Here is a 288,358-nt window from a genome sequence, read left to right on the forward strand (position 1 = left end):
GGGGCTCTCGGGATCCGCGATCTCCTGTTCCATGGCCTCTGCGCCTTCTGCTGGTGGTGCTGTCGATGCGTCCTCCTGCTGCACTGGGGGGTCCACTCGTCCTTCAGAAGCTTTCTCTGGGCCTGCTTCTGTACCGGTGGTCTTTTCCTCTGAGGTGGCAGGGGCACTTGTCTTCTTCACTCCGCCTCCGGTGATCTGGGCATAAGTGACCTTCCGCTTGGGGCAGGCTCTGTAAATGTGGCCAGCCTCCCCACACAGGTTGCAACATTTGCTGTCTTTGCAGTCCTTTGTCACGTGCCCCTCCTTCAAGCAGTTTCTGCAGAAGGTGGTGCTGCAGCTTGCAGCAAAATGGCCGGTTTTGCTGCAGATGCGGCACACTCGTGGCTGTCCCGCGTAGTACAGGAAGCCTCGATTCCCCCCGATGGCAAAATTGGAGGGTGGGTGCAGGAAGCCTCCGTTGGGCTCAGTCTTGAGAGTCACTCCCACCTGTCTCTTACAGGTCCAGATCAGGTATTTGTCCATCACGTCCACGCTCTCACCCTTCACCTCCACGTACCTGGACAGGAACGTCAGCACATCAGCCGCAGAGACGTAGGGGTTATACATTTGGAAGGTGATAACCCGGTTCCACTGGGACGGCACGGTGAACAGGGGCTCCGCCGTCAGGATGGAGAGGGGCCCCTCTTTGCCTTTCTCCTTGAGGGCTGTCAGGAACTTGAGGCATCCTGACAAGCTCCTGAAACTGACGTCCACATAGGGCTGGTTGCTGTATTCAGCCACACCGTAGACGTCTGCTGCTTGGAACCCGCAGCACTCGAGCAGTACCGTCTTCACGACACAGTTGTGGCCCACAGGCTCCTCCCGAAGCCTTCACCCGGATGGTGTTGGGCAGCCCTTGGCCTGTAGCTCTCGATGCAGCTGCAGCCATAGCTCGAAAACACTGCATTCACATAGGTTGTCAAGTATGACTTGATAAGAGCTGTCTGATAAGAATACATCAACACAGTTTGCATCATTTTGCTGGAACGTTATCCGTTTTGATCTGTGTTACCAGTTTCCATATTCCGGACGTGCACTCGGAGGTGAAACTTTTAATTAAGGGTGACTTAAAAACATTTGCAGAAAACTTTTCAAAGGTCAACTTCAGGATAACAATGAAAATTTCACTTAACATGTCATGATAACATGTCTTTTGTTCGTCTCCAGTTGGCTCCTGCCTTCCAGTTCACACGCTGTTATATAAACATTTACCTTATTTGTATTTCTATTGCATTTTACCGATTCGGTGGAAAGCAGGGAACAACTGAAAGTGCCATGTCTGACCAACTGACAGAAGAATACTTTTGACGAAATGTTGAGGGAAATACAGAAACGTAAAGAAAGAAAAGGCGACCCACTCATGCGAGTGAAGAAATAGGAAGGAAGTGCTTGATTTAGTTCCCTGACGTCAGGGACCTGTGTTTTTAATTGTTTGTCGGGGAGGGGGTTACATGGTGTTTAATTTTCGGCCGGAATAATGTGGCGGGAAGGATGGGAGCGATCTGTACACAGGTGAGAAAACAGGAAAACCCCGAGAAGGAGTCTTTTTTTAGGAGGTAATATTTACATCGGGTTGGCACAACAGTGGCATTTATAGAGTCCAGACATACACTGCGTTTGACAGTGAGCACCAAGTGGATGTAGCATTGTTGGTTGCTGTAGAACGAGGTTATAATTACATATTTGTGACTTTAGACAATTGATAGCATTCCTTTGGAGAACTAACTTTGCCCATTTATTATCATTTATAGTGAAAATAGCTTCTAATGGCTGCCAAATTATTTCCACCGCTACTTCTGTTTCATCTGAGCTATTTCGAATGTGTTTCTTTCCCGTTTGCATTAAAATAAACAGTTAGATTTAGTAAATTTCGAAGGGTGGATTGTATATAGTACTTCATATCTCTGATACGTGTGTTGGTCTTGCTGTAAAATTATTTAAATGCCCTTAACGCTGGGTAATAAAGCGGCAGGACCAATTCATTCACCACTTATATTGAAGGAATTATCTACAGCGGAAGTCTGTTCGACTTTGCTGTAATGTTGTTCTACAAACATCGTTGTCGGGGAAGGTGGCGGAGGGGAGGAAATTACGTTTTGGAAATATGAGAGGCTATTCTTTTTACACGTAATTGTCTAGCTGTAGTGGGGGTGGGCTTTGTCAGAAAAAATATTAGAAATTGCTTTTGACGCATTCCCATCCTTTTGCGTGACTTTCTGCTTCATCCTCTGAATATGAAAATTCACAGCCTGCTTATGAGAGGCCAACATATGAATGCTCTTACGGCCATAACCAACCAACACCTGTCTGCCGAAATGGTGGTTAGATTTCTATGGAAAGAGAGTTTTATGGTTAATCAGACCCAAATGTCCTATGGAACGTGAAGCCAGAAATCAGATGTGGACTCAGTTTGGGGTTGGAGTTTCAAACCCTTCACTTTCTGACAGGAATTGTCTGGGCTGAATGCTCACTCCATTCTCTGGAATACCATCTACTGAATATCAAAGTACCTGACTGTCAAGAACATAAAAACATAAGAAATAGGAGCAGGAGTAGGCCATCTAGCCTTCAAGCGTGCCCTGCCCTTCAATAAGATCATGGCTGATCTGAAAGTCGTTCAGTTCCACTTACTCGCCTGCTCCCCATAACCCTTAATTCCCTTGTCAATCAGAAATCTATCTACCCGTGACTTAAACATATTCAATGAGGTAGCTTCAATGGGCAGATATTCACTACCCTCTGAGAGAAGAAGTGCCTCCTCAACTCTGTTCTAAACTGACCCCCTCCCTTATTTTGAGGCTGTGTCCTCTTGTTTACTTTCTAAGTGGAAAGAATCTCTCTACCTCTACCCTATCTAGCTCCTTCATTATCTTATATGTCTCTATAAGACCACTCTTCATCCTTCTAAACTCCAATGCGTACAGGCCCAATCTACTCAATCTCTCCTCATAAGCTGACACCCTCATTTTTAGTATCAACCTGGTGAACCTTCTTTGTACTCCCTCCAAGGCCAATATTTCCTTTTGCAAATAAGGGGACCAAAATTGCACACAGTACTCTAGTTGTGGACTCACCAGTACCTTGTACAATTGCAGCAAGACCTCCCTGCATTTATATTCAATCCCCCTCACAATAAAGCTCAACATTCTATTTGCCTTCTTGATCACCTGCTGCACCTGCAGACTGGGTTCTTTTACAATTCATGCAATTCATGTACTATCATTCCTTCCAAAGTGGATAACCTCTCACTTACCAATGTTGTAGTAAGAAGTCACATGACAATAAGAAGTCTCACAACACCAAGTTAAAGTCCAACAAGTTTATTTGTAACAAATGTCATTCGCTTTTGGAACTGGCAGTTCTTTTGTGGATGAGAGTTCTGATCACAAACAGGGCATATAAAAACACAAACTCAATTTACATGATTGGAATGTGAGTCTTTACAGGTAATCAAGTCTTAAAGGTATATGAGTGGAGAGAGCATTAAGCACAGGTTAAAAAGATGTGTATTGTTTCCAGACAGTCAAATTAGACAATGGTGGCAGCAACATATTCTGCCACTATTCCTTCTGAATGTTTCACCGTCCTTATGAGGTCTGTTTTGTAAATTGTGGGGCTTTGAATGACGTGACTTGTTGTGCTGTAAAGACAATATCTGGGAATTAACTTAAATTATTGAACTCAATTTTATCCTATTTTTTCCTCAGGATGCAACAACAACTTGCATTTTATATAGTGCCTTTAACTAAGTGAAACTTCTTCACAGGAGTGAAATTAAACCACGTTAAGTCATAATAAGAAGATACTGCATCTCTCACCGGCAGCAGCCCCACCCTCCGCGGCTCTTACAGCCGGGAGAAGGCGTGGCTAAATACGTCACGGGTCTTGTGGGCGGTCTGTGAACGGGAGATGGTAAATCTCGCGAGAGTCCCGCCGGAGCGGCCCGAGATCTGGGCGGGGTCACGGGGGTCAGAGTTCAATCCAGGCCGAGCTGGGTTCAAAATGTCCGCTAGGGCGGCAGCGATGTTACTGCCACGGTTGCCCATCTTTGCAGCGACTGCCTTTCACCGAGCACTGGTTACAACGGTGAGCCATGATGTGGAGATGCTGGTGTTGGACTGAGGTAAACACAGTAAGAAGTCTTACTACGCCAGCTTAAAGTTCAACAGGTTTATTTGTAGCAAACGCCACTAGCTTTCGGAGCTGGTGTTCGGAAGGAACGGCCAGTTCCGAAAGCTAGTGGCGTTTGCTACAAATAAACTGGTTGGAATTTAACCAGGTGTTGTGAGACTTTTTACTGTACAATGGCGAGTGACAGTGGATAAATCCACAGGGCTAAACACTCTTCAGGGGTGTTGTATTTGTGATCTGTTTGTCAAGGGGAAGCTTATTTTGTTAATGTTGCCTTTGACAGAAGTGAGGGCGGAGAAAGGTGAGTGAGGCTGCATTGTTTACCTGATGTAAAGAGTTCAGTAAAATATTAAAAAGGGCCTGAGAGTTCAGTAGGAGCGTCACATGGTCTCTAAACGTTAACTCTGTTTCCCTATCCACAGCTGCTATCAGACCTGCTGAGTTTGCCCAGCATGTCTAAAGTTTATATTTGTTTATATTGTCACAAGTAGGCTTAAATCAACACTACGTTGAAGTTACTGTGAAAATCGCCTTATTGCCACACTCTGGTGCCTGTTTAGGTTCACCGAGGGAGAATTTAGCATAACCAATGCATCTAACCAGCACATCTTTCAGAATGTGGATGGCAAGCAGAGCACCCAGAGGAAACTCTCACAGATATAGGGAGGATGTGCAAACTCCACATACATACAGTGGCACAGGCTGTGAATTGAACCCAGATTCCTGGTGTTATGAGGCAGCAGTGTTAACCACTGTGCTATTGTGTTTTTTTTCCTTATTTTACAAAGGGTTGTGTATTTTAAAGGTGCAGTGTTGCAGAATGTGTAAATTTATGTTGGATATCTTTGGTGGGGTGAGGGGGTCTATTTGCCCTATATTGACAAGATTTTTGGCTTTTTTTAAAGTTTGTTCTCTTCTCTTCACTACCTTCAATGATTGTGCTTTCTTTCACTCAAGATTTGGTCTTTAAGACATATATATATATATACACATAGCAGCTGCTTTAAATGAGATATTTAAGCTGAGGAGTGTAAAAGTCAGGTGCGGATGAATGAGCACCTGTTGACAATCACCAGGCAGGAGTATTATCTTCCAGTTGGGGAACACTTCAGCAGCCATGGGTTATTCAGCCTCTGATCTTCAGGTAAGCATTCTCCAAGGCAGCCTTCACAGCAACACACAATTGCTGAGCAGAAACTGATAGTCAAGTTCTGCCCACAAGGACAGCTTCAACCAGGATCTTGGGTTCATGCCACACTATTTGAAACCCCCACAACTTGCCTGGGCTTACAAAATCTCTCTAACTGTCCTGGCTGGAGACAGTACACATCTCTCTAAACTATGTTTAACCCTCTCGCCACTCAGATTGTCTACCTTTGAGACTTGCATTCCAACCATTATCTTGTAAATTGAGTTTGTGCCTGTATTTGCCCTCTTCGTGAGCACAAGTCCTCACTCGCCTGATGAAGGAGCAGTGCTCTGAAAGCTTGCGCTGCCAAATAAACCTGTTGAACTTTAACCTGGTGTTGTGAGACTTCTTACTGTGCCCACCCCAGTCCAATGCCAGCACCTCCACATCAGAAATTAAATATTCAGACCTGAGGGTTTATTTCAGTTAGAAGGGTTCTGTAGCTCAAAACACTAAACCTTAAACAAGATCAACCATGATCGTATTGACTTGATGGGCTGCCAAGATAATAGTCGGAATGCAAGTCTTAACAGGTAATTAAGTCTTAAAGGTACAGACGATCTGAGTGGCGAGAGGGTTAAACACAGTTTAAAGAGATGTGTACTGTCTCCAGCCAGGACACTTAGTGAGATTTTGCAAGCCCAGGCAAGTCGTGGGGGTTTCAAATAATGTGACAAGAACCCAAGATCCCGGGTGAAGCTGTCCTTGTGGGCAGAGCTGGACTATCAGTTTCTGCTCAGCGATTCTGTGTTGTCATGAAGGCCGCCTTGGAGAATGCTTACCTGAAGATCAGAGGCTGAATGCCCGTGACTGCTGAAGTGTTCCCCGACTGAAAGGTAACACTCCTGCCTGGTGATTGACTGGTGTTTATTCATCTGTTGTCGTAGCATCTGCATGGTCTCCTAATTTACCATGCCTCAGGATATCCCTTCCTGCAGTGTATCAGATAGACAACATTGACCAAGTCGCAAGAGTATGTCCAGTGTACCTGGTGGATGGTGTTCTGACGTGAGACGATGGCATCCGTGTCGATGATCCAGCACATTTTGCTGAGGTTGCTGTGGCAAGTTGGTGTGGTGTCGTGGTCACTGTTCTTCTGAAAGCTGGGTAGTGTGCTGCAAACAATGATCTGTTTGAGGTTGTTCGGTTGTTTTGAAGGCATGATGTTGGGGTATGGGGATGGCTTTGGCGAGATATTTATTTTCATCGATGATGTTAAAGGCTACAGAGAAGATGTAGCGTCTCCACTCCAGGGACGTACTGGATGATGAAGAGTACTCTGTCCGCTGTGACCCCCTGTTTGTCTTCTGAGGAGGTTGGTGCAGTTTTTCACTGTCATTTCGGAACTGTTGATCGATGAGTTGAGTACCATATCCTGCTCTTATGAGGACGTCTTTCAACATCTGTAGGTGTCTGTTGCAATCCTGTGTATATGGATGGCTTCTTTTGTTTAGGAACAGTGACCACGATACCACAGAACCTTGCCACAACAATCTCTGCAAAATTGCCTGATCATCAACATGGATGCCATCATCCCACGTGACAACACCATTCACCAGGTACATGGTACATACTCTTGCGACTTGGCCAACGTTGTCTACCTGGTACACTGCAGAAAAGAATGTCCCGAGGCATGATACGCTGGGGAGACCATGCAGATGCTACGACAGCAGATGAATGAACACTGCTCAACAATCACCAGGTAGGAGTGTTCCCTTCCAGCCGGGGAACACTTCAGCAGTCACGGGCATTCGGTCTCTGATCTTGAGGTAAACGTTCTCCAAGGTGGCCTTCACGACAATGCAGAAACTGATAGCCAAGTTCCGTGCATATGAGGACAGCCTCAGCTGGGATCTTGGGCTCGTGTCACACTATCTGTAACCCCCACAACTTGCCTGGTCTTGCAAAATCTCAGTAACTGTTCTGGCTGGAGACAATACAGACCTCTTTAAACTGTACTTAACCCTCTCTCCACTCGTTGTCTGTACCTTTTTAAGACTTCATTATCTGTAAAGACTCGCATTCCAACCATTATCTTATAAATTAAGTCTGTGTTTATGTATGCCCTGTTTGTGAGCAGAAGTCCTCACTCACTTGATAAAGGAGCAGCACTCCAAAAGTTTATGCTGCCAGATAAACCTGTTGGACTTTAACCTGGTGTTGACACTTTTTACTGTATTTAATTTCTAACAGAGTCCTCATTTTTGTGCTTGACATACAAGGTGTAAGTAACTAGTATGTATGAATCAATTGGAATTTATTGAGCAATATTTAATATATACCTAATAACAAGCAGCAAAGACAGCTTTTATCCCTCAGTCTTCCATTCCTCCCCTTTTTGGTCCAAATTCACTCCTGCTATTAGGTTTAGGACGTAATTCATCTCATATCATCCCACCTTTGCAATAACCCCCTGCTTTTATGAGTCATTAAAAACCAGAAACTTATATTAAACAGATGCACATTTCAATCCAGCTGCAACAAAGTCACAAATAAAGTCAATTCGCTTGTCAATGTAGTTTAACTCAAGCTTCACACTAAAACTATTAAAATCAAAAGTCACTTCCCTAACTGATCAAGATCCCCCTGTAATTCTTGATAACCTTCACTATCAATGTTACCTCCTAATCTAGCATCATCCAAAAACTTGATAACTGTGCCTTGCACATTCATACCCAAATAATTTATATGAATAACGAATAACAAGGGTCCCAACACTGACTCTGGGGCACACCACTAGTCACAGGGCTCCAGTCCAACAAACAACCTTCAATCACCACACTCTGCTTCCTATCATCAAGCCAATTTTGAATCTAACTTGCTAGCTCTCCCTGGATTCTATGTGACTCAACCTTCCAGACTAGCCTGCCATGCAGGACCTTGTCAAAGGCCCTGCTAAAGTCCAGACGAACAACATCTACTTTTGTACACTCTTCCATTCTCTTGGTTACCTCTTAAGAGTTTTTCAAAGAGTCATCAGATGTGACTTCACACGCACAAAGCTGTGCTGACTGTCCCTAATCAGATCTTGATTATCTAAATATTGGTTGACCCTGTCTCTCAGAATCCCCTCCAGTAAGTTACCCACTACTGATTCAGGCTCACTGACCTGTAATTCCCTGGCTTGTCTTTCCTACCGTTCTTGGACAAAGGAACAACATTAGCTACTCTCCAGTCTTCCAGAACTTCTGCCAGTTCCGGAAGACTGGAGGGTGGCTAACATTATTCTGTAGTATTGTGTGCCGTTCTGGTCACCACATTGCAGGAAGGATGTTATTGCTCTATTTTACTCATGTGTTGCCACAGCTGGGGAATTATAGTTATGAGGAGAGATTGGAGAACTTGGGGTTGCCTTCCTAGGAATAGAGAAGACTAAGGGGTGACATGATTAAGGATAGAGATGGAGTTGACAGGAAGTTCCTGTTTCCCAAGGCAGAGTTCAAAAAACCAGGGGCCATAGATTCAAGCTAATTGGCAGAAGAATTAGAGGGGTGTGAGAAAAAACCTTTTTTATGCAAAGAATGGTGGGTGTCTGGAATTCACTGCCTGAGGCAGAGACCCTAATTTTTTTTTAAAAGTACCTGGATTTGCACCTTAAGTGCTGTAAGCTGCAGGGCTACGGGTTGTGCACAGGAAGGTGGGATTAGAAAGAGGTTTGGGTGTCCTTTGCTGTGCATGGACAAGATGTGCTGAATGTCCCCTTTTGTGATGTATGTGGTTCAAAACCAAAAACAGGCTTGCTGCTGTTCTGAGCAGTAAGTAAAGAAATGTAGCAACTATGACTTTGGCCCTGTTGACAGATATGCCTCTGTTACAAAGTTGAATTAGTTGTGTCACTGTTTGTTTGTTTGTTCTTGTACAAAAGTGATTTTAAAAAAAAATTAGCTCATTGGCACAAAATACATGTTCAGGTGGGCAGGTACCAGTGCTGGATTATTTTAACATACAATGTAAAATTGTTATTCTACCCTGCTTTATGTCAAAATTAAAACTATTGCTAATTGCCTGAAGTTTCACTTTTTTGTTTGCCTTCACCACCACACACTTACAAACCCTTGAGTATATAACGCATATTTGTGTGTCAGCTAATCTCTTGTTTTCTTTGCGTAGCACGTAATGGCAGGTGGCTAACACATGGCATTGAACCAAGTGCATGTTGGAGTTCAAAGGGGAACAATTTTTTGTGTAATTTCAAACCTGAGTAAATGTTTGTTGGTGCTATTGGGCAGAGTTTAAACCTGGCAGGGGAATAAGAACCGTGAGGTAACTTTTAAAGAGGAAAAACAAAGAATTGAGCAAGACAGATAGCAGTAAGGTGTTGGGTAGGGTCAAAGTAAGAGGAAATGCAATAAGTCTAGATTAGGTTTGCTGTTACATCTAAGTAAGTACACAGTGTGGTAAATAAGGTTAGTGGGCTATGGACGCAGGAAGCAGACATGGGAAAATGATATGGTGATAATTGAAATCTGGATTGAAAAAGGGCAGGACCAGCTACTAAATATTGCTGGATACCAAGTATTCAGCAAAGATAGGAAGCAGGGTGGCTGCATTTATTAAGAAGAGCATTGCTGCTGTAGAGAGAGAGAGGATTTCCTAAAGGAGTAAAGGACAGAATGTATTTGATTAAAGCCAGGAACTAAAGAGGCACAGTGCAGTATACTTTATAGACTGCCAACTATTGGAAAGATACAGATGACAAAGATTAGCAGGTAAAACAGTAATAGAACAACAGACTGCCTTTAAAGAGGAGATTTGATATGTGTTCAAAATTAGGAAAAGTCTGGGCAAAGTAGATGGAAAGAAGTTGTTCCCATGGGCAGATGAGTCAAAGAACACTGATTTTTTTTTAAGGTGAATGTCTTTGGTTCTTTTGCTAATGTGAGGGGAAATCTCTAACGCAGTGATTGGTTGGGATATGAACTACACTGCTTGAGGGTGTGATCTGAAGAATGACGTTTGCAGGTTTATGGGGGAAAAGAGCAGAGGAACGGGACTATTGAGTTTCCTTGGCAGATGGGTCAGAGAACACTTGCGCAGGGCAAATGATCTTCTGTGGTGTAATCATTCTATGATTCTACTCTGTATGCTTAGAGGCTGTTTCGACAATTGGTTGTTTTTTTTTAGAGGGATATTTATGACAACATGATACAAGTGATGTTAAAATCTTCTAAGCAGTAAATAACACTGGAGATATTGACAGTTTTTTTTTCTTAATGTTATATAGACGAATGTGGCTGTGGTGCATTCTCTGCCTCAGGAAGTGAAAATTGTGGAAGTTGGAGCCAGAGATGGATTGCAGAATGAGAAGGTAAATTCACAATGTACCAAAACTTTATACAGATTTGAACCAATTTATTCTTCTTCGAAAAGTAGCTTTACTGCCTTCAAGGCTGAACTTAATTGTGTTGCCATTTTCTCAACAAAAGATGTACGATCAACAGTTAATGGCTTTTAAATGTTATTCCATTTCTTTGGTTGATTGCAATTTGGTTTCCAGCATGCAAATCTTATTTCTCAATTTAAGAGAATCTTAATCTCAACACATGCTATTTTTTTTTGGGAAAGCCATCAAAACAGCACTGGGGGAATCCAACTCACTTAGTGTGAAGAGCTTGCTTTACAAAGGTTGCCAAATTCAAACTTTCAATTGCAAATAATTTGTTTCTTTGAGCTCTGACAACAGGTTGTAAGCGTTTGGAAATTCACCTTTTCCATTTGATTAGGAGTTAATTGAGGAAATGGGGAAGATTGCAATACTGCACCAGTTTGAGGAAAGGTCATAGATAAAGGAATTTCTGTGCTTTCTAATAACTCTATCAACAGTGACGCTACAAATAAGGCCTGATCAGAGACCGTGTTCTAAAATGTCCATTTCAACGTTTTTGGCACTTTAGTAAGTAGATTGAGTAAGTTATCATTCTATTCCAACTAGAACAGGGTGCTGATGGCAGTATTGTTCCTTTTGGTATGAGAGGAGAGCCTTGTCCACAGTCTCTGCTCCTGATAATTAACAATGGGCCCTTTTTTGTGTGTGTGCCTCTTCCTGCTCTACTTAAGGGTGTGGAAATTAGATAAGGACAAAATTAAATTCAGCAGTAATGCTCATTAGAGATGAATGCCACTGATGAAATTGATTTCTCAAAGTTCATGCATGAGTAATCAACCCCACCTGGCATTTTCAGAATTTTTTGTTCTCTAGCTCTGGAAATGTTACAATTAGGTCAATAAAACTAAACTACTATAAGTAAATAGGTTATTTTTTATGGCTGAGATTGTTGACTAAACTTGAGGCAGTTGGCTGACCTGAAAGACAGTTACTTGAGACTTGAGCACCTTGGGGCATTTAATTTAAAGGCATTATGTAAGCTCAGGTTTTTGAGAGTCTTCTCATTCACAGTTGAGTTTGACATCTAACTCCAATGAAACCAAGCCTTTGGATGTAAGCTTTTTAATCTTATTGGGTTGAGGATAAGTGATAGTCCGGAAATTGGATCGAAAGCCTTAATTTAATATTTAAAAAGTGTTTTGTATCCATGCAAAAAGTGTAGATTATTTTTGGTTTAATTTAGTTTTGAAGCATTGAACCATTCTTATACTAACAAACACAAGCACAGATTGTATTGGTCCTACCGAGCGTGGAAACATGGTACAAAGAATACAAAGTCACGCTTCTGTTCAGTAAAAATCTGGAGACTGTTACTGAAATTAAATTGCCTTGATAACTGAGCATAATTCAACTTGCAAGCAAAGGAAAAGTCTCACTGTTGATGGATTTGTTGTTCAAAACCTCTACTGATATTTATTTCTGGATTTTATGTATCTCAGTTCAATACTGAATTTTTTTATCTTGCAAGTTGCCTACTTTAAATGCTTCTGTTTGCAGATTATTGTTCCAGCTGATGTGAAAATTAAGTTAATTAACCTTCTCTCAGAGGCTGGGTTGTCTGTTGTGGAAGCCACAAGCTTTGTCTCTCCAAAATGGGTCCCTCAGGTAAGCATGTTAGAAATTGGAACCAACTTTGAGTAATATGCAATTCTGTTTGTCAGGCTTGTGTTGAGCAGTTTGTGGACACAGACTCACAAGGGATACGATCATGATGTAGGATATATGCTACACTAACAGCTAATGAAGCACTCCCATTGATGCAGGACCTCAAAGTCTTCATGCACTCATCTGAAATCCTGTAGTGCCAGCTGGAACACACTCCACACAATACTACAAACAAATGACAACTCCATCTTTTGATGTTGCACCTTCCTGACTAACTGCAAATGTCATCAATCACAATCTGGTAACTGACCAAAATGGTGAAGTCCCGAGTTTCAACTTTCCACCAAAAATCTAGACAAACCTCAACTGCTTGAGGACAGGCCAGGAACGTTGTAGTCACTTGTTCCAAAGTGGGACATAAGAAACAGCTCAAGTAGTAATTATGGCCATCTGAATCAGACCATGACCGTATCCTGAATATCAGCCCTGAGAGATCTATTCCTGGTGGTATCACAGCCATTCACATTACCTCAGTTCAGACTTGCAAATATAAATACATTGCCACACTGTTTTAAAGGTAATGTTCATTTCAATGTAAATAAGGGTTAATATTGTCACTTCTTTTGTTCTGGGGGAAGGAGTTGGGGGGGTGGGGGGGGGCGGTGGCGAGAGGGGTGAGCGAGCAAACAAATTTGTTTACTACTGTCCTGTGTTTTGTTTACCACCTTTTTATGGTCCCACCATTGTCAACAGGATTTCCCACTGAAGGCATCCTTTGCCGCTGGGAAACTTGCAGTGGGGGGGGTGCACCATTGGTAGAACCGTAAGACCCCATTGATGTAAACAACAGCAAAAGACTTTTGCCCCTGTTTTTGTGTGGAGATCTTCAGTATTTAATTTATTTCCATATGTCTGAGATCATTGACTAAACTTGAGGCAATTCAAGATATGGGCATTGACCTGAAAGCCAGTTACTTGAGTTTTTAGCACCTTGGGACATTTTATTAATTTTAAGGCATTATGTAAACTCAGATTTTTGTTCAGTGTCACAGTATACTGCTGGAGGATACAGATTTTGGATACATTTTTGTCCTGTTGTTAATGTAAATGTGACAGTTGGTGCAAATATAAAATGGATTTAGCCATTTTATATATGCATTGAGTTCATTAGAACTTGGGAGAAAATATATCCGATGTTGATCACTTGTCGTCTTTTTTTAAAAGAAGACAAGTTCCCAGTGTCTTCAGCCAGTCAATTATATTCAAAGAAAAGTACAGCACAGGAACAGGCCCTTCAGCCCTCCAAGCCCATGCCAATCATGATGCCGTAACAAAACTTTAAAAAACTTTCTACCCTTACTCAATCTGTCCCTCTATTCCCTCCCTATTCATGTACCCATTCAGATGCCTCTTAAATGTTGTTAACATGTTTGCTTCCACCACCACCTTTTGGCAGTCACCACCTGATTGTCATTTCAGACAATCATCACTCTCTGCGTGAAAAATTTCCCCTGCACATCTCCCTTAAACTCCTCCTCCCCCCCTCCTTGAACCTGTGCCCCCTCATTCACAAAACCCTTCTAACTCTCTCTTCCTTTTTAAGATGCTCCTTTAAAACCTACCTTTTTAACCAAGCTTTTAATCACCTGAGCTTATGTGACTTGGTGTTAAATTCTGATTAATACTGTGAAATGTCTTGATGTTTTATTTGCTGCATTAAATGTGCAAGTCGTTTTATTGATTCCTTGTAGTTATTGTTGTGTTATTTTACTTTGGACATGGCACTTTGTGATGTTAGTCAGTTAGTATTGGACTGAAGCCCTGATGTCCTATCCAAGTGTTCTACATGTGCTGTGTAGATTATACTGTGTTGAAATGTACCTATTGTCTTTTTCTGCGTAGATGGCTGACCAGAAGGAAGTGATGCAAGGAATCCGGAAATATCCAAATGTGAGCTACCCGGTGCTGACTCCAAACCTGAAAGGGTTTGAGACTGCTGTGAGTGTCCATTCCTATAATTGCACTTTTCCATTGTTTACTTCATGGGCAAAGCTCCTTGTTAACATCTTTTTTTTAGGAGAATTCTAGACCACAAGCATAGCCTAAAATTATACATTACAGGATTTGTACAATAATCCTTTCTAGTGATAAACTTAACCTTGCAAATTAATTTAAGCTTTTTAGTAAAATACAAATGTTTGCATATTTGACATAGTAAACACGTAGATTATTTAGATATTTTGAATTCTGATCACAGACTGATCGTTCTGACAGGTGCAAACATTTTTAAATAAATGCTCGCTAAATTAAGTGGAATAATAAAATCTTGCAATGCTAGAATAACACAACAGTACCAGCAGAATGCATTAGGAGAAAGACAAGTTTACATTTCATGTGTAATCCTTCAAGGCTCCTTGTGAGAGCACTTATTATGGCCAGTGAGTAAATGCATCATCATAAGTCACTGATGATTCAGACAAAAAAAATTTGTTCCTTGTCTGAGTTAAATCTCATTGGTGGTGAATTTAGACTGTGTGCTAAAAGTCATTTCAGTCCTGATTGCTTCCTATCAAACCATCTGCAAACTTTGGAATTTGTTTTAAAACAATGCCTAAAATCTGTACCCTCCAGCAATTTGCTGCGATACTGGACTACACTTGGTTCAGTAGTGTAGTTTGCCAGATATGTATAAGATAGAAAATAACAACCTGCCTTGCATTGTTAAGCTTATATGCTCAAGCCTCCAGGTAAACCTTCTGTTCTTTAATCCAATATTTAAAACGTGGGGCAGCATGGTGGCACAGTGGTTAGTCCTGCTGCCTCTCTCAGCACCAGGGACCTGGGTTCAATTCCTAGCTTGGGTCACTGTCTGTGTGGAGATTGCACATTCTCCCCATGCCTTTGTGAGTTTCCTCCACAGTCCAAAAATGTGCAAGTTAGGTGGATTGACCATGCTAAATCACCCCTTAGTGTCAGGGAACTAGCTAGAGTAAATGCATAAGGTTGTGGGGATAGGGCCTGGGTAGGATTGTGATTGATGTAGACTAGATGGGCTGAATGGTCTCCTGTTGCACTGTATGATTTGACAAAAAGCATTGAGGGAAACATTGCTTTTAGTGGCAGGAAATTTTTAATATCAAATATAAACATGCAATGGGAATTTGTTTGCTTCTGTTGAGGTAGTGTTTCAGTGGTTTGCATATTCATCTCTACTTTTGTAAATGAGTTTGTTTTTCATTTTGATTTTCAATTTCTTCTTGATTTTAGATTGGTTTATTGATTTAATGAGCAGATAATTCTTTTGTTCCATAGATAATTATATGGACTTTGAGGTGTTACCTCAGTTTCTCTTGGCGTAAGTCTGCTGAGTTTTTCCAGCATTTCTGTGCTTTTCAGCATCCACAGCATTTTGTTTTTATTGTAATTTCTCTTCTTTTGCACTATTTGTTAAAGTTTTGTGTAGGTATACAAAGTCTTCGTACTCTTTATTGATGTCTTGCAAATTTCTTTTCGTGTATCTTCTCACCCGTGCTCATTCCCTTTGGGGAATAGTGGCTGAAGTGGTGGAAGGATTCTCGAGGTGATTATAGGAACATAAGAATTAGGAGTAGGGAAGTTCAAGCCTGCTGTGCCATTCAATCAGATCATGGCTGATCTCTCTCGTGGTCTTAAATCCACCTCCCTGCCTGTTCCTCATATCCTTCTTTCCCTTTTTTTAAACTAGAAATATGTTCATTTCCCTCTTGAAACCATTCAACAATTCAGACTCTGTCACACTGAGGCAGCAAGTTCCACAAATTCTTCACCCTCTCAGTAGTTCCTCCTCATCTCCATTTAAAATCTACCACTTTGCAACTCATACCCATGGCCTCTTGTTTCTAGATTGTCCCATAAGAGGAAACATTTAGCCTACATTTACTTTATCAATCCCTTTTTAAAATTTTAAATACTTCAATCAGATCCTCCCTCATCCTTCTAAACTCCAGCAACTACAAGTCCAAACTGTTTAAGGCTAATGAACAGCATTATGAATGCTTAATCCTGGAGTTAGATCTGAACCCAGACCTTCTGGTTCAGAGGTAGGATTGCTACCACTGTGCCACAAGAATTCTCTCCTGTAAATTAAAATGTGTACTTTTGTAGTCATCTCTATACTTGTTTGATACTTTCTTGAGGAAAAGTACTGGGAGTTCCCTGAGGTGGAATTTTTGATGTCTGTCTTAACTGGATTAAAAACCTACTTCATTGGATAAAACCTAATGTAAGCTGCATTTGTAGTATAGCAATGAATTGAAAGATACCTGAACAGTTCAGAAATTGTGTTTAGTAGGATTACTTGACCATTTTAATTGCATTCAATCACCTTGTCCTTTGGGAAATTTTCTTTCTTAATTTCTTGATTTGATTATAATTAAAGCTGTTTATTATTTTGGCCTGTAAAATTCTGGTCTATTTGATAATGGTCAGAAAATGTCATAACATCACACAAGACTGCACCACATTCAGTAATGGCATTACACTTAGCCCTTCAAGTATTTTAAGGGCAGATTATGCGGAAGATGTAGTTTTCAGATGAATAGAAGCTGCTGCAGAATTACCAAATGCAAACAGAGTTCAGCTATGACATTGCAAAATCTTATTCAAGATCATTCCTGGATTATAAATATCCGTAAAATGCAATTTACTCAGATGATTATGGCTTTTTAAACATTTGACAAATTCAAGGTCAGCTTTGATCTCAGAAAATGCTGGAAATGCATTATACATTCCTAAATTTTGAAATGTCAAGGGATGGGTTAGAAACCCATCTAACTTGTGGTTAGAAACTAGGTAGTCCCTTTTCAGATTTTGCAGGACTGAACAAAAAAAGGGACAAGCAAAAACTATTAGGCGTAGAGTTGACTATCGTGCCTCCTGTCACAGTCAGTTATTAGAATTTGGTATTGCTGTAACTGCCTCTTCCCAATTTTCATAATTAGATTATCATATGTGACTAATTTTCTTTATCAATGAACTCTGTGGATTCATATTTTACTGGGATCAGGAGTTTGTCTGCATTGTCCCGTTTTAGTGCATCTCTCATGAGTACCATAATGTACTGTTTCTCACAGCTCCAAGCAGGTGCAAAAGAAGTAGCTATCTTTGGAGCTGCCTCAGAAATGTTCAGCAAAAGAAACATTAACTGTTCTATTGATGAGAGCCTACAGCGATTTGAAGAGGTGATGAAAGCAGCAAAGGATTCAAGCATTCCAGTCCGAGGGTATGATTGCAAATCCTCATTCTGATGTCACAAAACATTTTTTTGTATTCTTCTGTTGATGAGTTTATGCACTGCATCACAGGGAAGCTGCAAATTACTTTATTTTCCCAAACATTTTAGCTATTAAATGAATCAGATGTACATCCTCAGCTGATATAAGTGAAGATTTGAAAATATACAAGGAAAGTTGTTGAGTTCTGGTAATCAGCCCTTTGTTACAAGTCGTTTTTTTTTATTTCCCTTGAATGAAGACAATTACAAAATAATGTGTATTGTGGAATATGTTTATAGTCCTTTGAATTCTGGTAGATCAGCCCAAAATGGTCCTGCTTTGCTTGAAACATTAAATTCAGATGAAGATTTACAGGGCAGCACAGTGGTTAGCGTGCAGCCTCACAGCACCAGGGCTCTGGATTCAATTCTGGCCTCGGGCAACTATCTGTGTGGAGTTTGCATGTTCTCCCCATGTCTGCGTGGGTTTCCTTCTGGTGCTCTGGTTTTGTCTTACAGCCCAAAGATGTGCGGGTTAGGTTGTTTGGCCATGCTAAATTGCCCCTTAGTGTCAGGGAGGTTAGCAGGGTAAATATGTGGGCTTATGGGGATAGGGCCTGGGTGCGAGTGTTTTTGTTGCAAGCTCAATAAACCAAATGGCCCCTCTCCACACTATAGGAGTTCTGTGAATTCTTCTCTTGGTGTGGTGAACTCAGTACTTCAGAATCATGAGAATTGTTACAGTGCAGAAGGTGGCAAATTGGCCTATTATGTCTGGTACTGATTCTCCAAATGAGCATTTATCTGTGTCCCATTCTCCTGTCTTCTCCATAACCTTGCAGAATAATCACCACACTCTCAGGCATTCCGGACCCCAGCCACTCGCTCTACGAAAAAAGATTTCTGCTATTCATTTGCCAATCACTTTAAATCTGTATCCTCTTATTCTTGATTCTTTTTACAAGTAGAATGGTATTTTCCCCCCTCTTATCTGCCCAGACTCCACATAATTTTGAATAACCTCCATCAAATTGCTCAACCTTCTTTCCTCCAAAGAAAAGATCCCAGCTTCTCCAATCTTAACCTCCGTAGCTAAAGTTCTTCATACCTGAAACTATTCTTCTAAACCTCTTCTGCATCTCCAGTGCCTTCGTATCATTCCTAAGATCATAGAATGCCTACAGTGCAGAAGGAGGCCATTTGGTCCATCAAACCTGCACCAACTATAATCCACCCAGGCCCTATTCCTGTAACCCCATATATTAGCTCTTCTAATTTCCCTGACACTAGGGTCAATTTAACTTGGCCAATCAACCTAACCCGCAGATCTTAGGAGTATGGGAGGAAACCAGAGCACCCTCAGGAAACTCATACACAGAGAATGTGCAAACTCCACACACACTGACCCAAGGCCAGAATTGAACCCAGATCCCTGGTGCTGTAGGGCAACAGAATCTGGCACACAGAATTGTACACAATAATCCAGCTGAAGTCTAAATAGTGTCTTCTACAAGTTCAACAGAACCTACTTCTTCTTGCATTCTTGTGCCTTATTAATAAAGCCTAGGATATTATATGCCTTATTAACTGCTCTCAACTTGTCCTGCCACTTTGATAATTTATGCATATGTAAACCCAGGTTCTTCTGTTCTTACAAGCCCTTTCGCGTAATCTCCTTTATTTTGTACTGCATCTCCTAGCTCTTTTTACCCAAATGTATCATCTCAATTTTTTGCTGCATTGAATTCCATCTGCTACCCATCTGTTCCTTCCACCAACTTGTCTCTGTCCTTTTGAAGTTCTACACTATCCTCCTCATGGTTTACCATGCTTCCAAGTTTTGGATTATCTGTAAGTTTTGAAATTGTTACCTTGCACCAAGGTATAGATTGTTAATATCAGGAAAAGCAAAGGTCCCAATATCGACCCCTGGGGAACTCCACTGCATATCATCTTCTAGCCCAAAAAAGATCAGTTATTTCTCTCTCTCTCTCTCTCTGTTAATTTTGTATCCATGTTGCTACTGTTTCTTTTATTCCTCTAAGCTAAATTTTTTCTCAGTCTGCTATGTGGTACTGTATCAAATGCCTTTTGGAAGTCATTATATGCCATATCAGCATAATTGCTTTCATCATTCCTCTCTGTTATCTCTTTGAAAAAAAATCCAAGTTGGTTAAACATTTTTTTTCCCCTGAATAAATCCATGCTGGCTCAATTAACTCACATTTGTCCATGTGACTGTTAATTCTGTCCTGAACTGTTATAGTTTCTAGAAGTTTGCCAGAAAACTTGTACTTATGAGATATCCCTTTAAATCCAAAGCACTCAGCAGTGTTACCATAGAGAAGCTGGGACAATAGAGAGTTCAAAGAAATGTTGGAGGGACTGGATAAGATTCTTTTCTGTATTGCTGTTTTCTGCCACAAAGAGACATGAGTAGCCTTCCAAATATTACACAATCGTGATCGCCCCATTAGGTAAAAGAACTAGCAGAGCTTCGGTCTAACTTGATATGTGCAGTGAGGAAAAACTGTTACCGATAACCAAGTTAGATCTAATGATTGGGCACACGTAGGTAAGGTGAAACAAATATTGCTCATAAATAAAGCAGAAAATAGATTTCAGTTAACATTGAAACATGCAACTATATTCTGACCAATTACAAATTGGACTTCAGTTTAGAGTTTCATTATTAGCTTATCAATACTGCCTAGTTCCAGTTAGAGGAAGCTTGTACAGAAATGATCATTTTTCTCCCTGGACTGAGAATCGATTACATTAACTTATCTTTTGTATTCTTTCAGGTATGTATCCTGTGTACTTGGCTGCCCTTATGAAGGGAATGTTTCCCCTGTTAAAGTTGCAGAGGCAAGTATGGTGGGACTGAGGGAAGAGGAACACCCATTGAAATTTGCAGAAACGTTTTCCTTGCACCCAAGATCAGTAGATATTTTAGTAATTGCTACATGTATAAAATGAATACTATGATATGGAAATTAATTGTATTTTAAATGTGAAAGCAGATGTTATGTTCTCCTAATTTTTAGATATTCTACACTAAAAGTTGCACATTGCTAAATATTAAGATGCATTGCAGGATTAATGGAATTGATAAAATTACTGTTAAAAAACCGCAATCAGTCTTTCAGATAAGTTGAGTGTTTTGTTTTGTGTTTTTTTTGGTGTTGCAGGTAGCCAAGAAGCTCTATTCAATGGGCTGTTATGAGATATCCCTGGGGGATACCATTGGTGTAGGAACACCAGGCAGCATGCAGGAAATGCTGACAGCTGTAATCAAGGAGGTTCCAGTCAGTGCACTAGCTGTACATTGTCATGATACATATGGCCAGGCTCTTGTCAATATCTTTGCAGCACTGCAGGTTGGTTTTTTCTTAAATTAAGGTTTTGTTTTGAATTGGAAAGTTTTAGTAAAATTACTTTTGGATTGAGTTTCAATAATTTACAAGTGACTGATTTCACAGTTGTAATACGGACTTGAATTTGTACAGTTTGAGCTGCACCCAGTTACATGTTCACAGGCATACTCTGACTCAATTAAATTTCTGGCTTGCAGTACCTTAATGATTTGAGATTTGCTGACATCTGGCTAAAGTCCAATTTGCAGCATGTTTAAAATTTAATGTCTGGTTCATATTAAGCAGTGCAAAACTGGTCAAATGCCATAAGATGACTTCTATGATCAGTATGTCTTTTTCTTCCCCGCCCCCCCCCCCCCCCCAATACTCCAGTTAATAATTTTCTTGGAATAAAAACCAACCACTTCAGATTGGTAGTGAGATGCTCAAGGTATTCTTGCTAACCATGACAGGACAATGATTGTGATGGACAAAATGTCTGAGCTGGTTGTGTTGGCAGCCACTCAAGAGGAGGCAGAATTTATAGCTGAGAAAAATGTTTTTTTAAAAATAAGAGAATTTTAATCTTTAAATTACATCCATAATGTATTTTAAGAACTGTTTTTGAATTGTACAGCTAGAAAATGCTGGGGTGTTGAACAGAAGAAAGTTGTGAAACACCTTTTTTAATCATTGTCAGCAGATCATTTCAGAATCTGTGCAAAAAAAGGAATAAATTAGCACTAAGTTCAAAAAATAAATAACGGTTATAAGATGTACTTTGCTATCTATTCATTCTCGTGTATAAGATTTACTTATATTCCAGGTTGTCAGGTAAATTTATTTTGGCAACAAAAAGGAGGACAAATCCAATTTGGCCAACTACCATCACATCAAACTATTTCTGATTGTCAGCAAATGGTTGGAAGGTGTTGTTGACAGTGGTACTTAGCTGTAGTTACACAGCAATAAACTGTTCACTGGCACTCAGTTTAGATTCTGCCAGAGCCACTCAGCACTTGGCCTTATTACAACCTTGGTCCAAATATAGACAACAGAATTGAATTCATGAAGTGAAAGAGACTGGCCTTGACTTGAAATCCACATTTGACTGAATATAATATTGAGGATCCCGAACAAAACTGAAGTCAACAGACGATCAGGCTGAGGGAAAACTCTCTCCTGGTTGGAGTCGTACCTAGCACAAAGGAAGATGATTGCCAACAACCACAATTATCTCAATCCCAGGACATTGCTGCAGGAGTTCCTCAGGGATGTGCCCCATGCCCAAGTATCTTCAGCTGCTTCATTGGTTACCTTTCATCTTAAGATCAAAAGTATGGATTGTTCACTGACTGCATAATGCTCCACACCATTCACAACTCAAGATACGAAAATAGTCCATGTTCATATGCAGCAAGGCCAAGACAACATTTAGACTTGGGCTTATAATGGCAAATAAAATTTTGTGCCAGACAAATATCAAGTAATGACCATCTCCAACAAGAGGGAATCCAGTCTCCTCCTCTTCACCACCACGCCACCCCCCCCCCCCCCCCCCCCCAATCCAGGGCCAAGCAGCCCATTTAATCCATTTGATTTGCACTTCATTCCCCACCTTAAACATTTACTCACTCCCTCCACTACTAATGCACAGTGATGGTCTGTGCTATCGACAATGCATTGCAGCAACTCACCAAGATTCTTTTGACAGCAAGTTCCAAAACCCACGACCTCTATCACCTAGAAAGACAAGGGCAGCAGATGCATGAGAATACTATCAGCCATGCAAATTCCCCACCAAGTCACTATCATCCTGACCTGGAACGATATCACCGATTTTTTTTTTTTTGTTTTCACTGTTGCAGGGTTGAAATTCCTCCCTAACATCAGTGTGTGTGTGTGTACCAACATCTCACAGATTGTAGCGGTTCAAAAAGACTGTTTTCCACCAAGACCTCAAGGCCAATTAGAGATTAGCAGCAAATGCTTGCCTTGCAAGCAAGAACAAACTTAAAATAAACTAGTGTCGAGGGAATGAAAACTTGTGCGTTCTGTTCACCATCATTTGGTGGCTTTTATCAGGCATCCTGGCAAGTTTAGTAGTTTGTGAGTTGAACTGTACCTTTGGTGACTACCACAAAAGCAGCAGGAAAAATGACAGGTAACTGGTTTTACTGATTTTTTTTTTTGCCCCATTTGAAATTAAATTGTTCCCCTAATCTTTGTTACCCTGGATATGGGGGGCTGGTTATACTCTCCACCACTAACGCAATTTTTAATGTTCAGGAAATGTGCTGCTATACTGGGATTTTCCACTTGTTTTTCAGATGGGAATCTGTACAGTGGACTCATCAGTGGCTGGCTTGGGTGGCTGTCCTTATGCTGAGGGCGCATCTGGAAATGTGGCAACTGAGGATGTAGTGTACATGATGAATGGGCTTGGAATTCACACGGTATGTATGGCCTTTAGGGAACTATTTCATTCTTGTTTTAACTTTTCAGGTTATGTAACATGTTGCCAAACAATACAAGGTTTGACATAGTGCAGTTCAATTCCTCAGTTCATGTAACTGTAAACTGGTGGAAAGATCTTTCTAATTTTACATAGCTTCCCTTGCAACTTTTTGCCACTAATTAGGCTCTCCTGCTGGTTACTTATCTGCAGTGTCATTCATTGCACATCTGAGATTATTCTGCATTATTGGATGTGATCTGTTATCCATTTTCCCTAATTCTTCCACCACCTACTGTGCCTGTCATTCTAGCATTCAGGTATTGATGTTTTTAAAATGAACTATTAGTCATTCTAGGAGATGTAACTGACAGTCAATGAGCCAAATCAGAGGAGATGGCTTGAAGCTTGAAAGGAACCATCGAATAAACACAATTGTAACAAAATTTCTGACACTGCGATATTCAGGAGTTAACTGAATTTTGAACAGAATTTATTCCTGCTGGTTTACACACGATACATAATGAATCATAGAATCCCTACAGTGCAGAAAGAGGCCATTCAGCCCATCAATTCTGCATTGACAACAATCCCACCCAGGCCCTATCCTGTAATCCCACATATTTGCCCTGCTAATCCCCATGTCACTAAGAGATAACTTAGCATGGCCAATCTACCTAACCTGCACATCTTTGGAGTGTGGAAGAAACCGGAACACCCAGAGGAAACCCACACAGTTATCCAAGGCCAGAATCAAACCCGGGTCCCTGGTGCTGTGAGGCAGCAGTGCTAGTCACTGTGCTACCCAATTGGCTAATAAAAGGAAGCAGTAATATTTTTAATAAAATATAAACGCATTAGGTGGGATTTAATCAGCTGGACGAGCAGCAGAAGGCAAAGACAAACCCAACCAAATTATTGTAAAATTGGACATCACTTACTGAGTAAGGACAATTAGTTTGACAAGCCAGCAGCTGCAAAAACATGGGTGCATTGATTAGTTGGGACAAGACTGAGGGTTAGTTTTCACTTCCCTCAACCTTATATAACTACATACAACCTGAGCTGTCTGTTTTTAACAAAAGTTTTATATTCTTATTTTCCACTTCAGTATTTTGTTCCAAATCCAACACAAAGATAGGCTGTTGATTGCCTGTTTTTTCCACAGCAATCCAACGTATCTTAGTTGAATTCAAATGGCCAGAATACCTTCTCAATTGGTTCTAATAAGTAAACTTTCACCTCTTGTGGTTCAGAGCATGAGTAATTTGGGATGTGACATGTGGTAAATGTAGTACATTTAAGAGAAGGATAACTTTAGCTTTAGATTCCCAAATCTCACTATCACTGGAGCTTCCTTTGTGTTATTTCTGAGAATGTCAGAGATTGATTTATTGTTCTGATTAATGAACAATTCCACTAGTATTGTGCAACCACCACAATGGTAGAAAGAGAACTAAATGGACATTGCTCTTTTTAATCAAATAATTACTATTATGAGTTAATAAAACTTTTTATTCTCTTATTTTTTTAGGGAGTGGACCTGCAGAAATTACTGGAGGCTGGTGCATATATCTGCAAAGCCCTAAAGAGGAGAACCAGCTCCAAGGTTGCTCAGGCATCTTGCAAATTATAATAATCAGTAAACTATTATAAAATAAATGAGTACTGTTTTTAAAAAAAATCTCCAGCCTAAATTTCCACCTTCCCCAGCCTTTTAAAAGGAATTATTGACAGTTTTTATTATTTTGCTCTTCTATTTTTAAGTTTGAATCTCATTCAGATGAGAAAGCATGATGCAAATGCAAAAGCAGATATTGATCATGCTGGAAATCTGAAATAAAAATCGAAAATGCTATAGAAATACTCAGGTTTGGCAGCATCTGTGGGGAGAGAAATAAAGTTGACCTTTTGGGTCAGATAATGCATAAACTGTTTTCCAGAAGTTATGAGTTAATTAGCAGGGCCATTTCAATGGCTGCCTGATCACCCTTGGTACAATCCCTGAGAGAGGGTTCTGTAAACTAATTGTAAATGGTATAAATTAACAAAAGAGAATTTTTTTTAAGATTGTCTTCCTATTCCACCCAAAGTGAAAAAACGAAGTTCAGAAGTTGATGTACAGTCCTCAGAAGATTATGCTTTTCCGTGAATACAGTCTGACCCTATTCCCTTGTTGTAATTTGGTGTATAATATTGGGCTTGAATTCTAGCTGCAGGTATTATCTATCTCACATAGGTGTTTTCTTTCAGAAATGCCCCTCATTTGTACTTGTGCTTTTCCTTCTTTATTGCAAGTCTCACTGTGTCAATTCATCTCCTGCAGAGCTTCCACAAAGGTGTTCCTGAATGAACAGTTTATATCAAGTCCGTAAGATTATACGAAAATTGTCACATTGTACGATGGATATAAGATTCTGAGGGTATAGACATGATTAGGAGGAGATGGTGGTGTAGTGGTAATGTCACTGGACTAGTAATCCAGAGACTTAGGTTAATTATCTGACAACATAGGTTAACTAAATTAACTAAATCTGGAGTTGAAACTATTCTCAGGAATGTTGACCATGCAACTATCGTCAATTGTTATAAAATCCCATCTAGCTCCCTAATGTCCATTAGGGAAGAAATCTGCCATCCTTGCCTGCTCTGACCTACATGTAACACCAGATATATAGTTGACTCTTATTAAGCCATTTCGTTCAAGGGCAGTTGCCCGTACCTATCAAAGAATATGGTCCAGAGTGCAGTTCCCATTAAATTTTACTTTGAGATTATTTGAATCAAAATAATGTAGTTTTTCTACATTTCTGAATGAAAGCTAAAGAATAAAAAATATGCAAATATATTTAATTTCTAATGAACATCAGTTAATTGGTCATGTGTAATTTGATATTTTTACAAAATATTTGTTAAAAAAATTACTAATTTAACTCTGATGCAAAGCTGTAGATATTCTGGTGTGATTTACACTATCTACTGTTCTGAGACTTGAAGTGGAAATTAAACTCAAAATTATAATTCACATTGTATGATTCAGTCACAGAAACCTGCTGTCTTATGATACCAACTGAGAATAGTTGGGGGCTATTCTCCCCAAAAAATTCTAAGTGTCAATCTGCGTAAAAACGAGAGTAAATCCTGCTGTTTTTTCCTGCTGGAGTTTCAAAATCGATCTCCCACACTGTGCACCAGTGTGATATACCTGAAAAGCCTGTGGGCGAGGCCTATTCCTGCTGGAGTGTCTGGCAGCATAGCACTTGAGCGGGCCCCTCAAACAGCTTGTTCTCAGGCCTCCAGATGCGTTTGGGTCAGCCTTGACACCACCCCCGCCGCCCCCACAACAATTTATTTCTCCTGGCTGGCCTCTCTCCCTCTGTCACCCAGACCAAAGTGCAGAGTGGCAGAAGGACGCACTGCCCAATTCCTGGAGGGGGAATTGTCACTTTGCCCCTTGGGCAGTGCCCAGGGGGCACCCCCTTACCCCTGATCTCCTGGGGAGAGTCTCGATGGACCTCCATTCACTTCAGCGGAGTCAGGCCACCAGTTTCCCCCAAGTGGGGGAAACATTCTGGTGGAGGGAGGGAAGAGATTCTAGTGGGTCCAGTGACTTCAGTCCTGGGCCCACTAATTACATGTAAAATATGTTCAAATGAGAGTTAACACAAATTCTACAGCTCCGTGCCAATTTCTGGCATGGAGCCAATGGCACCGGAAATCCAGCACCCAGAGACTTGGAGGCCATAGCCTCTGCTTGGCAGGCTGGGAGAATCACCCCAGTTATCATGTTTTGAAATTTCAATAGACTATTGTATAGTTTTAATAAGTGCCTCATACCAGCTGTAACATTTTCCTTGATCTATTACAAACTGTGGTAATGCTTACTTGTCCACCTTAAAATGGTTAATCACAGTTCTTCCAGTATCTGTTATGATATTCAGTTATCATTTGTTGTAAATAAAATGTTTGATTTTTGCACCTGTTAAATGTATGCATTCTAATTATTTTGAAGTGCAGATTATGTTAGTATGATGTTGTGTTACTGGGCTAATAAAAGAGACTAGTAATGCAGAGAATGTAAATTCAAATCTCATCATGCAGTATGTGAATTTTGAACTCGATAAAGATCACATTTCTCTAGAAATAGAGCTACTGTCAGTTATTTTAAATAAACATGAAGCCATTAGAGTTTTTTTTTTAAATAGCAACTTAATGTCTTGCAGAAATAATCTGCCACCTTGGCGTTTGTGCAACTGCAGTCCTACATCAACTCTTGCCAATCATCTGAAGTGGTTTGCAAGCCACTCGGCTGTATCATACTCTTACAAAGCGAAGAAAGTCTTCTGTTTATATGGTTCTCACGTGACCACAGGTTCCCCCAAAACGCTTTACAGCCAATCAAGTGCTTTTGAAGTGTGGTCAGTGTTTCAAGAAGATAGCACATACTACCTTCTCACAACAGCTCCATGATTCATAATTAATGGTTTTGCCAAGGGCACCCATAACCTGCAAATGAACTTGGGAGAGTGGTGGGGAATGGTCTTTTGGAGAAGAAAATGTTGTGAAAAATTAATCGTACTTTATGACTTCCAAAAAGATTAGTCTTGACCCAGCAATTTTAGGTCTTTTCCAAACACTTATTTTGAAGTTCTGCTATGTTTAATTATGAAATTTTAAAAGATTTATTTGGAATAAATTGGAGAAAACATTTAAATTTCTTATTTTGTGAAATATTTTAGATTCGAATACAGTAAACTGTTAACTTGCCTAAGCTGCACATGTTTTTAATTGCAATGCACAGAAAACACAGCAATTCTTTAAAGATTGCAGTGGTTTATGGCTGTGCAAACTAGTTAGAGAACAATTTTGAGAACTAATAAAGACATATACATTTACTTAATATTGTGATATGTATCATAGAACAGCTTAAGCATTGTTTATTTAGCAAAAGGTAGCAATTAAGTTCTAATTTCAGCTATTCTGCTTAAATAGCGAGAAGTCTGTTTTTGTTTTGTTCACTCCATAAGGACAGGAAAATGTCATTGAAGCCCAAGATCAGCCATGAGCATATTAAGTGATGGAGCAGGCTTGACTGGACACATGGTCTATTCCTGTTGCTATTTCTTGTGTTGTAGTATGACCTACCAAACTGGTGAAGTTACAGCACAAGCTTGAACACCAGCTATAGGCAAAGCTATGGGATACCACAGGAAATGGATCAGATCAAGGCCCTGAAATCCTGCCGCATCCATTTGTGAACTATGGCTAATTAAAGCAACTAACAAGGAGGAAGCTGCATGAACATCCCCAGCATGTGAATGCAAAGGACAAAGCTGAAGTGTTTGCAACTGTTTTCAGTCAGATGTGCCAAATAAATGATCCATTTCTGCCTTCCCCTGAGGTTTCCACCAGACAGAAGCAAGTCTTTACTTCACTCCGGGTGAAATTGTGAAATGGCTGAGTGCACTGGGTAAGGCAAAGGACCTGACCACATCCTGGCTGTCCTGCATAAGAATAGTCATAGAGTCATAAAGGTTTACAGCGTGGAAACAGGCCCTTTGGCCCAACTTGTCCTTCCCACCCCTTTTTATTTAAATCCCTAAGCTAGTTCCAATTGCCCACATTTGGCCCATATCCCTCTACACCCATGTAGCTGTCTAAATGCTTTTTAAAAGATAAAATTATACCGGCCTCTACTACTACCTCTGGCAGCTTGCTCCAGACACTCATCACCCTCTGTGTGAAAAAATTGCCCCTCTGGACACTTTTGTATCTCTCCCCTCTCACTTCAAATCTATGTCCTCTAGTTTTAGACTCCCCTTTTTGGGAAAAGATATTGACTATTTAGCTGATCTATGCCCCTCATTATTTTACAGACCTCCAAGCTCACCCCTCAGCCTTCTACGCTCCAGAGGAAAAAGTCCCAATCTATGCAGCCTCTTTATAACTCAAGCCATCAAGTCCCAGTACCATCCTAATAAATCTCTTCTGTACTCTTTTTAGTTTAATAATATCCTTTCAATAATAGGGTGACCAGAACTGTACACAGTATTCCAAGTGTGGCCTTACCAATGTCTTGTACAACTTCAACAAGACATCCCAGCTCCTGTATTCAATATTCTGACCAATAAAACCAAGCATGCTGAATGTCTTCTTCATCACTCTGTCCACCTGTGATTCCACTTTCAAGGAGCTATGAACATGTATCCCTAGATCACTTTGTTCTGTAACTTTCCCCAACGCCCTACAATTAACTGAGTAAGTATTGCCCTGGTTCAATCTAACAAAATGCATCACCTCGCATTTATCTAACTTAAACTCCATCTGCTATTCGTCAGCCTACTGGCCCAATTGATCAAGATCACATTGCAATCAGTGATAACTTTCTTCATTGTCCACTATGCCACCAATCTAGGTGTCATCTGCAAACTTATTAACCATGCCTCCTATTTTCTCATCCAAATCATGGTGTTCTTGAACTAGCCATACTTCTAGCTAAAAGATTGGCGTTTACTTGAGCTGTATCATGAAGATGTGTTTGATGTCCAAATAATGATTTTTAATCCATTAGCTGAAAATTTGGAGCTTTTGAAAAGACATTTAAAAAAGAAACAGACTTCAGCTCAGCCCAAGATAACTGACCCAAATTTGCATTACTATATGTTCCACATTCCAATTCATATAAGTGGTGTCAGTGGTGTCAAAGACATGACTTCAGGAGACTGGAAGGACTTGCATTTCCTATCTCATTAGCAAGACATCTTTGACCAACATTTGAAATATTCAATTGTTGAAGATGGACCATTAAAGTTAATTTAGCCAATGAGACACTAGCAAAGTTGAATTCCAAACATGAACTAATCAACTCACCTTTGGAATACATGGGCAATGTATTTTTTTTAAATTCCTCCTGCAGTTGGAAAACGATCATCTGAAAAAACAATCCTCTGTTTTAAGCAGGTTTTCTCAGCAGAACAGAGGACAGACAGCTTAGGGAGAGGACCTAAAAGGGGTCCCATCTGTCTTCCTTTATCTCCATTCCACCTGATAAGTTTCAAATCCTGTTTGGTGACTTTGATCTTCTAGGGATGTCCTGCTGTATACAGAGATTTCTTTAAAAATCCAACTCAGCACTACTGTCTCCAAAAAACAACCAACTTAGTCATTGACGTCTTTACATCAGAAGTATCAAGACCATCAAATTCAGCCTGAAGTCACCTAACTATATACTTTTTACAGAATCTAATTTGGCTAACTTGTCCTTTGTGTGTGTTACAAAAATTGGTGTATATTTAACTTGGGTCAGTTCAAGTATAATTAACATTTCTTTGATCTTTTAGTTCTTTGGCCTACTCCTGCTCCTATTTCTTAAGAGCAAATATAGATGAGTAATAAGTGCTGTCTTTGCTAGTGACCCTCATCCCACTAATTAATTAAAAATAATCTGGTAACTCCATGTTGACAATTTTTAAATTTCTTCTGAATGACAATATTCATGTTGGTCGTGTTTAATTCAGAATAATACTTCTAAATTGTGATGCAATGAGAATTGATACCAGACAGATAACACTTGTGGACTCTTAGTGTTTTGAAGGTGAAAATTCAGTTCATTAAGATAATTTGATGCAGCAAGGGATGGTTGCTATTACACATTGCTGAATGGATGAATTAGGATGTGTTGAATAAACTTCCTCCTTTGTTAACTATGTGGCTGGTAGGCCCCTTGTCATTTTCTTTGAGACACTGCCCATTTCATTGGGCTAAGTATGGAAAAATAATTTTATTATAACAAAATTGTAAGGGTCACCTAACCCATTCCAAGGCAGCTGCATTTTTTAATTCATTCATGGGACATGGATGTCGCTGGCTGGTCAGCATTTATTGCCCATCTCCAGTTGCCCTTGAGAAGGTGGTGGTGAGCTGCCTTCCTGAAGTCATCTAACTATATACTTTTTACAGAATCTAATTTGGCTAACCTGTCTTTTGTATGTGTGTTTGTTTGTGCTGTAGCACATGTGCTATGGTTGACAAGTACCAGTGTGGCACAGTGGGAGGAAGAGAGGCCACAAATACTGATTCCCATGACTATTACAGGGATACATATTGCTTAGTGCAAATTGCTGATTGCAATATAGAGCCAGAGTGAGGGGGCTGGAATCGAGTCCAGAGAGTCCAGTAAATCCTGTTATTCAGGATAAAATTAAACTAAACCTTGAATGTATTATGCAGAAGAATTATTGCCTAGAAGCAATAATGAGGATGCCATCTCATCATGATTACATTGTGCACCACCAGAGCAGAATTTAACTTAATAAAGTCGTTGGCGGGAAATTCCAGGATTTTGACCCAAAGACTGTGAAGGAACAGTGATAGATTTCCAAGTCAGGTGGCGAGGGCTTGGAGGGGAACTTGTGGGTGCTGGTGTTTCCATGTATTTGCTGCCCTTGTCCTTCTGGATAGAGGGGGTCCTGTGTTTGGAAGGTGCCGTCTAAGGATCTTTGGTGAATGTAATCTCCTGCAACTGATCAGACCCATTTCCCAGCGAAGCAATTCTTCCTCAACTCCAATGGACTGCCTAAGAAGAAGAAGAGTATGATTTCTATGCCTTTCAGCTTTCACGAAGGGTCATTTGGACATGTAACATCAGCTCTTTTGTCTCCTTACAGATGCTGCCAGTCCTGCTGAGATTTTCCAGCATTTTCTCTTTTGGTTCTATAAGAGTACGATTGTTCTCCCTCAGTCAGTGTACCCGTGCTAAATCTCGAGTGTAAATATATTTTTAAAGAAGTTGCTAATGAGAGAAGTCGGGCAATCATCACTCCGCCTACATATTCCGTGCCTGCGCGTCTCTTTCCGGTTCACCTGATGAAGGAGCAAAGCTTTGAAAGCTTGGTGATTTCAATTAAACGTGTTGGACTATAACCTGTGTCCTCTCATCTTAACGGGAGGAGAGTGTCGCCTGTTATTATTTCCAAAGGAAGACGCAGGCTGGGGTACCGCACTACCATTGCTGTGCTGGGTGAAGATGGCGGATGTGCAAGTGCTCTATCTGTCCCATTCTGCTCCCGGGGTCATGTGACCGGGGTCACTCCGGGGGCAGCTCGCCGCACGACAGTTGCGCGAATACATTTTGCGGCGGTAGCAACAGGCTGCAGCTAAGATGTCTGGACACAGCCATGGGCACGGACCGTGTGAGTGCGAGGCGCACCAGGAGCCTGCCGAGAGGGGCCTGGAGTATGGCCTGTTTCGGAAAATCGACCAGGAGAGGCTGGAGTGTCTGAACGAGGCGAGTGAGGGCTCCGGAAAACTGGTCTTCAAGCCGTGGGAGGAGAGACTGGACCGAAGCAAGGTGTGGCCAGCAGTGTCAGTCTTCAGACATGCAGGGTGGGTGGGAGAAGAGAGAGAGAGGCTTCAAATACTGAGTTACAGGGACACATATTACTCGGTGCAAATTGCTGACTGTAGAGCCAGAGGGAGGGGCCTGGGATCGAGTCCAGAGATTCACAGTAAGTCCTGTCATTCGGGATAAAATTAAGCTAAACCTCTAATGTATTTTGCAGAAGAATCATTGCCTAGAAGCGATCATGAGGATGCCACCTGATTGTGATCACATCATGAACCATCAGAGTAGAATTTAACTCGATAATTTTAAGACTGTTGTCAAAAGGAATCATTCCCTGAGTGAATGCTACTGTGTCCACAAGTTTGCTGGGTTTGTTCTGGATTGCTGTCTGTCATACAGCTGAAGAGAATTGGCTAATAATCATATTTTTAAAAATCATACCAATGTCAGACCATTGCATGGCTTGTCTGCAGGATAGCTCACTCAGCTTTGGCACCGTTCCCCAGATTAGTTTAGAGGGTTAGTTGGGTTGAGTATGCCAGTGTTGTGGTGCAATGTGATGCTTTGGTTGCAGCTAAATGGTCTATTTTCCTTTTTTAATTCCATAGTAGTTTGATTATAATTGAGTTACAGCAGTGGATAGAAATATGTAAAGCCTACAAGATAGTTACAGTTCTCCAATGATTAGTTCATGCAGACAGCACAGTATACATACTGTGGATTAACAGTACTGCAGCAATGACAGACTAGACAATAATGTTATTCATAGCACTAGCAGTGTTGGTGAATGCTAAGCAATTGTCTTCAGAGAGGAAAATTTTAAAAAAAAAAATTTCATGTGGGAAACAAAATATTCAGAAATTTTGTAGATCTCATTGAAATCTGTATTTGCATCTTAGCATCTCAACAGTTACATGGAGGCATGATAATGATTTTTAGTTGTTGCAAAAAATTCTTAAGTGAATAGTGAGTAACGCTATGTTAAATTTGCTGAGTACAATTTTATGTAAAGTCAAATGACAAACTTTGCACCTGATAATGTATTTTAAGCTGTTTCTGCAGGTCGGCTAGGCAAAAAAAAATGAGTAAAAATGCCTGTCTATTTAATTTCATGTGCAGATCAGGAATATATTTGGTGCAAGCTGGATAAAAAGTAAATGGATGATTAAAGATGCAAAACTTAAAGTGCCAAATTGACTATGTATATTGTGTTTGAAAAAATACAGGAATTGGTCAATTAGCAATGCAGGCGTATTGGATCCAGAAAATCTTGAATAAATGACAATGCCATTTCATGTAGCTGACCTTACCAGTGTCTGGTATGTTTCTCTATTGCAGTTTGTAGAAAGTGATGACGATGAGGAATTACTATTTAATATTCCGTAAGTATCATATTAAAAAGAACCCTCTAAATGTAATTGTGCCACCCCGTTGAAACATATGTATATGAAAGGCACATGTACACTCACAAGTATGTGAGATCCACAGGATAATAACAAATTAGTGCTAAGCTTTCTGTTTCTAATTTATAAAAAAAAGTTTGTTTTTGCTTTCTGGGTTTATGTCAAAAATTTGAAGATACGCTGAATCTCTGATTTCTCCAACTGCACAACAGCTGTAAGCAAGCTGAATGCAAGCTTTGTTAATGCTGTGACTGGATCTTTAGGATATTTGTAAAATAATTTTTCGTCATCCAATTTAACCTTGAATGTTGTCATGACTTATGCAATTCAGCAGGTGATCTGTCTTGTAACTCCATGATGAGACTTTTTCCTGTGCTGTATTCTAAATTTTAGCAATCACCTCATGCTCTTGAACCCTCATTACTTCATAAACATTTCTGTTAATTCATTGCAACTGCAATGTTCTAATGTAAAATGCCAAATTTTTCAAGCCTTTCTTTATGTTTGTATTTTTTCAAACCAGGCAACATCCTTATCTTGGTTATTCACTTTCTAAAACTGCTTTATTTTTCCTATGTGTAGAGCGCAAAATGGCACACTACACTCTTTAACTGAGGTCTTGGGAAGATTTAAGTTTTTTTTATGTTCTAGATTCAGTGCCTTTTGTGAAAAATTAAATTCCATAACTGTTCATTGAAATATAACGTGTTTGTCACTCGGTGTCACTATTAAATTTCATTGGAAATAAACCCTTGATCTGTAGTTAAATATCATTGGCTGCATCTTGCGGGGCCAATGGGGGCCTTGCCCACTGGTGGGAGGGAACTCTTATCTGTTTGTTGTGGAGGCCCAATACAATCAATAGCACTTGAGCCTCCTCTGCAATTGAGATCTCTTGTACCGGACATCCCGTCTGCTAAGGGCTGGCAGTTTTTTATTTCACACGATGTGAGCATCACTGGGAAATATACCACTTATGAGTCTGACTTGGAGGTTCAACAAAATAGTTTTATTTCGGACAAAGCTTTGAGAGAAAGCACTGGTACTCCGCAGTACTTGACAGCTACCTCTCAACTACGCAATGGTAGTTGAGCATCTTTATACCTTTTAGACAGATAGTTTGGACATTAGCTATTAACACATCGCTACAAGTTGAGTAGGCAGATACAGACATCGACGGTTAACACATCATTACAAGCAGACTGGTACGGACAGTTAATATATCATTGTACATAGAATGGATACATTTATGCAGTTATGCCCTCTATCAATGTCTGGTTTTGATATATACATTTATGTATTTATGTCCCCATCAGTGGCTGATCTTATTATCAAACTCATTGTTCTGCATCTGCTCTTATCTCAAGTCTTAAAGTGCCCCAGGTCTGACCAGCTTCCTGCAACAATTCAGATATTGCTGGTTTTAACTCTTTGTGAACTGTCTGTGCCCAAAGTCAGTGCCTTTTAATGTCCCTTCCCAGAGTCCATTTTGTGTCCATCACTTTAATTTCACCATAACTGGCTGGGCTAGCATTTATTTGCCTGTCCCTTACTGCCCTCCATTTCAGATGGCATTTTGAGAGTCAACCACATTGTTGTGGATCTGGAGTCACAAGTAGGCCAGATCAGGTAAGGATTGCAGATTTCCTTCCCTAAAGGACATTAGTGAACCAGTTGTGTTTTTAACCACAATCAACAATAGTTTTGTCATCACAAGGCATTTAATTACAGATTTGTTTTTATTGAATTCACACTTCGTCATCTGCTGTGGTCCCCAGATCTCACCCTGAATTACTAGTTGAGTGACAATTGGTATGCCACTGCCTCCCACCAGATGCCCAGAAACATCATGGGACCTGAGACCAAAAGTGAGCAAGCGTGAGATGAGGGATGGGGCAATAGGTCTTTGAGGCAAGAGCAGGGCATGCCTTTCAGTGGCTCTTCTCCTTCCTGATGTCAGATCCCTCAATTGGGCTCAGGGCTCTTGATAAAGAGGGAATGCCATCCCCAGAAGCCGCTGGTAAAGCCTGACAGGCTTTGCTGGATGGACTTTCAAAGGTGTAGGAAAGCTGTGTGCCTCCTGTTAAATCCCCAAGGCATCACTAAATTGTGGTGAGATAATGGGTGTCAATAGGCTCTTAAATGAGTCTAATTGACATCCCACCACCACTCGTCAAGGATTCCACATCTGTTTCATTTGTCCTGTGCCTAATAAAGGGAGATTCTCCTCCCAGTGGAAAGTTGATGAAGGGCCTCCAAGCAGGCTAGGATTTCTTAGTTCCCAACATAGTGAGCTGCATTAAATCCAACCCCATGAAAAGTCTGACCAGTTCATGAATTTGTACAGAATGAAAAAGCTGAATTGGAGCCTGAGTCTCACTTGCCAGCTTTTATTGTACAGAATACATACAATTGGCATTTCTTAAGTTGGAATTTACAATGCTTTGAACAGAAGAAAAAATATGGGACCAGCAAGGTTTGGACAAAGCTTCACTGAAAGCAGCAATAGAGTGAGTTCTAGAGGAGAGGACAGGGTGGAGCACTGAGGATAGGGAGCCAGTCACGAGATTCAAGGAGCGCAAGGCTGAACCGATCTGCCAAGTGATGGATCTAAGATTTGTTTCAGACTCAATTTGTTTGAAACATACTTGTTTGCTTAAAGTGAGTTATGGAGGAGGTCTGCTGCACATACCAGAATAAAGCCCTAGATCAGGGGAGGTGTGTAAGATGATAATTACTGTTCATCTTGTTTCAGTTTCACAGGCAATGTGAAGCTGAAAGGAATAATAATAATGGGGGAAGATGATGACAGCCATCCATCAGAAATGAGATTGTAAGTGAAAGAACGTTTTATTTTAAGCTATTTAACTTCATTAAAATATATCCATTTAAAAACTGGAATTGTATTTAACTATGGAATAGGTTCCTATGCCTTTGCTATGAAACTTTCAATCTTTAGATGGTTCTAGGTGAGAGTTATATGTGTACATGTCTTTGGACGTAATCATCTAATTGAAAGCTATATTTTTACTGATTAACTAAACTGTTGAATGCTCTAAAAGTGATTGTTAGCCTAACTAAAATTATCCCAGCCTTTACAAATATGCAACCCCAATGAACCAGTGGGAGATTTTTTGTATACTGTGACAAATTGCTAATGAATGCTGTATTTTGAAAGCATTTAACTTGAGCTGTTGTGGGGATTAAAAATGGTGGATCTGAATAATTTACCGACCTGCAACACTGAATCACAAAAATGTATTCAACATTGTGTCCCCACATAAACACTTCATGCTTAGTGAATGACTGACGTTATATGTACACAAGAAACCATTCAACCCATCAAGCCTAGCCTTTCCACTGATCATTTATTTTGCTGTAGACTCTGCACCTTATTTAATATTCTGTAGGAAGTGCTATATAAAAATACTTGCTTGTTCCCAAAGAAATGTTCTTGGGTTGTTGGCAACCCTGGAAGGGCCCCAATTATTTATCTTCACTAGTTGAATTATGATCTGCAATATATGGGGTGGAGATCCTTGGGTGCCACAGTGGCAAAGGAGAGCAGGTACAGTCAGGGATATAAGCAGTGAAATGTGCAAAGAGAGGGGAAAATAAAGGCTATTAAGTCTGTTTAGACCCAAAAGATTTAATAACAGTTTTTCAATACAGAGCAAGAGAAGTTTCCAAAGTGCATACTGAATGTATATTGTAAACTTGGCAATTGTGGCATAAGTGTAACATGTGTCTTAATGTGATTTCCTTCATTCAGTGAACACTTGAACTTGAAACCAGTTTACTAGGAATGCTTTTTCTTCAGACTAGGATGAAATTCCTTAGGTTGGTCTTCAAGTTTGAACTTTAACAATGACAGTAAAGATGCAGTAACCCTTGTGCAACATACAAGTATTTCTTGGTTATGACCAGAAACATGACTTTCCACAACATGGGACAAGCTGTCCAGCTGGAGAGTGTAGCAGAACACACTGTGTGGTTGTAGTGTTGGGGGCTGTGGAAGTACAAAGAGGGAAGCCTGTGCAGGGCAGCAGGTGATCCAGTGGAATGAGGTAAATTATAAATACATTGTGACAAGTTTGATTTTCTTGGATGTTAGTTCAGATGGAAAATATAGTAGTAGTTTCTTAGGAATTGTCTTCCCCAGAGGATTGTGATATTCCATTACTGAATAAATTTATGCTGAGATAGACAGATAATTGGTCTCACAGGGAATCAAAGAATATAGGAGTGGTGAGAAAGCCATAGATCAGCCAGGGTTGGCTGTATTGAGTGTCTGAGCAGGTTTGATGTGCTATATGGTCTACTGCTCCTGTTTTTTTTACACTAGCTGAGAACGTTTTTAGTCTGTCTGTGTTGTATTCAGAGAGGATTATAATAGAGCTACATGTAATTGTATCCTCATGACTTGCAGCAAACACATTGCCAACTGATTAAATCATAATTAATGTTGTACCACAATGTAGCTAGTTATAAGCACAAGATGAAGGAAGCTGGCTTTCTGTGAATATGAGGAGGGTTACAATTTGATTCCCTTCTGTTAACACCCTAAGTCTGACCAGAATGGAGTTTTCTTGAATTTAGAAGGATGGAAGAATTTTACCCAATGTCTTGTTTAACTATTTACGTACTGATTGCAAAGTAACAAATCTGACAGACATTTGAGGTTTAAAATAAAAATTTGTTTTTAGATTAAAAATCCACCCAAGTAGAGGTAGCAAAATACTTAAAAACGTAAAGCTATTCTTCTCGCACTTTTGCAACCCACCTTTGCACACAGACACGCTTGCAATGTTTACGAGTTATATACAGTAAGTAATTTCTTTGCCAAATTATTTAATGCTGAAAGGTCAGAAACTTGAGAGCTCACTGTTTGAATCATTGACTGGGCATTGTGACTGTGGCAAAGTTCCTTAAATATTCCAGGAGTTGAGTTGACGCCTCTATAATTAAAGTTGCTGGAAACAAGTTATTTTTAGTCTGTTCCAGAAGTAAATGAACTTTGCACTCCAGTTTCATTTTGGTGGAAAATCCACTAACTCTGTGCTGGATTTCTAAACTGCAAGAGATAGGATTTTATCTTGGGAGAGGAGAAAAGGGAGATCCTTAATGATTCATTGGCAGCTTTTCTAGACTATTTACATTGTTTGCAGCTTCCTTGCTGTATTAGAAATTTTCTCAGCTGTGTGTATTTAATAGTGACGGGGTTCTTTGGTCCTGTCACTGTCAATGGAATTTCCCATTGATGTCACCCATGCCACCATGAAACCAGCATGAGGGAGTGCACAGTAATGCGATCTGAAAATCCTGCCAGTGTGAATATCCCCCCCAGTTATCTCGATGCCAAAGGGTTCTAGCAGACTTTGTTTCATTGGAGCATAGTCTTTCAGAAATATTAAGTCTGGTACATTTTTCACTAAATCCTTTCAAAGTAGTTCTTGAACATCTGGTGTGAAATTTCATGAAGTTGTCTGGGCACGTCTGAATTGCAATTCACTGTGGAACTGGCCAACTTACAGTACCAGTTGTTAGGTGACTTGTGGCAGCCTTCTTTAGTCAGTATCTTAAGTCATTTTTCCTTTTTAAACAGTTCAGTATATGCTTAGCCAGTGAGATTACAGATTAATGTAATTCATTGTGACAGAAGGAAGAAAAATAAAGAAATGAATCTGGAAATGTTATCTTTCCTAATGTTTATACACTTGCAAATTTTCTGCAAGTGATATAGAATATACTAATCAATTCTTTTCTTTCCATCAGGTACAAGAACATCCCACATATGTCATTTGATGACACGGGTAGGGAACCTGATCAAGTGTTTCCGCTTAGCCGAGATCTCACAGGGGAGTTGGAATATACCACAAAGTATGTCCATTTTTGTTGTGCATTTTTAAAAAAAGTGAAAGTGCTCTTCACCAGTAATTTGAAACACGTTCGACGAATTGCTAGCCTGTTTTACACCAAATCCATTTTTCTAATTGAGAAAAATCAAGCATTGTAAAAGTTGGCTATCAGTTTATACAGTCCTGTTTTGCACCAGTGTTGAAGATCAGTTCTCACTCCACCTGTGAGAGGAGGAGCCACGAAAGACACCATGTAGTTAGAGTGAAAAGAAGGAGAAAAGATAGTCAGCAAGCACCAGCTACCCTTTCTGACATTACAGTACAAGTGTGAGATTAATAAACTCTTCTGAACATTTTTATTTCCTGCCCAGGTTGTCACTCAAACTGGAGGGTCCAATTGCCATATTGTATATTATTACGTTAGCTAGTAACACTCTACCTATCAGCAAGATTAGGAGTTCCTTAGTCCATTGCACCTGAAAGTTCTTTCCTTGTTACTAGGAAATCTAACTATATAAATCTGGTAGATGCAAGGATATTGCTATCACCTGCAAATTTTAATTGGTAAGCAGAGTCAAATTTATTGCTGATGTCTGGTCCCATTACCAACCTCTAACCATGAGCTAATGCATTCCCATTTATTCCAAAGCCTTGATTAACTTGCAGCTGCTTGACTCAAGGTGGAGGAGAATTGCTCTTGCTACTCCATTGTCTCAAAAGAATTTGGTCTGTCTATTACTGTCTATTTCCCATCAAGCTGAGCAGTTAGATCATCCATTAGTGAAGGTTTCCATAGCACATCAGGAATACAGTTTAATTTCATAATTGGTTAAATTTGTGGTTATACAGACAATACCTTTGCATATTGTATTAGGCAATAGTGAATCCTTCTAAGGCACCTTGTAATCTTTACCTTACCCTGTCTACTGTTATAGTAAATTTAAAATAAGGGGCTTTTATACTATTACCCTACTTCACCATCCCTACCCCAACCCCTGAAATGTCTTGAATTGGTAATCAAGGGCGGCATGGCGGCAATGGTTAGCACTGCTGCCTCACAATACTAGGGACTTGTGTTCAGTTCCGGCCTTGGGTGGTTATCCATGGAGTTTGCACTTTCTCCTGAGTCTGCGTGGGTTTCCTCTGGGTGCTCCGATTTCCTCCCACAGTCCAATGGTTAGATCAGTCGGCCATAGTAAATTGCTTCTTAGTTTCCCAAGATGAGTAGGTTAGATGGATTAGCCATTGGATAGAGCAGGGTGGTGTGATAGTAAGATACTCTGTTGGAGAGTCGGTGTAGACTCAATGGGCCGAATGACCACCTTCTGTACTATAGGAATTCTATAATGTGGAACTGAAATTAAATGCTTGTTATTGGAAGTTAATAAATAATGGTCCATAGGAGATTATTTATTAAATTCTGGTTTTGCTTGACAGATTGTAATAGAATAATCACAGTAATCTTCCAGAATTTGCTGGATGTTAATATATTTTGGAACTATGTTTAGCAGATCTGGTTATCTCAAAAACTGTTGCATAATTTTGCCAATATTGCTTTGGTAGGAGTGTGTGTGTGTGTATATATATATATAGTATGGGTTAGCACGCTGATCCTTTGGAACTTGGGTTCAGATCCAGACTGCTTGGATGAAAGTTCTCTCATATACTGAGGGTGTAATTAATTTAGTCACAACATGGTCACTACAGCAATAAAAAAAACCTGTTGAAAATTCAGTACAAGTTGAAGTTCAGTCCTTGCCCATTTGTTTATAGTTTGATACTGATGACCAGTCCAAAGTGACAAAAGGTAAATGTAAGTAGTGCAGTGTTCCTGCTTCCAGAAGCAACACACCGACAAAGTAGATGGTTTTAACCAGCACCTCCAAAAGCTGCATTGGTAACCAGCTGTTCGCCATCAAAGGCGGCCAAAGATGCATCACTTTCAGAAAGCTGTGCGTCCAAAACATTCCTATCTCCTACATTGTTCCTTGCAGGCCAGCCAAATTATTTTGCTGTCATACTCTGTACAGGCACTTAGCAAGTGTATTGAATAATGTAATCAAAATTGCTAAAATAGGCATAATTATTCTTTTACATTTGCAAAAGCCATCAACATATATCCTATTGGTATTTTAAAGTTGTACAATTCAATTGAGACGACTTTATAATTGTGCACTATTACATGTTGAAAATAGTATATTGCATTACTTATACCCTAATTAGTAACTACAGCAGGTTCAATACTTTTTAATATTTCCACTTGTATGTTTTGTTTCTTTTTAGGATAGCTCGTTTCTCCAATGTTCACCATCTTTCCATTCACATCACCAAGAATTTTGGTGCAGAGATTACAAAAATCTATTATGTAGGATTGCGAGGGGAATGGTCAGAGGTGAGACTGAAAAATATTAAAAATAGTTTTGAAAAGTTATAAAGCATTCACTGGCATGAGTTTACATCTTGTTTTTATCTTGCACCTTAGTGATATTGCATAGCAAATACTAATGTCACTTTGAGATTGACAGCCTTGGAAAAACACTTGATATTTTCAGTGAAATAATATGTAATTTCACTAGGGCTTGTTGTATATATTACCCTGCAGTATTTTGAAGTATGCAAGGCTTGTGATCAAATGAAATACACTGGATAATTTCCATGTGAATCAGTGAATAATCCTGCTTCAACTCCTGGAAATCTGGCAGTGAAAAGTTATTTCTCGTTCCTTTTACCCTTCTTCTCTTGAAGTGATTTATAGTTGGATTAATTTCCACAGGCTTCAGTATCCTTCTGGTACCCTCATGACATGGCCGTCTGTAAATGAGTTGAGGAGAGGCAATGTTGGTGAACTATTTACTTTTTAATCCTAAGGACATCAGAGTTGATCCAGTTCCTGTTGTCACCTTAAGGTCCATTCTGCAGATCCATGACTGAGTAATAATCAACAATGAGAACTTTTAAAACACCATGGTTTGTTCTATTCCTTAGCCAGAGGTACTAAGGCTAATTAGAACATCACTTGACATAAATTGAATGCAAAGCAGGCATCTGACTCAGGACATTGTTTGATGCATTTAGCCACCAAACTCACTTGCAGATTTATTTTTACTACTTTTTAACTAACTAGCAGTTTGGCATGTGTCTGTGTGTCAGCAGCTGGTGATTAATGCAGAACACATCACAGGGGGGCAAATGTAGCATCTTGCTGTTCAATTTCCATTTCCACTTGTATAACATCCCAGGACATGTCATGGGCACAAAACAACAAATGGACACTAAGTCAAATATAAAGATTTCAGGGGGTGTGGCCAAATGTTCAGTTGCAAAAGTGGTTTTTAAAGAAGATCAAAAGAAAGGGTTATAGAACATGGTTATGGGGGGTGGTAATTTTATTTTTAATTAAAACAACATTGCAGTCAGCACCATACCACCTCCAGCATTTGAAGAATTAAAATTGTTTTTTGAAGCAGAGGTGTAAATTGGGTAAAATGTTGGTTTAATTCTTTTGAGGCTTAAGCTTTGAATCTAAACCACTTCAACGAAGTTGAAAATTTTCTCAACTCAGTTCCTATTTTGTCTAGAACACAGAACAGTCCCATAGTGTGCCTCTAAATTGATAGTATTTATTTACACAGAGCATTAAGGTATTTGGGTGCAAAATGAAAATATTTCATGGATGTATTAGCCATTGTAAATGCATATTATTCAGCTAAATTAAATGGTTTCTCTGTGTAATACAATTTGTGTTTTACCTAAATACTTGAAAGCAATACTTTAAATAGTTTGTCTTCCATGTCACTGACATCAGTCCCTTGATGGACAGAAAGAAATTATATTTTTAAACAAAATAAATAAGAAAATAATCCTCTGCTAGAACTGAGTAACACAAAATGAAATTTTCCTTTTTGTGACAGGGCCACAGACATGAAGTGACGCTTTGTACATATGAAGCTTCTGCCAACCCTACAGATCACAAAATTGACCTCATCACTCCTCAGACACACTTCATTGCTTAAAATGTGACTTCTGATGCTATAGTGTGCATAAAATGTAAAAACTGCACCACCCTACCAAGAAAAATGCACTTCCAGAATACCTGGGCATCCTACAGTAAATGCCCAGTGGAATAGACTGGCACATTATCTAAGCTCCAAACAACTGCGACAAACGTGTGGTGAACAGATGATTAATAAGGAGGTAACATTTGCTGTTTAATTGGAGTCTGCAGTTGCTGCTTTGATTCATAAATGCTAATATCCTGATTTAGAATGGTATTTAATATTCTTGGCCTCAAAACAGGATATTTTCTATTAAAATTAAATGCCTAATTTTATTTTACATTAACAATAAGATTTGAAAAATGCTGAAAATCTACTCCTGTGCCTGCTTCTCAAAATCCACACATCAGAATAATCCATTGCTTGTGACATTGTTCTGCTCCTATTACCATAAGATTCTCGAGCAGTAATATTTTTCGTAAATCATAAAACCTTAAAGAGATGCTTTTCTGTTAACTGAATTTTTTTTAAAAAGTGCACCGTGATGTCTAATCAAGATTATGAAAATCTATGTACCTAAATTTGGAGACCTCATTGATTTTGTAATGGATGGGGACTAGTTTCTTCAGAGTCCAGTAAATCCATTACACTGCTTTTTGAGCACCACAAAAAGCGTCAATGCTCTTGAAATTATTATGAAGAGGGACTTCTGTAACACGAGCACAATCACAGATCAGGAGCAGAGCCAAAATGTATTGATTTTTAATGAATGAAATGATCCAATAACATCTATCAGTCATATGTAATCTATCCATTCTTTCCCATTTTTCCTGCAAGTTGCTGTCTTTCCATATACCTTTGTGCATTAGATTACATAACCATGAACACTTTTGTGCCATTTGAGTATCAATCCAGTGAATGGAGGTTTTTTCGCTGCTTGGAACTTGTGTTAACATGGATATAGTTGAAGTTGATTGGATGCTTTTGTTTTTGTTGATATCCACTTCACTTAAGCTTTTATGTTATAGTTTCCAGATTTAGAATTTTGCTTTCACAACTCCAGAGAATGCAACCATGGTTTTAAGAAGAAAATAAAAATGTGTTTGCTATTATTGGACTGATGGTGTGTAATCCCCTCTATTTTTGAAGGCTGCATTGCAGTTACTGTTAATGTTTGTTTTGAAGATTTTGAAATAAATGTATTTCATTCAAAATTGCTGTAATGCAATTAACTTTAAACACAAGCAACTGAATAGTGAATAGATTGTCTTGATTATATGTCTTGAGTTTCAATAATGTGATGGAAATAAAGTGTAAACTAAGGAAATTAATCTAAATCCCTACACCTGTTTATGTACATCTTATTAATGTGCCTCAGTTACAGCCAACCTGAGACTGTCCAAATGATTTATGTTTTCTATAGTGCTCACTTGTCTTTTGGCACAATGGGAACTATCCCTGCCTCTGAGCCAGAAGCTCTGGGTTCGTATCCCATTCCCAGGAATTGATGGCTGAGGAAGGTGCATTCATAATGTTGTCAACAGGTGTACAAACCTTCAAATCCTTCCAAACATGAGAGGGGGAATGGTTTTCATGCAGAGTGGTGAGTGCCTGGGACCACACTGCCAGAGGAGATGGTGGAAGCAGGCACATCAGCAAAGTTTAAAAGGCATCTGGATGGGTACGTGAATAAAGGGATATGGTCCAAGTAGGGACAAAAGGTTTTTCTTTTAGGGCATCATGATTGACACGGACCTGGAGGGCTGAATAGCCTGTTTCTTTGCTGTATTTAGTTTCCCAGTAGCTGGTGGAGAGAGTGGGAGAGACTCCTGGTCAGCCATACTGTGGTTTGACATCCTGAGCTTTCAGGCGCTGGCAACAGACAAGTGACCTGTTCTGGGAATTACCTGGAAACAGATGAAAGTATTCCATAAGTGCACCATTCAGTGTGGGAAGAGAATTGGAGTTGGAAATATTGCTCACTAAGCTTGATTGTGGCTTGTAATGGATTGCCACACAGCTGACAAAATTTCTGCCTCCCCTGATGAAGTCCAGATGCCTGCTACCTGATTAAATGCTGATCGACCACAAGGAAGGGCACAAGATTTCCCATAACTATTTGGTAAAAAGGCCCTTAAACCCATTGGGCCTATACCTGCTCTTTGGAGAGCGATGTAATTAATTCCACTATCTTGTTCTTTCCCTGTAATGATATGAACTTTAACTTTGCTAAGTGGTCCAATATATATGTGGTACTTCTGTTGAACAAAAAACCTGATCAAGTTAGTCTATTAACTGTTTGTCTTCGAGAAATCCATGCTGACTTTTTAGTGCATACTTTCCAAAATGCTAATTAAATTTGTCCTGGTTTAAGTTAGTCAAACAACAATTTGTCTTTAAGAAATCCATGCTGACTTTACTCATGCAGACATTCAAAAATAATTAATTTTTGTCCTAGTTTAGTAATTGTAAATGTTTGTGTCACCTTTTAGACTGACTTGTGTTGTAATGACTGAATTTATCCCTTTTTGTTTGAACGTTATAACATTTACAATCCTTTAGTTCTCAATCACTACCGCTACATGCAAGGAGGTTTGGAAAATTATGGCCAGAACCTCAACACAATCTTCCCTTCCCTTCCTTTCTGAACTGGATAACTTTTCAGTTTGAAAGAACAACAACTTTTTAAGCAAATCTTTATTGTTACATTGGCAGCATTCTCTTCTCATGACAATTACAAACTGCTTGTGTAAAAATGTGGATTTGTCAAAATCATGAACAGTAGCTTCTTGGTTTATACAATTCATTATTAAAAGCAGCTATACTTTGCTTAGAGGCAGCTCCCGTACTTTCTTAGCATAGGGCTAAAAAGTGAAAGCAATTGACCCTTAAACCTAAAGAGGTGGTAGAACCAATTCTATCTAAAGAAGGCTATGCTATAATTGCTCAGAATCCTAAGGAGGCATATAGGTTGGATTTATGATCACAACATCAGTGAAGGCTTGGAGGTTTGAGAAAGTACATCTGGCTGAGGCGCGATAACCTGAGCCCATGCTACACGCTAAATATTGTAACAGCAGCACACTTATTATGCAAATATTCTTTTTATCCCTTGTTAGCCTCAAACATTGGAACTGTAACAGATTTGTTGTATTAAGGACTATTGTAAAGTCAACAGTATGTCATAATGGCAGTTGGTGGTCTTAAAAGCACCCCGATTCTCTTGCATTTGAAGATGTAATTTACCTTGATTTGTGCGGCCCATGGCTTACAGGCTGAAGATCTGCTTAGCCTTGGAGCTTTGCTCAACAAGCATCTCTTTTTCAATCAACCTGGTTTCCCTAGGTTTCTGAGCCATTAAATGATCAGCTGACCTGGAACCTCCACCTCTAAGCAAATTATGTAAACATCTGGAACCACTTCAAGGAATCTCAACATTAAGACAGATGAATGCATATAAAATAGAACTGTGCATTACACTACATGTAAATGCATAATGATGCAATTGCAGATGTTATCATTCCAGTTTTGAGTTGTGATTTGGAGAGCATTTGAACCTTTATGCTAGAGTGAAGTTCTGATCATTTCGAGACAGTAACATGGTAGTTACAGAGGTGATTTGAAGTAAGTACACCATACGAGAAAATGAACACCAAATAATGTATTGCTTTGAATGTGACTCACTACGTAGATAACGGGAAAGAAGAATGAGCTTAAGGTATTGGGCTAAAATTAGAGATAATATATGCTTGCAAAAAATCAAACTCTCATGAGTACACACTTTCGGTAATGATTTAATTGGGTAATTTATCTAGATTGATTGTCCTGGATAGGAAAATAAATAATAAGTAGATTTGTTTTAGATTTTTTTAATTTCCAGATTTATATGAACTGAATTAGTCAAAGAAATTTGCTAACCAGGTTTCGTAAACTGAACTAGTCCCATTTGACCCCATATGCCTCTAAACCTTTCCCAACCATTTCACCTCTCTAAAGGTATTTTAAGTGTTGTAATTGTACATGCTGCTTCTACCTCCTCTGGCAGCGTATTCCATATATGCACCACCCTCTGTGGAAAAAGTTGCTCCTCAGGTCCCTTTTAAATCTTTCTCCTGTTCCCTTAAACATATGCCCTCTAGTTTTGGACTCCCTTGGCCATTCACCTTATCAATGCCCTTCATGATTAAGAAATCTCTTAAGGTCCCCCCTGCCCCAGGGGAAAAAAGTCCCAGCCTATCCAGCACCTCCTCATAATTCAAACATTGTAAATCTTTTTTGTACCCTTTCCAGTTTAATAACATCCATCCTATAGCAGGGTGACCAGAATTATATGCAGTACTCCAAATGTGGGCTCACTAAGGTCTTGTAAAGTTGTAACACAACATCCCAACTTCTGTATTCAGTGCTCTGACTGATGAAGGCAAGTGCACTAAGTGCCTTATTCACCACCCTGTCTACCTGTGACAACACTTTCAAGAAACTATGCACTTGCATCCCTAGGTCTCTCTGCTTGACAATTAATATTTTGAAATTTCCAAGATGGAATATGAGCTCACTTTTTTCAGCATTTATGGGCCAGTGCTACAGATTTGTATTCCAGTGATTTAACCACAACACCACCATACAGTCCAGTGACTAAAACATGTTTGTCATTGGCTAGTGCCCCCTCCTGAACTTTCTCTGAATAACAGAGGTTTACAGCATGCAAACAAGCTCTTTGGCCCAACTTGTCTACGGTGGCCCTTTCTGTTTAAAACCCCTAAAATTAATCCCAATTGCCTGCATTTGGCCCATATCCCTCTAAACCCATGTAACAATCTAAATGCTTTTTAAAAGACAAAATTGTACCCACCTCTACTACTACTTCTGACAGCTTGTTCCAGATACTCACCACCCTCTGTGTGAAAGAATTGCCCCTCTGGACACTTTTGTATCTCTCCCCTTAAATCTATGCCCTCTAGTTTTAGACTCTTCCATCTTTGGGAAAAGATACTGACTATCTCGCTGATCTGTGCTCCTCATTATTTTACAGACTTCTATGAGATCACCCCTCAGCCTCCTATGCTCCAGAGAAAAAACTCCTAGTCTATCCAGTCCCAGTAGCCTTCTAGTAAATCTTTTCTGCACTCTTTCTAGTTTAATAATATCCTTTCTATAATAGGGTGTCCAGAATTGCACATAGTATTCCAAGTATGGCCTTACCAATGTCTTGTACAACTTCAACAGGACATTCTAACTCCTGTATTCAGTGTTCTGACTGATGAAACCAAGCATACCGAATGCCTTCTTCACCACTCTGTCCACCTGTGACTCCACTTTCAAGGACCGATGAACATGCACCCCTAGATCTCTTTGTTCTGTAACTCTCCCCAACACCCTACCATTAAGTGCTACCCTGATTGAATCGACCAAAATGCATCACCTCACATTTGTCTAAATTAAACTCTATTTGCCATTCATCAGCCCCCTGGCCCAATTGATCAAGATCCCATTGCAATTGGAGATAATTTTCTTCACTGTCTGCTATGCCACCAATCTTAGTGTTGTCACTAAGTGTCATCATATGTTAATCTTGTGTTTCACTTGAATGGAATCCTACCAAATTGTAAAGAGTTTGTTTGGACACAGGAAGAAGGGTTGAGTGTGTGTGGTAGGCAGGGGAATAGCTGAGCTGTAACATTGCATTCATGTTGCCAAACAGCCCATTTAGAGTCTGGATGCAAAAAAAACTGGAGAAACTCGGGTCTGACAGCATCTAAGGAGAGAGAGAGAATAGAGCCAATGCTGAGAGTTGGGTTGACACTGCTGCTTCACAGTGCCAGGGACCTGGATTTGATTCTCAGCTTTGGTCACTGTCTGTGCAGCATCTGCACATTCTCCCTGTGTCTGTGTGGGTTTCCTCCAGGTGCTCCAGTTTCCCCCCAGTCTGAAAACATGCTGGTAAGGCCTCTTTTAGTGCATACCAATTAAACCTACTCAAATTAACTTGGGGATAAAATAAAAGGGGCAGCTCCCCAAAAAGAGAGGGAACAGCCAGAACAGAACAGAAGCACAAAGGAAACTTAAAACATCAAATCATAATGTGAGTATTGGGGTCTATGATGTAGCCCAGCCCCTGCAGTGCCCAGTGGGCATGGAAGGCATCAGCTGCGGTAGACAGTCAGGATGGATGACCCCATCGATTGCCTGATGCCTGGACCTGTTAATGGTGAGTTTCACCAGGACATGCTGGTTAGGTGCATCGCCATGCTAAATTCTCCCTCAGTGTACCCAAAAAAGTGCCAGAATGTGGCAACTGGGGGGATTTTCACAATAACTTCATTGCAGTGTTAATGTAAGCCTACTGGTGACACTAATAAATTTTTTATACACTGGAAATGTTGGCTGTATGCTCTCTCCACAGATGCTGACAGACTGCTGAGATTTTCCAACTTTTTTTGCTTTTTCAGATTCTAGCATCCGCAATGTTTTGCCTTTATCTTATAAGCTGGCTGCTGTGTTGAGGTGCTGGGCTGCCACACGGGTGTGTCATAGGCATTTGGACTCTGATATTCGGGTAAGTGTTCTCCAAGGCGGCCTTCACGACACACAACAGTCACTGAGCAGAGACTGATGGCCAAGTTCTGCACACATGAGAATGGCCTCAATCGGGATCTTGGGTTCATGTCACACTATTTGTAACCTCTATGACTTGCCTGGGCTTGCAACATCTCACTTACTGTCCTGTCTAGAGACAATATATATCTCTTTAACCTGGGCTTAATGCTACCTCCACTCACACTATCTGTATCTTTAAGAGTTTTGGGGTGGCACAGTGGTTAGCACTGCTGCTTCACAGCTCCATGGACCTGGGTTCGATTCCTGGCTTAGGTCACTGTCTTTGCACATTCTCCTCGTGTCCACGTGTGTTTCCTCTGGGTGCTCTGGTTTCCTCCCACAATCTAAAGATGTGTGGGTTAGGTTGATTGGCCATGCTAAAATTGACCTTAGTGTACTGAGATGCATAGGTTAGAGGGATTAGTGGGTAAAGATTTTGGGTTATGGGGATAGGGCCTGAGTAGAATTGTGGTCAGTGCAGACGCGATGGACTGAATGGTCTCTTTCTGTGCTGTACGGATCCTATTCTATTCCACTTGATTAGATGTAAAGACTCACATTCTAATCAATATTCTGTAAACTGAGTGTGTGCCTTTCTATGCCCTGTTGCGATCAGAACTCCCCACTCACCTGATGAAGGGGCAAAGCTCCGAAAGCTAGTGGTTTTTGCTACCACATAAACCTGTTGGACTTAAACCTGGTGTTGTAAGACTTCTGACTGCTGCATGGGAGCTGTGAGAGAGGACACTGCAGCTACAGGGTGACGTCACCTCACCGGCACCGGAAGTGCCGGCCGGTCACCTGACCCCCGCCGGAAGTGCCGCGCGCTGGGTGTGAGGGAGGACGCTGGCTGTCGGCGGCTCGGTGACCGAAGGTAAATGCTGGGGTTGGGAGGGGGTAGGGAGCTGCTGGCCAGCGGTCACCGCTGAGGGGGACCTGAATCCCAGGGGTGGCGGCTGTTTGTGATGAATCGGCAACGCAGCATCTCCTGTGGTTTCCGTCGCTCACAAGAGAAGCTGGGAGCAAATTAATTACAGGGAAGCCGGGCCTCTGGCTGCACCTTCCCAACCCGGAGGGCAAAAAGCCCACCCTACCCGCCCCAAAACATCACCCCTCTGCGGACAGTGTGGTCAGTGTGGGTTAGTGGTCACTCTCCGGACCCTGTAGCATCTTCGCATTGTAGGTCATTGTGGGGGAGGGGGGGAATTCATGTTACTGTACTTGTTTTAATTGTGTGTTTTTCTTAACGAGCCCGATGGAGCCTACAGGTTTAAAATCAACATCGAATGTTGATGCAGTGGGGCAAGGAAAGGAGGTGGGGTTTCTGCCTTCAAAGCAAGGTGATGAGTAGGAAAATTACAGATCAAAGTTGAGTGTGGACCAACAGCAAATTGACTGAAAATACAAAGCACCGTGTCTACCAAGTTTGTGCTCTCCACACTGTACTGCAGTGAGTCATGGGCAACTTAAAGCCAACAAAAGCAGCTGAGCAGCTTCCACCTCAGATGAACATTGGGCAACTCCTAGTAAGGCAGTCTGGAATATGGAAGTACATCAGCATGCAGGGATCCCAAAATGTTTTCCCTCTTGAGTCAGTGGCCACTGCATAGGCTGTGTCCTGTGAACCAAATGAATGATGACTACATCTCCAAAGACATGCTCTGTGGCAAGTTTGCTGTCAGCTCATGTCCATTGGATTGCTCACATCAGCAAGTGAGACTCAGCAAGTGAAACTTCACTTGCTGAGAAGGATGGAGTTGTTGCAGGGAATTTTTTGCTGCTGACCAGAGTGACTGGAGACACAAAGTCAGGAGGATCGTGGAAAAAGCAGAGGACAAAAGGAACAACCAGATGGTGGAAAAGAGAGCCAGCCAGAAGGGGGGAAAGCTCAGTAAACCTTGGACCTATATTATTCTTCAGTGTCAGCTGAGGAAGGGTCTTCAACTCTTGAATTGACATACATAGAGGCACAATTCATTATTTCCTGAGATGGACAGATGCCAATAAAACTTAGTCTGAGCTGTTCTCACTTCTTGATGAGTAGCAATTTGATATTGCAGTGGGAGTGCTGAACTGTCAGAGGTGCCATTTTTTGACTAGACATTAAACCAAGGGCCTTTCTAACCTCTGGAGTGGACGTAGAACGTCCAATGCAAGTTTCTGGTGAAGAGCAAGAGAATTCGTGGCAATAATTTATTTCCCAGTCAAATTAAACAGGATTTGGTCATTGTTATGCACAAACAGATGTTATGTGTCATTTTGCAATGCTGACCATAGTGTAAATGCATTTCGTTGGCTGCAAAGCATTTTGTAGGGTCCTGAATTTGCGAACACTGCTATGTAAATGCATGTCTTTATCTCGTGCTGTTTGGCTGATCAACCTGGTATAACTGAGTTTGTAGTGTTTACTGATGTGTAAATGTTAGCCACAGCTGCATCAACAAGCTAAGAGTTCACCTGTGGACCTTATACACACAACTTTGTGTGGAACAAAAAGAGGCAAAACTTACAAAAGAAACATCCTGGTTGTTCTGTTCTTCATGCTGTAAATGTGTATTGATATTTGTAATGAATTCAGTTTGCTCTGAATCCTCATGTTCATAATGCATTTCAAATTTAAATTATCTTCATGCAGCAGGATGAAAATAATTTCTAAATTCTTGAATTGGCTTATTGTTACTGATTTATTGACAAAAAATTTGAGTTAAACAATGGATAATGATGAATGGGAAATGACCAGCGGTTAACTGAGGGCGCAAACTATCTGGAAAATATTCAGTGATCTTTTCCAGTTTTTGTTCCACAGAAACCAATGCATAAGTTTTGACTGTCTTGTCAACTTTTGTGACCTGCAAGCACAGGGATTCCAAACCGAATAGAAATCTGTGATATGTTCCCAACAGTGTGAATGGAAATTCTGGATCATTTACTTGATCTGTAACAGTCAGTAGCTCCGTGTTCTTTGTTTTGCATTCAGAAAATAACGCAAAGGTTAGTTCTTCAAATACTTTATGGAGTAGTCAAATTATTTTGATGCTTCAGTTCTCTATGCAAGTTCCCACTTGTACTTGTTACAACAATGTGGAAAGCTTGACCTGTATTGGACATTATTTACAGAATTCATATTTCTGTAACAACTTCCGGCTAAACCTGCTTTGTTTTCACCCAGCAACCTGGTATGACTTGCTGTGTCAGTTGTAACATTTTTATCGTCTCAGCTGAAATCAGTGAAACCAGTGCAAACCCCAGATTTGAAACTGAATTTTCTGATCTGAGAGATTTTGTTTCATTCTGTGCTTTGGTTGCCAAGTTGGCAGTCAGAACCTGTACTTCTGTCAACCTTGATATTGTCTGCAGTAAAAATAGAAATGACCTGCACTCTGCAGAGCATCTGGCTTTCCAGTCTGCGCATTTAAATAAGGTGCAAAGTGGGGTATGCATATAATAAGTAAGGGACAGCTTGAAGATGTGGGGGTGCTGTATGAATGCTAATTTGTTTATTCTTTAATTGTGTTGGCAAGCTGTATATGCAAGCTTATACTAAATCTTTAATAGGTAATTACATGACTCACCATCATCTTGTCACTGTAAAGAAGTTGTTGTAAATTCATGTTCTGATGTGCAGTGGGCTTAATTCCCATTGGATACAATCTTCACAGTTCATTTGTGCCACTGTGGGTCTTTTTATATTTGTGAATTCCGAAAGATTATTGTTGATGCAATGCACTATATTTCTCCAATGACATCTTAACATACGGAATGCATTTGTCAATATTCATCATGCTTTTGATCTTTTTAAAAAAAACATTCTTAGCGTACCAGACCTCATGACTTAAAATTCTTGATTTTTTAACAAGAAATGTAATTAAGATCCTTCTCGAGTCACTTCTTTGCATACAAAACAACACCCATTCATTTCAGGGAGTCTGCCAAAGCCAGAGCCCTTTCCGCTTGAATTTCTATTTCTTTATGAGCAAGTCCAAATGTCGTGGATATTTGTAATGCCCCATTTGTGTATTGTAGAGCTATGTCTTGTTAGTTATACTGTTAGAGTGAAACACATTTATTTTATTCATTGGAATCAGGTTAATTATCTCTGCATAATATATGAACTATTTGACAGACTGGGTAACCACCATAAATGTGCATTTATAATTAATATCATCAACATAGTGGTTAGTTATCTGACAATCTGAAGTATAGTAGTCTTACATAACAGAAATAAAATGATTGAAGCTGGAAATCTGAAATAAAAACAGAAAATGCTATAAATACTGAGCAAATCTGTGGTGTGGGAAACATGTCAGACAAAGCCATGCATACGTCAGAATATTTATACTAGAGAGCTTTCACTAGAAGTTATTTGAATCCTACTTGCATCGTAGAAAAGCGGTGTTTTTTATCTTTTGACCATGACATGCATCGCCTTCCTTTTCCCGCATCCCAAACTGGACAACATGGCCATTTGACCACATCCTTGTGGGTGCCATTCTCACATTGCCATTAGCTATCCAAAGCTGTCCTGATATGTTTTGCTCTAACCAGAGACTAGTCACTGATTGGAGCAAATCAATTAAAGTGAGGGCTATATTGGTGCAGTGTTCTTCTGATCTTTGGGCATTAAGAACTTGGCAGCTGGAGTTACAATCTTACCTTACATTGGAACACTATATCTCAGCAACCTAACTGGGAGTTTCAATTGATTTAAAAGTGAAAGAAATACTATTTTTATTAGTTTGCTAATGGAATAATACTAGACACACAATGCACAGTAAAACAGATCTTATTTTGGTTCTTGCTGAAATAAAAATTAAACCTCTGCAATAATGAGTCTTCAAGTTATATATTGAGGCCTAATTATCAATTTATTAGTCAGCGCTAAGTTTTACTCTTTTGCTTATTATAAATAATTTGACAAAATGGATCGTGTTCCTAATGGTGATTTTGAATATCTCTGGATTATGAGAGAAATGCCTGTGCTGTTAATCTGGTGTTCTTGGTATTGTAGTTAGCAGGTGTGTCACTAGGTGTGATAACTATCCCTGTTTCTTACTCTGGCCTCATGTGTCTGCCTGCAGGTTTCACAGTTGGCACTTGTGTTGTTGTATGTGTGGTAACAACATGTCATTGCCGCTGCTCGATGAGGCTGCGACTGTGTCTGGGACAGAAAGGGAAACTGGAGTGGTAAGAAATCTGTTCCCTTGCGCTGTCCTGTATCTGTACTTGATGGCATCTGCTGGAATCTAATTTTTGGAAGACATTTCAGATTTATAATACAGTCTTGGTGTGATCTCTGAAGTGTTGCAGTTTTTAAGGGGATCACATTAGTTATTGTTCAATTTATGCACGCAAGATCTGGCTGTTGCTGCTTTTAACTCTAGTCTTGGACTTAAACCAGCAATCTCTGGCTTTTGTGAAACTCCAGTCTGCAAGCATCGCATCTAATGTATTGAGCTTTGCTTCATTGTTTAACTTTGTATGAATAATTTGTTGTTTTATCTGGAAGGAAAAACATTTTGAAGTGCTTGTTTTGCACATGGTGAGAGCAACTGTGGAAATTTTATTAGTACTTTATCACTCATGGCATATTCACACTACGCATTGCTGCCTGAAATTCGATTGACTCTAGTTTGTCTGTTTTAAGCTTTCATCATCTTTCTCCACCTTCCTTAAATCTCAGAATAAAGGCAGAACACCAGCATAATAGTGCTTCAATTTAATTTTTGCTAAAAATTTCTCCTATAATTTTAAAATTACTTTTGAAGTTAGTCTTTTGTAGTTTCCCTCTATATTTTGGGCAGCAATTGATTTCAGAGTTTACTGTTAATCCATTTTTGTTCCATTTTGGAATGTGTGTGGGTAGTTAAATCAAATAGAGGGAGCTGCAGTACCACTTATGAGATTAATGCCGTACCAGTGGAGTTACAGTTATTATCTTCTCATGACTGTAATCAATTTGAAATCCCACTCCAGACAACTTTAATCAAACATTCTGTATTTGGCATTTCTAAAATTGTCATGGTTCTGGTGTTATATTGTTCTGGTATGAAATCAGCGTGTTTGGGTTGTATTTTACAGGTTATTTTCCTGCATGGACTTGGAGACACTGGGTGAGTTTGTTTTCAATGAAAATTGGAGAGAAATTGATCAGTTTCATGATGCTAATTGCAAAAAAATGACTTAAATATAAATCCAATGCGTATCATGGTTTGACTATTTAACAGCGTTCTGTGCTTTGAGGGTTCTGTAACCTTTCCAATTATGTACACCTGGCTGCCAACAATTGTATAATGATGGACCATTTTCAAAAAGCTAAACATCTTTCTGCTCTAATTACTTTTCATTTCCCCTGATGCAGTCTGTCTCTTCCACAAAGATTCCTTCAGCTGATGCAGTGGAATGGCACTTTTTCAATATCACTGTAACCAGAAGGCATCCTTGAAGTTGGAAGAGAGACATTGGCCCTATCCTTTTCCCCCACTCCTCCAAAAACAAACTGCAAAGTATTCACTGGATGCTGGAGTTAGGATCTGATTCCTTTGTGTGGCTTAGCAACTATATCCAGCAAGCAGTTGATCAGATGGACCATAAAACCCAGATTCAATCTGTAGTTTGTGCTGAGTTATCTGATATCAACTAGATTGGCAATAGGAGTGCTGCACTTCACCTCCAATCTCTGGGTTCCTGATCACAATTGTGACACTTCTGAAAGTGGGCCTTGGGCAGGGACAGGACTCAGTCGCTGTGATGCCCCATGTAGTGAATACTTGCTATTAAGGCATACGCATAAATAGATACAGGCAAAGTAATGATGGAACTATATTCAGCATACTGACAATTCCTTTGTCTAAGCTACATAACACTTAGCTTGTCCTTTGTTAACTGTCTGCTGCCCATGAACTCATAACTTTTAATTTTTAAAAACTGTTTTACTGTCAATGAAAAATGATGAGCTGAAGCCAGATGCAGGGGAGGTAAACTGGAGGACATCTAACCAGACCAGGTTTTCACACAACATTGCTGAATGATGACTGCAATCTCAATTTCATCTATGCCTATTTTTAATCACCCTGCTCATATTCACTTTGTTCCTTTCTAAACTTTTCCCAATTCAATTTCTCTTTTGCTCCTATAGTCTGATGCTAATCCAAGAAATATGTGTGTTAATATTGTCTGTTAGCCCTGCTGCTCCTCCTTGGTTCTTTTGAATGACAACCTCTGCCTTCTATTAGTAAACAAATCTCCCTTTATTCAATTCAATATTTCTCATCTCCATTTTAAATCATCTTAATTCTTCATTTTTTTTTCCTCAAGCAACATCAAACCTTAACGTCCTCTTGAAATCATTATTCTTGGCTGCTGATTGTTCATCACCAGCAGTGGCTTGACAGCTACAATGAGTCAGACTCTCAAAAGTTCTTTGCTTTCCTAAATAAGACTACCAGCAAATGTGGTCATCCCATTATTCCGTTTAAATCAAATTTAACTCTTAATGTGTCATCGCCTTACATGATTTAAAATGGAGATGAGCAATATTGAATTGAATTACATTCTTATTACTGTGTATTATTTGCCATTTTAAAAATCCTCTTTGACAAATCATATTCTAATACCCTAACTCGGGTAGTTGCAATAGTCTTTGAGATTGTTTTGGCTTAGAAATTTGGTGACATAGTACCTCCTTCACGTGCTAAATGAATACCTAAGCCTCTAATATGCAGGCACAAAATTAATGCTAATTGTGAGCTGAAAGTGAGTCATCTATAATATTGATGCAGATAAAATAATTGGCATCAAGGGCCCAATTGTGAAATGGGCTCAGCCCTTTGTGCGTGTGTTTGTAATTAAGGAGCCTAATGCCTGTTTGAAGCTCCCGTTCCCAGTGGTAGTGGCACCAACAAAGTTCATGAAAACCAGATTTATGTATGGCCTAACTATCCTTAAGTTGACTGTTGCACCCAACACCAAACGGTGAATTTGTAGCCAGACTGTGAAGTTGAAAGAGGCAGAGATACCCCTCCCATGTGCATATACAAACCATAGGCAGCTGCTGACTACCACCCAAATCACTGAAGTCACAGCACCTGATTATTCCATCTCATCATCCGCTTTATGGATTTACTCAAGGGCAACTACAAGTGACACAGCAGCCCAATCTTTAACGTTTTCTGGTGTGTTGCTTGAAGATACCTGTTAGGTGTTCGCAGATCCCTAATAAAGCCCAGTATTGTGTCCTTCACGTCTATGCATTCATTTGCCAGGATTGTATCTTGCATCCTTTACATGCCCAGAAACATGTTTCTAAATTCAACTACGTACATTCTTCCATCAGTTCCATTTTAATATTTTATCCTATCAATGTTGTATTGGTTCTTCAAACTGATGTGGACGTTCTCGTGTCTTCCTCTCACGCACTTTCATCTGTTGATTCAGGGGTTATGTCTTGGCTCGGGTTTGTCTGTTATTTGTGTTTCATAACAGTTCTAGCTCCTACTGAAAAGGTCTTAATCAGTCATTAAGGCAAGCATATAAAACAAAGACAGGAAAATTCCAAGCGGTTGCATCATGGTACAACTTGCACCAACCATCAACTCCCCAACTAGGTGAAAACTGGAAGCCAATTTAACAACCTCCAGGAGACTGCGGTGACAGGTATCATTGATCTAGTTAGTGCACCTACCTTCGACTCACAGACACTTGACCAGCCCCTTTTTTGAAGGACAACAGCAAATCTACAGTCTACACGGATTGATATCCCATTCCAGAGTTATGTAATGTTTCCTTGGCACCCAACAACTGTGTTTGAGTAACTTTTTAAAAATTCTTCCGTGGTGTGTCATTGTTGCTGTTAAGGTCAGCATTCATTGCCCATTCCTAAAATGTATTCATCGCTACTTGTCCTTGCCTGGATCAACTATATATTTGCATGTAATTTGTTATTTCAGTAACAGGGCTCCTTAATAACACCCAGTGCTGTTTTTCTGTCCTGGCAGAAGTTGCTCCTTCTGGTCCCTTGCTAAGGTTACATAAGAACATAAGAAGTAGGAGCAGGAGTAGGCCATCTAGCCCTTCAAGCCTGCCCCGCCATTCAATAAGATCATGGCTGATCTGAAGTGGCTCAGTTCCACTTTCCCGCTTTCTCTCTCTCTCTCTACCTCTACCCTATCCATCCCATTCATTATACATCTCTATAAGATCCCCCCTCATCCTTCTAAACTCCAACGAGTACAAACCCAGTCTATTCAGCCTCTCTTCATAGTCCAACCCCCTCATCTCCGGTATCAGCCTAGTAAACCTCCTCTGCACTCCCTCCAAGGCCAAAATATCCTTGTGCAAGTGCAGCGACCAAAACTGCACACAGTACTCCAGCTGCGGCCTCACCACTGCCCTGTACAGTTGCAACAAGACCTCCCTGCTTTTATATTCTATCCCCCTCGCTATAAAGGTAGTATCCCATTTGCCATCCTGATCACCTGCTGCACCTGCAGGCTGGGTTTTTGCGACTCATGCACAAGGACCCCCAGGTCCCTCTGCACCGTAGCATGCTGCAGCTTTTTGCCCTTTAAATAGTAATCCTTCCTACTATTATTCCTGCCAAAGTGGATAACCTCACACTTGCTAACATTGTACTCCATCTGCCAGGTCCTCACCCACTCGCTTAGCCTATCTAGATCCCTCTGCAGACTTTCCACACCCTCCACACAATTTGCTTTTCCACTTATCTTCATGACATCAGCAAATTTCGACACTCTACACTCAGCCCCCTCCTCCAGATCATCTACATAAATGGTTAATAGCTGAGGCCCCAGCACCAATCCCTGGGGCACTCCACTAGTCATCAAACGCCAATCAGAATAGCACCCATTGATACCAACTCTCTGCCTCCTATTAAACAACCTATCCACGCTAATACCTTACCACCAACTCCATGCCCCCTAACCTTCTGAAGCAACCTTTTGTGCGGCACCTTATCAAACGCCTTCTGAAAATTGAGAAACACCACATCCACCGGTTCTGTCTCATTATCTTATGAATCCCTTTTCCACACCATTTTTATTGTGAAGGTACAATTAACAGCTCTTAAGAGAAAGTTAACAGAGGAACATAGGAATTTGGAGCAGAAGTAGGCAAGCTCAGTCCTTTAAGCCTGCTCTGCCATTCAATCAGATCATGGCTGATATCTCCCTGGTCTCAAATTCAGCTCCCCACCTGTTCCCCATATCCCTTTATCCCGTTTTTTGTTAGAAATATATCTATCTCTTATCCCCTTTTTTAATTAAAAATATATCTCTATCTTAACCTCATCTGATCACTTATCTCTTCCAAAAACTATGTTAGTGTTGCTTTCAAGAAATTTAGTCACTCTTTGTGCCAAACATTTTTCTCTCGAAAGTTTAGTTCTATCTTGTTTATAGATACTATTATGATCAGTGTTCCTCTGAACTTTCCCTTCTTACTTTTTGAGTTGCAAGTAAATACATGACCCTAATCACTTTTTAAAAGTGATTGTCCAGTGATTGTGGACAAGTCCCCAGGACCGGATGGAATGCATCCATGGGTTCTGAAAGAAATGGCGGAGGTGATAGTGGATGCCTTGATGATTATTTTCCAAACGTCGCTGGATTCCAGGGAAGTGCCGGAAGATTGGAAAACGGCTAATGTTACGCCGTTGTTTAAGAAGGGTGGCAGGCAAAAGGCAGGGAATTATAGGCCGGTTAGTTTAACGTCTGTTGTTGGTAAAATGTTAGAATCCGTGATCAAGGAGAAAATAGCGAGGCATCTTGAGAATTGTTTGATAGAGCAGACACAGCACAGTTTCGTTAAGGGGAAGTCGTGTCTGACGAATTTATTGGAGTTCTATGAGGATGTGTCTAGGGCGGTGGATGTGGTCTTCCTTGATTTTCAGAAGGCATTTGATAAGGTGCCGCACAAGAGGTTATTACAGAAGGTTAGGGGGCATGGAGTTGGGGGTAGGGTGTTAGCGTGGATAGGGGATTGGCTATCAAATAGGAGGCAGAGAGTGGGGGTCAATGGGTGCTATTCGGATTGGCGGTTGGTGACTAGTGGAGTGCCCCAGGGGTCGGTGCTGGGGCCTCAGCTATTTACCATTTATATAGATGATCTGGAGGAGGGAACCGAGTGTATGGTGTCGAAATTTGCTGATGACACCAAGATTGGTGGAACGGCAAATTGTGCGGAGGGTGTGGAAAGTCTGCAGAAGGATCTAGATAGGCTGGGCGAATGGGCCAGGTACTGGCAAATGGAATTTAATGTTGGCAAGTGTGAAGTTGTCCACTTTGGTAGGAATAATGGTAGGAAGGACTGTTACTTATATGGCGAAAAACTGCAGCATGCAACGGTGCAGAGGATCCTCGGGGTCCTTGTCCATGAGTCACAAAAACCCAGCCTGCAGGTGCAGCAGGTGGTCAGGAAGGCGAATGGGATGCTGGCCTTCATAGCGAGGGGGATTGAATATAAAAGTAGGGAGGTCTTGCTGCAACTGTACAGAGCACTGGTGAGGCCGCAGCTGGAGTACTGTGTGCAGTTTTGGTCGCCGCCCTTACGCAAGGGTATTTTGGCCTTGGAGGGAGTGCAGAGGAGGTTTACTAGGCTGATACCGGAGTTGAGGGGGTTGAGCTATGAGGAGAGGCTGAATAAACTGGCCTTGTACCCGTTAGAGTTTAGAAGAATGAGAGGAGATCTCATTGAGACATATAAGATGATGAATGGGATGGATAGGATTGAGGTGGAGAGGCTCTTCCCGCTCAGGAAGGACAGTAGGACTAGAGGGCACAGCCTCAAGATAAAGGGGGGGCGGTTTAGAACGGAGTTGAGGAACTTCTTCACTCAAAGGGTGGTGAATCTCTGGAATTCTCTGCCCGTTGAAGTGGTGGAGGCTGCCTCGCTAAATATTTTTAAGACACGGGTTGATAGGTTTTTGATAGGCAAGGGGATTAAGGGTTATGGGGAGAGGGCGGGAAAGTGGAACTGAGCCACGAGAGATCAGCCATGATCTTATTGAATGGCTCGAAGGGCTAGATGGCCTACTCCTGCTCTTATTTCTTATGTTCTTAAAAGTCAGCCTTGGCTCAGTGATAGGACTTATGCCTGGAGTCTTGCATAGGTTGTGGGTTCAAGTTGCACTCCAGAGATTTGGGCACAAAATCTAGGCTGACACTCCTGTGACAATTGTATGTGCAAATTGGCTACAGCTCCTACATTACAACAATGACCACATTTCAATAGTACTTTCTAATTCTCACAGTGCTCAAATGAAGGTTCATTGTAACATCTTCTGTTCTAATGCATTTTTCTTCAAAACACTTAAGTTGTTTACTTGCCTCTCCATTTCTTTCCCCCAGACTCCTTCAACAACCTGCATTTATATAGTGCCTATAATGTAATAAAAATACCAAAGCACTTTCACATTGAGCTACATAAAAATATATTTGGAAAGATGAGATGAGTTACAAAGAGTATCTTGAAAGAGAGCTGAACAGGATTGGGGTGGAAATTCCATAGCCCTTTGGTGCCCAGACAGCTAAAAGCACTGCTGCTAGGGTTGGAGTAATAAACAATGGGGATGCATAAGAAGGCAGAATTGGAGGACAGCGGAGATCTTGACAGGCTCAAAAAGGTTAGTGTGATAGGGAGAGGTGTGGCCATGAAGGGATTTGAAAAAATGGATGTGAATTGTAAAATCAAGGTGTTGCCAGAACACAAACCAATGTAGCTCAGTGAGAATAGGAGTGATTGGTAAATAGGACTTGGTGTGAAACGGTTATAGGCATTAGAGCTTGTTAGGTGGAAATGCATTCAGGAGAGCATTGGAGTAGTTAATAGCATGTAGATGAAAAAGGAAATGTTTTTAAAGTCCAAGTAACTAATCATCACTCTGAATTTATACTTTTTAATTTTCAAACTTTGGACTTTTCTTATTTATTTTTAATTTTCTTTTAATAAGCAGTTAGTGATGGGGGAAGTAGGAGCCAAGGAAGACCTAGCAAATGGACAATGGAATAACAAGTGGATTTTAATGTGGCTAAATGCAATTGAACACATATTGGAGCAGGAAATATGTTGTGTTGAAAAAGCATATCTGTAGGAAAGGTGGAAAAGGAATTGTGATAGTAATCAATTATTGTAAAAATATTTCCAGTCAATAGCTTTGTTGACTAAAGCTTCATGATTGAATACTGGCATATGTTTTACTATCAGTTGAAGGCATTTTTTTATTAATCCTTTGTAGATCACTCCTGAGCCCAGATTTGGGATACTACATTTTTTAAAATTATGCTTTTCATGGGACATAGGCTGGTCCAGCCAGTATTTTTATTGCCCCAAGTAATTGTTCTTGAGCAGGTAGTGGTCAATCACATTCTTGAAATAATGCAGTTCATGTAGTATAGGTACATCCACAGGGCTGTTGGAAAGGAGTTCCAGGATTTTGACCCAGTGACAGTGAAACAACAATATTATACAGTTCTAATGTCAGGATGGTGTGTGACATGGAGGGGAGTTCCTAAGCATCTGCTGCCCTTGTCCTTCTAGGTGATAGAAGTTGTGTGTTTGGAAGGTATTTTGGACAGCCTGCTCATAAAAGGATATCAGTTTTACATTTTTGGGGATTTTACTCTAGATATACTCCTTGATCTCAGTATCATGGCCACTCTTGTTAAGAAACCTCAAACTGAGTATGTCTGTGTAAGTAAATATAACAAGACCCAGGGGTCAGAGAGCCTAAGGCTCTATCATTTATGTGATCTCAACTTTAGAAGAATATGTGCTACCATACAGCTCTCTTTAAAAACACAATTTATTTAACATTATACAAGTAAATGAGCAATAGTATAAACAATGTATTTACAGTAATTATAGCCCATTCTCAATGTGAAAACAGCTTGTGTATGTTTTGTGCTAACTCTCAATATAAAATTAATTCTTAAACTGCAGTTGTTCACTTCCTATTGACAGAATGGTACCACATAGCCTCTGAATGACCATTGCATATTCATGACTGCCTCCAATTGTTCAATGATCTGAATGCAGCTGGCCAAATATAAGCCCACAATTTGAAGCAAGTGGCCACAGACCTTTCTGTTAAAAGGAACCACAAAATTTAAAGGTGCCTCTCAAATCTGACTCTCATCTTCACCTAAGAAAGACAAAATAACACAAAAGACAAACATGGTTATAATGTTGCAAAAAAAACAGATTGAACTTCCTTTTCTCAGAGAAATATTGGGTGGGTAGGAACTCTGCTATCTTTCCATCTTTGTCCCAATTATGTTTGCCCTGCTACCTCATAATGCCTCCTTAAGGGGGCCTCACCCTGCTGCCAGTGGTTTTCATCTAGTAGCGGGTGACAGACTTGTCATACGACAAGCTTGAAAAGCAAATCATGTTGGGGTAACTTGTGGGCTTCCAGGGGCTGTCCCTCATTCAAAGGCGCAAAGCTACCATTTATGGGAGCATCACTGAGCACCTCTAAGTCAGAAAACTGCCTGATGAGGCACCTGAAATTGGGAGAAGGTGGCCTATTGAGAGCCTCTCCTTGCCCTTGCTGCCGATCTCTCCTTTTTTATTTCTCTTCCCACCTTCTGGCATGGATCCTTCAGGCATCCTGGGACTCAGTTGACTATATTTCTATGCAATGGCCATCACCTCCCGTGCTGCTGCTGAATAATAAATAGCTATTGGCCTCTGGCTGGCAGCTGCCAGAGGGCTGGACCTCCATCTCTGGCATCATTGAGCCCAGGGAAGGCCCGTCGTGCCCATTTAATGCAAAAGGCCTTCCTGAAGAGGCGACACAGGGCTCTCCAGCTGGTGCGCAAGAACCCCCACCCCACCACCTTCCCCAGATACAAAATACTGCTCCCAGAATCAACTACCTTTGGTAGAAGACCATCCAAAACTTTTGCTACTCTTGTTTGGAATGACTTTGTGACTTCATTTACGATATGTCTTGCCCTAATCATTTAGGCTACGTTCTCTGAACCTAGTTTCCCAACCAGTGGAAATAGAAAGAGAGAAACTATAAGTTCCCTTTAATACCTTAACCTCAATCAAATCATTCCTTAATCTTCTAAATGCTACTTAATATGATCCTAGTTTGTGTAATCTCTCCTCATATCTGGATTTAAAGGAATTAAATTATATAATTCTAGTAAACCTAAACTGTCTTCCCTCCAAGGTCATGTTTGATCCGAAAGTCCAGTACCCAGAATTGAACACAGTACTTTCAGATGTGATCTAACCAGGGTCTTGTACAGCTCTAGCATTATTTCTAACCACTTGTATTGTTCTCCTTTAGATATAAAGACCAGCATTTGTTCGTATTATTGATTATTTTTCATACCTATCCATGACATGATGATCTCTGAACACTACCTCTATGATCTTTACCCCAACCAAAGTCTCTTTGGACCTCCGCTGCTTCATACTTTTCACCTTTTCAAAATAACTCAGTGACCCCACACCTGCCGTATATTGAAATATATTTGACACAGTTTGAATCATTCATCTATTAACTTCTCATTGTACTTCATGCTTTGATCTACACATTGCATTAATGCTGCCTATCAGTGTGCCATGGACAGACTTGAATACGTGGCTATGTCTTTAATAAGTACACCGAATAGGTGAGGCCCCAATATGGATAGGCGGCCACTATTCACATCCTGGTAATTAGAGTACCAACTTATTATGCCTTCTGTCTGTCTTCTGCTACTCAGCCTTCTCCTAACCAGGTCAATAATATGCCCTCCATTCCAATTTGACTAACTGTCTTGCGAGAACTGTCATCAAATGTCTTTTCAAAATTTGTATAGATAATTCCTGTGTCCGTTACTTAATCACCTCTTCAAAAATTTCCATCAGTCCATCAGCAGGGCCAGCTCCTTATAAATTGATTCTGATCTACTATGTTCAGTGAGAAAATTTCCAGATGTTCAGTCACTTGATCCTTAATTCTGGACTCTCACTATTGTCCAGTGACAGATGGCTTGCCCGTCTATAATCCTCTGGTTTCACACACTCTTCCTTAAATTCAACTGCCACACACAACTGGAAAACACTGCTTTAGCATTAACCAGTTTAAAACTAGTTTTTGATTGTAACGCTGTGTTAATTGTGATCTAGATATCTTAAAAATAATTAAAGCTATATTATTTAATATTCTGTGCTAATTCCACCTAACTCCTATCCTGTATATGATGTTGCTATTGTGAAGAACTTTGTAAATTTTGTTTAAATGCAGTTGTTGTAACCCTTTAAAAGACAGTTGGATAAGCCATCATTTTGAAATCTAATTAAAAGGTTTAGAAATCAGCGGAGGATCATGCTTTCTGGTTTGACTTTGATTCATGTGCTATTCCAAATCAGTTCATTGAGGACAGTTTTCAAGGTATTACTGTACTTGGCAATGAGCACAATTAACACTTGTGCAGTGGAATTGGGTGGGGGAGCTGCTCTTTATTGCTATGGGGAAAATTTATTAGAACTACTAACCAACTTGAAGGTGGCCTAGACAAACAAAGAAATCACGATGAGACCCTGACTGGATGTAGAATTACAACACAGTTTAATATCGTTGCAATGAGAGATGTGAACACTCAGAACGAGCCACCTTTGCAGTGAAAGGCCATTACCACGTTCTCATAGTGTGACTTTTACACCCTGTCCCATCAAAACATATCTTCCCATAGCCATGTACCACGCTCGGAGATCATTTACCATTACATATTAGATAATGTTACATAACAGAATTCCAGTTTCGGTAGGTCTAGGGTCTATGTTATTAGTTCTCGATTAATTGTTAATGTACAAAGACGAGACCTGCTAAATATTAATGTACATTCGTTGTCAATTTCCAGACACTTTGTGGCCCTTATGGGACAGGGTGTTGAAGTCTCGCAACACCAAGTTAAAGTCCAACAGGTTTATTTGGTGCCAAACGCCACCAGCTTTCGGGGCTCTGCCCCTTTACTATCCAGTCAGGAAGCATGGCTCCCTTCCTGAAATCCATAACAACACTCTCAAATCTAAATATCAAGATTTCCCTTTTGTATCATCACATGAAAGGATCTAGCAATTGATACAGCACTGGCTTTTTGTGTATCGGTGTTTGTACATGCTGTGAAGTAGCGTCTTGACATGATCCCAGATGTACTAAATAGAATCTGCAAGAGCACGTCAAAATATAAAGTCTGCAAAATTATTAGAACAGCAAAGATTGGATTCTGCCACCAACAGCAGAAGAAATACACAACTGCTGCCACTGGATTGTGCAGGAAGTAAAATTGTCATTAACAATTTCTGTCTGTTGCCAATAAGAAGAATGAAGTTGCTTGTGCCTATATAATAAAGAACGCCTGAACTGGACCATTGTATCTGATAATCATAGTGTTACAGTCATTACATAGAACATTACAGCGCAGAACAGGCCCTTCGGCCCACGATGTTGCGCCGACCAGTTAAAAAGCAATGACCCTCTAACCTAAACCAAACCCTTTCCATCCATAAACCTATCCACGGATCTCTTAAACGCTCCCAAACTAGGCGCATTTACAACTGCAGCAGGCAGGGCATTCCAATCCTTCACCACCCTCTGGGTAAAGAACCTACCCCTGACATCCGTCCTATAACTACCACCCCTTAATTTAAAGCTATGCCCCCTTGTGCTAGCTTTCTCCATCCGAGGAAAAAGGCTATCACTGTCCACCCTATATAAACCTCTAATCATCTTATATGTTTCAATAAGGTCCCCTCGTAGCCGCCTTCTTTCTAACGAAAACAACCTCAAATCCCTCAGTCTCTCCTCATAGGACCTCCCCTCCATACCAGGCAACATCCTGGTAAACCTCCTCTGCACCCTCTCCAAAGCCTCCACATCCTTCCTATAATGTGGGGACCAGAACTGCACACAATACTCCAAGTGCGGCCGCACCAGAGTCTTATACAGTTGCAACATGACGCTGCGGCTCCTAAATTCAATCCCCCTACCAATAAACGCCAAGACACCGTATGCCTTCCTAACAACCCTATCTACTTGATTCCCAACTTTCAGGGATCTATGTACACATACACCTAGATCCCTCTGTTCATCCACACTATTCAGAGTCCTACCGTTAGCCCTATACTCTACACGGAGGCCATTTGGCCTCCTTGGTCTGTGCTGACTCTGTCAGCCCTTACAGCCCTGTTCCTTAGCTTCACCCCAGAGCTCAAATGCTCATAAACTCATATAATTTCCTTTGAAGTCATTCATAGTCTCCTCCAATCTCAAAAGCCGTGAGTGCTACTAAAAAGGTTCTTCTTCAAATTATCTTCAGAACCTTCCATCTGTGCCCTCCCCCAGTCCCTGTATGATCAGCTAATGGAACCAGCTTTTCTTTATCTGCCTTATCTAAAGCTGTCATAAATTTCAAAACCTGTCGAAACTACCTGTGAGCTCCCAAGTAAAACAGCCACTGCTTCTCCAGCCTAACTTTGCAGCAAAAATCCATTACCCTGGAATCATTTTGGATTATTGTAGCTGTTACAAATGTATTAAATTTTGGAGCTGAACAATTTGAATTCTTCTTTTCAGACATGGTTGGGCTGAATCGCTGTCCGCCATCCGACTCCCCTATGTCAAATACATCTGTCCTCATGCGTAAGTGCTGTTTGCGAAATTTGTTGATGAATACTTTTTATTATTTTTGAGTAATAATCTGAAACATTGAGTTGTTGATGATACTCCTGAAGAGCAAAGTAGCTGAGAATCTTGGTGGCAAGATTGTAAAAATGCTTTATATGATGTTTGCCGTTGTTATTACTCGTCTTGATGGTAACCGGAATTGTTGGAGCCTGGCAATCATATAACAGCTGCGGCTGGTTTGAGGAGGAATATGAAACCTTTTTGAGCTGGATCCAGATTATCAAACCCAGTGTGTGTGATTCTGCAGAAAGCTGAATGACTTTCAACCTCACATCAGTTTAAACACCAGTTTTAATTATTTGATTTTTCTCCTTTCCTGATCTCTCCTGAACACATTGCTAACCTGCTTGAGTTATACACAAATTGAGTAGCTCAAGGACACCTGTCTAAGGCACCATTCTTTATGTTGATCTTTGATAAGTGATGGTAAACTATTCACTCAGCAGATGCATGTGCATTTCCAGTATGTATCTTGGTCGGGTAGAGAAATCTGTTTTCCTACCTAACCCTCTTGCTGCCCCCTGTTGGAAATGAGTTAGCTGAGCATGATCCAAACTGTTCCATTAATCATCCAAAAGCTGCTGAAATATAGGGATTAGATGGATTTGGGCTTGTTGAATTCACTCTGCACAATGGCTTTGTAAGTTGTCAGAATGGATTAAAACTTCAAAAAAGGCTATGTTGTGTATAAAAGAATAATGTGGTGTTCTTCAAAAGAAAATCTATGAAATAGCAGGAAACAACTTACATTTAACGATTATACCTAAATTGTATTGAAATGTGCATTAATTTGAAGTTAAATAAGTACATTTGGGAGATAATTTCTGGACTGAATTTAATTTTTAAAAATTTATTCAGGCCCAAGATTCCTGTGCAATTGAATAGGTCCATACCTATGCCATCATGGTGAGTTTGTCAGATTTACTTTTCTTAATTTTCTTTCGTGATTTAGCTTTTGCTTTTGATTGCTTGAGTGGAACACCACAGGTGATCAGCTAGTAGAATGATTGTATAGTGATAAGAAGCAGAATCAGACATTAATTTTGTGTAAATAGAAAAGAAACTGCAAATTTGAAATTAGAAATGCTGGAAGTTCCATGTAGATCAATTCATTGCTCTGAAGAGGAAAAAAGACAAGTTAACCTTTCAGGTGTATTGATTTGGTATTGTTTAAAATTTATTTATTAGTGTCACAAAGTAGGTTTACATTAATGCTGCAATGAAGTTACTGTAAAAATCCCCTAGTCGCTGCACTCCAGCACTGTTCGGGTACACCAAGGGAGAATTTAGCATGGCCAGTGCACCTAACCAGCACATCTTTCAGACTGTGGGAGGAAACCAGAGCAACCGGAGGAAACCCACGCAGATATGGGGAGAACGTGCAAGCTCTGCACAGACAGTGACCCAAGACGGGAATTAAACCCGGGTCCCTGTCGCTGTGAGGCAACAGTGATAACCATTGTGCCACTGTGCCAAGATGATAATCCTTAAGCCATTGTCACAGAGCAGTGTTGGAGGTGCTATTTTCCATTTATAATTCAACCATTCTTAAAGCAGAATGCAAATCATTATTTTTAATATTTAATTAAGCTTTAACTTTATTTTGTTTAATCATGCATTATAACTGAGAGTACAGCAAAATCTTATTCTCGTCTGTTTGAAAGGTTTGACTTGGCAGGACTAAACCCAGAAGATGCAGAAGATGAAACCGGTATAAAGAAAGCTTCTGACTGCAGTAAGTCCCCCTTCCTGTATCAAATCCTTTTTAAATCCTGCAGCACACTTCAATTAGGACTAGCTGAGTACTTTAAGTATGCAACATCTTGTATTTAAATATTATCTTCTAACAGATTTTCAGAGATACAATGAACAATGAGTATCCTGCTAAAGGTGTTACGATTAGGGAGGGTGACTTAAGGCGGGATCTTCCAGCCACACTCACCCCAAGGCCAACAAATCCTGCCCGAAATCAACGGACCTTTGTATGTGTCGTGCCTGTTACGATTCCCCTGCTGGGCGTGATGGGAAAATCCTGCCTTTTGAAATACATTTTAAGAGTATTATTAGAGCATGGCGGGAAGGGATTTGTGATGTTCCGAGTTTGCGATGAGAATTCCAAAGGTTACAAAGACCTAGTTTGTGAATGAGCAGACCACCTGCAGAGGGAGGCAGCGCTTGCCAGCAGGATCCAGGGGCGGGTTAGACCTAGTCGACAAGATGGCAGTTGGCTTTCAAAAGGCATTCTGTGTGAAAAGGCTAGCAAGAGGGGAGGATGGAGCATTATCTCAACTTGATAATGGGTGCCATGATAGTCCCGTCATAGTATGTTGAGAAGATAGAAGGTATCCTATGGTAAACACGGTCAAGTGAAATTCAACTCTGGAATGATGACAAGAAAGATTGGCTGGCAATGGAGAGGTAGAGGTAAAGGTGGGGGAATAACTAACTGAAAGAGGTGAGATAAAAGGTAGCATACCCGACAGCATGAGTGAAAGCGTGAGAGCCAAGGAGGTAAAATAGTATCACAGTGGGCTTCAGACTGAAACAGCTGCCACAAAATAAACATGAATGGATACAAAGGCAAATCTAGGTTATATGGGTGTGGCAAAGATTAAATAATACATGTAGGGCATGGAGTATATAAAAAAGCTATCTTCTGTAATGCATGCCTGCAAATTTATATCCAGCGATCCATGTGTGAGAGGGATCAGGGGAATGTGGTTTATTATAATAACTGTCAACTTTTTCTCCCCAAGTTAAAGCAGTTATTGAACATGAGATCAAAAATGGAATTCCTTCACATAGGATCATTCTAGGAGGATTTTCACAGGTGAATCTTTAGAATTATTTCCAAATTTATTCAGTACCTTTTTTGAATGATCAAGAAAAATAATGACTCTCTTCTCACTATAGGGTGGTGCATTGTCTCTGTACACTGCTTTGACATGCCATCACAAACTGGCTGGTGTTGTAGCCCTGAGTTGCTGGCTTCCTCTTCACAAAACCTTCCCACAGGTACCTCCAACATTTTACATTTTCCCTCCAGATCAAATTGCATTGTGCTGTGGTGTAGCGACAAGGTATTTATTAAGGTTCAGAATAAAGTTCTGCCATAGTGTTAATATGTCCAAAATTAGTTATGGGTTAAAACTCTCCAAGCTGTTCAAGTGATGGGGAGAAACTGTTTCTGCTTGTAAATGGATCAAGAACATGAGGGTGCAGATTGAAAATGATTTGAAAAATAAGCAGATGTGATGTTTGAAAAAAATATTTTCACACAATAGATGTTTCGGGTCTGAAATGCACTACCTGGGAGTGTGGTGGAGGCAGGTTCAATTGAGGCATTCAAAAGGGTATTGGGTGGTTATTTGAATAGAAACAATGTGCAGGGCTACAGAGAAGAGCACTAAATCATAATCCTCATTTGGAGAGCAAGTGCAGACATGATGAGTCAAATGGCTTTCTTGCACTGTAACAATTCTCTGAAATTCTATGATATTTTTGCAACTTAAAGCTCTAATTATTCAGGACTCTAATGGTGCTGGACTTTTGGATCTTATGAAATTCATGGTGAGAGTCTGAGGTGTGCAGCACCAAAGGATTTTGGTGTGCACGTGAATAGATAACTAAACATCAGTGGGAAAGTACAAAACAGTTTGTCTCTAAGGGTTTGGAATGCACAAGTAAGGAGGGGGTAGTTCTGTTGGGCAAGAGGTCCAACCTTTTTGGTCCAACCCCATCTAGAGTATTGCATTTTTTTTGTGGCACCAAACTAATGGAAAGATATACAAGAACTGTGCATATTATTCCCTCTGAGATCCAACAGTCAAAATCAATTTGACTTATCTATGTACACATATACTTAAGTCTAGATTTGCAATGTTTTTGTTTAAAATTGAATGAAATTGGGTGATCTTGGTTGCTCTGGTCTGTCGCTCAATGAAGTGGAAAATTATCTACTCACCATTTCAGTTTGCGTTTAATAAAATTCAATAAAATGGGAGGGACTTGTCTTATAGAAGCAGGGCTGAATGGGAAGGTTTGGGATTGGTGAATTTTAGATTCTAACAACAATATGACCAGATGATGTTTCTGAACTAATTCGGGTGTGTAAATGCATAAAAATGCGCACATTTATTAGCTTGCCCTTTCTGGATATTTTTCAATTATTTAAACTGACAGCAAGAAAGCTACATTGAGAATTGAATATTATTTTTAAAATGTATGGATTTTTTGATAATTCTAGGCAGCAGGTAGCAATGTCAACAAGGATATCAGCATCCTGCAATGCCATGGTGAAATGGATCCCATGATACCATTAACATTTGGTTCAATGACAGCACAAAAGTTAAAGGCAATCATTAATCCTGCAAACCTTCAGTTCAAAACGTATTTAATGCAGCACTGCTCATGTCCACAGGTGAGTCTTTACACTTGTGTTTGTTTCATATGATACAAAATTTATATATTATTATGTATAATGCACATAATTTGAGCATTTGCATACTTAATAATATTGGTGCTATCACCTAGATATAGCCCTTTACGATTTTGTCCCATAAATTAGTTGACAAAATGCTGAAAGAGAAAGCAGTGATGAAGTAATCACTTAGCCAAAACGGGCCAAGTAGCCTCGTTAGGAATAATTGTAGACTTGACAAACATGGCTTATTTTTTTGTGACCTTCTTTCTGATCAGAAGTGGGGATGTTTGATGATGATTGTATAATGTTCAGCACCATTCACAACTCTTCAGATATTGAAGCAGTCCACAGCAAATGCAGCAAGACCTGGACAATAACTAGGCTTGAGCTAACAAGTGGCAAGTAATATGTGAGCCATACCAGTGTTGGGCAATGACCATCTCCAGCAAGAGAGTGTCTAACCATCGTCCCTTAATATTAAATTGCTATATTCCCAGCTATCTGCATCCTGAGGGGTTACCATTCACCAGAAACTGAATTGGATTAGCCACATAAATACAGTGGCTACAAGAGTAGGTCAGAGGCTAGGAATCCTGCATCGTGTAGCTTATCCCCGACTCCCCAGAGCCTGCCCACAATCTACAAGGCACATGTCAGGAGTGTGATGGAAGACTCTCCACTTGCCCAGATGAGTGCAGCTCCAACAATACATGGCAGCTCAGAGCCATCTAGGAAAAAGTAGCCTCCTTGATTAACCCTTTCCACAAACATTCACTCCTTCCACTGCCAAAGTACAAATGGGTCCAGTGTGTACCATCTGCAAGATGCACTGCAGGAACTCACCAAGGCACCTTAGGCAGCACCTTCCAAACCCATGACCACTATCACCCAGAAGGACAAAGGCAGCTGGTACATGGAAACGCCATCACCTGGAAGTTTCCTTCCAAGTCAAACACCATCCTGACTATGAACTATATTGCCATTCCTTCACAATCTCTGTGTCAAGATCCTGGACCATCCTGCCCAACAGCCACATGGACTGCAACAGTTCAAGGAGGCAGCTCAGCACAACCTTGTCAAGGTCAATTAGGGATAGGCAATAAATGTTGGCTTAGTCAGCTCTGCCCATATCCCACAAATGAATTATTTAAAAAGTTTGCATGGCTGTTTGTGTGAGGTTGCAGCAAAACAAGTTTTGTCATGATTGCATAAGTTGAACTTAACTAATTGAACCCCATCAAGTTGGATAACAGTGATTACGTAGGAGGTGACTGATGTGATTGATTGTGTTCAGTCACAAGATAAGGAGAGTTACATTCATTCTATTTAAAGCTATGCCCAGAGCCATTTTTGTGGTGCAGAGCAGATTTGCATGCGTCATTACAATAGAGCTTAAAACACATACAATTGCCAAGGAAAGAGTATTGAGAAAATCATTAAAACTAAAGGCTGGCAGGCCCCAGGTCTTGAGGGACTTCATCCTGGGGCCATAAGAAAAGTGGCTGCTGAGGCATTGACATATTGGTTTTAATTTTCTAAAATTTCCTAGATTTTGCAAAGGTCCCATCAAATTAGAAATTAGGGGATGTACTCCTGTATTCAGGAAATGAAGGAGATAGGAAACTACAGGGGCGGTTAGCATAACATCTGTTAGTGAAAATGCTGGAATCTTATTATTAAGCAGGTTATAGCAGGGCACTTGGAAAATCTGAGTGCATCCATGCAGAGTCACTGTGGTTCTATCAAAGGGAAATTGTTTGACCAATTTATTAGGGTTCTTTGGGAAGCAACATGGATAATGTGGACCCTGTAGATGTGGTGTACTCTGGCTTTGCAGAAGACATTTGACAAGGTACTACATCAAAGGCTTCTACACAAAATCAATCTCTTTGTGTAGGTGGTAATATTATATTAGCATGGATAGAGGATTGAGGTTAGTTAGCAAAGTAGGCATAAATTGGTAAGATATGAGGAGCTGCACCGAGCAGTGCTGGGGCCTCAGTCATTTACAATTTATATCAATGAAGGGACTGAATATATGGTTCCCAAATTTGCTGATGACACAGAGATAGGTAGGAAAGTAAGTTAAGAGGACATAAGGGGTTTGTAAAGGGATATAGATTGGTTGAGTGAGCAAAAATTTGCTAATTGGAGTACCTTGAGGGACAATGTTAACTTGTCCCCTTGACAGAAAAAATTGAAAAGCAGAATATTATTTAAATGGAGAGATTGACTGCAGCACTCTGAGATAAAGAGGGATCTTGGTAAATGCATGACGAAATGTTAATATGCATGTACAGCAAGTGATTAGGAAGAAAAAGTGGATTTGAGGTCACAAACAGTACAGCCATGTGGCAGAGCAGACTTGAGGAGACAAATATTGGTACAAGGAACTTAATTTTATTCATAGAATATAAATTGGAAAAAATGTGCATTGCTTTCATGGAATCATGAAGACTTAAATAACATTTTCTTCCCTTTCTGAACTGAAGAGTTTAATGGGAGTTTGTTCTTTCATCACACAGGAAATGATTGCAGTGAAAGAATTCATTGCAAAGCAGCTCCCACCAGTCTGACTGAAAAGAGCAAATCTGTAAAGCCCTCCTCAATCTTTCAACTTTCACCTGAAACCAAGCCATGTGCTACCAACCTCAGATCTTTGACGGACCATTTTATTTGTAATAGTTAATATTTCTTCTTAATGTAGAGTGGATATATCCACAATTTGTACTGGCACAGTCCCTTCAGAGGTAATTTTATCAGTTCAGTGATAATGGCGTTTGACAGGAAGTACCTATTCAACTTTAACTCTTTCCATTCAAATAGTCAGAAAAATATTCCTAATGCAGCTTTTATTTTGCGGTATAATTTATAAAGTTTCTCAAAACAAGAAGGGTTACCCATACTTTCTGATCTTGGGCTCAAGCCTCAGTCCAATTTCACCTCAACTAGAGTTAAAGCTTCAAAATCAGTATGCTCTACTTTTTGTGCTTTGCCTGCAAATTGATGCACTCACTTCTTGTTATTTAACTGTGTAATTGTGGAGAAGTTGCAAGGCTTAGATGGTTCTGCTGTACTGGCTGACGGGACCAAGAAACAGCAATGAAGAATCATGTCTATTCAAGAATGAAAAGTAAAATAAAACATGGAATGAACCCAAGGGCTACCAACATGAGATTGCAGACTAGGCAACTGCCGGGATCATAAATCTCTATCAGCAGTTCACCGGTGCATCACGAGTGGTGATCCGTAATGGCTAGGTTGTCAAAATGGAGGCAGGTGTCATAGCAATAAGGTTGTTGCGTATTTTCTATCTAAGTTTGTGAGTGCAGTGGAGTCTATAAAGGGAATGTTTGCCTAACATATTGTACAAAACTGGTGAGAGCAAAGTGTGGAAATTGCATTGAAAAGCTGCAGGTAACTCCACTTTTATCTCAACTGCAGCAATACATGGCATGGTATTTGACCTCAACACCCTGGGCTATGGAAGGGAGGAATCCACCAAGACAACCTGTCCCCCATTAACCGATTGCTATTAAGTGAGTCCGACAGGAGAATCTATATGTTTGACCATTAAGTGAGGACAGGGTTAGCCAGAGGTCTGGATCCAGCCTAGCATGCTGAACATCATTCTTGCTTGCCCTCCAGTGAGGTCTGCCAGTTCTAAAGCATTTGACATAGTTCTGTGCTGTACGTTGAGGAGTAGAACAGCTGTTGAGCAGTAGGAAAAGGGGACAATTATTTAAACGGTGTCAAAGTCACTTGTTGAATGATTGGTTTAGTTCTATCCAAGAAATTCCCTCTGGATCCATTACAATGAATTGGAAATATGGTGTAGAACCCTGGGTCTTTGTCACAAACTATTAAAATGATTTCCTAAACTGCAGTGATATAACATTACCCTTAGTTACGCTCAGTGTTTATGTAAAATACTTTTCAAAAATGGGCACTGCGCTTCATGTGAGCTTTTTAGAGTAACAAACACATTTGGCTGGCAAAGAAGTTAAAGACTTTTACTTTTAAAAGTACAGAAAATGTTAAACGTTATGCAAACTGTCTTTACTGACGAACATATTGTGATGCAAGTTGATTAGCAGTTCAGTACATCATGTAGCTGAAAATTATGCAAAAAATGAAAATGTCCTTGTTTCTATGAACGCCATCACCTTCACAAGAGTTTGATTCCTTTTCAGGAACTGCTCCAGCAGAATCTAAGTTAAATTCGTGTAAAATTATAGATCTGAGGTTTTTGATATGTATTGAATGATACTTCATTGAAGCATTGTAACACTACTCTTGGATCCATTTGCCACAAAACAGAATCCTACTCCGACAATCCTATATACAGCATGTGATATGCACTTGCACTAGATTTCTTAAAGGTTGGATTTGGTAACTCATTGCTGTACCTGGATTCCACCTGATGCATTTCACATATATCTTCAATAAAAATAGCATGTCATGACATCTGTGTAACATTAGGTAGATAATTTTGGAGGATGTGAGGGAGAATTAATGAGATTAGCTTTTTAACTGTGGCATTTTCTTTCATTTGCTCTCCACTGCTGCAGAGATGTTGCTAGATTAATTTCTGAATAATCTATTGCTAGTTTTTAATGTCTGTCGCCATCTGTACGTAATTGAGTTGGATCAAGTTTGTTTTTTTTGAGTGTGAGAGACCTTCCTTCAATGTGATTCATTGCTTTCCCATTATGAATACGTTCGCTTCTTTCTGTCTACCTCTTCAGATGTGACTGACTAGTTGTATATGGTATTGTACTTTTAATGGATAAAATTTAGCGTATCAGTGCGTATCTTTCTTAGAAAAAAGCATTGAGAAATCTAACTTTTAAAATAGCATCTTTTAAGTTTTGACTGGACAGGGTTATAGCACTTGATTGTGGCTCCTTCCAGGTTGCGCTTTTCAATGTGTATACGGTTGGTTAGAGTGACATTGGGAGGAGTTTGACTACCTTGAAGGAGGATGGATATAAAGAATTTTTCACATACTTGGAGAAGATGTAAATTGATATAATGTTGTAAGGAATATCCATTAATTAATTCAGAGGTTCTGAAAACCTAGCTTGAAAGCGCTTGAGTTTTATCTGGAAAATGGGCTTCTGAGGACATGCATCTCAAATCTCAATCCTGACTGCTGAGCAGCCTGTGGGCATATTAAAGTGCACATCAATTTTATTTCCTTCCTTTGACCAGGGCCTAATGTTATGACTTTCTAACAATGTTTTACTAGCTTGTGATACTGTGAGGAGAGGGAGGCAGTGCAATGTCATTTTTTTCTTTACTTCTAGTCAGGCTGTTTCAGTTTAGCAGGCGAGTTCTGATGGCATTTAAAACGGAGAGCAAGCATGCCTTCCTGTTCCAATCACTGGAAGCTGGTATGTGACCTTGAGTATGGTTGGTGGGTAGAAGGAAGAATCATTTTTCCAAATACTCATGCTAAGTTTATCCAACATAGTTGCTAAAGCAGAAATTGATTTGATTCTACCTCACATTCCTTCTATAGAAAATTAAGGCTGTAGATTAAAGAATCATTAAATGTCTTACAAATGTAAGTGATAGAAAATGTATGTGTGCTGAGTGGTAAATGCTCCAAATAGTGACTGCTGGGCAGCATTGACAATTACAGTTTTAAGATTAAATATTTATACCGTTGCATGCATTCACAAATGTGTTTTACAAATCATATTGGGAACGAGGCCGTGTACTTGATATTCCAAACTCATTGCATTAACTCCCAAATTTTTACTTTAATCTACAATTGTACAATCATGATGATTGTTAATTGCTTGGCTCTTAACACCTTAAGGTGATGTCAGACAAGAACTGGTAATTGAACACAGTAAAAGAAACCATTCATTAATGCACCCTTCAAAAGAAGTGATCAATTTCCATGTGACTGTGTGCTTTTCCATTCCATTGCTGTGGTTTAATCTGATTAATTGAACCCACGGTATTTTTTTGTTTTCCAGTCTCTTTGTAATGTGAAATTGAATAAAGAGAAGTCCATCGTAAGTTGTTTTGAGTGTCTCTTCAGCAATAATTGGGAAGCAAATTTAGATTTCATTAAGATTGTCAAATCTGTTTGAAAATATTGCTGGATGTTTCATCACATGATCTATTCACAACCTTCCTGCCGAAACAATTATCCTTCTCCATATCCAGTATTCTTACTGGATTCTGGAGTTGAGAGGGTTGGCTTATGAGGAGAGAGTGAGTAGACTGGAGCTATACTCATTGGAGTTTAGAAGATTGAGGGGAGATTGTTGAAAAATATAAGATTATGAAGGGAATAAATAATATAGAAGAAGGAAAGTTGTCTCCACTGGCAGGTGAAACTAGAACAAAGGGGCATGTCCTCAAAATAAGGGGGGAATAGATTTAGGACAGAGTTGAGGAGGAACTCTTTCACCCACAGGAATTCCCTGTCCAGTGAAGCAGTTAAGGTTACCTCACTGAATATTTTTAAGGCAATTTTTGAACAGTAAAGGAATCAAGGGTTATGGTGAACAGGTGGTAATTGGAGCTGAGTTCACGAAATGATTAGCCATGATCCTATTGAGTGGTGGAGCAGGGGGACCAGATGGCCGCCTACTGCTTCTAGTTCGTGTGTTCTTATACCCAATGAATAAAAGTGCTCAAAGAAAGTGAAAAACACTATTGCAGTTATTTTTAATGCTGCCACGATTTTTCTTCTGAGTTTACACTAGTATCCAAGAGATTAATTCCTGGTGACACCTAGGTTTCAAAGTTTTAATGTCCGTCTAGGTGTTTGAAGTTGTACATTCTGATATAAACAGCATGCGGTCTATTCCAATTATTATATTTCCTTTTTCCTGCAGTAACGGTTTGCAACCCTTTTTTCCTCCCAGGCTTATGCTTGCTAATGGTTTCACAGTGTGAGATTTTTTTTAAAAAATGGACCAATCTGAATAAAGTTCTCTTTATATAATTTTTGGAGTATCTTTCTGTCATGTATCATTATCCAGAAGGTACCTGTGACAGACTCAAATTTGTCACATTTTTTGACTTCTTCTGATGCTCCTCTTAGATTGGCACTTATGCTGCAGGGGGAAGGGAGCAATTGACTGAACATCACTGAAAATTTTGTAAAGATTCTTGTTATATCATGGTATCGCATTCTGGGATATTTTTGCATAAATAATTTGGAAAGTGTGTTATTCCTAACTGTATTTTTAAGAAAACGTGTATCCTGACAAATTAAAACACAAGACAGGAATGATGAATAGTTATGGTGCTAATGACCTGGCTGTGGAGTTTTATCTAGTTCCATCTTTGACTGAATTAGCAAACTTTGTTAGCCTGTCTTGACAACCTTAGAAACACCTTGCACACACTACCTGTTTCTTTGGTTGTGAGAAAAATCTTCTGAAGTAGGACAGCAGTGAAGACAGCCAGGTTTGTATACAGTATAGCCCAGCTACTTGGTGATGCCTGGAAAGTATGGATGACTGTAACTCAGAATAATATTGCTGAGATATGCTTATCATTTTAATTGTGTTCATTATAAATATTGCTTCCCATACTAAAATTCCCAGCTTGCAAGTGTAACAAAGCATTCTCCCTCCTCCCAAAACAAAGAATCGAGCAACATGTTTGGATCATTTTTGTAACATTTTTAAATTTAGTTTTAATTTTTAATTTAATTTTAATATCTTTAAACTGCAATTGATTTTTTTCTGATTTGTGTTTTATAGAATTTTGCAGCATAGCTGGAGGCCTGTTGTCTTTTGGTCCCACTTCCAACTCTCTCCCCATACCCCTGCAAACTTCACCTTTTTAAACATTTGTCTAATTCCCTTCTGCTGGTGGAAACTACTTTCAGGCAGTGCATTCCAAGACAAAACAACATGGTACATTTGCTCTTTAGATGTATCAGCTATAGCTGACTATTTGTCCATTGGAAAATTAAATGAAAAATGTGCATTTTGAATTGATAATGTATTAAGCAATACCACAGGAGATTTGCTATTTTAAATCAAAGCTTTGTTATTTATAGTGGCAGCAGAGTTTATGGTATGAATATAATTTTAATTTGTACTTCATTTTGAATTGCAAGTGGCTTGTCCTCCTCCATTTAACTGAAAGTGAAGGAAATTCCCAGCTGGTTATTTCATATTACAGCAGTTGCTTTGTTGACCTATGTTTAATCCAAACTTTTTAAAAATCAATTGCAGCTTTGAACCTGTCTTCTCCCTGTGATCTACATTCTGGGCTGCTGCACAAACAGTTCTGTATTAGATTTAAAAACTAGTGTATTTAGAAAGTACAACTATTAGCTGTTGTGGCACATTTCATTCTTTTGAGATCGTAAGGATTCTGAAATTGCCATCACTACAAAGCCACGGCTGAAAATGCAAAGAATATAGTTTTGAAATGTAATACTTCCAGCATTTAGCAATCGTATAGTACATAGACACTATTTAGTGTGTAAGTATGCAATATTTTAATTTCTAACTGCATTGAAACCAAGGATTGGATTTCAAACTCTCAAATTGAGATGAAAGATAATTGTTACCTTTCACACTTAACTGTTGCTTTAAACATCAAAATTACAACTGTAGTGTGTGCAGTGGGCCACACCATCAGTAAAGCACTGCCTAGCTGGTACCATCCTCATGACACTGCCTGATAACTGGGTGGGCAGCCACCCCTTGCCCTGACTTCCCATGGGAGCCTCAAAGGCCTCTGGTTTTACCAGCAAAGCCAAAATGTCTGGCCTGGATGGTTTGAGTCCCTGGCTTGCTAATTCTATTTAAATTTGACATATATATTCTGCCTCACACCAGAAATGGGTACAAGGCTGAACACGCCAGTGCTGGTAACATCATGAGAGAAATCAGGCACAAACCTCAGCCATCAGCCAAAGAGGCTGGATCACTCCAGGAGAAAGTCTGACAACACCAGGTTTTAGTCCAACCTATTTATTTGATAATATACTCACAAGCTTTCAGGGTTAGCCCCTTCGTCAGGTGAATGGAGAGTTCTGGCCTCAGACAGAGCATATAAAGCACAGACATTTCATGAGTCCTGCTGTACTACACACAACATAATACAACATGCTGTCAGCTCTCTGAACAACCCTGAAGCTGAGGAAGAAATTTAGGAAAAAAAAGTCTGACCTGGTGAAAAGCACCAGAAGTGAAGACATAGGAAGTGATCGCCTTAGAAAAGCTTTGAAGTAACTTTGGTAACAGAAGACAGAAATAAAACTTCATGCTGCTGCTGTGGAAGTTGGAGTCAGTCATTAGTAGGTGAAAGGTGTGAGTCTGCTTGATCAGCATAAGTAAATATTGAGACCCACTTCTGGGTGCAGTTTGTGGTTAGGGAAAGTAAGGATGTTTACTGAATGCTGTGTGCTAAAATGTCACGGACTCTACATCTTCATGTACAGCAATAAATATGCAAACTAAGGATTGAGAAGATGCTGAACTGTATTGATTGAAAATGCACAGCAAACTGTAATGCTATTGGAGTTTTAACTGGTGTGTATTGGCTACAGAATGCTATATCTGAAACTGTTTTACAGAATCTGGTCAGAACATCATAGTGAGATCCACTGTGTTGTTCTCCTTGTGCACAAGGAATAAAGGCGCAATTTTTGATTACTCACCGTGCATCGTCTGGTTAATTCTCAACACTGCCGAAGATGCCATTGTATCGTGTGGAAATCCAGTTTCAATATCCAAGGTACAAGATCAGAAGACTGACTAGGGGTGAGCTAAAAAACATTTCTTGGCCAGAGTTTGGCAGGATTGCACGGCTTAGATCTGATCAGTTGGTTGTGGAATCGCTTGGCTCTGGCTATCATCTGCTGCTTATGCAGTTTGGTACACAAATTGTCCTATGTTCTAGCTTAACCAGACTGATGCCTCATTTTTACGTATGCCTAGTGCTGCTTTTTGGATTGTCCTTAGCTCCAACTATTCTCAGAGACTAGTTTACTCTCCTTTGACTGTGGATGACCCAATCCCTTGCTCTGGTTACTTTCCAATACTTCCAAGTTAACTCAGCTGATTACTCCCTTTTGCAATATGACACTTTTAGATTCTCCCACAAGATTCAAACTAAGTAATCTCTCAGCTGCTACTCTCTCTCAGGATTCAAACTGAAGTTATGCCTCACCCATATTCCACATAGCCGACAACGACATCAGATCTTTACTTACAGTGCAGGTCCATCTATTGTTTGCTATGGCTCACTTTTCTCAGTGAGCTACAAACTGTGTCAGATCCAAAATGCAACTATTTCAGCAAACACCTGGGTAAGTTGAAACCAGAGAACCTCCCTAAGCTCCACCCATCTTCAAACTGCCTTTTAATTAATCACCCCTCAAACACAATTTCTTATTTGGTGAAGTAAATAGGTTTTACATTCTTTCGGGATTTAACAACCTAGCTCTACCTCCCAAAACAAAAACATCTCTGCCGCATTTATGCAAGGATATTTTGGCCTTGGAGGCAGTGCAGAGGAGGTTTACTAGGCTGATACCGGAGTTGAGGGGGTTGAGCTATGAGGAGAGGCTGAATAAACTAGGCTTGTACTCGTTAGAGTTTAGAAGAATGAGGGGAGATCTCATTGAGACGTATAAGATGATGAATGGGATGGATAGGATAGAGGTGGAGAGACTCTTCCCGCTCAGAAAGGACAGTAGGACTAGGGGGCACAGCCTCAAGTTAAAGGGGGCGGGGGGGGGGTGGTTTAGAACGGAGTTGAGGAGGAACTTCTTCACTCAAAGGGTGGTGAATCTCTGGAATTCTCTGCCCGTTGAAGTGGTGGAGGCTACCTCGCTAAATATTTTTAAGACGCGGGTTGATGGGTTTTTGATAAGCGAGGGGATTAAGGGTTATGGAGAGAGGGCGGGAATGTGGAACTGAGCCACGACAGATCAGCCATGATCTTATTGAATGGCGGGGCAGGCTCGAAGGGCTAGATGGCCTACTCCTGCTCCTATTTCTTATGTTCTTATGTTCTGGACTGCCATTGTTCTTGCAAGCTTTGCAGCCATCACACCTCCAGTTCTTTTGCTAAGTAAGGCAACCTGCTGTGTTCCAGCTTTATCTCTAATTTTATTAAACAAACATGAATCATGTTTTGAACTACCATTTTTTTTAGGTGTTCTGGCAATTTCTAAAGCCCAGCATTTTAATTATCTTTCTAGCTGTTCATGTGCAATAGGCTCCATACTTGCTTTAAGTAACCAAGAAAAGTACAGCACAGAAACATGCCCTTCAACCTTCCAAGCCTGTACCGATCATGATACCCTAATCGTATGAATTCTATTTCCTACAGTAAACTACATTTAAAAATGTACTCTATGAACTAGATATTTGCAACAATATTTGATTGTTTTTAAAAATTCTAAGCAGTAGATGGCAGTGTCAATGAGGATATTAGGATCCTACAGTACCATAGTGAAATGGATCCTATGATACTGTTAACATTTGCTTTTATGATGACAGATAAGCTAAGGATGATCATTAGTGCTGCAAAACATCAGTTGAAAAACCTACTCAATGCAGCATCACTCATGTCCACTGGTAAGTGCTGCTGTAGTCTTTTGTTTGCATTTCTGTTTATGACAATTTGTAGGAATCATAATCGATAATATTGATGTCATGTAGATATACCCCTTCAACAATATGGTCAATTAATTTTGGCCCTGGTTAGGCTACACATGGAGCTCTTAAGTTCAGTCTGGACACTACACCTTTTGGAAGGATATTATAGCCTTGGAGGGAGCACAGAGTAGATTTATCAGGAGGATACATTGATTCTGATGGTGTCTATGTACAATATGCATCACATTTGGGTGGAGAAAAGCTGCCCATTCTAATGTGGGGATGCTGTGATCAATTGTAGATCATAGCATTTTCTGCCCCCTAGTGGAAATGAGTTCATACAGCAGGGTCACTATGACCCAATTAATCACCCTGAACCTGCTGAGATATTGATGATCTTATGCAAAACATGATAATTTTTAATGTGGAATTTTATGTTTAGCGTATTAAACAATGAAACATAAGACATACAAAGGGACCTGGGGGGTCATTTTCCAGAAGTCGCAAGCTATTAAAGTGATGATTCATAAGAGGATTTGAGTACTGGAGTAGTGAAGTCTTGCTTCAATTGTGTTGAATCTTGGTTAGACAGCATCTGGAGTGCAGTGTGCAGGTTGTGTCTCATTACGGCAAAGAACATTGCCATACAGAGGGAGTGCAGAAAAGTTCACCAGACGTTCTCAGGATGGCAGACCATCTTATGAAGAGATCGGAAATGTATTCTCAAGAATGTCGGCAAATCAGAGGAGGATAGTATTGAAATCTACAAAATACTTAAATGAATAGACTGGGTAGATGCAGATAAGATGTTTCCCTTGGTTGTGGAGTCTAGGACCAGGGGGCACAACCTTAGAATAAGGGAGATGTCATTTAGGGGCCAACAAGTCTACAACCCTGGCCTGGCAGCTTTATTCAAGATAATTGTAGGTTGCTGATTTTTTTTTCCCCTCCCAAGTTCTGATGACTGTTTGTTTGAGAGAAATTGGTATTAAATCCTAGCAGCAAAACAGGACTGGAAGAATAACCCACAGAGCTGGCAACAGCCTGATGGTAGAAGACAACCAGGTGGCTGAATCTTTCAAAAGCTCAGAGGTTATGGGGGTGGACAATGTACCCAGATGCACTGTTTGCCATTTGGATACTGTCATTGGTCAGAAACCAAATTTTTAGACATTTAAATGTGGAATTGTAGGGAAAATCAGCATTAATTTGGAACTTGACGTTGTCAAATCTTTCACTATATTGAGGGGGGGGTCCTTTTGAATGTAGTTATTGGAAACATGGCAGCCAATTGGTAAATAGCAAGCTCCCACACTCAGGAATGTGATAATGACCAGATAATATTTTTAGCAATATTAGTTGTGAAATAAATATGGCTGTGGAGTGAGGCTTGAATCCACAAAATTCTGACTTAAAACTCAGTATGCTACCACTAAGCTATAACTGATAGAGAAGCGTTGTCAGACTAGTATTTTAGTCTGTTGAAAAGAAAGACTAGTCTCTTGAAAATTTCTTCACTTTATAAACATTGGAAATCTTTGGAATTATCAATCCAAAGGATTGTGGCTATTCCATCAGATATATTAAGACTAAGACTGAGATGGACAAAAATTTTTGGTGTCTTAACAATTTAAGGGACAGGAAAATGGAGTTGACAGTAAAGATCAATTATGATGATACTGAGTGGTAGAGTAGATTCAATGGACTAAGTGTCCTTATATTGCTCAATCCACTCCTTCAAACTGACAGAACAAAAATCCAATTGAAGGCTTCAAAGAGACTAGTCTTTGTTTGAAAGGAGTTTGAAGGAGTGGATTGAGCAATATAAGGACACTTAGTCCATTGAATCTACTCTGCCACTCAGTATCATCATAATTGATCTTTACTGTCAACTCCATTTTCCTGCCCCTTAAATTGTTAAGACACCAAAAATTTTTGTCCATCTCAGTCTTAAATATATCTGATGGAATAGCCACAATCCTTTGGATTGATAATTCCAAAGATTTCCAATGTTTATAAAGTGAAGAAATTTATTCTCATCTCATTACTAAATGATAAGCCCTTTACCTGGACACCTGTGTTCTAGATTCCTCAGTTAAGGGTATATAACCTCTTACAAGATTCTGAAGGGGCTGGACAGGGTAGAATGTATGTTTTAATGAGATCACCTCTAGTGTTTCTAAACTCCAGGAGGGTATAGGTCCAATTTACTCAGCCTCTTAGCATTGGTCTTTGGGATAAGAGGGTTAGTCCAATCTCGTAAACCTTTGCTGTACCACTTCCAATACAAGTATATCCTTCCTTAAACATAGAAACTAAAACTGCACAATAGTCCAGGTGTGGTCTCACGAAAGCCCTGTATAATTGTAGCAAGATGTCTTTTATTCTTATACTCCACCAACAGATATGATTGTAACCAGATTGCCAGTGCTACCAACCTGCAACCAAAATTTGCTTGTTTTAACCGTGATAAAGTCTGTCTGACTCTGCAACATAAAAATCCTTCAACAATCCTGGCATCAGTTGGTGTAACTAAGATCAATGCACTTTTCCATGTCAGAAGCAGAAAAGAAATTCTTGGAAGCACACATACCAAAACTTGGTGTTAATTTATTGCTATGGTGTTATTCCAATGTATAAAAACTTCAAATGCACCAGAGCTGTAGTCAGCTCATGTGTTGTGTATATATAAATTATATACAAGTTACTGGAACTTCAGCCAAAAAGAAAGCGAGGGACAATCTTGCTAAAAGAAATCAGTCCCTCACTGACCTTTAAACTGCTTCATAATTTTCAATTCTAAAATCTGACGTAAATCAGTAAATGTAATAAAATTCACAAGTACACAATTTCTGTGCTCTGATGTAGTTTTCAAATAACATCATCCTCCACCAGAACAGATTAGAGATCTCTAGAAAGACTACTTTGTATTTTATCACCGGTGATTTCTGGGCTACCGCTAAAGGGTTTTACAAAAGATTTAAAATCTTGTTCTCATATATAAAAAAAATCAACTGGTAGATGTCGCATTTGGTGTTTCACTCTTGCTGAAGCCGTAAGGATTTTGGGATTGCCAATGCCATAAATCTTGACCTAAAATACAAAGAATATTAAAACTCAATGAACAGTCCAGCATTTAACAATGCAATAGTACAGCTCTAAACGAAGACTTGAAAAATAGTCACACATTTTTTAACTACCCCACCACAGCAATTGCTGGAAAATCTCAGCAGGTCTGACAGCATTTATGGAGAGAGAATAAAGCCAACATTCTGCACTGACGAAGGGTCACCCTGACTCGAACCGTTGGCCCTTTCTCCACAGATGCTGTTAGACCTGCTGAGATTTTCCAGCATTTTCTGTTTTGTTTCAGATTCTGCAGTATTTTGCTTTTACACAAATTAAAATGTTGCTTTAATATGGAACATCAAAATTACATTAAACTCCCAGACATTTTATTACACTGAGTGCTTACACATCTTATCAATCCCAAACTCTGCCTTCCATCCAAGTTCCTTCTCTGCGAGAGCTGGATTGGCAAAGCAAGAAGCAATATCTCCTTCTCTCCTTGAGACAATCTGATATTTAATCTGCAAAAGATGAGAAAACCAAGATTTTTGTGTTATTTGATCCATTTTTCAATCACAGATTAGAAGTGTTTTAATTAATTATCAGCTGGGCTAAAAGGTGGCATTTCAGAAGCTCTGATTACCAGCACATACCTCTCTTCCGGAAGCTTTCTCCATCGCTTTTACCATCTGCAGAACAGAGTAACCTGTTCCAGTACCAAGATTATACACCTGGACAGAGAGAACCATACAGTGGTTATTGTGAAAACAGGTAGCCCTAGCATAAGTTATGTAGTGCTGACAAAGGACAAAGTCTGGGAGAATAGAAGAAAAAGGATGGGGTAAAGATATCAAAGAATTGGAAACAGGTAACTCAAATTGTAGAAGGCAGCAGAGACAATAGTCTTGCAGACTAAAACAGTGTTAAAGCTGCCCTGAGTGCAGCTTTCAATAACAAACCTTGCAGCTGCATTTCTCTTTAAGCTTCTTCAGTGCAGCAATGTGTCCCTTTGCAAGATCCACAACATGAATGTAATCCCTGACACCTAAACAGCAAGACAAAGCTCTTATTTGCGTGCATTCAGATCCATTAACAACTCCTATTCCTAGAAATGAGTTTGTTTCCAGTATCATGGTTATACTCATCATAACACCCAGAAAAGCCTTAGCTGCAGTACACAGCACTTTAGATTAGACATCTGCAGCACAAAAAGGTGTCATTTGTCCTTTAATTTAAAACTATCAAAAACTATCCCCACTGCCCAAATTCCTCCCCACAGCCCTGTAATCAGCATTTCAACTTGCATCCATGTCTTGGCATCATCCAGGTGATTCTGTGCTATTATGGTACAGCTTTAACATCTTTTCACCCTCAAATGCAGAATATCCTTATTGTAACCTAACAAATGCCTTCTTCTAATTCATCTTAATCTATTTGCTCCTAAACTCTTATGACAATCAGGAGGTTTTCTCAACATATATTTGCCTTTGTGCAAATACAGCACTCAGTGTAAATAACATACAGATCCTGATTATCATACACATCTGCCCAAAATGTCCCGCGTGCAAAAATCCTGCAGAGTACACTTGACCATGTAAATGTACACGGTAAGACAAGTGCCAATACAGCACCACCACTAGCAGTAATAGCAAGTCATCCATTTTCTTCTGCCATGGCGCTTTATTCTCAGAGGTCATTGGCTCTGTAGCACCTCTGGATGTTCCTGCTAATACAAACATAAATGCAGGAAGCTTCGTTAAGCATGTTGTTCACACAGGAATGGATCAACGTGAACGAGTGGCAGAGGTTTCCAGTGGAACTATTATCTAGTCAATTGAGGACATTGGAGCTGCTCAAGGTAGTTCCCCAATAAATGAAGACACTGGAGGTACAAAAAAAAAGGACCATGTACAAGGAACACAATTGGAACAACAAACAACCCCACTCCACAATTCCCTGAAGACTTTTATCTCACTGTGTGACACCCATTATTGAATTTAGTGAATGTTTATTTTCTCTCCCCAAAATTTGAAGGGCACATGACTGCATTTGCTTTCTGTTTTAAACAAAACATGCCCAATTATAAATAGATATTTTGTACAAAATAGGAAAGACAAAGCTGAAATTATCCAGAGCCGCAGAGTATGTGAATCCAACTTCCAACAAAGGAATTTGTGCTTCTCCATAGGAATTCTGCTCAGCACTGTCTTTTAAACTTTGTGTTACGGATAATATGTTTAAGTTTATGGACCCAAGAAAACTGCAGAAGTCACCTCCTTGGTGACAGTGTGAACCCAGTGCCGCACACCACATCCTTTTGGAGCATCTGTCCTTTGTGTTACCATGTTGATCGGTGTATACCTGAATCATGAATCACAAGATAGAGTGATCTTACCTGTGCCATCACATGTCTCATAGTCATTTCCAAACACATTTAGGCACTGTCGACGCCCAATAGCAACCTGAGAAGAAAGAGAAACGTTTAGCAACATCCATGATGCAGCTGCTAGTGAAAGGTTGAAGGTTGAAATGCAGAATACTGAGGTAGGCAAGGGAGAAATTTCTTGAGAGAAACCTTTGTATCCTCACAGGCTACAGGGGAGAATAGCCAATGTTGCTCCTTTGTTTAAGAAGGGTAGCAAGAATAATCCAAGTAATTACAGGCCAGTGAGCTTAACTTCAATCTTAAGGAAATTATTGGAGAGAATTCTTCGAGACAGGGATTTACTCCCACTTGGAAATAAGTGGATGTATTAGCAAGAGGCAACATAGATTATTGAAGGGGAGGTCATGTCTCACTAACTTGATCAAGTTTTTTGAGGAAGTGACGAAGATGAATAATGAGGGTAGGGCTGTTTACATGGACTTCAGTAAGGCCTTTGATAAGGTCCCTCATGGCAGACTGGTATAGAAGGTGAAGTCGCCTGGGATCAGAGGTGAGCTGGCAAGATGGATACAGAACTGGCTCGGTCATAGAAAGAAGTCTTACAACACCAGGTTAAAATGTTGAGGGGGTTGAGCTATGAGGAGAGGCTGAATAAACTAGGCTTGTACTCGTTAGAGTTTAGAAGAATGAGGGGAGATCTCATTGAGACATATAAGATGATGAATGGGATGGATAGGATAGAGGTGGAGAGACTCTTCCCACTCAGAAACGACAGTAGGACTAGGAGGCACAGCCTCAAGATAAAAGGGGGGGCGGTTTAGAACAGAGTTGAGGAAGAACTTCTTCACTCAAAGGGTGGTGAATCTCTGGAATTCTCTGCCCGTTGAAGTGGTGGAGGCTACCTCGCTAAATATTTTTAAGACGCGGGTTGATGGGTTTTTGATAAGCGAGGGGATTAAGGGTTATGGGGAGAGGGCGGGAATGTGGAACTGAGCCACAACAGATCAGCCATGATCTTATTGAATGGCGGGGCAGGCTCGAAGGGCTAGATGGCCTACTCCTGCTCCTATTTCTTATGTTCTTATAAATCCAACAGGTTTATTTGGTAGCAACCACCACTAGCTTTCGGGGCTTTTCCCCTTCGTCAGGTGAGTAGAAAGTTCTGATCACAAACAGAGCATATAAAGGCACACACTCAGTTTACAGAATACTGATTAGAATGCGAGTCTTTACAGCTATTCAAGTCTTATAGGTGTGAGTGGAGGTAACATTAAGCATAGGTTAAGTTTGCGGATGACAACGGTTGGTGGATTTGTGGATAGTGATGAGGACCATCAGAGGATACAGCAGGACATTGAAGACTTGGACAGAGAGATGGCAGATGGAGTTTAATGCATTTTGGAAGGCCCAATACAGATAGGAAATACACAGTAAATGGCAGAACCCTTAAGAGTATTGATAGGCAGAGGGATCTGGGTGTACAGGTTCACAGGTGATTGAAAGTGGCAACACAGGTGGAGAAGGTAGACAAGGTAGCATGCAGCATGCTAGCATGCTCACGCTCACCTTCATCAGCTAGGGCATTGAGTTTAAAAATTGGCAAGCCATGTTGTAGCTTTATAGAACCTTAATTAGGCCACTCTTGGAATATGGTGTTCAATGCTGGTCGCCACACTACCAAAAAGATGTGGAGGCTTTGGAGAAGATACAGAAAAAGATTTACCAGGATGTTGTCTGGTAACTATGGAGGAGACGTTGGAGAAACTTGGTTTGTTCTCACTGGAATGACAGAGGTTGAGGGGCGCCCTGATAGAAGTCTACAAGATTATGGGAGGCATGGACAGAGTGGATAGTCAGAAGCTTTTACTAGAGGGCAAAGGGTTAAGGTGCGAGGGGCAAGATTTAAAGAAGATGTATGAGGCAAGTTTTTTTTTTACACAGAGGGTGATGGGTGCCTGGAACTCGCTGCCAGGGGAGGTAGTGGAAGAAGACACAATAGAGGCATCAATACGTGAATAGGATGAGAATAGAAGGATATGGGGTTTTAGTTCAGTTGGGCAACGTGGTCGGTACAGGCTTGGACAGCTGAAGGGCCTGTTCCGGTGCTGTAATTTTCTTTGTTCTTTTCCTATTGGTACAGGATACGATTGAATTATTAGTGCATATGGTCCACATGGTCAATGTGATGTATCTAATTTGGGCGAAGAGGGTTAACGTGCGTTCTGATTTTGTATTAGTTTGCTTCTCATTTTCAGCCCACAACACTGGCTAGCAGCAATGCAAAAAAAAAGCATCAAACGTGTAAGTCTCTCCATATCAGCAGACCTCTCCACCGGCAGTGCTCAGCTTTACCTCTTCATTGTGGCACAGAGAAACTGGATCCCTCACAGCCCGAAGTTAAAGCCACTGAAGTACTGGGAGGAGATCTGGCCTCACGCATACATAAACAAATTTCCAGGACATTTGGGGGACTTGAAGGCTCAACCGAGGAGCTGAAGAGAGTGACCCTGACATTTGGACAGCCCAGGGCATCTATAAACTTTGCTCAGACTTGCGCCTTGGAGAGGATGCTCAAGTTTCATTGCAGTGTCAACACAAGAGGCAGAGTTAACCCAGAGTTGATCACTGTAGTGTGAACCATCACCTTAGAAGGCTGACACTATTAACAGAACAAAGAAAATTACAGCACAGGAACAGGCTCTTCAGCCCTCCAAGCCTGCACTGACCATGCTGCCTGACTTAACTAAAACCCCTTACCCTTCCAGGAACCATATCCCTCTGTTCCCATCCTATTCCCATACTTGTCAAGACGCCCCTTAAAAGTCACTACCGTATTCGCTTCCACAACCTCCCCCGGCAACTAATTCCAGGCAAATCTGCCTCTATATCTCCTTCAAGCCTTGCCCCTCACACCTTAAACCTATGCCCCCTAGAAACAGACCCTTCCACCCTGGGAAAAAGCTTCTTACTATCCACGCTGTCCATGCCTCTTATCATCTTGTAGACCCGTCCTCCAATGAGAACAAACCGAGTTTCTCTAACCTCTCCTCATAGCTAATGCCCTCCATACCAGTAACATCCTGGTAAATCTTTTCTGTACCCTCTCCAAAGCCTCCACATCCTTCTGGTGGTGTGGCAACCAGAATTGAACACTATATTCCAAGTGCGTTCTAACTAAGGTTCTATATAATGTTTAAACACATTATCAAATGAAGTTACTGAATGTGTTGCAGTGCAGCAAGTGGAAGTGTCACACAGTGAGACCGAGTAACATCTCATCCCTCATTCAATTCAAGGCAGAGAACGAGCTGCAGATATCATCAGCTCTCTTTTAACTGAATCTTCATCCAAAAGGCAGTCAGCAGCCCCCTCTACCCCAGCAGAAGAGGCCCAAAATCAGAGAATTAACAAATGAGCACACCACCACTGTCAGACTGCTTTCACGAGTTGGTGTTTCTCTGATTCAGCACTTGGGCGAGATATGCTATTGAGCAGAATCATTTCACTTTACATTAGTGTGTCAAACATTGTTGAGTCATAATAGAGCACGTCAACAAAAGTAAAGGACTCTTCCACCTATTGTGTTTTCAGGCCAGCCCTCTTTCTCTGAAGGGATGCGGAGGCGCAGGTTTGGGTCGGGGGGTGGGGTGGGTGGGAGGGATGCTGCAGGAGACAAAACGTCACCTACACAGAAGCTCTTACCCAAGCTCTGAAACTAGCTTACAACTTTCTGCTTCCCTCTTGTAAAATTCACACATAAACAACTTGCTTCATGGGACTGCTTTGTTTGGTTAGTGAGTCACGCTGGCAGTCAACCAAAGGTGGCTACTGACACAGGAGGCTATTTAAATTTGTGGTAACACCCAATATATCTTTGTAAAATAGGACTCATCTAAAAGGTCAAAGATTTATCACTAAACACAGCTGTGGTAAAAAAAATGATAATTACATTGCTCAGGACATGGTAAATTGCAACATTGAGAGATTAGGAAATACTCCAGATGATGTGGGGTACAGGAATAAGGAGGAGGGACTTTAAGAACCCTTCTGCATTTCAGAAAAATGAAAACAGCCTAACATCTTATTAGCAGACTTTCAGTTATTCATTGAATTACATCACAAAAGGCTATTCAACCCGTTATGTCTCTGCCTGCATGAACTGGAGCTATCCACTTGAATGCCATTTTTCTCCTCCTGCCTCAGATATGCTGACATGTCTCTTAAAATGCTGATCTAATTCTCTGTGGAAGTACGCTGCAGTTGATACCACAACAAGTGCTGTGGTAAAGCATTCCAAAATTTTGAGCAGGTTGGAACTTACAACTTCCCCCACAATCATTCTGGTACTTCCTGATACTAAATGTCACTCAGCTAGTAAGCCAGAGGCCCAGGTTAATACTCTGGGGAAATGGGTTCAAATCCCACCATGGCAACTGATGGAATTCAATCAATAAATCTGGATTTAAAAGCTAATCTCTGAAATCACTGTCAATTGTCATCAAAAATCCACCAGATTCACTTTAGGGAAGGAAATCTGCAGTCCTTATCTGGCCAGGCCCACATCCGACTCCAGACACACAGAAATGTGGCTAGCTTTTAAATGGCCTTAGAAATGACTTGGCAAATCACTCAGTTGTATCAAACCACTACAGAAAAGTTAAAAAATGAAACTGGACACACCCATCCAGCATAGAGTCAAGCACCGAAAACAACAATGGCAAACCCATCTCTGGCAAGACTGCAAAGTCTTCCTTTCTAACATTTGTTTGTTCAAAATTTGGGACAGCTGTCCCACAAACCAGTCAAGCAACAGCCGGACATGGTCATACTCACTGAAACATACCTTACAAACAACATCCTAGACATCCCCATCACCATCCCTGTCCCACCAACAGAACAGACCCACCAAAGATGGCGGCTGGTATACAGTCAGGAAGGAGTTACATTAGGAGCCATCAACCTGGAGTTTAAACCTCAAAGTCTAATGGCATCAAACTAGACATAGGCAAGGAAACCTTCTATGATGACCACTTACCCCCATCTCCTTCAGCTGATGAATCAGCATTCTGCCATCTTGAACACCAATTAGAGGAAGCACCGAGGGTGACAAGGACAAAAAATGTACTCTGGGTGGGGGACTTCAATGTTTATCAACCAAGAATGATCCGGTAGCATCACTACAGACTAAGCTGGCTGAGTCCGAAAGAACAAAACTGCTAGACTGGGTCTGTATCAGGTGGTGGGTGCTGAGGGGAAAAAAATACTGGACCTCATCCTCACCAACTTACCTGCTGCAAATGTATCCATCCATAACAGCACTGGCAGAAGTGACCACCACACAATCTTGTGGAAACAAAGTCCCATTTTCACATTGTGGCTACCCTTTCCCACCATCATGCTAAATGGGATAGATTTCAAATGAATCTACCAACTCAAAACTGTGGGTGTATCTACAATCATATGTAATTCAAGGAGGCACCTTACCACCATCTTCTCAAGGGCAATTAGGGATGAGTAATAAATGCTGGCCTAGCCAATGTGATCCAAGTGAAAGTATTTAGGGAAATATATTTTAACATCTGAATGTGAAAGTGCAAGAGAGCAGTGGGAAAACTGGCCTGAGCAGCCATGATTTGATCCTCCAAATTAAAAATGTGCACTCCAAAATAAAATCAACTAAGGATATGGGAGGTATTGAAGGGGTTTGAGGACCTTTGTAAAAAGGTAAGCTTAATCAATAATGATACAATATTTGTCATCTCCATTAAGAGGAAGTCATGAACATCATTGTTATCTTTTTGAAAGGAGAATTTCACACACTCTCACCATTGTACTTACACACTGTTTGAAACCTTTTTCTTTATTACCTACCTGTGAAATGTATGGCATCAGATTGTTGGGAATACCTTGGGGATCTTCACCTATTTTTCCTGATTCATGTGCCCCAATAGGATTGAAGTATCGAAGTAGAACTGCATTCCAATCCTGAATAAACCATGAGTTTGTTAATCGCCATCGCAAACCAGAAATTCAAAGCCATTTGAGAACACCATGTGAAAATCATGTTTAATTTTGAAAAATCACAACACTAGGAATTCATATTCTACAGTTAAAGAAAACTTTGCAAAATATAGCAACAGTGCATCTTAAAATAGAAATATTGCTTTCCAATTTACAAGGTTTTTGATAAATAAATAAATCTAACTTAGTGAAACCCTCAGTGAAATCAAGTCGTTTAGCTTAAAACCAGACAGAGAATAATAGAAACCCTATAGTACAGAAAGAGGCCGTACGGCCCATCGAGTCTGCACCAACTACAAACCCACCCAGGCCCTATCCCCATATCCCTATATATTTTACCCACTAATCCCTCTAACCTACGCATCTCAGGACATGGCCAATCAATCTAATCCTACATCTTTGGACTGTGGGAGGAAATAGCCACGATTTTATTGCCACATCAACGGAGTCACGGGGTTCATGCATTTCCCAATGCCAGATTTCCAGCGGTGTCTGGTCCACACTGGAAATCATCGGGGAGGTGCAAAAACCATTAACATGATCATTTTACTCATATCTTAGCATAGACATGGGTCAAGGGTGGAGGAGGAAAAGCACATTGTTAAAATGGCAGCGCGGGCTCGTTGGGCTGAAGGGCCTGTTTCCCGTGCTGTATTGCTCTTTGAACGTGACTAGTGGGCTCAGGGCTGAAGTCTTTGGAACTGCTGACATCTAACCCCCGCCAAAATGGTTTACTCCAGTGGGAATAATAGTAACTCCCACTCTGGGGGAACTAGCAGCCCAATCACGCTGGAGTTAAGTGGGGGGGGGCAATTGGATCCCCTCAGGGGGTTGGGCGGTGGGGGAGAAGATGTACCCCTGGACATTGATATCCTGGTAGTGCCAGCCTGTGCATCTACCACTCTCCAAGGGGCAAAATGCCCACTGCCTAAGGGGCACCTTGGGGGTAATGAAAATTAGATGTGGGGGAGGGGTCTTGGCAGGTGCAGCGAGGTCACGGGGCTGGTCAGCAATCGGGAGGCAATCAGTGTGGGACTACTGCGCCTGCGCTGATCTCAGCAAATTGGCACATGTGCAGTGGCCTGCTCAGCGCGCTGACTTCAGCTGCTCCATATCCCCTGAAATTTAACAATACTCTCGCTGGTGACCTCTGCAGTGCGCAGAATGTGGGAGATTCTTCTTTGAGCTCCCACTGAAAAAAAAAGTGTGAATTATTCTAGTTTTCACTTAGAATTCTTTGGTGGTGGTGGTGGTGGTGGTGGGGGAATTCTTCCCATAGTGTCTGCCATGAACTGTGGGCCAGGAGAATAGAGCTCATTTCTAATTATCTGTTCAAACTACAGCACAGAGATTGCAAGTGAAGCTCAGGCTCAAGCTGAAAAATCCTAGTCCTTCCAAGGCAGTTGTGGAGAAGTTTGCAGTTTATCCTAAGAAAGCAGATAACTGTCTGGGTGCAGGCCATAATGGAAAAAGTATGGTTTGAGCTGAGGATTTTAGTCTAAAGTATTTGTGGTTGTGTTTTGTGCTGTAAAGTATTTACCCAGTACCATACTAAATTAGCACTGCTTTTTGTTGTGTGAAGTTTATTCTTATTTAAAGATGTGAAATATTGTGGTGTAATTTCTCCCAATTAATTACTGGGTGCTTGAATTTCTTTTAAACATTAGCGGTTTACAGAGATCATAACAAGACATGGGCATAGCACCAATGGAACACAGTAACTTGGACAATGTTACAGATGCATTCGGTTAACACTGTATACAGCTTACTTGCAAGTTTGACAACCTAAACAGGCGTCAATGACACAGAATGGAAAGAAATACCTTTTCTGCATGGCAGACATCTTTGATCATTTCTTCAATGAAGTATTTTGTTTTTCCGTAAGAATTAGTGCAGCTACCAACAGGATGTGCCTCATCAATGGGCAGGTAACTGGGATCTCCGTACACAGTAGCTGAACTGCTGAAAACAATGTCTTTGACACCATGTGTCCTCATTGTCTAAAACAACAAAAGAAAAGGAGTACAAAGTATTCTAAAACTCAAAGGTTCACTTAAACAGAGCATCCACTACCACCTTAACAGATTCTCGGGTAGCATTCTTACACAAGGCTTTTCATTTCTCAATGACAGGCTTTACCAAATTTTAGTAATAAAAGATTAATGATCATTAATATGCAAACCAGATTAACAGAACATTCTCAAAAAACTTTGCACCGAGAACATGTTAAACAATGTACACCAAACTTAAAAGTTTTGAAGGTTCATTGAAGTATCCTGAACTAAATCTGCAATTGTATCTCAGAACTCATCTGAGGCTCCCTTCACATTTAGATGCAACTAAAATCCTGTCCCTAATTAGTTTCAAAATCACCCCAAACTCTGGCTTTAATCAAGTTTTAGCTATCCAACAGTTTGAAAATCATGCTGCTTAATTACATCCAATTATACAGACAGTCTTTGGACTTGCGACACAGTTGATTCCTGGAAACCACTCCTTAATCTTCCAAACTTGAGGGAATACAAATTGAGTCTATTAAGCAACCTGTTATCAGAAGCTAACCATGTTAGTTCCAGTATCATTCCTGAAATCTGTACTGCAGCTCTTCCAAGGCCTATAAATTGTTCTTGAGTATAGTGTCCAGAACTTAATGCAGTTTTCCAGACTGGGTATGACCAGCACTGTAAACAACTACAGCCTCTTCATATTTTAGCCTCCTTGAGATAAAAGCAGCTTTTAACAGCGTTTTTGTACCCGTTCAAAGTTTATTTATTAGTGTTACAAGTAGGCTTACATTAATACTGCAATGAGGTCACTGTGAAATTCCCCTAGTCACCACACTCCGGTGCCTGTTCGGTACACTAAGGGAGAATTTAGTACGGTCAATGCATCTAGCTAGCACATGTTTCGGACTTTGGGAAGAAACTAGAGCAGCCAGAGGAAATCCATGCAGACACGGGGAGAAGGTGCAGGCGCTGCACAGACAGTGACCCAAGCCAGGAATTGAACCTGCGTCCCTGACACTAGGAGGCAGCAGTGCCAACCATTGTGCCACTCTGCCATTATTAGTTTTTGGTTACTTCTGCTCATGTTTTTCAAAAAAAAGTAGTTTTTTGGTTGGATCCCAAGTGGATGATCTAACACTTTGCCACATTGAATACATCTGCCACAATTTTCCCACCCATTTAATCTACCAATATCCCTTTGGAACACGTTTGCTCCAAGTTATACTCTTACTGTGACACTAAACTTAGTGTCACCAGTAAATTTGGACAAGCTTCACCAAAGCAGAAGCCATTACTTTGTAAAGAGGAGAAAGGTTGGGGAAGGGAGAGAACATTCTATGAACTGAGTAATGCTCAAAGTCTGGGTTTTATCCTGCAACTGGAATTAATTCATATCTTACCGACATTGTAAACGGGTAATGAAGAGAAAGCACCTCAATCCTGAAGACTATGCTCTTCTTCCCCCTCTACACAAGTTTACCTTATAGGTGAATGAATCATCACCTTCTGAATTGACTTACCTCCAGTAGTTTAATTGTTCCTGTCAAGTTGACTTTATAATAAAGAAGAGGCTTCTGGACAGACTCTCCAACAGCTTTCAACCCAGCAAAATGAATCACAGCTGAGAAGCTATGCTGGAAAAATAACATGTTACCCTCATTAATAAAACAGATTTCACTCAGTAGTTCTCATCAAGTCATACTTGGAAAACTCTTTCAGAATCATTCTGAATGGGATTTTGAAATAATACAATGGGTAGAAGAATATTAATTTTAAATCTATAAGAAAGATAAAATAGATTTTAACACCAAAACGTTTTTTCAACTTGGTATTAAAGCTCAAGCCTGAAATGACCTTGGCAAATACAACTTAATCACAATTGAACAAACACTTATAAAATCCTTGTAGCTGTCAGAGATAGGAGCATTCTTCTACATAAATTTCTCTGCCTTTAAACCCAAGTCACTAAGCAGAAAGGACAGTATTGTAATTCACTGAATCTCAACACCAAAATTTAAACCAAAGCAAAACCACAGTTTTCAATCTGAAGAAATAATCATGCACTGAAATTCATAACCTTCTGAGTGTGAAAGGTTGTATTGTGCGAAAGGTTGCGTATGATCATCAATTACAAACAGCACTATTCACAATCTTCGGATCTTCAAAATATTTTATAGCCAATTAAGTACTTTTAATGGAATCACTGTGGTCATAAATGATAATAATGACAAATTTAAGCCCAACTCCCAACACTCTAAGTTTCAAATCTCAAACCAGTGACAAGAGTCTACAAAATACTCTTGAGGCATTGTATTACAGTGGTAGTTTGGGAAAGGGGGAGGAAAGTGAAGGAAAGAAGGGAGGAGAAAAGGAAAGGGAGGGGAGGTCAGACATAACCATGATAATTTATGGTGAATTACACTGATATTTGGATTTTGTATTTCTGACCACACTTAACCAAGGAACAGTTAGCAAAAAGAAATCTATTTCCAAATCCACTGAACAAACAACTTATACAGAATGCCTTTAACATAATAAACATCTCAGGCACTTCTCAGGAGCATTAGAGAACAAAATATGACGCCAAACTACATACAGAGATATTAGATCAGACAATCGAAAGCTTAAAGTAAGTTTTGAAAATGTATTTATTAGTCAAATTAAGGCTTACATTCACACTGCTAGGAAGTTACTGTGACATTCCCCTAATGCCACACTCTGGCACCTGTTCAGGTCGATGCACCTAATCAGCACATCTTTCAGACTGTGGGAGGAAACCAGGGCTCCCAGAGGAAACCTATGCAGACAGCGACTAAAACTGAGAATCAAACCTGGGTCCCTGCTGCTGTGAGGCAGCAATACTAACCACTGTGCCACCCACCCTTGATCAGAGTTAGGTTTTGAGATGTATTTTGAAAGAGGAGGAGGTGAAGGGTAGGAATTCCAAAGTTTAGGACAACTATAAACACAACCACTAATGGTGTACCAATTAAAATAAAGGATGCACAAAGACGCCAGAATTAAATTAGTTCATATTGTGGAAGATTGTGCAGCTGGAAGCGATTACAAAGATAGGCAGGGGCAAGACCACAAAGGGAATTGAAAGCAAGAATGAGAATTGTATTATCAAAACATTGCTCAAATGGGAGCTGGTGTTGGCCGATGAGCATAGGGGAGATTGATGCATAGGACTTAACGCAAGTTAAAACACACGCACTAAAGTTTTGGATGACCTCAAGTTTATGGAGGGCAGATATGGGAGACCAGCCAGCAGTACATTGGAGTAGTAAAGTCTATTGGCATGAATAAGAATTTCAGTAGCTGATGAGCTGAGAGAGAATGAAGTTATGATGGTGAAAACAGACAGTCTGAATGATGGAACAAATAGCAATGGATCACTCAATACATGCTGTTAAATCTTAGCTGAAATCGAAAAGATAGGAAAAGCTGATAATCAGCATTTGGATTCAGATTCGTACCTCTTTGAACAGATTATGCAGAGCAGATTCATCAAGCAGATCAATTTCTCGGAAGATTATGTCAGTTCCTGTGATCTCACTGACACGACGAATGCTTTCAGGAACTCCATCCTCACCTGGATGACAAAAACAAAATTCATGTAACTTTTCTCTGTTACATAATCTGATCATCCCCAGCACACAAGTTCATTCACTGGATGGGACAGCCAGTATATCAAACAAGTTGCTGACCAAAAGTAGGATTGCAAAGAGTTGGATGTATTCCTGGAGTTTGATCCTCTTTTATCTGTTCACAAGACAATTGCCAACAGTTTGTAAATGTTACCCGTCATTATTGCCTCTAACTCATTCCATTCTTGAGCACAAATTGTCTGCTGACAGTTCCATACACTATCAAGTGCTGCGCTGTTTAAGGTGCCTGTTTTGGATGGGATATTAAACAGAGGTCCCATCAGTCCTTACTGATGGTTGTAAAAGATTCCATTGCACTATTTTTAAGCAGTGTAAGGGAATTCTCTGTGGTGTTCTGGCAGATTACTTTGTCATTATCATGTCACTATTTATGGGACTGGGCTGTGCGCAAATCCACCACCACATTTTTATAGGAGTGCATAAACTTCAAAAAGAACTTCACCAGCTGTAAAATGCTTTAGAATCTTTTGGGCTCATGAATGACAGTGTACAGTCCTTGTTTTTCAACTTTCATATCTAACAGGAGAGAACAAGTGAAAATAGACTGCTACTGATAACAGATGACTGAGATCCCCCAAACTGGAAGACCTACCTTTGATGGCATTCGTGTAACAATGAGGACACCAAACAGTGACACAAAGGGATTTAATTTGATTGAGGGTTGGAATATTCTGAAGGAGAAATTTCATTTTGAAATTTGCAGTTAATCTAAGTGCAATCTTCAAAAAATGAAATTCTCTTCATGTGAAATTGAGTATCTGAGAATTACAACAACTTCACATCCAACTGCATTTATTGGAAAACAAAAACAAAACAAAGCAAAACGTTCTGGCAGAGCATCATTAGCCTGAAACATTAACCCTGTTTCTTTCTCCACAGATGCTACCACAGGTGAGTATTTCTTGCATTTTCTGTTTTTATTTTATTTTAAATAGGAAAATGAGGACATACAAAACTGGAATAGACTAATCCATCTTGCAATTTCCAAAGACCATTCACCTGCAATGTGGATCCAAGCAGTACAAAATTAAACTAGAACATTACAGAACTTGCAATTCAGGATATTCCAAGCTGTTACAAAATTACTGTGTGAAAATCCATTAATTGCCAACATGAATATATTTCCATATTAAAGAACAAAAATACTGGTTGTCCAAGTATCTTTTCCATCAATTGCTGAATTTCATCTCATTCCAGCTGATGTAAACTCCTTTGGATACAATGGTCTGGATTTGACATCCGAATTCAAAGTTCTCGACTAACACAGCCATTTTTCACTTGCAAAGCTGGGTAGCGAACAGCTAAACTAAGATGGCCATCACAGCCCCATCCTGCCTTTAGTTGATCTGCAAAACAAATTCCACTCGCGATCACTGGACCGTAATCAGTAATGGGAATCCTGTCCATACTTGCTGATCTCTTGCTTGCTCTCTGTCACCTAAGCCAAGAACTAATTCCTCAGGTTAATTAGTTTTCTGTAAGAAATCAGTGTGGAAACATTGATTTAACCCAGGATCTACCTGATCTTTAGGAACCACAATAATGCTGTGCTGAAGGAGAAGATTAAAAGCAGTACATTTCTGAGGGATACAGCAATCCCATCGCACAGATGCATGAAAAAGCTCCATACCACAAATGTAAAGAAATACAGAACTTTTTCTACCTCGGATTGCATTATGAAAGTTGTCTATCACAACTGGAACATATCCTGTTTTAATCAACTCAATCACACAGTGGCTACCGATGTAACCAGCTCCACCTGTTACTAGGATCTTCTGCGTCGTCATTTTCTATAAGAAAGCAAAATGATTCAGAATTATTATATTTTTCATTTTCAATTCTACATTTTCAACTATAGCAAAAGTTTCTTTAGTGTAACCAAGTTTCTCTATGATGGTTAGTGTGAAATGGCACAAAGTGCAGCCATTGAAGAACGCGTTCTTATTTATGGTTTACTCCTGAAATCCAAAAGGGTCTGAAACATTGAAGTCTGTAATAAATTTGTTCAATAACACTGAATCAAAGTTTATTTATTAGTCAAAAATAGGCTTACATTAATACGGCAATGAAGTTACTGTGAAAATCCACTAGTCGCCACACTCAGGTGCCTGTTCGAGTACACTGAGGCAGAATTTAACATGGCCAAAGTACCTAATCAGCATGTCTTTCAGATTGTGGGAGAAAACCTACAGACAGAAGGGGAACAATCTTAAAATCATACAACCATGCCTAATGAGTAGGTTCAGGGTTCTGAGTTCATTATCTTTGGCCTTTATGGATGCAATTACCCATTACAACCTCAGTTTTTATACATCAGTGAAAGTCCACATGTCGACATGTTACCTCACAACCTAAAATAATTTAACTGACGTCAATAATTTTAAATTTCTTTATATGCCCAGGCTCACACTGTTGAATTTTTTGCTATCCCATCAATTCTTTCAAGCCCTTTCTGTATAACTGCTAGTCAAACACATGAAATCTTCGTTTCGGTATCTGTAGCAAAAATCATGTATTCTCAAGAGATTTACCTTTGCAGAACTGACCGTTTTCAACACTGCGATCAAATGATTCAGGAACCTCCATCGTTCTTTGTTATCAATAAATTGTGGATAACAGCAGTAGAATGATATGTAATTTAAAACTTAGACATAAACAGGGCACTTTAAATCTTTACCCGTATTGCAACCATTCTTAATCAAAAACTGGCCCTTCTAGGGAGCACTTGGATTTACACAGGGCACTTTCTACACTGGCCTTTCTTCAGAAAGGTTGATCGATTAGCTATGAAAGACATTCCTTCCAGCTGATCTCGCAGGTCAATTATGCGAACAACCTATAAAGAAGTTAGACAATTACTGAAACCGGAGAGACGCGCTGGAAGGAATCGCACTCATTCAAAGTTTACCAAGTTTATAGCAGCCAGGTTTATGTGAAGCTCCACACCTACAGATTACCCCGAATTACCAAGTATTTTCTTCCCGAGCAGTCTTTTGAAATGTCGATTCTTAGTTTCCTGATCAGTCTTTTGGTCTTTGAACAGACTCCAAAGTTCTTTCACAGCAGTTCAATCCCAGCCAGCGCTGCCTATGTGTCCAGCAGCAATGGGGAATGAATGGACTCGTTGTGCAACTCACCAGGAAGCAACCTGCACCGTGCAGGAATACTGACGTGGCCGGAACCAGCGCCCAAGGAGCCGGGATTTAGAAGGACCGGAGCTACAGGAGATGGGGAGGGGTTGGGGGGAACAAGCAGCGACTCCGCTGCCTGGAGAGCGGGCACGGAGCTGCAGCCTCCCCCACTGCCCCCTGTGCCAGTGAGGTCCTTCCCAGGGCCAAACCTCCCCCCCCGCCCCGCCCATTCCACCAAACCACAGTCCGCCTGCATAGGGCAGCCCAGACCCCGGGAAGCTCCACCAGGCGCCCGCCGCCACTCTAATCCTTGCCTCCGGTTGAAATGTTCGTCCCTCCACCCCACCCCCATTAGGTCCTCTCACCTTGTCTACCTCCCCCGCGCACTACGCCTGCGCAACTCCCTCCCCCACCCATGGTTGGAGCTACGCGCACTAGCCTCACTCGCATCGCTACTCCGCATGCGCTAAACATTCCCTTCTCCTGCCACAGGGGGCGCTGCAGCCTCGGGACCGATACATTGATACATCGGAGCTGCTCAAGTCCATGTTCACCTGGGAGGAAGGAACTGGCAAAAGTTTGACTTGCATCTTCGTACTGCTGTACAACGTCTCACGCAAACTGTTAAATGTTTACAAACGGTACCATAAGCTTTGAGCTGTACTAATAAACAATATTATGACCATACATAAAAGCAGGAACAATGTAATGACCATCCCCAGCTGTGTACAGCTTTGTAAAATGTTTCCTCTCTTACCACTAAATTTAATTTCCTCTCTCTTAAACTCGTCTTCAGTACATTACTCGGTATATTGTCCCAGATAGGTTATTGAACCACAAGGTAGATTTAAACCAAGTTTGGATATACCAATCCAACATTTCATTTCCATCTCGATAGTAATCAGTAGTGAGAAGGGAGACAACATTAGCATAAAAAAAGGTTACTTAAATGGCAACAAGACTTACCAAAACCACAAAGCCAGTACAGTGCAATCTACTAATGAACGTTTCCCTGAACAACCAGCAGGAGGTGAAATTTCAGGCAATTCAGTGTTTTGAATTAATTGATGTATATTTCAGGAACACGTTTGGAAAGCTTTAATGTAAAAATTGGTACAAACATTTAGTTATTGTTTCTTGGAGTGAAACAAGCATTCAATCTTTGACAAGATTACTGTTAATATTACTTTTGCAACAGTTTGACAATTGAATGCACAGAGTGCCGTGGTTTTGTAACATTTTTATTTATCTATTTTGCTTAAACAGTGAATTTTGAACACTTGACTAGGAAAACTAGCCAGGAGTTGGATTTATGGAATTTGACAAATTGAAAAAGATTACTTAACACAGCCCAAATTAAAGCCACATGTAAAATTCGGGTCCTTAACCTAAAACCAAATACACTTTCTACACAGATGTGAGGTGGCTTTCCATAACGAAATGGTCTATAATCATCTTGTGAAATAAACCACAACTAGTTACAAGAACCCGCAAAATTCAACTATTACAACTTTTCAAGTGCGCACTTTATTCAAAGAATACCATTAATGAAGAAATATTCTTCATTTAATAATGTTCACACTTTCATCCGCATTTATAATTTCACAAAAGTAAACAAAAAAATTGCAGTAATGAATGGGTCACTTCATTCAGGACAGCCACGAAGATAGTATGTGAATATTGAACAAGAGCCAAATTGAAAGGAAGTTTTTACACATCTAGCTAAGAAATCATCTCTATCAAAAATTGAAACACAATCTTGTAACTTAAAGCAAAATTGTCATTTCCAAACTAAGTGGTTCTCCAATACACTGAATATTATTTTGCCTTTTAATAAAGTAAAAAAGTGCAAATTTCAGTTTATCCATCGAAGTCAAAATAGGCTGCATCAACCCTCAGTGCATCATCAGCACTCTGTCTAGGTGGTAGAGGTTGCTAATGTTGGTTATGGCACTGGGTGGAAATGCAACCACAGGCTATTCATTATGCTAGAAAAGTATGATACCCTTGCCACTTCTGGTAGTCAGCTGTTGACCAATAGTAGCACATAGCTTATTCTTCTTTTGTGCAGGTGGGAAAATTAAAGAGGACAGGTACATATACCAAAACGGAAGTATTCAAAAAAGAAATAAAAACAATTATTGCACTGTGCTGGTCTGTAACGACTCATTTAGTGCTATAACCTAAGTGCATTTGGAACAAACATGTTTTACCCATGACAATTTCTAGCTCAAAACCATCACAGTGATACTAATGGCATGTAGAATTTGGAAAAAGGGAGGAATGCGGCAGGAGATTGGTCAACAAAAAGTTTGAAAGACTAACGGAAGTAATTTGTAGTAATATAGCGTTGCAGTATTCAATTTGCATTACTAGAATTCCATTGTGAAATGCCACGTTCACTAGAAACTCAGTAGTAATTAATACAGCACAAGAGTAAAATATTCAATTAAAATACATTTTCTCCAAGAAATGGACACAGAAGCTTTATCTTAGTGTAACAGTTTTGATTGACAAGTCATTCATTTTGTCTGAATGTGCCTCGGGTTCCCAATTTTATTTAGTTCAGTATTCACAAGTCCAGCAGGGAATGTTCAGTTTATCAGATTCATGTTGTTCAATGTCCCTTTTGCAAATAAGTTCTGAGAAGTTTGGAAACAACCTCGGTTTAAAATGAGTTTTCACTGCATTAATAAAAAGTATTTCCCAATATATTGTCAAATATAACTCCCTTTGAAGACTTCAGTACAAAATTACACTTTTTAGCAGCGCAAATTAAGGCATGTTTTGTGAAGTTCTCCGAAATCACAGAATCCCTACAATGCAGAAGGAGACTATTCGGCCTGTCGAGCCTGCACTGACAACAATCCCACCCAAGTATTTACCCACTAATCTCCCTGACACAAAGGGGCAATTTACCATGGCCAATTCACCTAACCTACACATCTTTGGACTGTGGGAGGAATCCACAGTACCGGAGGAAACCCATGCATAGACGAGGAGAATGTCCAAACTCCACACAGTAGCCCGAGGCCAGCATTGAACCTAGGTTCCTGGCACTGTGAGGCAGCAGTACTAGTCACTGTGCAACTACACTGCCTGACTTAAAATGCATAGGGTTAGTCTGATGTACTTTACTACATTTTAATTTGGAGCACTATCTGAAGAGGTAATTTTAATAAACTGCAGTGTGAATCTTTAACCCTGGTTGGAAAAGGTGTTTAGTTCTCAGGATCACATTTGATCTACAGAATTTCTGATGCTAAACTTCAACTCATTTACGATATATTTAAAGGCCTAAATAATAGCTCTTATTGTATCTAAGCATAAAGTAAAAATACACAAGAATTAATTACTTGAGTTTAAAGCTTACCTGTGACAATAATTTTGATCCCTATTTACTTTACTTGTAAAAATCTTTTAAGTATACCTCATTCAAAAGATGCAACATGGAATGTGCTATTAAATTAACAATAAAAAGAATGCTGACAGGCAACTCTTCATTAATCCATCACCGTATCCCAAAAGTTTAAGAGCCTTTTAGAAAGAGGGTGAATGTTGTTAATGGTTTCTTCCATTACCATCTCACAGTTTCCAACTTTAAAATATACTTGAGGTTTCTTTAAAAAAAATCCAGCTATATTTAAAAAAAACAAAAGTGAAAGTAAGTTTTTTGGTCCAAATTCAGGGTACATCTAACAGCTGTTCAGTTAAAAGTCACAACTTCAATATTTAAAATTTCTCACCGCTTGATTTTGCCTATCTTAGGTTTGGAAGCAGGAGGCTAAGAGAATGTGTCAGAAAGCTCCTTCTGGATTAGTGTTGCACATATTATGCATACTAATAGCAGCAGAAACTTAGGGATATGTTAGCAATCTATACTATTAGCAAGGGTAAATGTGGGAGATCTCAAAGAGAAGGGATGGGAAAAGGAGTCAAAATGAGGTATGAACTTTCCGGGAGCAGCATTCTCTTTTGAAGGGGAAACTAAAATGTACAAAATAACTTGTTTTTAAGCCAATATTTTATTTTAAGGGGACAAGAATGAGCACACTTTACCTAGGCTACTTTCAGGCAAAAACACATTACAAATAAACTTGATACATAAAATGGAATTACAAAGCTGTAACCCCATTTTAAGTTTGATTAACTTTGATAAACCTCTGAGGTTTCCTGTAGGTTTCTGCTAAGTTAGCCAAACTGAAAAACAGGAGTTCAAGACTTCAATTCTCTTCTAATTATTCATTTAATATTTGTGACCATTTCTTCAAAAAATGCACCATGTTGTGTGGAGTTGAGGTACTTCCAAATTACTCAATTCCTTAGAACACAGTAACCTTAAGTAGCAAGATTACAACATTACGATGAGATGGATTTTCAATTTGCAGTGTAACAACTGCAAGATTACACTGTATTTACACACAGGAAATTGTGCAAATCTCTTTTGAAGGGTGATGGGTGGCAATAAGGATCTTTTGGGTATATATCTTATAATTTATAAAATGTCAGAAGTTAACAGCAAGTTTTTCATTTTGCTCAATAAAAATATTGCTAATGGATTCTATCATTAGTACAGATGCACATTTGGAGTGGACAGGAATGAGTATTTAGGAAAATGAATAAGCTATTCCACTGTGTTGAGAAAATAAGTCAATCAACCTATGCTATCTCCATCATTCTCCATTTAAAACTCACTAAAATTGTTCAGGAGGGAGATGAAGTAAGTATCATGCTATAAACCTCACCACTAGGGAGATATCAAAGTACTAACATGTCATGCCAAAGATTTTTCCCAAATTGAATTTCTATACAGCAATACACTAATATTAGCTAAATCAACTGTCATGCAGAGTTGAAATGCCTTCTTGGAGAAGAGTAAAATTAAAAGTTAACCAAAAGCTCATGACTTAAGGTTCCAAGGGTGAGGAACTCCAGTTAGATGGATAGAGTGGAGAACTTGAGGCTGTTCTTGGAGAAGATTTGGTAAAGGCACATGAAATCATGAGGGGAGCTGGACAGAGCGTTTGGGAGAAACTGTTCCTATTGGTGAAAAGATAGCAAACCAGAGGATACCGATTTATGTTTGGGCAAAAAAAAGTAACGGCAAGGTTGAGTAAAAACATTTTTATGCAGTGATCCGGAAAACTTTGCCTGAGGATGTGGTGGAGGCAAATTCAAACCGTGGTCTTCAAATGGGAATTGGATAATTACCTGAAGAGAAAAACGTGCAGGTTGCGAGCAAAAAGGTGGGGGAAATGAGATCAGGTGAGCTGCACCTGCAGGAGAGCCAGCATGGAAATGACAGCTGAATGGTCTTCCCCTGCACTGTAACCATTCTATGATTACTTCCTCATGGTCAGAGTGGCATTTTCAGGTCTGAAAACTGGCTGCTCATAAAATTGTGAGGGGACATGAAAGGCAGGCATTAAAGGCAAAAAGCTTTTACATATAAAGTTAGACAGCCAGGCACCTTACCATGCAGAATAGCAGATACATGGGCTAATAAAATAGAAACTTACTCAATACGTTTCATAAGACATCATGAATTCCCAAGGCAAACTTAAAACATGTACAGTAGTCATCTAATCCACCACACAAAAAAAATACTCTTGGTATTCATTCAAAATAAACAAACACACTGTTTACATTTCATGTTAAATTTATGTATGCAGTTCTGGCCTTTTCAGTCTTTTAGCAGTTGTCAAGTCAGGAGACGTGTGACAAAGTTTGCAGGAGAAATTTAACCATTAGGCATCATTACTACAATTTTAATGGCATAATAATCAATCGCCAATTGCTAGAAATTCTACATACAGTATAAGATAAATACATTCATACCATCATACATTAATGGCTCTTTATTAGATCGTTAAATATTGTTTACGCCCCCTTAAAATAAATCTGTTTATATCAAGTTCAACACTTTTTCCAGTTTGCTTTGTTTTTTTGGAAATGTCGTACCTGTATTTGCTTTGTGCAACTCAGTAGAGGACTACCATTTTTTTCCTTCTCCTGTAATGCACCACTGAAATAGCACCACATATATTGGTGAATGAACAGAAACTCAACTTCTAACACATTCATAATAATCACCGGTCTGCATCTTGGCCTGAAATTGGGTTTGAACAGAATCACAATATAGTGCAATGATGTACACTGCTCAACAAAGCTGTTGTGACAACATTCTAATAGACGAAGAAAAACAAATCCAGGCAAATTTTATGAACAGATATGGTCTGTTCTTTAATGTGCATGAACCATAGCAAGTGAGCTAGAGTAGGTCTTTCCCACAAGTGAATAATACAGAACTTAGTGTTACAGGTGAAATATCCATCTTATTGTAATGGATAGGTAGCTGCTAGCAGGATCTCAAGTGATTTATGTAATTTCAGAATGAACATTACCGATTTTCACACAAAACGATATTAATCCCACAATTAGTGAAATGGCCAACCTAGTCACACTTACAGAATAAATAATCTCAAAAGGGCCACAAAAGTTCAGCTGTCCTAATGCCATGATACATTTGGTAATATATCTGGCAAAATCCTGAAGCATTGTCTCTGCAGCTATCAATTGCAAACAGATCGTCAATCTTTTTAGGTTGACTACTTCATGCACTCCCCTTCAAACCTGCTGCTACAAAGAAGTACCCAATCCATATTAATCTGCAATCACTTTCTTGACAAAGACTCAGCCAACATACATGTCAATGTCACATGTTTACTCACAGCACCAGGACTTTATTAGGAGAAATCATGTTACCACAAAACAAAAAGTCAAAATGGCACTACTTATTTCTCTGTCTGCATTTCTTTTCCCACAATGTTAATGTAATTTATGAACCATAAATCCTACCCAATGGGACAACCAATGTTAAAATGCCTGAAACGCTGTGTAGCATGAAATGCAAAAAAGATTGGCACAATAGTAAAAGAGATAGAGAGATAATTACGGGAAGAACATTTAAAACCAATACTGCAACATTAATATTGTCTAGGCCTCAAATTCATGGTAATTAAAATCAACTTCTCTTTATGATGACAATTTAAAAACGTAAAGGATTTTTAAAATAGAATGATTAAACTTTGTGCAACAAGACTGGCCCAAGTGTTATTTACACATGAATATTCTAGAGGGGAAACAAAACACTCAGTGCCCCAGTAACAAGAGCTTACATTTTTGCTTCTAAATGTAAAATAATAAAATATTTTTAAAAATAAGATGTAATCCATAGACATCATTTCAAGCACACAAACTGTCTTTAAGTTCTTGGTATTGCAATTTGTACCCTTGTGTTCTTGAGCACATAAAATGGCTCAGAATAGGACCAGTTGATACATCACTATTCAAGGAGCTGGTGATGTCACTGTTCCCTCCATCTTTCAACCACTCATTTTATCTTCGACTAAAACGGTTCTTGAAAAATTTTATTGTTTTTGCCATCATTGGTGCAATTTCTGAAAAAAAAACAAAACCAAGGTCAAACATAACAGTAACTTTCATATAAACTGTGAGATTTTACCATAAACATTGCCCAATATTTCAATTTTTGCTCATCCCTCCAATTGTTTAGTTTAAAAAGTCCAGCATCATCCTCTGGCGGAATGCATCTAGACCTCTTCCAATACAATACAGTCTTTCAGGCAGTTACTAAGTGAAATACATCCAAAACCCAGGGTGACCCCTGCTCTTCCTGAGCAGCAAATTGTTGATTTCTGCTCAGTTCCTCTCACCTCCCAAGGTCATAACTGATTGGTACCAACATCTTCTGCTACTCACATTACAAGTGTCACCAGTAAATACAATTCCAAATGTAATTCATCATGTGGGTGTGCTGGCACTTTGTTGTAAAAGACACTGGGTGGAATTTTCCCATCCCCTCCGCCATAGGAATCAGAGAAGGCAGGACACAGACTATGCAAAGGTGCATTGACCTCAGGTGGGATTTTCCGGTCTTGGAGCAAACATGGCCGGAAAATATTGTTCAATAGCTGTCTAAATGAAAATTACACTTGCATTTCTCTTATTTTAAAAACATGAATTCTATCACTTTTTACAGCATATAATTAAATACATGAATATTAAAAGTTCATTAGGCTTTTAAAAAGATTATGTTTAAACAGTTACCAATGAGGGGTGCAACTAATGGGCTAGACTGCACAAGTTATTGGTGCCTGCAGTATTAAGGAACTATGGAAGACACAAATTGTTGAAGCAGCTAAATTTGATGATTATATATTTACAGTCATTAGTTCAACCAATTCATTATCAGGTCTTGTTCCTGTCAATGCTGTTCCATGCAAAAATCAGCAACTGTGTAAATCAAAAACATTCAAATAGAAATAAACAGCACAATAAACGAAAAAAAGGTCACTCAGTCACAGTTCTTTCATACTGATGATGTTTTAAGGAAAAAGAGACTAGTGATGAATTTTAATTATAATCCTAATTTCAGAATATCCCTATTTGCTTGTCACTTTTTAAAGTCAGCAAATACCTTCTGCCACCCAACTCTTTTAGACACAGGTACATCTTTGCCTGTGATAACTTTTGCAACTCAAAACAATCAATATTTCCACTGGAAAAAAAGTTGTCAAAACTTCATTTACAAGTGAAAAACTATTTCTACTGAAACCATCAAACTGGCATAAAAAACAGTAAGCTTCTCATCTGGCAAACTGCAAGTGCTCTGAAGGGCTGCTGATTCAGTGTCAGTGAAAGGCACTGTTTGCCCCTTTCTCAAAACTTTTAATGTTGGTTTTCTGAAGATAGTCCCTTTTAGTTTCATACAGTTCCAATGGCCAAGCAGCCAGGTATGCCCAAGTCGAATGGTAATTTATTCATGAAATCAATCAAATCACTGAATACGAGAGATGCAGGTGAGGGGCGGCACGGTTTCCCTGCTGCCTCAGCGCCAGGCACCTGGGTTCAATTCCCGGCTTGGGTCACTGTCTGTGTGGTCTTTGCACGTTCTCTCCTCGTCTGTGAGAGTTTCCTCCGGGTGCTCCAGTTTCCTCCCACAGTCTGAAAGACGTGCTGGTTAGGTACATTGACCCAAACAGGTGACAGCATGTGGCAACTAGGGGAATTTCACAGTAACCTCATTGCAGTATTTATGCAAGTGTTACTTGTGACTAATAAATAAACTTTTATTTTATCTCCAACACTGATCCCATTTTTACCCAGCATCCGCATATACACTTTCTAGACTGTTACTGTGAATAGCAATCCATAGCAATTTTCCTTTGATAATGCATGATTTCTGCTCCAGCCAAGGCCATATGAACGCAAATCTGAGTGCTTACAGGTTTGAACAGCTGTGTTACACCTTATAACGTTTCTCCATCTGAGCTCTTGGGGAGTCGGACAAAAATTCTTTATTGCTTAAGACAGCAGAATAACTTAACAGAAAGAGGTTGATCTGGTTACTATGCTGTGAGTTTCCATTCCTCTGTCATCGTTCTTTACTCAACAAACACAGAATTCACTATTAAAACAAAACAGAGGGTCCTGGAACAGCATAAAAATATATTTTTGGAACTTACTTTTGACTTGGGGCTTCTTGGATTCATGGACTCCCCCTCCACTATTGGGAGGTGTCAGACTTGATGTGGAACCATGGCTAGTGCTAGGACCATCAAATGACTGGTTTCCTCCCCCACTGCTACTGCTTACTGTTTGACTATGCATCTTTATCCTATAGAAAAAAGTTTAAAGAAATAAAAATTTCTGACGGTCGAAACAGAATTTCACAATATGAAATAATTTCTCTAGATATGATTTTTTTCAGCAGCTTTTTGACACCAAATTATCATTCTTATTTTTATGCTACTCCATAAAGTGCAAAGATGTGCAGATTAGGCGGACAGGTTAAACTACCCTTTAGTGTCAGAGAAATACCAGGGGTTAGGTACATAGGGCCTGTGTGGGATTGTTCTTGGTGTAGGTTCAATGGGCCAAAAGGCCTCATTCTGCACTGTAGCAGTTCTACGATTCTATGAAAAACCTAAGAGTCCAAAAAAATTTCTTACCCTACCAAAAGGTTAAAAATGAATGCTGTGACTAACAGATTAAGGACACAATTCTAAATGAACACTGGACATTACCTTGGAGGCGCTGAAATCGATACTCCAGTTCCATGCTTCTCCTGTCTGCGCCTTACATCTCTAGGTGGCTTTACCTCAGTGTTTAGGAAGGCCAGCTTTGCCTGACGGCCTGTTTTTAAAACACAAGCCAGTCAGTACTTGAGAGTTAGAAAGGGCACATGCTGCATATTTCTTGGTTCCACTGAAGCATTCCAGACCACATTCCATGAATTGGTATTTGTGATGCAGAGCCTTGCCGATCAGGAATGCATTACAGGAAATTGGGAGTGCAATTTACAATTTTCTGTCATTTAATTCTAAGAGACAAAGGATCACGGTGAGGAGTGTGCTTGCACCCAAATTTCCAATATGCACGCCAGATGGTTGAATTTAGAAAATTATCCCTTCTAAACAGGGCAAAATTATATTTGTCAAAATCAATCCAGTTGTTCTTCCCAAGGCCAACAGAAAATATAGATCAAACAGCTCAGATGAATGAAAACCTCAAGAAGCAGTATGTCTGAAATACTGTCAGGTTCTCTCGCACAGGTCAAGTTTTGATCCAATTTTTGAAGAGTTACAGATGCTACAAACTTAATCAAACACTGCATCTAAGGTCTGCAAAACAGGCTGGTAATTCTGCACCAAAAATACCAATCCTACGTTTACAACAACAATATTTATGTAGCACCTTTAGCATAATAAAATGACCTAAGGCACTACACAGGAGCATTACAAAAAAAACATTGAGTCACATAAGGAGATACAAGACATCTTCCTTTGCAATCACAGAAGATGCAACACCTGTCCCTTTAAATCCTCACTATTCAAGGCCCCAAGCACTCCTTTCAGGTGAAGCAACATTTCACTTGCACCTCCTTCAATTTGATCCACTGTATTTGCTGCTCCTAATGTGGTCTCCTCTACAGTGGGTAGACCAAGTGACCATTTTGCAGAACATCTTTGTTCCTGTTGGTTACCATTTTAATTCAGCTTCTTGCTCTCATGCCCATGACTGTCCTTGGCCTGCAGCAATGTTCCAGTGAAACCCAACACAAACTCGAGGAGTTGCATCTCATCTTCCATTATAGCTCTTAGCATTCAACATCGAGTTCAACAACTTTAGATTATGTCCCTTCCTCCTTCATATGTATCTTTTTGATATCTCAAACATTTTTTTGTTCCTATGCAAAAACCCTCCCTCCCCGCCAGACCATCTGTCACTTGTCCTCAAGTTTTGCTGCACCTTTGTTGCAATCTCTCCCAGCTCCCACTAATCACTGTTCCACTCCATTAAGTATAAATCACAATCATCCTTCTCTTTAATTTTGAAGAAGGATCATGCAGACTCAAAAAGTTAACTGTTTCCTTTCCTTGTGGATACTGCCAGGACTGCTGAGTTTGTCCAATTTTCTGTTTTTTTGTTTCAGATGCCAGTATCTGCAGTATTTTTGTTATTTTGAGATACAAGATCAGATGACCAAAAGCTTGGTCAAAGAGGTAGATTTTAAGGAATGAAAAAGGCAGAGAGGCAGAGAAATGTAGGGAGAGTATTCCAGAGCTTAGGGCCCAGGCAGCTGAAGGTATGGCCACCAATTTGAAGAGATCAAAATCGGGAGTATACAAGAGGCCAGATTTAAAGGGCAGCAGATTTCTCAGAGAGCTGTGAGGATGAAGTAGATTGCAAAAATGGGGAGGAGTAAGGCCATGGAGGGATTTGAAAATATGGATAAAAAAATTAAAATCAAGGCATTGCTTGACCAAGAGTCAATGCAGGTCAACGAGCATATTGATAGGGGAACAGGACCTCTTTACTAACATCAGGGAGGAGTGCTAAAGTATCACAAACAAGTCAAAACTGACAGTCATATTCACAGAATTACATATCTAATTCCCCAGACATCATCATCATCATCTCCACTCCTAAGTATTTTCTGTTCCATTGGCAGAACACACCCAGCAGAGGTGTCAACACAGTGGTACACAGTCAGGAGGGTGTTGGTCTGGTAATCCTCAATACTGACTCTGAACCCCATGATATCTTGGCACTAGGACAAAAATTGGCAAGGAAGCCTCCTGCTGATTACCATGTACTATTTCCCCTCAGCTGATGAAGAATTTGAAGTTGAACATTTGGAGGAAGCACTGAAGATGAAAAGGACACGGAATGTACTCTGGGTGAGGGCCTTCATCAAGAATGGTTCAGTTGTACCACCATAGACCAAGTTGGCCAGATCCTAAAGTACATAGCTGCTAGACTGGGACTGTGGTGAGGGGAACCAGCAACAGAGAACAACATACTCAATCTCATCCTTACCCATACACCTGCCACGGATGCATCTGTCCGTGACAGTAGTGATAACAATGACCACTTTTGGAGATAAATCTCATCTTCATATTGAGGATGCCTCCCTTCATGTGGTGTGGCATTACCACTGTGGTGGATGAAATAGTCTTCAAACAGATCTAGCAATTCAAGTTTGGCCATTCATGAGGCGCTATGCATGATGATCATCTGTAACCTCACATCCCGGCACAACTCTCATTCTACCATTACCAATCTATAGGGGAAGCCAGGGGATCAACCCTGGTTCCTTCAGGAGGGCATTTCTGGGGCAATGCCAAGCATACCTAAAAATGAGGTGTCAACCTGATGTAGCTATAAGCACAGGACTATTTGAATGTCAAACAGCATAAGCAGCAGGTAATAGACAGGGATAAGTGATCCCACAGCCAACATATTAAATCCAAGCTCTATAATCCTGCCAGATCCAGCCATGAATGGCAGTGGACAATTAAACACTCACTAGAGGAGGAGACCCCACAATGATCGCCACCCTCGATGATGGAGGAATCCGGCATATCAGTGCAAAAGATAGGGCTGAAGCATTTGCAACAATCTTCAGCCAGAAGTGTTGAGTGGATGATACATCACGGTTTCCAGAGCCAATTTGATTCACTCCATGTGATGCCTAGAAACAGTTGAAGGCACTGAATATACTGCAAAGGCAATGGGCCCTGACATTATTCTGGCAATAGTACTGAAAACTTGAGCTCTGGAACTTGCTGTGCCCCTAGCCAAGCTATTCCAATACACCTACACCAGCATCTACCCAGCAATGTGGAAAATTGTACAGGCACGTCCTATACACAAGAAACAGGACAAATCCAACTTTGCTAATTATCAGCCTATCAGTCTACTCTTGATCACCAACGAGGTGATGGAAGGGATCATCAACAATGGTATCAAGTGACACATACTTGGCAATAACTCAGATAATTTGGGCTACATGGTGGTAAGCACTGTTCCTCACTGCGCCCGAGATCCAGGTTCAGTTCCAGACTTGGGTCACTATCGTGTGGAGTTTGCACATTTTCCCCTTGTCTGTGTGGGTTTCCTCCCACAGTCCAAAGATGTGCAGGTTAGTTGATTGGCCATGCTAAATTGCCCCTTAGTGTCAGGGAGAATAGCAGGATAAATACGTGCAGTTACAGGAATAGGACCTAGGTGGGATTGTCGTTAGTGCAGGCTCAATGGGCTGAATGGCCTCTTTCTGCACTGTGAGGTTTCTATGAATAACCTGCTCAAGGACACTTAGTTCCTGACCGCATTACAGCCTTGATCAAACATGGACAAAAGAGCTGTACTCCAGAGGCAAGGTGAATGTGACTGCCCTGGACAATTGAGAACAAGATTTGACTGAAAAGCCATCTAGATGGTACAGTTGTGAGCCCTTTTGCCTCATTGCTCCAGGGACCCAGAATGAATTGGGTGACCATGTAGAGTTTGTTTGTTCTCTGTAGCTGCATGGATTTCCTCCAGGCACTCTGATTTCTACCCACAGCCCAAAGAAGTAGAAGTTACGTAGGCTAGCCATGTTAAATTGCCTCTTGATGTCCCAAGATGTGTAGATTAGAAGGATTATCCATGGGAAGTGTGTGGGGTTACGTTGGTATGCTGACACACAGTTGGTGCACACCTGACAGGATGAATGGCCTCCACTGCAGGGATTCTATGAAGAGTCCAGCAAAACCGAAGTCAATGGGAATCAGAGAGAAACCCCTCCCTGGTTGGAGTCATGTCTAGTACAAAGGAAGTGTCCTATAAAAATATAGATAACTTGGACCACAGAAACAAATCACTTGGCTCCAATGGTCAATATAAATGTTTAAACGCCACATGAGCCTATTTCCCAGGCTGGATCTTATTTTTATGTTTTGTTTAAGGACTCTTAATTTTGGGATTAAGCTGCCACCTTCAATGCCCCAATGAACTTCCTTCCATCACCGGGGCAGCACAGTGACCCAATGGTTAGCACTGCTGCCTCACAGCGCTAGGGACCCACGTTAGACTCCCAGCTTGGGTCACTGTCTGTGTGGAGTTTGCACGTTCTCCCTGTTTGCGTACATTTCCTCCGGGTGCTCCGGTTTCCTTCCACACCTGTGCAGGTTAGGTCAAGCGGCCATGCTAAATTGTCCCTTAGTGTGTGGGGATTAGCTAGAGTAAATATGGGGATAGGGGCTGGGTGGGATTGTGGTTGGTGCAGACTCAATGGGCTGAATGGCCTCCTACGCGACTGTAGGCTCTACGATAAGGTCAGAAGTGAGAATGTTACTGATGACTGCACAATATTCAGTGTCATTCCTGACTTCTCAGACACTGAAGCAGTTCATGTCCAAATGCAACAAGATCTGGACAATATTCAGACTTGGGCTGATAATTGTTCCCGCAATGACATGAGTGAATCTAACCTTTTCCTCTTGACATTCAATGGCATTACCATCACTGAATTCGCCCACCATCAACATTGACCAGAACTGGACCAGTCTTATAAAGTCTGTGGCTACAAGAGCAGGTTAGAAGCTGGAAATCCTGTGGTGTGTATCTCGCCTCCTGACTCCCCAGAGCCTGACCACCATCTACAAGGCATAGGGCAGGATTGCAATGGTATACTCGCCACTTGCCTGGATGAATGCAGCTCCAATAATACTCAAGAAGCTCAACACCATTCAGGATAAAGTAGCCTGCGCGATTGTTATGCCTTCCACAAACATTCACTCCATCCACCACCAACACACAGTTGCAGCAGTGTGTACAATCTCCAAGATGCATTGCAGGAACTCATCAAGGTTCCTTAGACAACACCTTCCAAATTCATGACCACTACCATCTAGTAGGGCAAGAATGGCAGATACCTGATGAGCTGAGACAGGAGCAAAATTGAGCAATGTTACAGCGATGGAAATAGGCAATTAGCAGAAAGGCTACATTTAAAGAAAATGCAGAAAACAATATGCCACAGCTGCGATAATAAAGTGTGTTCACTGGCTAATTTCATGAAATGTATCATTCAAAGAACTGAGAACAAATTAGCAGGAATTTGCTTTAAAACACGAGCAAAATAATAAAACCATACTGAACAGAAGGTGGTCATGCAGCACAATGTGTCTGCACCAGATCTGCGAAATTTCCCCATAGCACCAAAAATTCTTATTTTTCAAGTCCCCCTTTAAAAATAACTTCTGAATCTGCTTTCACCACATGTTCAAACAGTACATTCCAGCTCATCTTAACTTGCGAAACTATAACAATGGTTGAATCTTTCATCATTCTGTATTATGCAAATATGTACCTTCACTTGGAAGTATTAGAGACAACAAATCTTTTGACATCTGAAACATAATTTGTTCATACATTATACTGGCACAACTGAAAATAAATCAGGGACAGGCAATAAATACTGGCCTAGCCAGCAGCAGCCACATCCCATGAAAAAATTTTAAATATTGATGCGACTGGCTGACAGCCCTGCATTCACTAAAATTGCTCTTTACCCTTTGGTTTGCTGGCATGAGCCGAACTAATGCTTTGTGTTATAGCTCGCAGTTTCTGTTCTCGCTCATCATGAAGACGCAGATACATTTCACGCCATGACTCAAACTCCTGTCGTTCCTGGTTCTTAAAGTCCCTCTTACAATGTCGCAGCCACAGATGGTCAGTTTCTTCAACAAAAGTCTGTTTGGCAGCAAAAATGCACAATTAGACACCTACGGAAAAGGTTACAGCCAAGTACAAAGGAAAGACTTAGACAATGTTGTTAAAGTAAAAGTGACATGGATCTTAAGGTTACCAAATTGATAAACTTGATGGCATCATATCTTGTTACCATAACTACTGCTCTTGGCTAAAGTTCTCCTTTACTTAAACAGTTATAAATGTATAACAAAACTAATTAATTAAAAACTCACTGCATAGATAAATTAAAATTTGCCTAGTGCGGTGGCTTAATGCACTGCTTAATGTATCTGTAATCTAAATGTTTCCTAAAGTGTTATCTTTATTGTTGTGACTGCTACTGGAACCCATTTGCTGATATTAGCATGTTACTTAATGTGATTAAATAGCTGCATTTAAATTATTCACCTCCATAACTAATTTCCACTTCCTCCTAAATCAGTCTTTACTGAAGCTACAATGTATCTTTATATTATAAACTAATCACAAACACCTAAATTAGTTAATCCCTGATTCAATTCCTACAGCGTTGATTGACTCCATTGCAATCAATGCAAGACTAGTGGTGATGCCCTCTACTGCCACGCCGATGACCTATTAGTGGGTGTGTGAAAACTTGCAGAGTTTGTGCTTTGATAATTGAAGGACTGTGCTTAAGAAGGAGTGAGGGAAGCGAAGTCTGTCCCAGCGAAGCAGCACTAGAGAAGGGAGAAAACCTTGCACAAAATCTTTCCATTTTCACAATGTATTATTTGGTGTTTATATGTGTACAGTAAAATCAAATGACCAATAAAATACAATGAGTAAAAAAGGTTATGATGTGCAGAAGTCAGAAGATAGCATGAAAAAGCACACATGGGAAGTATGTAGTAGCTAAGAGCTAACAAATTTTTTGAAGAAGGGAAAATAAGTTGCCAAAAGAAATTTCAGAAATGTTGTACACATGTGTAGCATTTTTACACACCCCAATCTGGTCTGACCTTGGGTGTATGTGATGTCTGACAAAAACATTTGAAAGAAGATGTCAGGTTCAGATCATCTGATCATTCTGGCAGCTCTTTTGAAAACAGTAACCTCATCCTTCGTATCTATCTGCGACCATGTAGCTGTGAAACCTGCACCAGCATGAGCTATTTTAGTGTTTAATAGACAGCCATCTGTGTCCCAAAAGTTTTCAAATCTTCAGCCGGTCTGACAAAAAGCCACAGGAAACAAACAGCAGCTCTATGCTACCACAACTTTATGACTTGGCTTCCACAATGCTTGTGGTTGCTCAAAATGCTCCAAAGTGCTCCTTTCATATATCTTATCTACCCTATACGTAGGGTCATACATCAAGGTTTTACAGATTCCAACACTTACACCTCAAAAGCCAACATTTTTGCTTTAATGTCAACATTAGGCAACTGATTAATGCATTATTGAGAAATGTAAATTGCTATTTATAATTGCATCTTAGATCAAAACTGAAGTATCTGCAGCATGTTGGCTCAGTGTTCCATTTTCACTTCTCTTAGATCAATAAACTTACCCTGCCATTATTTCTCAACTTGCTTCAGTTGACATTGCTGTGTAGCGTGTTCTACAATTAATAGTTCTCTTCTTCTAAGTATGGAGCACATCCATCTTTTTCCAATGATAAGTATTCATGTCTTAATATAAAACTTGACCCTTCACAGTCCTCCACCAGACCGTCTGACTACTTCAGTCCTGAAGTAACACTGGACTTGATGTTCATACTTTCTAGACTAATTACTGACCAACACAGCCAGCCAGGGAAAGACCTGAATCTGGATCCAGCAACCTTATCAGTATTATTGTTACTTCAATGTATGTCATTAAGATGTGTACTTACCTACCATAAATATTTTTTTTCCCTTAATCTTATTAAATGCACATTTTTTTCAAAACATCAAACCTCTGGGCCAGTTAGCAATTTTAACTCTGTTCCTCAGTCAAAGCTTCTTCGTTTTGGAAAATAAATAATTAGCAAAATTAAGAGCCCCAGTAATTCTGATTCATTTTCATTAGAATCATAGAATCCTACAGTGCAGAAGGCAGCCATTTGGCCCATCAAATCTGCATTGATCACAATCCCACCTAAGCCCTAACCCCATAATCCCATACATTGGCCCTAGCTAGTCCCCCTGACACTACAGGGCAATTTAGCATAGCCAATCCACCCAAGCCGCACATCTTTGGACTGAGGGAAGAAACCCAAGCAGACAACAGGAGAACGTGCAAACTCCACACAGACAGTGACCCAAGCCAGGAATCAAACCCGGGTCCCTGACGCTGTGAGGCAGCAATGCTAATCACGGTGCCACTGAGCTGCCTTAAAACAATTACTAAAACAACTGAGATTTCCTTTATCATCTTAGTAAATATCTTCACCCTTTCCAAGTCTTGGATATCCTCCTAAAGCTGAGTAACTCAAAAGTGTACACAATATTTTCACTTCAGTTTAACCATTGATTGCCAGGGATTTAGCATTAACCTATTTGCGATTGTATGATAATGCCAACTTCTTTTCCATGCTGCCATATTTTAATTTCATACTATGTTATTTATTAATTAGCCTGCCACACAACACTAAGATGCTTTGAGAATATATGTGTACACAATATTCTCTCATTCTCAAAAAATCTGATTAAACTTGGAGTCACAACTTGTATTTTATAAATCAATGCAGGCAGTGCTAAAGTTAGCACATCTTTCTAAATATTCATTTTATCCCCATTACAAATGGCCTCTTGAGGCTTACACACTCATGTGAGGCTGGTCCATAGTTGACCGATTTATCTTTTCACACTTTTTAAACAACTGTCATAATAGCAACCATCCAGTCTATGGATACAACTTCTATGTCCAAGATGCTTAAATTTTGTGATCAGATTCCCCACTATTTCTGTTCTGATATTCCTCAGTATTCTAAAACGTATGTCATCAGGCATGGTCATATTTGAGTTCCATGAACTTTCTATGTCATTTCCTCACTCAGTTAATCGATCTAAACCCTCCTCCTTTTATTCCCAGCATTAGAAGCTCCAAATCTCTACAGCTCCATGAATGTACTACACATAAGTGACTATTCTTCATTGGGAACCCAGATAGTGCACAAGAATAAACAATTTGACCAGTAGGGATATCATTCCCAAGTTTAATCTTGTTCACATTTGGCACCACTCAGATTCGCTTCCAGCCAGGAGTTATCAGCATCTGGAATCCGCAGCCTTGGTTTACTTTCCCTTCTCAATGCTGTGGATACTGAGGCTGATGTCTCACTACTATAGCTGCTTTGGGGTAGCATTAGCTAATCCAGCACAATCGGGGATCCAAAAAAGGTACAGCAATCACCATACCAACTAGGTGGCTTATTGGAAATCTGGCTCCAGGGGCTACAATATTCCCAGTCTGTAGTCATAGCTCACTTAAAATGCACCAGCAACTTTCTCTGGCAGTTAGTTATCTGAAGAGCTTTTCCAGTGTCCTGGAAAATATTCAACCTTCAACTCCCATCACTAAAACAGATTACTTGGTTGTTTATTTCTGGTCCATGGTTTTATATATATGACATTGCTGTGGACAAATTGCAAATCACATGCCCTAACATTATAACAATGAATTTATTTCTAAAGCACTTCGTTGGTTGGGTGGTGTTCTGGGAACTGAAGTTAAGAATGCACAAATATTAATGCAAGGCCCTTCTTTCTTTAAAGCCAGTGCATAGAGTGCCAATAAAGGCATGGCAAAGACTATACAAACAGTGTTTTAACTGAAGTCAAGATCACAATTCCTCTCAAGGTGGGTTTTTGCTTTTGGCCCAGTCACTAGGGAAAAAAAAACATGTTTTATCACACCTCTTAACAGTTGCTTAAAGTCTCTCAGCCAGTTCTCTCCACAATCACTAGAAAACCGGCTTTTATGGCGGCACGGTGGCACAGTGGTTAACACTGCTGCCTCACAGCGCCAGGAACCAGGTTCAATTCCAGCCTTGGATCACTGGCTGTGTGGAGTTTGCACGTTCTCTCAGTGTCTGTGTGGGTTTCCTCTGGGTGCTCCGGTTTCCTCCCATAGTCCAAAGATGAGTGGATTAGGTTGATTGGCCATGCTAAATTGACCCTAGTGTCAGGGGGATTTGCAGGGCAAATGAGGGTTATGGGAATAGAGCTTGGATAGGATTATGGTTGGACAGACAAGATGGGCTGAATGGCCTCCTTTTGTACCATAGGGATTTGATGATCCTATGAAATTGCAAAGGTTTAAAAACTCTGACTGTCATACAATAATTTGTACCTTTGAGATAGTGAACCATACTTTCAATACTTAGGACTACAATGTAGAGAAGAAAATTATTTTTCTATTAGTAAATGATAGAGCACCACAATGAGCGGCTCCTGTACTTTTCTGTTAATTTCTAGTTTAGGAGTCAGTGTGTTGGCTTACCGGATTGCAATCCTCAATTCGATATAGCTGTTCAGGGGTACACCGCTCCAGCACAGGTTCTAAGATTTCAAATGGCACTCCTCCTACTTCATGAATAGCTGCAAGAAAAAAAACACAAAACAAAGTATATGCAGGACCTTCATGAAGTAACACCACCTGAAGAAGCAATTCTGAGGAATTTCATGACCATAATGTTGCAAATTGGTGTGGATCACAAAGGGTTATTAAGTTTGATTCAAACTATTTCTTTGATAGCTGCAAAATGCTTCAACGCCAAGGTTAAGGTGAAAAATAAAATCAGACAGGATTCCTTCTACTGAGCATTATCCAGTACCCACTATTAAAAAGGGCACTTGCTCAGGTGTTGAATGATGATTGGACCAGGCACAGTTGTGATGCTCCTGCATGGTCAAGAAGTTTGTCACTACTGACAATCTAGGTTCATATTTACAAACGTTTTTCATCACAAGGATTCTGGTGGGTGACTAATATCTACAAAATTCATCTCAGCAGGAATCGACGGCTGGGTTTTCGGCGAAGTAGCAATTATCACTGGATTGCTGTTCCGCTCAAACTTTCCCTGCCTTGACTTCGCTCCATAGTTCTTGCCGGCTCTTCAGTGCTCAGAAATGCAGGCAGACAGCATCCCCCAGAGAGCTGCTCACAGTGTTCTGATGTTAGGGGGAGACAGGACACTACGTGTAACCTTAAATGTCCAGTATGATTGTGAGGGGGTGTGTGGGGGTGTAGGTGGAAGTCAGAGCGTATAATCATTCAAGTTCAGCAGGTAGTCAGGTTGGGTACTCGAGAGGTCAAAGGTTTAACCAAGACAGGGGGGTAAGTCAGGTTAGACGCAGTAGCTAAGGGGAGGGGGTCAGCGTAGTGATTAGGTGGTCAGTTCTGTACTTACCATGGAGTAAGACTAGGTTTTAATCTGTCTAACACTTCCTGGGTAACTATTCAGGGAATTATATCAGAAGATTCTGACTCAAGTTGGATACATTCAAGGAGGATCCTTCAGCGGTTCAAACTTCCCAGGCAATTCCCACGGAGGTCAGCGAGAGGTTCAGATGTGCATCTTAGGTCGTACATCCAATCTCTGACTACCTTGTCTGCACTATACAAAACATAATGTTCATAGAAAAGGAAACGAGAGTGCAGAATGTAGTGTTACAGTCATAGCTGGGGCGTAGAGACAGATCAACTTAATGCAAGATAGGTCCATTCAAAAAAGTCTGATGGCTGCAGGGAAGAAGCTGTTCTTGAGTCACTGGTATCTTTTTCCCAACGGAAGATGGTGGAAGAGAGAATGTCCGGAGTGGTTGGGTTCCTTAATTATGCTGCCTGCTTTGAAGAGGCATCAGGAAGCATAGACAGAATCAATGGATGGGAGGCTGGTTTGCGTGATGGATTGGGCGGCATTCACGGCCTTTTGTAGTTTCTTATGGTCTTAGGCAAAGCAGGAGCCATACCAAACGGTGATACAACCAGAAAGAATGCTTTCTAACAAAGAACAATACAGCACAGGAACAGGCCCTTTGGCCCTCCAAGCCTGCACCAATCACATTTGCTAACTAGACCATCTGTTTGTATCCCTCTATTCCCAGTCTGTTCATGTGGCTATCTAGGTAAGTCTTAAATGATCCTAGCGTGTCTGCCTCATCCACTTCACTTGGTAGTGCATTCCAGGCCCCACCACCCTTTGTGTAAAATACCTTCCCTGCTTATCTGTGTTGAACCTTGCCCCCCTTACCTTGAGCTTGTGACCCTTTGTGTTTGTCACTTCCAACCTGGGAGAAAGCTTCCAACTGTTCATCCTATCTATGCCCTACATAATTTTATAAACTTCTATCAGATCACCCCTTAACCTTTGTCTTTCTAGGGAGAACAACCCTAGTTTACTCAATCTCACCTCATACCTAAGATCCTCCATACCAGGCAAACCTTTTCTGCACTCTCTCCAAAGCCTCCACGACCTTCTGATAGTGTAGCTCCAGAACTGGATGCAGTATTCCAAATGTGGCCTAACCAACGTTCTATATAACTGCAACATTATATGCCAACTTTTCTATGGTGCATCTGTAAAAGTTGGAGTGTGTCATAGTTGGAGATCTCATTGAGACTTATAAGATGATGAATGGGATGGATAGGATAGAGGTGGAGAGACTCTTCCCGCTCAGAAAGGATAGTAGGACTAGGGGGCACAGCCTCAAGGTAAAGGGGGGGCGGTTTAGAACGGAGTTGAGGAGGAACTTCTTCACTCAAAGGGTGGTGAATCTCTGGAATTCTCTGCCCGTTGAAGTGGTGGATGCTACCTCGCTAAATATTTTTAAGATGCAGGTTGATGGGTTTTTGATAAGAGAGGGGATTAAGGGTTATGGGGAGAGGGCGGGAATGTGGAACTCAGCCACGACAGATCAGCCATGATCTTATTGAATGGCGGGGCAGGTTCGAAGGGCTAGATGGCCTACTCCTGCTCCTATTTCTTATGTTCTTATAACTGACATGCCAAATTTATTTAGTCTTCTGAGAAAGTAGAGGCTTTGGTGGGCTTTCTTAACTATAGTGTCAGCATGGGCGGACCAGGACAGGCAGTTGGTGATCTGGGCACCTAAAAACTTGAAGCTTTTGACCATCTCTACTTCGTCCCCAACAATGTAGACAAGGGCATGTTCTCCACTACACTTCCTGAAATCGATGACAATCTCCTTCATTTTATTGACATTGAGGGAGAGATTATTGTCATCACACCAGTTTACCAGATTCTCTATCTCATCACTGTTGGAGATCCAACCCACTGCAATGTCATCAGCAAACTTGAAAATTGAGTTGGAGGGGAATTTGGCTGTACAGTCATACGTGTATAGGGAGTACAGTAGGAGGCTGAGAACACCAGCCTTCTGAGGCACTGGTGTTGGAGATAATCATGGCGTTGTTGCCAATCCTTATTGATTGTGATCTGTGGGTTAGGAAGTTTAGGATCGCAGAGGCAGGAGCCGAGGCCCAGGTGACAGTTTGGAGATGAGTTTCATAGGAATGAATCTGAGCTAATGATTCAACAGGGAAGCGTAGGGAAAGAAGTAATTCCATCAAGACTTTAATGGCACAGTGGTTAACACTGCTGCCTCACAGCAATTCTGACCATAGATAACCATCTGTGTGGAGTTTGCACGTTCTCCCCATGTTTCCTGCAGATGCTCTAGTTTCCTCCGGCACACCAAAGATGTGCAGGTTAGGTGGACAGGCCATGTGAAATTGCCCCTTGGGGGATTGGCAGGGTACATTATTGGGGTTACGGGGATAGGCCTGGGTAGGGTTGTTGTCAGTGCAGGCACAATAGGTCAAATGGCCTCCTTTTGCACTGTAGGGATTCTATGAGTCTAAATAATACATCTCCTTGCCTTATGATTGCGGTGCTTCCAGTTTCCTCTGGTGATCGACAAGCAATATCAGCAAAGCGAATTGAAACACTAATGTGCTGTCTTTACTTACTTTCTTGTGTGTTTAACGGAAATGAGTAAATGGATTGGCGGTTGGTGACTAGTGGAGTGCCTCAGGGGTCGATGCTGGGGCCTCAGCTATTTACCATTTATATAGATGATCTGGAGGAGGGAACCGAGTGTATGGTGTCGAAATTTGCTGATGACACCAAGATTGGTGGAACGGCAAATTGCGCGGAGGGTGTGGAGAGTCTGCAGAAGGATCTAGGTAGGCTGGGCGAATGGGCCAGGAACTGGCAAATGGAATTTAATGTTGGCAAGTGCGAGGTGGTCCACTTTGGTAGGAATAATGGTAGGAAGGATTATTACTTACGTGGAGAAAAACTGCAGCAGGCGACAGTGCAGAGGGACCTTGGGGTCCTTGTGCATGAGTCGCAAAAACCCAGCTTGCAGGTGCAGCAGGTGGTCAGGAAGGCGAATGGGATGCTGGCCTTCATAGCGAGGGGGATTGAATATAAAAGTAGGGAGGTCTTGCTGCGGCTGTATAGGGCATTGGTGAGACCGCAGCTGGAGTACTGTGTGCAGTTTTGGGCGCCATACTTACGCAAGGATATTTTGGCCTTGGAGGGAGTGCAGAGGAGGTTTACTAGGCTGATGCCGGAGTTGAGGGGGTTGAGCTATGAGGAGTGGCTGAATAAACTAGGCTTGAACTCGTTAGAGTTTAGAAGAATGAGGGGAGATCTCATTGAGACGTATAAGATGATGAATGGGGTGGATAGGATAGAGGTGGAGAGGCTCTTCCCGCTCAGAAAGGAAGGGGGGGGGGGGTGGGTTTAGAACGGAGTTGAGGAGGAACTTCTTCACTCAAATGGTGGTGAATCTCTGGAATTCTCTGCCCATTGAGGTGGTGGAGGCTGCCTCGCGAAATATTTTTAAGACGCGGGTTGATGGGTTTTTGATAAGAGAGGGGATTAAGGGTTATGGGGAGAGGGCGGGAATGTGGAACTCAGCCACGACAGATCAGCCATGATCTTATTGAATGGCGGGGCAGGCTCGAAGGGCCAGATGGCCTACTCCTGCTCCTATTTCTTATGTTCTTATGTTCTAATGAATCTGGATATTGGTGTAACTATAATGGCATATCAGTTATTTAATGTGAACTGACCGCTAAGGTTGAGTAACAGGCAAAACCTGTATTATTCCTTCAATGTGCCCTCCAAAATATTGCAGATACTGGGGATTTGAAATAAAAACTGAAATATATCAGACTTGAAACATTACCTTTATTTCTCCCTCCACAGATATTGCCAAACCTGCTGAGTTTATCCACGAATTTGTTTTTATAGGTGTCCTACTGTACTGATTGATAAACTATTTATAGAAAATTAGTATGAAGAGTTTATCTTATATAATCCAAATAAAATTCAGAACCAAGTGTAAGAAAGGGTTGTGGTTTAGCTGTACTGGAGTGACAGATAATGGCAACAATACTATACATTCACCAGTGTTTATACAACAGGAGCCTGTAAACCAAGATTCTAATTTTCTGCCTTCTTCAAAACCAGATAAGACCGGATGCACAACAGAAGATGCACGTTGGGACCCTGCAAAGGTCCCAGTGTGCTGAATTTTTGGGAATTGCCTGGGAAGTCTGAAGTTCCAATGAACAATTCCCCTGCTTCCTCGCGAATGTCTCTGACTTTGAGCTCGAGAATGCTGACTGTTCTGGGGAACTTCCCTCAACGGTTTACCAGGAAATGTTAGACAGAGAAACATAGTTCAACTCCTGGATTAAAAACTGTCCTCCCCGCCTCCCACCCACATGACCCAACATGATTACCACCTCAAACCACCTACCACATTCCCATCTACTCATTCATCCTTTGACTCATTAACTCAAGTTCACACTGAACATGTAAACTTACTGTACAACAACCAGTGCCATAAAAAAGGGGCATGTGTCATCTTCACCCACAACATTATAGTGCTGTAATGATGTCCTCTGAGGGATGCTTCATCTTGCATTTCTAGAGAAGCCATGGTTGGAAGCCCCCACAAGAAATACAAGCAATGTTAGAGTATGGAAGAGTTTAAGCTGAGAGGCAATCTGACAAGGAGTGCCGCTTCACAGAAGATCAAGGACCTCATTTTAAACTGTTTAGCCTCCCCTAAAGTAAGTGCAGAAAGTTTTGGCCTCAGTCACTGTTAAAGTTGAGATCTCTGGTTCTACAATCAGCTGCATATGACACTTATTTGCTGTCACAAAAATAATACCGTAATTTCCCATCCTCCACACCAGTGGGTGATACATCCAATATGTGGTAAAAATTGCTGATTGAGATCATGCAAGTTCAAAAATCAAGTCAAAGGAAGCACACTCCAACACGTCACCATATTCAAGCTAGGAAGAAGGAAAAAAGTAGGTCACCTGAGGCTGGAATTCAGAAATATAACATTGGGGATGCACAATTATTGATACTGAAGTCTGGGCATTTGCTGCTTCCAGTGTCGTAGCTTTCTAAAGTTCATCATCAAGATTAATTATGTCCTCAGTCAAGTGAGGAAATGAAAATCCTGGCACCTACGCAACATCTCAGAGCAAGGACCCAAAACCCACAATAAAGTGGAAAGAAAACCGCTGGTCGTGAAAAGAGTCCATGCGTAAATGACATTTAATGTTACTCCATGGTTAGTATACTTAATTACCTTTCAATAAGAAAGTAGGGTAGTTTGCAATGTGGACTCCTTTACACCTGTTGGTTGGGAGGCACAAAGCAATCTGCTGCATCGTGGATTGGTGTCAAAGATTTTCAATTCTCTAAAGCACATTGTATAGTCAAACATTAGGTTCTTTCTAAGAAGGGGAGGGGTTAGAGCATCACACAATCCTAGAACTCAACACTGAGCTACTCTCTTAATAGGAAGAAAATCATCTAGCCTTCATATATTTTGCATCCTCCAGCAAATGCACCCCTCTGCTGATTATTTATGACTTACAATCCACGTTGTTTTGTAGAACTCGAATACACTGCTCATACAGGGACATCATCTTTGGGAGGTAAGCAGTCTTTGATCCTGAATACACCTGCATCTTGGAGTTAAACCGGCGACCAGTAAACCCCAGGTCCTCCTCAGACAGAACAGATACAGCTGCAACCGAACGGAAAATATTGGTTATTTCTAAAGCACTTCAGGAATTCTAATCAACTGCAAAGAACAGCAAGCCTTTCCACCCACCCTACTCACCTATCCATCCCCCACACACACACAAACTCACCACAACCCCAAATCTGCACCACACATCTCACTGCACCCTACCCCAATGCACTTCTTCCCCACTCCCCCAACATGTAAACACATTCTTTCCCATTTTCTTGAGATCATACAATCTCCATAACCAAAACACTTGTTATACACCTGGTCAAAAGACTGAATGATTCAAATTGGAGTGAAGGGGGCTGGCAATTTAGCAGTGCCCTTCTCTTCTCCCCTTCACACCCTAGATCACACCTCAATTCCCAGATTGGCTGTCCAGGATCTTGTTGGAAACTTAATTCAAGACAGCTGACTGAAGTTTACAGACCACTGTGACAAGTTGGAAATACATACACAACATCAAAGCAAACTTATTTAAAAGCCACAAGTTGACAGTACTTTTCATGGGAAAATTATTTGTGAAATAACACAAGTTAGTCATTCTGGCTGGAGGTGGGGATTGAGGGTAATGGGATATGGTGGCGAAGGTGATCATGGTGTTAAATTTTCACACCTCTGATTTATTCCAGAGATTTTCTGGGAGATGTATGTGAAATTTCCCAGTCTCTCAGAAGTCCATTACTACATCAAGCAGATGACAGATGCCACATAGATAACACATTAATCAGTTCCAGAGAGCAATGAGACTATACAATAAGACTAAGCAATAAGACCATTCTTGGTTTCACTCAGATTCAGGGAATAGTTGACTGCATGCAAGGTCATGAAGGCAACTACAGAGCAACTAGAGCCTTTGTGAACAGGAAGATTTTCCACTCACAATGATCAATTTGTCCACTGTTAGGGTATCAGATCAGAAACCCCAACATATATTAAAAAGCCAGATGTAGTTTATTAATTCCTTTGTTTGTTCTGGATCTTAGAACTTTAGAATTATCTTCATCATCATTTCCTGCACATTCTTCACTGAGCTGCAAATAACTCATCCCCCTGCTGTTTTCCTTCCCTATCAAAATACCGTCTGAGCACATTAACATGGCACACTCTGTGACTTTTCCTTCTATCTGGTGTTCTTATCAAATAATTCACCTCACTCAATTTCCTTTCCATTTGATAAGGCCCAGCGCTAAAGCTTGCATTTAATTGTTCAGTAAGGTCACTACTAAAGCTTGCATTTAATGGTTCACCTACTACTGATAATAATACAAATACTTTATCTCCACCAACTTCTTTTTTCAATCACATACTGTGCCTTCTTTAAATGCTGTCCGGCCAACTCACCAGCCCTAGTTAATCTTTCCCTGAAGTTTGACACAGAGTTAACAATGTAGTCTCAGAACACTGACGCATAAATTACTCCTTGATCAATTTAAGTGGTCCTCTTACCTCATGACCAAAAATTAATTTGAAGGGATTGAATTTAGTTCATTCATCAGCTACACTCCTAATTGAAAAAGTACAAACAGAATTATTTTATCCTAATCTCTGGTTAACGCTGACAATAAACTATCACTGTCTTTAAAGTTTGATGCCATCACTCAAATGCTCCCTGCAATTCTGGACGATACGTAATTGATTTAACTGTTTCACTCCTAAGCTATCCATAATTTCCCAAATGACTGTGACATAAATTGGATCCTTTATCTACTTGGATTTCTGAGGGTAGTCTATATCTAGCAAAAAAAATTAAGTAGTTCTCCTACAATCCTTTTAGCTGCAATATCATGCAATGGAATGGCCTCCGGATATCTAATAAGACATATCCATTATGGTCAACAAATATTGATCCATATTTTTCATTTTAGGGAGGGATCAAACACAAACTTAAAAAGGTTTCTCAAATGCCAAAATGGGTATTAAGCTTGCTAGTTTAATTGTTGCTCAGGATTCTCCTATTACCCAACATGTTGACACGTCTGGCAAAATTCAACTACATCTTTATGCAGTCCAGGTCAATAGAAAATGTTTTTTGTATTTTTGCTCGAGTTTTCCTTGCTCCTAAATTACCTCCCACTAGAACCTCTTTTCTATAACCCACTGGTAATATAATTTGATGAACCCCTGCCCATTTTTTTATCTGTCTGAATATTTAAAATTTTCAATTTCTCATGAAGACATCATTTTTAATGTAGTAACACTCCAGTATATATTCAGATTCTTCTTCTGCGTATGCTTTCTGATACAACTGCTTTACTCTACATTTCCGGTTGTAATTCTGCCAGGTTTCCTGATCTAAAGGTATCCACTTTGTCCTCTACTTGTTCTTGTTCTTTATTAACCATCAGGTCAAAGATTGTTTCTGATAACTGAAACTCAGTCTCCATATCTTTACTCTTTGATTTCTCCTTCTCTTGTCTCAACCTGTGGCTTTGTGTCTTGTTTCCACACAGTTGGGAAACATCCCAGGATATGCTTCCTGCAGCACCTCAGTTATTTGATTTTCCACTGACTTTTCAACCACAGTAAGTATCACTCCCATCTGTGATTCAGCTATATCGTTACCCAGGATAAACTGTATCCCTGAAAAGGTAATTTCCCTATTTCTTCTAGCACCACTTTTCACCAGATTCTCCAATCTTACCTGTCAAAACAAAAAAAAAGTTTTCACCATTGATTTCATGTATTTCCACCTTTTCTGGCAATATTCCATCCAAACTACATATCTCCTCATCTCTCACCATTAAAACTTGATTTTATCCTGTAGTTCTTAATTTCTTTACCTACTCCTTCTGGTACATGAGTAAACTTTACCTACATAAATGAATTATTTAAAGAGATCTGGCACTTGCTTATCAACAAACCTCTGAGCAGGCTGTATGTTCTTTGGCACCTCTACAGCTTTAACCATGGTTTCCTTTGCCATTCAACAAACCGCACTGGCCTATCCTATTTTACCACGTCTGCCTTCCCAATGCTTTTCTTAAGCCTCCAACACTGCAACTGTGTGTGTCCAACAATGAAAATCTCTAAGATTTCTTATTTCTCTTCCACACTCATAGGTTTCCTTTTTTAACCGGAGTTAAAACTATCCTTACTATCTCCAATGAGATCCCCTTTGCCTTTATCACCTGAACACATTTCTTTTTCCCAGTTTCTATCCTTCACAGATTGAAATTGATGTCGAAAACCAAACCTCGATTTACAAACCAATTCAAAATCATCTGCCAGACAGTCAATGGAAATACATCCACTGGTCCAAAGTCAATGGGCATTGACATTTGTGTATATTTCTCCTGAGAGATCACTAAACACTCCCAGAGACAAATCCATCTTCTCCCAATGAGGTCTTTGGTGACCTATCATAACTCCCTTATCATCTCAGTGGCCCCAACATTATATAATTTCAAAGACAGTTGGGGTTTTCCTCAACATGAAGAAACCAGCTGTTGAACCCTGGAGAGGTCTCCCAATTGGGCACTCTGTGGCCCACAGAGTGCACCATGACCCCACCCCCCCTCCCCCACCCCAAACCCTTCATCTCATCCAGCACTGGCGAGCAGCCTGTGGCACCATCGCCCAAACTTGTCAAGGCCAACCTGATTGTTCTTGATGACATCCAACTGCACTTGTATTGCATTGTCAGCTGCTAGTGGTGCTATTAAGCCCTCAAATTGGAAGGGCAGGAGCCCTGGTGGCATAATCGATGATCATAAAATGCAGCCGGGGCTTGCTAAACAGCTGAGGCATAGTCACTCCCGACTTTCTAGTTCGTCATTGCAGCCCCACCCCGCCCTGACAAAATTCAACCCACTGTGTGCAGTATGTATGAAGGCTGCTGATTGCTCTTTGAATATGGCACCTCTCTTTGACATGCTGAAATATTTTTTCCACAAATTCCTTATTGGCTGGTTCCTCTACCAGCCAGACCAATTAGCCAAAATGGGAATATCCTATGCAGTCTATTGAGCCACTGGCACTTCCCATCAGTTGGGAAAATCCCACCCAAAATTGTCCACGATCTTGGCCTTTTATTTGAGTGAGCTGAGCTTCCAACCTCATATTCTCTTTATCAGCAAGACCATCTATTTCCACCCTATTAAGTCACCTGCCTCAGCTCATCTGCTGCGAAAACCCTCACCCATACCTTTGCTACTTTTAGCTCTGGCTATTCCAATGGTCTCATGACCAGCCTTCCAAATTCCTCAACGTATCCAGTTCAAGTTTCATTCACTCACAAGATGACCATATTCACATTTTCAGCCTACATTGGAGTAGTCTCACCTTTCCTTTTTGGTGGTGATATTGGTGTTATATCCATAGATGGAAGAGGTCTATAGTTGGGCTGGATAAGTGGCAATGGGATATCTGGTAATACAGGTACCACATCAATCATCATCTATTGGAGAGGAAAGGAGAAGCAAAATTAAAATTTCAGTATTTAAATGGAAAACTACAATCAATAATTTAAGGGAAGCACAATGGCATATGATATTGGAGGACCAATACATGGTACTACAGGCTAGTATAAAATGGAAAACTAAATTGCTTATATTTCTACATTTTCCCTTGTGTGTGTGATGCTAGTGTGCGTTTAAGAAATGTATTTTTTTTAAATCATGTTCTCTGCAGTTTTTAAGCAGGTTTTTTGTTTTCACTGTGGCACTGGTTGCCTGCTCAGAAGTACTTTTATCGCTGCTTCAATGATTTAAATTAGGTTTTGTTTATTTTTATTTTCTGGGCTTCATGCAGTGTCTGGGATTTTACTAACTTTTGAATCGTTAGGGGGAAGATTGATTGACAAGTCAGTCAGTTGGTTCATAAGAACGTAAGAACATAAGAAATAGGAGCGGGAGTAGGCCATCTAGCCCTTCGAGCCTGCCCCGCCATTCAATAAGATCATGGCTGATCTGTCGTGGCTCAGTTCCACATTCCCGCCCTCTCCCCATAACCCTTAATCCCCTCGCTTATCAAAAACCCATCAACCCGCGTCTTAAAAATATTTAGCGAGGTAGCCTCCACCACTTCAACGGGCAGAGAATTCCAGAGATTCACCACCCTTTGAGTGAAGAAGTTCCTCAACTCCGTTCTAAACCGCCCCCCCCTTTATCTTGAGGCTGTGCCCCCTAGTCCTACTATCCTTTGAGCGGGAAGAGTCTCTCCATCTCTATCCTATCCATCCCATTCATCATCTTATACGTCTCAATGAGATCTCCCCTCATTCTTCTAAACTCTAACCAGTACAAGCCTAATTTATTCAGCCTCTCCTCATAGCTCAACCCCCTCAACTCCGGCATCAGCCTAGTAAACCTCCTCTGCACTCCCTCCAAGGCCAAAATATCCTTGCATAAGTACGGCGCCCAAAACTGCACACAGTACTCCAGCTGCGGTCTCACCAATGCCCTATACAGCCGCAGCAAGACCTCCCTACTTTTATATTCAATCCCCCTCGCTATGAAGGCCAGCATCCCATTTGCCTTCCTGACCACCTGCTGCACCTGCAAGCTGGGTTTTTGCGACTCACGCACAAGGACCCCGAGGTCCCTCTGCACTGTCGCCTGCTGCAGTTTTTCGCCACGTAAGTAATAATCCTTCCTACCACTATTCCTACCAAAGTGGACCACCTCGCACTTGCCAACATTAAATTCCATTTGCCAGTTCCTGGCCCATTCGCCCAGCCTATCTAGATCCTTCTGTAGACTCTCCACACCCTCCGCGCAATTTGCCGTTCCACCAATCTTGGTGTCATCAGCAAATTTCGACACCCTACACTCGGTTCCCTCCTCCAGATCATCTATATAAATGGTAAATAGCTGAGGCCCCAGCACCGACCCCTGGGGCACTCCACTAGTCACCATCCGCCAATCTGAATAGCACCCATTGACCCCCACTCTCTGCCTCCTATTTGACAACCAATCCTCTATCCACGCTAACACCCTACCCCCAACTCCATGTCCCCTGACCTTCTGCAATAACCTCTTGTGAGGTACCTTGTCAAACGCCTTCTGAAAATCCAGAAAGACCACATCCACCAGCTCTCCTCTATCCACCGCCCTAGACACATCCTCATAGAACTCCAGTAAATTTGTCAGACACGACTTTCCTTTAACGAAACCGTGCTGCGTCTGCTCTATCAAGCAATGCCTCCCTCTCTCAAGATGCCTCCCTATTTCCTCCTTGATGACGGATTCTAACATTTTACCTACAACAGGCGTTAAACTAACCGGCCTATAATTCCCTGCCTTTTGCCTGGCACCCTTCTTAAACAACGGCGTAACATTAGCCGTTTTCCAATCTTCTGGCACTTCCCTGGAATCCAGCGACGTCTGGAAAATAACCACCAAGGCATCCACTATCACCTCCGTCATTTCTTTCAGAACCCTCGGATGCATTCCATCCGGTCCTGGCGACTTGTCCACAATCAGCCCCTCCGGTCTGTCGAGCACTGCCTCTCTAGTAACAGTAATGTTCCTTCCCAGAAGGATTCAAGGATTCACTTGCAGTTTTGGTTCATAGCCAGAACCTGTTCTGGTTGTCAAGTTGCAGGCAGATTTTCTCTCTCTCCAGTACTATAGGTTCTGCTGGCTAACTGGAAGCAGCTCTTCTTGCCTTCCTGGAATGAGAATTCTATCTCTTGCAGTGTTTTGCCAGCTGAAAGCTAGAGACAGTAAGAAGTTTCACAACACTAGGTGTTCCTTCGTCAGGTGAGCAGCAAGTGCTCCGAAAGCTAGTGGCTTTTGCTACGAAATAAACCTGTTGGACTTTAACCTGGTGCTGTGAGACTTCTTACTTTGTTTATTCCAGTCCAACGCCAGCATCTCCACATCATGAAAGCTAGTGGTCAGCAGTGGCATTATCTCTACCTCGACGGCTGCTGGAAGTTACAAGGCTGGGAAGTCAATGTTTCAATTCTCCAACCAACTAAGGACCAAGTTCCAGCATCACACGAGCATTCATATTTTCTTTGCTAAACCAGTGGCAAGGGTACGTTTAAAGGAGGTTTGTTTGGAAGGAACACTTCATATATTTGTCAAGGGCTGTACAATATCATTTTTTTTATTGTTTGTAATTGATAAAAGTTGTTGCTATGTGTTAGCTGTATTCTTAAATAAGCTTTGTTTGATAAAAGCTTCCTACTGGGTTATTTGAGTCATACCTGAAGTGAAACATGTTTACCCCAGCCAAATTCAAATGGCACAACTTATGATCCAGGCAGACTTCATAAAACACTTTGGAGTTTCTGACCTGAATTATAACAGTGATTTCCCTTTTAAGGCAATTTTTCTTTTACTCTTTCATGGGATGTGGGCATCATTACAAGACCAACGTTTGTTGTTCATCTCTTATTGTTCTTGAAATGAATGGCTTGCTCGACCAGAGGACAGTTAAGAATCAACCACATTTTTGTCAGTTTGGAATCACAAGTAGGCCAGTCTGGGTAAAGATGGCAAATTCCTTCTCTAAAGGGAGTTAGTAAACCAGATGGGCCTTTACAACAATCAACGATAGATTTATGAGCACCATAAATGATACTAGCTTTATATTCCAGATTTTATCAATTGTAATAAAATTGCACCAGCTACTGTGCTATTAGCCCAGGCCCCTGGATTATTAGTTCAATTGCATTACCACAACACCATCATCTTTGATTGAATAAAGTGTTGCTGAAAATGCTGACAGTACCACCACTTCTCATTACGTAGTTATTAGAATAAAATTATGTTCTATTATCAAAAAAAGTTTCTCAATGCCTCTACATTTCAACACTCAAATGCTGAACTTCTGTGGCCAAAGGTCCAGCACTTTAAGACACTTTCAAAGCTAGTCTGTGATTGGGCAGCTGGGTCCCTGAAAGTGACACAACTGACAAGAATTTCTACTTCCTCACCCCCAGAGTAAATGGAAGGTCTGTTAGAGTTAATTTATATTATAGGCTGCAGCAAATAGAATTTCCAAATTAATCTGGAGGGGATTTATATTGTCTGCTAATAATAATTCACACGTTTTTTATAGTGTTATGGAAAAGTACGAGGTGTCATTTACTCTGAAATATTGAAGATATTAATATACCTACTTCCTATAATTTTATTGCACAAGCACAAACCAGTCAATTTTTTCCCCATATTTCTTGAAACTGATAAACTTCTACCATGCACTGCAAGACAGTAAATACCAAAGTTGAACTCAGAAGACAGCTTATTTTAATGTAGAATTCAATCTGATCATGTAACTGGAGACTTGTCAGTGTTTCTAGTTTTTATAACCGACTGCTGGCAGGATTCAGTGGGGTGAAAATGGTTTTTGATATTTATGATTCCAAATAGTAATAATATTTATTACTAGGCACAAAGGTTTATATTAACACCATAATATTGCTACTGTGAAAATCACCTAGTTGCCACATTCTGGCACCTGTTCGGGTACACTGAGGGAGAATTTAACATGGCCAATGCACCTAACCAGCACATCTTTCGGACTGTGGAGGAAACCGGAGCACACGGGGAAAACCTACGCAGACACAGGGAGAACATCCAGAGATAGCGACCTCACCAGGAATCCGAATCCCTGGCGCTGTGAGGCATATATGCAAGTTTACATAATTGTCTTATCAGTGGAGTTGTGGATTCATGGTCCAGCTAAAACACTATTAATGGCCAATGGTCACAACAGATGAAAAGTTGAAAAACAGGCAGGCATCAAACCGTTAATGCATAACCAAAGAGTTCAGAATCCAATCCAATTTTCAAAGAGAAGTACAGTAACTTTCATTCAGATTCATTCACAGATTCTTGCTCTTGTCAAAGAGCCCCAGGTGACATGTTGACCCAAACATTTTTTGTTTAAAAGCATTAAGTTTGACTTCACTTTGCTTCACTGTCCAAACGCTTGGTTCAGAGAAGCAGTGGATCAAACTTTTTGGCTTAACTCCAAACCTCAATACTATTGTGACCAAGAAATGGAGTCACCTGAAAACATCTACAAGGGTCTCCAAGGTACTTCTATTAATAGACTGACTGATAGAAGGAATCCAAAATACATAATAATAAAATAAATCCTATATCTGCGCAGGTTTCTATCAAGCAGGTACAACATAATAGGTTTCTTTAAAAAAATGGAAAAACAAATTATTCACCCAAGAATCCTGCCCACAAGTACATTTTGAAATAAAGATAATTATTTCACTATGTTTATGACGATTGGACCTGATGTTTAAATTTGCACTTTTTCTTCTCTTACTCTGCTTTCCCCATAAGCATCTACCTGTTGCCGGATAAGATTCTGTAGGAGTCAAAAAAATAAAGTGGTGCCTTCAGATTTGGTCTCTATACGTGCAAGCTGGTCTCTGCTCATTCCTGTCCTTGATTACCCAGTGATCAGCTTACACAAGAGAACTGCAGTAATGAATCCCATGTTGTCACACTCAATAGTGCAATTAACAGCACAAATGCACACACACAAAGATCAGAGGGACTGAGTTTCAACCTACTCAAAGAAAATTATTGTTAAACTTCTATAATCTATAACACACTTTTATTCCTCAGTATCAATTATAACCTTAAACAATTCAATTTAATGTTACCTTTCTGGGTTTAACACTAGGCATTTCCTCAATGTGTCGTTTGGATTTCTTCTTTTCCTCCGCATTCTGTTCTCTATAGGAGTCTGAGCACCTAGAACCAGATTTTGACAGAGGTTTATTTGACCCTTTGGATTTGTCTGGATGAGTCTCTTTAACCTTCTCAACAGGTTTGTTAATCTTTTTCTTTTTTTTCTGTGGCTGGTCATAGCTAAGGTAGGACTCAAAAGACATTGTTGGTTCTTCAAAGTCATCAACCACTGTTGGTTTAATAGAGTCCTTATGGGAAGAAGCAGACTGATTTTTTTCTGTAGATTTTGATTTTTTCAAGTCTGGCATTTCTTTCTGTTTACTTGATGTGGGTTTCTCTTTGGGTTTGTCCAATGTATTCCTTGGTTCTTCACGATCAGATTTTCGTTTGTCTAAGTCCCTATGTTTATATTTTCTATCATCTAACGTTTCCTCTGGTTGCAGGCGAGGTTTCTTATGACTGGAACTTATTGATGAAAACTCTCCTCGGTCCCTATGATTATGCTGTTCCTTTGAAGAAGATTTATTTGTTTTATCTTGCATTTGAAGGGAGGAAAATTTATACTTTTCATCATCTTTTGTAACTGATTGCTGCTTTTCCTTGTGTGAAGGTTTGTGTTCCCTCTCACGGCCAGTACTCACTTCTACTCGTGAGCTGCGATGGTCCCGAGGAATTTTATGGAAACTTTTCGGTGGTTGCATAGGTTGCTCGACATCTTCATCAGAATAGTCATTCTCTTCATCATAATCCTCCACAGGAGGAGATTTAGTCCATCTCTCGGCCTCCTCTTTAAAATTGGATTTTGAAGACTGATAGCCATGGCTACCAGACCTGAAAGATTTCTCACTCTCCAGCAAGTGTCTCCTTTTCTCATGAATCTGTTCATAGTTTGGTTCATAGGGCTCTTTATGAGGGATCTGGAATGTCTGTCCATAATTTTCTTCTGGAGAAAGGTCCCTGTGTCTCCTTTTAGAAACCCCTTTATTATAAGCACACTCTCGCTCTTCTAGTGTATTTGTAGATCTGAACAAAATAAACATACAATTAATGATAAGAAAATTTTAATTGACATTGCTATAGTATTTACACAAAAGACTAATTTTAATAAGAACATTCAAAGTTATTTCCAATGACACAGCAGATAGAAACATTGGCTAACGTGGAACTGAGCCACAAAAAAATTAGGAAAATCCCAGGTTCAATCCCAGGTTTCTATCAGCCCGAAGGGGCGTAACAGGTCCCATGCTCAGTGAAAAAAATCAGACAGAACTTATGATCACTAACTACTAACATTTAATGGAAAGTATTGAGTTGTGCATGTATGTGTACAAATCAGAATCTGCTGTGTGAGGTCCTATAATCAAATCTGCCAACAGTCATGGCATAAGTTCACAAAAGAGGAATGCTTAGTTCACAGGAAAGCGCAAGTGAATAGTTATTTGAAAGTCAGGATCAATAAACAGGATCAAATTAATTTCTTCTACTGTAAAATTCTATGCTTCAATGACAGAGGTAGGATAAATCGTCACTGGTCCAACAATTAAAACTTCTGCAAACTAGAGACAGAATTAAAACTTCAATCTTTAATTAGACTGGAGAGGAACATAAACTATTTGCCATCCCCTCCCAGTGAATACAAGCAAAATATAAACCATAAGAACATAAACATAAGAAATAGGAGCAGGAGTAGGCCATCTAGCCCTTCGAGCCTGCCCCACCATTCAATAAGATCATGGCTGATCTGTCGTGGCTGAGTTCCACATTCCCGCCCTCTCCTCATAACCCTTAATCCCCTTGCCTATCAAAAACCTATCAACCCGCGTCTTAAAAATATTTAGCGAGGCAGCCTCCACCACTTCAACGGGCAGAGAATTCCAGAGATTCACCACCCTTTGAGTGAAGAAGTTCCCCCTCAACTCTGTTCTAAACCGTCCCCCCTTTATCTTGAGGCTGTGCCCTCTAGTCCTACTTCCTTTCTGAGCGGGAAGAGCCTCTCCACCTCTATCCTATCCATCCCATTCATCATCTTATACGTCTCAATGAGATCTCCCCTCATTCTTCTAAACTCTAACGAGTACAAGCCTAGTTTATTCAGCCTCTCCTCATAGTTCAACAAACCAACATGATAATATTTACACATTGTAACAGGATGATGGAGGGTTGATATATCAGCTGTGGCCTGATGAGGATTCTGGTCCCTGAGTAAGTGTGGCCCTTTAAAAGAACCCTACCTTTCATAGATAACTGCATTGCAGTGCAAGGAAGGTTAGATGGCTCAAAGATGATGGGATCACGTAACAATCTATTTGAGTGGAAGATAGCTTATCAGTTCAACTCATGCAAGTTAACGTAAATTGCAATAATTGTATCTGCATAGAACAGCATGATGTTTTAAATGAACTTACCAGAAACAATTGAGCCAACAGTTCAGACTCAATGTTGTACAGTGTAGATGATGATGCTATGTTCTTTTCAATCAATTGTCACAGGCCTTTTTTTGTGGGAGCATTGGGTGATGAGGCAAAGGTGAACTACTTCAATCAGTTACCTTTTTGACAGCAGACTGGAATCGCCATTTCGGTAACATTAATATGTTATCCTACATTATTCTGTATCTTTGGCACTTTGAGACATTGCATTGAGCTTGTCCATCTTCAAAAGACAAGGACATTCATAGGAGAATGATGTGTTGTTTAACTGAAATTGGATTACCTTGAAGTTCAGATTCCTGATCACCTTGGTTTGGAATGCTATTTTCTCTATTTTACCATGAATATCTAAACCAAATCCATAAACAAAGAAAAATCCTGTCATAAAACTGGTAGCAGGAGAGTTTTTCTCTAGTTTACTAACTGAAGAGCTCAAGTTGAGGGCCAATTGAAAGTGACAACTTCAAATTTCAAACTGCCATATTTCAGGAAGAAGAGTTATTTTCAGCTTTCTATTATCATAAGACAAGATAGGCAATTCTTTCTCCTCCTAATCCAGCTTCCAGAATTGGCTTGTTACACATTAAACATTGTGACGCAAGTATACCTTTAAGAATTTTTTTTTAAAAAATGTCTGCACTTAAGCAGCTTTAGCTTTTTTGCGTTGTTGCCGAGCTCTCTGCTTCAGTGGTTTAAATGGGGTTTTATTTATTTTTACTCTGGGCCTCAGGTACTTTCTGGGATTTATTTTAATGACCCTGCATTTTAGGGGGAAGAACGATTGACAAGTCAGGTGACAGGAGTTCTTTCATTTTCAATTTGCTACTGTTTTAGAAGGTGCTTGGACATCAGACTGAAAAGCAATGTTTCACGCTCCCTAATGTTGGAAATTCTGCTGGCTAGCTGGAAGCAAGGCTTCCTGACTTTTGGGAGTGAAAATTCTGCTGTTGATGGTTTGTTAATTAGTACCTAGAGCCTCTCTCTCTCCCTGGTGTTTTGGGAAGCTCTGCTGACTTCAAGCTTGTCTGTGTATCAAGAGAATTGCAGCATCCAACCACAGGACTAAATTCCAGCATTATGTGAGCTTTTGTATTTTTTGTGCTAATCCTGTGGCAAGGGGTTTGTTAGTGGGATATTTTTGGTTGGAACGCTATTTAGCCAATATCATGATCTTTTTTCCTTGTTTGTAATTGGTAATTTTCTTTCAGTACATGTTAACTGTATTCTTAAGTAAACTTTGTTTGACAAAAGCTCCCTTGTGAGTCATTTGAATCACACCTGAAGTAAAACATTGCATGCTGACTCTAGCCAAATTCAAACTGCAAAACTTATGATCCAGGCGGACTTCATAAAACACTTGAGTTTCTGACCTGAATTATAACAACATAAATCAGTGAAAACAAACGTATATAGTGCATAACAACTGCTTTCACTATTTGAGCAGAGAGGGCTGTTAAAATAATACCGTTCTACTTCCTGCGGTACCAGTTTCTTCCATTTTGAGACTAAGTTCTTAGCATTATCTCCAACCACATCATGCTTCCTGAATCCATTCACAGTTTTTCCTATTCCTGTATCCTGTTTACAAAAAGAACAGAAATAGCAATGAAGCCAATTTATTAAGCTTGTGAATTCAACACAAACAAATTAGAAGCAAAAGTAGGTCACTCGGCCGTTTAAACCTGCTCTGCCATTCAATAAGATCGTAGGTGATCGGATTATAACTCAATTCCACATTGCAGCCTTCCCCCAATAAACTTTTACCCCTTTGCTTATCAAGAATAAATCTACCTCTGCTTCCACCTCTTTTCAGGAAGCAAGTTCCAAGGTTCACAACCTTCAAAAAACAATCCTCACCACCACACTCCAAATCAACATGAAAAGGTAAATTAGCTATAGTTCCCACTATTAATCCAACAATTTATTAAGCATAAGGACCCATGGAATTTTAGGTGAGAACAGGAACATCCTCACCACATATTCCTGTAATTGAATAACCAACTGGTTTATATATTAGACATTTGAGAAGGTATCAGAGACAATCAATATAAATGGCACCTTGACCTGACAAGTAGTTAAAAACATCTTCAGAAACAGAGGGAAGAAAGCAAACTAGTTGAGAAAATTGGAAAGAAAAAGAAAAATCGTGATCATGACAGCCACAGTAAGCTTTTCATTAGACATCACAAACTCTATATATGCAATAATAATTTGGAGATTTTATTAATTCTACCAAAATAAAGTTGGAGATTGGCAAATTTAAACTGACAATTACAATTCTTGTTGCTTATAATTAATGAATTGCCACATTAACTTTAAAATCATATACACAATATTATATGTCATGTTATATTGTCATTGTCTCCTTACTGAATAAGCAGAGAGGCAGAGTCATTGATGCGTTTATTTTGAATAGTTTCGCCATTTGTCTCTAAACAAATACATTTTTAAAATTTTTCTACTGAAAATTGTATTTTTCCCCAATAAATATCTTTGGTTCCTTTCATAATGCAGCAAGTCTTCTTCTAAAAGTATGTTGTCCCCTCATTACGTTTAACCATTACATCTTTTCTGCAGGTTTTTTATTTAAACAAACACTAGTAGAATAGTTCGGATTTTGCAACAGGAAGGACAGTAAGGCTATTATGGGGTAAATTGGATAGCAACTTGCAATGTTTGCACATGTAAATAAAGTGCAAAAGTCTATTGTCAGAGATAGTAATTCCTCCACAAACTGCACTACAACAGAACCGTTCTGATAGACTTGACAGTGAAATCAATGCAAGGAATGATATGGAGTACTCGTCCAGTAGCTCTACAATAAAGGAAGTCTCGGCTCAAAAACTTCGTGGACTTTGTAAGAAGCTATCAGCAAGATGAATAGCGAATACCATACTGCTACCAGTAACTGCAAAATCCAGGCCACTTCTTTGAACCTATCAGAGCAGTTCATTTACTTACAGAAATTCTGGAAAAACTATTTTACATTTGCACAAGTAAGTGGTTGTAAGAACAAAGATCCACTGATCAACTTCCAAAGCAAAGGATGGAACAGTGAGTTATTTCTATCATACAAATTATAATTGTCGAATGCTAAATTGGATTGGAGCTAGCTTTGTGACCAACATTGGCTCCTGCTTCGTAAGCTATCACCATGACCTCTTCCACCCACTCAAAAATCAGGAAAGTGAAAAGATCATAACTTACTGCTAAAATGTCCACAGTGATTGGAAGTTCATTCAAACGCTTCAAAGTCTTCAGGATCTAATCCAAAAAAAAGTTGAAAACATTAACCCTCAAGTGTTCTATTTTTCATACACCACATATCTATGTATTACTATAATTTGATTACACTATCAAAATATACCACAAAAAAAGCTCAGTGCCATGTAGATGAGACAGTAAAGTTTGAAAACAAACTGGTAAAAACTGAAAAATGTGGGACTGCTGACAAATGTGACTAATGTCAAATGTGTTTATTTCCCTAATTTTCACATTGTTGCTAGGTGCTACAAGCAGCTGAAGCCTTCTAGGACTTTGCGCAAATGTCCATTGTACATACACCAGTCTGGACTGACTACTGTCAGGATGCTTTGCTATTTGTTTTGGAAACTACATATGGAACAAAAAAAAATTGCAAATCTGAATTTTTTGAAAAAACAACGGGGAATACAAACAAATGATTCTACTCTAAAACAGTGTAGTCATCTTAGTGAACAAATAAAAGTTTGGTTGTAGATTTCTTTTAAAATCTCCGTGTTTTAAAAGCACAGAAAAATTTAACACCAAAGATAACCAAATACACAAGACAAATAAAATATTTCTCAATCATAGGGCATTAAAGGTGGCAAAATTTGGAGTGTTATTTCTGGATGTATTATTCATCCCTATAAGATTAACAGTGTGTCTACACCCTATTTATAGATACCTAAACAAAAACATTTCATTGGGCATCAGCTGTGGCTCTTGGTAGAGAGCTCTCACCTCTGGGGACAGTTCATTCAATTCCTATTCTACACTCTCAAACACAGTCATTTCAGTGGCAGACTGAGAGACTGCTGCATTGTCAGAGGTGTCATCTTCTGAATGAGATTTTAAATTGAGGCCCCACGAGGCAAATTGGCTGCTGCACCTCTAACACAACAATAGCTAAATTTCAAAAATTGATTTGGAACGTCAAAGATGCGATATAATGCAAGTTATTTATTTTTATTTACAGCACTCTTAGCATAAACATGCCTGCGTAAACCCTGCTGAGTAGCACACTTATCCCACAGACTAATCGTTTAAATAAAATGGTTAGCATGATTATGTTGCATTATAGAGCAACAAAGGGCTAAGTGTTAAGAATAGGCAGATCCTCCACTTAACTAGGTATAACCTTCAGCCATGCTGCTATGGGGAATCACTACGCAGAAGATGCAATGGAGAGTTATTAACATAAGAACATAAGAAATAGGAGCAGGAGTAGGCCATCTGGCCCTTCGAGCCTGCCCCGCCATTCAATAAGATCATGGCTGATCTGTCGTGGCTCAGTTCCACATTCCCGCCCTCTCCCCATAACCCTTAATCCCCTCGCTTATCAAAAACCCATCAACCCGCTTCTTAAAAATATTTAGCGAGGCAGCCTCCACCACTTCAACGGGCAGAGAATTCCAGAGATTCACCGCCCTTTGAGTGAAGAAATTCTTCCTCAACTCCGTTCTAAACCACCCCCCCTTTATCTTGAGGCTGTGCCCCCTAGTCCTACTGTCCTTTCTGAGCGGGAAGAGTCTCTCCACCTCTATCCTATCCATCCCATTTCATCATCTTATACGTCTCAATGAGATCTCCCCTCATTCTTCTAAACTCTAACCAGTACAAGCCTAGTTTATTCAGCCTCTCCTCATAGCTCAACCCCCTCAACTCTGGCATCAGCCTAGTAAACCTCCTCTGCACTCCCTCCAAGGCCAAAATATCCTTGCATAAGTACGGCGCCCAAAACTGCACACAGTACTCCAGCTGCGGTCTCACCAATGCCCTATACAGCCGCAGCAAGACCTCCCTACTTTTATATTCAATCCCCCTCGCTATGAAGGCCAGCATCCCATTAGCCTTCTTGACCACCTGCTGCACCTGCAAGCTGGGTTTTTGCGACTCATGCACAAGGACCCCGAGGTCCCTCTGCACCATCGCCTGCTGCAGTTTTTCGCCACGTAAGTAATAATCCTTCCTACCACTATTCCTACCAAAGTGAACCACCTCGCACTTGCCAACATTAAATTCCATTTGCCAGTTCCTGGCCCGTTCGCCCAGCCTATCTAGATCCTTCTGTAGACTCTCCACACCCTCCGCGCAATTTGCTGTTCCACCAATCTTGGTGTCATCAGCAAATTTCAACACCATACACTCGGTTGCCTCCTCCAGATCATCTATATAAATGGTAAATAGCTGAGGCCCCAGCACCGACCCCTGGGGCACACCATTAGTCACCAACCGCCAATCCAAATAGCACCCATTGACCCCCACTCTCTGCCTCCTATTTGACAACCAGTCCTCTATCCACACTAACACCCTACCCCCAACTCCATGTCCCCTGACCTTCTGCAATAACCTCGTGAGGTACCTTGTCAAACGCCTTCTGAAAATCAAGAAAGACCACATCCACCGGCTCTCCTCTATCCACCGCCCTAGACACATCCTCATAGAACTCCAGTAAATTTGTCAGACACGACTTTCCCTTAACGAAACCGTGCTGCGTCTGCTCTATCAAGCAATTCCCCTCAAGATACCTCGCTATTTCCTCCTTGATGACGGATTCTAACATTTTACCTACAACAGACGTTAAACTAACCGGCCTATAATTCCCCGCCTTTTGCCTGGCACCCTTCTTAAACAACGGCACCAGACAATTTTCCTGGTTTAAGAATTCCATGAAGCACAGCTCATTTTGCCTGCTCTGCAAAATTCTTGGCTGGTTGAGACTTTAAACTAAAGTGGAGGACACGCCTGGGGATGAAGTGGAAATGGTTGACAGCTTCACGTTTTTTGGTTTCCAGATCACCAACAATCTGTCCTGGTCTCGCCACACCAATACTACAGTTAAGAAAGCCCACCAACACCTCTACTTTCTCAGAAGCTAAAGAAATTCACTATGTCCGCTACAATTCTCACCAATTTTTACAGATGCATTGAAAACATCCTTTCCAAGTGTATCACAGCTTGGAATGGCTCAGGCTCCGACCAAGACCATAAGGAAGTACAAAGAGTTGCAAATGTAACCCAGTCCATCACACAAACCAGCCTTCCATCCACTGACTCTGTCTACACTTCCCACTGCCTTGGAAAAGCAGCCAGCTTAATCAAGGACCCCACTGATTGGAACATCCTACTGAAGGAGGTTTAGCAAGTTGCTGCATTACACTTTCTAGATAGTACAGGCTGTTGCCATTGCACACCGGCGATGAAGGGATTGAACGTTTAAAGTGATGGATCGGGTGCCAAAGAAACAGACTGATTTGTTTTGTACGATATTGAGCTTCTTGAGTGCTGTTGGAGCTCCACTCATCCAGGTGTTTGGAAAACATTCCAACATACTCCTGACTTGTGTTTTGCTGACAATGGACAGACGTTGGGCAGTCACAGGCGAGTTACCCACTGCAGAATTCTAGCCTCTGACCTACTCTTGTAGCCACAGTATTTATACGGATGGTCCAGTTCAGTTTCAGGTCAACAGTAGCCCCAAGAGTCCTGATGGTGGGGAAATTCAGTGATAGTAATACAATCGAATGTCAAGAGGCAATGGTTAGATTCTCTGTTGCTTGAGATGGTTATTGCTTGGCACTTGTGTGGTACAATATTACTGACCACTAACCAGCCTATGGCTGAATGTTGTCCAGCTCTTGCTGCATGCAGGCATGGGCTACTTCAGTACAGGAGGCATTGTGAATGATATGGAACACTGAAATCATTGAACATCCCCACTTCTGAACTCATGATGGAGGTGGTGATGCTGGATATGATTCCATGGATGGTAGTTATGTTGGGCGCATTCAATGGGTGCCAATTATTCCCTTATAAGATGCTTTTCGGAGAGTCGATGCAGACTTGATAGGCCGAATGGCCTCCGTTTGCACTGTGGGGATTCTACGAATGACCTGATAACCTGATTTTTAGTGACAGTGGTTGCAGAGTCGGGGAGGTCTTGTGGCACGGTGGGTAGCATCCCTGTGCCTGGGCCAGAAGCTCTGGGTTCAGGTCCCACTTCAGGACTTGATGGCCACAGAAAATGCATTCTTAAATGTGGCCGAACAGGTTGATTATCAGCCTGTAAATACTTCCAAAATGCCTGATGGAAGGCAGTAAGCCTTTCCTGGCTAGCCATTCTGCAAGAGGCAATGGCAAACTACTGCAATGTTTTTGCCAAGGATAGCTGTGAACCAATACAATGGAAATTCCTGATCATCAATGCCTGCTTAGGGCATGGTGCCTGAAGGTGGAAGTTGTTGAGGGCTAAATGTTGATGATACCTACCCTGTTCTTCTTTGCGTAGTGTCATGGTATATTTTATCTTCAGCATCACACTGATGTGCTCAAGCTTCCCGAGTAGGACTTGAATCCACAACATTCCGACCAAGAGACCCACGCAATCATAAAGAAAATACTTTGTCTTGTCCAGGTTGGGTGACCAAATGCTTCAACAGTTGTTTGCGAGCTGCAGGTGAGCTCACACGCTGACACAAGGACGTTGTGTAGAAACTACAACAGGGCAAAAGCACAGCTGCTCTGGTACCATATATGGCAAGCTGCTGATGTTCCTGCAATGAACTTCGGAATGGCTGAACTTGCACTGACATCAGTTTCCATCTATGGGAATCTCACACTGAGTAGTTGCTGATGCCAGTTATAAACAGCCATTCTGACATGGCACAGTTGCCTAAACGGCAAAAATAGCAACCACCTGACACTCATCATCTTAAGAGTGACAAACAGACACAATTCACCCATCTTTCCATGCTGTTGAGTTTTTTTTAAAAAGTTTCAACAAAAACCACATGAAATAATTAGCGCATTAAAATTGTACATGTCCCAAAGCAGTGCACAGATTATTGAATTGGATGCAAACCTAATTCTAAGCATTACCAAACTTTGCTGCAGGATCCAATGGCCAAAAAATTTCTTATTCATTCCCCTTACTAAAATGTTGCAGGGTCAAATACAATATGAATAAATACAATACTATTCAAAGTAAAAACACATCAAATACACGTGCAATGGCTACAAACTAAATATTGAAATTATGTAACACCATTAATGTAGAAAATCATCTTGTAATATTATTTGTGTCAAGAAACAGCTAAGCCTTCAGACTCAATATCATGTTGAACCTTGAAACGTTGGAAATGGTAATAATGGTAAAACAAATTCTTGTTGAGTACGCTATACATTTAAAATAGAAATCTAAAATTTTCATTTATATGTCACTGCCATTTATATTTGCAACATCATGTTAACCTTTTGCTGCTGCCGAGTTATACACAGACCTAATCATTAATCCATATAGTTGTGATTAAATAACATATTCCAGTAAATTTTTTGTCTATACCACTATAAATTCATTGCCCAATTTCAGTCAAAAAAGAGTGATTTTATTTATTTTTATTCTCCTCACAAATCCCTCGATTAATTTTCAACTAACATACATATCCTGGCAGACAGACAGAGAGAGGCATAGTTCGACCCATCCTATGGGAGAGGTCTCTGCTCAACACCACCCAGTGGCAAGCCAAATTGGATTAGAATACAAGGCAAGGAAAGTTAAGGCACAGCACACGCATGGGTTGAGCTATTCCAATTGTAAAATTCTGATTTTAGCACAGATCAGTAGCATCTTCCACTTTTTGCAACAAATTGGCAGTAAATGACCTTAAATAAGCTACAAAGTTGCAAATGTTGTTTTTCAAAATGCAAACCATATTTTTGAAATAATCATGCGCTTATTTCAAAAGTGTGCAAGAGAACCACTAAATGGATTGCTTTGTCCTTTTACGGCTGAATAGTTTGTGTATCTTTTTTTAAAATGGCAGTAAGTCAGGTCCAAAATGGATTTTAGATGCTGTATAGAAACTGAAAAGCATACTTAATGACACTTTGATTCTCAGCTTCAGAATACATTTTGATACATGGATCCCACTACTTGGATCCCTCCGGAATAGAATGGATAAAAATGCAATTTGCTATCGTCATGCTTGTGGAAGCTCTTGACCTTTGTTGTTGCTGGCGCAAGCGTCTGCATGGCGAACAATCACCCTGAAGGAACAGTAGCACAAATGAAGGAGAGAGAGAGAGAATTTGTTGCTCATGAGTAGATCCCATATCAGGAGCAAGCCATTCCATTGGGATGACAGGAATCATAATCGCTTCCACAATTCAGACACACTAATCCTTGACCCACAAGCTAGAGAGATGACACTGAAATTTTGGAGCAAAGAAGATTGGGCTCAGGATTACAGACTATTCCACAAGATCAATAGCTGAGAAATATGGAGCTTTTTTAAAAGCAAAAAACTATTGTGCTACTCATCACCAAGACATCACATAAATCTTCTGTAGGGGAAGAAAGCAGGCTGTTACTGGACTGTTTGGTTATAAGAAATTTCTAGGCCGATTCATCATAAACGTATTAAAACTGTTAACAGTTTGGTAATCTGATTTCTTCTACTTTTATCTCAAAGAGAAAATATTCTTACAAAATACAGCAATCTTCAGTTTATCATTTCAACATTGCAGACAAAGGTTAAAACACTGTTTAAAAAAAAGTGTTCATGTATTAGAGGCTCAGCTGATAGAACTACTGACTTTTGAAACAGCTGTCATGATGGATGCTTTACATTGCTGACTGTTGCACAATACTTTGTCTACCTTTTTACAAATCATTTTGTCTGTTCAATCAATCTTGACCGTAACTTTGGCTGTGTAATGCATTAGCACTCTACTTTGTCATCTGAATTCAGGGAATGGGTGGATTGAGCCTCATGGATGCTTATCAATATGTAAGGTTCTCTATTGGACATTGAGATAATTTACCTATGGAAACTGTTATCAAGCTGATCACATGAAAGAAAGGAATTGGGAGAAAAAAGCTAGTCTGTAACCAGGATACCCTGTGCCTGTAGTAGATTTCCTAATCATTTTGCAGTAGAATAAAGATCTTTGAGAACACACAGTGCTGCTCATCAAGGGTCCAGTTACTTGTGTTGAAACCAGCTAACTAGTGTTTAAACAAAACACATCTTTACATCACTTCCAATTACTCGCACCCTATCAAAGGTTTATTAACGTCGATGAAAAGCCATAACCAAGTAAGTACTTCATAATTATGTTCTAGCTGCATAGCAAATCAAGAACAGAACAGTCTTTGTTCTGTGGAAAAAAATTAAAAGCTATTGATAGCAAGGTCTGAACACCAAAACCATAATTCAAAGAAACTCACTGCTAACGCCAGAAACCACTCATCAATAGAGCATTAAGGACAGGAAATGTGTGTAAAATGACAGAAAACAGTCAAGATGGAACGGTCAACATAGCAACAGGTGAATATATTTCATATCATAACTCAAGATAGCAGATTTCTTACTGAGTTCCCGTACCCAAGCTAGCAGGAGGGAGGCCACTTTTATGAAGAAAGACTTGAGAAATAGAATATTTTTCATGAGAGCTAACAAGGTGACCTGACAAAGGTTTTTAAGATTATGGTCATGACAAGGTATACTAGAAAAATATTGTTTACACAGGTCAATAGGATTGTAATAAGAGAGCGCAAATTTAAAATGACAAAAATAATTGAAGGTTGCACAGAAATGTGCAATTTTCAGCGCAAACCATTAATGAAGCAGATTAGCAAAGTATCTAGCTCAATTATAATAAGCCCATCTAACAGCCTAAGCTAGACATATACACAGAAGTTATATTTGACTATAAGCCAATCAATACCATCAGAATAGCATGGGAGTGAAGAGGAAAAAAATGATAACAAACAACTAACACTAAGAATTGGGGATTCAATGCGTTTTGGTTAACATTTTGAGAACATAAAACCAATTTAATTATTAACAAAGGATTAAATATTAACAGCTTGGAACATCCAAGTACGTATAGTACAGCATTATAACGTGAAGTTCAAGTTCAGAACACAGTAACAAATAACATTTACACTCAAGATTCTCCAGATACAGTGGCACAGTGGTTAGCACTGCTGCCTCAGTGCCAGGGATCTGGGTTCAATTCCCAGCTTGGGTTACTGTCTGTGCACAGTCTACACACTCTCCCTATGTCTGTGTGGGTTTCCTCCAGGTGCTCCAGTTTCCTACCACAGTCTGAAAAACATGCTGATTAGATGCATTGGCCATGCTAAGTTCTCCCTCAGTGTACCCGAACAGGCACTGGAGTGTTGCGACTAGGGGATTTTTCACAGTAACTTCATTGTAGTGTTAATGTAAGCCTACTTGTGACAAAAGTAAATAAAAAGGTAATAGGTTTATTGGATGCAGCTTCAGCAATTTGAGGGAAAAATGACAGAGGGCAATGGAGGGCTGACAAATTAATAGTATTCAATATGTGGCGATCACACCCTCTCAGTAGGGCTGTGGTTACAACTTGGCTTTAACAAGAAAAAACCAGAAAAGAGAAATTTGACAAAATGAAATCTTACTATGAATAGGATGGGAATAGAGGGATACGGTCCCTGGAAGGATACGGGTTTTGGTTCAGTTGGGCAGCATGGTCTGTGCAGGCTTGGAGGGCTGAAGGGCCTGTTCTTGTGTTCCTTCGAAACTGCTCCGTCATTCATTTTGATCATGGCTGATCATTGAATTCAATATCCTGATCCTCCCTTCCCCCATATCTCTCAATCCCTTTAGCCCCAAGAGCGAAATCTAATTCCTTCCTGAAATCACACAACGTTTTGGCCTCAACTACTTACTGTGGGAGTGAATTCTACCGCTCTCTGGGTGAAGAAATTTCTCCTCACCTCAGTTCTAAAAGGTTTACCCCTTATCCTCAAACTATGACCCCCAAGTTCAGGATTCCCCCCACCATTGGGAACATTCTTTCTGAATCTACCCTGTCTGACCCTGTTAGAATTTTATAAGTTTCTATGAGATCCCCTCTCACTCTTCTGAGCTCCAGTGAATATAATCCTAACCGACTTAGTCTCTCCTCATATGACAGACCTGCCATCCCAGGAATCAGCTTGGTAAACCTTCACTGTGCTCCCTCTATAGCAAGGACATCCTTCCTCAGATAAGGAGACCAAAACTGTACACAATACTCCAAGTGTGGCCTCACCAACACCCTGTACAACTGCAGCAAAACATCCCTATCCCTACAGTCAAATCCTCTCGCTGTGAAGGCGAACATACCATTTGCCTTCTTGACTGCCTGCTGTACCTGCGCACTTACTTTCAGCGACTGATGCACGAGGAACACCAAAGTCTCTCTGAGTATCCACCTCTCTCAATTTACACACATTCAAGAAACAGTCTGGCTTCCTATTATTGTTTCGAAAGTGATTGAATAATCTGTATTATAACATGGTTGAGGTCTGTAATTGGTAAATATTCACTCTGGTGGACTAAAATGGGGAGGAACTTTCCACTGACAAGAAGTTCAATAATCAGAGGACATGGATTTGCCTCACAGTGCCAGGGACCCGGGTTCATTTCCGGTCTCGGGTCGCTGTGTGTGGAGTCTCCACATTCTCCCTGTGTCTGGGTGGGTTTCCTCCGGGTGCTCTAGATTCCTCCCACAGTCTGAAAGATAAGCAGGTTAGGTGGATTGGCCATGCTAAATTATCCATTTAGTGTCGGGGATTAACGGTAAATACGTGGGGTTACAGGCATAGGGCCTGGGTGGAACTGTTATTGGTGCAGGCTTGATGGGCCGAATGGCCTCCTCCTGCCCCATTCTATGAAGATTATGAAATCAAAATGATCTCTAACTTGTCAACCTCTGGCATTAGTAAGAAGTACACCAAGTCTGTTAAAAAGGATGATCAGATTAAAGGTCACAGCTGTTTCTCTCCATAGATGCTGCTATGATATGCTTGTATTTCCAGCATTTTCTGTTTTCTTTCCAAGAAAAAAATCAGTCAGTTCATAATTGCTATTCTCTTTACAGTAAATTTCTAATCACAGCTGTATTGTGATAGGAGAAACTTAGCCACAGGAAAACAAAATGTAGGAAGATATCAACAAGCCATTAAGCTGAGATTGCCATCTACTGTACTTGGAATCTCCTGAGTAAATAATTTATAAAGTACATTATAAAAAAATATAAACTGTCAAACAAGTTATAGAAGGATTTTATTCCATCAAGCTGAGCAGAGCTGAAAATAGATTTCTAACGTGTGGGACACAATGGTAACCTTGCTTCAGCCAATTACTCTCCCCTCTACCCATCCCCAAAAGCAGAAGTGTTCTATTGCTACACTGCGTGGGCTTATTGTTCCTGAAATTTCAACAGCAACCTCTAATAGTCAGGCTACTAAAGGCCTTGAATTATAAAATGCTTGATCATAATATCAAGCTCATTTGAACGTGTCAATAATTAAAATAGTTCCAAAGTTAATAGTTCCTATTAAGCTCCAAAGGAATACAAACAAATCAATTACAGGATGGAGCAGATGAGACAACTATTGAGAATACAACACTACCCTTTGCTGAATAAACAGGAACTCTGTACAGTCAGAACAAACATTACATCCAGTGACTTAAGCATTAACAACAAAGCATGGCTATAGTCTGCTTACTTATCATGCACAGAATGAGCTACCTGTCAAGATCACACCTGCTCTTCAGAGTACAAGACTTACTGAGTTCACTAGGTGGTTTATTTTTCAAAAGCAGGATTCTATGAAAAGAAGAGGGAAGGGAAGGGGAGATGCAATGGGGGGGAAGAGAGCAAGGAAGGTTCACAGTCTTGTTACTCAGTCAGTGCACAGCTTGATATGGACTGTAAAAAAGTCAACATGAATTATCTTATCCTTTTGGCTAAAGCAAGCTCCGAGGCATCAACCAGATCCCAATGAAGGGTGGAGGGGGAAATCAAATCTTCAAAAATTTGGAAAATAAAAGAACAAGAAATATGCCTTATGAGTTACCATGCAAAGCAAAAAGAAAAGCACTTAGGGCACTACTGCCTCATCATAAGTGGGTTGTATTTAATATTAAGTGAATAATAAAGATTCACTGATAATCTGTTCATATTGAGGAAATGAGCATCTGTGATATCTCAGCTTACATAGAAATGTGGTGACTAATATTAGTAAGTTTTAAAACAACAATATGTTTTGCCTTTTAGAATAGTAAAATAGAGCTGCCCACAAAACACATTCAGAATTACAATGTTACAACGTGCTTCTGAATCTCCCTTAACATAACATTTCCTTCACTGTCACTGTATCAAAATCCTGGAACTCCCCTTCTAACAGGACTGTGGCTGTTCCTACAGCAGTTCAAAAATGGCAGCGCACCACCACCTTCTCAAGGACAATTAATGATGGACAATAAATGTCAACCAGCCAGTGCCCATGAGCGGACAACAGAAAAACAAATGTACCATTGTGAATGAAATTGAACTGTTTAAAACATAACATATTGTTGTTTCAAATGAACACCACAAGAAATTGAATACAAGTAATCATCACCACAATCAAACCACAGGGAATGAAAATATCATGAAATTATTTTTTGTAAACAGCGCACAAAGAAAGATTCTGATTGATCACCTCAGAAATAAGAGTAAGCTTATCTTCAAAATTTGATCCCAATTCAACTTCAAATTGACCTGGCCACCATTTATCCCTCAATCCACAATATTCAATAAAAACACAGATTAGCTGGTCATTATCACATTGCTGTCTGCGGGTGTTTGCTGCGCACAAATTGGGGGTTGCATTTCCCACGTTACAACAGTGCCTGCACTTCAAAACGTATTTGACTAGCAATACAATGTTTTGGACCATCCTGGGATTGTAAAAGGACCCATGGAACTAAAACAACACACATGCTTATGTCCTCATTTTCAAAAGAGATCAGTGCATTTTTTTTACAATATTGAGAACATGGAAGCCTGGGCATATTTCCTGATGTCAGTAACTTCTCTCCTCTAAAGGGTGTCAAGACAATCACAGCACCAAAAGCAGAAAACTCAGTACATCATTAATTGATAAAAGACAGCCTCTGCTTACAAAATACTGCACACTGCAAAAATACCCAGAAAACATTAAAGAAAAGCAAGTTGTACAAAGTTTAGTGAAAATATGCAGTATTTCTCATAATTGTACATCTGATGCCATTACAAGTTTAAAACCAGATTTTTAGAAGATTTGCTCCTAAGGTCTTGTGTCCCATTTCTAAATCAACGAAAAGCCAAATATACTATCTGTAACACTTCACAATAGGCCAAAAACAGAGGGGTAACATCTCTCGTCTGATAACCTATCACTTTGCCTTGTCAAGTGGACATTGATAATTCTACAGCATGGTAGGGTGGAATGGATGCTTTCGCTCATGTAATGCTATAATTAGGTCTACTGACTAACTACCTAAAAGTAAAGGCACATTACTGTCAATGCTGGAACCTGAAACAAAAACAGCTCTTAAAGGGTCATCCAGACTCAAAACATTGGCTCTATTCTCTTTCCACAGATTTTGTCAGACCCACTGAGTTTCTCCAGCATTTTCTATTTTTGGTTCAACTACCTAGAACTACTTGCTAACAAACTAGAAGAGAGGAGCATATAGTTTGATCACTCAGCCCAAGGCTTAACATAGCTGTTCACTGCTTTTCTGCAGAGTACCCAAAGTACACTCCCAGGGAAAATAAGGGCTCCTCAACAACTGGTCTAATGGAAGGATGTAAAGCTAAGCCCAGCAATTACAAGCCAATCAATTTAGCTACAGTGGTAGAGAAACTTCTAGAAACAATAATTCAGGACAAAATTTATAATCACATGGATAAATAGAGACTAATTAAGGATAGCCAGCATGCATTTGGCAAGGAAAAATCATGTTTAACTAACCTGCTGAGTAGTTTGCAGAGTAACAGGGAAAGATGATGACAGCAATGCTATGGATATGGTGCGCACGGACTAACAAAATACATCCACACAGTGACCCGCAGTAGATTTTTCAGCAAAGTTATCGCTCATGGAATAAAAGGGACAGCAGCAAAATTATGACAGGAAGTAGTAAGTGGACGTTTTTCAGGCTGGAGGAATGCACCACCTGAGTTCCTCAGTGGTCAATGTTGAGATTCTTGCATATAATGACCTAGACATTGGTTTACAAAGCACAATTCAAATTTTGCAGATAATATGAAAATTGGAAGCATTGCGAACTGAGAGAGTAGAACAGAATTTTAAAAGGACATAAACAAATTGGTGGAATGGGTGGGAAGTCGTAGCTGATGTTCTATGTAAAGTAGTGTGAAGTAATTCACTTTGATAGGAAGAACATGGAGAGATAGCACAAACTAAAAAGTACATTTCTAAAAGGGATGCATGACCAGAGGGATTTGGGTGTATATGTGCACAAATTGTTGAGAGGGCAGGTTGAGAGAGTGATTAATTCAGCATACAGTGTAATAGGCTGTATTAATAGGGGCAAAGTACAGGAGCAAGGAGGTTAGGTTGAGCTTGTATAAGACATTAGTTCAACCTCAACTGGAGTAATACGTTCAGCTCTTGGTGTCGCACTTTAGGAAAGATGCGAAGGTATTAGAGAGAGTGCAGAAAAGATTCACGAGTGTAGTTTCAGGAGGGAGAAACTTCAGTTATGAATATAGATTGGAGAAATTGTGACTGTTTCACTTGGAGAAGGGAACATTGTGAGGAGATTTGTTAGAGATATTGAAAATTACGAGGGGTCTCAAAAGAGCAGATTGGGAAAATCTTCCAATCCATGAAAGGATTGAGAATGAGAAGGCGCAAATTTAAAGTAATTGGCAAGAGGAGTAAAAGTAACAGGAGGGAAAACATTTTCAGATACCAAGTGATTGGGGTCTGGAATGCACCACCTGAGTGCGTATGGAGGCAGTTCAATCGAGAATTTCAGAAGTGAATTAGATTGCTTTCTATAAAGGAAGAATGTGCAGAGTTAGGGGGAAAGGGTAGGGAATAGCAGGAAGTGAAATGCTCACTCGGAGAGCCGGTACTGACACAAAGGGCTAAACGGCCTCCCTCTGCACTGTGATTCCGAGAATTAACAAATGAACAAGAATTCTACAGTTTAAATTATCTTTCCACATGAAGTCTCAAAGCAATTTCTATTTCAAATGGGAAAGCCTACAGGCACTTCATTTAAAACAGGAAGACATTGTGATAATTTAAAAGGTTTGACAAAGGGAACTTGGTTATGAGCATATTGACACACAGTGACATAAAGCATTATTCCTGTGACTCCCCAGTGTAAAACGCATTGAACTCAATTAATGCATAAATCAACAAGGAATAAAGCTGAAGCATTGAGGATAAGGCTGCTCTCACACACTAACTGGTAGAGAATCTAAGAGTTGAAGGCAGTTACTCAGGCCAGCAAAAAATGGTGTTCCACAAGGATCTATGTAGGACCACCATCTATATAAACAATTTGAACTCAATCTGTGTACGACACTAAATTGGGGAGCATCATTAATACTGAGGAAGGCTATGATATTGCACAAATAAGATTTAGTTGCGGAATGAACATTTAACTGAAAATTAATTTCAAGGTAGGCAAGTGTGAGATGTTGCATTTTGGTTAGAAAAATGAGCAGGCCACATACCTCTTGGAAAACAAGTGTCTTAATGGGATAGATGAAAAAGTCAACTAGTGAACAGGTAAACAAATTACTAAAAATTGCAACCAAAGCTCTGATGTTCATTACTAGAACAACTGTTAAATGGACAAGTTATATTAACTTTATGCAGAACATTAGTGTTACCACACAAATAATGTACACAGTTCTGGCCCCAATATTATTAAAAAGATTCAGCAGCACTAGAGAAGGTGTCAAAAGGATTTACACAGGATAATACTAAAACTGAGATAGCATACTGATTGGGAAAGACTGAATAGGCTGCTGCTCCTTTCTCAAAGGAAAGAGAAATAGGTAGTCTGATACAGGTCCTTAGGATTATGAAAGGATTTGATAAGATTAGAGAAGATGTTTCCACTTGCAAGGGAAACTAAATCTAGAAGCAATGAATACAAGATAATTACTAATAAATCTAAAAGGGAATTCAGAAGAAATTTCCTTACCCAGAGAGTAGTGAAATGCAGAACTTGAGGCAAGTAGCGCAGATGCATTTAGGAAGCTAGATAAGCACATGAAAGAGAAAGGAACAGAATGGCACATTGCAGCATGATCTTAGATTTGCCTATGTTTCTTCATCAACATTCTCTCCCCGGAGACATTAACTATTTTTTGGGTATTGTTCCACAAGCACTGGTCACCAAATAATCATTCTTTTCATACATGTCCTGAGTGCGTCAACAAGTTTTTCAACTGGAGAACACATTCAGCCAATTCAACATATGTATCTCCAGGAGATGGCAATCAGAGCAGGAAGATGGAGAGTTTCCTTTTTCTAGTGTACGGATGCTAAGACTATAGTGCCCAAATCACCACCATTCATGTCAACTAGCTCAATAGGGGAGACAGTGGCATAGTGGTATTGTCACTGGCATAGTACTCCAGAGACCCAGAGCAAGATCTGGGGACTCAGGTTCACCATGGCAGATGGTGAAATTTGAGTTCAATAAAAAATATGGAATTAAAAATCTAATGATGAAACCATTGTCAATTAATGTAAAAACCCATCTGGTTCACTTACGGCTTTTAGGGAACAAAATCTGCTAACCTTACTTGGTCTGGCCTGCATGTGACTCCAGACCCAAACCAATGTGGTTGACTCTTAAATGCCCTCTGAGGGCAAGCAGGGATGGACAATAAATGATGGACCAGCTGGTGATGCCCCAGCTGGTGATGCTCATATTCCATTAGTGAATTTTTAAAAACTAAATTGTTGAGACCAAGGGGTTGAACCTACTGAATCCTTCATAGTAATTGATTACCCAACTTGGTTAAGAGGAATTACTGCTTATATCATTCAGGTTCAAGAGGTGCATGTACTATGAATTAACTAAGAAACCATGATTTCTGCATACAGGAAATAATAATACAACCTTGCATTTCAAAACAAAATGTCATTGGTTGTGCAAAGGTAACTGCTGTGCAACTGAGGAGTGATGATGTGATTTGGCATCAGAGGGTATGTGTCATCTGAACCCTGACTGTATGCCAACTTGCAATTTCCTCCTAGTTATCCAGTTGTCTGTACATATTATTCTATTACATTTTGGAAAAATAATCAATTTTCCAAGAAGAAACCCCACTTAAAACTGGAGTGGGTGTGCTAATGCAAAGTTATTTTATGCTTAGACCAAGTAGATGTTTATCAAGACTTCACCTATACAGACTAAATAGGGAACAGTAATTCTTCAGAAGTCCCAGGGACACAGCTGCTGAAATGGTCCCTTGTGAACAAGTATTCACAAGTGGATAACTTTTGATCATTTATATTTAGAAAGTATCCAATAATAAAAAAGGAAACAAACAATGTTAGAATTCTAATACTAAAAACAGAAACAGCAGGTCAGGTAGCATCAGTGGAACACGAACAGAGTTAATGTTTCAGGTCAATGACCCTTCATCAGGACAGAAGTTAAAACTCTTGACAAGATACTTTGTAATGTAAAAAACTGTTAAAATGTTCTAAATTACATAGAATTTATAAATACACCAACTTTTTTCCTCCTCAAAATCTTGGTATGGCATTCATTAGTATCAATAAACCATGTTGCCTTCTCGCTTTGTAGAAAACATTTAGTCTCCATGTTGTTTGAACTGCAGCTATGCGCCAACTCAGAGTCAAACCTACAATGTCTATCATGGGTACAGTGGGGTAGTGACGACATCACTGGTCTACCTAAACTGAGAATGAGTTCAAAAATAATTGTTTAAAAAAAACTGAAATCAGTTTTTAAAAAACCACCAATAAATTAGTTATCAGATTGTCATAAAAACATAAATGTGTGATGATTAACTGTTTTTGAAGGGGTCTTGCAAGTCAGTGTGTTATTAAATTAGTACAAAAGAAGGCCCACTTAGCTTTTCTCAGGAACAGGACAGGTGGATAGCCAAGATATATGAAAATGACAAAGTTACTCCCAGAGCCCATAAAATCAGCTAAGCAACCATTAAAATTTTCTTGTATGAAATTGTAATGGTTCAAGGCCCTTTACAAATTGTTGGTATTTCTTCAAAACGGCTAGCTGATTGAGCTTAGATACAGACATCTTAGAAATTCAGAAAGTACCTTTTGACGCCAGGTTTGCCAGCTGTCCAACTACAGTGGGATTAGGAGACAGCAGAAGCACCAAAGCAATTTTGATAAAATGTTACCCTTTAAATGGCAAACTAAATTCAGTTTGGTTTAAACTGATCTAGAGCCAATTTGATTTTTATACCCTATTTTACAGCATCTAGTGGCAAAGTAGGTGTTATAATGCCAATCTGCATCAGATTGCAGTCTGTACTTCTTGTTAGGACATATTATGTCAGAAAGCTCAGCATAGAATAATACATCTAAGTAAGCCCAAATTGAATCAAAAAGGTAGCTTCAAAGAAGGTTTTTTTGACAAATAGAAACCACAGAAAATCCAAACTGAAGGTGCAATGAAAACCTATTGTAACATTTACAACTGTATGGATGTTAAGAAATTAAAATTATCTTTAAAAGCTTCATGCTCTGCTACATCTCAGACAGATCCAACCATGGCAAGCTGCTTTTAAAACATCACAGTCTCTCATTTTTTTTTCCAACCAAAGCACAATAGCCATTCACAACAACTTGTATTTATGTAGCACCTTTAATGTAATAAAATATTCCAAGGCACTTTGCAGGGGTATTATAAAACAAAATACGACACAAAGTTATAAAGGAGATATTAGGAAGTTGACCAAATACATGGTCAATTATAGCCATTTTAAGGAGCATCTTAAAAGGAGGAAATAGAAGTAGAGAGATTTATGAGAGGGAATCCCAAAGTCAAAAGTACAAAACTAACAGTAGTGAGTGAAAATAAGAATACTCAGGAAGCAGAAATTTCTGAGGGTTATGGGGTTGAAGGAGATTAGAGAGATAGGAAAGGGCCAGGTTATGGGGGGAAACAAGCATAACATTTTGAAAATCAAGGTACTGTTTAACCAGAAGTCATTGCAGGTCAGCAAGCAGAGGGGCAATGGGTGAATGGCACTTGGTGAGAGTTAGGACATGTGCAGACTTTTGGATGACCCTCAAGTTTACAGAGTAAAACACAGGAGGCTGGACAGAGTTGCCTAGCAAATTAAGGTATACCTGTATGCTTGCAATTATGACAACCAACTGGCAGCATTATATAACATCTAATAAGTCAATACAAAACGATCAGCAGAATTCAACCAATCAACAAGTTTGACTAAAGCAAAGTATTATTTATCCACACCACTTCCTTTACACACAACCTATATTGCTTTGAGAACCATACATGCAGCAAGGTATCAAAATTATCTGCTAGCATCATTTCATACATTTACACTAGCCACTGGCCATCACTTAACCCCATCTCTAAAAATTATTTTGAATCCCACAAAAAGTCTGGATGATTTGCACTACAAAATCAAGTATATTTAAAGTCAACGAGACATCAAAACCTTTATATTTTCTTAAAAATAAATCTGGCCAGTGAGTTTAAAATAATTAATCGGGATTCTTCAGATGTTCAAAGAGTGCAATGTCATCACTTTCCCATACTACACTGTAGAAATTCTTACACACGCATATTATTTGTTAATATAAAACAGAAATCGAAAATAATTTTAAAAATAATAAAACAAGCTCATTAACACCTCACATAAAAGAGAAACGTCCAGGCGTAGGACCCTTGGCCTGACCCCTGGTTCCCCAATGGTCTGACTGTATTATTCAATAGATCGATCACTGGTTTCCCAGGTGTTAGTCAAATGTATTTCCGTGGTAAGATTTATTTAGCCCGTTCCTTGCGATGTAGCCCCACCTCGAAACCCCGAGGTGATTTAAAAGTGCAGAGTCAAATAATTCTTTACCTTCTTGGGTTCCTGAGTCTCTGACAAGCGAGATTGCAGCTTTAAAACCTGCTCCTGCACCCCGTCAGCAGCCATGATTCCCACCGTCTCTGGCCCAGCAACCACCCGGAAGTAGTTCTGCGCCTTCAACCTGGAACTGAACAGCTGCCTATTGGAGTTAATAGACCTTATTCACAACCGCCATCATGTTTTGACACGTGGCTCAGCAACGTCCACTTTGTGGAAGAAATCGGTTATGGCGCTGTCAGGAGTTCCTCGTCTCGCATCACGAACATATACATGTGTACAAAATTTCTAGTTTTCATTAAGATAAACAGGGCTCAAAGAATCCCTACAGTGCAGAAAAAGGTCGTTCAGCCCATCAAGCTTGCACCAACAACAATTTCATCCATTCCCTATCCCGTAACCTCACGTGTTTACCCTGCTAATCTCCGTAACACTAAGGGGTAACTCAGCATGGCCTACCACGCTAATCCACACATCTTTGGAAGGAAACCCCTGCAGACACAGGGAGAAAATGCAAACTCCACACAGTCACCCAAGGCCGTAATTGAACCCAGGTCCCTGGTGCTGTGAGGCAGCAGTGCTAACCATTGTGCTACCATGCCGTCCAGCATTGATATTTAGCCATTTAGACAAATATCACCTTATGTGTCTGGTATCAAATTTTGTTTTGAAATTTTCCCTGTCCCCATGAGTTCTTTGCTATCTTCAAGGGATCTAAGTAAAATTGATCTGGTCTGCCCAATTACTAGTAGGTATAAATTCATAAAACAAAACTTCCCTTAACTGTAACTGAATGTTGGAAATACAATGCAAAACTAAAAAGAAACACAAAGAAAATGACCCTTTCCTGAATATGATTTGAATTTTTCATGTCCTGGGAATGCTCCATCTTGGTGCTAAGAACATAAGAGCATAAGAAATAGGAGCAGGAGTAGGCCATCCAGCCCCTCGAGCCCGCCCCGCCATTCAACAAGAACATGGCTGATCTGAAGTGGCTCAGTTCCACTTTCCCGCTTTCTCCCCATAACCCTTAATTGCCTTGCCTACCAAAAACCTATCTACCCATGTCTTAAATATATTTAGCAAGGTAGCCTCCACCACTTCAACGGGCAGAGAATTCCAGAGATTCACCACCCTTTGAGTGAAGAAGTTCCTCCTCAACTCCATTCTAAACTATCCCCCCCCCGCTTATCTTGAGGCTGTGCCCTCTAGTCCTGCTGTCCTTTCTGAGCAGGAAGAATCTCTCTACCTCTACCCTATCCATCCCCTTCATTATCTTATACATCTCTATAAGATCCCCCCTCATCCTTCTAAACTCTAATGAGTACAAACCCAGTATGTTCAGCCTCTCTTCATAGTTCAACCCCCTCATCTCCGGTATCAGCCTAGTGAACCTCCTCTGCACTCCTTCCAAGGCCAAAATATCCTTGCGCAAGTGCGGCGACCAAAACTGCACACAGTACTCCAGCTGCGGCCTCACCACTGCCCTGTACAGTTGCAGCAAGACCTCCCTGCTTTTGTATTCTATTCCCCTCGCTATAAAGGCCAGCATCCCATTTGCCTTCCTGATCACCTGCTGCACCCGCAGACTGGGTTTTTGCAACTCATGCACAAGGACCCCCAGGTCCCTTTGCACCGTAACATGCTGCAGCTTTTCGCCCTTTAAATAGTAATCCCTCCTACTATTATTCCTGCCAAAGTGGATAACCTCTCACTTGCTAACATTGTACTCCACCTGCCAGGTCCTTGCCCTCTCACTCAGCCTATCTAGATCCCTCTGCAGACTTTCCACACCCTCCGCACAATTTGCTTTTCCACTTTGTGTCATCAGCAAATTTCGACACCTTACACTCAGCCCCCTCCTCCAGATCATCTATATAAATGGTAAATAGTTGAGGCCCCAGCACCAATCCCTGCGGCACTCCACTAGTTACCGACCGCCAATCAGAATAGCACCCAATGATAGCAACTCTCTGCCTCCTATTAGACAACCAATCCTCTATCCACGCTAACACCTTACCCCCAACTCCATGCCCCCTAACCTTCTGAAGCAACCTTTTGTGTGGCACCTTATCAAACGCCTTCTGAAAATCAAGAAACACCACATCCGCCAGTTCCCCTCTGTCTTCCGCAAGGTGAGTAAGGTGCGTAACTGTTTATTTCAGAAGCACAGATAACCCTCAATTTGGTAAGCATAAAATTCAACAAAAGTACAAAAAAAAGCAAAAATATCACCATGCCTCTAAAACACACACTGCTGTAATATGTCTGTTTGTAACATTGGTATCATATAATCCAAGATGGCACCAGCACAAAGCAACTTCTTGCAAGCTGTGCCCAGCGTACCTTTAAATTCCATCTTTTATACTGTTCTGTGCTTCTAAAACTCTATTCTAACTCTTTTCTTTCTCAACACCCTAGCTATGACTCAAACACTACATTCTGCACCCTCCCTTTCCTTCTATGTACAGTATGCTTTGTCTGTATAGTGCGCAAGAAACGATAGTTTTCACCAATACATGTGACAATAAATCGAATCAAATCAATTTTACCCCAAGTTGAACTTCCGACCATATATTCACATATTCATTTAAACAATTTCCAACTCCATAACATCACCCAAATTGACCCACTTCACCTCATATGCTGCCAAAATTGTCATTCATTTTTTGTTACCTCTCAACTTGACTATTCCAATGGACTCCTAGCTGGTCTCCCACATTCTAGCCTCCAAAAATTTGAGGTCATCCAAAATTCTGCTGCCCCTCTTTTAACTTGCACAAAATCCATTCACCTATCACCCCTGTGCTCCAAGACCAACATTGGCTCCTGGTCAAACAATGAATTGATTTTTGAATTCTTATCCTTGTTTTCAAACCACTTCATAACTTGGCCCTATTCCACCTCTGTAATCTTTTCCACCCCACAACTTTCTGATATATCTCCACTCATCTGATTCTGGCCTCTTGAATCTCCTTGATTTTGATCAAACCACCATTTGCTGCCACGCCTTCACTTTCCTAGTACATAAGCTTTGGAATTCCCTCCTTAGTCCTCTCTGTCTCTCTAAAATATTTTCATCTTTTAAGGCACTCTTCAAAACCTAGTTCCTTGACAAAGCCTTTGTCATAATATCTCCTCATGTGGCTCAGTGTCACATTGTGTTTTATAATTTCTCTATGAAGATCCTTAAGACATTTCATTTCATCAAAGCCTCAGTATGGGTATAAATTATTCTAGTTATAAATAAATTAAGTTTGCATCTCATCAGAGCATGTGATCAATATACCAAAAAATTAGCCAAAGTATATGTTCTGCTGAAATGTCACTATAATAGAGGTAATTTACTAATGTATGTCAGTGAACAATAGCAACCAGTGATATTAGCAACTAAGATACTATCCATACTGTTCTATAAATTTGCAGCATCATATCCACATAATATTCCTTAAAGGTGTTCTTCTTTTTGTTTTATATATATTGCTACATGAAAAAAGAAACAATTTTACCACTCTTCCCATTGTCCAATGAATTTATTAATCCAGTAACGACCTAATCTGTACAGACAAGGAAGATAATAGTTTCAATCATCATTCAATGCTAAGTAGGCTGACTTCAGCAACTGTAATTGTAGGAATACTGCCATTGATCTCAACAGTCCAGTGTAAGGGAAGAAAAACTGGCTAAGGTATCCATTATTAATCTTTTTAAAATGTAATTCTCATGAGATGCAGACATTTATTGCCCATTCCTAATTACCTTTGAGAAGGTGGTGATTTGCCTTCTCGAACTGCTGCAGTCTATGTGGTGTAGATACAGCCGTACTGCTGTTAGGGAAAGAGTTCCAAGATTTTGGCCCAATGACAATGAAGGCACAGTCAGGATGGTGTGTGGCTTGAAGAGGAACTTGCAGATAGTGGTGTTTCTATGCATCTACTTCCCTTGACCTTCAACATAGAACATAGAACATTACAGCGCAGAACAGGCCCTTCGGCCCACGATGTTGCGCCGACCAATTAAGAAAAAAGCAATGACCCTCTAACCTAAACCAATCCCTTTCCATCCATAAACCTATCCACAGACCTCTTAAACGCCCCCAAACTAGGCGCATCTACAACTGCAGCAGGCAGGGCATTCCATTCCCTCACCACCCTCTGGGTAAAGAACCTACCTCTGACATCCGTCCTATAATTGCGCAGAGGGTGCGGAGAGTCTGCAGAAGGATCTAGATAGGCTGGGCGAATGGGCCAGGAACTGGCAAATAGAATTTAATGTTGGCAAGTGCGAGGTGGTTCACTTTGGTAGGAAGAATGGTAGGAAGGACTATTACTTACGTGGAGAAAAACTGCAGCAGGCGACGGTGCAGAGGGACCTCGGGGTCCTTGTGCATGAGTCGCAAAAACCCAGCCTGCAGGTGCAGCAGGTGGTCAGGAAGGCTAGTGGGATGCTGGCCTTCATAGTGAGGGGGATTGAATATAAAAGTAGGGAGGTCTTGCTGCAGCTGTATAGGGCATTGGTGAGGCCACAGCTGGAGTACTGTGTGCAGTTTTGGTCGCCGCACTTACGCAAGGATATTTTGGCCTTGGAGGGAGTGCAGAGGAGGTTTACTAGGCTGATACCGGAGTTGAGGGGGTTGAGCTATGAGGAGAGGCTGAATAAACTAGGCTTGTACTCGTTAGAGTTTAGAAGACTGAGGGGAGATCTCATTGAGACATATAAGATGATGAATGGGATGGATAGGGTAGAGGTGGAGAGACTCTTCCCGCTCAGAAAGGACAGTAGGACTAGGGGGCACAGCCTCAAGATAAAGGGGGGTGGTTTAGAATGGAGTTGAGGAGGAACTTCTTCACTCAAAGGCTGGTGAATCTCTGGAATTCTCTGCCCGTTGAAGTGGTGGAGGCTGCCTCGCTAAATATTTTTAAGACGCGGGTTGATGGGTTTTTGATAAGCGAGGGGATTAAGGGTTATGGGGAGAGGGCGGGAATGTGGAACTGAGCCACAACAGATCAGCCATGATCTTATTGAATGGCGGGGCAGGCTCGAAGGGCTAGATGGCCTACTCCTGCTCCTATTTCTTATGTTCTTATGTTCTTGTAACTACCACCCCTTAATTTAAAGCTACGTCCCCTCGTGCTAGCTTTCTCCATCCGAGGAAAAAGGCTATCACTGTCCATCCTATCTAAACCTCTAATCATCTTGTATGTTTCAATAAGGTCTCCTCTTAGCTGCCTTCTTTCTAACGAAAACAACCTCAAATCCCTCAGTCTCTCCTCATAGGACCTTCCCTCCATACCAGGCAACATCCTGGTAAACCTCCTCAGCACCCTCTCCAATGCCTCCACATCCTTCCTATAATGTAGGGACCAGAACTGTACACAATACTCCAAGTGCGGCCGCACCAGAGTTTTGTACATTTGCAACATGACGTTGCGGCGCCGAAATTCAATCCCCCTACCAATAAACGGCAAGACACCGCATGCCTTCCTAACAACCTTATCAACTTGATTTCCAACTTTCAGGGATCTACGCACATATACACCTAGATCCCTCTGTTCGTCAACACTATTCAGAGTCCTACCGTTAGCCCTATACTCTACACATCTGTTATTCCTGCCAAAGTGAATTACCTCACACTTTTCCGCATTAAACTCCATCTGCCACCTCTCGGCCCAGCTCTGCAACTTGTCCAAGTCTCTCTGTAAACTATGACACCCCTCTTCACCATCTACCACTCCTCCGACTTTGGTGTCATCAGCAAATTTACTAATCCATCCTTCTATACCCTCATCCAGATCATTTATAAAAATTACAAACAGCAGTGGCCCCAAAACAGATCCCTGAGGCACACCACTTGTAACCGAACTCCATGACGAATACTTTCCATCAACCACCACCCTCTGTCTTCTATCAGCTAGCCAACTCCTGATCCAATTAACCAAATCACCCTCAATCCCATACATCTGCATTTTCTGCAGAAGCCTTCCATGGTGAACCTTATCAAATGCCTTACTAAAGTCCATATATACCACATCAACTGCCTTACCCCCATCCACCTCTTTGGTCACTTTTTCAAAAAACTCAATAAGGTTAGTAAGGCACGACCTACCCTTCACAAAACCATGCTGACTATCACCAATCAATTCATTTCTCTCTAAATAACTATAAATCCTATCCCTAATAATTTTTTCTAATACTTTGCCCACAACAGAAGTAAGACTCACCGGTCTATAATTCCCGGGGAAGTCTCTATTCCCCTTCTTAAACAATGGGACAACATTCGCTATCCTCCAGTCTTCTGGCACTATATCTGTGACTAACGACGACCTGAAGATCAGAGCCAGAGGCTCTGCAATCGCCTCTCTTGCCTCCCAGAGAATCCTAGGGTAAATCCCATCCGGCCCAGGGGACTTATCTATTTTCAAACCCTCAAGAATATCTAGCACATCCTCCTTATCTACTGCAATACTATCCAGTTTACAACCCTGTAACCCAGTGATAAGGTGATAAAGGTCACAGGTTTGGAAAGTGCTGTCGAAGGAGCATTGGTAAGTTGCTGCAGTGCATCTTGCAGCTGGTAAACACTGCTGCCATTGCACATTGGTGATTGAGGGAAAGAATGTTTAAAGGTGGCGAATGGAATGTCAACAATGGGCTGCTTTGTCCTGGATAGTGCCAAGTTTTAAGAGTGTTGTTGGAACTGCACATAGCCAGGTAACTGGAGAGTATTCCATCAGACTTTGGACTTGTGTCTTGTAGATAGATGGTGGAAATGTTTTGGGGAGTCAGGAAATGAGTTATTCCCAGACTTTGATTTGTTTTGTAGCCTTGTATTTTGACAATGGTAACTTCTAAGATGTTGATAGTGGGGGATTCAGTGATGGTAATGCTATTGAATGATGGGCAGATTTTCTCTTATTGCAGATAGTCATAAACTGCCACGTCCATGGTGTGAATGTTACTTGCCACTTATTAATCCAAACCTGAATATTGTCCAGGTCAACTATTATTTAATGAGCCATGTTATAAATGCACTTGCTTGGATATCAATTGATAATAGATTGCATTTAACCACAAACCTCCCAGTTTGCTGAACGACCTGCTAAGACCCCATGTTAAGGCTCATTTTCTATCTCATGAATGAACTACCATTAGAGTTGCCATCTTAAATGAGAAATTTTCTTTTCTGATTTAGGCATCATGGCAGTACATTGTTTAATTAGCTAAGCCCCTTGCTGGGAACCCAACCCTCAATGAAGTCACAGAATATCATAATTTGTACAATGTCACAATCCCAGTTGATGTTTAACTGGACGGGAAGATTTCAGAATGGAACCCTGGCTTAAAAAAATTGTAGAAGAACAAAGTCACAGGTCCGCTAATTAGCTTTGACAATAAATAAAAGTGATTAAATAAGAAAACATTGATTATGATACAATATCCTTTACCCTCTCCCGCACCCCCTCCCCACACCTTTAGCTGAACAAATGCACATATATTTTAAAATTAACATGGATTACAAAGTAAATCACAAGCTACAGCAGTCTCAGTAATATAACGTCTGTTTTAGCACTCAGGTTGGCTGCGGTCAAATACACACACTCCACTCTGATCTCAAGTTAGTGCCTGTGGATTTCTCCTCATAATTCCCCCAGATTATTGTCACTTGGGAGTTTCCAAACTCCAAAATATGCTTTAAAATCTTCTTTCACAATAATGCTTTCCATTAATGATTTGCATTCTAAAATCCCAGTCCATGTTTTCCAAATGACCCCTTTAAACAAAGCATTTGCTTCACTTTTAACAGTTGATCCAGTATCCAGGATTTACATCATTCCCTTCAGGGTTTGTCTTGACTGCTGTACATCTCTTGATTCCTAGACTCAATTAAAGTAGCATCAAACTTTTGATTTACCTTTGAAGTCTTCTTTCACACTTTAAATCCAATTACTGCAATTGTCTCTTTAACACCAAACACTTCATTCTTCCTTGAATTCTTCTGGACAATAACTTTGTCTATTCTCTTAACCTCAGTCATCTCAAGGCATTCTTTCTGTCTCAATTCCCTGGTTATCTGGACAGCAACTGGTTGCTTGGGAAGCCTGCCTCTTTGCAGTTCCCATCCTGTCCAGGCTTTCTCCTGGCAGAATTGAGAGATGTTCAATCCCTGGTATCTTTCTTCAATTGCTCACAAATTCAGCTAAACTAAGAACAAAAAACTTTCTATGTTAAAAGGGCTTCCTGTTGCTAAGCAACCACTGCTGCTTTTATCAGTCTATTTACTCCTAATGGCATAATCCTTTCTGAGCGCAATGGAACCACAGTTGGAATTGAAACCAACCCCCATACATATAAACATCTTTGTCCAGCATAAATCTAAATACAGGTTTTACCCTTCCATTTAACCCATTTAAAACTATAGCCTATTTCTAACATCTACCAAGTCACATTTCAATCTCTTAAAACTACTTTTGCTTTCCTAACAGCACAGAAGGAGGTCATTTGGCCAATTATGTCTTTGCCAGCTCTCTTTAGGAGCAATTTACCTAGTGCCACTTCTTAGTCAATTCCAACTTTTAAAGTTCCAACAATTAAGTTGAAGTGGTTGGGTGATCCCCATTGCTTCAAATCAACTTGAGTAAAAATGATCCTAAAATGCTTAATTTGCAAACTAATTTATCCTAAGCAATATCTCAAAAAAGTTTATATCATGCAGTAGCAAGCTTACATTAGGAAGCTCAGTTTAGCTTCACATGAACATTACAATTTTAATTGAAACAAAATTTCTTCTACATCAAATAGGTTAACAATTTTAAAATACTAAGAACATAAGAAATGGGAGCAGGAGTAGGCCATCTAGCCCCTCGAGCCTGCCCCGCCATTCAATAAGATCATGGCTGATCTGTCATGGCTCAGTTCCACATTCCCGCCCTCTCCCCATAACCCTTAATCCCCTTGCCTATCAAAAACCTATCAACCCGCGTCTTAAAAATATTGAGCGAGGCAGCCTCCACCACTTCAACGGGCAGAGAATTCCAGAGATTCACCACCCTTTGTGTGAAGAAGTTCCTCCTCAACTCCATTCTAAACCACTGGCATGCTTTGTTATCTTTTGGCCATTTTTCAACAGAAAGGATTTAAGGAGTTACTTCAAGTGGTGCATTTTAAATTATGGTACTATCATGAAAATTAAAAGGAATCTGAGATGACAGGTAGATAAGATGAAGTAGCTTTGATGTTGTTTTCTCTTGATCGGAAATAATATACAATTAGTTGACTTGACTTTGTATTGTATCGATAAACATCATTTTATTATGCAGTGCTGGTCCCAGGCACTCAGCAACAAGTGCGGTAGGCCTTCCCTTATTTGGCTGTGAATAGACAGAGACAATTAAGGGACAGACACATACAGAAAGCTCTTTGAAACAGGAAGGCTGCAAAGGCAAGTTAGGTTTCTTAAAAAGAGAACTACAGAGGATTTTGCTGAAGCAAAAATCTTCGATCCCCTACCTTTCGAATCTGTCCTCATTACCCACTCATAAAAATATTCACCCTTGCCCACCACTCATTTCCAACCTTCTTTTCCTTTCCCAGGCTCTTCATTCAACATGTTGTCACCTTTCAACTCTGCTTTTCTTCTCCATGCTTCTGTGCATGAACTTTTCCAATTAGATTTCCACTATTACAACATTGACCCCAACCAAAATCATAAATAGCATCCTCTGTGACTGTGACCATGATACATTAATCCCTCCTGCAACTGGTACCACTTTTATTCAGTCATGGCAAGTGCATCATCTGCAAGGCCTTCTCTTCCACTCCTGCATCAGTAACTCTAGGGATTTATCCTTGGCCTCTGCAGGTTTTCATCTACATACTGCTCCTCACCATTATCATGCAAAGACAAGATATTAGGTTCCACATTTACACTGGCAACACCCACCAGCACCACTTCTCTTGACCCCTTCCACTGCCACTGTATTGTCAGATGACTTATGGTATCTCCAGTCTTAAATGGGCTGAAATTTCCACCAATTAACCATCGGAAAGACCAAATCCATTGCTTTTTGTATCCACCAGAAACTTCATTCAATGATCACTGATTCCATCCCCTTCCCTGACCATCTCTCCTTCCTCCTTAAAGATTGTCCTTAACACCTACTTCTTTGACCAAACTTTCATTCACCTGCACTAACATCTCCTTCTTTGGCTTGGTGTCAGTTTTCTCTGATTAAGTTCCTCTGAGGGACCTTGGGATGTTTAACTACATTACTATGTACTTGAATCCAAGTTGTTTTAAAGTTTATTTATTAGTCACAAGTAAGGCTCATATTAACACTGCAATGAAGTTATTGTGAAATTCCCCTAGTCGCCACAATCCAGCGCCTGTTCAGGTCAATGCACCTAACCAGCACGTCTTTCAGAATGTTGGAGGAAACTGGAGCAGCCGAAGGAAACACACGCAGACACAGGGAGAACATGCAAGCTCCACACAGACAGTGACCCAAGCCAGAAATTGAACCCAGGTCCCTGGCACTGCAAAGCAGCAATACTAACCACAGTGCTACCATGCTGCACCTTACATTAAGTCATGTAAGATGGCCCGTTGATATGGGATAGTGAGGCACACATTTTCTGTTAGAATCTGTCATTAAGGAGGAAATTGCGAGGCATCTTGAAGGGAATTGCTTGATAGAGCAGACACAGCACGGTTTCATTAAAGGGAAGTCATGTCTGACAAATTTACTGGAGTTCTATGAGGATGTGTCTAGGGCGGTGGATAGAGGAGAGCCGGTGGATGTGGTCTTTCTAGATTTTCAGAAGGCGTTTGACAAAGTGCCTCACAAGAGGTTATTGCAGAAGGTCGAGGGACATGGAGTTGGGGGTAGGGTGTTAGTGTGGATAGAGGATTGGTTGTCAAATAGGAGGCAGAGAGTGGGGGTCAACGGGTGCTATTCGGATTGGCGGATGGTGACTAGTGGAGTGCCCCAGGGGTCGGTGCTGGGGCCTCAGCTTTTTACCATTTATATAGATGATCTGGAGGAGGGAACCGAGTGTAGGGTGTCGAAATTTGCTGATGACACCAAGATTGGGGGAACGGCAAATTGTGCGGAGGGTGTGGAGAGTCTGCAGAAGGATCTAGATAGGCTGGGCGAATGGGCCAGGAAATGGCAAATAGAATTTAATGTTGGCAAGTGTGAGGTGGTCCACTTTGGTAGGAAGAATGGTAGGAAGGACTATTACTTACGGGGCGAAAAACTGCAGCAGGCGACGGTGCAGAGGGACCTCGGGGTCCTTGTGCATGAGTCGCAAAAACCCAGCTTGCAGGTGCAGCAGGTGGTCAGGAAGGCGAATGGGATGCTGGCCTTCATCGCGAGGGGGATTGAATATAAAAGTAGGGAGGTCTTGCTGCAGCTGTATAGGGCATTGGTGAGGCCGCAGCTGGAGTACTGTGTGCAGTTTTGGGCGCCGCACCTGCGCAAAGATATTTTGGCCTTGGAGGGAGTGCAGAGGAGGTTTACTAGGCTGATACCGGAGTTGAGGGGGTTGAGCTATGAGGAGAGGCTGAATAAACTGGGCTTGTACTCGTTAGAGTTTAGAAGAATGAGGGGAGATCTCATTGAGACGTATAAGATGATGAATGGGATGGATAGGATAGAGATGGAGAGACTCTTCCCGCTCAAAAAAGACAGTAGGACTAGGGGGCACAGCCTCAAGATAAAAGGGGGGCGGTTTAGAACGGAGTTGAGGAGGAACTTCTTCACTCAAAGGGTGGTGAATCTCTGGAATTCTCTGCCTGTTGAAGTGGTGGAGGCTGCCTCGCTAAATATTTTTAAGACGCGGGTTGATGGGTTTTTGATAAGAGAGGGGATTAAGGGTTATGGGGAGAGGGCGGGAAAGTGGAACTGAGCAGCGACAGATCAGCCATGATCTTATTGAATGGCGGGGCAAGCTCGAAGGGCTAGATGGCCTACTCCTGCTCCTATTTCTTATGTTCTTATGTTCTTATGTTAAAAATACTTTTAGCAAATTGATTCTGCACTGTTCTGCACTTACTTTACAGTGAAATAAAACTACCTGACAATTCATAATTGAACTAATCCTTCAGTATTTGGTCAGGCTACCTTCCGAGAGATTGAAAAAGCAAGTGTCTGAGATTAAATGCAAGCTACATCTCAGGATCCATTCAGTGATACAGAAAGTTGCTGCTTTGATGCATATACTAATTACCAAATTAAGAAATACTTGATATTGCTAGTTAAAAAGGCTTATTTTCAACATGTTTGATTAAATGGACTACAGAAAGCATATCTGGAGATCAGCCTTGAATGGAGCTGAATTATTGAGTTGTAATTACACATTTTCTAATTGGTCTGGGTTAATGATCATATCCTTGCAAATGTTAAGGCAACTCTCTCATACTGACAAAGGGTCACCCAGACTTGAAACATTGACTCTATTCTCTCTCCACAGATGCTGTCAGACCTGCTGAGATTTTCCAGCATTTTCTGTTTTTGTTTCAGATTTCAGCATCTGCAGTACTTTATTTTTATCTTTTAGAGCTTGAGGGTCTGCATGTTGCATCTGGCACATATCTGTCATAGTCCAGACATTAAATGTTACTTTTCATTACAGAGGCAAAATAGTCCTTAGAGACAAGAAAGACAGTCTTGACCCAAAAGCATGTCTATCTATCAACTGTAAAAGCATGTCTATCTATCAACAATGAAACATCGATTGGTTTGTGATTGTTTTTACTTCATTTGCAGGATGTGAGAGTCCCTGGTAAAGCCAGCATTTATTGCCTATCCCAAATTTCCCTTCAGAAGATTGTGGTGAGCTACCTTCTTGAGAACTGAGTGCTTTTTTAGGCCATTTCAAAAGACAGTGAAGAGTCAACTATATTGTTGTGGGTCTGGAATCACACATAGGCCAGATAAGGTAACGCAGATTTCTTTCTCTAAATAAAATTATGTGGAGATGCCGGCATTGGACTGGGGTGGGCACAGTAAGAAGTCTCACAGCACTGGGTTAAAGTCCAACAGGTTTATTTGGTATCACGAGTTTTCAGAGCACTGCTCCTTCATCAGGTCAGTTGCTGTTCTCCTGAAGACTGGGTAGTTTGCTGCAAACAATGGTCTGTTTGAGGTTGCGCGGTTGTTTGAAGGGGTGTGGTGATGACATGTTTGTCTTCATCGATGACATGTTGAAGGCTCCGAAGAAGATGTCGTAGCTTCTCTGCTCTGGGGGAGTACTGGACGACAAAGTTGATGATGTCCCGTGTTTGCCTTCTGAGGAGGTCAGTGTGGTTTTTCATTGTGGCATGTCAGAACTGTCGATCGATGAGTCGAGCATCATATCCTGTTCTTATAAGGGCATCTTTCAGTGTTTGTAGGTGTCCGTTGCGTTCCTCCTTATTTGAGCAGATCTTGTGTATAAGGAGGGCTTGTCCATAGGGGATGGCTTCTTTAACATGTTTAGGGTGGAAGCTGGAGGGGTGGAGCTTTGTGAGGTTATTCATGGTCTTGCAGTGCAATGAAGTACTGAGGTTACCATCCTTGACAAAGGTGCATGTGTCCAAGAATATAACCGATTCTGGAGAGTAATCCATGGTGAGTCTGATGGTGGAATAGAACTTGTTGATGTCATCATGTAGTTGTTTCCATGATTCTTCGCCTTCAGTCCAAATGACATTAACGAACATGTAGATTTTTAGGACATTCTGGTAACTTCATGATCACCATTACTGATACTAGCATTTTATTTTCATTTCAATTGAATTAAATTCTCAGCCGAGGTGGTGGGATTTGTGCAATTCTCAATATCCATTGGTCCAGCCCTCTGCATTACCGGACCAGTGACATAGTCACTCTGCTACCATATCCATTTTATTCCGCGACAATTAGACCTCGTGTCGTTACTGGATTCATAAATTCTAGCTTACAAGGGACGATGGTAGATCAGTGCATCAGCTGCGTTGCCAAGATAATGCTATTTTGTTATCCTTTGTTGAAAGGAGAATGGCCCATACCGCTCCCAACAAGTTAACTGCTGGTACAACAAGAAAAGCTTCAGCTGACAGTCAAAATATCTCCTCTTTCACGACGAAAATATCGATGCATTTCGAAATTTGGCCCCAGAAGGGGTTCAAGTTAACCTAACCTAAAACATTGGAGGTACAAATTGAGTAGACTTGGACTAAAAGCCCCTCTTCCTCACCTCAGGTTTTTGTCTCATTTTGCCTGACATAACGGAGTAAGATAAGGTAAGATGAAGATGGGGCGGATGGAGGCTCCTGTCACACATAAAAATACCAGCATGGGCCTGGGGTAGGGGGGGAGGGTCGGAGGCGAATGGCATGTTTCTGCGCTGTAAATGCTTTCTGGTGTGACTCAATGAATGTTATAAACAGCCTCCAATCTCCATAGTGGGTTTAGTTTGAAACGTCAGTTCCTGTGTGTGGTCTTTAGCCTGTTTTGTAATCCAGCCGTCACTATCTCCTTGCTGATCCGAGTCCTCCACACGGACGTGGAGTTCTCTCCCCCTGGCACCATCTGGCAGCGAGTTTCATCAGCTAAGGTACGGAATTCATACAACGGAAAGTGAAATCTCTACCGCTAATAATCCTGCCGTTCCCTTAGCGAGGAGTTACTGAGTGAAGCTTACTTATTTGCCGATGGAGTACGGTCTATACTCGAAGTATTGATTAATTCTGAGTGAAATATAACGACATATTTTCAGTTAGCTTCTTAAATAATTTTTTGAGGGGCGGAATTTTCGATAAAAGTCGATAAAACTGACGAACGGATTTCTTGAAATGTTACTGAAATTACTTAATTTCTGAAATGCTATAATGTAATAATTACCTGCAGTGCGTTTTATATTTACGGGGGTTGTTTTTTAAGAGGTCGTTTTCGTTGGCGTGGATTCACAATTGCTCACTTGTCTGAAATTGGACCCTTGAATTCGCCCAGTGGCTGCTCAGTCGGTTCTAGTCATTTATAATACTTCTCTCAGCACCAGATTCACATTAACAAGCAGGGAAACAAGACAAAGTTTTTTTTCCCATTACTCAGGCGGTGGTGGAATAGCATCCTTGATGTGTGCGATCAGAAATAACCCTTTAAAGGGCGCGACTCAAGGCAATTTTACTGCCATTATTGGACAGAACTTAAACTGACTGCAGATCAGATTAATTCGTGCGTTTAGTTCTTTTTTTCCTGTTGTAAAGTAACTAGTGACTCCGACATTCATGTTTGATAAACAACTCAGGCTGAGCCTTGCTCTCTGTTTCTATTTCTGGCCTTAGACACATTTGTAACTAACTGAGCAGCTGGGTGCCTCGACATGAAATTAAATATCACATACCCTTGCTTCACCTTCACCCAAACAGGACGAGAATTGGCAGTGTCCTCACCAAATGTTGCAGATTTAGAAGCTATTCTAATCAATGTTCATTGTTACCTTAGTTGTAGACAGGCTTGTTTAGCAGGAAGTTTAATGTTGGTGAGGGGGGGCGATGTAGCAAAACTTCATCTTTAATATCGAAACTTTTCCAATATTAATAAATTAGGCTTAAAAAAACCTTTGTTTAGGATACAATATGTAGCATGAATGTATCTTTTCATGAGCCCCCAATCTTTTAAAGTCTCGGAAACGCTAGCAGCCCCCCGGGAGCCGGTAGCTGCAGTAATATGTCATTTTCGTTCCTGGCAAAATGAATTCAACTTGACTTGATTCCTGAAAGCCTGGAAATGCTGACTAAGGTAAGACAGATGTTTCAATTGGCGTTAAGATAAACCTTTTCAAAGGGAAAGTGCCACCAGACCTTGACATGTTCATCATCAAGGGATTTTCATCAAGTATTTCGCCCCAAAAATGAATGTTTCCTTTTCCGTTCCATTTATTTCTATTGGATTGACAATAATCCATTCGTTGACGGCATGTATTTCCCGGGGGTGGACAACTCCCAGTCCACCTGACGGTCAATTTAAACAACTGACTCTCATCTGTGACTTACACGTGTATAATTTCTAAATAGTGCGTTGCTGTTCTAAGCTGAGTAAAGATATAAAAAGCTGGCTTTCATTCATTTGCAATGGTGAAGAGTAGCCGAGTGTTCATTTGTTATTTATAACAAGTTTAAAAGTTACTGATAAAGGCAAAATACTGCAGATGCGGAAATCTGAAACAAAAACATAAAATGATGCAAAAATCTCAGCAGGCCTGACAGCATCTAAGGAGAGAGAATAGAGGCAACGTTTCGAGTCAGTTTCGGATCATTCTGACTTCATTTAGTTCTCGGCAAGGATCTGCCTTGTGCATTTCTCCAGTTGCAGTTCTATATTCACGCATTTTCGCTTGACGACATGTGAATATTTATAGATTTCCATGGAATGAAATCCGCCCCGTTGGTATTTTTACCGTTCTATTTTCAACCAGAGTTAGGGATAGATAGCAGCATGGTCAACATTGCAAAGGTCCGGCCATTCTTGTAGATTTGATATGTTGCATAGCCTTTTAAAAAATATCTCAGCTCTCACTTTTCCAACCCGTTTCCTAAAGTTTCCTGAGAAAATCTTGAGGTAAATCGTAAATTGGAATATACAAAATGTTTCTGGCGGTTTATTGTGTCAATGTTCCCACATGTGTGTGCTGGAAAAGAGGTTGCTCTTCTCGATCTTTCCACTTACACATATGAGTTAATTATTATAAATACTGTAAGTATGTTTCTGCAACGTAATTGATGGTCTGTAGCGCCCTTTGCAAGTTTAGTTAATTATTCAGGCTGGATCCAAACCGCAAGCCTTCAGGCACTCAGCCCGTGAATAAAACGACCCCTTGGATGGGGATCTCACACTTCAGAGTGTTTGGTACCTGCTTTCAATTATCCTACTATATTCCTAAAATTGCTGCAGTAATAAGGTCACCCTTTGTTATTTATATTAAATGTATTGTTAAGAAGAGGGGATGAAAAATGTCTCATAATCAGAGGGGAGACGGCAGGAGTTTAACTCTGGAGCTTTTCCTTTGTGGGAATCCAACCTCAAAATCCGCCTCATACTTAAACTTGGATCTTCTCAGACGATGAGTTGTCAGTTTAGTCTGAGTTGCCAGGGAACTTTGCAGAGAAAAGCTAACTACTTAACTGGTCGAAGAAAAAATATTTTAAAAGTGTCACAGTTCCAAATAATTGTGTGCAAGGCGGCGGCGGTTTATTTTTACTCCCAGCATTAATCACGAGGCTATCAGGGGAGAAAATGCAGGGGTGGATAATCGATACGAACCCCACAAGCAGAGTAGACGTATGTGAGCATCAGTGGCTTCCTTCGTACTGTAAACGTACTACCATCACATTTGGATCTCTTTTGCCACTGTAAATGCAGTAATGAGATTACTACATATCTTGGATAGCAGTTTTCCTCCAGGTCACTATTATTTCTGGGTCCTCTCCTATTTGTAGCTCGTGATATTTTGGCAAGCGACATTCTTTTTTTATTATTTGTTCATGGGATAGGCATTTATTCCCATTCCTAATTGCCTTGAACAGAATGGCTTGCCAGGCCATTTCAGAGGACATTTTAAGACACAATTGTTGGGGATCTGGAATTACACGTAGGCCAGACCAGGTAAGAATGGCAGGTTCTTTCCCTAAAGGGCATTAGTGAACCAGATGGGGTTTTATGACAATCCACAATTTTTTTAAATGTCATTATTAGACTTTTAATTCCAGACTTTTTATTGAATTCAAATTTCATCATCTATCATGCTGGGATTCGAACCCAAGTTCCCAGGGCAGAGATTTCTGGATTGATAGTCCAGTGACAATACCATTATACTACCACCTCCCCTACTATAAAAGAAGATTCTTGTCACATAATGCAGATATCTGCAATTTAATTTTGCTGTTCTTAAGGTTACGTTAAAATAAATTGTGCCTACAAGGAGGATTCTTCTAATTCAAATATTGACAGACAATACTGTTAATACAATATGATTATTTATTATTCCAACTAACATAATCATGTAAAATATTTTAAAAATCTTTTTTTAATCATCCAAATATTGATAGTGTCCATCACCCGAAAAGTTGCAAGTCAAAGTGATTGTGGGGTGGCTTTCTTATCAGGGATCACAGATGCTGAAGAACTTAATCTCAAAATAGAGATCTTTTAATAGAGGAAACAACAGCTGAATCTGCCAGGCCCATGACATCAAACCCTCAACAGTAATTAAAGGGGATCCTATACACATGCAGTGAAGTAATGGAATAAATTACAACTTTTTTTTAACAGTTGGTTTTGTTAATTCATTAGAAGTTATAAGGGTGGCATCGTAGCACAGTAGTTAGCACTGCTGCCTCACAGTACCAGGAACTCAGGTTCAATTCTGGCCTCGGTTGGCTGTTTGTGTGGAGTTTGCTCATTATCTGCGTGGGTTTCCTATGGGTGCACCAGTTTCCTCCCACATCCAAGGATGTGCAGGTTAGGTGAATTGGCCGTGCTAAATTGCCCCTTAGTGTCAGGGGGATTAGCAGGGATTATGGGGATAGGTAGGGTAGAATTGTTGTTGATGCAGACTCGATGGGTTGAATGTCCTCTTTCTGTACTGTAGGGATTCAATGAAATTAAATACAGATGAGGAAGACCATTTGCCCTACCTTACATCATCTCAGCAGTAGGTTCCCATGGTCCCTCCATTCTGTACCCAATTGCTGCTTAAATAATTCCAGTATTTTGCTTCTAGCATTCCCATTAGAAATTGTGATTATTGTTTGTTTGACCTTTGTCCTACATTTAAGATGTGATTTATATTGAATTTTGTTTCCAGATATAAATTTTCCATATCACATCCTCACATCCTACCTAATCTATTTCTGTAACATTGTCAGAGCTGTCTCCTCAAAGATGCTAAAACCCAAGTTTCTCTCTTCTTTCCTCACAACTCAAACCTTTGACACCAAGGATCCGCCTTTTGCCTTCAGAACTTGAATCCAGCTGGCTCAAAGACCAGCTTGTACACAATATTCAGAATACGGTTTACCAGAGTGCCGTACAATCACAGCGTAACTTCCTTTGCTTGCACCCTACTGGTTTGACTTGTTGTTCAGCATTCAGCTTGTTCGTTGACCCAGTGCTGCATTGATCAGGTAGTAAATCTATTATACATATCTTTCAACATCATTCTTCCCTCCATCACATCAATGGAGAATATCTATCATTCATTCTCTTTCATTGCACAGTTCTTCACACTTCTATATAACAAACTTAATCTGCCCACTTATTTAGTTTGGAAATTTTGTATTTCATAAACATAAAATTTAAGCTGGATCCATTTTACATGCATTTCCCAACTGCATGTAAAATGGATCCAACTTAAATTTTATGTTTCACCACATCTGCCACTAAGAATGCATATTGGGAAATTGCACATCTCTAGTTGGTAATTTTTCTTCCATGTACTTTGGATGTACAGTTTCCTGATATGCAGTCATACGGAGTTAGGCGAAGGGAACTTCCAAAGTAGAATTTTACCCATGCCTTTGTACATATAAAGATTGGTGACTTCAGTTCAGGTCTTTTCTATGCTTGACTAAACATCTTGCTGCTTTTGAAATTGGCCAACATAAATGTAGCCTTTCAATAGCATGACAATAATCAATCCATGATAAACGTCCAGTTAGCAAGGCGAAAAATAAATGTTCCTTTTCTGTCTGGTGCAACTGAAGTAAATGCTAAATATCACAACTCAATGTAAGACTGTTAAGATATTTTAGATAGTTTATGACAGTGAACAATCTTATTATGAATCTTAACTCTTTTTCAGCATTTTCTGTCAAAAGTTGTAGTCCTTTTCTTAAAAATAGAAACTTGTGGAATGATACGATTTAACTTTTTAAATATTCATGTATCCAAGTGTGTCATTTTAATATTCAATAAAATCTTAATTTTGATTCACAAGGATTTCATTTCAGAAAAAATGCAAGATGTGGTTTACTTCAACTTATTTAAAAATTGTTGTTATAAGGGGTGGAATTGTGAAATACAGATAAAATTATTAAATTTCTACTTTTAGATTGGATTGCATCAGTAAAACACACAATGGCACCAAAGAAGAAAAACACCAAGAAAAACAAGATTGAAAAGAATGAATTACCAAAAATAAGCATTGTTGAGGACACAACCATCGACATTGATCAGCTAAACCATCTGAATACTCTCTATGATAGTGGATCAAATGGGTTTCGATGCACAGCCTCAGAAGTCTCCAATCCCAAACATGGCGCCTTTCTCTTGGAGGAAATTAGCAGGATGCGTCAGGAGAGGCTCTTTTCCGATCTCACACTATCCACTAAGAATAAATCCTTTGATGTCCATAAAGTGGTGATGGCTGCTTGTAGCGATTATTTCCGTAATATGTTGAAGAAAGATCCGTCCATTCAATGTGTAGATGTTAATGATGCATCACCGTTGGGTTTGACCACTGCCTTAACCTATGCCTACACAGGGACACTCAGTTTGTCTCTTTATACCATTGGATGCACCATTGCCACTGCCACCCAATTCCAAATGTCTACTTTGATTAACATATGCACCGATTTCCTCATTCAAGAAATTAACGTGGAGAATTGCATGTATATCTCGAACATCGCTGGGACGTATGGGCTGAACCAGGTTAAAGAGTCAGCAAAGAAATTCATCCGTGAAAATTTCTTGGAGTTTTCAGAAAATGATCAATTCATGAAGCTGACTTACGATCAAATAAGTGATTTGTTAATGGATGACAGCCTACAACTGCCCTCTGAGCTCACTGCATTCCAAATTGCTATGAAGTGGTTGCAGTTTGACCCGAAAAGGGTGAAGCATGCAGCTGATCTGTTGAGTAATATCAGATTTGGCACCATTTCAGCTCATGACCTAGTCAGTTATGTTCAACCTATCCCATGTATGATGCAAGATCCAGATTGCCATCGGCTCCTAGTTAATGCCATGAACTACCATCTCCTGCCTCATCAACAGAACTCAATGCAGTCTAGAAGAACAAAGCTCAGGGGAGGACAGAAGGTCCTGCTGACTGTAGGTGGTCGACCAGCTTTGACTGAGAAGGCTTTGAGCAGAGAAATCTTATACAGAGATCCTGAAAATGGATGGAACAAACTTGCAGAAATGCCAGCCAAAAGCTTCAATCAATGTGTAGTCGTGATGGATGGCTTTTTATATGTGGCTGGTGGCGAGGATCAGAATGATGCCCGAAACCAGGCTAAACATGCCGTCAGCAGTTTAAACAGGTAACATAGACCAATTGTTCTGTGGGATGTGCTGGTATATAATGACTTCAAACACAGAAAAAATAGCTTTGTGAACTATCCAAGGTCTATTTATTTTTATCAGGGATATGTCCTAGTTTTTACAAAATAACTTGAATTTAACTTGAATTTGTTTAGTGACTTTCATGTCCTCAAGACATTCCAAAACACTTCACAGCCAATGTAGTACTTTTGAGGCATTGTTACTGTTGTGATATGGTAAAGAAAAATTGCAACCAATTTCTTGCACGATAAGATTCCATCAACAGCATTGAGATAAGTGATTAGATGATCTGTTGTTGGTCACATTACATCAGGTTTTAGTGTTAAGACCCTGTGGGTGATAAAATGTTCAAATGCTTTCTTTATATCTCTGAAACCTTATTGCATCTAAAGTGGTTGTATTCCTAAAAGACCATTAGCTGTTCTCCCTTTCTGAGGGAGAGAGCTGACTGATGGCAACTTAATCTGAGGATCAGCACACCTCAGGTAATGGGCAAGATTGACAAGGCAGGCTTCATGAATAACCTCAACCAATATGGGAATAGAACCTGTACTTTTGGCAACATTCTGCATTATAAACCAGCTGTCCAGCCAGTTGAGCTAAACAAATCCCCTTTCATCTACAATTCAGACAAATGAGATCACAGTCCCTATTTCTGTTAGGTGATTTCTGGTGCTTTGTGACAATGCTTTGGAATTTGGATCTGATTGAAGGCAAAAAGATACCACTGCTACTCCTTTATAAGTGTTTCAGGTGAAGCCAGTTCAAGATGCCTCAGTTCAAGGAGCATGAGAGCGTGTCCAAACTTATCTGTCTTGGTTGTGTGAACTTTCTTTGTTTCCAACCAGGCTACTATATAATGTTCCACATAGAGACCAGATGAGGGGCTGGTGATGTTCACAGTTGAATCAGTCTTGACAAACTAGCACCCTCTTGCTTCTCGTAGGTATGATGTCATTATTAATTATTCAAGATGCACAGCATCCCATTCCCTAGCTAAAAAAAAGTACAATGATGGGAATGGACATAAAATTGGCACATGTAAACTTTTTCCAAGTGGTATTTTTTTTTACCACTCTCCTTTCCCCTACAGCTGCTGTACTGTGTTACATGCTGACCAATTTCCCTTAACTTTCCAAGTGACCGTACTTCACGTCAGCCTAGGTCAGGCTTGTCCAGAGTTATGACTTGCAAAGCTCATGTATGCAGCCCTGGGAGCAGGTTTTCCAAATGCCAGTCAAATAAATAAATTTGAATGAAAGGTTCTGCATGGAGCTGCTCCTCCAATCACAGGCCACTTATCTCCCACTTTTGCTCTGAATAAGCTTACTAGTTAGCTTATCAGCAGAAAATATGGGGCAGAAAAAGTCTGTGATTTGAGAAGCAGTGTCAGGAAACATGGCCCAGGGAGCAAAGGTGCCAATGTGTAGATAGGCCAACAAGAGGCAAGGCCACATTGGATTTGGTACTGGGTCATGAACCAGGCCAGATGTTAGATTTGGAGGTAGGTGAACACTTTGGTGAAAGTGATCATAATTCAGTTACGTTTACATTAGCGATGGAAAGAGATGGGTATATACCGCAGGGCAAGAGTTATAGCTGGGGGAAAGGAAATTATGATGCAGTTAGCTGAGATTTAGGATGCATAGGATGTGGAAGGAAACTGCAGGGGATGGGCACAATTGAAATGTGGAGCTTGTTCAAGGAACAGCTACTGCGTGCCCTTGATAAGTATGTGCCTCTCAGGCAGGGACAAAGTGGTCGAGCGAGGGAACTGTGGTTTACTAAAGAAGTTGAATCTCTTGTGAAGAGGAAGAAGGAGCCTCATGTCAAGATGAGACGTGAAGGCTCAGTTAGGGTGCTTGGGAGTTACAAGTTAGCCAGGGAGGACCTAAAGAGAGAGGTAAGAGAGGCCAGGAGGGGACATGAGAAGTCTATGGCAGGCAGGATCAAGAAAAACCCTAAAGCTTTCTACAGGTATGTCAGGAATAAAAGAATGACTAGGGTGAGATTAGAGCCAGTCAAGGACTGTAGTGGGAAGTTGTGCATGGAGTCTGAAGAGATAGGAAAGGCACTAAATGAATATTTTTCATCAGTATTCACACAGGAAAAAGACAATATTGTTGAGGAGAAGACTGAGATACAAGTTATTAGACTAGATGGGATTGAGGTTCATAAGGAGGAGTGTTAGCAATCCTGGAAAGTATGAAAATAGATAAGTCCCCTGGGCTGGATGGGATTTATCCTAGGATTCTCTGGGAGGCTAGGGAGGAGATTGCAGAGCCTTTGGCTTTGATCTTTAGGTCGTCATTGTCTACTGGAATAATGCCAGAAGACTGGAGGATAGCACGTGCTGTCCCCTTGTTCAAGAAGGGGAGTAGAGACAACTCTGGTAATTATAGACTAGTGAGCCTTACTTCTGTTGTGGGCAAGGTTTTGGAAAGGATTATAAGAGATAGGATTTATAATCATCCAGAAAGGAATGATTAGGGATAGTCAACACAGTTTTGTGAAGGGTAAATTGTGCCTCACAAACCTTATTGAGTTCGTTGAGAAGGTGACCGAAGAGGTGCATGAGGGTAAAGCAGTTGATGTGATGTATATGGATTTCAGTAAAGCGTTTGATAAGGTTCCCCACGGTAAGCTATTGCAGAAGATACAGAGGCATGGGATTGAGAGTGATTTCGTGGTTTGGATCAGAAATTGGCTAGGTGTAAGAAGACAGAGGGTGGTGGTTGATGGGAAATGTTCATCCTGGAGTTCAGTTACTAGTAGTGTATTGCAAGGATCTGTTTTGGAACCACTACTGTTTGTCATTTTTATAAATGACCTGGATGAGAACGTAGAAGGATGGGTTAGTAAATTTGCAGATGACACTAAAGTTGGTGGAATTGTGGACAGTGCGGAAGGATGTTGCAGGTTACAAAGGGACATAGATAAGCTGCAGAGCTGGGTTGAGAGGTAGCAAACGGAGTTTACTGCAGAAAAGTGTGAGGTGGTTCACTTTGGAAGGAGTAACAGGAATACAGAGTATTGGGCTAATGGTAAAATACTTGGTAGTGTGGCTAAGCAGAGAGATCTTGGTGTCCATATGCCTAGATCCCCGAAAGTTGGCACCCAGGTTGATAGGATTGTTAAGAAGGCGTATGGTGTGTTAGCTCTTATTGGTAGAGGGATTGAGTTTTGGTCAGAACCATGAGGTCATGTTGCAGCTGTACAAAACTCTGGTGCAGTCGCACTTGAAGTATTGCGTAAGTTCTGGTTACGGCATTATAGTAAGGATGTGGAAGCATTGGAAAGGGTGCAGAGGAGATTTACCAGGATGTTGCTTGGTATGGTGGGAAGGTCTTATGAGGAAAGGCTGAGTGACTGGAGGCTGTTTTCGTTATGGAGAGGAAAGTTAAGAGGTGACTTAATAGAGGCATATAAAATGATCAGAGGATTTGATAGGGTGGACAGTGAGAGCCTTTTTTCCTCAGATGGAGATGGCCAGAATGAGGGGACATAGCTTTAAATTGAGGGGTGATAGATTTGGACAGATGTCAGAGGTAGGTTCTTTACTCAGAGGGTAGTGAGGGTGTGGAATGCCCTGCCTGCAACAGTCGTGGATTCACCAATATTAAGGGTATTTAAATGGTCATTGGATAAACATATGGATGATATTGGAATACTGTAGGTTAGATGGGCTTTAGATTTGTTTCACAGGTCGGCGCAACATCGAGGGCCGAAGGGCCTGTAGTGCGCTGTTATGTTCTATGTGAGCAGAAGTACTGGGTCGTGTACCTGGGAACAGAGGTGCCAGGTCATGTGTACCAGGAAGCAGAGGTGCCGAGTCATGTATACCAGGGAGCAGAGGTGCTGGGTCATGTGTACCAGGGAGCAGGGATACCAGGTCATGTGTACCAGACAGCAGAAGCATGGTCCAGGAAGCGGTGGAGCTGGGGAGTGTGGCCCAGGAAGTGGAGGCGCAGGAGAACATTGTCCATGAAACAGAGGTATTGGGGAGCAGGGCCCAGGAAGCAAAGGTGCTGGGGATTGTAACCCATGGAGCACAGGTACTGGGAAGCAGGGCCCAGGGAACGAAAGTGCCAGGGAGTGCGACCAGGAACAGAGGGGCTGGGGAGTGTGGCCCAGGGAGCAGAGGCATTGCAGAGCTTGTCTCTGTTGTCCAGAGCTAGTCCCAGGTGGGATGGAATGGGATCTGAGGCATCTGAAGTGGGAAAAATTTTAATATGTGGCCCTCGCCACATAAAAATGTTGGATAAGCCTGGCCTGGTCAGTGAATTTGTAGAAATTGGACCATGTAGGGTATCTAGTTCTAGTACTTGACATCCAGCTGGGTCAGAAGCATGAAATCTGGCTAATTGTCCTCACTGGGGCACCAGGAGAACTGAGCCAACTGTAGAACCTCAATGGGCACAATCGGGCTCTATCAAAACATATTACTAGTGAGCAGAAAAATAATTGTATCTTTTGTTATGCTGAACATTGTTAAAGATTGAAACATTCAGCAGTTGAGGGCAGACCCATTTGAAATCAGATCACTTTAAGTTTTAACTCACTGGCTCACAGGTTACATTATTCTCACAGCACTTTGCTATTCTTACAAATAGCTCCTGAGGCATTGCAGGAGCCGCAACTGAATTCATCTGTACATGTATGCATCACTTTGATTAAGGCAGATAATATATCTCAGATCATTGAATAACCATTCTGTCATTATGTAAGTACTGTTGATTGGGTGATAGAATTGGAGTGAGTTTGTTTAATGCCAAGTAAGAACAGTCAATTTCTTAAACAGTTAAACAACTGAAAAAAAAATCAGACTTGAATATGGATGTTTATGAAATGGGGAAGAATGATAGTGGAGGCTTGATATTAAAATAACACTGGTTATTAAAAATGCGTTCATGGTATCAAAGTAATTTTAAAGTCTTTTAAAATATTCAAAAAAATGTGGCAGTCATTGGGAGAAAGTTTCTCGACTGATCAAGATTATCCAAGTATTTTAAGTTTAGTAGTTGTTACTATTTTACAATGCCAAACCTAGATTTGTTCACTTACATGTGCCCCTCTTAAACAATGAGTTTCTTTCAAATATTGCACATCACAAGTGCGATACTCTCTCATTATGGTTATGTTACTAAGTATAGCAAGCACCTGCATTGTCTGTTACACACAATTTGGGTTGTATTTATTTAGATTAAAAATCTGATGGAACAATAAGAAAAATTCAGAATTGGGATTAATCTGTGCCTTTCAAATCCTCAGGATATCCCAAAGAACTTCATCATTGATTGAAGGAAACACAGGCCTTTCAAGTGTTTTGGGGATTTTTGAAAAGTTCCTAGATATCTCAAAAAAATTCCTGCTACCTTATTGCAATCCACTGGGACACAATCTTGTGCTTTTGTGAATTCACTCTGAGTATCTCTTTTTTTAAAAAAATGTTATTTAAGAGTTAATATAGACAAGTTCATTTTACAGTATTATAAACTTCAATCTAATAATTCACCCATCATTGAGAAGCAGTAGACTCCAGGGGAGCAGGAACTTTCAGTTTTGAGGTTTCATAGTGGCACAGTGGTTAGCACTACTGTTTAACAGTGACCCAAGCCGGGTTCGGTTTCCGGCTTGGGTCACTGTCTGTGTGGAGTCTGCATGTTCTCCCTGTGTTTGTGTGGGTTTCCTCCAGGTGCTCCAGTTTCCTCGCATAGTTCGAAAGACGTGCTGGTTAGGTGCAATGGCCATGATAAATTCTCCCTCAGAGTACTCAAACAGGCACTGCCAGAGTGTGGCAACTAGGGGATTTTCACAGTAACTTTATTGCAGTGTTAATGTAAGCCTACTTGTGACAGTAATAAATAATATTAAAATTAATATTCACAAGGATTTTATTTGCAAAAATTGAAATTGAGATGGAAACTATAATTTGTGAACTAATAAAAATCTTGACTTTCATTGAAGTTGTGTTATGCATATAACTGCGGTTCTTAACCAGGTTGATTCAACTGGTAACATCCCTCTGGGTCAAAAGATGTGAGTTTGTACTTCAGTCCTGATTTGAACACAGAAACTAGGCTTTGACTCCACTGCAGAACTCAAGGAATACTGCAATATTGGAGGTGCCATCTTTCAGATTCAATTTCAGGTCGATGTTAAAGATCCCATGGTGTTATTTCAGAATGAAAGAAACTTGACTCTGGTCTCCTGGCCAACATTTATACTTCAATCAACACAAAAAACAGATAATGTGGTTATTTTCATATTACCATTCTTGTGACCTTGCTGTGCACAATTTAGTTGCTGCATTCCTTCCAAGAGTAACTTCACTTCTAAAGTTCTTAATTGGTGATGTTGAGCTTTTGGTTGTCTTAAGATTATAAAGGCATAATATAAAGCTAAGTTGCTTCTTTAGGACTTCTCCAGAGATATGACAAAGCACAGTATAATGTCAGCATTTTCATAATTACTCAAAAGGTCTTACTCCTCACTTCAAATTATTGGTTGAATTCCATGATAATTTCAAAAATAATATTTTTTCCAATTAGAAATCTGAGTGAAGAGGCAAGTCCCTTAGTGTGAGACATCATTCGAGTTGTAAGGAGTAATAAAGTAAAAGGGAAGACTTACATTTATATAACACTTTTCATGACCTTGGCATCTCCCAAAATATTTTACAGTCAATGAAATATTTTTGTAACATGTAGTCATTGGTCTAATATAGGACAAGAAACATCAGATAAATTAAGTGGTAATTAGGTTACAACAGAAAATCTCCTTGATTTTCCATCAATGTGGTGCCTGGGACTAACTGATAAGAGATCAATTGCTACGATAGTCAACAACTCCATTGTCTTTGTATAATGCAATAAACCAGAACGGCAGAACAGATCAACCCTGGTCTTTGTCGTGTAGCAATTATTATGTAAAATGCAAATCTTATGAAATGATAAAGTTGTCACCTTGATGTGGTATTTTCAAAACTGAAAGATATATATTTCAAAAATGGTGTTTTTCAGATATGATCCTCGTTTCAACACTTGGTTTCATTTGGCCAGTATGCTCCAGAGGCGAACCCACTTCAGCATGTGCACTTACAATGGTCTTATTTTCGCCATCGGAGGTCGGAATCCAGAAGGTCCTCTCGCGTCCATGGAATGTTACATCCCCTCCACTAATCAGTGGCAATTGAAGGCTCGGATGGAGGTTGCCCGCTGTTGCCACGCTTCTGCACTCAGTGACGGCAAAATCCTGGTAACTGGCGGCTATATCAACAATGGCTATTCTCGCACAGTGTGTGCCTACGATCCTACGATAGACACTTGGAAAGACCATGCCAGTTTGAGTACCCCCAGAGGCTGGCACTGTGCAGTCACCTTTGGTGAGTATAGCTACGTGATGGGTGGCAGTCAGCTTGGGCCGCAAGGTGAGCGAGTCGATGTGATAACGGTTGAACGTTACAATGCTTACACTGGCCAATGGAACTACGTGGCTCCTTTAGCCGTCGGTGTAAGTACAGCTGGTGCAACAACCCTGAATGACAGAATCTATTTGGTTGGAGGTTGGAATGAAAGTGCAAAGAAGTACAAGAGCTGCATCCAGGCCTACAATCCAGATCTGAATGAATGGACTGAGGAGGATGAGCTGCCGGAGGCTACGGTGGGCGTCTCATGCTGCGCTATTATGTTACCGAACAACAAACTTCGGGAGTCCAGAGCCAGCTCAGTGGCATCTGCAGCAATCAGTATCTAATGAGCAACATATTTTAAAGTAAATTAAACTCCTTATACAGCCAGATTCGAAATTCAAACCCTAGTATTATTCGTTCTTCACTCCATAGAGGCCTTGCCGGAATATTTCATCTCACAATGTCTGGTAAAACTCACCAATTGGTTTCAGATAGCTGGATAGCTCTGTCTCGTAAAGGTGGAAATCTTGACGAAAGTGCTCCACAAATCTTTTTTACTTCCTCAAAATTCTAACCTGATTGAAATGCAAACTCCTTGGCGGGGTGTTGTCCTATTCCTATTCAATGCAAGTGGGTTTGGTGGTGAGAATGGAAAACATGGTGAGAAAGTCAAAGTCACATTTCACAGCGGAACTATAGCCCCCCCCACATCACAATGATGTGGCCGTGGCGGCGTGGTGTCAAGAATAACACGAGGCATGACTGGTCTCAGAAGGCAGGCACCTGGTGACGAGTGCTGGGTGCAGAGCCTGGAGGTGAACGCAGCATCCCAGCTTGATACCTGTGGGCTTCATAAGTTTCCTGGCGCGCTCGATGTGACAACCTTTAAACATGGCGCTTGGATCACTGAAGGGCTGTTAATGGTGGAGCAGGCCACTGATGGTTCCCCCACCCCCAGCAATATATCACAGCATCTCTGCCTGTCTATTGGACTAGATCCCACACTATATGGTGTAAACAGTCGCCATTCCCATCAGTAGCCTCAATGCCACTTCTCCCACCCGCCTTCAGACTTTTGCCAACACCGGAAGAAATCTCACCCCTGCTCTTACGCACAAGCAATAAAAGTTTTGTCAAATATTTTCCATGAAGATAATTGCCTCTTGGCCATGAGTACAAATCGCAAAGACACATCTATATCGTCATTCAACTGAATGGAATTGTTCACTGGATTCAGTGTTCTTCAAGACCCAGCTACCTGACTAACACTTTCTATCAACTATTTGGATTAAATCGGAATCTGTTTGATTCCTTTCTGATTTAGATGCCCCAAAGAATGAAATCAGTTATGCTTCTCAAGTTCAGATTCAGTAAAATTGCATCAATGTTGATCAGTCAAAGAGACAGCAAAATAGAGAATGGCTTCTATAAAAACACCAATTTTATAACATTTACTAATTCAGGAAATGAGAAAAGGAATATTCTTTGTCGGCTCTCTCCTTTAGTATCATCTCTTGAGAGAGAGTGAGAGTTGTATGTAAAAGATAAGAGACCTGTTTTGGCTGATTAGTAGTGTCCGCGCGTCATCTAAAAGCAGCTGAAGAGGCTTGCTAAACACTTGACACCGTGCTTTGGACAACTTTGTCAAAAGGAGTCACAATAAACTAAAGGTATTTTCCAGTTCCATTTCACAAAGTATGAAGTGGAAGTTCAACAAATTTAACAAACAGTTGTCAGAATGAATTTCGAGTCTTACCAAAAGGCAAATATTAAAACATAAGCCATCAGCATTTTGGTATTTAGCTGTATGAAGGTGAAAGTACAATTCTCACAAATTACTGTGTTGCAGTTACCAAAGCAAGAAAAGGGAAAAGTTATGATTATGAAGAATACTGTTACTAAAATTTGTGATAAATTGAAGAAAGTTACAAAAAGAGGTAGCAGCAAATGAGGGGATTTCGTAATTTTGTAATTAGCTTGAAAGCGCTGTTGAATAGGAAGTGAAATTCATGTCCTGCGTTTTCAATTTTAGAAATTGTCTTTCCAAATTTTGTGAAGATTTAGGTCTTCACCTTTTTGTTAAATTTTAAAAGGAACCCGATGTTCAAGTTGTTGTTGAAAACCAATTCAAAGTTATATTTAGTAAAAACTGAAACAACCAAGTCATCAAGTAGGAGGATGTGGGAGGACTGAGGGGACATAGATCTGAAATTATAACCCCAATTTCCTTTCTCCACAAACTTCAGCTGCTGAATGCTTGCAGCATTTTATTTCAAATCTTCAGCATCTGCAGTATTTTAATTTTATGTGGGAGGGCAGGAGGAAGGCAGGAGAACCCAAATAATCAATGTTTAATAGTTTTCAAAAATCAACGTCCAAAACACAGAATTCCACCTTAATTAGCTGCTACATTTTGAAACTTGAAAATATGGTTCATTGCATAGCAATAATAATGGGGTGAAGCTCTGGAGGTTCTATCCTTTGGCAGAACTAAAATGAAATGTAGCAATAGGACAATATAGCAATGTTTAAGGATAGTTCAGAACACAAAGCACAAGAATGGAAATGGAGGTGGAGGAAGGAGGAGAAAAGAGTGTACATTTTTAGCAGTCTTGCAGCCATAATGGACCTGGCCAAGACGGAGACAAGTCGCAAGAAAAATACTTCATGGTGGTTCTGTGTTGCAAATGAGGTATGTGACTTTTGAGCTCATTCAAAGTAATCGCTTAAATACGTGGTGAGAAAAAACACCCTCATGCGGCAAATTAAGGTTACATGAATGGTTCACAGCTAAACTATTATTAGACATAGTGCTCTGCAAAATAGAGAAGAGACACAAATTGGTCAAAGTCACTATGTCCCAAAGGTGTTAAAGCAGTGGTGTTAATACAGATAGTGGCCAGGGCTTGAGCAAAGACTCGTGCCTCTTCATTTTCCGAATGGAATAACAGCTTGGAGAGAAAATCTAAATTGAAAAGTCTTTTATTGGAGCCCATTTTAAACAAGACCTGAAGAAAGTATGGCTGAAAGCACAGTGGATACTTTGAAACACAAAAAAAAACATACTGTATCACTTAACTCAAAACTTGGAATAGAACTCAATTTATATTAACTGAGATACAATTTTGTAAACTGGATCTCAGAAAGAGGATGGTCAAAATTGTGCTCATGCAAAAATACTTTTCTACAGGTCTTAATAAATGTTGAGAGGTTTTACTGAGGTGACAGTGAAAGCAATGGAATCTTGAGTAATTTTAAGATGTTGCAGTTAAAATGTTTCAGTCAATGTAAGAGAATATGAAAGGTCACTGACAAGGTTAAAGATGGATTCATTAATGATTAAAGCTGACTCCCAGCGTTTTATGTTAAAACAAAAGCAACTGTTGGCACTTTTTTAAAAAGTTACAAATATTCAAAAATAACTTAGCATTATCTATTGTGGGCACAAAGCAAATGACAGTGATGAATGAATATCAGTATGTATCATTGAAATCATGTGCGGTTAATCTCGCAAACGCTTCTCCAACTTAGCTTAATTAGATTTTAGATAAAGTATATAGCTTCCAATTTATATAATGGAAAGTGCCCAGAGAACATAGATTTCTCTGGAATTAAACTAGAGAAATATGATACATGACATGGTGGGTGAGGGCATGGTGAAAGATGATGGCGAAGAATGTTGGAAAGTACTCTTCTTCAAATGGCCAGCCAATGACATTCAGATACAAACTCAGCTTAACACAGAACCATTCTTTGCTCTAAGCTTTAGGCAGCAGTCAAGAGCCGGTCAAAAAAATGCAGACAATCATTTAAATAAAAAGGAAAAGCAGTTCACACAACTCGGATCACAAGGGGATTGAATGGTATTGATTCAAAAAAATATTACTGCTGTGAACTTGCCATTTGGAATACTGGGTAAATGACTATTCTCAGCAACAAGCTTCAGACTGCTGTTAAACATACTAGTTCTAATGCTACAATGGATTTGCAATTTACCATTCCTGCCATAAGTAGGAGACAAAAGGCATTTAATAATACTGTACCCATACGTGACATGGCTAATATGGGGCAAAAAGCACAAAACAACATGAATGAAGCCTGATCAAAGCAAAACTAATTTTTCAATTTTAGAATTCAAATGACACTAGAAGCAAGGTTTCTATGCAACAGAACAGGGTAAGAATGGTGAGAATGAAATTTCTAGGATTTTCCCTGCAGGAGTTCTCCAACAAGGTTGAATGGAATGGTACAATACATTCAGATTAAGTTGCATTTATCTGAACTCCACTGCCAGATGAGCGTGAGAGACAGAAACAGGTGCACATACACACAGTGAGTTAATACCTTGTATAACACGTTGACAGGCTGGCAGCTAAGGTTAGAGTGTTTTTGAAGGACAGATAAAGTAATAAAAAGGGCTGTTTGATTTAAAACAAAATTGCATTCGTCATATGAAAATTACAGAAATGTGTCAGGTTCCTTGCATACTCACCGTCATGAGAAGATTTGAATTACTATTTATGTGTGAATAAAAATATATAAATAGTAAATATGGTGCATTTATTGTGTTTGTCATAAATTTGTGCATTTATTGCCTGTTGCTATCTTACAATCATAAGGGTTTTACACACTGTAATTAAATATCCCTAAAGTAGTTTAATCAACTAACACATTGAAATAAAAACATTCTATGTTATTCTTTGAAACTGTAGATGCAAAAATGATTCAAATTGTTACATAAACAAAAAAGTGCTAGAAGCCCTCAACAGGTCAGGGAATATTTATCGATAGAATGACATTAACATTTTGATCGTGGACCCTTTGTCAAAATTGGACAAAAATACTGATAAACATCTCATTTAAAATTAAAAAAGGGAAAACATTTCAAAACACCAGACTGTTAAAGTGGAAACTAGGCATTGTTAGAATGATAATGAGACAAAAGGAGAAATTATAAGTAAACCAAGTAAAGACACAAACAGAAGATATAAGAATTGGAAACACCGAAATCTGGAGAAGTAGAACCAGTTCCAGCAGTTCAGGAACCTGGTAGAAGAGGGGATAAAACAGCCTGGCATCAAGAGTGCAGACTGTCTGGACAGAGAGAATGTTCTGATGCACTGTCTCCATCCCAGCCTCTTCCCTCATTCTTGGAAACAGTCATCCCTGGGGTGGAGACTCTCAATCCAAACACATGGGTGATGAGGAAGTCTGCATCATTGGAATCTACTAGCTTTACTATTTTCCTTCTCTTCTGGTATTTTTCTCCTTCCTCCTTAGCTTTGTTTTGAATGCTGCTCATTGGTTATATCTTCAATTAAGACAACATTCAGATACTACAACTAACCACTTGGAGTGGTCTCAATCAATTTTTCACTTGGATCACCAGGTAGAAGATAGAACGCCACCTATAATGCTTTTAACTGCAGAATTGACAAAGGTTTCCTGATCATGAATTCATGGTGCTCAGCTTTCCACAACAAAAGCACAAACAGGAAATCACATATGCAAAGCCCAAGATTTCTTTCTCCTGATGGGTGACACTGTGTTGAGAAAGCACAATTGGAAAGTTTAATCTGGTGTTCAGACTTACATCTGAAGAATCAGCATTTGGCTGAAATACTGACTATCACACGAGAAAGCAGACAAGGTAAAATGTAATAAAAAAGGAATGGGAAGATTTTAGGGCAAATATGGGGTGATTCACATCAGTAAGCTCTTGTTCCATTCAAGCATCAAAATGCTTGAGTTTGCAGATAGGTGGAGTACACAACAAATAGCAACATCACAAAAGGCCTACATTCATTAAAATGTGGGAAACTCACCACTGGACAAACAACAAATCAGTACAGAGTCAGAATGTGATGTAAACCCACAGAACAAGTTTGAAATGTTCTTTCAGATATTTTAGGAATAAAGTATATGTGTGCAAAAAAGAAATACAATTGACAATTGTCTTTCTGCCTAAACTAAATGTACAATAATGAGGTAACTACCACTAGACTAAAACAGAATAGGGTTCTGGATCAGGTTCTTTTATTACTGATAGTTACAAAACATTTTTATTTTCCTGGAAGAATGATACCATCATACTGCAAAAAAAAAGAAAAGCAAATCATTAGAAAGTGCAGTATCTTGAAACAAATTTCAGGTTACATTAATATCTACACAACATTTGATGGCCGAGGGACACTATGAAAATAAAGGTACCTTCTGCTGAAACCAACGCATGGCCTCCTCCTTGTTGATCCTGTGTTTGGCTCCAATGCGACCACGTTTACGCTTCTTGTCAGCAATGCTGAAGCCTGGTCTTCCCAGAACCTATAAAATTGAGAAGAGGAAGAAAGGAGCCATAACTGAAGCAGTGGAGTGGTGGAGTGGGGTGCGGGGGGTGGGGGGGGGGGGGGTTGTGCCGCAAGGAAAAATCTTCATCTTCAGTATTAAAGTTTAAAATTTCTAGGCCATTGGAGAAAACTACAAATGGGTCACACTTAAGAATCCCTGCAGTGCAAAAGGAGGCCATTCAGCTCATTGAGTTTGCACTGACTCTCCAAAAGAACATCTTACTCACAGCCACCCAATCCCCATAACCCTGTGTATTTACCATGGCTAATCCACCAAACCTACACATCTTTTTTGGACGCTAAGGGTCAACACAGCATAGCCAATCCACCTAACCTGCACACCTCTGGACTGAGAGAGTAAACCAGAGCACCTGGAGGAAACCCACACACACAGAGAATGTGCAAACTCCCCACAGACAGTCACCCAAGGCCAGAATTGAACCTGGGTTCATAGCGCTGTGATGCAGCAGTGTTAAACTAAACCAACATCAATGTCTTCAGATGGTAAATAGAGCAGTGAGGAAGGGATAATCTAGTGAGGCAAAGGAGAGGCAAAAATTTGCAAACATGAAGTTAAGAATGCAGATACGAAAGGGGAAAAATAGTACAAAGGTTGTTGGGAAGGGCTGAAAGGGAAAAAGCACACAAGAAAGAATAATAGAAAGGGAAATAAGGATTTCAACGTATAACACTATAATACTTTCAAGATAGGTAGTAAAGTGAAGCTGTGTGGCCAATTAATTAAGAAGATAATTACAACCACCAAAAAGTTTATAATGGATGACTCTCAAACGAAATTTGTCTCAAAGTAATTCCTATAGTGGGTGTACATTATAGATCAAATAATGCAGAACATTTCAGGAGGACAGAATAGTTGGCAGAGTGATCATTTTGAAGGGAAGAAGAGCTTTAGCAGCACAGATATATAGATCTTCATAAGCTGTGGGCATATAAAAACATCATTTCCAGGGGAAAGATACGATGGCTCACTAGAATCAGTTCCGTATGAAGAACATGTTTTCTATCAAGTTTTATTAGAATATGGAATGACTTACAGGATTAATTGCCAAGCCAGAGACTAGTTTTTATTTTTAAAAACAGGATAAATGTTTGAAGAAATACAACACAGAACAAAAAGGCAAAGTATAATTGGAGTAGATAGTCCTACTTGAAGTGCTAGCACTCAAGTAGGTGAGTGGGATCAAATGGCCTCCGATGCTGCACCTCCAGTATTACAATTTTCACTCAGTAATACTCAGTGTCACCAAGGAAACACTTGCAGCACATTTTACCTTTGTCACGGTTCTTAGGTGGCTTTGAATCACCATTCACACAGCCGGCCGAATAATATGATACTTGATCCAGCTGACTCCACTTTCCATCATTAGGAATGGAAAGCATGTTATTTAGAAGCAGATGACCTCAGCTTTCAGATAGAAAAAGTTTAAAGTTTGGTTTTTGGTCAGTACTAAGCTAGCTGAGCCAGGCCAGGTCACCATGGGTGTCACAGTCGTTAGCAATGCTGCTTCACAACTCCAGGAACCTGAGTTCAATTCCCGGTTTGAATCACTACCTGCGTGGAGTTTGCACATTCTCTCTGTGTCAGCAAGAGTTTCCTCCGGTTTCCTCCCACAATCCAAAGATGTGCAGGTTAGGTGCACTGGCCATGCTAAATTGCCTTAGTGTCCTGGGGTGGATAGGTTAGTAGGGTTAGTGGAGTAAATATGTGGGTTTTTGGGAATAGGGTCTGGGTGGGATTGTTGTTGATGTGGACTCAATGGGCCAAATGGCCTCCTTCTGCACAGCAGGGATTCTATGATTAGTAACGGAAAACGATCCCCTTCGTGATAACTATTAAGTTATTCATGCTGAAGTATACATAATTGGATATCAGCTGAAACACAGATGCGTTGATCCACTGAGCAAATCATCCGCCACCTGTGCCACAGTACGGAAAACAGACTTAAAGAGAAACAATATTGTACATTTAAGAACAGGTATGCATTTATCAAATCCAGGGCGTGTCTAATTAATCCAGTAATACGAGAGCAGTAACCATAACCTAACTGAGGGCGAAAAGAACACACACGGGAAGTAACCACCACATAGAAGAACAGGTGAAAAGTAGATTCGGTGGCATTAACCACCATCTAGAAGAGTGAGTACATCCAGTCTGTGGCTCCAGAGTGGAGCAGCCATGTTCACTTACCTGGCAATCAGAGAGGCAGCAAACCATCCGGCTAATCAGAACTGAGTGTAAAAGGAAAGTGGAAAACAAATAGTGACACCACAGGAAAAATCATAAGTTCAAGGTTGGCAAGAAACTGCTGTTTGAGACGGTCTTTAGGTTACTGTAAATTAGAAAAGCATATTATTTTTAAAGAAGTAGCTATACCTGGATTTAAATGAGAAGTGCTAGGAATAAGGGGATGTCAGGGTGATCCAAAGTAAAATAAAGTTAACCTTACTTCCTCAATGTTAACAAATGGCAGGGTAGTTCAATTGAGTGGAATGCATGTCCTATAATATGTGAGAGTAATGGATGCTACTGGTGTCCTCAACGACCATATGTGCAGGAAGCGCTGTCAGTTGGGCCTCCGAACTTGAGCAGCGGCTGGAGTCACTGTGGCACATCTGAGAGACTGGAAGCTACGCGGATAGTGAATTCAGAGAGGTGGTCACGCTGCAGCTTAGGGCCTGGTCGGGGGAGGGGGGGATGGTATAGAAGAGAACCAGACAGGTAGTGCAGGTGCTCATTGGGGTCCTGCTTACAAATCAATTTCCTGTTTTGGAAGCTGGTGAGGGCACTGGTTCCTCAGAGGAGTGCAATCAGAGCCAAGTTTGGGGCATCACAAGTGGTTTGACTGTACAGGATAGGAAGTAGAAAGGAAGAACAATAGTGATAGGGGATTTGTTAGTTAGGGGAACAGTCAGACATTTCTGCGGTCATAGACTTGACTCCAGGATGGTATGTTGCCCCCTGGTGTCAGGGTCAAGGATGTCAACAAGCAACTACAGGACATTCTTCTGGGGAAAGGTGAACAGCCAGAAGTCATGGCCCACTTAAGTCAGAGGCGGGAATGTGGTCCTGCAATCAGAATTTAGGGAGCTAGGTAGAAAATTAGCAAACAAGACCTCAAATGTAGTAATCTCTGGATTAGTCTCGGTGCCTTATGCAAGCGAGTACAGAATTAAGAGCGTAAGACAAATGAATGCCTACTTGGAAAGATGGTACAAGAGAGAAGGTTTTAGATTTCTACGACATTGGGACTGCTTTGAGGAAGATGGCACCTGCATAAGCCAGATGGGTGGCACCTGAACTAGAAGGGTTCAAAATTGTTAAGGAGGAATTGTTGGATAGACTGTCGGTACTGAAAGTTGACAAGACACTGGGACCAGATGAGATGCATCCAAGAATATTGAAGGGAGAGAGAGTGGAAATTGCAGGAGCACTAGACATAATCTTGCAGCCCTCTGAAGACTCAGAGGAGGTACCAGAAGATTAGAGAATTACAGATATTACACCCTTTTCCAAAAAGTTGTAAAGATAAGCCTAAGAAGTACAGACCAGTTTAACAGCAGTGATGGGGAAGCTTCTGGAAACAATTATTCAGGATAGAACTTGCAGTCACACGAAAAAATGTGGGTTGATTAGGAAAGGCTAGAATGGAGTTCTAAAGGGGAAACTGCATTTAACCAACATGCTAGAGTTTTTTGAAGAGGTAACAGAAAGGGTCAAATGCTGTTGACGTGGTGTACATAGACTTTCAAAAGGCATTTGATACAGTGCCACACAAAAAACTTGAGAGAGAAGTTATAGCTCATGGAATAAAAGGCTCAGTAGCAATGTTGGTGTAAAATTGGCTGAGTAATAGGAAACCGAGAGTAATGGTTATTGGAAGGAGGAAGGATTGTAGCGGAGCTCCCCAGGGGTCAGTATTGGTGTGCGGGGGACAATTTCAAAGTTTGCGGATGACACGAAAACTGGAAGCATAAACTGTGAGGAGGATAGTGTAGAATTTCAAAAGAACATAGACAAGCAGATAGGTGGCAGATAAAGTTCAATGTGGAGAAGTGTGAGGCAATGCACTTTGGTCAGAAGAACATGAACAGACAATAAAAATTGTACCCATTATTTTATAAGGAGGTGCAGGAACAGAGGGACCTGGATATATATGTGCATAAATCATTGAAGACAGCAGGTGGAGAGAGCAGTTAATAAAGCATAATAAAAGGCATAAAGGTATAAGAACTTATAGAGGATACTTGACCTTAGTTGGAATATTGTGTACGGCTCTGGGCACCACACTATAAGAAGGATGTGAATGCACTGGAGGAACTGTTTACCAGGATGCTTCCAGGGATGAGAAATTTAGATACGAGGATAGATTGGCTCTGGTCTCCTTGGAGAGACAATGGCTAAGAGGAGATTTGATAGAAGTGTTCAAAATCATGAAGGGGCTTGACAGAGTAGATAGGGAGAAACTATTCCTGCTCATAAAAGAACCGAGAATGAGAGGACATAGATTCAGTGATTTGCAAAAGCAAATGTGATGCAAAGAATGTACTGCCTGGAAGTGTGGTGGAGGCAGGTTCAATTGAGGCATTCAAGAGAGCATCAGATGTTTATCGAACAAAAACAATGTGCAAGGATACAAGGTAAAGGGAGGAGAATGGCACCGAGTCATAATGCTCATTTGGAGAGCTGATGCAGATACGATGGACCAAATGGCCTCCTTCTGCATTATAATAGTTCTGTGATTCTTTGAAGAAATCTCTTACCATGCATTACCAGTTTACTTGCCCATCACATTTTGTCCTCTCCCCCTCCCAAGTCCACAGAACATTCTAAGAGACAGCACGTAACAACGATCAGAGGCATCACAATCAAACACACCCTGTTCTCCCAATACATCTTCACACTTACCAACTAAAGTTACATTAATTAGCAGCAGGAATCCTAGGTTTTTAGGGGAAGCCGGTTCAGAATTAATCCTTTATCTGTACTGAGTTAGCTTAAGACAAACAGGGGGTACACCATACAATACCCCTAATATAGGGAAAAGTTGGGGGACAGAGTTTTTTTAAAAACCAATGTTCCTGCTTCTTATTATTACCCCAGAAAGTGCACATTCAGTGAGAATATGAGTCAGAACAGCTGCTAGCAAACCTTCAAAAGCCTACCAACATTCAGACTGAAGTTTTGAAGCCAGAATCATGCTACAATCTCAATACACTAAATGGCTTGTATAATTATTTCATTTCATAATCAGAGGTCACACACAGAACCTATACTGCATTTTGTAATTTGTAAAATTAGAGCATGAGCATCATTGACCAAGAATTATAAAATTGTATAGGATTGGGATAAATTAAAAGTTATACAGCTTCTTTACTATATAGGGCTTGTGCACAACTTAGTCGACTACTCAAACATCAGAACACCCAGATAAGTACTAGGATGGATTGACTGAATATCTCAACTCTTATTTTGGTGCAGAATGGCAGCTACTGGAACTGTATTTAAAAATTGCTTCAGATTTATTTTTGATTGCAGTTAATTACTTTAAAGTAAAGTTTATTTATTAGTCACAAGTAGGCTCACATTAACACTGCAACGAAGTTACAGTGAAAATCCCCTAGTCGCCACACTCTGGCGCCTGTTCGGGTACACCAAGGAAGAATTTAACATGGCCAATGCACCTAACTAGCATATCGATCGGACTGTGGGAGGAAACTGGAGCACCCGGAGGAAACCTATGCAGATACAGGGTGATTGTGTAAACTCCACACAGACAGTGACCCAAGCCAGGAATTGAACCTGCATTCCTGGCACTGTGAGGCAGCAGTGCTAACCACTGTACTACTGTGCTGCCCTTTTATAGACTTCTACTTACTTTTTTATTATACTTTTATTGACAGCTTTGCGAACTGGGAACTGAAGAATTTGGAAAAGCAAGTTACTGCAGATGCTGTACACCTGAAATAGAAACTAAGTGCTGGAAAAAAACTCAGCTGATCTGGCAGCATCAATGGAGAGATAAACAGAGTTGATGTTTTGAGTCCAGTGTAACTTTACTTTGATATTCAGACACAGATGTTTGGTCTGGGATCAATACATGCAAAAAAAAAGGTGTGGCTAGAAAAATATCCCTAGGAGACAAATAGTTTTGAGCAACATATTTAAAATATGTTCACTTAACTATTCTATTTCCACAAGATAGCCATGCAATAGATAATACTTACCACATAGAAGTCCAAACCATAGATACCAATACTTGGATCATACTTGATACCCAAATCAATGTGCTCCTGAATGCCAAAACCAAAGTTGCCAGTATCTGAAAAGTTATTTTTCCTCAGCTCATATTCACGAACCTGTAGATGAAAAGAATAAAACAAAAATCATCAAAAAGAGCTTCATCCACTGTCTCACTTTCACAACAGATAGTCAGTAATCAAAAACAGGTTAACCCTATGAAACAGTTATTTAAATTTCTCCTGAAGCTGTAAAAGCAAATCTAGCTTCTTTGATAAATGACATTATTCTATCCCTTCGAAGTTACACTCGAAGTCTCAACTCAGTGGTGATAGCGGTGGGCAAAGCTGGTAGGGGAAATTGCTCCGTCAGCACAGCACTGGAGCATTAATTTTGATTTGTGCATTGAGCAATTTCTCCTGCCTGCTCACTGCCCACCACTATCACCATTGCCATTGCCTCCATTCCATTCTTCCAAACTGCATATTAAAAATGCAATTGTGACAACTTCAGCTGAGGTTATAACTTTTCCCGAGTGTTCAAAATTAATAAATTTAAAGAATTAAGGAACACATAAAAATGGCTCCGACAACAGGGAATTGATCTGACAGACTGACTTTATTTCTTTCTCCACTGTTGCTGCCTGACCTGCTGAGTACTTCCAGCCCTTTTATTTCAGATTACAGCATCTGTGGTACATATTTTGCTTTTATGTTAAAATTATAGGAATTAGGCATTTTCCCCATCCATGTGACTTACAGTATAGTTTCCACAATGACTGGAAGTTGGAATTACAGTAGCAATAGTAATGTTGGAAAAGCAGCAGCCAATTTGTGCACAAAAAGTTGTGTAAAGTGCAACATGATTAAGACCAGATGATCTGTTTCCCTGATATCGATTTAAGAATAAATATTGGCCAGGGCAACACACTCTCCTCCTCTGCTTTGAAATAGCGCCACAAATCTTTTCTGTCCACCTGAGGGGACAGATGAAATCTCAGTTTAATGCTCATCAATAAGATAGCACCTCCAAACAGGCTATTGCTCCCTCAGCACAGCACTGGAGCGGTAATTTTGATTTGTGAATTGAGCAATTTCTCCTACCAGCTCATTGCCCACCACCATCACCATTGCCCTCATTCCATTCTTTCAAACTGCATATTAAAAATCCAAACAAAGACAGTGTAAGGAAAAGGACAAAGGTACTTTTAAAAAATAAGGTTCACCCACACAAAACAGAAAGGGAAAAGCTTATTACTTCTACAAACTACTGCAACCTACTGCAGTCCAACTTACTTTAAGGCCTTTCTCCAGGATCTCCTCAGCTTTGGCACCACGGACTGTGCAGTGAACAGCAATCTTTTCATTTCTCCTAATACCGAAAGATCTCACAGTGTAGCGAGCTAATGAAGAACAGACATTATTTGACAATGCTACAAATTCAAAAGCATGAGTGAAGTTTTATCAAGCTTCAAGTGGTGCGTACAAACTCACCTTTGGAGAAGACAGGAGTTTGGCCAGTGAGCTGCTCGAGCACTTTGGCAGCCCGAGTAAGTCGATCACCACTTTCACCAACACATATATTCATACAGAGCTTTCTGATGCGGAGCTCACGCATAGGATTCTCTTTCTTCTCGCCCTGGTCCTAAAATAAAGGATTTCCTTAGAAACCAAAATATATTTTGCTGACATTACAAGGTGTTAATGAACTGTGCTTTATATCAAAAATGGCTATGGCTTAAAACTACTTTTGGTGGAGCTTTAAATGGGTTGAAAAGAAGCATTCTTTTTAAAAAGTGACTTCAAACAACAGCTGTTAAGATGGCCAAACATTTGCATCAATGTTATCTTACCAATACCAAACACAATGGAGTTAGCCTGTTCAGAAAAGCGATATCAGAAATAATCAACTTGGAGGAGTGTGAATGTACCAACTCTTGTCATAGTCACAAAATATCCAGGCAATTACTTGTGTACTGAACTGGATGTGGACAAAACTAGACACAATCCTTTTAGCCAATAGACTCTGGCTGAGAAAGGAACTAACCAACAATAATGTATTCAAGTCTAAACCATGTAACTGGAATCAGCTTGCTATCATCACATTTGGGTAACTGCTCAATTGGTGAGGAGATCACATGATGAGCCCACTAACCCTCTTTGTTTTAAGAAACTGCTTTTTCTCCAGGCCTCAGAACAGAAGAAGAAACACTGAGAAGATAGCATTCTTGAGTGGGGCACTCTTCCTCTCTACCCAGCTTGCAAGTTTAACACATCAGTTATTCACTGCAGGCAATGTTTGCAAGAACTACCTCAGCAGCTGTTGTCTCTCGAAGAACAGATAAATCATCTGTCAATGTCGTTAAACCGTCATTACACGGAATCCTGCAGGGGCACTGAGCCTAGCCTGAAATCAATCAAGTCGTCAGCCTACAAGGTCCATATATATCACTAACTTTTATTAGACTTTAAAATATTCTTAATGTATCATCCCACTTTGTGAGTTGGATGTGTTGGAGAGAACCCCTCAGTGTATGGGTATTTAAAGGTCAGAGTGTTTCATTATTTAATTTGGATTAGGTCTTAAGTACAATAAATACTGTTATTTTAGAAACCTACAAGGAAATCTGTCTGTGTCTTTGACAATCATAACATGTAAATAGTTAAACACTAACTTAATTGGCAAGCATACCATTTTTATACGTCTGTTGCAATCAAACAAGGAATGAGAAAAGACAGGCCATTCACCTTTTCTAGTTGTAACAGAGGTTCAGAGTTGACTATTGTGACCACAATGACATTTTCTTTTCACTCTCCCCCTCAAAAATTATTTGCCAGACAAATTTTCCTTCTGTACTCTCCCTCAAAAACAGCTACAATAGTGCTGACACTGGGATTACGGTAAGCATTACAACAGATGTGCAAGATCTCCTTTAACCTTGCAGTACGAATGCAAATGCTACCTTGTCTCGAACCAGAGTTGTCATTTTGAATTACTTAATAATGAAGAATGTAGTACTGGTTATTACAGGCACATCATTGCTGGAGAGAGCAAATGTGCCTTTTTCCCCTATTGAGTCCTGGTACTAGAACACAAAATAAATCTAACAAACAGCATTTGCAACAGTAGTTTCCTAGTTTCATCTTTTAGCAATCTGCCAAAATCTGGGAATCAGCCTTTACTCAGAACATTAATAGCCATAATTCCATGTCTGGTTCCAAACTGTACATCCTTTTGGTGGCATTGTAATAATGATCTATTATAGCAATTTCAATCAATTGAAGTAAAAGTTTGCAAAAGGATTTTACTTCTGTATGCTACTGGAGTCATCACATTAAAAATCCTACAATCTTCTCCCACAATAAATTATTTTGTGCACCTGTGGTCAGCTGAATTGGATAAAAACTACTTCCACTGATTTTTGGCAATCCAAATTACATTATTTCAAGTTGTGAACTTTCTTCAATATTAAGCTCTCAGCTCACCAGAAGAAGCTAGAAATGAGCTAGCTATACTGATAACTTTCAATTTGTATAGAAGTTTGAATTCAATTTATGTTGAGCATTACTGAACACTGCCATGTGAAGACAACTACTAGTTCTGATGAAACAGGATTTTGGCTTCAAACTTCAGTAGGGTTTTGGGGCAGCAGCACTAAAACAGGAACTATATTCCAAGCCCTAATGAACAAGAAGGTGACCATTTAGTCCATCAAACCAGGTACTTGGGGTACTCAACCACGAAATGTCCTTAATATATTTGCTGCTAAACATCAACATTTAAGCAAGAAGTTTAAAATCCAATTAGTTTAAACTCTCCGTCCTCAGGTCCTTCCCGATCAAATTCCTTTGAACTAATAAATGATTGCTACCTCCTAAATTATCTAATATACCTGAAATTCTTCTCACCAAACATACACCACCCTTCTCTCTGAACCAGAGAACTTAAGCTCCTCTAATCTTTCTGCAATCATGAACAGTAGCCAAATCCAGTAGCTACCTTGTTAGATTGCATATTTTGATGCAGCATACAACTGTATCCTGCTTTTCTGGCCTTCATCTTATGTAAGTTTGTGAGATCAAAATAACCAGAAATTGAATCATTTGCTATAAATGCATCAGTTTTGTTTTAGGAAAATCAAATCTGCTCTCTGATTTAAATATTTAAAAAATCAAGCGACATCAAATTGTTTGGTGGGGGGGTGGTGAGGACATAGTTTTACACAGAGGAGGAACATAACAGAAATACAAGAGGGCACTGACAAACTTGCAGAACAGGCAAATGAAGTTCACAGATAAATATGAGGTAATACATTTTGATAGGAAGGTACAAATCTAGGTACAGTAGAGGAACAAAGGGATTTTGGAGTACAAATATGTCACTCACTAAAAGTTCTGTCACAGGTTAGCAAGACCATAAAGAGAAAAAAGCATACCACGTACTAGGTTTTATCTCTCGAGGGACAGAACTGAAAAGTATTGAACCTTAACCAGTGTCTACACTACAGTCCAGGTTGCCATACTATAAGATGTAGGGTGGCACTGTACCACAGTGCCATCCTACACTGAGGCATTTCTGCCTCAGTGCCAATGACCCAGGTTCAATACCAGCCTTGGGTGTGTGTGTGTGTGTGTGGGGGGGGAATTTGTACATTCTCCCCGTGTCTCATGTGTTTCCTCCAGGTGCCCCAGTTTCCTCTGACAATCCAAAGATGTGCAGGTTAGGTTGACTGGCTATGTTAAATTGTCCCTTGGTATCCCAAGATGTGTAGATTAGGGGATTAGTGAAGTAAATAGGGGGCTTAAATCTGGGTATGATGCTCTTTTGGAAAATTGGTGCAGATTCAATGGGCAGAATGGCCTGCTTCTGCACTGTAACGATTCTATGATTCCAGAGGCACTGAAGAGGTACAAAGAAAATTTGCAAGGATAATACCAGAAATGCATGAGTGTAATATATATCCATCAGGAAAAGATTCACAGGCTGGTCCTCTCTTCTCTTGAAACAAGGTGGTTGAGGGTGACCTAATAGAGGCATTTACAATTATGAAAGGTTTTGTTGGAGTAGGTAGAGAAAATGTTTCCTCATGTGGGGTGGAACATTATTCATGGCCATCAGTAGAAAATAATCACCAAGAAATCCAATAAGGAATTCAGAATAAACTATTTACCCAAAGAGTGGTGAGAATATGGAACTTGCTATCACAAGGAAGTGTTTGAAGCAAAAAAGTTTTGATTAATTTAGTGGGAAGTTAAACAAACATTTGAGGGAGAAGGGAATAGATGGTTATGATGATCGATTTAGTAAAATGGGAGGTGAATTGAATGGAGCATAAGCACCAGCAAATGGACTGGATGAACCAAATGGCCTCTTTATGTGCTGTACATCCTGTGTAATTATAGTGGATACTAAAACAAGGGATACAAAACTCTCTTGTTTTAGTATGCTCTATAATCTGATAACTATTTCTAACATACAAGCTCTCATGAATCTCTCACGTAGATTACAGAGAGGTTCAAGCCTGAAACTCTGCAGTACTCCTCCACCCAATGACCTTCCACTGTCAGGCACTACACTAAAGAGGCATTCCTCATCCTACTTTTAAACCAACTTCTTATCCAGTCCACAGCAACTTGCATTTATATAACGCACTTAAGATGATAAACCATCACATACATTAATGCGGGATTCCCCCCAAAAAGGCAGAAGACGCACTTAGTTTTTTTTACGTTTCTAAAATAAACTGTCGTTCCGAATTTCAAAAAGCAGGGACACAAGGAAGCTGGCAAGTTTAGGAAACCCCAGACAAAACAAAAATCAAAATATTGACGTCTCGGCATCTTGTGTGTTATCCGCAGCCTAATTTGGCCACCATAAGCTTCTGGCAAAGCGGCTTTCATCGCCATATATAAATAAAACTCAGTGCGAACAATGATTTTTTTTGCCTCAAATCGGGATCCCGGGTGAGTCATAAAGCAAACAAATCGTATTTAAACCTCTCCCCTTTTACTTACCGCCATGTTGGTGGAGGAAACAAGACAACTCTTCAGATCAGGACATACTGAAGGCCGCAGTCACCCTGGAGATGGAGCAAGAGGTTCCTGGCTGCACAATCTGACCACTTAGCGCCACCTTACCAACACCAGAAAAGTACATCCTCCTCAACACATCATTTACTGCCTTTATTTAGTGAAAAACTTCAAAAATTAGAAAATGCTGACCAACAAAAATGGGACTAGCATTGGAAGAAAACGAGCAAAAACCAGATTGGGATAAAAGCTGGTTAGAAATCTCACAACACCAGGTTAAAGTCCAACAGGTTTATTTGAAATCAGGAGCTTTTGGAGTGCAGGCCTGGAGTGGTTGACACTCACCTGATGAAGGAGCTGTGCTCCGAAAGCTCGTGATTCCAAATAAATCTGTTGGGGCTTTAACCTGGGTGTTGTGAGACTTCTTACTGTGTTCACCCCAGTATCTCCACATCAGGGATAAAAGATAAATTATTGCTGGAATCTGAAACAAAAACAGAAAATGTTGGAAAATCCCAGCCGGTCTGACAGCATCAGTGGAAAGAGAATAGAGCCAACATGATCTTTGAGTCAAGATGATCTTTCGTCATGGATAAAAGTATGGGAGGCACACAAAATTTGTTTTATCTGGGAGTCTGACTACTTTCTTCATGTGCTAGCTAGCATTTCAAAATATAACTATCACAATTAATTGTATTTCTTTGCATTTCTTCCACAGTATTGTTATATCTTATCTGAAGAACAGTCATGTGGACTCGAAATGTTAACTCTGTTTCTCTCTCCACAGATGCTGTCAACCTGCTGAGTCTTTAAAACATTTTTTCTTTTTATTTGTTATATTGCTGTCAGTTTTGCTGATTTTTTAAAAATTCATTTACGGAGTGTGGTCATCACTAGTGAGGCCAGCATTTAGTACTCATCCCTAATTGTCCTTGAGAAGATGGTGGTGAACTTCTTTCTTGAACTGTTGCAATCCCGGTGGTGTAGGTACACCTACTATGTTGTTAGGGAGGGAATTCCAGTATTTTGACCCAGCAACAGTGAAGGAACAGTGGTGTATTTCCAAGTCAGGATGGTGATTGAGTTGGAGGGAAACTTCCAAGTAGTGGTGTTCCCATGTGTCTGCTGCCCTTGTGCTGCTAGATGATAGTGGTTGTGAGTTTGGAAGGTGTTGTTTAAGGAGGAGCCTTGGTGACTTCCTGCAATGCATCTTGTAGATTGCACACACTACTGCCATTGGGCATTGACAATGGATGGAGTGAATTTTTGTGAATAGGATGCTAATCAAGCAGGCTGCTTTGTCCTGGATGATGTTGAACTTCTTGAACCCAAAGAGAAAATGCTAGAAAATCTCAGCAGGTCTGGCAGCATCTGTAAGGAGAGAAAAGAGCTGGCATTTTGAGTCCAGATGAGCCTTTGTCAAAGCTTCTTGAATGTTGTTGGAGCTGCACTGATCAAGGCTGGTGGAGGGTATTCCATCACATTCCTGACTTGTGTCTTGTAGATGGTGGACAGGCTTTGGGGTTTCAGGAAGTGAGCTACTCGCCACAGGATTCCTAGCTTCTGACCTTATCTTGAAGGCACAGTATTTGTATGTTTAGTCAAGTTCAGTTTGTAGTCTGTGTTGATAGTGGGGGAGTTCAGCAATGGTAATGCCATTGAATGTCAAGGGGAGGTGGTTACATTCCCTCTTGTTGGAGATAGTCATTGTCTGGCATTTGTGTGGTACAAATGTTACCTGACACTTATCAGCCCAAATCTAAATTTTGTCCAGGTCTTGCTGCATTTGGACATGGATTGTTTCAGTATCTGAGGAGTCACAAATGGTGCCAAATGTTGTGTAATCACTTATGAATATCCTCACTTTTGACCTTCTGATGGAAGGAAGTTCATTGATGAAGCAATTGAAGGAACTGTTGAGCCAGGACATGACCCTGCGGAATTCCTGCAATAATATCCTGAAACTGAGTTGAATAACCACCAATAATCATATCCATCTTCCTATATGTGTGGTCTAATTCCGACCAGCAGAGAGTTTTCCCCCAATTCCCATTCATTCCAGTTTTCAATGGCTCCTTGATGCCACAGCTCTTTTGTCAATGTTTGAACGAAGGCTGTAATGTGGTGAGGAGCTGAGTAACCCTAGTGGAGCCCAAACTAAACATCTGTGAGCAAGTTATTGCTGAGCAAGTGCCACTTTATAGCATTGTTGATAACTCCTTCCATCACTTTACTGATAACCAAGAGTAGACTGATGGGTTGGATTTATCCTGCTTTTTCTGTACAGGACACACTTGTGCAATTTTCCATATTACCAGGTAAATGTCAGTGTTGTAGCTGTATTGAAACAACTGGGCTAGGGGCACAGCAAGTTCTGCAGCACAAAATTATTGCTGGAATGTTGCCTCTGTGGCATCAATGCCTTTAACCATTTCTTGATATCATTTTAGAGTGATAGAATTGGCTGAAGACTGGCATCTGTGATGCTGGGACCTCAGGAGGAGGCCATCATGGATCATCCACTCAGCAGTTCAATCTGATGATTGTTGCAATTGCTTACGTTTTGCAATAATATACTGGACTCCCTCATTATTGAGAATGGGGATATTTATGGAGCTTCCTCCTCCAGTGAGTTATTTGATTGTCCACCACCATTCAGGACTGCAGAGCTGAGATCTAATCCATTGTTTGTGGAATCACTTAGCTCTTTCTATCACTTGCTGCCTATGCTGTTTGACATGCAAGTAGTCCTGTGATGTAGTTTCACCAGTTTGACATCTCATTTTTAGGTGTACCTGATGTTGCTCCTGGCATGCCCTCTGGCACGCTTCTTTGAACTAGGGTTGGCTGGTGAGAGCCCTGTCTTGTCAGCTTGGGTCAGGAATGTCCAAACTTGTTGGGACTCTGAATTGGCTTTAATTTGACTTGATTGGATTGGAATAAAGTAAACAAAAAAAGGGTTGGTTCTAAATTGGTGTAGTGGTAAAGTGGAGGATATGCCAGGTCATGAGGTCACAGATTGTGGTTGGATAGAATTCTGTTGCTAATGGCCCACCGTGCCTCTAGCAATTAAAGATTGGTTGCCCAGTGTTTAATTGCTAGATCTGTTTGAAATCTATCCCATTTAGCACTGAGGTAGTACAATACAATACAATGGATGATATCCTCAATGTGAAGATGGGACTTCTACCAATACTGTCACGCACAGATACATCTGTGGCAGGCAGGTTGATGAGGATGAGGTCAAATATGTTTTTCCCATCTAGTTGCCTTCTCCCACCATCTACTGCAGACTTAGCCTATCAGTTATATCCTTTAGGACTCAGCCAACTCAATCTGTAATGGTGCTACTCTTGGTGAAGGACAGTGAGGTTTCCCACTGAGAGTATGTTCTGCACCCTTGTTTCCTCCTCCAAATGGTGTTCAACATGGAAGAATACTGATTCATCAGCTGAGTACATCATATGGCTTGCCTGAAAACTCAAAAATTGATTGGCCTGTTGAAGCACTTTCTTTCAGTTTGAGCTATTCATACTTTAAATGGTCTGGATGTTTGACACTTTTATTGGCCTGTAGTTAAAAGGGAATTTTGTTAAGAAAATAGAAAAGTTAAAATAAATGAATTTTTAAAGCTTTTCATTTTATACATCCTATTGTCACTATAGATTTGTGATTCTGTACAGTGTAGAGTGGATGAATGGGCATGAACGTGCCATGGCTTGGCATGGGGCCATAGGGGAATGTTAGGGGACTGTAGATGGGTGTTTCTTCTTGAGGCTATGTATTTGCTCAGACTTAAGATAAATACAAAGCCTCAAAATGCAGTATACTGATATTGAAGACATGACTTTATTTAACCAAGAGATCGAATGGGAGAACAATATGAGGAAGCCCTGCACTCAAGGTATAGAATGCGGACAGCCAGGTATCAGTCTGAAGAACAATGCCCCTGTGAAGGCAATTATACATCCCCAAAAACATATTGCCCACATTTCCAGTGGGCATTATTCAGTAAGCATTAATACAAATCAGTCAATAATCATCCTGTCATTAACTCCAGCCAATAATAATACACATCATGACCTAATGGGATTTTATTTGTTATTAAATTCACAGAATCCCTACAGTACAGAAAGAGGCCATTCGGGCAAACAAGTCTGCACCAACCACAATCCTACCCAGGCCCTATCCCCGTATCCCAACCACTAATCTCTCTAACCTACGCATCTCAGGACACTAAGAGGCAATTTTAGTATGCCAATCAACCTAACCCACACATCTTTGGACTGTGGGAGGAAACCGGAGCACCTGGAGGAAACCTTGCAGACACAAGGAGAATGTGCAAACTCCACATAGCCAGTGATCCAAGCCAGGAATTGAACCCAGATCCCTGGAGCTGTGAAGCAGCAGAACTAACCGTTGTGCTACCGTGCCACTGCAGATGTTACTTCCTTTCTGTTGCCCAGCAATATGGGACGCTGAACAGCGAAATGGGAGAATGATTTCCACCAAATTGAACCCACGTAATTCTCATCTGACCCTAAGAAACTCTTCATGTCTGTTCGCCACTTGCATTATCTCTCGGAATTGTTCTATTCATACAGCTAGCATTGGTAGCCATCTTATTCCCAACCACTGCTGATAACATTACTGCTTTCAGTGAATCTACTGTTTCTTCCCTGTCCCTGTATTTTGTCACTGACTGAAGTTTCACAAAATGTAACCAAAAGCAAAACACATCCATCTTGTAAATTCAAAATATATGTTTTAAATGAGAAACATTTGTTAACCATACAGCATCGTCTTCTGTGGCAACAGCTCTGGCTGGCTTATGTTCCTACAGTCCAAGATCATTCATTCTGAAGTTAGTATCATGTTAGTGTTCCTAAATCTATGGTTATGTGTTTATTAACTTAATTAACCCTGCTACCTCAGTCCCCCATTTTAGCCATTGGCCAAGGACCAACTAAGGCCACTTAATTTGATGTATCTAAGTAACTAATCTTAGTCCTTACTAAGTATTTCGACTTTCAGAATCTCATCTTCCATGCCCCACCTGCCGTCACTGATGCTGTTCCTCCTGTGGACTTAGAAAATTGTGCACTTCCATTTTTGATCAGGGATACAATTACTACTAACTCTAGGATCACAATGAAAATGATATAATTCCTTCCAGGGCCAATGCTCTCAGAAAGCCTATCCAGCCCGAAAGCCACCCACCCAAGGTAAATGGTTCAGAGTCTTGAATTTCTTCACCTCCTTCTTGATGTGTATAACCAGATTAGTTATGTTTACTGAACTGTCTGGTATGTAAATGCAACATGCTGATCCAATTACTGCATATTGCTGCCAAGATGCAATCCAGTGCCATTATAGTCCCTCCATATGCATGGTAACCATGTCACCATTGATCTTCGTGAGGGCAGCTTCTGTATTAGCAACTTGTTCCGAATGGAGTGCACAATTATCTCTCACGTTATTCTAACCACTCCATATCAGGTAAATATTATGCTGAGAACCATTCTCCTTCTGTCATAGTTTGCCGGTGTCTTGGCGGACGAGAGAGTTTATACATGTACGGAAGTTTCTTTAGGATAACAAAATCCCTTCCAGCCAACAGAAAGCCAAGTGTAGGCTCTATCTTGATTAATCCATTTTTAAGTTGGATATTATGGTTCAACGAAGCAATACAATGTATTACATGACTGGTCATTACTGGGTGGATTCAGGTATAGCATACTCCTTTTGCTTACTGTACAGTCATTTTCGCTTACCCCTAAGTTTTCCAAGAACCTCCAAACTTCTCTGCGCAATAGATTTCTCTTGGTGTAGATGCTGCTTTAAATCTAGACTAGAAGCTGATCCTACTAAATTACATATAGTTAACCTTCCTGCATAGGCCTTACTGTTGTGAAACTACTCCCTTACCTCCTAACCTCAAAATCCTAATAAGTAATGTCCTCATGTGTGTGCCAAATATAAATATTAACCTGCGTTTCCCAAGGAAGGTGTTGAATGATCTTAGATGCTGATCCTGTTTGAGCCAATGAGTGCATATTCAGTACCAGAAAACATGGAAGCACATACATTAATTATGACAATTGCCATAATTCTCCTTTACACAAGTTTCGACTGTTAATCAATATTAAACGAGCAAAACTCAATTATACCTCGCATTACATCAAGGTATACTTGATGTGGTCTTCTTGTCATCAACATTGGGTGCGGTCCCGTTGTCCTGCTGCTGGGATGTGGGCCTGGGCTTGGTTTGTCTTCTTTCTTCAAGAGCTCTCACAGCTCTGTAAAACATAAATCTGATGTCTTGCAGCATTAATTTAGTTCCTTATCAATTCAATCATTCCTATCTCTTTCCCTCTAATGCCCCCCTGATTATTTTGCACTATTATCCGACATAATTGCTAATCTACAAATTCAAATTATTTCAGTGAAGTTCTCAAGCTATTACGTGAACCATTATTCAATATTATTATTATTATTATTATTATTCAAAAGCCTCTGTTCATTAGGATTGTAAATCCACTGGGGCGATCTACTGATACTTACCATTTCAGGAATACTCATTGAGATACGACTTTAACTGAGTCCAGTGCCACCATCACGGGCTGGGCTTCTTATCAATGAGGGCACATATTTGTCCTGCAATGATTACATTATGAGGGCCTCCCCACCTGACCTCAACCCTTTTCTGTCTGTCATGAGTTTCATTTTTACCTTATCCCATGGTGTAAGTAACGTAGGAGTGTTCTCCTATGCTGGTTTCGACCAGTCTCTGTGCTCCTGTAGGGTAATCACCTGGCCTTTAAGAGAATGTAAATGATTAATTAAATCCCTCGTGTGCTGAAACACTACACTTCGGCTGATTTCAAATTCTCCCCCACCCGACATTGCATCTTCTAGGAGATGCATTGCTCTTCACATCATCAGTTCAAAAGGAGTTAATCCTGTTCCTCAAGAAGAAGCTCGTTGTTGTAACAATATTGCAGGCAAAACTCACACCCAATTGTTTCCTCCCTATAAAATAGCCTTGGCTAAACTGCTCTTTAATATCCTGTTCATCCACTCCTGAGGTCTGGGGAAATATTTGCTTTATTCCCAATATTTTATAGGCTTCTCTTTCCCTGTGAACTGGGTTTTCCGATCTGAATCTAACTGAAGAGGAATATCCCACCTGGGTATTACCTCATTTACTAATATCAAAGCCACTGCTTTGACTGTAACATCACTGCATTGGAATGCCTCTATCCATCAAGTAAACTGATCAATAATAATCAGATACTTGTACTCTGGGTAAAGGTCCAGTAAAATCCATCTTTTCCCTTGGTCCTTTAGGCTGTGGTTAATTACCCCTCTTGACCTTACAGGAATAACCTAGTTCCACTCAGGTGCACTGCATGCACCTTTGACAAGATGGTACATACAGTCCCTGCCCATGTGTGCTAATCCATGATATGCCTCCAATACTGTTGCCTTACTTCTGGGGCTATTCCACTTCCCTTCTCCATACACCGTCCTAACCTCTCTGTCCTCCATGTTTTTCCCATTCCAGTTTCTCTTCCTCTGACACCTGTTCCTTATCTGTTAAACATCAATGTCTGTGACTGCTCTGGCTTGTGCTGCTGCCATATTTGCTGTTTGGATTCTGTCCAAATTCTGTTGTAACAGGTTTTTAGCTGCCTTATCTGCTCTATTGTTTTCTTCTTGGGCCTGGAGAGACATCCTCTTATGGGCCTGTAGTTTTATTACTCCAGCTCCTAAGGGACTGTGAGCTGCCTAAAGTAAATTCCTAATTTAATGTTCATGTTGGGTATATCCTCGCTAGATGTGACAAATCACCTTCTTCCCCAAGCTGTCACTTAGTCATGGACCACTCCAAAGACATATCGACTGTCTGTGAACTCATTTCGTCATTTTCCTTCACCCCATTCTAAAGCATTGGTCAAAGCTAACAACTCTGCTACTTGTGCTGAATTGCTTCCTGGGATTTATTCTCCTACAATCGTTGTTCCTTTGTTATTCACCAGTGCCCATGCTGTGCAGACTTGGCCATTGACATACTTCCTGGCTCCATCTACATACAGATTAATTACTCCCTCCCCGGTAAGTGGTTCCTTTGCTAACCCTTCACTTGTTCTTTCTGTCACTTTCACTATACATTCATGCTCTGTTAACCCTTCTGCAGGATTTCCTCTTACATCTCTGCTGATCTCTACATGTTTGTCTCCTGGCAAAAGATTTGTCTCCCATTTTGAACACCTTCCATCAGAAACTCTTTTTAACCTTACTGCTTCTGAAAGCTGAACAATTATGTGTGGGCTGTAGAGAATGATTTTTCCCATCAAGGTAAGTAGCTTGGACACTGTCATGGCCCAGGAGGCACATGCTAAAGCCCTTACACATCGATGGATTCCCCTGGCTACTAAATCTATCTATCCCCATGCCGCTGGATTACTGCAGTTTGCACTCCGTCACTCTCCTGACAAAAAATGTGATTAGTTTGGTAAGATCCAGTAGACCCAGGGCTGCGGCTCTTGCCATGGCTTGTTTTAAATCTGGAAAAGCTTGTGCTTCCATGTCTCCCCATATTACTTCCTCACTACTAGCCTTGCCTCCCTTAATCAGGTTTGGCAAGTACAGCATAATCCTCCACAAAATTCCTGTAATAGTTAGAAGGCTCCAATATTTGTCTCACCACTTCCTGATGAGAAGTCTTTGCACATAAAATATAACCTTCTTGCCATCCTCTGGAATTCCTCTTTTCCTTACTGATTTCTACAACATAATAACATCTTTGAAACAGAAGCCATACCATTCAATTTGATTCTAGGCAGTAACCTATTTTGGTAGCTCGATCATCGTCTTAAATAAAACATAATTTATTAAGAATTATCCCAAGCTCAGAAAACAGTGTTGTGAGCTTTCAACTGTCCTTAAGTGTGTATTTTATCTCTTTTTTTAAAAGCTTGTTCCTTCATCTATAGCTATCACCTAAACTGTGTTTTACTTCTTAGAATCCCTTTAAATGTTTCTTTTTATTACTATTGTTGTTCTCTGTATTCATCAAATGAATCTCACCTTTAATCCTGTCCAACTCTATCTACTGTCATCCTTTCCATAATGCCTCTTTTATTACCCTGTTCATTTCCCACATTTCATCTGTACCTTGCTTACCTGTTCCTTTCCTTTAAGTGTTCATTTATTCCACTGGATCATTTCTCCCACCTCTTTCTTGTTACCAATCTACCAATCATTAAACTCACACCCCCATTCTACCTTATGTAACTCTACACTAAATGCCTGAATGCCCTCTCTCCCCTCTGCTATGTTCTTAATTAAGCTAATGATTTTACTATTTAAAAGTACCACAAAAATCTTAAAACACAAAGATTAATTCTGTGTGGGACAAGATGGGTTAACTCTCTACTTGTTTCAGAATGGGGGGTAGTACATTTTCTGAAATGAATGTCATCACGCCAAAACCCCATACTCCTGAATCAAAGATTAATCCCTATCTTCCCATTAATAAGATTAATCCAAAACAATATTTATCATCATTTTTAAATATCCCGATTCTCAACCATACCTGCTAAAGACTATCGCAATCTCTTCACCTTCTTACAACTTTTCAGATGCAACATGTTGCCATTTTTAGATCAATGCAGACACAAAGAGCCCAAATCTCTGTCAAATTCTTTGGTAACAGCCCTGGGTTGGCTTATGTTCCCATAGTCCAAGATCATTCATTCTAAGGTTAGTATCATGTCAGTGTTCCTAAATTTATGGTTATATGTTTATTAGCTTAATTAGCCCTCCTACATAAGGGACATACTTTGGAAGGGGGCATGAGGGACCTTGGGGGCTGTGTGGAGGCATGGGGGAGACATAAGGAGGACCTTTTGAAGTTTTGAACCATGGTCTGCATAAGGGGACTTTCAAAAGGTTCCCTTATGCAGACCATGGTTCATACCACCTCTGAGGTGTTGTGAACCACACATCTTTGAAAAGCTGACCGGACTCCATGAATATTGTAGAGGACTAAGACATGCTTATTCCCACGGTGGAGCCAGGCAGGCCAAGAATGCAGGGTGAGGGCTAATCCAGCTTGCACATTTAAAAGGCACCCATAAAAATCAGAAACTCCAGGAATGGGATTGCAAATCTCAGAATCTGGACACGCCACCATTTTTAAAGGTCTCCCAGGTGATTTCAATTGGGCAAAAATGTAGCCCATTGACTCCTTGCTGAGGTGTCCTTCCAGAAGGCACTAACTGACCTTTGTTGGTTTATCAAATTTATGTTTGAGGATTGACAATAAAGAACTGGAAGTAAAGAAAGCTTTATGCTATAAGCCATTTCTCCCTCCTTCCTCTATCTCACCCCCAACTTGGTTAAGTACTCTGTTGTCACTCACTCTTTAGCTTCCCATATGGTGAATTGTCACTTAGGTTTAGGGCTGCTGGGATGTGTGAAATTGTTCATTCCTTTTAAATGAGAGAACACAAAAAAAATGAAAGGATGTAAAGAAAGGATGTAAAGAATATTTGTAGTCCAGTTCCTGCTGCCTAAAGCAGAACAATATAGATGTAGGAACTTCTGTCTATAGACAAGGAGATTATGACATTAAATTTTCAGTTGGGAAAATTGGATAGCTTAATATTCAATGTATAATTGTATCCTCTCCTTGAGTCTTATTCATTGTGTTGTGGCCATTTGCTGATTTCCAATCTGAGTGAATTTACAGAACACAAAAGTTTTTGATATATCTATAGCTTTATTGACAATAAGTAAAAAGCTACAAGAACAGAAAGAAAAACTGAATATAAACATGTAGTAATGTTCACATGACATTACGCACAAGACCAATCTGCTACCTGTGTTAATGCTGAAGATAAACCAATTATGTTAGAATCTCCTGCCTAGTAATTTTTTAAACATTCAAGAAATTCTTAAAAAGGATTGGCAAGTTTTTTTTCCCTTTCTGTGTTTTATTATGATTTGTTTTGTCTATATTAAATCGATAAAACCTGAAGATAAACTCAGGAAGAACAGTTATTGTGATATGTGTTATATAAAAAATCAGGAATACAGAAATAAATCAAATTTCTTGAAATTGGAGTTGTATGTTTGTGCTAACAGAGAAAGGGGATGGTCTTGCCTAAATAAACCCCTCCCCTTCAGTTTATTGAGCTCCACGGGCATAGAAAATATACAGCAATGACCTAGAGGTTTCCAAGTCAGAAAATCATACCAATCAGCTTTTCTTAAAGAACTGTTGCTCACCTTTCAATTGGTCCTGGAAGTGCTACAATTGGTAAAGGTGGAGATGCAGCAGGATATTTATGTGTCGGATCCTTTCTGCCGGTCAGGCTCCAGTATCTTTCTTAAGTTTAAGGTCTTCCACTGCCTCCCTGAGTTTTCCCCAATTCTGAACCACCACTGGGATTAATACAGTGCTCAAGTGCTCTTCAAATGTGAGCCTCAACATTGAGACAAGCTTGTTCCCTGGTGGGTTTTTAGGCAATTTACTGAAGCAGTAGACCTTGCTGCTGCTTTGCAAAAGGCCACTTTACATTGTGACATTATTCAAATGAAGTCCAGCTGCAAAATCTTCTATGTTTCACATCACATTTCTTGAAACTGTCCGTACCTGCTTAAGAACCGGAGATAGCAAAGGCAGGTCTCCTCTAGCACACTCAAATTAATGTATCTTGGATTGAATAATTGGTTCTCCAGTAAATTCCAATTTAGTATAAGATGCCTAAGGTGCAAATGCAACTGCCTTTTACCCCTCTTCCTGAATTGCTTTCCCACTCAGATAAAGATTGCTGCTGCCCGAATTGGCTTATGCTCATTGTGGTAGTTTGGATACATCATGTAGGATAAAAAAGTAATGGTGTTATTGCTCCTGTAACCACAGGCAGCCATTCCAGTTGCCACTGGTTTCACAGTTTTTTGTTTAATCATTATTTGAGCAGCAAGCATCACTGGAAAGGGCCAGCATTTATTGTCCATCCTTCATCACCCTAAGAAGGTGTTGGTTGGCTTTCTTCTTTACCAGTACAGTCTACACACTTTGTTAGTGTTTTTTCAGTGAACCAAAGGTACTATAGCGATAGATTCCCTTTGCCATGCCCAGGTATGACTATTGCGATTTGTCAAGTTGGACCTGAAGGAATTACCAAGAGTGCGCAAAACCCATATTATTTTGGCTGAACTTTGTTCTGTGGCAGGAGTAATGGAGTCTTCCACAAATGTGGAAGGTAATACAGTACTCAGCACCGTTCAAAAAGCCATCGCTCGCTATCTGTTGGCAATCTCATTTCAGGAACATGCATTAAGCAGGTCTGGACAGTTTCAAGAAGTGTGGTGTGACACATAGAGAATTTTGCAGCTGGTCTTCATTTAAATAATGTCACAATGTAAAGTGACCTTTTGCAAAGCTGCAACAAGGTCGACTGCTTCAGTAAGTTGCCTAAAAACTGGCCAGGGAACAAATTTATCTCACTGTTGATGTTCACATTTGAAGAGCACTAGACCACTGTACTAATGCCTGTGGAACAATATCCCAGTGGTGGTTCAGAATTGGGGAAAATTCAGGGAGGCAGTGGAAGATCTTAAACATAAGAATAAAAAAAGCTACCTATTACTTAGCTGGACTAGTTTGCTTACATAGCAACATTAATCCACTGTATGTGAAATGCTTGGGGCATTTCTGAGTATTGTGATGGCGTGCTTTTAAATGTTTTTTTTGATTTTATCTTTGTGTTATTCATTCCTGCTCTAATTTTCTTTCTTTCTTTCCATGGTAAATAATTAGAATATTGGACAAGAAAAGTAACCCATCATGAATCACCTTCTTGAAGAAAGTAAAAATGTGTGGAGAGAAGAAAAACATTTACTGGAAGACTATAGCATTTTAAAGAATTAAAACACATGTCTGATAGTTGGAGTGAATCCCATGCAGCATCATAATGTGACTAGTTCATCAAAGCGAACACATCACTAACAAGATACTTAAAAGGTTTTGATAAAAAATACAATGATTAATAAGATCATAGAAAATGCTACCAGTTTAACTGATAGGGTCTGATTCTGAGGTAGAAGTGCTTCCTGCTGGTATTCCTTAGGAGATGCAAATGCTGGAATTTGATTTGCTTTTTGCTCCTTTAGGATCTTCAACAGGAATTTTAAATTCTTTGGTGCAAAATGTGTGGAGTCAAATAAATTGCAGGTAGCCACGAAGAAGTGTTTTAGCTCTGCCTTTTCTACGTGTTCAATGAAATCATTGAGGAAATTGAGAAAGCATATGTCCACCTTGGAGGCAGGCCATTGGTCATCTTTGGGTCTTCGGACCATTGAATGGAAATAAGCAGTCTTTACACAATAGGAGTTGAGTTTAGACAGCTCCTTTGGGTACTGTTCTTTCAGGACATGAACAAGATACTTCATCAGTCTGAGACAGTTTTTCCTGGAGGAAAGAAATAGGACAGACAAAAAATAATAAATTCAGCATTTCCACATCTACATTGTTGAAAAATATCGCACAACAGATAGAGAAAATAATGAAAATAAATTGGTAATCTAAAATGAAGCATAGTTAAAGTTAGCAAGTAAGAGCTGAGCATAACTTGGGAAACCTGACATTAAATATTACTTTACAATCTTTTATTTTTCTATATGCACCAGAAAAGCATACCAAAAATAAAAGCATGGACCATATCATGGTCAAACACATCTTACATTGTTCTCTTTGTTACCAATAAATTTGAAAAATAACTGGGAAATGCTAGTAAACTGCAATTAATTTTGATGTTCAGCTATACAAGGAAAGGTTTGACCAGAGCATAAGAGTGCTCTAAAATATATGCAGCAACGATGGATCATTGGTTGGCATTACAATGACACACACACACAGGCATGCACACGCACAAACAGGTTACATTATTATATCTAAAACGCAAGTCTTTTCTCATTCATTTTTATTACACCAAATATTGTTTCTGGTGCAACAGGAAAACAAAAATGGAAGAAAATGATTACATCAGTAGATATTTATGACCTCTGCTCTTGCTTACGATAGTTTCAGATTCAGTTGTCCCAGTACTTTCCTGGAAGGCTTCATATCTTCCACCCACTGCATACTTCACTCATCTCAAGTTCTGCTGCTCATATTGTAATTTGAACAATGTCCTTTTAATCCATTGCCCCTGTGCTTGCTGACTTGTGCAACATCCCAAATTTAAAATGCCCATTCTTATGTTGAAATTCTTAACCCTCCCTTCTCTTTCTGTGTAAGCTGCTCCAGCCCTAAATCCACCAAGAATTGCCTACTGCTACTTAGTGTCCTAAAATGTGTAGATTAGATGGATTAGCCATGGTAAAAGTGTGAGTGACAGGGATGGGTGGGGGAGAGGACCTGGGTGCAATCCTTCTGTCAGAGACAGTCAGTGCAGACTTGATGGACTGAATGGCCTACTTCTATACTGTAGGGAGTCTATGATTCTATTCTCCAATTCTGGCTCTCTAGTTTACCCTGGCTCCCTTTATCCCATCATTGCAACTATGCTGTCTACATTCTAAACTCTGGAATTTCTTTCTTGAGTACCTAAACCCTTCTTTCCTCCTTTACAACTCCTCTTTGACCAGGCTATTCATCACCTGTCCTAATACGGGCTCCATGAACAAAGCTAATAGAATGTTATTGTTTATTGTGGGAGCTGAATATAGGACCAGTGAAATTATGCTTCAGTTTTGCAGGGCATTAGTGAGACCACATACGGGGTGCTGTGTACATCATTGGTCTCCTTATTTAAGTAAAGACGGAAATCCATTGGAAGTAGTTCAGAAGGCTTACGAGATGAATACCTGGAATGTCTTATTCCAGAGTTGGTCAGATGAGGAAAAGCTGGATAGGCTAGGCTTTTTTCCTTTGGAATTTAAATGAGTAGGAAATGACTTGATTGAAATATGTAACACCCTGAGGAGACTTGACAGGATGAATGTGGAAAGGATGTTTTCCCTTGTGAGAGAATCTAGAAGTAGGGGCCAATATTTAAAATGGTGTCACCCATTTAAGACAGTAATGAGAATTTTGTTTTTTTCTGAGGGTTGTGAGACTGTGGAATTCTCTTCCTCAAAAGGCAAAGGGTGGGACCTTGAGCATCCTCTTACCATCTATGAGATTGCCACCAAGAGCTCAAGATGCAATGAAACCCAGAAGTCGCCGATCTTGCCGGCAAGATCACGACTTCCAATTTTCGCCATCCTTTGCTGGCAACGTAATCAGCTTCACATTTATTGTGAATATGAACCTGATTTAAATATATTTTTATGGATTTACATTTCATTAACCTGCCCCCATGCCGTATATTGAGCACCCCCCCGCTGTATTTCCGAACCTCGCCGATGTGAGGTTTACAACAAGTTTACGCAGATAGGAACCTGTTGTGGGGACCCCATGGAAGGGCATAAAGGTAAGTATAACCTCTGGGGGAGAGGGACATGACCAGGCTGTGGCCTGTCAAAGGCCCTGAGCGCTGAATGACTCTGCTGAGTTGCTTGTCAGAGCCAACCTGTGCTGGGGGTAGTGCCAGGAGTGGACCCCAGTGGGACTCTTATGTGTAAGGAAGAGAAGGGGTTGCCAGCATTGACTGTGTGGGTTGGGGGAATCCAATGTTCGAGGGTGTGTGTGTGTGTGTGTGTGTGTGTGTGTGTGGGGGGGGGGGGGGGGGGGTGCTGGCACTGATTGATGGGGGAGGGGGGAGATATCAACTCTGATCGGGGGGTGAGGAGGAGGTGCCAAGTCTGATCAGTGGGGTGGCGGATTGAATGCTGACTCTGATCATTGGGATTGGGGAAGAGGTGCTGAGCACAATCAGGGGTTTGGAGGGAAGCCCCGAGGCATCCATACTGGTAGGACCATTCATGTTCCTTTAAACATGTTGTCCTTTAAACATGGCACCCCAATCTCAATGCAACTGGGCTTGTCCAGTGTGTTTAGGTCCCACCTCTTTACATGATGGCATTAAACTTGCCCACCTGTTTTTTCTGACAGGGTGTGCTAAGATTGCGAGAGAAAAACAACATGTTTCTCTGGGGGGAAACATGCCGTTTTTCTTGCCAGAACCAAATTCTGGTAAGATCATCCAAAGTGTCTAAATATCTCCAAGGCAGAAGTAGAAAGATCTTTGATAAGCAAGGCAGTGAAGGATTGGCAGGAATGTAGGATTGAGGTTACAGTCAGATCAGCGATGATCTTATTGAATCGCAGAGCAGGGTTGAGCGGTTGAGTGGCTCCTGCTTTATATGTTTGCATGTCAATTTTTGTTTGATAACAGTCCTAGGACATTCAACTATGTTAGAGCTGCTGTATAAATGTAGTTTGTTGCCGTTGTTCACCTGCAGCAGCGAACTGCTCCCTTCTCACAGCAGTTCTTCATGGCACCATGGTTCATCAATAAACTCTTTTCAACATGAGAGAAGGAAATACGCCAGGTCTCTGCAACAACACAACATTGATCAGGAAGAGAAAAGCATACAGGTTGTGATTGAATTGTCTCTTAAAGATTTGATTTTGTGGGGATTTTCTTGTTTTATGCCTTAAGTTATGCACAGAAGTAAAACTGAATGTATAACACAAGCTACACCTGATATTAGGAACTTTATAATATTTGAATGGTTGCAGTACTTTCATCTCAAGCATTGACCATCAACATACCTTTAAACTCTCCTGTCAATGCCCTCCTGCGTGGGTGCTTTGGCACAAAGTAAAATGGCTGATGTTTCAAATCTCCCTTTGTTTTTTTACTGAGCCACTCCTCAATATTCATGCCATCGTCAGTACAATTTGGCCACTTCTGAAAAACCTCCAAAGCAAGAACAATGTCAATGGAAATATTCTGCTTTCTTTCACTGTTCCACAACAGCAGGGTGACAGCAGGGCTTCCCTGGGTTTTCCTCTGTAATTTCACACTCCAGTTCTCATGGCAACCTATTCAACCAGAGGTACACACAGAATAAACGGATATAATGACATAACTAGAGCAAACTGTTCATTTTGATTAATTTTGCCCACTCTTTTCTCCTCCTCCTTTTCCTGATTCATAGTCTCCAATGTTTTGTTAAACAGACCATTCCCCTTACATGACCAAGGAATATCCTTGTCAACAACCAATTTTATCCTCACCTGGTGTCTTAGTACATGATGTGGTGATGCCAGCATTGGACTGGGGTAGGCACAGTAAGAAGTCTCACAACACCAGGTTAAAGTCCAACAGGTTTATTTGGTAGCACAAACTTTTGGAGTGCTGTTCCTTCATCAGGTAAGTGGAGAGTTGGGTTCACGAACAGGGCATATATAGACACAGACTCAATTGCAAGATAATTTTGGAATGCAAGTCTTAACAGGTAATCAAGTCATTACAGGTATAGACAATGCAAGTGGAGAGAGGGTTAAGCGCAGGTTAAAGTGTGAATTGTCTCAAACAAGGACAGTTAGTAAGATTTTGCAAGCCTAGGCAAGTTGTGGGGGTTACAAGTGGTGTGACATGAACCCAAAATCCTGGTTGAGGCCATCTCATGTGTGCAGAACTTGGATATCAGTTTCTGCCTGGCGATTCTGTGTTGTTGTGTGTCTTGAAGGCCGCCTTGGAGAATGCTTACCTGAAGATCAGAGGCTGAATGTCCTCAACTGCTGAAGACAGGAAGGGAACACTCCTGCCTGGTGATTGTCGAGGGTTCCATTCATCCGTTGTCATAGTGTCTGCATGGTCTCACCAATACCTTGGGACATCCTTTCCTGCAGCGTATCAAGTAGACAACATTGGCCAAGTTGCAAAAGTATGTCCCGTGTACCTGATGGATGGTGTTCTCATGTGAGATGATGGCATCCATGTCAATGATCTTGCATGTCTTGCGGAGGTTGCTGTGGCAGGGTTGTTTGGTGTTGTGGTCGCTGTTCTCCTGAAGGCTAGGTAGTTTGCTGCAAACAATAGTCTGTTTCAGATTGTGCGGTTGTTTGAATGCAAATAGTGGGGATGGCCTTGGCGAAATGTTCATCTTCATTGATGATATGTTGAAGGCTCCGAAGAAGCCTCTCTGCTCCAGGGAAGACTGGACAATGAAGGGCACTCTGTTCACTGTGTCCCATGTTTGTCTTCTGAGGAACTCGGTGCAGTTTTTCGCTGTGGCGCATCGGAACTGTCGTTCGATAAGTCGAGCACTATATCCTGTTCTTACAAGGGCATCTTTCAGCATCTGTAGGTATCTGTTGTGTTCCTCCTCATTTGAGCAGGTTCTGTGTATACGGAGGGCTTGTCCATAGAGGGTGGCTTCTTTAATGTGTTTAGGATGGAAACTGGAGAACTACCACTGCAAGAAAGTCCATTGTTAACTTGTCAAATTATACCCTTCAACCAGATAAAAGTGAAGTTCTCAGCTGAGGGTTCAATTTCTGCCGCACCACCAAAATAGATCCCATCAGTCTCGCAGTGGACACAGAGGAATTCATCAGTGGAACAAGGCTCCGGGTGTTCTTCCACAAACCCCAAGAGGCCAACAGCGGACCCAATGAGACAGCCAATGAACTGAAACAGCTGACAGATTGGTGCAGCAACCAAAGAAGAAAGAGTGGAATTGGACCCCTCCATAAAGCTGCTACCCTCAACTCAACATGTTTGCCCAAACCGTCAGGAGATGCGTCAATTACATGACAGCCCTGAATGTCACCTAAGCACAATGCAACGCCATCTGTGCTCTCAAGACCAACCGCAGCGTTGTCATCAAACCAGCAGACAAAAGAAGGGGTCACTGTCACACTGAGCAGAATGGATTACTTCAAAGAGTACCGACAACTGAACAATGAGGAAAACTACAGACAGTTACCCGCAGATCTGACCAAAGAACATACCCACCAACTCAACAGACAGATTAAGACTTTTGATCCAGACGTTCAGAGCACTCTCCATACTCTAATCCCACTTATTCCCCACGTTGGAGATCTCTACTGCCTCCCGAAGGTACACAAGGCCAACACACCCAGCCATCCTACTGTATTAGACATTGGGACTCGGTGTAAGAACCTCTCCGGCTATGTCGAGAGCATCATGAAACCCATCATACAAGGAACCCCCAGCTTCTGTCACGACACTACAGACTTCCTACAGAAACTCAGCACCCATGAGGCAGTTGAACCAGGAACACTCCTTGTACAATGAATGTCTTGGCACTCTACACCAGCATCCTCCATGACGATGGCATTGCTGCAGCTGCCTCAGTACTCAACGCTGACAACTGCCAATCTCCAGATGCAATTCTACAATTTATCCGCTTCATCCTGGACCACAACATATTTACCTTCAACAACCAGTTCTTCATCCAGATGCACAGAACAGTCATGGGGATCAAGTTCGCACCTCAATGTGCCAACATCTTCATGCACAGGTTCGAACAAGGCTTTTTCACCACACAGGACCTTCAACCGACGTTATGCACTAGATATATCGATGACATTTTCTTCCTTTGGCCTAATGGCGAAGAAACTCTGAAACAACTACATGATGATATCAACAAGTTCCACCTCACTATGAACTACTCTCCAGAATCAGTTGCATTCTTGGACACATGAATCTTCATCAAGGATGGTCAGCTCAGCACTTCACTGTACCACAAGCCCATGGATAACCTAATGATGCTCCTTTCCTCCAGCTTCCAACTTAAACACGTTAAGGAAGCCATCCCCTATGGACAAGCCATCTGTATACATAGGATCTGCTCAGACGAGGAGGAACACAACAGACACCTACAGACGCTGAAAGATGCCCTTGTAAGAACAGGATATGGCACTTGACACATCAATCAACAGTTCCGGCGCGCCACAGGAAAAAAACCGCACCAACCTCCTCAGAAGACAAACAAGGGATACGGCCAACAGATTACCCTTCATCGTCCAGTACTTCCCCGGAAAGAGGAAGCTATGACATCTTCTTCGGAGCCTTCAACATATCATTGATGAAGACGAACATCTTGCCAAGGCCATCCCCACAACCCCACTACTTGCCTTCAAACAACCATGCTACCTCAAGCAGAACATTGTTCTCAGCTAACTACCCAGCCTTCAGGACCATGACACTAGACAATCCTGCCACAGGAACCTCTGCAAGGCATGCCAGATCATTGACATGGATGCCATCATCTCACATGAGAACACCATCCATCAGATACAAAGTATATACTCTTGTGACTTGGCCAACATTGTCTATCTGATACGCTGGAGGAAAGGATATCCCGAGGTGTGGTACATTAGCAAGACCATGCAGACGCTATGTCAATGCCTGGTGACTGCTCGGCAATCACCAGGCAGGTGTGTTCCCATCTTGTTGGGGAACACTTCAGCAGTCGAGGGCATTCAGCCTCTGATCTTTGGGTAAGTTTTCTCCAAAGCAGCCTTCAAGACACAGGACAATGCAGAATCACCAAGCAGAAACTGATAGCCAAGTTCCGCACACAGTGGATGGCCTCAACCGGGATCTTGTGCTCATGTCGCACCACCGTAACTCCCATGACTTGCCTGGGCTTGCAAAATCTTACCAGCTATCCTAGCTTGAGACAATTCACATCTCTTAACCCTCTTTCCTCTCACATTGTCTAGACCTGTGAAGACTTGATTACCTGTTAAGACTCACATTTCAACCATTAACTTGCAATTGAGTCTCTGTCTATATATGCCATGTTTATGAACCCAACTTTCCACTCAACAACAGAGCAACACTCTGAAAACTCCTGCTGCCAAGTCCTGTTGGACTTCAACCTGGTGCTGTGAGACTGATGTCTTAGTACGGGCAGTTTCCATGAAAAATCATTGAACAGTGATCGTTTTATTGGTGGGGAATATTGCTGATCGCGTATTCCCTAGTCTGGTCATTTTATAATATATTCATGGGATCTGCGCATTGCTGGCTAGACCAACATTTTTTGTCCATCTCTAATTACCATTGAGATGTTGGTGGTAATCTGCCTTCTTGAAGTGCTGAGGTCCATGTAGTGGAGGTAGACCCACAATGTTATAAGGAGGGAAGTTCAAGGATTTTGACCCAGCAACAGTGAAGGAATGGCAATATATTTCCAAATCAGGGTGGGGTATGGCTTGGAGGGGAACGTCCAGGTGGTGGTGTTCCCGTGTGTCTACTGCCTTTTTCCTTCTAGATAGTAGCGTTGTGAGTTTGGCAGCGGCTGTCTGAGGAGCCTTGGTGAGTTCCAGCAGTGCATTTTATAGATGGTACACACTGTCGCCACTGTGCACCAGTGGTGGACAGAGTGAATGATTGTGGATGGGGTTGCAATCAAGCAAACTGGGGTTATAGGGATAAGTCCTGGGTGGGATTGTGGTCGGTACAGACTCGATGGACAGTATGGCCTCCTTCTGCACTGTTTGATTCCATGATAAAAAACACACTATATCTATATTTGCAGACTTTCATTACACCTCCCCCTTTTAAAAAATGAATGAATGTGAAAAAATTTCCAAAGCCTTTAATTTTCTCCCCATAAAGCCATAGTTTTTTTCTCTATAAGATATATATATATTCTGTATATATATTATTACATCTAAGCATGGAAAGTTAAACAGTAGTATAGTCCAGTTAAGCCTTCCTTTTGAAATGTTGAACATTCTATCTTTTTATGTCAAAGTCATAATAAAACATCTGTAATCACATTCTCTCTTCCTGTCACATGTATAATCTTCAAATTAAATGGTTGTAATAATAAGCTCCATCGAAACAGATTTGGATTTATACCCTTAAACATATTCCAGAAATTTCAATGGATTATTCTCAGTGTAAATAATTGCCTACTATAGGCTGGAGTTTGACTCTGCCCCTCACTGTCTGCATGCCTCCAATTTACCTGGAACCGCTGTGAAGTTGTATGAATGAAATAATGGCATGATGGAAAAATTGGTCAAGTATTTGGTACAAAGTAAGGAAAACTGACCCTGCATAACGTAAGACATGAATAAGACCAGAGAAGGCCAAGTTATGCCTGATCTCTGTAAGACCTGATAAGGCTGACTCCACATAACTTAGGGCTGGAGGAGTGAGGCGAGATAAGGTCAGAAATGATGAAGTCATCGGCCTTCTTCTATTGATGAGACAAAGTTTTAGAAGGTCAGCAGGCTGTACCATGATTCATTGCTGATGACGCTTTAATTGTTCAAAATTCTGAATAGTTGATAATGATTATGTATAAATACTGAACTGATTCTTTATGTTAGGGCGGACTTGAAAGCAGAATTAGCAAGTCGTAACGATGGCTCTCTGAACTCAAGTTTTTGCCAATACTGCATGCAGTGTTTTGTAAATAAAGACAAGTTATTTTGTTGGAACAAACTTTGTTGAGTCTCTCTATCACAGTCAAGAAGCACGAAAATTTCCAGTTCAACACCTCATGATATGAAACTTGTCTGTGGGACAGCCATGCATACCAATTGTGCCCTTGCCCTTCCCTGCAGCAGGTGTACACCATGCTTCCAATGATTACCCCTGCTCCAGGTTTAATGCTCTTCTGCGCGGTCTAATTTCACTAACCTCAGACTGTAAGGTCCACATAGTCCCTGGACTGCCTGTCATCTGTGTTCCCATTTTGCAGCAGGAATGTCTGCACTCTCTGACTCCTGTCTGCCAGCTCCTTAACCTTGAGTCTTGAGATTGGTTCTCATTTCCAAAGAGGATTAAGGACAAGAGTGACCCTCCTAAACCATACCACCCCAAATTCTAAGTCCTAGTGCGAACCTTCCCTAATGTGACACATTAACAAGCTCCCATCCCATATCCTGGAGTTCTGCGTGCAACCCCTTCCAGTAAATAATGTGTTATCCCTTTGATCCTCTTCTTTGGCAACATTTCATGCAGCCTTGTCAGGTTCTAACTTCCCATCCCTCAGTCTTCCTTCTGCGTTCCATTATATGTCATCCTTATCCACCTCCTTGACCTTCTGCTTGCCACCCTTGCACAGTCCACATTGCCCTCCCCTTGTGTTTGCCCTCCACCCTACTTCTTTTGCACAGTCTTCCTTCTACATTGCGTCCCTTGTTTTCAAAATGACACCCACCCCCCTCCCTGACACCTCGCACCTCACCCTGATTATGCTTTGGTCTGTTGAAGCAGTGGTTGCATAAATCCCACAGCACAATGCTGTCCAGGCAGGCAGGTGTGTGGTACTGGGAGCAGAAGGCCCCTGCACACCCAACTCCAGGCACAGTACTGACGTGAATCAGTGAAACTGGAGGTCCCATGAGTCTAGCAGCACAGTGTTGTCCAGACAGTCCAGCTGAGCATGGAGAGCACAATCAGTTTGCCTCAGTAGAGTGGTGTTCAATGCAGCAGGAATGGTGCCACGCTATGGCAGGTAGACTGTGGATGTTGCATTCAACTTGAAGTCTCAAGTGAACTGAGGCCTGCCTTTTGTGCATCACACCTTATCAAAATGGGTTTGAAGCTGATATGATATCCTACTGGCATGATGCTGTTTTAAAGTGTATTCATGAGATGCAAATGGCCATTATGTCACCAAGCAAGTGGAGAACAAACTGCCATTTGGAGAATTTCAAACTGTTGCTAATTCGGTGGGTTTCTGACTTTTCAATGGCCACTGCATTCCCCACTCCTGCCCACTATCAGACCATCCACTGGCTGAATGGGAAAATTCCACCCTGTGTGTGATGGGGACCTCCTGAAGTGTCACAAGGTTGAATCCAAATGCTGCTTATCACTTGAATTTTACACGCTTGGCTTGCATTTCTTAAGCAACTGATGTATCATGTACAAGTGAGCTATTCCATTTCCAGCATGAATTATGCTTTCTTGTTGGTATAGTGCAGCACAAATGACAGCAATCAGATGATTGTACATTTCTGGTTAGAGGAATGGTGACCTACCAACATGGAGTCAGATGGAAAATAACTTTTAAAGTTTATTTATTAGTCACAAGAAATGCTTACATTAACACTGCAATGAAGTTAATGTGAAACTCCCCCAGTTGCCACACTCCAGCATCTGTTTGGGTCAATGCACCTAACCAGCACGTCTTTCAGACTATGGGAGGGAACTGGAGCGTCTGGAACAAACCCACGCAGACACGGGGGGAACGCACAAACTCCACACAGACAGTGACCCAAGCAGGGGGCCCTGGCGCTGTGAGGCAGCAGTGCTAACCACTATGCTGCTCCTTCTTTGAGTGTAAAAATCTCAGTTTTTGCCGATTATTTTTTCTTATCTTGTCTGATCGCTGAGATCTAAGTTTTGATAGCAGATAGGAGAAACACATCTGTTTCTATGCCTCTGCCAAGGCTAGACTGAGCCAACCACTACAACATACACAAGAAAGAGTCTTAGGGCTACTTTCCTTCTGTTTCTCCAGTGAACATACCCTCTGTTCTGAAGGACACCACTATGTGCACAAGCACACTCCTCACTACTCATCAACACTTTGCATTCATACTCTAAAAAACTGAAGTATTGCAACACCCCAGGAATAAAAAATAAGTAATTGAATTGTGTTGCATTGTAAGGCTTGCAGAAAGAAATTGACTTGGTGTTAAAAGGAACTGATTATAATCCTTTCTTTGTTTCAAATACACTTTGATAAAATGTTATTTAAAGAGAAATCTTTTATATATTTTCTATTTTGTAAACTAACCTTTGTACGAAGTCCTGAGAAACTGTTTTATCAGTGTTCGCAGTTCTTCAATCATTTTCGATGGTGATATTGTTTCACAATCATCAAGTAAGAACACTTTCAGGTCATTCCTTGGCATTCTACTAACAGACAGCTTGTAGAAGAGCCCAGAAAAGCCGTCCACTTCTGCCCACTTGATTCTAGGTAGTGGTATGGTCAGCATGACATCAAATTCATCAGGGGAAGATATCTGGGAACAACCAAACAGAAAAGTGGAACAAAAAATATTTTCCTCTTCTCATGGTGACTAGGATCTTTGATGAGTATTTTCAGCCATGCTCAAATTAGTTTCTGATCAATGAAATTGGCCATAATTCAGCATTGAACTTTGTTGAGATTGAATGATGTTTAAGATTGCATTAATTTACAACAGGGTGCTTTTTGATGTAGTGAAACAAGTTGGTGGAACAGTGCAGAAAGACTCAAACTTCATCTGGAACTTTTAAATATCAATGGATGCAAATGGGGAAAAATAAAAGTTACTTGCCCCACCCTGTCTCATTGCACACAAACCACAATGGTTCAATTTTGATAAAAAGATAATGAGGGGAAATGGCACCTTAATGGTATTGCCACTGATCTAGTAACACACTAGGATCAGGGTTCAAATCCCACCATGACAGATGGTGACATTTGCATTCAATAAATATCTGGAATTAATGATGACCACGAAACCATTGTCAATTTTTGTAAAAGTCCACCTGATTCACTCATTTCCTTTAGGTAAGGAAATCTGCCATCCTTACCTGGTCTGACACACATGTGACTCCAGACCCATTGCGATTGGTTAGCAAATCTTTCAAGAGCAATTAGAGATGGGCAGTAAATGCTGACCCAGTCAGTAATGCCCACATCTCATGAATGAATTTAAAAAATTATCTCCTTGAATAGCTCAGTTCATGAAGGCAGCATGTACTTGGGCCAAATAGACCATTAGACTCCATCACAATAAGAACAGAGAATACAACAAAATCTCAGCAGGTCTGGCAGCATCTATAAGGATGTCCAATTCCTTTTCTTTGTTGTACATTCTGATCTCAGTGACAATAGAGATACCACAATTGGAAAAGGAAAAAATCTGCCAGAATTCTCTGTCCTGGTGCCAGTGTACACATTTGGGGATATTAGGTAAGGTCACGATCAGAAATTGGATGTGATTCCTCAACAGTTGAATAACACACTACTTTTAACCGTTTAGGATCAATGTAAAGAATGGCTGCTTGGGTGATATTTGAAGATGCTTGCAGACTTCAGCCATGATGGAAGTATCATCTTTGAGGAGAAGGGTATTTAAAGTTGTTAAAAGTAATTGCTCCGTTTGATAGAATCTCAAGACATTGACAGATCAAAGGTTTTTCATTAAAGTTATTTTTTCAGCTTCATTAGCATCTGCTCACATCCGCCTTTCCCAGCAACCAGAGTAAATAAATAACATGTTGTACGTGTTACTCTATCGGTGTAAGGGCTTCCTCAATGTTTGAGTGGATAAATATGTCACATGGCCAAACACTAGGATATCCCAGGTTCAGTCACAGGTCTGAAGGTATTAATCAATCTCACCCAGAGCGGTGATCTGATGCTACAATTTGTCTCAATGTCAGGCAGAGAAAATAATTTAGTCAGGGTTTCTGCTCCTGATTGGTATCTAGTGAATATTATTAGAAAGGACACATATGTTTTAACATCAGGTTAGGCTTGGCTATGATTAAGGAACGATACAGCACAGAAAAAGCCCATTTGGGCTTTTATGCCTTTTCCAGCCCTTTGAAAAAGCTATCCACTTATTTCCAGTCCCCTGTTCTTTTTCCCTTTGGCCTGCTAATTTTCCTTTTCAAGTGTATATTCAATTCCATTTTGAAAGATATCATTGAAATTGCTTTCACCAGTTTTTCAGGCAGTGCAATCATTTGTAACCATAACAATTTCTGCACAATTTTTCTTTCCTCATCTACCTTCCGTTCTTTTAATCTCAATGTTTTCCAGCTACCAACACTCCTTACTTATCCTATCAAAACGTTTCACCATTTTGAACAGCCCTATTATCTTTCTCTGCTTCATAAAGAGAAAAGTCCCAGCTTCTCTCATCTTTTCATACAACCAAAATCCTGTGACATTAGACACTGCTGAATATGCAGTTTGTGTTCTCACCTATCTGCTATTCTTGTCCTTTTAGATGTGGGTTTGGAAGGTGCTTCCTAAGGAACCTTGGTGAGTTCCATCTACAAGATGCACTGTTTGCTATTTTTAGACATGTAGGTTTGCAATGGTTTAATTGAGATTTTTATGAATAAAGTATATTTTTGAAATAAAAAAAAGAATTTGTTTTCCCAGCCTCTCCTGACAGGGCAGACAAGGAACTACAGCAAGGAGCTGATCCGCCATTAGCCTGGCCTCTGCCATTATTTCCAAAATTTACCATTAACACAAGATACTGTTTTCAGCTGTCAGCTTGCTTATTTCACACCTGTAAAATGGGCATCTATTCATTGAAAATTGGAGCAAGGTGGTCATCTCAGTCATTGCATTAACACTGGAGGTCAATCTGAGGCACAGTCCAGTCCAGCCAGAAATTGACTCTTTAAACATGGAAATGTTGGCTCTACACAAATTGGAAGCCTCCAATTACAGTTGTCAGGTACAAATAGACAAAGCATGCACCTGCACAGTCTGATCACTTGTATTCAGCAGCCCTATCAGCAGTTGGTGAAGGATGTAGTGTGAGGCCACTCAAGAAAAAAATCATGCCAAAAGACTCTTAATTTTTTGATGGGTGCCAAGAGAAATGAAATGCCCCTCCTTGGATCTCTGTCAGAATTCTGATGGGTTGTCAGCCAGTCTGAAGCCCTCTGATCAAACCTGGAATTGCCCCACCTCTCAGGCTTGGGCCAGCTAGCTGCCTCCTCTTGGGAACCGGTTGATTTTTCATTCCCAGCACTGCGTAGTCAGCTCTCAACTTGGAAATGATATTTCAATAATCTTGAAATGTCTTGGGCCTTACAGTGGATGCCAGGGCAGGTGGCAATCATACTCCACAAAATTCGAGCCAATTAGCAGTGAAAGTCAAAGGGCAAGCCCACCCCCCACCTCACCTTTTCTATGCATTCCTGGATACATTCCTGACATCCAGCATCGTGAAGGCTATAGAGGGTCATTTAAAATTGAAAATGATTTACATTTTATAATCCAATTTACCATGAATTCAACCAGGGTCCATGAACATATTTTAGAAAACAAGGGAAAATGTTTCTTGCCACAAGCAAATCCATTGGCTACTCCACAATGCAACAAAATCACCGTGATTCCCCACTTGCACCCTACCTATAATGACTTCAGTGGGACACATGAGGTTGAACCCTCCTCTCGGTTCTTGGCCTGCTGGACATAGTTGGCTCCAGGACAAACTGTGATTTTGAACCCCACAAATAGTCCCACATGGTTACCTAATACGGTTTAGTCTAGGATGGGGCCTGTATCCTATAGAATACGCATGGGTGAGGTCATCTTGAAAAACATCTAGACCAAGTGAGGTCTTCGAAATCACAGTTCATCCCGAAGCCAACTATGCTCAGCGGGCTGAGAACTGAGGGAGTTCCAACTTCATGTGCCTCGCTGAAGTCATTCCATCATCCTACTCCTGTTCACCCCTGCACCACCCTGCCTCTGAGGTGAGCCACCTGGTATGACCAGAGACATTGCTGGGGTCTCAACCAACAAATAGCCTCACCCCAAAAGAGTGGAGTGAGATGGGGTGAATAATAACCCAGTCCCATCACCAATCCAGTGTTTTTTTTCCAATTCAATCAAATCATGTCCAATTCAGAGTCTCAACAAGCTGAGACATTCCCAATCCAAGCTGACAAGACAGGGCTCTCACCTCCTGTCTTGGCCTTGATCTACATGATCTAAGCTGATTGGAGTAGGCATTGCACCTCCTCCAAGGCTTGATCTCTTTTAAAAATTGCTTCAAATGAAGCTAAAATGTAACCTAATGACTTCAACAAAGTACAGCATGTCAATACTATGCTTGATCTTAGCCAAAAGGCCGAGAAGTGATAGCCAATCCAGTAGGATTATTGATACATCAGAAAATCCAGGCCTCTGTTCTTTAAATTATTTTTCTCCCTTCCCCAACCCTTCCTCCCACCTCCCCCACTCTTGCTGATATTAGTATTAATTTTTAAGGAACAAATCTGTGAGGATAATCTAGGGATTGCTCTCAGATTTTTCTTCTTACCTTTTTTGTCACCTGTCCCCATTAAAATATAGGCAATTGCAGATCTGAACTTGAAATTCACCAATCTTTAAGTACAATATAAAGATTTGCATTTACATAATGCCTTTCATGACTTCAGCACATCCCAAAACACTTTACAGGCAGTTCATAGAATCATAGAAACCCTACAGTATAGAAAGAGGCTATTTGGCCCATCGAGTCTGCACTGACCACAATCCCATCCAGCCCTACCCCAACACCCCCCCATCCCTACATATTTGCCCACTAATCTCTCTAACCTACACATCTCAGTACACTAAGGGGCAATTTTAGCATGGCTAATCAACCTAACCCGCACATCTTTGGACTGTGTTACTATTGCATTGTGAGAAACACAATAACAAATTTGCACACAGCAAGCACCCAAAAGCAATAATGTGACAGTAACCTGATTGATGTTGTACTAACCTTAACAAACTCATAGTAGCTTCCAGTAGTCAGTTTCGTAACATCTTTGAAACATGCATACTTCTCATTATTCCGAAGAAAGTCAATAAGCTGGTCAATCAAGCCATTGATAATTTCTGCAGCCAAAGATCTTTCATCGCGTTTGATGGTGAGCTTCTTTACAATCATTCGAATCCTTTTACTCATCTCTTTATTTTGTAATATTGGAGCAGGAGTTGTCTCTGCTGCTTTTTCTGTTGGCCCATGGAATCGTTGTCTTGGTGGAGGTTCAGTCTGGGAATGACTAACCTTGCCATTACTGTCCAGAACCTGCTCACTCATCATTTTCAGATTAGAGTTAGCTGAACAGCTGGAAAACTACAAGCAGCACAAAATATAATTTATAATTAATTGGTGAAGAAGGGATCTTTGATTGGTCACTTGGTAAAATTAGTATCTAATAGAAACATAACAGGTTTAATCCCCAGATAGTGCTGAGTTAGAACACAATTGGCTTCAGAAAACCAAATAAAGGAATATTCTCGGTTAGCTTTTCAATATAACATTACAATTTTATATACCTCTGTAAGATCTGCTCTCAGCCACAATCCAAGCCGAGAAACTCAAGTCTGTATGATATTTCCTCATAACTCAGATCCTAACATTGCGGGGGGGGGGGCAGTCATGTGATTCTTCTATGCACTGAGGTTTGAATGTCTCTCTTAAACAAGATGCAATATTCAAAGTGTGGTCTGATCATAGAATTATTAACTCCTCTGGTTGATATTTTATATATTTTGGATATATTATTAGAAATCTTTTAGCTTTTTTGAAGGCTGTTCTATAATGGTTGGACCTATTTAGAATTAATTTGACAAAGGCTTCTGGATCTTTTTAAACTTAATTTCTAGCTAGTTCAACAAGATTCGTGACATGTTTTTCCTCCTACGTGCACTTGTAAATTAAATTTCATTCGACAATTTTCTGCATATTTTGTCCATCTCATTCTGTAAGTTCTGAGTTACATCTTCCAATTTGACAATCCATCCTAAGGTGAAATCATCCTAAAATTGCCTGCTTTGTATTCAAGTTTTAGGAGCTATGACCACAGCGGGTCTACAGCAAGTCTTCTAAGAGCTAATAACCTAGAGCAAGGTAAGCCAGGGCCAGGCTGGCAGACCTTAGTGAAGGGAGTGATAGCTGGGGTGGGCAGGTAGCGGTGACAAGGGAACAGCTTGGGTGGGGACCTAATGAACCTTAACTGATCCATATGTGAGTAGGCTGCCAGGCACCTCCACAGGTAAATGACCCACAGGAATGGATGGGCAACACACAAGGCGCTTCTGCCATTATGCCCAATTTCAAATCTTCCATTTGCCATCCCACCTGAGTAGCCAAATAATTCAGCCTACGGTTCTGAATTATCTAATTGCCTTCACAAAACAGCTGTCCAGTGCCAGATAAGTAGGCTGCTTTTACAAATACATTTTAAGTATCATCAGTTGTGTTTTTGGGGCTGAATCTTTTTTTGTGTGTGTTTCTATTCCTTTTCATTTAGTTGGTCAGAAGGCTTTTTGCCCAGTGTCCTTTAGTATGTGCACAATTAAAATAATAAGTTTCCTAAATGCATTTTGGAGGAAGAGCAGGGATAGTGGAGGGATACCAGGCAAGTCAGCCAGAACCAGAGGAAAGCTGTGGCCACTTGTTGATGTCTTCTCTCTCACATTTACAGGCAGGGTACGTCTATCTAGCTACACAAAACTCTGGTTCGCAGGAAGCTAAACACCAAGATCAGTTATCTGATGTGGATAACATGTTGCAGAATTATATAAGCACAATAGCCAAAAACTGCTGTCAAAGTTTTTCTGTGCAAATAGCTCAGCAACCTCAGGCGAGAACAAATGCAAGATTAAACATGGAAATTATAAAGTTGTGATGAGAAATGCACCAATTCGCTGTTTGCTTAGCAAAATAAAATCCATGCAGCGGGTGAAGTTATTGTACTTGCACAACAGACATGAAGTAAGCTTGCCACAATAAGTTGAATTAGTTCATATCAAATTCAAACATCTTTTTAATGACGCATTAATTCTGGCACTGAAATGAATTATTATAGGTGTGAAGTCTCATTTGTTCAGGTTTTAATTGCTGTTGGAGATTTATTACTAGTTAATTACAAATTAGACGCTTTCTCCTGTTCTCTCTCTCTAATTCATTCATTCCCTCCCTTGTCAGACATGGCTCAGTTAGTAGCACTTTCATCTCTGAGCCATGAGGTTCTGGGTACAAGTCTAGCTTCAGGATTTCAGCTGTAGAATGCTTTGAGACATCTAGTGGTTGTAAAAAAGCACTATGTCATTGTCAGCCTTTATTTGCACTTCTCACCTAATTTGAATTCCATATCAAATCAGAAAGATAAATTCACCATTCTAACTCACAATTCCACATCAGTGCTTACACTATTAATCTCAATACTTCAATGACAGGTTGAGGACACAGTTGATTGCCTTGCTCAGTCAGATCCCAGGTGCCCTGTAGAGGGTTTTGTGCCATTTCCATCTCTCACAAACAGAAACTTGCAACTCAAAATATCACCAATATTCATTGAACAAGATCAAGTCTAATGGCAGAGATTGTTTGTTGACCAGTTGCAGCAAATTCTGAGCCATTAATGTAGCCTCCAGTGAAAAGTAGTTGACTTTGAGCTTTCCTTTAGGTAATGTCTTTGCAAATCTATCTATTCATGTTCTTTCTGTTTCCACCCTCCTGAACAAAGAATTGTACTTTGACACCTTCCATCATTGTATTCCAGGTGAGGTGATCTCATTACTTTGCTAAAACTACTTATTCAAAGAGAAAATGAAACTGACTAAAGTACCAAAGGCTTTCCTGATGTTTTCACAATCCCCTACCCACCTCATTCTTCTAGTATTAAGTTCATCTTGCCTTACAGTTGCAGTATTGGTCCCCCTTGTATCGCACAAGTGACCATAATTCAGAACTTAGCCTAATTAACTTGGTAGAATAATGATTATTTAATTTATCGATGCCAGTTTAAGTGTTAGAGCAATGAGGCACACCTGGAGATCCGGTGGGTTCATATCACCAATTACAGTGCTGATGTGAAATTTGGTTGTGTCATTACAGAGATGTTGAGTGGAGCAGACACTTCTCTAAAGTGGGAAAGGGAGCGAGGATTCTGTTTATTATTAGCAACTTGTTCAGAGCAGTGCAGGAATAGTTTGCTCATCTGTCCTTAGTCTAGAGTGTGGAGATCAAAGGAATGGAGATAAAAACATAAGAAATAGGAGCAGGAGTAGGCCATCTAGCCTGCCCTGCCATTCAATAAGATCATGGCTGATCTGAAGTGGATCAGTTCCACTTACCCACCTGCTCCCCATAACCCTTAATTCCCTTATCAATCAGAAATCTATCTACCCGTTACTTAAACATATTCAATGAGGTAGCCTCCATCACTTCACTGGGCAGAGAATTCCAGAGATTCATCACCCTCTGAGAGAAGAAGTTCCTCCCCAAATCTGTTCTAAACTGCCGCCCCCTTATTTTGAGGCTGTGCCCTCTAGTTCTGGTTTCCTTTCTAAGTGGAAAGAATCTCTCTACCTCTACCCTATCCAGCCCCTTCATTATCTTATATGTCTCTATAAGATCCCCCCTCAGCCTTCTAAACTCCAACGAGTACAGGCCCAATCTACTCAATCTCTCCTCATAAGCTAACCCCCTCATTTCCTGTATCAGCCTGGTGAACCTTCTCTGTACTCCCTCCAAGGCCAATATATCCTTTCGCAAATAAGGGGACCAAAATTGCACACAGTACTCCAGTTGTGGCCTCACCAGTGCCTTGTACAGTTGCAGCAAGACCTCCCTGCTTTTATATTTTATCCCCTTTGCTATAAAGGCCAACATTCCATTCGCCTTCTTGATCACCTGCTGCACCTGCAGACTGAGTTTTTGCTATTCGTCCCTCTGCACAGTAGCATGCTGTAACTTTTCACCATTTAAATAATATTCCATCCTACTATTATTTTTTCCAAAGTGGATAACCTCACATTTGCAAATGTTGTACTCCATCTGCCAGGTCCTCGCCCGCTCACTTAGCCTATCCAGATCTCTCTGCAGACTTTCCGTGTCCTCCACGCAATTCGCTTTTCCACTCATCTTTGTGTCATCAGCAAACTTTGTTACCCTACACTCAGCCCCCTCCTCCAGATCGTCTCTGCATATGGTAAACAGTTGAGGCCCCAGCTCCGATCCCTGCAGCTAGTCACCAACTGCCAACCAGAAAAGCACCCATTTATTCCAACTCTTTGCTTCCTGTTAGATAGCCAATCCTCAATCCACGCTAACTCTTTACCCCCAACTCCATGTACCCTAACCCTCTGTAGCAACCTTTTGTGAGGCACCTTATCGAACGTCTTCTGGAAATCTAAAAACACCACATTCACCAGTTCCTCTCTGTCTACCGCACTAGTCACATCTTCATAAAAATCCAGTAAATTTGTCAAACACGACTTCCCCTTCATGAATCCATGCTGCGTCTGCTTGATCGAACCATTCTTTTCTAGGTGTCCTGCTATTTCTTCTTTAATGATGGATTCTAGCATTTTTCCAACTACGGACGTTAAGCTAACCGGCCTGTAGTTACCCGCCTTTTGTCTGCTACCTTTTTTAAACAGCAGCGTAACAGTAGCTGTTTTCCAATCTGCCGGCACTTCCCCAGAGTCCAGCGGATTTTGATAAATAACTACTAATGCATCTCCTATTACTTCTGCCATTTCTTTCAGTACCCTGGGATGCATTCCATCCGGTCCCAGGGACTTGTCTACTTTCAGTCCCATTAGTCTACCAAGCACTACCTCTTTAGTAACAGTAATTGTATTAAGGACCTCATCTCCTACCAACCTTCTATTTTTAAAATTTGGTAAGCTATTTGTGTCCTCCAACGTGAAGACTGACACAAAAAACTTATTTAAAGTCTCAGCCATTTCCTCCTCTTCCACCATTAAATCCCCCCCTCTCGTCTTCCAAGAGCCCAACATTCACTCTAGCCACTCTCTTCTTCTTTATATATTTGTAAAAACTTTTACTATCATTTTTTATATTTAGAGCTGGTTTAATTTTATATTCTATCTTTCCTTTCTTTATCCCTTTCTTAGTCATTCTTTGTTGTTTTTAAATCTTTCCCAATCTTCTAATTCCCCACTATTTTTAGCCGCTCCGTACACATCAGTTTTTAATTTAATACTCTCTTTTATTTCGTTCGATATCCATGGCTGGTTATCCCTTTTCTTACAGTCCTTCTCTATCACTGGAATATATTTTACCTGAGTACTTAAAAAGATCTCCTTAAAAATCCTCCACTGTTCTTCAGCTGTCCTACCAACTAGTCTGTGCCCCCAGTCTACATTAGCCAATTCCGTCCTCATCTTATCATACTCCCCTCTGTTCAAGCAGAGGACACTGGTTTGGAACCTTACTCTCTCACCCTCCAACTGTATCAGAAATTCAACCATTTTGTGATCACTCGCCCCAAGAGGATCCCTCACAAGAAGATCGCTAATTCTACCTGCCCCTTTACACAGTACCAGATCCAAGATAACTTGCTCCCTTGTAGGTTCTATAAAATACTGTTCAAGGAAACCATCCTGACAGCATTCCAAGAACTCCTCCTCAAGTCCACCCACGTCCGACTTGAGTCAACCAGTCAATATGCAGGTTAAAATCCCCCATGATTATTGCCATTCCATTTTTGCATGCATCAATGATTTGCCTGTTTATATCCCACCCCACCTCAAAGTTATTATTTGGGGTCCTATAGATCACACCCACCAGTGACTTTCTCTCCTTACTATTCCTTATATCCACCCACAACAATTCCACGTTTTGCTCTTTGGAGCCTACATCGTCTCTCACTACCTGATATTATCCTTTATTAACAGAGCTACCCCACCTCCTTTTTCTTCCTGTCTATCCTTCTGAAATGTCTGATACCCCTGGATATTCAATTCCCAGTCCCAGTCACCCTGCAACCACGTTTCTGTAATGTAAAGAGGGGATTCTTACCCTTTAGAAATGCATCAACTTTTAAAACATTTTGACTCCACTGACAGCAACAAATATTTACCTAGTACAGGTAAAGGCAAGCGAAAAATAAACCTTATTAGAATATTAATAATAAACCCTTACTGTACAGCTTTGCTTCTTTCTGTTGACGGTAATCTACAACCTTATGCCAGCACAAGTAGTTTTATCAAATTCCTTCCTGTTTCCTCCTACTGCAGTTTCTGACGTCAATGATTACAGGATACACCTCACTGCCTTCGAGATGGTAACCACCAACAAAATTCAGGGTGACAAGTTGAGGGAGTGAAATGCTCTCCACCTCTTCAGCAAACATAACATGTATTCTTATGCAAAGTAATTATGCCAGTCTTATCAGGCTTCTTACTTTCTATTGAAATTCTTTAAGAGCAGTAGGTAACAGTACCCAAATGGCTTTGTGGTATAGCATAGTTTTGTGAATGCAATTTCATAGCACAGTGACACATTGCTTAGCACTGCTAACTCACAGTGCCAGGGTTCTGGATTTGAATGCTGGCTTGGGTCACTGAATGTGGAGTTTGTACATTCTCCCTTTGTATGCATGGGTTTCCTCCACGTCCTCCGGTTTCCTCCCGCATTCCAAAGATATGCAGGTTAGATCGATTGGCTATGCTAAATTGTTATTGTCAGGGCAGGGGTGGGGGAGAGGGGTGGTGGTTGCTAGCGAGGGTAAATGAATGGGATTATGGGGATAGGTCCTCGGTGGGATTCTGGTTGGTGCAGAATTGATGGGCCGAATGCATGATTCTATGTTAACCTCTATATCTAAATTGCTAACTGTGGATTTGTTTATGGAGACACCATTTTTAACTTTGTGTGTTAATTTTAATAGAAAGCACTTACAGGAGCAGGTGGGAGGCAGGGGAAGTTGGAGGGATAAGGGGGGAGGAGATGAAATGAGAAGAGGGTTGGAATTTTGGAGGTAAAAGATGGAGGATGTTGAAACAGGAGAGCAGATTTTGGAGACTGATAGGTGGTGGGGGGCAATGAACGTAGAGAAAGATAATGGAGAGAGTAGGATGCACTCAAAAATCAACCACCCTCCAGTCTATTTCTAGAAATTGATTTGTGCAGAATTTGCATAGGTGATTGGTTTAATATTTGTTTCTGGACAGATACTTGGTGAATCATCCATTGTGCGGACCTCTCAAACTCCATACATATGCCATATAGAGTTCTGATGTTTTTGAAGGTTCACAATGAATGATGGTGCATCTTCTGCTAGTTTCTTGACCAAAATAATGAAGTATCCATTCACAGCAGGTCAAGAAGTTAACATGCAAAAAAAAGCAACTGAAGACACAGGTGCCAAGATGAAGTATGGTTAATGTTTCAAAATAAAATTGGAGTCAGGATTAAAAAGCAACAGTAGAAGCAATATTTGCAGAGGGAAACACCATCTACATTGTAACAAAAACAGCTCCACTTTGGGTGGAACTAGAAAATTTATACATTTTAGCTTCATTTGAAGCAATTTTTAAAAGTGACATCTCAACCTTTTTACTAAGATGCAAATAAAATCAAGCCTTGCAGGAGTTATACCTACTCCAATCAGCTTGGAGCATGTACATCAAACCCCAGACAGGTGAGAGCCCCGTCTTGTCAGCCTGGATCAGGAATTATCAACTTGTTTGAATTTGACTGAATTGGAATAAAAACTAAACAGTTAGTGTTGACATAAAAACCTTGGACTGGCAGAGACCATGGATTCTGCAATACAGAGCCAGCCTACTAGGTGGGTGACATGGCCAACTGCCTGGTAGTTCCATGGGATTGCATCAAGATCTAACAGTACAATTCTCCACATGCAATGAGATCCAAAGACTGTTCAGGAGATGGACAAGAATAACTGCCTATAATGTTTGATTAAACCACCTGTATCTCAAATTGGAATAAATATATATGATCAAAACTTCAGAACTTAAAATGTTTAGAAATAGTGCTGGGCAGCCATCAGGTCTAAACTGAAAATTTGTTAAAATAAAGCAAAGCTAATGGAAAGCCTTCAAATATGGTACAAATATAATGCGTATGCAGTTTGTGGTCCTAAGGGACAAAATCTGTAGATGCCAAAAAAATACAAACAACTAATCCAAACCATCTCCCACTTTGAGAAGTGGGGATCAATGATGGAAGCAATCCCTGGTCTTGAGGGTCTTTAACACCACACCTTACCGTTTTTTCACCTGTGGTAGGGAAATGTCCACACCAAGCAGATTGTCCAGTGGATTTAGGGTTTGCCACTTGAATCCTCTCAAACTTACCCCCCAGCCCTTAAGCTTTAGTTTGACTTCCAGCTAATCTCTGGGGACTGCACTTGGTGCTGCTGGCATCAATTGCCAGTTTCAGACCTCCCCTCCCTTCTCTACCAATTAGCACCCAAAAATCAAACATGTTCCTTAACTCTTCAGCTGGAGAAATGTTACCTGCTTTCTGACCAGTGACGTTTATTTGAGGGATGAAGACAAAATGTTTTGAGAACCATGCTTACACACATCTGACCAGGCCAGCTACACAATCATCTCTCAAATATTGGTTTTTTAAAAAACCTATTTAGCCCAAAAAAAATTCCCAGACATATCCAAGGGACATTTGCCCAGGTCATACAGCTGGTTACATTAAGCCAAGAAATTTACAAACTGAACAGCAATAAGGATTAAAAAATTAGGTTAGATGCATTGACCCAAAAAAGGCATCAGACTGTAGTGACTAGGGGAATTTCATGGTAACTTCATTGCAGTGTTAACATAAGCCTTACTTGTGACTAATAAAACTTTAAATTGTAATTTTGGCAGACTAAACATGAAGAAACCTCCCAAGGCATGAACCATTATCTTTAAAATTGGTTTAAGGTAGTGTACATATTTGGAATGCAATATCAAAAGAATGCACATTCCATAGCAATGGTAGGAACCTAGAAAGAACCGTGACACATATCTGCATCCCCGAGAGTGGAAGGATGAATGTATAACCATAACTCCATTGTAGTGTTAATGCAAGCCTACTTGTGGGTAATACTTAATCTTTGTTGGACAAAGCAGTTCAGTTTACACTCAGCCAGGTTGCAAAGCAATTCAGTCCAAGTCTGCAACTGGTACAGATCTCAGATGACTGTCTAATCCACTAATCCTACAAACCAAGTCATGGTGAAAATGTGCGAATGGCACGCTGGGCTATTAGGTAAAGTGCTGGAAAATGGGATTAATATAGCCTCATTTAGGATATTAGCAGGACATGGGCATGTTGAAGAGAGAATTAGAAATGAACAAGGATAAGAGGCAGAAGACTGAATATGGTCTGACTGTTCACTCTTTTGCCTGACACTGCAGCCACATTCCACTCCAGCCAGTTTTTCCTTCTGGGAACCAACAATTGGTGATAAAGAAACTAACTTTCCCTTTGTATAACCTCCTCCCCACATTTTCAATGAAAATAGCAAGTCACGTGTTTGGAGCTGAAGCTACATGTGACTATTTGTTGGAAAAAGAAAGTTAGTCAACAAGTTTTGTATATTTATTAGTTTTAAGTTGTTACACAACCAAAGCAGTTTATCACCTAAAGGGCATTTACAAATACATCGATTCCTCATCCTTTCCTTCTGAACTTCTTTCGATGCATTTTAATCAATATCCAGTCCCTCATCAATACACATATTTGGCTGGTAACAAACAAGCGTTTTGGTGGTGTCAGTCTCAACTGGGCTTGCTGAATCAGAGTGGCCAGTGATGATATTCACTTCTTTAATATTTTACTTGCAGCCTTGGTCGTTTTGACAGCAGATTCCTTCTTAGTTACACCCTTGATCACGCCAACAGCCACAGTTTGTCTCATGTCACGGACAGCAAAACGGCCTAAATAAACAAACATAGGTTAGTCCTCTGTATTAGGTCTTGTGCCCAATGTGAAAAAAAAAAATCCAATTCCAATTCACAACCCCGTTGACAGAAAATGACCTACCAAGAGGTGGATATTCTGAGAAGCTCTCCACACACATGGGTTTGGATGGGGTCATATCTACGATGGCCGCATCTCCAGACTTCACAAATTTTGGACAATCCTCCAACTTCTTGCCAGAACGACGATCAATCTTCTCCTTCAATTCACTAAACTTGCAGGCAATGTGAGCAGTATGGCAATCAAGCACTGGGGAATAGCCAGGAGAAATTTGTCCAGGGTGGTTCAGGATAATAACCTAAAAAAAATACAGAAACATGTTGAATTATATAGTCTTCATAATCATTCAATATCCCATGACCACAAAAGAAACCATTGTTATTACAATTGGAACATCTAACTGGGGACAAGGGTAGCATTCCTATTCAATAATAGTCTGCTTTGTTTAGCATAAATATAAGCAGTCTCGCACCTGCCATTTGAAACCAGGCATGCAACATCTGCTTGTTAAGCTCTCTGCACATGTGGACAAATACACCCATGGCAAGTATGCATTGGTAAGACACAGATAGGGTATTTACAACAGGTATTTCAAGTGTTTGATTCATTATCATGCAAAAGTCAAATCTAGCCTGGCAATTGTTTTTTTAAAAAACTGTTCAACTCAAACATACAGCCAAATTGAGAAAAATATGAATATTTCCAATCAAGACATATTTAACATATGCTCATTCTCACCTGTGCAACAAAGGATGAAGCTTCCATTGGTGGATCTACCTTACTGTCACCAGTAACATTACCCCGACGGATATCTTTAACAGAAACGTTCTTCACATTGAAGCCAACGTTGTCACCAGGAAGGGCTTCCTGAAGGGCCTCGTGATGCATTTCCACAGATTTCACTTCAGTGATAATATTAGCAGGAGCAAATTGCACCACCATACCAGGTTTCATAACACCAGTCTCAACACGACCCACTGGTACTGTACCAATACCTTCAGATAAGACAGGGAGAAACCACAATTGGTCATCAGACATCTTGGGTTGCCTTCCATAAAAAGGAAAATCTACTACAAATCTATGAATGAAACGTTGCACATCCTAAGACTTACCACCAATCTTGTAGACGTCCTGCAAGGGAAGACGAAGTGGCTTGCTTATAGGGCGTTCTGGGGGTAGAATGCTGTCCAGGGCCTCCAGCAGAGTGTGTCCTGTGACCTTACCGTCTTTCCTAGTAATTTCCCAACCTTTGAACCAGGACATCTGTTTTTTTTTTAAAAACAAAAGAGGATTAGCTATACAAGAAACCTTGCATGAGACACCCAGAACTAAATATTCCAGCCCCCCCCCCCCCCCCCCCCACAGCAAAAAGTCTAACTTGCAAGCAGTCAAATAATGCTACCGAAAATGTGTCAAGAAACTGCCCAAATGTATGTTGAAGCTAAAATTACATAAATTTAAATTACAATTACTTACATTTGCACTGGTTTCCAGCATATTGTCACCATTCCAACCAGAGATGGGAACAAAAGCTACAGTGGCTGGATTGTAGCCTATCTTCTTGATATATGTCGTGACTTCCTTTGTGATTTCGTCGTATCGTTTTGAGCTGTATGGTGGCTCAGTAGAGTCCATCTTGTTGATACCAATAATGAGTTGCTTGACACCCAGAGTGTAGGCCAGCAGAGCATGCTCTCTCGTTTGTCCATTCTTTGATATACCAGCTTCAAACTCACCCACACCAGCAGCAACAATCAGCACAGCACAGTCAGCCTAGAAGCAAACAGATTTGTTCAGGACAATTGCAGAAGGAATCATGGTGAACATGATCACCCACACGAGCAGTTTATGCTCTGTCACTAATGGATTATGCAATTGCAAGGATGTGGATATTGATTTCAGAAAGAAGCAACCAGTGTTTCCATACAAGATATTGGGTCATTTTCAAGTTTGCTAGCTGTAACTAGTGGAATAGTACAGGGATCAGGGCTGGGTCAACTATTTTACAATCTTTAAGTTACCTGAAGGGCCAAGTTGCACTACAACTGCAAAAGGGAAAACATGTGGTAAAACCATACACAGTGTAATTTCCATCTCCTTACTTAAGATTTGCATCTTAGGCACTCAATGCTCACTAGGTTGAAGGGGCTGTCTTAGGAACAATGTTTGAGCTTTGACTCACTGGAGTTCAGCAATCCAAAGGAATGATTTTATTGAAACAGATTTCTGGGGGCATGCATGATAAGGTAGATGTTGATGACCCAATGCAGATCAGAATGTTCAGCAAAGACACAAAACAACCAAGATCCCAAAACAGTGCTGGACTGATTATGTACCTGTGATGTTCCAGTAATCATATTCTTGATAAAGTCCCTGTGTCCAGGGGCATCAATGATGGTGATGTAGTACTTTGAAGTTTCAAATTTCCAGAGAGAGATGTCAATGGTAATACCACGTTCACGTTCAGCCTTCAGCTTATCCAAGACCCAGGCATATTTGAAGGAGCCTTTGCCCATCTACAGGAACAATCATCAGGTGATATTAGCTACAAAACCCAGGTGTATTAGTTAACAATTCAATATGCATTGTGCAAGCTTATTTCAGTTAGATGTTAAATCAGATTTTTTTTAAAAACACAGCCATGGCCAATATAGGTATTCTATTACAGCAATCATTCCCATGTAACGGTAGCCCATCATGCAGAAGAATGGCAATATTTGAAAAACAAACCTCAGCTGCTTCCTTTTCAAATTTCTCAATGGTTCTCTTATCAATTCCACCACACTTGTAAATGAGATGGCCAGTGGTTGTAGATTTACCAGAGTCGACATGTCCAATGACAACAATGTTGATGTGTGTTTTTTCCTTGCCCATTTTGAAGTTGGTGCGACTGCTATGAAAAAAACCAAAATGTTACCTTGATGAAAGGAAATAAGCACAGAAAATTCAGCAAGCTGATGGTAACTTGGGAGCCTACTGAATTATGGATAGCTGCACACCATACAACTCCACAAAGATGTGCAGATTAGGCTGATCTGCCATGCTGAATTGTCCCTCAGGTTCGGGGGGGGGGGGGGGGGATGAACTGGGGTTTTGGGAATAGGGCCTAAAGATTGCATAGATGTCAGTGCAGGCTAGAATAAAACAAGGAATATGGGGATGTGGATTTGAGACCAGAGAAATATCAGCCATGATCTGATTGAATGGCAAAGTCTTGTCAGGAGCTGAATTTGCCTACTCCTGCACCCAATTTCGATCTTCGTTGGGCCAAACGGCTTCCTTTTACACCGTAGACATTCTATGACTTAAATTAAAATAGGACAAAATATTTTTCCCAGAGAAACAGTGTTGCTGAAAGCAAAAAGGAGTGATTTAAAAAATCCTAGTCGTTAGCACGCCGGGTCAATGTTGAAAAAAAGTGAACGCTGGCCAAAAACGAGATCACATCCTGCCGGTGAGTCAATGGGGACGTGGCAATGAGTCAGGGAGAGCGAGTTGGTGAATCGATGACACTGGAAATACAGCCAACACCAGATGGCTCCCTACCAGAGACACAGGTTAAAAGCGCCAGGCGGGGGAGATAGATGGGTTCGCCTCTACAGCAGGAACGCATGTGGCGTGTAGTAGAATGGCTGAGGCTTAATGCGATCAGCCCAGGAACAATTTTGGCGTAAAATCCTAACAGGATTCCGAAGATCACTGATGAAGAAAATTGCAGGTGTATGAAAAAAATCGCAGGGAGACAATGACTCTCGCCACCAAAAAACCCGAAAATACTCCACCTTCGGTGGGTTGAAAAAAAAAACGAATTTTTTCATTCCCCCCCCGAAAAAAGGAATTCTCCAGTTGATAAAAAAAGGGCGGGAGGGAGGCGGCGCTTGGAACGAGCGGCTCCCGAGGCCATGATTGCATCAGACCGGGAACAATGGAGGCTCCCCGCACCTCCTCATACAAGGACCTCGGGAAAAAAAACACTACCACCGAAGCAACATTGTGGAAAATACACCACCAGGAAGGTGGTAGACATCGAGCAGCAGCAAAAAATCCGTTCGATGGTGCCGGATGGCCACGTTTAAAACTCGGATTAAAACCGATTGTTCCTTCCCCCCCCCCCCCCAAACCAATTCACGGTCTCATAAAAAGGCCTCGAAAATCTACCGAGGCCCCGGGCCAAGCAGGAGGCCCAAAACCACCCCAGCTCAGCAACAGCATCAGTTTTTTTTTGTATTTTAGAATTATTTTTCTTCTTCCTCGTTTAAAAGTGTATCCGATATCAACTCCAGGCGGTTGATGAGTCTTGACCGAAATTCAAGCAGTTCGGCCCCAAAGGAAAATGGCGGTGGGTCAGGGTAACTCACCACACCTGAAGCCCAAAAATATTCACATCGACCGCTGGAGAATTAGGATCAGCTACAGGAGACCGAAAACCGAACAGGTGGCACTTTTAAAAAGTCGGATTAAATCGGATACACATGGGAGGAAAAGAAAAACAAAATTAAGCGACGCGTTTAAAAGAAACCGAATGCGCTTGCATCGAGAGATGCAATTTAACCGACAGCCGGCATATTTCCTTGGCCTACATTCTGGTGAGTTTTTTTTTTAAAAAACCCCCTTAACCTCGTTTTTAATAGTTACCGTTCAACGATGGAACTGCAAACCTCCCTTCGGTTGACTCGGAGACTAAAGGACCGAAGAGATGGCGTCGCTGTAATTTATAGGCCGGAGAGAAGGCGGGCGGGCCGCTGACGACAAAGGCGCATTCCTGCTGCCCGCCCCCTTCCTGCTTCTCTCAATGGCGGAAAAAAATTACACCGTATCTATTTCTGATTTCCACCCCCCCCCCCGCCTTTCCTATTTCATTTGATCTTGCCCATAGTATGAAGCAGAGAAAAGCACACAACTTTGAAACACCGCATTCCTGATCCACCTGCTTTTTCTTTGTTAGGAGGAGGCCTTCCACAGAAATCCTTTGCCCAGATCTACTCAGGGTTGCCACCCATCCGGTTTTGACGTATTTTTCTCTCTGTGTGCCTCTAGAAGTTTCTAAAGTATAAACCAGATGCCAGAAACCGGATTAACTTCTTCCACCGACCTTTATTCGTCACTGAGATTTCAAACGTTTAAGAGAAGCAAACATCAGAACTGGTACTATAACTTCCACTTACTTTCTTGTGTGCTTTTTTGAAAAATCATTTACGAGTTAGCCCACAAGTGTAAAAAAAGCTGCGTTTATTCCACCTCAAAGCAATGATTCGTATTTCATGATATAATCCAGAATTGTCATGCAATCCATGAAGCATTGGAAACACTCAGGAATCGTTCCCACAATTCACTTGACGGTTGAAGCTGAGAATAAAAAAGTTTTAGGTTTCTATATTTTAAATATGTACAAACACACGAATGAGCCGGTGAACAAAAACCAGAAACAGTTGTGCTTTTATTTCAAAATAAATTAAAAATAATGCTGGCAATCAAAAATTCACCGATTGCACAATTTCACCGTTACTGATCAAAAGCCTAATTTATTTCTCATGGTTATATGTTAATTTTATAGTTAAGGCTCCAAGTGTAAAATGTCAACTGTGTTCTATTTTGAAATCAAATACAGGTAGCGCTACACAATCAACTTTGAAAACATTTATGAAATAATCTGTAGTCTAAATGTCTCAGTCCATTCATGGAAATGAGAGAAATTGCAGTCTTTGTCATCATTGGACTGCCACTTGTCCTCATAAAGACTGTCTAAATAAATTTATCTACGGTGAAAAGCCATTTAAAGAAAAATGCTGACAAGCTATGATCAAATCCTGCTTTTGGGTTTGAACTGAATGATTGACCTCAGCAATAGCAGCAATACCAGCTATGCCAAGCTGACACAGTGGTACAACATATGCACCACATAATTATAATTAGGGAAAATACATTGCTAAAGGCAAAACAAACACCTGGGGTTTCCATGAACATACTATTTCTGCATTTGATGCTTTGGATCAATGTTAAATCATTAATACAGTGAAAGTTGGTAGCGGTCTTGAATCCTGCCGCATTTTAACACGAGAAGGAAACCATCTGCAGTATTAATTTTCACATACCACTGGCATTGCATAATTATTGCAAAACTGCTTCAGCAAAGCCTCCACATCTAGACACTTCACAAATTATTACACAAAGTTGTTTAATGTGGAGAGAATTGTTATGATTGCAAGTTTAACTCCCCTTTACATTCATTTTTAAATGTGACTTTGTGAACTTAAGTATCTCAAGCTTTGTGTAGGCAATTAATTTTTTTTACATTAGTGACAGAAAGCAGACTAATCTAGTTTTCAGACACAATAGATCTACCAGTTTCAGAGTGTTGAGTACAGTATTTTGATACTCAATGATAAATAGATACTCAGCAGGAATGTCACAGCTTAAATAAAACTAGGCCAGAACATTTCAGGCATGAGAAACATGCAAATTTGGCTGTGTCGCTTTGATAATCATTTGATGATATATTATCACTTGTTGCTTTGCGAGGTAGAACCTGGCACAGTACATTTGGGACACAGTGAACTTTAATCTTTAGCTCCAATTACCAGGACAGTGATTAACTTGATTGACTGTCATCACCTCAACATGAGATAGGCATGTGTATTAAATTTACTTCCGCAACCCTATTCCCTTACGTACAGAGCTCTGAGGCCTCATTTCTGAACACTTATTCTGGAAGAACAAATTCTACCAGAAAGCACAGCAAATTTGTATAGGTCTTTAAAAAAAACACTTTTCTGGTGGGGATATGTGGAAGGAGGGCACCTCCTAGTTTGTGTTTTCGCAAGCTGATGCCAATAATTCAGTGTATCACATTTTTCGGCCCACCAGTCCATTAAGCTAAGAAGTTAGATATGTATAGCAAGAGCATCGAAGAGAAGAATGAAAAGAAATGAATACATAAGACATTAACAATTACAAACAATGACATGAACTGATTGTAAACATTTCTTTAGTAAATAGATACAAGTTTGCAGCAACATACTTAATATAGTTAAAAGGTTATAAGTTAAAGCCCCACTCGAGGATTCAATTACAAAACTTAAACAGACACTAGAGCAGTATTGGGGAATGTTATTCAGGTAAACCTTTGTTTCATCCACAGTTCAGAAAATATGTTGATGGTGTGAAAGAGTGATGTAGAATCCGACTTGATCGTACAAGGCTGGACTCTAAGCAGTTTTTAGGATACCAAGATCACTACAGGACACCAATTTGGATCTCTCAACTTGAGGTAATAAAGGGATGAAAGTGGAGTGTTAAAGAATTACTAAAATTGTACCAGATTGAGAGATTATGCCTGTCAGGAAAGTTTGAACAGACAGAGAAAAGACCAAGGGGAAAAGAGGTCTTTAAAGATGATAAAGTTTGAAAGGGTAAATGTGGGGAAGATGTTTCCACCCTTAGGCCTGGAACTACAGGCCATAAATAAGAGTTAATAAATGCAATGGGCCATTCAGGAAAAATATCGTTAGCCAGACAGTGGTGAGAATGTGGAACTTGCTACTGCAATTTGTTGAGGTGATTAGCATACATGCATTTAAGGGGATACTAGATAAATGTGTGGGAGAAAATTAATGGAAATGTTAATTGGGTTAGAAGGAGAAAGGTAAGAAGGCTTGTGCAGCACATAAACACTAACATGGATGGAACAAATAGTCTGTTTCAAAGCTGTAAATATTTTGTAGTATTGTACATTCTTATAAGATGATTAACACCGTGTGCTTTAATAAATTCATTGGTTAAAAATAAATACATAAAGTGCTTCAAGATGAATTATACTGATGTAGGTTTTGAGAAGCTTTTGATGCTGCAGAGGGAGTTGGCAAGACAGAAATTAGGGCCAGCCTATTCGAAAGCTTATTGCTGACAGTGCGGTGAAAAGATTGAAGGTTACATGTAGCCAGAGAAGGTTGGTTGAAGCTGTGGTTGGCTTTTTAATTGAAAACAAGACTTTTGATTTTATTCTACTGAACAACAAATGTGGTTTGGTGGGGACAGAGGTGATGAGTATTGTGAGATAGAATTTCCAAGATATGATCATATGACATTATGTAGATACAAGTTGTTCTTTTTCAGTTCTTTAACAACATCAAATGGCCACAAAATGTTGGCAATTGAGTCACAAATGAGATGCTTCAACCCTCAGGTTATACATTGTGGAACCAGGAGACATTTTGCAAAAAGATTACTCTTTTGACTTTTCTCTTTAACATATACTTTCCTTCACAATGCTACAGAATATCAAATGAACAAATTAATATTTGATTTCAAAAGTTGAACAAGCTTATTTGCATAATTGTAACAAATCATTTGAATCAATGTCTTCAATTTCTTGCTTCTAAATTAATACAGCTAGAGTATCCTTCAATGATGCCAAAAAGTTACATATTTTCTTTCAAATCTTAAATTTCACTATTTATCTAAATTGCTCCTGTTTTGCTTAATGATCACCAAAACATTAAATAATTTATTTTTAAAAATAAAGACTTAGTAATTTTCTCCAGGAAAAAGAGTGGCTTTTCCTAGATTAGAATACAGGTACTAACTGCTTACCAGTCAGCAAAGAAATAGATTCATCCAGATCACAGTTGATCTTCTTCCTTTACTCCACCTTCCTGATTCCATTATTATTTGAAGATTTATCAATCTCTCAATTCTAAAGGCATCAAGGAAATGGGAGGGGGAGGGGGAGTGCAGGAGCATTGAGATGGAGGATCATCCATGATCAGACTGAATGGCAGCGAAGGGTTGAATGACCTGCTCCTATTTTCTGTTTTTCTATGTAATCTCTCCTGAATGCACTGAAGCAGCTCATCTGCAACAAATTTGTTGAAAGTGGTTGACTGTGACATCAACATCCAAAATGTTTAAAATATGATTGAGAAATTTTTGATTTATAAGCAAATCAGCAGAAAAAAATTCTATGTATATGCCGTATCTCAGCTGGTTTTTGATTTGAAAAGATGGACTCCTACTCACTTTATTGCAGCAGGGGAGGCAGTATGGATGGGGGCTACAATGGACCTAATACTAACCTGGAAAGTGGATTTGAGCAGGGAATTTGGACACAGTCAGCCTGGACAATCTCACCTCTATTTAAAAGGTCTTGGAGATGTGGCACATCTGCATCCTTCTCCGTCTGAGACTGCCTAGTTCTACAATAATCGCCCAATTCCATGCCTATCACAGCTCATTTGCTAAAACTCTCATCCCTGGCCAGCCATTCACTTTCTATCCTCCATAAATTTAGCATCCAAAACTCTGCTCCTTTGGCCTAACTTACACCAAATTTCATTCATCCATCACCTCGTGTTCACTGATCAACATTGGCTCATGTTGAGAAACACCATTTTTAAAACCCTCATGCTTGTTTTCAAATCATTCCATGGCTTAACACTTTTATAGCTTTGTTATCTATTCAGAGAATGCCTTCAATTTTCCTTCTTTAAAACAGTCTTTATTATCTACCTTTTGTAGGTTGGTGTCAAATTTTGTTTGATAATGCTCCAGTGAGATGTTTTGCCATGTTAAGGGTGCTAAATAACCACAATAAACTTCTTTAATGATTGAACGATTGATATGTTGAATGTTAAGATTGTGGCTTTACTAAATCATATCCTTTTTGCCTTTTAGAGTCATGTACAGTGTCACAAGACATCCATGAGAATGATTCCTCAGAGAACATTCCTTATGGACCCACCATTGCAAAACGTACAGCTATTCACCAAAGTAAATATTCACTTGACTGGTGGGTCCACTAAAACAGTTAGTTAAGGTTTCGCCTGATGATTCATAATAAGCACAAACAGCCATTCTTGGCAGGAACAGCTGGTGAGTCCAATCACAGGTGCAATTCTGTCTAGTTCTGCTTATTCTGGACAAGCTTTCGGAAGGATGAATATCAACAACTTAGTCAGGTATTGACCAACTTGCTATGTAATCTCTCTACAACAATGGAGGGGGTGGTGCTATATAACTCAGTAGATTTACAAGAATGGCTACCTCCATAAAGTTTTAAGCTCAGTTTTCATATGGGTCTGTGCAGGCCATGATCATGGCAGTGCAGATTTTTAACAACTTAAATAAGAGGACAGATACTATATCCATGGCCTTGCAACGTGTCACTGATCTCCACCAAATTGGTCAATAGTGATGTAATGCTAGTTCAGAAGACAGATATTTGGGAAAGGGTACATGGAAGTGGGAATTCCACTCAAAGTACTCCCACTTTTCACTGATAGCATTGTCCATCTCCAATTCCCCTCCACACCCACTACAACTTGCCTCGTCTCCTGATGACCAAGTCTGCCCGCACAGATGAACATGCAACAATCTTCAATAAGATCCTTCTGGCTCAAACCCACAGGGAATGGGCCAAAAAATAATTCAGCAGTCAGATTAGGGATCTGAGCAGCTTGCCCCTACCTCTCCTGAAGCGACACATGATATAATTCTTGAATTTCTATGTTGTGTGATTCATCATGATTATGCACATTAGTGTTTGACAAAGAGTTTTGTTTCCTTTTTAATAATGCCACATAAAATGTATTGGTGATCAGAACCTCTACGTTTTATCCATAATTGCATTCTGAATGCCAACTCATCCTTTTCCAACTTTCATAGTGAATGACAATGTGACAAAATCAATTACACAGATATGTTATAAGTTAGAGTGGTTACAGTACTGTTTACTGCAAACAGATGTAGTGGGACAGACTGTTTCTTACGTTTTAGGTCAGGTAGTGCACCCTATAAACGGCGCATCTGGCAACAGGTTCCCTATTTTCATCCTGCTCCTTCTGTATGTTCTCAGCTGAAGACAATGATGAGCCCTTTTGATCTGATTTATTGTCACATGTATTGGTATGGTTTCTTGTGTGCTATATAAATCGTTCTATTAATAAAGAAGGAAAAGACTGCAGAATCTAGTGATCTGTCATAGCTAGGGTGTAGATAAAGATCAACTTAATATAAAGTAGGACCATTCAAAAATCTGATGGTAGCAGGGAAGAAGCTGTTCTCAAGTTGGTTGGAACATAAACTCAGACTTTTGTATTTTTTTCCCCAATTGAAGAGAGCATGTCCAAGGTGTATGGTGGATTTGATTAGTTAGCTGCTTTTCCAAGGCAGTGGAAAGTGTAGACAGAGTCAGTGGATGGGAGGCTGGTTTGCATGATGATCTGGGCGATGTTCACAACCCTTTGTAGTTTCTTGTGGTCTTGGTCAGAGCAGGAGCTATACCAAGCTGTTAAACATCCAGAAACAATGCTTTCTATGGTGCATCTATAAAAGTTGACGGGAGTGGTAGTGGACATGCCAAATTTCTTTAGCATCCTGAGAAAGTAGAGGCATTGGGGATTTATTAACTATAGTGTTGGTGTGGAGAGACCAGGACAGGTTGGTGGTGATCTGGACACCTCGAAACTTGAAGCTTGCAACCATTTCCACTTCATCCCCAATGACGTGTAGTGCCCCTGCCCACTATCTCCTTTGTTTTACTAACACTGAGGGAGAGATTAATGTCGCTGCACAAATTCTCCAGATTCTCTCTTTCCTGTAATCTGTCTTATCATTGTTTCTAAGATGCTGTCATTAACAAACTTGAAAATCGAATTGGAGGGAATTTGTCAGTCATAAGGGTATAAGGAGTATATTTTGTCGTCCTCCACCTGCATTCCTAACTTCATCACATCCTTGGTCCAAACAAAAGAGCTGAATCTCAAAGATAACTGCCCTTGATGTGAAGGCAAAATTAAATTCCATAGGAATTAGGGGAAAACACCACAAGTTGGAATCATACTTACAGGAGGGCCAGAATGACTTAGAGGGACAGAAGGGGGCTGGCAATGTGATAGTGGTAGGGGATGGGAGGGTCAAAGGAATTGACAGGAGGTTCTGTGGGCAGAAGCGTGACTCCAGGATGGTGGTCTGCCTCCCTGGAGCAGGGGTACAGGACATAACGGAAAGGATAGAGGGAATTTTGAAAGGGGAGGGGACCCAGGCAGAGGTAATAATACACGCAGGGGAGAGGGACGTAGGAAGGCGGAATAGGGCAGATGTACGTAGGCAATTTAGGGAGTTGGGGTCCAAACTGAAGAGCAGGACCTCCAGGGTGGCATTCTCTGGGCTGCTGCCTAGTACCAGCAGGGCTAGGAATAACGAGATCATGCAGCTGAATGCATGGTTGAGAGATTGGTGCAAGGTAGAGGCCTTTACTTTTGTAGACCACTGGGAAGTATTTGTGAGAGAAGGGCAACTGTATAGGAGGGATGGGGAAAATTTGAATGGGAGAGGGACAAATGTCTTAGCAGGGAGGTTAGCTGGAGTCTTTATGTAGGGTTTAAACTAATGGGGGGGGTGGTGGGGATGCGACTGATAGCTCATTAGATACTGGGGTCAGGAGTGAGTTGGGTGATAGAGTAGATTTGGGTGAAAGGAAAATTATCAGGGAGAAGGAGGTTCTGAGTGGCCCTGGTGGGTTGGACTGCGTCTGTTTCAATGCGAGGAGTGTGACGGGTAAGACAGATGAGCTTAGGGCCTTGATGTTTGTGAGGAAGTTAGATGTGGTGGCAGTAACGGAGACGTGGTTACGTGAAGGTCAGGATTGGCAGCTGAATGTTCCTGGGTATAAGTGTTTTAGGTGTGACAGAGGAGGGTTGAAGAGAGGTGGTGGGGTGGCGTTGTTAGTAAAGGAACACATCACAGCAGTGCAGAGGGAGGACAATATGGAGGAGTTAGGGATTGAGTCACTGTGGGTGGAGTTGAGGAATAAAAAGGGAGAGATTACGATGCTAGGGGTTTACTATAGGCCACCCAACAGCCCGAGGTCAGTGGAGGAAGGTATTTGCAGAGGCATTTTAGATAGGTGCAGAAAGAATAAGGTGGTTGTAGTGGGTGACTTTAATCTTCCTGGAGTGGATTGGAAGGTGCCTAGAGCTGGGGGTACGGATGGAGAGAAGTTTGTAAAATGTGTGTTGGAAGGGTCCCTGGAGCAGTACGTAACTAGCCCGACTAGGGAGGGGGCTATACTGGATTTAGTGTTGGGAAATGAGCCGGGGCAGGTGGTTGAGGTTGAGGTAGGCGAACATGTGGCTAACAGTGACCACAAGTCCATCTACTTTAGGATAAAAGTGGAAAGGGATGAGTGCCGTCCGAAGGGGAGGGTGCTGAACTGGGGGAAGGCGAGCTATAGCGGGATTAGGAGGGAGCTGAAGGACACTGATTGGGAGGGGTTGTTAGCTGGCAAGTCCACGGTTGGTAAGTGGGAGGCTTTCAAGGGCAAATTGATAATGTTGCAGGAAAGGCATGTGCCGGCAAAGAGGAAGGATGGGAAAGGCAGGATTAGAGAGCCGTGGATTACAGGGGGTATCGAAGACTTGGTCAGGAAGAAGAGGGAGGCATATGTTAGGTCGAAACAACTGGGAACGGAGAGTGCACTGGAGGAATATAGAGAGAGTAGGAGGGAACTAAAAAGGGGAGTTAGAATGGCGAAAAGAGGGCATGAAATGGCTTTGGCTGATAGAATTAAGGAAAATCCAAAAGCATTTTACTCTTATATTAGGAGCAAGAGAGTGGTTAGAGGGAAAATTGGTCCTCTTAGGGACAGAGGAGGGGAGCTATGTATCGAGTCTGAGGGAATGGGGGAGATCCTGAATGAATACTTTGTGTCGGTATTCATGAAGGAGAGGGTTTTGGTGTCGAGTAATGTCTTGGAGGGAGTTGTAGATCAGTGGAAGGAAATATCCATTACGAGGGAGGAAGTCCTAAGGTTTTTAGGTAGCATAAAAACGGATAAAGCTCCGGGGCCTGATGGTATTTATCCCAGGCTGCTTAGGGAGGTGAAAGATGAAATTGCTGGGCCTCTGACGCAAATCTTTGTCTCTTCTTTGGACACAGGTGAGGTCCCAGAAGACTGGAGGGTAGCTAATGTGGTACCGCTGTTTGAAAAGGGTAGTAGGGATAACCTTGGTAATTATAGACCAGTGAATTTGACATCGGTGGTAGGAAAATTATTGGAAAAAATTCTTAGGGATAGGATGTATGAGCATTTGGAGCGTTGTGATCTGATTAGGGATACGCAACATGGCTTTGTTCGGGGGAGGTCTTGCCTTACGAATCTGGTAAAATTCTTTGAGGAGGTGACAAAAACGGTTGACGATGGGCGAGCCGTTTATGTCATCTATATGGATTTCAGTAAGGCGTTTGACAAAGTCCCTCACGGTAGGCTGGTAGAAAAGGTTAAGGCACATGGGATACAAGGACAGGTAGCAAGGTGGATCGAAAACTGGCTGGGCAACAGGAGACAGAGAGTAGTAGTGGAAGGGTCCTTTTCTGGCTGGAGGTCAGTCACCAGTGGTGTGCCGCAGGGCTCAGTACTGGGACCTCTCCTCTTTGTAGTATATATAAATGACTTGGAAGAGGGCATACGTGGTGTGATCAGCAAGTTTGCGGATGACACCAAGATGGCAGGATTGGCAGATACTGAGGAGGACTGTCAGGTGACACAGCAGGATATAGATAGATTGGTATATTGGGCAGATAGATGGCAGATGGAATTTAATCCTGACAAATGTGAGGTGATGCATTTTGGAAGGAATAATGCAGGGAGGAGTTATGTGATAAAAGGTAGACTGATTAGGAGTATAGAAATACAGAGGGACCTGGGAGTGCAGGTGCACAAGTCTCTGAAGGTGTCAACACAAGTAGAGAAGGTTGTGAAGAAAGCTTATGGAATGCTAGCCTTTATAGGAAGGGGTGTAGAGTACAAGAGCTGCCGTCTAATGCTTCAGTTGTACAGAACATTGGTTAGACCGCATTTGGAGTACTGCGTCCAGTTCTGGTCACCTTACTACCGGAAGGACGTGGAGACCCTGGAGAGGGTGCAGAGGAGGTTTACCAGGATGTTGCCTGGCATGGAAGGACTGAGTTACGAGGAAAGGTTGGAGAAACTGGGGTGCTTCTCCTTAGAAAGACGGAGATTAAGGGGAGATATGATAGAGGTGTATAAAATAATGAAGGGAATAGATAGAGTCAACAGTGGTAGGCTTTTCCCTAGATTGGGGACAATTATGAGAGGTCACGATCGAAGGGTGAGGGGGGAGAAGTATAATTTGGATACGAGAGGAAGGTTTTTCACGCAGAGGGTTGTGGGGGTATGGAACGCACTACCGAGTAGGGTGGTGGAGGCAGGCACGTTGGACTTGTTTAAGGTTTACTTAGATAGACACATGAGCGAAACAAGGATGGAGGGTTATTAGTAGAGGGTATTAAATAGGGTCAGAGCCTTGGGACGACACCAGAAATGTAGTATTACATGTTAACGTTTTGTCTTTTTATTCCACAGGTGTCGGTCCACCTTGTTGTCAAACGAGGGGCATACACAAGGTGGGTCGTGCGTGGGCTGCTCTTGGAGGTTCCGGGAGTGGCCTAGTACTTCGTGTCGTTGTGTATGCTTAATCCTGGACCAGCAGATGGGCACCACAACAGCTCAGTGACTATCACTGCTAGCTGTGCAGATACATGGATTTGGGCCTGTGCCTGTGGGAGTTTGCGCATTCTCCCTGTGGTTGCGTGGGTTTCCTCCGGGCGCTCTGGTTTCCTCCCACACCCCAAAGATGTGCTCTTAGGCTGATTGGTGTACCAAATTGACACTATTCTCCCCTGAATCTGGCTACTTTAGGGGTTCCACTCACATACACACAGGGCAGGGTAGGTGTAGGAAGATGCGGTGGCGCGGGCTCGTTGGGCCGAAGGGCCTGTTTCCTGTGCTGGGTTGTTCTTTGTTCTTTGTTTATCACAAAAGGAAGATGATTGTGATCGCTGTTTGAGATCAATCATCTCAGTTCCAGTACATTGCTGCAGGAGTTCAAAGGCCTAACTATTTTCAGCTGTTTCATCAATGACCACTCTTCATCATATATGCAGAATGGGGAATGCTCAATACTATTTACAAGTTCTCAGATACTGAAGCAGTCTTTGTCCATATGCAGCAAGACCTGAACAAGGGGTTGCCCATTTAAGGCAGAGATTAGAAGAATTTTTTTTCTGAGGATTTGGAATTCCCTTCCTGAAGATGTAGTAGAAGTAGAGTCTTTGATTACTTTCAATGCATAGATAGAAAGGTCCTTGATAAACAAGGGGGTGAAAGATTTGAGTGGTGGAACAGGCTCAAATGTTGATTTGAAAGTGTTGTCTAAAGTTCTGGTGACATGCCTGCATCCTCCCATGATATGGCATTACTATCACTGTATCCTGCACTATCAAAATCCTGCAGGTCACCTTTGACCAGAAACTGAACTGGAGCAGCCATATAAATATTGTGGTTTCAAGAGCAGGACAACGGCTGGGAACTTTGAGGTGAGTAACTCATTTACTGACTGCATAGAGTCTATGCACTACATTGGCCTGGATGAGTACAATTCCAACAACACTCAAGAAATTCAACAACATCCAGGGAATAGCAGCTCATTTGATCAGCATCCCAACCGTCAATCTAAACATTCACTTCCTCCACCACTGACAGTACGCGCTGCTGCCACTACGTACAAGATGCACTGGAGCAACTCACCATGGCCTTTTGACAACACCTTCCAAACATGTGACCTTTTCCACCTAGAAGAACAAGGGCAGCTGGCATTTGAGATTACCTCTATCTGTAAATTTCCCTTCAAGCCATCTTGACTTTGACTTATATGGTCATTCCTTCTCTGCCACTGGGCCAATACTGTCACCCTTCTTAATAGCATCATGGGTGTATCTACATTACATGGACTACACTGATATAACAATTAAGGATGGTCAGTAACTCCATATATGGTGAAAGAGTATACGACAAATGTACTACCAGTGGGTATGGTTCCTCACTCATTGCAAACTTCATGTGAATGATCCTATATAGTGGAAATCTGTTAGGTTTGTTGATCTACATATAACATGCACTATTTGTACTAACAGACCATGGTTAACTGTGTTTGTGAAAGTGAAATAGTGTTTGACAAAGTTCTGCAAGGATGTAAAAGCAGGGTGGCTAAAAGGGAACCACTAGGTAGAGTGCATTTGGATTTTAGAAGATATGTTATAAAAGGTGCCACATAAAGGTTACCATGATAAATAAGGGATCATAGTCCAAAAGCAGAAAATGTTGGAAAATCTCAATAGGTCTGACAGTATCTGTGGTGAGATAGAACAGAGCTAATGTTTCAAAGAACGAAGTGCAGCACAGGAACAGGCCCTTCGGCCCTCCAAGCCTATGCCGACCATGATGTCCCAACTAAAATAAAACCTTCTGCCCTTACTCGATCCGTATCCTTCTATTCCCTCCCTATTCATGTACCCATCCAGATGTCTCTTAAATGTTGCTAATGTGCCTGCTTCCACCACCTCCTCGGACTGTGTATTCCAGGCACCCACCACTTTGTGAAAAACTTCCCCTGCACATCTTCCTTAAACTTTCCCCCTCTCACCTTTAACCTGTGCCCCCTTGTAATTGACATTTCCACCCTTGGAAAAAGCCTCTGACTATCCACCCTGTCTATGCCTCAATTTTGTAGACTTCTTTCAGGTCTCCCCTCAGCCTTTTACCTTTCTAGTGAAAACAATCCTGGTTTATTCAACCTCTCATAGCCAACACCCGAGACCAGGCAATATCCTGATGAACCAAAACAGAAAACGCTGGAAAATCTCAACAGGTCTGGCAGTATCTGTAAGGAGAGAAAAGAGCTGATGTTTCAAGTTCAGATGACCCTGTTTCTCTTTTGGTTTCAGATTCCAGCATCTGCAGTAATTTGCTTTTATCCTGGTGAACCATCTTTGCACTCTCTCCAAAGCTTTCATGTCCTTCTGATAATGTGGTGACCAAAACTGCACATATTACTCCAAATGCAGCCTAACCAAGGTTTTATATAGTTGCAGCATGATTTCCCAACTCCTGTACTCAGTGCCCCAGCTGATGAAGGCAAGCATATCATACGCCTTTTTAATCACCTTGCCCACCTGTGTTGCCACTTCTTTAAAGTTTATTAGTATCACATGTAGGCTTACAATAACACTGTAATGAAGTTGCTGTGAAAATCCCAAATATGAATGATCTTCATCAGACCTGCTGAGATTTTCCAGCATCTCAATCATTTGCTTTTATTTAAGAGAACATTGAATTGGAGGTAACATGTTAGCATGGGTAGAAGATTGGTTAACCAACAGAAAATAGTCTGGCTATTTACAATATATATTAATTACCTGGATGAAGGGACAAATTGCATTGTGACCATATTTACTGACAATACAAAGATGGGTAGCGAATTAAAATGTGAGGCGGACACAGTCTAAAAAGGGATATACAAAAAGTGAGAGTAGCCATTTGGCAGATGGAGTACAAAGTGGGAAAACAAGAGGTTATCCACTTTGATAGGATAAACAGAAAAACAAAATATGTAAGTGGAGAGAGACTACATAATGCTGAGGTGAATCTGGGTGTACCTCAATCACAAAGTTAACATGGAGGTATAGCAAGTAATTTGGAATGTAAATGGGATGTTAGCTTTTATTGTAAGGATGTGGAGTATAAATTAGTAATGAAGTTTTGCCAGTATTGGATATTGTATGCAGTACTCTAGGTGTTGTCTCAACAATCTCAATCTCCTTATTTAAGGGGCGATAATAACTGCATTGTAGGCAGATCAGAAAAAGTTCACTAAATTGATTCCAAGGATGAAGTGGTTGTCATATGAGGAACAACTGAGCTAGTTGGGTCTATAATTATAAGGATTTAGTAAAATGAGAGGTGATCGTGTTGAAAATAAAAAAATCTGAGGTGGCTTGACAAGGTGGATGCTGTTTGGATGTTTTACCTCATTGGGGAATCCAAAACCAGGGGCACAGTTTCAGAATAAGGGATCTCCTATTTAAAATGGAGATGAGGAGGAATTGTCTGAGGTTTATTAATCTTTGAAATTCTCCACACCAGACAGTGTTGGAGACGAGGTCTTTCAGAATATTTAAGGTTGATTAAGATCAACAAGGGTTACAGGAGCAGGAAAGGAAAGTACAGTTAATGGCTACAATCAGATCAGCCATGACTTCACTGAAAGGCAGAGCAGGGGTCAAATGGCCTTCTCCTGCTCCTAATTCTTATGTCTAATTTCATCCAACAATGACGCAATAACATTAAAAATAACCTTTTTTTAAACTAGACATATAATGTTCAGAGCAAACCAGCTAAGGGACAGAAACCTCAGTCTTCAGGGCCAGGTTTCAGGAATTTCCTAACGTGTAGCAAGTGGGAAAAACTCCCTAGTTGGGGCAAACAAGCATAAAAATAGCCCTAAGGATTTATAGAACATACCCCTATGCCTTAAATTTCCCTTGCTATATCACATTTCAAAAGTACAGTTGCATTTCCTAGATAATGTGTGGCAACACAAGACAAAGTAGGGTCAAAGGGACATCCAGATTTGAAAGGTTGGATCTATTCTCTCTCCACAGATCCTGTCAGATCTGTTGAAATTTTCCATTTTTTTTCCCCCAGATTCCATCATTGCAGTATTTTGCTTTTATTATAGACAGAAATAGGATCTTACTTTTAAACAGATTGCACTTCTGTTTAGCTGCAGTGACCAAGGTGTGAAATGCACAAGTTTTCATAAGTTTCTGATAACCTCATTTCATCAAAAATAAGATCTTCCATTGACCAGTGTCATTTGGCAGTGTTTGAGAGAATAACCCTTTTAAAATTGCATTAAAATATTCATTTATGTATTTAAGAGTAGCAACAGGTACCATTTTATTAATATAAAAGGATCTTTTCACAGCAGTTTGTTTTAAAGCACTTTACAGTCTATTAACTACTTTTGCATTGTAATCAAATCACTTGTAACTGGAGAAATGCTACCAATAGGTTTCTCACAAAAATGCATTTTTAATCAGCTTCTGGTGAGTAACTTGATTTTGAATAACTTAATGATTTAGTTGTTGGTTTCTTTGAAAAGCATTTAAAAGTTTCCAAAGCATGCCCATTCATGTCCTTGCACTCGAAACAAGTTTAATCATAAGAGCCTCCCTGAAGACCTGCAAACGAGTGCAATTAGCAGAGATTCACAATAGCAAATAATTCAGTTTGGGCTGTTAAATATATGGGTGGAAACTCAAATTGCACTCAAAATTCCCCAATCTTTTGCACTGATTTGTCCAATTTGACCAAATTGCATTGAGAAAAAAAAATTAGTGCAAATGGCAAAAGCTCCAAACTGCAAAATCTAATTCTGCATCAATTAAATTTTTATGATCAAATAAAGCTGGAACAGGATGTTCTCATAAAAAGATCAGTCTCTTCAGTTGAAAAAGCCTCAAGTTTTCACTTGGGTGGGATTTTCCAATCATCCTCACCCCAAAACTGGGGAATCTTGCATGTCCCCCCAACAATTCCATATGTGGGTGGGGTGGGAAAATTCCCCCCAAAAGTACCCAAGTATTATTCAAAAATGATAAATTAATTTAAAATTCCGGGCTCCAGGCTGGCAGGTTTCAATAGTGACAGTGACAAAGTCAAAGATAAAAGAAAAATGCTGGATGAGTGTAGCAAACTGCAGACAGTAAAAAATTCTGAAACAGTTGATTAGATTAATGCTCTGTAATGCACACTGAGGACATCTAATAATCTCTATGCAACTCACATGGAAGGCTGCAAGTCACTTCTTACATCCACTAAAAATTGTCCATGTTCAAATAAAACTTAAATGTGTCTTTTCCTTTAGAGATGGTGACTGACTTTTCAGTTAGAGCAAAGAAGAACATAGAAACCCTACAGTACAGAAAGAGGCCATTCAGCCCATCGTATCTGCACCGACCACAATCCCACCCAGGCTCTACCCTCATGTCCCTACATATTTACCCATTAATCCCTCTAACCTACGCATTTCAGGACACTAAGGGCAATTTTTAGCACAGCCAATCAACCTAACCCACACATTTTTGGACTGAGGGAGGAAACCCATGCAAGCACGAGGAGAATGTGTAAACTCCACACAGACAGTGACCCAAGCCGAGAATCGAATCCAGGTCCCTGGAGCTGTGAAGCAGTAGTGCTAACCACTGTGCTACCATGCTGCCCACATATTTTATGTTTTACTGCTTGACTAATTATTTCTCAAGTTTATGTATGCTAACGGCATATATTGACTTAAGTCTCATATTGTTCTAAGGCAGTTTTAGCTTACATCAGCTCTTAACTACTGGCTGATAAGATCTGTACTATCTGAAGTGAACTTAAGTGCTTTGAAAGGTTAGTCATTGCATGAATCAATTCCAGCTTCCCAGATACCTGGATCTACTACAGTTTGCCTACCGCCACAAAAAGTCCACAGCAGACACCATTTCCCTGGCCCTGCACTCCATTCTAGAACATCTAGATAACAAGGACACTTATCTCAGACTCCTATTTATTGACTATAGCTCAGCTTTCAACACTATTATTCCCACGAAACTCATCTCCAAACTCTGTTGCCTGGGCCTTGGCACCTCCCTCTGCGACTGGATCTTGAACTTCCTAACACTCAGACCACAATCAGTAAGGACAGGCAACAACACCACCTTCACAATCATCCTCAACACCAGTGCCTCAAAGGCTGTGTTCTCAGCCCCCTACTATACACCTTATACACCTACTACTGTGCGGCCAAATTCTCCTGCAATTTGATTTTACGACACCACTGTAGTGGGGCAGAACTTAAATGATGATGAGACAGGGTACAGGAATGCGATAGAGAACCTTGTGAACTGGTGAACAATCTGTGTGGATGAAAGTAGAGCAGTAGATGTCGTGTACATGGATTTTAGTAAGGCGTTTGGTAAGGTTCCTCATGGTAGGCTTGTGAAGAAGATAAGGAGGTGTGGGATAGAAGGAAATTTTGCCAATTGGATAAGTAACTGGTTATCCAATTGGGAGAGATTATTGCCATACCAGTTAAGAACATAGAACATTACAGCACAGTACAGGCCCTTCGGCCCTCAATGTTGAGCCAAGCTATGTCCAATCCCAAGATCAAGCTATCCCCTCCCTATAATTCTGGAGTGCTCCATGTGCCTGTCCAATAATCATTTGAAAGTTCCTAAAGTGCCTAAGGTAGTCTATTCCACACCCCAACCACTCTCTGGGTAAAGAATCTACCATGGACATCCCTCCTATATCTCCCACCATGAACCTTATAGTTATGCCCCCTAGAAGACAGAGCGTGGTGGTGGAGGGAAAATTTTCAGACTGGAGGCCAGTTACCAGCGGTGTACCACAGGGGTCAGTGCTGGGTCCTCTGCTTTTTGTGATTTTTATCAATGACGTGGAAGAAGGGGCTGAAGGGTGGGTTAGTAAATTTGCTGACGACACCAAGATTGGTGGAGTAGTGGATGAGGTGGATGGCTCTTGCAGGCTGCAAAGAGACATTGATAGGATACAGAGCTGAGCCAAAAAGTGGCAGATGGAGTTTAACCCTGATAAGTGTGAAGTGATTCACTTTGGTAAGACAAACTTGAATGCAGATTACAGTGTCAACGGCAGGGTTCTAAGGAATGTGGAGGAACAGAGAGATCTTGGGGTTCATATCCACAGATCTCTGAAGGTTGCCACTCAAGTGGATAGAGCCGTGAAGAAGGCTTATAGTATGTTAGCATTTACTAACAGGGGATGTGAGTTTAAGAGCTGTGGGGTTATGCTGCAACTATACCAGACGTTGATCAGACCACATTTGGAATATTGTGTTCAGTTCTGGTCACCTCATTATCAGGATGTGGAAGCATTGGAGAGAGTGCAGAGGAGATTTACCAGGATGTTGCCTGGTTTGGAGGGTAGGTCTTATGAGGAAACATAAGAACATAAGAAATAGGAGCAGGAGTAGGCCAACTAGCCCTTCGAGCCTGCCCCGCCATTCAATAAGATCATGGCTGATCTGTCATGGCTCAGTTCCACATTCCCGCCCTCTCCCCATAACCCTTAATCCCCTCTCTTATCAAAAACCCATCAACCCGCTTCTTAAAAATATTTAGCGAGGTAGCCTCCACCACTTCAACTGGCAGAGAATTCCAGAGATTCACCACCCTTTGAGTGAAGAAGTTCCTCCTCAACTCTGTTCTAAACTGCCCCCCCTTTATCTTGAGGCTGTGCCCCCTAGTCCTACTGTCCTTTCTGAGCGGGAAGAGTCTCTCCACCTCTATCCTATCCATCCCATTCATCATCTTATACGTCTCAATGAGATCTCCCCTCATTCTTCTAAACTCTAACCAGTACAAGCCTAATTTATTCAGCCTCTCCTCATAGCTCAACCCCCTCAACTCCGGCATCAGCCTAGTAAACCTCCTCTGCACTCCCTCCAAGGCCAAAATATCCTTGCGTAAGTACGGCGCCCAAAACTGCACACAGTACTCCAGCTGCGGCCTCACCAATGCCCTATACAGCCGCAGCAAGACCTCCCTACTTTTATATTCAATCCCCCTCGCTATGAAGGCCAGCATCCCATTCGCCTTCCTGACCACCTGCTGCACCTGCAAGCTGGGTTTTTGCGACTCATGCATAAGGACCCCGAGGTCCCTCTGCACCGTCGCCTGCTGCAGTTTTTCTCCACGTAAGTAATAATCCTTCCTACCATTATTCCTACCAAAGTGGACCACCTCGCACTTGCCAACATTAAATTCCATTTGGCATTTCCTGGCCCATTCGCCCAGCCTATCTAGATCCTTCTGTAGACTCTCCCCACCCTCCGCACAATTTGCCTTTCCACCAATTTTGGTGTCATCAGCAAATTTCGACACCCTACACTCGGTTCCCTCCTCCAGATCATCTACATAAATGGTAAATAGCTGAAGCCCCAGCACCGACCCCTGGGGCACTCCACTAGTCACCATCCGCCAATCCGAATAGCACCCATTGACCCCCACTCTCTGCCTCCTATTTGACAACCAGTCCTCTATCCACGCTAACACCCTACCCCCAACTCCATGCCCCCTGACCTTCTGCAATAACCTCTTGTGAGGTACCTTGTCAAACGCCTTCTGAAAATCAAGAAAGACCACATCCACCGGCTGAAAGGTTGAAGGAGCTGGGGCTTTTCTGTTTGGAGTGGAGGAGGATGAGAGGCGACTTAGAGGTTTATAAGATGATGAGAGGGATTGATAGTGTGGACGTGCAGAGACTATTTCCTCGGGTGGATGTAGCTGTTACGAGGGGGCATAACTATAAGGTTCATGGTGGGAGATATAGGAGGGATGTCCATGGTAGATTCTTTACCCAGAGAGTGGTTGGGGTGTGGAATAGACTACCTGCTGTGATAGTGGAGTCAGACACTTTAGGAACTTTCAAACGATTATTGGACAGGCACATGGAGCACTGCAGAATTATAGGGAGGGGATAGCTTGATCTTGGGATTGGACATAGCTTGGCTCAACATTGAGGGCCGAAGGGCCTGTACTGTGCTGTAATGTTCTATGTTCTTAACTGGTATGGCAATAATCTCTCCCTCAATGTCAACGAAACGAAGGAGATTGTCATCAACTTCAGGAAGCATAAAGGAAAGCATGCCCCTGTTTACATCAATGGAGACAAAGTAGAAAGCTTTGAGAGCTTTACGTTTTTAGGTGTCAGCAGTCAGAGGGATGGAGGCTGGAGCAGTGAGTGACAGATTTTTTTTCCAAGAATATACTTTATTCATAAAAATCTCAAATAAACTCTTGCAAATGTACATGGCTTTGAATTGCAAACAGTGCAGAATCAAAACATTTTTTACAGATTTATGCAAATTACAGTCATTACATACTCCCAGTGCACTGTGTATGCTTTCAATAGCGCCCCTACCGCTCAGCAGCGAGCTCCCTAGTGGGAAAAGGTTCTGCCCATTCCCCTACTGGTGAGTATTGCATTTTTGCTTTGTTTTTATCTTCTAAGTGCCATAAGATAGCACCCTAGGAGCTCACCCAAAAAATGTGAGCAATTCTCTCCTGTTTTTACACTTAAAATTTTTTTGGTAAGATCACCTCCCAAGAAATTTGGGGGAATTAAAAGGAATGTTACAAGCTCAACGTGCATGCAAAATTTCAAGAAGATTTCCCTTCAAACAGTGCCATTCAGATTAAGACATTTGGGGGAGTTAATGGGAATGTTGCAAGCCCCGCAGTTGCTCTTTTCAAAGCCTGTGGCTAAAGGCAAGGCTTTTCAAAAAAAAATTACAAAACATTTCAACTTGACATAACAAGTGTGCAATAATATTCACATTTTCTCTAGAGATCAAGATATACTCTGAGGTGCTTCAATAAATGAGATTACAAACATTTCAATAGTTTTGTCCCATAGAGCGCAATTCTGTTCAAACTATATACATCAGTCATGTTGCACTCTAAAGTGCTGTTGTACAGTTACATATAAATTAGGATTAAGCACACAGTCTGAGGAGATTTTATGGTTACCAGTTTCTCAATCTACATTGGCTGAAAGGCCTTCCCCATTGTGCTGTGACAGCAGCTGCCTCAAGCTTGAGCGCGTCCTTCAGCATGTAGTCCGGGACCTTGGAAAGTGCCAGTCTGCAACACTCGGTCAAAGACAATTCTTTGCACTGGAAGATCAACAAGTTTTGGGCAGGCTAAAGAGTGTCTTTCACAAAGTTGATGATCCTCCAGCAGCAAATATCTCTTAGCAAAGATATTTGTATCATCGACAGCCACAGGTGAGGTGATGGAAGACTGGAGGGAGGCAAATGCTGTGCCATTATTTATGAAAGGTGGTAGGTAAAAGCCAGGGAACTACAGACAAGTGAGTCTAACATCACAGGTGATTAAGTTGTTGGAGAGGATTCTGAGAGACAGAATCTACATGTGTTTGGAAAGGCAAGATTTGATTAGGGATAATCAGCATGGCTTTGTGTGTGGGAAATCATGTCTGACAAATTTGAGAGTTGTTTTTGAAGGAGCAAAGAAAGTAGATAAAGGCAGTAGTGTAAACATTATCTACATGGACTTTAGCAAGGCCTTTGACAAAGTTCCACATGATAGACTGGTCAGCAAGATTAGATCACATGGGCTCCAGGGAGAACTAGCCAAATGGATATAAAATTGGCTTGCTGGTAGAGACAGAGGGTGACAGTAGAGGGTTCATTTTCAGACCAGAGGCCTGTGACCAGCGATGTGCTGTGTCCACTGTTGTTTGTCATTTATATAAATAATTTCGATGAGAATAAAGGAAGCATGGTTGGCAAGTTTGCGGATGACACCAAAATCGGTAGTGCAATGGGCGGTGAAGAAGGTTATCGAAGACTACCACAGGATCTTGATCAATTTGATCAGCAGGCCAAGGAATGGCAGATGGAGTTTAATTCAGATAAATGCAACGTGTTTCATTTAGGTAAAACAAACCAAGGCAGGACTTACACTGTTAATGGTAGGGCCCTGGGAAGTGTTTTTGAACAGAGACCTAGGGGTGCAGGTACATAGTTCTTTGAAAGTGGCATCACTGCTAAATAGAGTGGTGAAAAAGGCATTTGGCACGGTTTCCCTTCATCAGTCAGAGCATTGGGTACAGGCGTTGGGACGAAATGTTACTGCTGTACAAGGTATTGGGAAGCCGCATTTGAAGTACTAAACATAGAAACAAGAAGCAGGAGTAGCATTTGGCCCTTTTGATCATGGCTGATCAAATTCAATATCCTAATCCCCGTTTTTCCCATTTCCCTTCAGCCCCAAGAGTTATATCTAATTTATTCTTGAAATCAGAACATTTTGGCCTCAACTACATCCTGTGGTTGTGAATTCCATACATTCATCACCCTCTGGATGAAGAAATTTCTCCTCACCTCAGTTCTAAAAGGTTTACCCGTTATCCTCAAACTATGATCCCTAGTTCTGGACACCATTAGAAACATTCTTTCTGAAGCTACCCTGTCTAATGCTGGTAGAATTTTATGAGATCCCCTCTCATTCTTCTAAACTCCAGTGAATATAATCCTAACTGACTTATGACAGAACTGCCATCCCAGGAATCAGCCTGATAAACCTTTGCTGTACTCATTCTAGCAAGGACATCCTTCCTCTGATAAAGATACCAAAACTGCACAATCCTCTAGGTGTGCCTCACCAATACCCTATACAATTGAAGCAAAACACCCCTATCCATATACTCAAATCCTCTTGCCATGAAGGTCAACATTTGCTTTCTTTACTGCCTGCTGTACCTGGCAGTTACTTTCAGTGACTGATGCACAAGGACTCCAAGGTCTCATTGAGTATCCACCCCTCTCAATTTACACCATTCAATTAATAATCTGTCTTTCTATTATTGCTGCCAAAGTGGATAACCTCACATTTATCCACATTATACTACATCTGCCATGCACATGCCAGCACACTCTGCCTGTCCAAATCACGCTGCAGCATCTCTGCAACTCCTCACAGCTCACCCTCCCACCTAACTTTGTATCACCTGCAAATTTGGAGATAATACATTCAGTTCCGGCTTCCAAATCATTAATATATGATGTGAACAGTTGAGTCCTAGCACAGATCCTTGTGAAACCCCACTAGTCACTGACTGCCAATCAGAAAAATGCCAACTTTATGCTTCTGATCTGCTAGCCAGCTTTCTATCTATCTCAACACATTACCTGCAATCCCATGTGCTTCAACTTTACATAGTAGTCTGTTATACAAGATTTTGTTGAATGCCTTTGATTATACCAATGCCTTCTAAATACTGAGTTATGAAATCCTTGATAATAGACTCCAGAAACTTGCCCAATACTGAAGTTAGACTCACTGGTCTATAGTTCCTTGTTTTCTCTCTACCTTTTTGAAAAGCAGGCTTACATTAGCTTCCCTCCAATCTGTGGAAACTATTACAGAGTCCAAAGAATTTTGGAAAATAACCACCAATGGGTCTACTATTTCTAGAGCCACTTCCTTAAGTGCCCTAAGATGAAGATTATCAGGACCTGGAGATTTATCCACCTTCAATCCCATCAATTTCTCCAAAAACATTTCTCTATTAATGCTGATTTCCTTCAACTCCTCACTAAAACATGTTTCCCTTAGCACTTCTAGTACAATTCTAGTTGTCCAGCTATAGGATGTTATTAAACTGGAAAGGGACCAAAAAGATCTACAAGGATATTACTGAGACTGAAAAGTTTTAATTATAAAAGGAAAAGCTAGAACATTTTTCCCTGGAGTGTAGGATGATAACGGGTGACCTTACAGAGGTTTACAAAATTATGAAGGGCATATATAAGGTGAATATAGGTCTTTTTCCCCAAGATAATGGAGTTCAAAAACTAGAGGGCACATGTTTAAGGTGAAAGGGGAAAGGTTTAAAAGGGACTCAAGGGACAACCTTTTCACACAAAGGGTGGTGTGTATATGGAATGAGCTGCCAAAGGAAATGGTAAAGGTGGATACAATTACAATATTCAGACAGTTACATGGATAGGAAAGGTTTAGAAGGATATGGGCCAAATGCTGACAAATGGGACTAGTTCACTTTAGGAAACCTAGTTGACATGGATGAGTTAGAGCGAAAAGCCTGTTCCCAAGCTGTATATCTCTATGACTCAGTTATCTTTGTCTCAGTGTGTCTCCCTGGGAACAGCGTACAGCATAAAGTCCTGTGTTACAGAATTGCTTGGGATGAACCTTGACAAATACCATTGTATTGCTAGCCAGACTGTCTTTACAAAGACACATTCCACATGGAGGTGTGCGACTGTCTGTTCACCCCCACAAAGGCAGCGTGCAGTGGCACAGAGGCTTTGGACATGCAATAAGGATCTGACAAGATGCACCCTTCTCACCAGCAGGCAAGCCTGGTCTTGGTGGTTGCCTGAAAGTTTTGGCAGTGAGGCATTCTGCCAAATGACTTTGACAATCTGTTCAGGGAACCATCCAATATGATCCACCATTCCTTTTCCCTTAGGGCCTCAAGGATGTTACATGCAGACCATTGTTTGATGGACTTGTGGTCAAAAACTTTTCTCTCAGCAATTTTTTCCACAAGAGACAGGTGATACAGCATCGTCCAACTGCAGGGTGGAGCTTAAGGAAGCAATTAGGAAAGCGAAGAGGAGATATGAGAAAGCTCTGGACGGTCAAAATAAGGAAAATCCCAAGGTATTCAATAAGCACATCAATAGGAAGAGGATAACCAGGGAAAGAGTAGGGTCCATTAGCACCAAAGGGGCAAGCTGCGGGTGAACTCAGAGGACATTGGTAGATTGTTGAATGAATACTTCACATCCATCTTTACTGGAGAATGAGGACGAAGGCATGGAATTTAGGGAGAGAGACTGTGTGGTTCTTGAGCAAATTGACATAGGGAAGGACAAAGTATTGAAGGTGTTGGCAGGCTTACAAGTGGTCAGATCTCCATTGTGTTGCAGGCTGCTGTGGGAGGCAAGGGAAGAAATTGCAGGGCCTCTAATCCAAAATTTGTGATTCCCTATGGCCACTGGAGAGGTGCCAGCAGACTGATGAACTACTAATACGATTCTACTATTTAAGGAGGGTTGTAGAGATAAGCCAGAGAACTATAACCAGTGAGTCTGACATCAATGGTGAGGAAACTATTGAAGAAAACTCTGAAGGAGTACATCTATCTCCACTTGAGAAGTATTTGTCTCCACTGGGTAGTCAGCATGGCTTTGCCAGAGGGAGGTCATGCCTAACAAATTTGGTTGAATTTTTTGAAGTGGTGACCGGATGTGTACTTTAGGGTAGTGCAGGTGATGTAGTTGATATGGATTTCAGCAAAGCCTTTGACAAGGTTCCACATGGGAGACCTAAAAAGCTAATACATGGGATACAGGATAACTTGATAAAGTGGATCAAAATTGGCTCAGTTGTAGGAGACCGAGGGTGATGACAAAAGATTGTTTCAGTGACTAGAAGAAGTCTCACAACACCAGGTTAAAGTCCAACAGATTTATTTGGTAGTAAACACCACTAGCTTTGGGGGCTCTGCCCCTTTGTCAAGTGAGTGGGGAGTTCTGTTCACAAACGGGGCATATAAAGGCACACACTCAGTTTACAAAATACTGATTAGAATGCGAGTCTTAAAGGTGCAGACAATGTGAGTGGAGATAGAGAGACAGGACAGAAAGTGAGATGTTGCAAGACCAGGCAAGTCACGGGGGTTACAAATCGTGTGACATGAACCCAAGATCCTGGTTGAGGCCATCCTAATGTGTACGGAACTTGGCTATCAGTCTCTGCTCAGCAACTTCATGCTGTCTGAATCATGAAGGCCACCGTGGAGAACGCTTACCCCGAAGATCAGAGGCTGAACACCCAGAGGTTTGCTAACAGGAACAGAACAGTCTTGCCTGGTGATCATCGAGCGGTGTTCATTCATACATTGTCGTAGCTTCTGCATGGTCTTCCCAATGTACCATGCCTTGGGACATCCTTTCTTGCAGTGTATCAGGTAGACAACGTTGGCCGAGTTGCAAGAGTACGTACCATGTACCTGGTGGATGGTGTTCTTATGTGAGATGATGGCATTAGTGACTGGAAACCAGTGTCCAGTTATATACCACAGGCATCTGTGCTGGGTCCCCTATTATTCATTTGTAAAAACAACATAAATGACTACACAGGGCTAGGGTTAGTAAGTTTGAGGATGACACAAAGATTAGCTGGGTGGTTGACAGTGAGGTTGAGCATCTTGGGCTACAAGAAGATATGGATGAGAAGGTCAAATGGATAGATAGGTGGCAGATGGTGAGGGCACTGCTAGAGGACGGCATGCAGTTCTAGTTGCCACATTATAGGAAGGATGTGATCGCAATGGAGGGGGTGCTGTGGAGATTCACCAGGACACTGCCTGGGATGGAACATTTAAGTTATGAAGGGAGATTGGATAGGCTTGGGTTGTTTGCATTGGAGAAGACTGAGGAGCGACCTATCGAGGTGCACAATATTATGAGGGGCATGGACAGAGTGGATAAACAGCAGCTTTTCCATTTAGTTCAAAGATCAGTCATGAGGGGATAAGCTGAAGGTGAGGGGCAGGGGGCAGGGGTTGAGGGGGGGGAATGTTAGGAAAACTTTCTCCCCCCCACCCCCAGAAGGTGGTGACGGCCTGTAATGCGCTGCCTGGGAAGGTGATCAAGTCAGGTTGCCGCACATTCTAGATGAGCATTTGGCACTTCATAACATTCAAGATATGAGCCAAATGATAGTAAATGGGATTAGATGGGAGGTAAGGTGTTTCTTGTCAGTGCAGACTCTCGGTGGGCTGACGGGCCTCTTCTGTACTGTGTGATTCTAACTACTTAGAGAGTATTCTGTGACAACGTGGCCAGATCCATCCTTCACAATACCAGGGCCAGTAGAACCTCTTTACGAATTCACATTTGGTATTTGTGTTCCAAGGATCTACGTACAGCTTGATGCGGCTGCACACAAAGGTGGCCACTCAATTTTCGACTGTCCTGCATCACAAAACAGAAAATTACTACAAGCGCCTTCATGATTATGAATCAGGGGGCTGCAAGAGTGTGCGATGCTACACTGGAGTTTCTTTTTAAACGACCTTCACCGCAAATAATCACAATTTTGAAAGCCTATGTGAGTAAAAAATGTTTATGAATAATAAAATATTCTAAGTGTAAAAATTCACGACGCGAATTTTGAGTTTAATTGAGGTGCATCTGGATGCAGAGTGACCTAATGTGAACCTTAAATTAGTGCAAGGCAGGTACTCACCGCAGTAATTGATGTCTCTATGAGGTGGTAAACTAGTTTTTTTCTCTTTGAATTTTACTTAGATTTCAATTCAACGTCTCCAGTACGGGTTTCCCTGTTGCGGAAGTGAATCGAGAAGGGCTGGATCCAGCAGCAAGTGCTATTCCTCCACTGTTTCTGAACCAGGAGGAATCCTGCCCAACCCAACCTCCCTCTGACCAGCAAATTACACTCCTCTCAATCTGGCTGGCTGGCTGGAAAACTCCGTGTGGCAGGAATTCTCTATTACCCACGTTTGCAGGTTTTCCACTCGCTCTGACCTCCCCACCCAAAAAATAACGGTCATGAAGTCTAAACATGATCGTTTAAGAAATACACTGCGTCAGGTGAAATCACATTTCAACTACAGGTTCTGATTCTGAAGGGGATGGTGTGAGGTGCTGCATTGAGTCTACTGATACAGACTTATTCACATGATGTTCCCTGAATCCCAGCCAGCACATTCTATTCTCGGCCGCATTCCCCTTGTTTTGAAATCACTGAGCTATGACCTTTGAATATTAAGAAATCTTTGTCTGCCTGCAACAGGAATATCAGCCGACTTGATTGTCCGCAATTAAGATGTTGCCAGGAGCGACCTCCAACAGGTGGATCAGTTCATCTTAATTCTATCCCTTGCCATGCACCATTCTCGGCCCAAGGGCGATTGAAATCTGGACCTTGTGGTGTAAAGTGATAACGAATAAAAAGCAGCCCTACTGTGGACATCGTGTAAATGCAGCCTGAATCTCGAATCAGCCCAATCTGAGACCCGAAGAACCGAGAAATGAAGTTTACCCCACACTATAGTTGATGAGGTTGGACCTTAACATTGGAGTTGCACAACAAAATGTTTATCACTAGTATCAAGCCAAATTAGATGCTGGCACAGTGGTATTGTCACAAGACTAGTAATCCAGCGACCTAGAATAATAGTCTGGGGATCCATGTTTCAATCCCACTAGGGTCAATGGTGAAATTTGAATTTCAATAAATAAAAATCTGGAATCAAATGTCTAATGATGACCATGATAATGATGCCCTTTAGGGAAGGAAATCTGCTGTCCTTACCTGGTCCGGCCTACATGTGATTCCAGACCCTCAATGTGGTTGACTCTTCAAAATGCTCTCTGAAATGGTCTAATATTCAGTTCAAGGGCAATTAGGGATGGGCAAGAACAGATATCATGAATGAATAAAAAAAACTGACACTAAATTTGCACAAGAACACGAATGACCCTTAGAAATATGCATTGACCCTGGTTTCACTATTCTCTGGGGATTTTTAAATGTGATGGAGCCTTTCCAGAATCTAGGGAATTTTGGAAAATTAAAATCAATGCATCTACTATCTCAGCAATCACTTCGAGGTGGAAGTCCATCAGGTGCTGGGGACTTGTCAGCTTTCATTTCCAATAATTCTCTCAGTACTCTTTTTCTGGCAAGTATAATTGTTTTAAGTTCCTTCTACATTTAACATTCTGATTCACACTCATTTCTGAGGTGTTATTTGTACTCTCTGTCATGAAGACAGATGCAAAATATCTGTTCAATTCATCTGCCATTTCCTTACTTTGCCGGACTCTCTCTCTAGAGGACCAATGCTCGCTGGACTTATTCTTTTCTATTTTAAATACCTATAGAAACACTTACTGTCTGTTTTGATATTTCTAGCTAGTGTTCCCTTGTATTCTTTCTTCTTCCCCATTAATCTTTTAGTTGCTCTTTGTTATTCTTTATATTCTGTCCAATTTTCTGATGTGCCACTTGTCTTTGCAGAATTTTACATTTTTCTATCAGTTTGATACTATCTTTAACTATCATAGTTAGACACAAATGGTGTGTTCTTCCCTGAGAGTCTTTGTTTCTCACTGGAATGTATTTTTACAGAATATTCTGAAATAATTCCCCAAATGTCTGCTACTGCATCTCTATGGAGGTCTTGTGGCACAATGGTTAGCACTGGCCAGGGACCTGGGTTTGATTCCGGCCTTGGGTGACTGTCACTGTGGAGTTTGCTTGTTCTCCCTGTGTTTGCATGGGTTTCCTCTGGGTGCTCTGCTTTCTTCCCACAGTTCAAAGATGTGAAGGTTAGGTGGGTTGGCCATGCTAAATTGCACTTTAGTGTCCCAAGATGTGTAGGTTAGGAGGATTAGGAGAGTAAATATGTGGGGTTATGCGGGATAGGGTAGTGGGTGGGCCTGGGTGGGATGCTCTATCAGAAAGACAGTGCAGACCCAAGTGGCACCCCTGGACTTGATGGCCAAGGAAGTGTATTCATAATGCGGCCAAACAGGTTGAATGTCATCCAGCAAATCCGTTGAACACGCCAGCGATTTGTGGTAAGAGTGGGAGAGACTTCTGATCAGCCTTGTTTGATGTGGAGCAGCGCCCCCTTAAGCTATTAGCCTCTGGCGACAGACTATTTTGTGCCATGGGAGTGGGAAATCACATTGGCATCAAAAATCATTGCAAACAAGTGGTGTATATAAGATGACCCTCAGTTCGTTTGAGACTTTAGGGTGAGCGCAATAACTTTCTGCCATAATGAAGTGCTGCTCCTGATACACTGCATTTAACACTGTTGGGGAAGACCAGTTCCTGCCTTCATCTCCATGTCGAGCTGTTCTTTATCAACAGCCTTGTGTTTCTGGACCCCTGGACTCTCCTGTGTCACTGCGTTGGGTCATACCCACATCGATCTTGACAGCATTGTGCTGTGGAACTCATGCAGCCACTCCAGCAACGACCCGAAGTTCAACCAAGGGTGGAGTGCAAATTGAAGCTAGGGAATGAGGGGGTATGGCCTAATGTGGAAAGAGGGCTG

At 40.7% G+C, this 288,358-nt stretch overlaps 9 protein-coding genes and 1 pseudogene across 12 annotated transcripts; 4 read left to right on the top strand and 6 right to left on the bottom strand.

Annotated features, from left to right (window-relative positions):
• The first annotated feature begins 4,015 nt into the window (after positions 1 to 4,015).
• hmgcl (3-hydroxy-3-methylglutaryl-CoA lyase) lies at positions 4,016 to 27,556 on the top strand. The gene is made up of 9 exons (XM_080211344.1): positions 4,016 to 4,125; positions 10,584 to 10,667; positions 12,243 to 12,350; positions 14,253 to 14,348; positions 17,462 to 17,610; positions 20,406 to 20,469; positions 20,793 to 20,981; positions 23,288 to 23,413; positions 24,947 to 27,556. The coding sequence occupies exons 1-9, from the start codon at positions 4,042 to 4,044 to the stop codon at positions 25,046 to 25,048; spliced, it is 1,002 nt and encodes a 333-aa protein (XP_080067470.1). The 5' UTR covers positions 4,016 to 4,041; the 3' UTR covers positions 25,049 to 27,556.
• A 4,998-nt stretch (positions 27,557 to 32,554) lies between these two features.
• On the top strand, positions 32,555 to 45,342 carry pithd1 (PITH (C-terminal proteasome-interacting domain of thioredoxin-like) domain containing 1). The gene is made up of 6 exons (XM_080211484.1): positions 32,555 to 32,761; positions 34,094 to 34,137; positions 36,914 to 36,991; positions 39,934 to 40,038; positions 42,300 to 42,408; positions 43,928 to 45,342. Exons 1-6 carry the CDS (start codon positions 32,573 to 32,575, stop codon positions 44,027 to 44,029), a joined length of 627 nt encoding a protein of 208 aa, XP_080067610.1. The 5' UTR covers positions 32,555 to 32,572; the 3' UTR covers positions 44,030 to 45,342.
• Positions 45,343 to 51,409: 6,067 nt separating this feature from the next.
• On the top strand, positions 51,410 to 79,764 carry lypla2 (lysophospholipase 2). Its single transcript, XM_080211240.1, has 10 exons — positions 51,410 to 51,482; positions 55,687 to 55,792; positions 56,687 to 56,718; positions 69,198 to 69,263; positions 70,167 to 70,214; positions 70,973 to 71,043; positions 72,065 to 72,138; positions 72,222 to 72,323; positions 73,555 to 73,728; positions 76,257 to 79,764. Exons 2-10 carry the CDS (start codon positions 55,715 to 55,717, stop codon positions 76,305 to 76,307), a joined length of 696 nt encoding a protein of 231 aa, XP_080067366.1. The 5' UTR covers positions 51,410 to 51,482; positions 55,687 to 55,714; the 3' UTR covers positions 76,308 to 79,764.
• Positions 79,765 to 87,887: 8,123 nt separating this feature from the next.
• gale (UDP-galactose-4-epimerase) lies at positions 87,888 to 106,671 on the bottom strand. Of its 4 annotated transcripts, none has more exons than XM_080211236.1 (11): positions 106,582 to 106,671; positions 104,148 to 104,274; positions 102,293 to 102,408; positions 100,334 to 100,447; positions 98,631 to 98,807; positions 96,658 to 96,771; positions 90,796 to 90,862; positions 89,360 to 89,445; positions 89,054 to 89,131; positions 88,807 to 88,921; positions 87,888 to 88,424 (listed from the first exon to the last, which is right to left on the bottom strand). In XM_080211236.1, the coding sequence occupies exons 2-11, from the start codon at positions 104,269 to 104,271 to the stop codon at positions 88,342 to 88,344; spliced, it is 1,074 nt and encodes a 357-aa protein (XP_080067362.1). In that variant the 5' UTR covers positions 104,272 to 104,274; positions 106,582 to 106,671; the 3' UTR covers positions 87,888 to 88,341. The 4 variants fall into 4 exon arrangements, with proteins under 4 accessions (XP_080067362.1, XP_080067365.1, XP_080067364.1 ...); XM_080211239.1 differs by lacking the exon at positions 106,582 to 106,671 and adding an exon at positions 105,981 to 105,993; XM_080211238.1 differs by lacking the exon at positions 106,582 to 106,671 and adding an exon at positions 105,393 to 105,413.
• A 212-nt stretch (positions 106,672 to 106,883) lies between these two features.
• Positions 106,884 to 167,073, bottom strand: eloa (elongin A). The gene is made up of 11 exons (XM_080211234.1): positions 166,981 to 167,073; positions 148,003 to 148,059; positions 146,261 to 146,373; positions 142,339 to 143,389; positions 137,043 to 137,157; positions 132,603 to 132,755; positions 126,166 to 126,263; positions 121,539 to 121,719; positions 115,725 to 115,833; positions 115,164 to 115,315; positions 106,884 to 113,075 (listed from the first exon to the last, which is right to left on the bottom strand). The coding sequence occupies exons 1-11, from the start codon at positions 167,053 to 167,055 to the stop codon at positions 113,014 to 113,016; spliced, it is 2,166 nt and encodes a 721-aa protein (XP_080067360.1). The 5' UTR covers positions 167,056 to 167,073; the 3' UTR covers positions 106,884 to 113,013.
• A 14,381-nt stretch (positions 167,074 to 181,454) lies between these two features.
• On the top strand, positions 181,455 to 198,289 carry LOC145358000 (kelch-like protein 31). Its single transcript, XM_080211670.1, has 3 exons — positions 181,455 to 181,563; positions 187,060 to 188,272; positions 195,317 to 198,289. Exons 2-3 carry the CDS (start codon positions 187,086 to 187,088, stop codon positions 196,047 to 196,049), a joined length of 1,920 nt encoding a protein of 639 aa, XP_080067796.1. The 5' UTR covers positions 181,455 to 181,563; positions 187,060 to 187,085; the 3' UTR covers positions 196,050 to 198,289.
• Positions 198,290 to 201,724: 3,435 nt separating this feature from the next.
• rpl11 (ribosomal protein L11) lies at positions 201,725 to 214,419 on the bottom strand. The gene is made up of 6 exons (XM_080211671.1): positions 214,323 to 214,419; positions 209,802 to 209,952; positions 209,604 to 209,710; positions 208,296 to 208,427; positions 201,916 to 202,026; positions 201,725 to 201,797 (listed from the first exon to the last, which is right to left on the bottom strand). Exons 1-6 carry the CDS (start codon positions 214,326 to 214,328, stop codon positions 201,768 to 201,770), a joined length of 537 nt encoding a protein of 178 aa, XP_080067797.1. The 5' UTR covers positions 214,329 to 214,419; the 3' UTR covers positions 201,725 to 201,767.
• A 12,567-nt stretch (positions 214,420 to 226,986) lies between these two features.
• Positions 226,987 to 250,001, bottom strand: LOC145357904 (cyclic GMP-AMP synthase). Its single transcript, XM_080211466.1, has 6 exons — positions 249,952 to 250,001; positions 243,769 to 244,125; positions 239,049 to 239,277; positions 231,073 to 231,345; positions 230,754 to 230,853; positions 226,987 to 227,823 (listed from the first exon to the last, which is right to left on the bottom strand). Exons 2-6 carry the CDS (start codon positions 244,090 to 244,092, stop codon positions 227,370 to 227,372), a joined length of 1,380 nt encoding a protein of 459 aa, XP_080067592.1. The 5' UTR covers positions 244,093 to 244,125; positions 249,952 to 250,001; the 3' UTR covers positions 226,987 to 227,369.
• On the bottom strand, positions 242,985 to 243,141 carry LOC145358052 (U2 spliceosomal RNA; annotated as a pseudogene).
• A 3,365-nt stretch (positions 250,002 to 253,366) lies between the features above and the next one.
• Positions 253,367 to 258,532, bottom strand: LOC145357702 (elongation factor 1-alpha 1-like). Its single transcript, XM_080211128.1, has 8 exons — positions 258,397 to 258,532; positions 256,492 to 256,654; positions 256,098 to 256,277; positions 255,238 to 255,534; positions 254,874 to 255,024; positions 254,500 to 254,756; positions 253,825 to 254,059; positions 253,367 to 253,718 (listed from the first exon to the last, which is right to left on the bottom strand). The coding sequence occupies exons 2-8, from the start codon at positions 256,633 to 256,635 to the stop codon at positions 253,600 to 253,602; spliced, it is 1,383 nt and encodes a 460-aa protein (XP_080067254.1). The 5' UTR covers positions 256,636 to 256,654; positions 258,397 to 258,532; the 3' UTR covers positions 253,367 to 253,599.
• Positions 258,533 to 288,358: the final 29,826 nt, after the last annotated feature.

This window comes from Carcharhinus amblyrhynchos, chromosome 24, assembly GCF_965287045.1.
Source record: "Carcharhinus amblyrhynchos chromosome 24, sCarAmb.v2.hapA, whole genome shotgun sequence".
Lineage (NCBI taxonomy): Eukaryota > Metazoa > Chordata > Chondrichthyes > Carcharhiniformes > Carcharhinidae > Carcharhinus > Carcharhinus amblyrhynchos.

Excerpts from the sequence above, each read along its gene's own strand:
- hmgcl (XM_080211344.1), top strand. The coding sequence starts at position 4,042 with ATGTCCGCTAGGGCGGCAGCGATGTTACTGCCACGGTTGCCCATCTTT. Across the intron at positions 10,668-12,242 it reads ATGGATTGCAGAATGAGAAG|ATTATTGTTCCAGCTGATGT; the intron begins GTAAATTCACAA and ends TTCTGTTTGCAG. Across the intron at positions 23,414-24,946 it reads ATGGGCTTGGAATTCACACG|GGAGTGGACCTGCAGAAATT; the intron begins GTATGTATGGCC and ends TTATTTTTTTAG.
- pithd1 (XM_080211484.1), top strand. The coding sequence starts at position 32,573 with ATGTCTGGACACAGCCATGGGCACGGACCGTGTGAGTGCGAGGCGCAC. Across the intron at positions 36,992-39,933 it reads CATCCATCAGAAATGAGATT|GTACAAGAACATCCCACATA; the intron begins GTAAGTGAAAGA and ends TCTTTCCATCAG. Across the intron at positions 42,409-43,927 it reads TGCGAGGGGAATGGTCAGAG|GGCCACAGACATGAAGTGAC; the intron begins GTGAGACTGAAA and ends TTTTTGTGACAG.
- lypla2 (XM_080211240.1), top strand. The coding sequence starts at position 55,715 with ATGTGTGGTAACAACATGTCATTGCCGCTGCTCGATGAGGCTGCGACT. Across the intron at positions 55,793-56,686 it reads CAGAAAGGGAAACTGGAGTG|GTTATTTTCCTGCATGGACT; the intron begins GTAAGAAATCTG and ends TGTATTTTACAG. Across the intron at positions 71,044-72,064 it reads AAAGAAAGCTTCTGACTGCA|TTAAAGCAGTTATTGAACAT; the intron begins GTAAGTCCCCCT and ends TTTCTCCCCAAG.
- gale (XM_080211236.1), bottom strand. The coding sequence starts at position 104,271 with ATGACGACGCAGAAGATCCTAGTAACAGGTGGAGCTGGTTACATCGGT. Across the intron at positions 102,409-104,147 it reads CTTTCATAATGCAATCCGAG|GTGAGGATGGAGTTCCTGAA; the intron begins GTAGAAAAAGTT and ends TTTGTCATCCAG. Across the intron at positions 100,448-102,292 it reads TGCATAATCTGTTCAAAGAG|CATAGCTTCTCAGCTGTGAT; the intron begins GTACGAATCTGA and ends TTATTTTTCCAG.
- eloa (XM_080211234.1), bottom strand. The coding sequence starts at position 167,055 with ATGGCTGCTGACGGGGTGCAGGAGCAGGTTTTAAAGCTGCAATCTCGC. Across the intron at positions 148,060-166,980 it reads AGACTCAGGAACCCAAGAAG|ATCCTGAAGACTTTGAAGCG; the intron begins GTAAAGAATTAT and ends TTTTTGGATTAG. Across the intron at positions 146,374-148,002 it reads TCACTGTGGACATTTTAGCA|GATACAGGAATAGGAAAAAC; the intron begins GTAAGTTATGAT and ends TTTTGTAAACAG.
- LOC145358000 (XM_080211670.1), top strand. The coding sequence starts at position 187,086 with ATGGCACCAAAGAAGAAAAACACCAAGAAAAACAAGATTGAAAAGAAT. Across the intron at positions 188,273-195,316 it reads GCCGTCAGCAGTTTAAACAG|ATATGATCCTCGTTTCAACA; the intron begins GTAACATAGACC and ends GGTGTTTTTCAG.
- rpl11 (XM_080211671.1), bottom strand. Across the intron at positions 209,711-209,801 it reads AACTCCTGTCTTCTCCAAAG|CTCGCTACACTGTGAGATCT; the intron begins GTGAGTTTGTAC and ends GTTCTTCATTAG. Across the intron at positions 208,428-209,603 it reads TCCTGGAGAAAGGCCTTAAA|GTTCGTGAATATGAGCTGAG; the intron begins GTAAGTTGGACT and ends TTTCATCTACAG.
- LOC145357904 (XM_080211466.1), bottom strand. The coding sequence starts at position 244,092 with ATGATGAGTGAGCAGGTTCTGGACAGTAATGGCAAGGTTAGTCATTCC. Across the intron at positions 231,346-239,048 it reads TCTCAGGACTTCGTACAAAG|GTTGCCATGAGAACTGGAGT; the intron begins GTTAGTTTACAA and ends CTGGTTGAATAG. Across the intron at positions 227,824-230,753 it reads GGAGCAGTTCGCTGCTGCAG|GAAAAACTGTCTCAGACTGA; the intron begins GTGAACAACGGC and ends TCTTTCCTCCAG.
- LOC145357702 (XM_080211128.1), bottom strand. The coding sequence starts at position 256,635 with ATGGGCAAGGAAAAAACACACATCAACATTGTTGTCATTGGACATGTC. Across the intron at positions 256,278-256,491 it reads TTGAAAAGGAAGCAGCTGAG|ATGGGCAAAGGCTCCTTCAA; the intron begins GTTTGTTTTTCA and ends TTGTTCCTGTAG. Across the intron at positions 255,535-256,097 it reads TGATTACTGGAACATCACAG|GCTGACTGTGCTGTGCTGAT; the intron begins GTACATAATCAG and ends GTTTGCTTCTAG.